Raw genomic sequence first — 240,955 nt, forward strand, 5'->3', positions numbered from 1 at the left:
AATTACTTCATCTTCTTGTAGTCCTTCATATATTTTTTGAAGTTCCTCAATATGAGTGGTTTGCCTAATTTCAAAATCATCCCAATCTTTCACGCATATAGTTGCTTCAAAAATATCTTCACCTAATCAGTTCCTTTCATCGGCCAAAACTCGTGAACATGCACTAAAAGCCGATTCCGATGCAACGGTTGATGCGGGGGGAGTAAGTAAATCACGTGCCATGATTTGCATAATTGGGTAATAAACTCCATTTTGTCTCCACCATTGTAAAACATCGAAGTTTCCATCATATATGTTTTGTTCATTATCCAAGGCACCTTGTAAATACATTTTAAGTTCAAAACAATCACCACAATTTTGTTCACCTTGATTAATTCTTTTATTTACTAACAATATTTGACATCCAACGTCTTGGCTAGACGAAGCAACATTTGAACTACTTTGAATGAGGGGGAAGTAAAATGACAATTTTTACCCTCCCCAACAACTAGAAAACGGCTAGTTGGGGGTAGAAAGGGTAAAAAAACTTAACTAGCCGTTTTTTGTACTTTAAAAAAATATATATATATTTGAAATCTGACCGTTGAGACGGGCCGGTTAACCCGACCCGTCTCAACGGCCTGCCGGCCCAAGTAGAACCCGGGTTGTTCCCAGGTCGGACCGATTCTGAGCCGGCGGGCCAAAACGCTAGACCCAGCCCGGGACCGAGAATAAACCCGAGTTACCCTGACCCGGTAAGCTTACGGGCCAGGTCAGACCTATACGGAACGGGTCGGGCCCAGGCCGGCCTTTATAACACCACTACGTGTGTGGCGTGTGTATAGTTGTCAAATTTCCATCAATAAATAGAGATAATGTTAATGTTATCTTTTGTGTTGTATTTATGTGATGGATTGAGCTAAACTAACGATATTTCTTTGTGGGTAGGTTGGTCTAAATATAGACAATCATCTGTTATATTAAAACATTTATCTATTGATAGTAGCCTATATGCTCTTGCTCACTAGACATCCGAACCAAATATATAACCAACAAGTTGGGCAATTTAAAGTGCAAGAATACTTGCATCACCTTCAAAAGTGGTAGGTTTTAGAGCCCGCAGAATTACCTCATAGATAACATGTATTCGCATAATGTACACTTACATATGTTATTTTTATCCAAGTCAAAAGAGATGTATGTGATAACTGATAAGTACGATAACCATACCAAACTAAACATTATAACTACCGGGCCTAAAACCCATCTAAACTTGTGGCATAAATCCATCAAATTACTTGGACAAACCGAGTGTTAACGATAACAAATACTCCCCCCGTCCCAAATTAAGAGTCTCATATTGGTAATCCAACTTATTTTCATAGTTTTTCTACTTCCAAGTTTACCCTTATTTATTTCATAACTTTTATTAGAGTAATTCAAGGATTATCAATCAAACTTGACCATCAGTCATTTAAAGTAACTATATTAATCTAAAAGAAAGAATTTGTTGATTGGAAAAATCAATTTTTGTATTGGAAAGTGTCAAATGCTTTGATTAGCTTAATTAATGCACCATATATAGAAATATTAAAGAAAGGGTATTCATGGAAAACTAAGGGATTTTATATGATATAATTAAGAATGAGACTCTAAATTTGGGACATCCCAGAAAAGAATAGTGGGACTCTTAATTTGAGACGGAGGGAGTATCTTTTTTATATACAGTATAAAATGTCCTAACATGTCTCACGAGCTCTCACTCTATCTCCCTCCTTCCCCTACGTCAAGATCTACAGTCGATCTCGTAATTGCTAAAGCCCTTCTTGTACACAGGAATCCCCACAACTTCCCTTCCCATTTGAAAGATAGAAAATTATATAGGCACTTTAAGTTGCCTATAGCATCCCCCAATGTTTTCCTTATCAGGTTAGAGGCCCTTCCTAGCACCTATGACCCGGGCCCATGAAGGCCACTGCTGATGTAGGCGCCTAATTTAGGAAGCTCTGTCCAAAATCCAAATTAACAAACAAACAAAAAGTTTCAAAAGCACCTCTTCGTAGTGATATTGAAGTCTTGCGTTATCGGCTCTACCTAACCGATTTGGTTACAAAATCGATCAAGATTCCATCGATTTTAATGGGGGCAAACAATTTCTGCTGGATACATCTCAAATTCGATGTACTCAAGCCGAAATTTGTTACAACATTCAGCTCAAGTCCACTGATTTTCACTCCAACACATTGAGTTGAATTCGTGAAATTGAGTCGATATTTGTAACAAAATTCGGCATAAATCAACTAAGCTTAGGATGCCTCTAACAAAAGTTAGTCAAACTACATTTTAAAGTCAAAGGGACTATGGGGTGCTTTTAACAAGAGTGGAACGTACTTTTAAAACTTCCCTTAACTAGTTAGGAATTTGGAAGCAGAAGTCGATAGCTCTCTTGAGTCTATAACTAAATCTAGGGTGCATATAGAATTGGAGTGATCGAGTCTATGGCTAAATCTAGGGTGTATAGAATTGTTGTGGAAAGATATGCTCTCTTCTTACCCGGCCTAGTCTATTTATCAGATAAACAAATAACAATATCGGGTATATTGGGGAACCTCGTCGTCATAGGGATTAAATATTAAGTACCAAAGGTGTTATCTTCTTAGTTTATAAATAAGATTAGTTAGAAGGAAGTGGTTTTACTACTATATATGGCATGGGTAGTATTTTTTAATACTACTAGTACTACTCCATTAGTTAGAACTAGGTAGGAACAAATGCAGATGATATTAGGTGTTGTGTTTGGGTTATGGATGGATAATTGGTAAGTTGAAGAAAACAAAATGAAGCTGTCAATGTTGGGAGAGAAGAATCCTGTGCGAAATGAACATTAATCCAAATCATTGCAATACTTCTTTTTTTTTCTAAATATATATACTAATGTATTGTGTTCTAGCTTATGGAGTTCCACTACTAATTCTTCATGAATTTCACAAAACAATGATACTAATATATTCTCACATTTCAATCATGAAGAAAGAGTTCAAACATTTTATTTGTTTGGTAGCACGGCCAGCAAGTTATTACCCACCATCTCTCATTCTCTCTCTCTCTCTCTCTCTCTTTTCTCTCTCACTACATAATAATAGTACAGGTAGAACATGGATGGAAATATGCATGTGAGGGTTGCTGCAAATAAAACTCCCCCAACTTGCAATCTTGCACCCTACAATTCAAAATTTGTCTCTTTAAACCCTACCCAACTAATGCCCTTAAAGCTTAATTTAACCAAAACCATATCCAAGAAATATGAGAATATTGTACTATACCTTCTAATGTCCTTTAATTATTGACGACCACGACGAGAAGAAGAAAACTCTTGCAATATTTTTTGATACTGTATTTACCACTAATTTGCTAATACAAATGATGGCGGCCATCCACCTATGGGCCTCACGGCTATTCCAACTATAGGCCCAACGGCCTAGAAGTTATATTATTATAAGTTTCCTATTTTATTATTTAGGGTTTCTATGTTTAGGAATATTAGCAATCAAAGAAAGTAATATTAGTAGTTATCTTATTTCCCACTTTGAGTCTAATTAGGAAAGCATAATCTCTATATAAGAGAAGTCCAGTTTATCTTGTAAGACATTGAATTGAATTATACACAAACCCCTTGATTGCATCTTCTTTCTTTACAGTTATTTTAGTTTATCATTAGTTATTTCTTGTCTCTTCTTTAGTTTTAGTAATGGATTCCAATGTTATTTCGCTTCCGCAACAATCTACATCAGTTGGTATCATGAGCCTTCAAAATCCTGAAATTTTTTTCCAACAAATCATTCAGAAAGGAATAAGGTGTTCAAATCAAGACTTACAATAAACAAGAAAGTCTGCGATTTCATCATCGATAATGGTAGTGAAGAGAACATGATTTCTCAACGACTTGTTAATGCTCTTCAACTACCTACAACTGAACACCCAAATCCTTACAAAGTTGGTTGGATTTATAATCAAAAGGAATTATCGGTAACAACCCAATGTACATTCCCGTTCTCCATTGGCTCTTATTATCGTGATTCAATTTGTTGTGACGTCGTCGATATGGATAATTGTCATCTTATTTTCGGAAGACCATGGATTTTTGACGTCGACGCCACATATTATTGTCGGGCAAATATATTCGAGTTTTCTTGGTCTAACCGTACCCTTAAACTATTACCGTTAACGGAGAAGACCGATCTCTCGGTTCACACTTCCACCACGGAACCATCACGGCAAGCCAACAAACCTATCACCGATCACCACCAACAACAACAACCGAAACCCACCACCACCGTAACACCACAACCCCAATCCACTACACCAAACCGAGACTACAACATCACACCGACCCAGCTTCACCACGGGTCAACTATCACCGATCACCAACACCAACAACAACCGAAACCCACCACCACCGTCACACCACAACAGCCAAAACAACAACCACCGACGCCTATCCCCACCGAAACCGCACCACCAGCAGCCCCAATTCGCGGCTTCTTGCTAGCAACCAAAGATACTTCATCCACCGACCGACCACCACACCCATCCGTTAAATCCCTTCTTGACGAATTCAAAGATCTTATACCATCCATCACACCACCTTCTCTTCCACCTTTACGGGATATTCAACACCAAATTGATCTTATACCGGGAGCTAATTTACCGAATTTACCTCACCACAAGATGAGTCCTCAGGAACATAAGTTACTCCAGGAACAAGTAGAAGATTTATTATCTAAGGGCTTTATTCGGGAAAGCCTTAGTCCATGTGCAGTTCCGACACTTTTGGTTCCAAAGAAAGACGGTACATGGCGTATGTGTGTTGACAGTAGGGCTATCAACAAAATTACCATTAAGTATGGTTTCCCAATCCCTCGTTTAGAAGACATGCTAGATCACCTCACAGGGGCTACAATTTTTTCCAAAATTGATCTAAAAGCAGGTTATCACCAAATAAGGATTCGAGAAGGAGATGAATGGAAGACAACTTTCAAAACAAAGGAAGGACTTTATGAATGGTTAGTAATGCCTTTTGGCCTCTCCAACGCTCCTAGTACTTTTATGCGTTTCATGAATCAAATTCTTAAACCTTTTTTGAACAAATTTGTAGTCGTTTACTTCGATGATATCCTCATCTTTAGTAAATCAAAAAACGATCACTTAGATCATATTCGAGCAGTTTTTGAGGTTATGAGACAAAACTCACTATTCATGAATATTTCTAAAAGTTTTTTCTTCTTGGATGAAGTTTATTTTTTGAGATTCATTATCAGTAAAAGCGGTATGAAAGTTGATCCCGCCAAAGTCCGAGCTATTTCTGAGTGGCCTATTCCATCCTCACCTTCCGAAGTTCGTAGTTTCAATGGTTTGACCTCTTTTTACAGACGTTTTATACGGGATTTCAGTACAGTTATGGCACCACTTACTGATTGCTTAAAAAAGGGTAAGTTTTTATGGGGACCCCAACAGGATGAGAGTTTCTCTACAATTAAACAACGATTATGTTCAGCTCCAGTTTTGGCATTCCCAGATTTCTCCGAACTTTTTGAGGTGGAATGTGACGCTTCAGGCTTAGGTATTGGAGCAGTACTATCTCAACATGAAAGACCTATTGAATTTATGAGTGAAAAATTAGGGGACGCAAGACGAAAGTGGACGGTCTACGAATCCGAATTTTATGCCCTCTACCGAGCACTACGTCATTGGCAACGTTTTCTCCTGGGGGTCGAGTTTGTCCTATATACGGACCATAAAGCGTTACAAACACTTAATGATCAACGAACCGCGGACCCTATACATATGAGATGGATTTCGTTTATTCAACGATTTAACTTCGTTATCAAGCATAAATCCAGGTCTTTTAACACCGTGGCCGACGCCCTTAGTCGGATAGCTAGTCTGTTAACCACCATGACCGTTCACGTTTCGGGTTTTGAGATCTTACCCGACCAATATAAAGATGACCCCGATTTTGGTACAATTTGGGATTCATGCAGTCAAAATCGTTCTTCAGGTGAGTTCTTTATCTCTTCCGGTTATTTATTTCGTGGTAATCAGTTATGTATTCCTATCTCTTCTCTTTGGGAACATATTATTCGAGAATTACACAACGAGGGCCACGTGGGACGTGACAAAACGTTCATGTTAGTTTCCGAAAGATTTTATTGGCCTAAACTCAAAAGAGATGTCTCCCGTATTGTAGAGCGTTGCTATGTTTGTCAATCAAGTAAAGGTAAAACACAAAATTCAGGCCTTTATTTACCATTACCAACTCCGGGAACTATTTGGGAGGATTTATCTATGGATTTTGTTCTTGGTCTTCCCCGTTCTCAGAAAGGACGAGACTCAATTATGGTCGTCGTTGACCGTTTTAGCAAGATAGCTCACTTTATTCCATGCAAGAAAACTGCCAATGCTTCTAATATTGCTAATTTATTCTTTTGGGAGATTGTTCGTCTTCATGGGTTACCTAAAAGTATAGTCTCTGATCGGGATGTGAAATTTCAAAGCCACTTTTGGCGCTTTTTGTGGAAGAGACTCAATACTAAGCTTAATTTCAGTAGTACATGTCACCCTCAAAGTGACGGACAAACGGAAGTTGTCAACCGTTCTCTTGGTAACCTACTTCGTTGTATTATCAAAGATAAGGGTATCAATTGGGAAACCGCTATTCCTCATGCCGAGTTCGTTTATAATAGCACCGTTAACCGTACTACGAGGAAGACACCATTCGAGATAGTATATACCTCTCGGCCGAACCATGTAGTCGACCTCGTCCCTCTCCCTTCTATTGCCGAATTCGACCCACTAGCCGACACCTTCGCTTCTCATATCCTCTCTTTACATGATGAGGTTCGTCATAATATTTCTATGGCCAATTCGTCCTACAAGGCGTCCGCCGACCGTCATCGTGTTCATAAAGATTTCAAAGAAGGTGATTTGGTCATGATTTATATTTCGAAGCAACGTACTCCCGTGGGAACTTTCAAGAAGTTAGGCCAAAAGAAATTTGGTCCATTCAAGATTCTCCACAAAATCAATGATAATGCGTTCGTGATTGATCTTCCATCGGATTTCAATATTTCCAACACTTTTAATGTTTCCGATATTTATCCATTTTTTCCAGACGAACCAATTTATGATGACACCAACTTGGGGACAAGTTGTTCCACGGAGGGGGAGTATGATGGCGGCCATCCACCTATGGGCCTCACGACTATTCCAACTATAGGCCCAACGGCCTAGAAGTTATATTATTATAAGTTTCCTATTTTATTATTTAGGGTTTCTATGTTTAGGAATATTAGCAATCAAGGAAAGTAATATTAGTAGTTATCTTATTTTCCACTTTGAGTCTAATTAGGAAAGCATAATCTCTATATAAGAGAAGTCCAGTTTATCTTGTAAGACATTGAATTGAATTATAAACAAACCCCTTGATTTCTTTACAGTTATTTTAGTTTATCATTAGTTATTTCTTGTCTCTTCTTTAGTTTTAGTAATGGATTCCAATGTTATTTCGCTTCCGCAACAATCAACATCAACAAATTAGGGGTGTCAACGAGTACCTATCCACTCGGAACTGAAATGAAAATAGTGAACACTATGATTCAACGTAGTTCAGTCAAATAATTTTGTTCTATAGATCTCGACCTACATCCACGGTAAAATTCAATAACGACTGTGTTATACTACTTTCCATTGTCACGAATTGCCGGTTTGATAGTTACATTTACTTTCTACAACCTAATGACTAAATAGCTAGAATCATGTACTTATAGAGTAATTTCCTAAAAAGTCGAAATAATCTAGAAATTAGGTATAATTGAATGTACTAATAATAGTAGATAGTTAAGAAGAAAAATATGAAATCATATGTATTTTACCCTTCAAATATATATATATATATATATATATTTTGTTGCAACCCTTCAAAATATCTTGGTTTATTCTTTTGAATATTCTTGATGTTGATCTTTGCGCTAGACGGTCGAATTTATAATAGTCTTAATCATCCTATTCTTTAATAGTGCTTTGAGCTTTTAGGACAAGATTCTTTTAAGAAAAAAAAAACATCGATCAATAGTTAACATGAAATCAATTATCCATGTTAAGCTGCATAATTTCAACAACAAAAAAATGTCAAGCTGCATAATTCAAGTGCGTCCGTGTTAAAGCTGTAATACGATATGCTAATCAAACTAGTCAAGCGTTAATCACGGTTTAATTAGAATTTCAATTGAACAGTGACAGACAATCAATCCGCAGCCCTAATTAAGCATGTTTTGATGTGCTACCATGCCTCCCAACTGACAATGTTATCACAGGCTCACAGCTCAGCAACTACTTATTATTATATGTAATGGCACGAGGGGAATCAACTAATTTGGGGACAGGATGAGGTGTTTCCTCTGTGGTCAATTTGACTAGCCTATGGCAATTTTTTGTTCTTCTACACTAATTTTTAGTGACCAATAGATTTACTTTTCCCACTTTTTTGCATGACAATAAGATACCAAAAATGACCAATAATACTTCAAAAAATTTAAAATTTTCGGAGTAAAACTCTCTTTCCTTCTTTAGTAATGGTAGCATTTGTCAATTGCAATATTTATACAACCCGATAGAGGTACACTCTCGTCGACGACCCACTTTACCACATTGAATATATAGGACGGGGCAACATCGTATTTTTGGAGCTTTTCAAAGGTGTGAAAAAATAATATTGCCACTTGTCCTATTATCCGCATAAGTTAGACGGTGCACCGGGAGCTAACGAGGGTTTACTCAAAACATTTCCGGTGTTCCTACGGTTGGAGATGAAGTGAAGTTCTTGGTCTTCTACTAAAACTTTGAAAACGGTTTAAAAACACAAACGGTAATTTATTATCGATAGATGAAGTTTAAAAATATAAACAAATAATAGAGCAACATAAACTAATTAAAATTATTAATAGGAGAAATAAACCAAATTAATTAATTTTAGATTTCAAACTTGAGAATTCATGACCTCTCAAAAAAAATGCATGGAATTGAAAAAACAACACAATAAGATGCAAAAAACCCACTGGGTATTCCATTTTTTTTAGCAGAATCCAATTTTTACACAGTAAAAAGTAAAATCACCACTATACACTCTCTAATTTGAAGTGCATCTTTTATTCCCTATAATTTCTCCTCCATATTTTTTTTCACTTTTTTGTTTAATTTGAAAGAAGAAAGATTTAATAATCAGGAATAAAATTTATATGATCATTATCATTTTTTCTTTTGTTTGATCTTTTAAGTTTGAATGAATGAAAATCATTATGCATATTTCTCTTCTAATGTTATTACTGAGTAAGAATGTTGAGAAGTGAAACCCTAGTGTTGATCAAACTCCTAAACATTCTCTCACTCTCATTCTCAATCCCCATAATACAATTTTCCAATTTCTTCATTTTCATTATCAAACTCTTCCTTACTTCTTCATCTTCTTCCTTCCCTACTTGTTGTTTTCTCATCAAACTCCTCAATTTCTCCACTTCTACTTCTTCAAACTCTCTTATTCCCTCCTTCACCTTAATATTTTTCTTCTTGTTTTTGTTCCACATGTTAAAACCCATTAGGGCTGATTTGCAGTAAACGGCGGTGGCCGTCGTCCCACCCGACGACTTTGAAATTCCATTGAAAACACATAAAGAGACCAACACTGTCACCTCATTGACATCTCTTAAAATACCAGCCAACTCCACATCATCCTCGGATACTGACGACATCAACAACGAATTACACGTTGTCATTGGTGATGTCACCGAATCTCCACGTCCGATACATCGGACTGTGAACACGAGTTTCTCCATATCTCTCTCAATGTTTCTTCTAGCTTTGATATATGAAGTGATATTCTTAGGTTCATCTCTCTTTCTCCTAATGGAAACTTGTGCATTTATTTGTTCTCCTTTAAGGGTAAGGAGTGAGGTTTGGAAGATTCCGAAGGCGTCAGCGAACCGAAGGAAATCTTCTAGAAGGTTCTCGACCCAATCGGATCTCTTACGAAGAGATTGTTGGGTTTGTGGAAGTTGAAGGAGATCGTCTACGGATTCATGAATGTCTTTAAGTCTCATAATTCCATCACAAAGCCAAGCGGAGGTTCGATCTTCGGGTTTTGAGGCCCAAGCTTTGAGCTCATTGATCTCATCTTTGAGTTGAGAGAGTAATGGATGAGATCTGCATGGAAGACTAACAGATCTAACGTGGTAGGATTTCTCCTTGATGTTGATTGATGATTGACGACTAGGGCTTGGTTTGTTGAAAGATAGAGTTCTACGGATTCTTGATGAGACCATTCTCTTTCTTGCTTCTCTCTTGAGCTTTTCTTTTGTGATATTGATATTCCTTAATTTTTGTGTTTCTTGGGTTGTTTGTGGATGTGGTGGATGTGGAAAAGTTGGGGAGGTTTTATAGGAAGGTGTATGATGAGAGAAAGAGAGAAAGAGAACTGACTTAACTATTGGTTGAAGATGAGAGAGAAAGACTGCTACCAGATTATCTGGGGTTTCTTCAATTTAATATTCCAATTTGCGCGTTGTATTATTGTGGATGTCCTAAAACTTATTTATTTACCCGACTCCAAAATGTAACAACTATGTATGTAAAGAAATTAGGGTATACCCGGTGCCTTAGGACAGGGACACTTTTATCAATTAAATATTACGGAATTTATTTTATATTTTATTGAGAGAAAAAAATTCTTTATTCGTTATTATTTTTTATATTATTATTCTTTTTCTTTCTTTTCTCTTAAATTAGTTATTATTTTATTGAGAGAGAGAGAGATTTTATTTTATTTTTTTAACCCTTGAAATTTATTTTGTTCCTTTATTAAAAAAAGATGTTTGTCACAGTCATCGTTTCCCTTCTGTTTTATTATATAGATGGTCCCAAAAAAGTAGGAACGACCACGATCCATAGGTCCGGCACTAGTTTGGGCCTTTTCGAGAGACAAAAGGCTCAATCAGTATGACAGTTAATGTGCCATACAACACTTGATCTAGTTATAGTTAGACTGGAAAAAAAAAGTCTGAAAATCTGAAATCCTTCATAGACACCTAACTCTGTTTTTTTTTTTTTGGAGAATTCGACTACGATCTACGTTAGTCGTTACAAGGCATTGGTGCATCATGGAGATGTAATAAGCACGATAACCGCCTAATTTAAACCGAGAATGAAAGAGGCCTAAAGCCCGACAACAAAGAGGCATAAAGCCCCACAAATAAAAATGATTTATAGCCTAAACTACATAGGATAAATCTTGATGGCAACTGCTTCCACAGAGACTCGATTCAACGACCTCATGGGCTTAGAGGAGTGTCCAACCGTTCCACCTAACTTAGTTAATATCCATGGACAACCGAAGCCTGAAGATGGGCTAAACGAAACCTTCTCAATAAAATAAAAGGTTCGCTTCGAGTTTTGAAGTGGTATTTGACATTCTGTCGGATCCCAACCCGCTAGTATTTGCTCGACAATACCCAATTGCTAATTACAAGAACTATATTACAACATTTTCATGTAATTAATGATAAGAACTATATTCTAAGTCAAAAGTCAGATAGGAATTTCTTTAATTTAAACTTAAAATAAAAAGTTATCTCATCAAAAAAAAAAAACTTAAAATAAAAAGTCAAAAAATTCCTAGAGTGAACTAATTTCGGTTAATGATGACCTACAAACAATTGTGGTCACACTCTCAACATCTCGTGGTGAAAGAAACACAACTACTTCTACTCGTTTTGTTAAATTGGACAAAAGTCTCGTTATAAACCTCAAACCTCACAATTCAGACTTGTCTTGTGTCTTATGGGTTTGGGAGCTCAAATTAGGTGAGTGGGGCACTTGGTGCTTCATGAGCTTTACTCGATATCCGGATTGTCCGAAAATCCTGAAGCGTATTTTGATAAATTGTCCGTTCAAGTCCACCCGATAATCCCAATAGATGTAAAATTTTAAAGCTTGATTAACCTAACCAGATGAAAGAATAAACTTACAGCCATACGACCCCGTCCTATTCCCACCCTTGATCCAGAGTTGTAGTGGTCTGAGTAAAGAAATATATTTCACGCGTTGTGGGGAACAAAGAAGACAGTTGTGAATGATGTATCTATCATATGGGACTGGAAGAAAACGGAACAGACATTTTTATAGTTGGGAAGGAAAAAATGGGGACACCACGTGGAGTGATTAGTTGGCATCTCTGATTAGTGCAGCAGGGGACCATATCTGAATAAATCACCAATTACCTTCCTTCCCTTAATTTACTTACTCACGTGTCCATCCACCTTTCATCTTCAGTACTTCCACGTGCGTCAACTTTATTCATGGACCTAGATTTCCTTACCACCACTCACGGTGGAAGAAAATCCCCCCTCACGGCCGTTATGCCGTCGTAACAGTGGCTGCGCCGTCGGATTGGTTCAGAATCTGAATCCGTGATATTGAGCACCTGAGCGGAATGACGTGTAACCAATCAGATTTCATGAATTTCCCTGAAAATCTTAGCTGTACAAGTGTGGGTGATATCCCACTAATTAAGGTAGAAGTTAGTTACTAGTTGGCTGTTCTTGGTAATTGTACTTACGAAATCAGTTATGAAGATTGGATCTGATTTGAGGATCAAGATGTTAATTTTCTCATCTAATTACACTGCTAGAATCAGGTAATTAATGTTAAGTATCTTCCAATACCACTGGAGAATCGTCACATTAATGGCCAGTTAGCTTATATTATAAGCTTATCAGTATCTTCCTGCAGTACTATTAAGGTGCTTATTTATCTTCCTAACCCTCACTTGAACAAATAAATTGAAATGATTAATTTGTTTAAAGATCTCGGCCCATTTTTATATGGTCTTTAAGTGTTATCGTCTATCTTCGGATTGAAAGAGGCCCTACCATCTAGGCGGCTTAATTCAGGAAATTGACCCGGAGACCCAATTTCATGTTCTTTGGTCAAAAAGACAAATTATCTTTTTGTCTTTTTAGGCCCCATATATAGTTTGAAAATAGTCATGAAGGACAATTCTAAAAGCACTCCCAATTCTAATGCCGAAATTGCCCTTAGAATCTTAGCTTGCGAAACTTTGCAAACTGGTTTGCACTGCTTTGCAATCTGGTTTACATAGCTTTGCAAACTAGTTTGCACTGGTTTGCAATCTGGTTTACAGAGCTTCGCAATTTGGTTTGCATAGCTTTGCATTCCAGTTTGCATAGCTTTGCAATCTGGTTTGCCTTGCAGTGACTTTGCACACACTTTGCAGAGCTTTGCAAACTGGTTTGCACTACTTTGCAATTTGGTTTGTCTTGCAAAGCTTTGCAATTTGTTTGCAAACTAGTTTGCAATAAAGTCAGTTTCGTCTTTTCCCTATATTAGATAATTTACAAAAATGTCATAGGGAGTTGAAGCCTATAAAAAGTTGATAAATCTTTTTTAATCAAAACCCAAATTTTTTAGGGAGTTTTGGCCAAATTTTCCCAAAATTTAAAAAACTAAAGTAGTGAACAATGGGATTATATATACAAAAATTATAGCGGTTATTTCCCTAATATCCCCCAACTTTGTGACTGGTTTCCTTCCTAATATCCCCCATCTCTCTCCTCTCTCTCTAAAAAAGCAATTTTTTTAAACAGACCTAAATCTGGTCTGATAGAAAAAAAAAATTAGAGAGAGGAGAGTGAGAATTTTTTTTTTTTTAAATGTTTGAAGGTCGCCGACCGGAGGTGAAGATGATGAGGTCGCGGAGAGAGGAGATGAGATGGAGGAGAGCGAGATAATGACTAGTTAACGCTGTTATAACGGAATCTGAAAAAGGGGGTCATCTGAATATTTTTTAATAAAGTAGGGGGTTAGATAGGAAACCGGCCACAAAGTTGGGGCGATTAGAGAAATAACCCAAATTATAGTAAAGTGTTGTTTTTTTTTTTTTTGTGAAATCTAAATCTAAAATAAATAACGTATAACTTACTTATATAGTTTAAGTACTTGCACATATTTACTTCTCTAATCAACTCAGACTGTAAGACAAGTATTCTTCTCAATTTCAGAGCATCTCCAATGGAATACTCAAAACAAATCTTAAATGGTCTTATTTGTCATGTTCCAATTGAGATTCTCGTCTTTTGTTGGCATAATTACTTTTTTAAATTAATTATTAGTTATTTTGAAAATATATGAAGACTTAATTTTTATTGGTTCAAATTCGAATATTTATGAGTTGGCAATCAAAGATATCTCAAGAGGACACTCTAGAAATAGATATCTCAAGAGAAAACTCTAGAAATAGATATCTCAAGAAGACACTCTAGAAATAGAGTCTCCTCTTAATTTTTATTGGTTCAAATTCGAATATTTATGAGTTGGCAATCAAAGATATCTCAAGAGGACACTCTAGAAATAGAGTCTCCTCTAATGCAACACTCAACTAAAATGTCAAAGATGACGTATCGAGGGTGGAACAGAGATATCTCAAGAGGAGACTATAGAAGAAAAAATCCAAAAAATCTTACATAACACTCTGAATTTCTAATATTGAATTTTGCATTGGAGATGCTCTCATACTCGTTTTGAAAGTTGAAAACATATGCACTGAATAAAAAAGAGATGTTCAAAATCTTAAAATAAAAACATGCAAAACAACTAAACTGATATATACAAGGATCAGATTTCAGATTCAGATTTACAAAAAACCAACATTGATCATCTAAGTTATACGCCGACGTTAAAGTTGTTTTTCTTCTAGATTGGTAGGTACATCATTAATAGGGTGGTTATGAAGCATCAACTATATATATGAGAACAAGTTCAACAAAAAAAAAACTATATATATGAGAACAAGAGAAATAATATAAGTTATCTTTGTGGTTTGTTAATTTACAATTAACAACATCATGCAAGTGGGAAGATGGTGACCCCTCCTGTGGCCCCATCACGTGCTTAATTCAACTAAAGTTAGCACATGCTTGGTAGCCCCACTCACTCTATTTAAGTTCCTCAATAAACAAGACAACAATCCAATTAACCGTTTACATATTGTTCTTAAACATATACTTATATGATGCTTAATCTTAATATAAGCCAGCTTGATTAAGAGAGATATTAGAATGTTTAAGCATATTGATTTGATTACTTTGGTAGGAAAGACATTACAGATAGACTCTGAACTTGTTGTCCCTAACCCTAAGTAACATATATGAAGAGATAGAGAGAGTGCAGTAGTTATTTGATATAAATTGCAAGTACCACGTTAAAGATTCCCATGAATGTTTCAAAGTAGAATGGTAAAGACAAAGTCATATTGATTTATGTTTACCAATAAAAGAGATAGTAGTTTGATTTAATACATAAATTATAGAAACAAAATTGACTTATTAGACAATGTTCAATGCATGAAATTAATATACCTCACATTGATAATTTGGGTTTTAATGATTTAAAGCATCGGTGTTGGTATCGGTCGATGAAGACACATCGATAACATGTCATTGCATTACCCTACTGTATGATCAGAACTGAAACCGATCTGAAACTTGATTTGGACAATCACATGTTTGATTATTATAAGGAGTTAAACTCACTTAATTGGCTTATCTCATTTCTCAATTAACTCATATGGTATATGGAGAAGATTAATTAAGCCGGTAATTATAAATTAGTTAAGGTGGATGATGGGACCTTAATTAGTTTTATTAATTCATATTAACTTATGATATTGAACATGGGTCTCAATCATCAAACTTATAAAATTGTCGCATTCTATACGATAAAATTGTTCCAGACCGTTGGATCGATGGGGAGTGATCAGGTCGAAATGTATCTCAAGACACTAATAGATATGAATTAACATAAAATTAAGGAAAAAGAGAGATATTTGTTCATGGGTCACACTGGAATTGTTAATTAGTTCCTTTATTCATATATTAATTAGTTCTGGTACTACAATTAGATCACATGAAAGCTATGGCCAAAGTTAAGTGCTCATGTTAATTTGATTCCTAAATTTTGAGTATCATTTGAACCTTAGATTTTTTCTCTGTTCCAAACTAAACTCAAAATCTTATAATTACCTTGTGTTGTTTTGTTTAAAGCAATCTCATGGGGTTTCTAATTTATTGTGACAAGGCAGACTTCGATAATAAAATATCTAATTATATCTTTCATGTTTAGCACTTTAGCTACACCGTTACAAACGTAAATTGGTAATAGGAAAATACTTTAATGTTACAGAAACTACAATTTTTTTTTTGCATTAGTAACATTAGATTACGTTTATCATATACTTAAGATTCGAAACGACTTTAAGTGGTCCTAATTGCATATTTTTAGTATGGAAAATGTAGGTGGCTTTCGCACATTATTTAGTTGATAATGATGAGACATAACAAAACAAAGCAGCGGTTTGAAACTGTTAGATAGATTTATATATTGCTTGACTTCGTATCAATTTACAGATTACTGGGCCTTGGGCAAGATCAAGCCGTTCGCTTCGAACTTCAGCCAACATTTTTTGGGCACAATCTCATTTTTATTTTGTTTAGGTTAAGTCCAGCTCACAAAGCCAAAGCCAGGGTGCACAAATTAGGTAAATTCTTGTGTGGTCACCATGGGACCAGACTTGCCCTACTTTGAAGAGCTAAACCCAATTGGTGAAGAGCTACCCAATTGGAGATAGTTGAGGCTACATATTATAAACCCTAGATGTATAACATGATAGTCAACTAATTGAGATGATAATTTCAGAGAAAATGTGGATTAAACAAGTGTGAAGAAGATCTTCCGTTGAGATATGGGCAACCTCATTAGTGTTGATCGTGCTTTGAGGTGGTGATTAACAAAATATTATCAAGTTTATGACGTTGCGATATACTTAATTTTATATTATCTGGCAAGCGTGGGAAGTCGTGTCACGTGTGAATATGTATCCGAGAGAGAGGAGAGAGATTTGGCATGAGATATGGCCTTTCTAACTGGTCAACTTATCTAGAGAGTGGCGATTCTCCTCCCACCGATGTTCTGATGGTCATCGCCTCTGATTGGCCCAAGTCCACTTAATACAGCCCAGGCCCAAGATATGCTGGGCTTCACTGTTGGAGCCGGCTGGTACCCAGACCGAGCAAGAAGTAGGCCCATAACATGTTCATCATGAGGTTCCCTTTGGCCACGGGCCTGCGACAAGGCAACAACCAACAGCACTAGGTCCATATATGAATACTGCCTGAGCTCCAAAGTCAAAAATCACTAGACAGATAGCTTGGATCGACATACTACCTGTCCAATTACATGTGCTTAATATTGTGACAGTTCTTTGTTCTTTCATTTGTTACTATGATTTTTTTTACAGATAAGACAACAGCAAATAAATGGAAAACGAAACGTTGAAATAAAGAAAAAGAACTGCATACCTTTGTTTTTTCTCTCTTTTCTTACTCTTACATCATTTTTCATCTCTTCTATTGGTACAACATGTCATGTACATAGAAAACGGGAAGAACGATTTTTCTCAAATGTAGAAATCTGATTGTTTCGATGAAGCTTTGAGGTCTTTCAGTTTCTTCAATATGTTCGTGAAATAGTCCTGCAAGTACTTCTCTAGTGTGATGATATCTTTCTGGTCCACCCCAAGTAGACTATATGTTTCAGTCATTGGAACTGAGAAAACCGTATCGCTTGTTAGAACCTACAAAGACCATATACTGAACCGCATTAGCTACAACTACGGAAACATGCATGATAATGTTACATTGAATGATGGAAATGCCCTGGCTCGTGTGTTGTTGATCATTAGAGTACCCTTCATCAATGTGGGACTATCCACATGAAGAACACGAAAGAGATAACTTACCTCAGAAAATGCCAGTCTATCTGCAGCATCACTAGTCCATTCAAATAAGCGGGTTATTTGACGAGTCAATTTCAAGACTGAAACAGGAACTGTTGTTACATTTGCATCTTGTCCCGCTAGCCTCTCGCATAGTGTTATCACCTAGAATGAAGCAATCATCAATAGAATTACTTTACGAAATGATCATAGGTCTTGATAGTGTAAGAACTGTCATTTCCTTTACCTCTTGAGTTGTCCACGCACGGGGCCCTGCAAATGTGAGAAGCTTCTTGTTGATTTTCTCGTTTCGTAAGCTTATAAATGTTAGTCGAGCTATGTCCTGAGAAGACAACAAAACTGAATTGAAGTCATGGTGTGATTTAAAGTCTCAAATATGCCCTCGGTAAACTATAGTCAGACTGAAGTGAAAGGTAATTTTAAACCTGGGTGTCCATGTACGCAATCCGAGTTGGAGCATCAGTTCCCCAAACAGCCTTATCTTCCAGAATAGGTACTGCATATTGCCCAATTAGTCCCTGCAGAAAATAGCAAGCAAAGTGAAGTATTATATCGTCAAGATTGATGCAAGCCGAAATCAAGGTATTATGATCATCTGAACAAATACCTGCATGAAACCACATAACCGGATTATGACATAGGATAGACCTGCATCTTGGAGGAACTTCTCAGTACAATACTTAATCTCCATTAGAGGGACTTCCGGATGTTTGTCGCAGTTGTGAATGGAAAAGAACACATACTTCTGAATGCCCATTGCTTTTGCACATTGTATTAAAGCAACTTTTCCTTCCCAATCTACCTAAACACAATAAGTGGATAAGAAATGGCAAACACATACTAAAAGGAACCATGAAACTGGCAGAAATATTTACCGTTTTTATAGGCTCTTCTGGGCGTCCGGTAGCACAGTCGATTACCGTATGAATACCTACTAGTGTTGCCGGTATGGTCTCTGGCTTGTTTAGATCTGCCTGCTCAAATGTCATCAAATGTTAGTAACCTCGGACATTAGAATCAATTAAAATTCACATTCTTCTTCTTAAACTAATATAAATTGGGAACTCACATTGACAACAGTCGCGCCCCAATCACGAAGGAAGTCAGCAGGAGCTGGTCGAGGACGTACCAAACATCTAACATCGTAACCTTCATCAAGTGCGCGTCTCACAATCTGCCGTCCAAGAGTCCCAGTAGCTCCCACAACTAATATACTTGTAGGCCTTACAGGAGTTCCTGGTGCTAGATTGGTTGCTAATGTTCTCTCAGCAGCACTGCATCTTACTATTGATGGTGACCTGTTTTTGCCTAAGCATCCAAAAAAATGAACAAATCTATAAAACACAGACTGATTTTCACTTTCTGATAACAAGAAATGTTATTACCAAGAACAATAAAGCAAAAATAAAACAACAACCAAAATGAGCAACCACACATGTTCACAAAGATATATGTGGTTCCGTCATAAAAGCCACTTCACGACGAACAATGGCGTGATGATTTTCTCTATGTACGAAGAACAAGGTTACAAAGATTTCTCTAGAGCTTCTGAATATATAATAACTCCACTATCTATCCCAAGACCGAGAAATAGAATGCCCCCTTTACATCGATAATAACCTACTTTTATAAGACTATAATGTAAATGCACCCGACTGAATTGTGGCTCGGGAGACTATATTCCGTGTGGCATTACGGGTATGATATCGACCCACATTCAAGAAACTTTTCAAGGAGAAAAAATCATAACCCATTACTTTATTTAATAATCAAATTCTTATAATTTTTGGATTAGATCAATTAATTATACAATCCTAAGTAAATTCATTAAGAAAGAAGAGACTATGTAGAGTTTCAATTCATTTGTAGTTGAATATGGGTGTTGAATTACATGCCATGCTATTATGTAAAGAGTGAGTGATTAGAGTGTGTCTATATATATGATGTATTATGATGAGAAGAAAGTAATAAAAAGGAAAAGAAATCAATTGAAATAAGAAAGAGTAGTAGTACCTTGATTGGAAGAGGAAGTTAAAGAGAGAGATGGGGAGGAAATGAAGTTGTCTTTGACAAAAATTCGGGTCCAAGAAAGAGAAACAGAAGATGATGAACGGGTAGAAGGTGGTTTTGTTTGATGGCAATTGGGTGATGTTGGGAAAGAAGTGCACCTTGATAATTCCATTTTCAAATTATTAGTGTAAAATTTGTTGAGCTAGCTAGCTAGGCTGGCTGTTCAAGAGAAGAGAAATGGAGTTTTTGCTGATCTCTCTTTCTTTCTCTCTCTTCCATCCAACAAAAGAGGAGGTGAATGGCCGAGTAGTCGATTCCGAACTTGCCACGTCCTTCTCTTTTATGGATTAGGCTCCTTATCCATTTTATCGACTCAATAAATAGGTAAATAATGAACCATAAGTAATCTCATCCGTCGTAGTCTTGTTGGTCAGGATATTCGGCTCTCACCCGAAAGACCCGGGTTCAAGTCTCGGCAACGGAAGTCCAAAATCCTTTCTGGGTGGATTGTGATTTTTTTCCTCTCCTCCCACCATTACCAATTATCTCCTCTCTCTCTCTCCAAAATTGTCTTTCTTTTCTTGAAGCTTGAAAGCTTCACGGAGAGAGAGAGAGAACTTGTAGTGTTGAAGCTTGAAAGCTTCACGTAGAGAGAGAGAGAGAGAACTTGTAGTGGTGGCCGAAGGTGATGGCAGTGGAAGAGGAAGAATATCTGATTTTTTTCAAGACTTGAAACTCCTTGTTCACTAGGGCTTTCAAGCTTAACAGACCGGTTATTTTGAAAGTAATTATGAAAGTACATATAATATCTACAAATTTACCAATCTATTTTATACGTACTTTCACATGATCACTACTATATCTGTCACTTTGGTCACTACCACCATACGACCATCACATCCACGGTCCACCACCGCATCTATATGTAGTAAAGTACATAATTACGTATTATATATATATATGAGTGTATATATAGACATAATGTTATACATACTTTAACACATATATACAACCATACACACAACGTACATAACTATTAAACGGATACAGTCGGGTAAACATTAACAAAACGAGGTCGGGCAACATGTTGGGTAGCATTTCAAAACCCAAACCCGACCGATTGATTTAATTGACTCGATCGGGCAGAACCCACCCGCCTTCTGATTTTGGGTAACGTGGGCTTTAACGGACTTGTATGTCTATGACAGGTTTCAGGTTCTCCGACTTTTTTCCCGGCCATTGTTTAGGGGAAACAAAAGAGAAACAATTTTTTCCACCCAAATCTTTGTGGCCCAAAAACTTTAAATATTGTTTCCTTAAAGAGAAGGCTAAGTGTTTCTATAGTTCCAAATTCTTTCACAGTTTCTCCAGCTTCAATCCTTTTTATTATCATTTTGTTCTATGGGACTTCTGATTTTCATTTTGTTAACAGAAAGGAAAATGTAAGATGAAGAGCATTCATGTAGACAGGAACTATTTCTATATTCACCAATCAGTTCATTTTATTCTATTGCTTCAGAAAAAATTTCTCAAAATTTAACTGAACCAATTGTCAATTCAATATGCATGTAAAAAACCTGCTTACACATTAAAAAGATGTAAATGAGCGGCAGAGCTGAAACAGCTCAATGTGCTTGAGCTCAAGTACAAAACAAGACAAGATACAAACCAGAGTTCCTGGTTGAGTGCTTTTCAAATAAAATTGTTGAAGACTGACATGGAGATAGCCCATAGAAGCAGATGACATTAGGATCTTCTGGTGTCTCAGCTTGCTCATCTCCAATTGCATTATACAAATAACTAATCTGCTGCTTATTGTCTGTGCTTTTTAGAGAAAAGAGTTCCTCGCTGATAATTATACATCAAAACTTACTGTTCGAGAACGATTTGAAGCTAATAATTCTCATCCTGTGTCCATTTTCTATGAAGAATTGCCACTTACGGATGGACCTGAAACATAAATATTGCGCATTGGACATCTCTTTCTCTCATGAGCTACTTGGGCAGGCTCCATGCGTAACCTGAATTTTGAGGAGCCAATGAGGAGTTTGTATATAAGTGAATCGTAAACTTCTGACTTCTAAACTTATCTTTTTCTTAGACCATAGCTAGATGAAAGCCGTCTGGCCCAGATGCTTTCGTTGGGTGACCACGAAATTGAGAACCCAGAAATTTCACTCCATCTTAGGTTCAGAAGTGCAGCAGCTAGACTCTCTTCAGAGTCCCTAAAAAGTTTGATTATCCGTAATTCAGCTTCCGAGTCTTCAGAGAGGATGTAATCCTCAAGGTCCTTCCTCTTTTCATCTAAAACACTTTCCTCCTCAGAAATCATCCGCAAACTCAAGACCTGCAATGCCTCCATTGCCGTGTTGAGAAAATCATGTTCAACGTACGCAGAGAAAACATAAGAACAGGTTGTTGGATCAGGTTGGATCTTCTCTTGGTGCATTCGCTCCACAATAAACTCAATTATGTCAATTCGACCCTGACAGAAACATGGGATGGCGGTACACATGGTAAGATTGGCTTAGTGATCATATAATATATAGAAATTGTAAAATAAATCAAATAAGTTCGTGACACTTTTCAGTCATCAGGGAGAAACAGGGATTCGCCATTTGATCGTCACACAAGGATGATTTTCTGATACCATGAGCAACTACCTATAAGAGGAAAAGAGTCCCATCAAAACCATAAAAAAGTTTAGTACCTTTAGATATGCTTCTAGAAGAACCGTGTTGTATATCAGAACATCTGACTGAATGCCTTCCAAACTCAGTTGATCCAAGAGACTTAATGCTTCATCAAAATCCCCGTTCGCCAACACAATCTGAGCGAAAAAATAAATGGTTGTCACCAGGTTGATTGATCAAACGAACCATGTGATGAAATTACATTTGAACCAAGATAATGTGCTCAATTTTGTAATCAAGAAGGCAGTTCAATTTATGAGTTCCAAAAAAGGAAAAGGAGAAACTAAAACTGGTAGCTTTGGTTTGATTCTAATTATTTAATCAATCACTAGAGATCTGACTATGGCCATAGTCGAAATGTCATCGTTAACTTGATATAGACAAAAGCCACAAATGCCTCACCTAACCCTATTATAATCCATACAAGTTTGTATTCTTAGCACTCTTTCTGTTGATTTAGAAATCAATAATAGAGATTAGATGTGCTATGTAATAATAATGATATGATTTTTTTTCATTCACAATACTTTGTAACAGCAGGTCATGAGTGCAAAAATAGAAAATGTGATAATCAATCAATCGAAAACCCACACCTTTATCAGAGCAGTGTAAGTACATGTCACCGGGCAAAATCCATCTCTTATCATCATAGACAGAAGTGCACATGCAGACTTGAAACACCTTATATTACTGCAGCAGTCAACCATGATATTGTATGTTGCAGCATCAGCTGACAATTCACGTTGTTTCATATTCTTGAAAACTTCAATTGCCATATGACTCTGCATTTTACCACAAAATGTTGACCTGTCAAGTAGCAATCATACTAAACAATAAACAATTCCCACAACTCCAACAACATGGAGTTAAAGAGGCATGTAGAGGTCTTAGGACGCACTTACTTCCTTAGCTTCTACAAGTGAATGGAGCACTGTATTGTATATAGCCGTGCTAGGATAACTGTTCAAAGTAAAGAAATGATTTTCCGCCACATATAAATACTGGGTGAGCTCCCGAATCATCCCTTCAGCTCCTAGAGATTTTAGCTAAAAGAAAAAAAACAGATTTAAATGTTACTTGCCACTTCCTAAAATGTCCTTGGCACTTAAGACTAGATTGCCATGTCTTTGATCAAGTAGTTCAGAAATTAACACCACTCAAAAAAGAAAAATTAGGTATAAAAATTTAGTAGGAGAAATACCAAGTTCTTCATTGATCGAGGGCTGTGCTGAACGCCAGTTTTCACCATATCCATTTCTATTGCATTTATCCTTTTAGCAGCATCAATCTGTGATAATATATTCCCCTTCTCGTAAGGAGCATTCACATTACCAAACAACGAAAAGAGCAGCTCATAAGTCCTGATGTCAGACTTAAGTTTCATTTGCTTCATCTTAGCCAATACCCTGACGGCCCGTTCAGGTTGATCCTACAATCAAACAATTGTTCATTATTCTATTTATTTGATGTACCTAAGGAGCACCCAATAGGATAGAGCAGACCTGGATGGTACTAGCACTTTAAAATTACAATTATAATTTTAGTACATTTTGGTCAAGGCGTATAATACTAATCATTTCAGATTCTTATTTTGGCATACATCCAGGTAATCTGAAACAGTAGAAGGTACAAAAAGACAGGTGTTTCAGATAAACTGAGCGAAATCTAATTTCAGAAGTAAAACCTCCAAGTCAAGCCTTCAGAGGCATTAATATGTTCAAGCATGAAGCGCCACCATATAACACGAAGTCGCTCAAATCCACAAGGTCAGGGCATACCCATTATCACCCTTATAAGTAAGGGAAAACTGGACCAAGGAATACCAAATTTCAAATGAGAAATTACCATAACATCGCAAGCAGCAAGCAAGGCATTAAAGGGATGAGGGTACGAAGTTTCAACAATTTCGTCCAACAAAGCCTCAGCAGAGTCCAGTTCAAGGATTTTGCTGCAAGCTACTGAAAGAGTTGCTAGAGTAGCATCCTTTGGCTTCATGTTCTTCTTTTCCATTTCTTTCAACTGTCAAGACTCAAAAAGAAAACTACATGAGGATGTGAGGTTCAACCTCGAAAAATCACAAATGGGAACACATTTTAAGAAAGAGAATAGTTTCTTGTATTACATGTTAGATATTTTGAACAACTTCTCCCACCAATTCCCTTTTGCAAAAAAATAAATACAGTCAGAATGCAATTAGAACAAGAACTCACCACTTTCATTCCATCAGCAACACCTTTCTCCGAAACAACAGCTCTGATGAAGCCATCATATGTATATTTTGATGGCTCCAACCCAATGTTGTGCATCTACGTAGAAAAATGGGTTCCTCAACTTAGTGATCCATATAATATAACTACATGAAAATAATGTAATCTATTCCTAATAGTTCATAGAATTTCGAGCTGAATCACTGAAAAAGTACAAAAAATTAATCAATTACGGCAAATACTTTAATGTTCAAAAAGATACCTGCAGGAACAACTGCTCAGCCAGCTTATAGTCTCCCAACCTTGCACATGTATGAATTACATCATTGAAAGACCACATTAAGAATTTCAGAGCTGGTTTTGTTTCAGAGTCTCTTTCTAGCAGATGAAAACTACCATTTCTACTACTCATAGCACCAACACTCTTGCCTGGGCTAGTCACAGAATACAACGAAAAACTCCTATAACTTTTTTGTGACTCAATGGATGAGCTGTTAACACCTATATCAATGCCATTAAGTGTGTGGTTTAGCTCAGAATCTGTTCTTGATGTTGATGATGGAGCATCATTAACGAGTGAAGAAGGGAAGCACTTTTCATTTTCCTCTCGTCTACATACATTCATCTCAAAATCTATATGTGAAGGTATAGGAATGTCTAATTTAGAGGTTATAAATTTTTGTCCAGCAGATCTCTTCAAAGTATCAATTCCTTGGAAAGCCTGGACTACCATATGCTGCAAAGCTTCACATGCAGAGACAAGGTCCCCTAATCTTGTGAGAGACCAAATAAACTTCCGAAGAGAAATGATGCTTGGCGTATAATATTTGGTGAACTCCTTCCAAATACCATGGACAGCATACAGGTTTTGCTGACAGACTGAGAGCTGAAAGAGAACTTTTAGAATAACAGTTCGCTAATTATTTGGGGGCAAAATGGTTTTGAACATGCGTATTGAAGAGAGAATAGCTCGGAGAAAACTTGTCATTCTACACTTTTTCTTTTTGTTATAACGAGAAAACAGCATAACTGCATAAGTATATATATAACTAGAGAGGGGAAAAAATTGGCATTATGTTTGAAAAGAAAAAGGCAAGACACAAACCCAAGTGTTGCAAAAGGGAGGGATATTATGGACTCAAATACTACGATAATGTGAAAACCAACATTTATGTAGAGTTCTATTTGTCACAAACCTTGAGAAGTTCCCCATATGTGACTTCAGACTTTCCTACCAATCTAGTCTCCATTAAATCCAAACACTGATTCGCATGAGCCATGCTTCGGTTTCTAGTACATCCATTTAAGAAAGCATTGTACACAGGAAGTGCAGGATTTGTATGATGCTTTTCCCCAAGAAAAGTCAGCCAATTGAATGCCTGAAAAATAAATTCAGAGGGTGAAAAATGCGCATAGTTCCAACTGTGGTCGATAATACTAATAACGCAAAAAATGAATCCATGTAACCTAATAAGTGGATACTGCCAGCCTGACTATAGTCGATACCAACCAACTGACCAAGGCCTATAAAAATCAGTGAAACATCGAACAGCATTCTGATTTTTGCCCCCAATATCCTGACAGCGGAGCAAGTAAAGCACAAATACCTTATAAAAAAGTATATTTAAACAAAAAGCCTTGCATACCTCCTCGAGGTAGCCTCCTCTGGTGAGAGCTTGCATGACAAACATATAACACCTTTTATTCATACCTATCTCTTTTTCCTCAATAACACTCCATGTCTCCATAACAAACTGTATAGGAAAGAAAATAATCTCAATAAGAAGAACAACAAAACAAATTAAGAGAAATACGATATCTTTATGGAGACATCAACAACACAACCAATTTTTTATCCAACTTGGCTGCACAGTGAAAGGATAACTTTGGATTATGGAGCGAGAAGCAACACATGGGATATGTCCAGGCACAACCTCGTTTACATTACAACCTTCTAGTGTACATAAATTGAGCAAACAAAAATACTAATACGAAAACTCTAAACATTAAAGCAAACATTAAATCTAATGAGTAATAAAACTCACTAAGGGATCTGGAGATCTTGAACAGTAGTCAAGAATATGAACAAAGTCTTTATACTTTAAAGGGGCATTCACACTGCTGAGGCTCGAAAGAAGCTTTGAAGCTTTGCTTCTTTCACCCAACCGAAGAGCATTAACAATTTGCATCTGTAAATTATACGTAGCTGATTCTGCTTCATAGCAGAAACCACCATGACCTGTAGCACGAAGAAATCTTAGCCGTTACAAATCTTGGCAGTGTTTAGAAGAGCACATATCTACTATCAAATTTAATCTTTTCTTTTTCTACGACAAGATCTTATTAAAATACCCTAAATGACCTCTTTAACTACAAACCAAGTAATCAGACAAAGAAGAATGTACCTTCAGAATAAGTTTGAAAGTATTGAACCCTCTGAATGACATGATTTTGCTCCTGAACAGTGTTGTTAATGGTCAGAGAGAAGAGCAACACAATGATAAACTAAAACCTAAAAAGACCATCTATTTATTTTGTAATCAAATCTTCCTAGTAGAGTCTAATTGGAGTGAACTAAAATGAATAAAATTGATGGAAATTTTACTTTAGCTGGCACTTTTGATCTTAAGAATGAATGTGTAATCAATTGAAGAGGTGTTCTTGAGCTGAAACAACAAATAAACGCAGTGAGTAATCCATTTGAAGTATCAAAGTAGTATAGGTAGTAAAGCTGAAACTTACAGAGATCTACTCATCGTGTAGCTTTGATTTAGGGTTTTTGCCCTATTTTAGCTGAGTCCTCTGACTGTGATAGTGAAAAATCACTTATTACCAACGCAATTCCAAATGGGGCAAATAGGTTTTCTTCACCGTGGTTTTGGTAGGTATTGTTCTTGTAATCCTATTGTGAAAAACCATGCCCGACACCCTTACACAATGGAGAATCGCCAGAAAATGTCTTCGTCCGTCGTTGACGAAGCTCTCAGGCCGTCAGCGGTGGTTGGTCGTCCAGGGATTGAGAGGAAGAGAGTCCGGGTTTGAAAATCTCAAGTTGGGAAAAGAACTCGGGCTTGTCTGTTTACATCCACCTGATGTGAACTGGGCTTTACTCTTTACGATCGGGAAATGGTATATCCACTTACCGTTTCACCTGTGTCGGGGTGGGAACCGGGCAGGTATGGGCGTCCACGGGTAAAAATACTTTGGGCTCGGACGGGTCGGGTAGATCTTCTCTTTGGCTATTAGGGTAGTCGGGTAGATCGGGCGGGTAATTTTTAATTATCCTCTGCCCAAAGCCCGCCCGCACCCGCTAAAGGAGTCGGGTTGTCGGGCAACGAGCGGCTCGGGTATCGGGCATAGTTCATTAGTTCTTCATCCAAGATCATTTTTTTATTTGTTTGTTTAGGGAATCAATTCATTTCTTCTTTCATATTTCAGTAGATTGTTAATGTAACGTCCCGTGCTTTCGATTCAGAAAATATAAGACTAAGGTTAGGCGAAGGGCCATTTGAAGTTTAGAGAAAGTTAGGACAAGGACTAAATAAACAACTGGTGCAGAATTTAGGATGTTTTCTGCGACCAGGAAATATTTAGGGGCTGCTTTGCAAGTTGATAGAAATTGAGGGACTAAACTGTAAATTCGAGTGGATAAGTTGTAAACCAAAAAAATCAGATTTTCTTTCTCTCCTTAAACCGATTGAGATTAGGGCTTAAGCTCAAGGGAAAAATTGATTAAGATTGAGAGTTTGGGTGAATTTTAAAGAGAAATTTTGAGTTCAATCAAGAAGTAAGTGTTGTTCTTAAGCTTTTTTGTTTAGGTTTTTGATGGAAACTTAATTTTCTCTCTCTATGATGTTGAATTGAGTTTTAATGGTAGTTTTCTTTACTACTTGAAGAACTTGGTGAATTGAGGAGGAATTGGAAGAGAATAATCAAGAGAAAGCTATTGAAATCGATTTTATTGGAATCAAGGTAAGAAATTTTGATCCCTATGGTTGTATAATGAATTTTTAAGGGTATTTCCTTACCTTTATGTGTGATTCTATGATGTTAGTTAACTTAAAGAGTTATGAAGTTATGTATGAAGAATCAAGTGGATGAATAGGTCAAGACTTGATGAAAAACAGTAGGTTTAAGAACAAAACTGCTACTGTTTTTGGGTGTTTAGACAGTCTTAAAGGCTTCGGAAGAATTTCGAGTCTTCATAGATATTATAGCTCGTCTCGTTCCGATTCCAGAAACATATTATAATGATTATTCGGAGTTCGTATGAGGACGATATGATGGTTAGAGTATGCAGCATACGAGCAGTAAAACTGATGCACTGCTGCGTATCTTTTAGGTTTTTCCGGCATGTTTTAGTCGTAATTAGGAGAAGACACCTGAGAATGAAACGCTAGGAGTGAAGTTAACTTTCCGAAAACTTAAGAATCAGTTGAATCGGATTAAGGACTAAAGAGTATTGTTTGTTTGAGTGCGCAGTGCGCAATTAAGACTACTTTGTGTGTTTATGCATTTTGGATACGGTTCATTCGGATTTTAGCAAGAGAACCGATAGAAATGTTAAAGGGCATAAATATACTTTAAGCGATATATGATTCAACTTAATTGAGTATGACAACGAAAGTTTTTAAATGGTCGAAAGTACTCGGTATAGTCGATTTCGTTACAAGGAACAACTTCGGAATAGTTTGGTTTATAACGGGACCTAATATAGGTTGGATTTGTATATTAAGGGTGTGAATAAGATATTCTTGTTGTCAGAGTGAAGGTGACTCTTGTTCCTTGTACTTTCAGCAGGAAGCGAATACTACGTAGAGGAGAGACCCGAGGAGTCCGAATCTCAGGTGGACGACAACGAACCGGAAGTGTACTACATCTGAGGTAGGATCCTATGAATCTTACTTGGAGCACGGGTATTCCCCGTTACACCATTTTATATATATATATATTTAGTTTTTATCTTTTTCTTTTTCTTTTCCGTTCTTTAGTTAAAATTATGACATAATATGCTATGGTGGGAATGTATGTGGTGTGTTGTGTGTTATGGATGTTTATCTTTTAAAAACAAATTGGTTTTTCTGAAAAATAATCACATGGAGGCGGAATCGCTTGATCTGTGTGATCGTTTTGTGTGAATTGTAAACACGTGGTGGCGGAATCGCTTGAGCTGCGTGTATAACATGGAGGCGGAATCGCTTGATCTGTGTTACGTGTATTGATTGTTTGACGCCGGGCATTGGTTGGTCCCCTTGTTTATTTTTCTGTTATGGATTAGCCATGAATTCATGTCAAGGGTTACACTCGGTGCATGCGCAGCCGTTTGGTAACGACCATTCCAGTTTACCCAGAATGGGGTCCGAGAGAGATTGGGAGTTGGGGTATTCCGACCCTTGGAGTGATTAGGGGACTGACCAGTGCCATGTTTGTTTATTTATTCTGCTAAGCCACTGGTGTTTGTGGTTTGAATTCTGTATGATATGTGATTGATACTTACAACATTTTCACCGAAATGAAATAGGGTGCTTACCCGAGTTTTCGTAATAAGAAAATACTTAATCCCTTAAAGTGGACACTTATAAAAGCTTGGCTTTAAACAGGGTTTACCCTACCTTGAGAGACAAGAAAGCTCTTCTCCTTTGGGTTGATGGGACCTTTAGGAGGGCTCTGTTCTTGTAGCTTTGGGAGCCTATCAGATCATTTAATATTATTATAGGTTCATGCATATGTTTGGGTATTCTTCGAATGGTCAATGAGTTACCTTGCGAGGAAGCGTCAGATCTGGCCGGAGATAGGACGCGCCTCAAGACGAGATAATTGTATCGCCGTGGGTATATGGCTCTACTAAGCGACGATACTCTTATAGTCGTCTGGGTAAGTCATGACATATTCTAAGCGTATCATTGTTTGGGTGAGATTTACTATTCGATGCGTATTGAGATCACAAGTTAGCCCGATGGGCGATGATGACGAAGGGAGAGTTACGGAAGCTCTTACCGGGGTATTACGTGGATCCATGTGTACACTGCAGTAGTCAACTGTTCGATAAGGCGCCGCCTGCCTACGTACTAACAAAGGCCTAACGGTTCTTCCTAGCCGAATAGTAGGTGACCCCGACTGAGGGCGTATTCAGTCATGATCTTGGTAAGCTAGAAGAATTATCTTGCTGTATTGCCTTGCTTGATGTGCATAATATCTATTTGTACTATTGTATCACCTAAACTATTGTTTTATTAAAATGTTGATGTGTGGTGCGGGTAGGATGTCTAGGTATCCTACTGAGCTAACTTTCGAGTTATCTCACTCCTTCATTTGTTTTTGTTCAGGTACTATAGTTCCAGATCGATCTAATCTTGCTTGTGAGCAACTGGTGATGTGAGATCGATTTGTTTTTGTATATTTTGAAGTTATGTATATTATCAGAACGAAGAATATATATGTATCACTGTAGTATATAGTAGGTGCGAGATGTTTGGGGTTTGTAGTTTGTTTTGTCGTGATATGAGTTTATGTGCATGTATATATGTATGTTTTGGCAGGTTTTACAGGTTTTATAGACTCAATTTACAGAGGAAACTCTGCCGAAATTTAGTCTCGTCTTTTTGACTTTTAGTTCGTTTTCAAAAACTATGATTTCTTATTAGATTTCCGCTGCTTCATTTTATTTGTTTGATAACAGAGATAAGTGTGTTGGCTTTGGTTTATTTTAGAAACTCTGTTTAAGCGAGACTGAGACTTAGTTTCTTTTATAAACTGCCGGGCAAACCGTGTCTCGGAACACGGGGCGTCACAGTTAATGTTATATATATGCTTGTATTTAGTCTTAGTAATAGATCTTGTTTACAAATTTGTATTGGTCTTAGTTATAGATCTTGTATAGATAATTAGAAACTCATAGAGGAATGAGATAGAGAAAGATTAACTAGAGAGAGAGAAATGGAAGAAAGAGAAACACTAGCAAAGTACCAGAACGACAGAAAGAGAATTGGAAAAGATAGAAGTTTAAGGAGAACGTGGGGTAAAATCTATATAACAAAACAGAGTGGGTTATTGCTGACTAGGACAAAATTAATGCAGGGTGACTAGGACAAAATTAATACTACAAAGTGACTAGGACAAGACTAATGAGTTGTGTACAAATCTCAACCGTTGAGTCTGAACGCATGAATCCTAGCAGTAGATCCCACTGGTCATTGGAACGCTACAGTTCCTATTTCTTTGTCTTCTCTTCCTTACCTAAATTCCCCACCTCCAAAAATTCTAGCCTCTTTCATCTTCTCCCCGTTACAAATCTTCTCAAGACTTGTCGATTGCTACCTCTCCAAGCCTTCACTTTCTTCCTGACGCCAGAAAATTAAAGATATTGGTGATGTGATCTCTTCCAATGGATGAAACACTGGACCATCTCAATTGAAACCTCTATCTCCTCGGTAACCCTGATCTTTTCTTTGACCGATGTAATTTCAAAATCTTCATTTGAACTCCGAATGTGTTTCGATTTATGAAGATGTTCTTGTTTAATTTGAGAAAAAATTGAAAGATCTCATCTTCCCCTAACCAAATTTCATTTTTTTTTGGTCTGTCTAAATTTGTTTCCTATTTTTGTCCAATTTCTTTTATATTGAGAATTTCTGTAATAGTTATTTGGTTAGTGTGAAGTTCTATAATCAAAGTGTTCTTGTGAAGTAACTGGATACACCTAAGGTGTTTGAGAAAATGTCTGTGAGGGAATTTGTCAATCTCTTACTTTGTTTGGAAAAATATATGTCCTTTAATTTGTTGTACACCTACTGTGACGCCCCGTGTCCCAAAATAGACACGACCACGCCCCGGCAATTCACAGACGAGACTAAAATCTGGCAGAGTCTCCTCTGTAAATCGAACCGGTCGCACCTGCAAAACCTGTCATACAAACCATACATTTGCATAAACAAGAATAAACTATTAAGCGGAAGCTAAACAAACTCAACTCAGTTTCGGATCGAAACCCGAACCACAAAAATACAAACGCCTCATAAAACACCGATACAACTTATAAACAACTCTAAGTTTTACGTATATACATATTAGAGTTTGCTTTCTGCAATAAATACATAACTTGGAAATAAAGAAAAAATCATATAAAACGACAAAACTCCACTAGCCTCGTCAGACATGATCACCGGCCGGAATACACACTCCGCCTCGAGGCTACAACCAAGAACCTGCACACTAACAACTGGTAGGGGGTCAGAATACTCACCGACACGAGTTATTCTGGTAGAAGACCAATCCAAAACCCATCACGTTTTCAAAAGTTCCTTTAATAAGTTGTAAACATCATGACAAAACGAGTTCTCAAACCAGTTACAGTATATACTATATACAAAACCATTTTCCTTAATCTAGAAAGCAATAGCAGTGATTAGCTGCCCACCCATGGTGCGCTCCCAATAAGAGGAGAGTACCTCAGGAGAGCCTAGAGTGCGTTAGATAGTACCAGCCCATTTAGGCACTAGCTAATGCACTACGTCTCCTCGAGAAAGAGACTTACCCCTAGCCGGTATGTCCCTCTCCCACTAAGGGACTCCGCAATCATTGAAGAGTTTACCTCATGATACATATATACCTTAAGTATCTAAATAAGTTTTTTTATCACCGAGTTCGAATAAGAGAGTCGTCCCCCAATACCCATGGAAGGACCTGAACCTCATTCTCTTCGGTACCCTGTCATGCATCTAATGCGATCTTTTAAAATCAGTTTCATTCATTTATCAAAACCAATATTCATCTTCGATTCATTATCTTATCAAACACGGAAGTGGAACAACCAAGAGTCATATCGCCACAAAGCAGAGGGATTCCCAATCAATGTCACCTCCCAGACGAGCGGTCAGGAGTACGTCCCTGAGCCTCGAACTGGAGGCACGAGCACCAATGGCCAGCAAGTGAAGCACTCTACTCCCACGGGTCTCATGACTAGTGTCGCCCACCTCACCGGTCTCACACGGGTCACACCCGTGCCACATGTCATCCTACCCTCAATGGCTACGTGCCCGTAGGTTGACATAATCTGCAGTCGGGTACATACAAGAAAATCCCCAGTAGTTCACAATCATCGTAAAATCAGTTCGAAAACATTTCTCATATCGCATCAAAACATTTCAAGCATATTTCAGTTCATCACATAAATCGAGTTTCATGCTACCTGAACTCTAGTTATAATGGCGCATATATAACTGTATAATCTAGCATATTCATTATCTATAAAACCATGTTGGATAAAGGATTCAGAACCCCTACCTCAGTCCTTGCATCACCAAAGACTCCCGCCTACCAGACGACCTAATTCCTCCGCATTCGCATACTCTGAGACAAGGAAGAATGACCAAAAAATCGAATAGAAACATTAGGTTCTTATATTAAGAACCTTCGTAAATAAAAAGAATCATTAAAACAAAACCATGAAAACTTAAAAGCAAATTCGCTAAATTCGGAAGACTTCAAGTATCTGTCGAATCGATCTCTAACTTTCATAACCAAGTCCATTGAATACTTGAAATGCATAAAAACCAATCTCCCAAAAACTCTATTTTTCATTTTAGAGTCTTCATAAGCTGACAAATCATATAATGAACTTTATAATATAAATCTATAACCGAAATTGTCCATTTATATGAAATATGACAAAATTTGGGTAACAATCTCTATTCCAATTCATTTCCAAACTATTCCAAATATGAAATTCGAGTCGTAAAATAATTCGGCAGCACCCCGTCTATATATGGTCACCCCAAAATAGTCCATAACATTCTAAACATGATCCTGAACATAAATCATTAGAAGAAATCGAATAATAATTGTCTAAATAGCTCCAAATTTCGATCCCAAATGAAATTAATACAACTATATAGTTATCGAAATAACCATCCAATAACCATCAAATTTGGACGAAATTGAAAATTCTGAACAGATAGATACGTAGAACAAGTCGAATAGAATTACCTGGAAGAAGTTTCATTGAATTCCGACTAATACGCGCGAAGAAATCGACGAAAGAATAATCGAATAATTTGAGTTCCAAACACTTATTCTCTCGGCTGGATGAGTTTCAAATTGGTTTTGAAATGAAAAAGGAAAACATACTTAATTATATATGGTGGGGTCCACATGCAATAAAAAACCATTTCCCTCCAAATCGCGTCACTCAAGAAATGAAGATTTGGAGGTTACCCTTTTGTTTTGGTTTGATCTTTCTCTTCTCTCTGTGTCAAAAATCCACTTATGCTGAGACAAAGTCTTATGTTGTGAATATGGGTGGATTATCACATGGACCGGATGTTACTTCGGTTGATCTTGAAAGAGTGACAGAGTCTCAATATCAATTCTTAGGTTCATTCTTAGGAAACGATGAGTAGGCCAGAGAAGCAATGTTTTACTCGTATCCATGATCGATTAATGGGTTTGCTGCAAACCTTGATGAGGAAGAAGCAAAACAAATTTCAAGGATCCAAAGGAAGGGGGTGGTGCGGTGGTGGTGGTGGTGGTGATGGTGGTGGTGGTGTGGCGACAGCGGCGGTTTTCCGGCAACGCGGCGGTTATCCGGTAACGGCGACGGTTCTCCGGCAACAAGGCGATGGTTTTAGTTTTTTTCAGTTATTTTTGTCGGATCTTTAGGATCCTTTTGTCAGATCTTTAGGGTCTCTTTTCTCGGATCTTTAGGATCCCAATAGTGTCTGTGTCTAGTCCAATTTCTCCCCCTTTAGGAGGGTTTTGCATTTACAGGTATGTAAGTAGCTTGACGCACCTCCGACAGAGAGAAATAACTTTTATAATCCTTGTATCATTGTGATTTTATCACTATTAATGGATATGTATCCCTTGGATTCAAAAAAAAAAAAAAAAAAAAAAAAAAATTGGGGTGCCACTTGTCACATTCTAAAGTGCCCATTTTACTTATCCATTTTAAGTCTTTTGTTTATATGGAATTCATAAAAAGTCCCCCTATATTTATATCCAACTAATTTGATCTCCACGAGTTTCTTTATGACCCCGATTAAGCCCTTTTTTTTTTAAATGCCGAACAGTCTCACTTCTAACCGTAGTCTTTTATTTCTTTAACCGAAAACATGGGATGTTACACCTACATCCCATCCACTTTTGCTTGAGCAAGTCAAAGAATTCTCCTTGGTTGGTATTATATTTAGCTATCTTTTTGCCATAATTGACCATGTAATTATCTGATTCTTATCAAAAGTTAATTTGAGCGTTCTTTAATCGTGATTTGGTTCTTGGTTTGATATAGATGTATTTGACAAATGAAGCAGACTCAGGTAACATTCTAATGCTTGGCTGAAATGCGAGCGATTTTGCTTCTATATTTGAATAAATGTTCATGAATTTCCTGTCTTTTTTGCATTCCTTTGGAACATTTACATGGATTATATAAATGTTTATCATCTCCCCAAATCGACACCAAATAGTCTGTACCTATGAGCCTTTCTCTTCCTCCTCCATTATTTCCTTTTGTGTACATTATTCTCCTTCACAATCTTGCTCCATCTTCTTCTTCAATCTCATGCTTACTTCATCATCAAAGAAGGAACTATGATTAAATCACCTTATATAACAGGAAGTAGAAACGACTATCTCTGGGAGAAAAATCACATAAAGACGGTCACAAGTAGAATGGGGAGACAATTTCTTCATGTTCACATACCATCTCTGAAGCTAAACCGTAAAATTTTGTATCTTCCTCTTCACAGTTATATGGCTTCAGATTCTCCCTAATAATCTAAAAATCGAAATCTGTTACCTTTTGCAAATCGTTTCAGTTTGATTTTGGTTTTAAATGTTTTTTAAAGTTAATGACATAGTTTTTGTTGTTACAGGCTGTGGAATATGGAGATCATTGGCTCTGGGAAGGTGACAATGTCAGAGTCTGAGCTTATATCATTTCTTCTATTCAACTTTGTAAATTAATCGAGATTTATCATACGCCTAATCGGGGTATATGTTTCTGTATCTTTCTTACTTTTTAAGTGCTTTACCGAGATATAGTGTTCTACCTATTTGTTAGTGGTGATCGATATTGAAAAAATACTTAGTTGAATGGTTTCCGTCCCTCTTGAGTCTCAAGAATGATTAGGTTAGGTTTCATCAATTTAGTATTTCAGTAGTATTTCAATAGTGACTGGGTTCCATAAAGTTCCCTTTCTTCTTAAAGATATCTCAAAGTTTCATGAGCAAATTAGATAGTTGATGTGTCTTCTTACTCCATTTCTTTTGTTCGAAGCATAAAAGTTAGGATTCCTTTGCATTTTTGTGGACATGAGGTTATCCATTTCCTTTTGTTTGGAATAGGAACATATGATGAAAATGGAAATGGAACACTAGAAGAAATGCTTCTTTCATCTATAAGTTCTGTCTATAAGGGAAACAAATAAAACAAACGTATCTCTTAAATTTGTTGTTGAAAGAACAAAGTAAAGGATCCTCTTAATAGAATCAACAGGTATAGTGCAGTCTGCAGGATGAAGAAGTGATCGATTAATAATTTTGATGTCAGTTAAACAATTCATTTTATATACCCATATGCTTTACCAATTTGATTTTGATTTTTTTATCTTTTGTTTAATAGAACTGTAGAAGAACATTAAGTATCTCGTGGGTTTGTCTAATAACAAGCCTAATCATATGTAATCAGCAGTTAGATTCTTGTATCACCATTTAATAAACTATTGTTCTTTACCTAATTATTGTTTTATCAAGTCTCGCTTCTTATAGATTTGTGACATGGTTATGATTCCAAGATGTCTGAATGTTATACTTGCAGTCCTTCAAATCGATAAAATTTCTTTCTGGGCCAATCCTAGGTAAATTCGATATTGTTCCAAATTCCATATGTTTCTTAATTTCAAGAGATACTATTCACTGATTATATGTTTACTTGGGTTGTAGTGAATTTCAAGATATATTTGATCTAAATGATTTCATTGCATCCTTGCGAGAAGTAGTTCGGATGGTGAAAATTTTACCACCCGAGCTTAAAACAATAGTGGAGCAATAAATGTTAAACTCTATGCCACCAATTAGTTGTTTGAACATATCATACTACCTTCATCAGGTTAGTTCGATCTTCCTTTCAAGTCTTGGTTGATTTCTTTATTGACTGAATCCGAAATCAACCATTTTATGTTCTAGATTGATGTTTAAACAAAACCTATGCTGCCTTGATAGCATTGGACTACACTCAAATTTTTAGGTGCCGAATAATGCTCTTAAGTTCAGTACATAGATAGAAGAGTCTGGTAAAAGGGTTAATAAGGCCAAACTTAGATAATTGAATACTTGAGTGTTGTCTGATTGATTCTCAAACTGCTATTTCGACATCTGAGACACCATTTTTTAGAAATCCAATGACTTGGGACAAATTATATTTCACTTGAGTATATAGGAAATTTAGGTATTTGTAGTCATTGACTTGATCTCTTGTGTTTCACATATGCTATTGTAAGTGACGGTTTAACGTGAAACTCTTGAAGACCTTTACGGATTGTCTTAATTGCCTTCACGTGCCAGCTGACATACTCGATAATATTTTGTGCATGCATGGTGACATTTCCCATGAATTGTCGCACTTAGGTCAGGACAGGAACATAACTTGTCCAATAGATGTTCCAGACACAGGTTTACTTTGTGATTTGCCTTGGTAAGATCCAGCTAAAGATACGAAGGGGAATGAAGGACGGAGAAGTTTGGTTCACCTTTGGACCTGGTGTCATGGCAGAGTTCTTAATGAAGCAAGATTTATACCTTATATGTCGTGCCCATGTGGTTATCTGTTATCAAACTTGGACTTTGCTATGTTTCAGTTATTGGTTTGTTATGCCACTTGCGCTTTTTTAACGTGATTTTACTCTTAGTCCAGGCTGCGAAGATGAGTATGAATTCTTTGCTGAAAGACAACTTCTAAGTTCTAACAACATTCTCAGCCCCCAACTACTGTGGTTTGATAATGATGAGTGTTGATGAAAACTTAATGTGCTCATTCCAAATTCTCCAATGCGATATGGACATCATTCCCTTGTTCTACTCTAACGTTCTGAAACACCAGAGGTGGAAGGGTTGACACAATGGGGTAAGATTCCTCATGTAGTTGATTAATTTCAAAGAGAACAACACAATTTATTAGACCTACTAGGCACAAAATGTTCTGTACCTTCACTCTTAATTTGTTTCGGACTTTCCCGTATTTAGATTATTTTGGTGATGTAGTAAGCTTTGAGTACATCGAATCTCTCACTTTTATAAGATAGTAAGCTTTCAAATTTTCTACACTAACTATTGTGAATCTCGTCCTCTTATTAACGAGTTCTTTTTGTCTGAGTTGCAGAGGATTTGACTATTTGAGTAATAGAAGATTATAATTTTTCTCAAGTCTATTGTAATCACACTATAAATTTGAAATTAGACTGTTGATGAGCCAATTACAAAACTGATCAGACTGTCAAACTATATAACAGATTAAATGAAGAACTTGAACTGAATAATAGCATGACTCGACTTATTTACTGCCACAAATAAGATTTCTCGTCGGTTTGTATATCTCCTTTGTTAACTAATTTTTCTCGTGTTCTTCCAGTACGAGAATAACAACATGTTTTCCCTATAGCACTCGAGAAATTTAAGGGCATGGCTTTCCTTTTAAAGGGATCGTAGACAACTGAAACAATAGGTCTTTTGTCTCCAACCCATGCCATTGCTCCTCAAACTTCTCTGAACCCAATACAGCTAAAAGGAAGAAGATCGATAAAGGTAGTCGAACTTAACTTCCTGAATTTTGTGATGAGTTTATAAAGAAAAAGATCTTTGGTTTTTGTTACATAATCTATTTTCAACTTAAATCCAGGTTGTGGAAAGTGAAGAGCTTCATTTGAGGAGCGTCTGGAAAGTCGGTTAGATACTCTCCTTTTCTTTTTCGATTGGTTAGAAATTTGTGCACAATACTTTCAATTTGAACCTATGCTGAATTCATTTGTGTTTATGACATTTCGAATTGCATATATATATATATATATATATATATATATATATATATATATTATCGTAGAACAAACTTCATGACAAGTACATCAAGAAAGAACAATAAAACCCAAAAAGGACATAAAAAGAATCATTAGATTGGATTCAGAATTTGGATCTTGTAATACTACTTTTGTTCTTTGCCAAAGTAATCAAGACAGGTAGAGAACCTCAAAGTATCAGTTCGTTGAGTTGAAGGAGCTTCTTCAGTTTCACTGTTGTTCGACTCGCTTTCTGTAGGAGATGAAATATCTAAGAACATCCCTTAAGCAACTTGATAGTAAGATTCCAAGAATTCTTCTTGGGAAGTAAGTTGATGATGAGTTTGATATGGTTGCAATGATTCCAAAGTAGAAACTCAGTATAGTTAGTCCCAGTGAATTATAATGTACTCGACATGGTTGCCAATAATCTGAGTGTCATTTGTCTATATTACTTTGAGGAATGTAAAACGAGTGATTATGAATTAGGTGCCATGTGACTATCATATTTTGAGGAATATAAATCACCTTTTATTAAAAAAAATGTTCAATATCACATGATGCATTAAAAACACATTCCCGTGCCCCACGGGCACGGGCTATACCTAGTCATATATATAATAGGATAGTGGTGGAGTTCTTAACTCTAGATCTAACGGATGAGCGATATCTTAGAGATCCCTCATCTAACGACATACGTTCTCTCCGCCTAATTGATGATTTGAAGTGGATTTCTTCTTTTGGGCTTCTTAATGGACCACAAATGGGCGGGTATATATAGGCACTAATCGGGCTTGTCTTATCGGACTCGGGTGTGGGCGGGAGGTCGGGCAAGGGGTTTTACCCGCGCCCGCCCACCAAAATTCATCGGGCCGGGCCGAATCTACCCACAACGGGTAGCGGGTGCCCGTAATTAGTCATGGGCTCGGGTACTCATGGACAGTTTCGGACTCGCAGGCAACATTTCCACCCCTAAATAACTGGGTATAAAGATTGGGAGATGGTATATCCACTTACCGTTTTTACCAATATACAGTTGCAGGGGATGTGGGTCAGACGCCTTAGCATGTTCCAACAAGGTAACACAAAAACAAGACTCAAAAGTCTTGAAACTTTAGTTATGACCACTTGTTACGTGTTAACAAAAGTTGTCCTTGCCTATCCTTGATTGCAACTTATTAACACATACCCATCCTCTGCAATGGTGTTTTTGTTTTAGCTCGGCAACTTGTCTATTTGAAAAAGCGTGCACGGGTTCCTTGGACATAAAATTCAGCCAGATGACCCATTCCAATCTATGTTAACATATTACTATATTAGTATAGGGTTAATTGAATTCTTCGAATCAAACTTTGAGTCGTCATTTTTAGTAAGTTAACGTGACAGTTCTCTCGTACTAAAATAACAAGAGAATATGTCGTATTTCTGTTTGGTGTACTTAAAGAATCAAGTATACCAATCAATTGTTGCACGAATAAAAATATATTGGAACTGCACAATTATAGTTGTTGGTGAAAAGTCAAATTTGTGCATAAATTGATTTAGAATATTAGAAACAATTAAATAGTGTTATGATTAATTGATTATCGATAGAAGATCGTTGTTTTGGGGATTACCAAAATTTTAAAGGAACACAAAGTTTCTAATATTAAGTAGATTTATGACATTTGACAACATTCTTGTACGAACATCGGCTGTCTATTTTGTTTTTGCGTCAACACTATCTCCATTTTCCTCTTCTTCACTTAACTACAACCACCACCTTCTCTCTTGTGCTCTTTCTTTCTTCTCGTTCTCCCTTTTGTACTCCATTCTCCTCGGTTATAGGGTTTTAGCCAAACGCCTCTACGAGTGTTCTGTTTGGAAACCTGGAAAGAGAGAGAACATTACATGAACAGAAATGATGGATGATTGTTCTGTTTGGAAACCTGGAAAGAGAGAGAACATTACATGAACAGAAATGATGGATGATTTTGTCACTGAGAGTTGAAATTAATAATCAACTAAAGGCCGGTGGACATGTCTATCAACAATTAGTTTCGATCAGGATAAGTAAGAGAGCTAAAACAAATAGAAACAGATGAAAGCAAAATAATTTTCGTTTGCAAATCTTTAAGAAATCATTTGGATAAATTATAGATTAAATATAATTTAGTATTTTATTTCCCCAACAATTTATGTGTCCCCAAAACATGGGCCTCGTTAGAACTACACTAAATACTCTTCTAACTGCTCAATGAGAAAGATAGATCGAACATGAGGACAAATACAACCCAAAATTGAAATGAAAGGTGTGAATGGGGCATGGGGGCAGGGGGCCACACGTGTTTGACCCGTTTGTTTAAATTCGGCAGAGTCAAGTCCTCCCCCAGTCTCTGCTATTCAAGTCTTCTCCCTTTGGCCTTTTCCATCATCTCCAGTCTTTAGAGCTTATCCCCCTAACTCTCTCTCTCTCTCTCTCTCTCTCTCTCTCTCCATTCCCACCTTCCTACATTCTTAAATAGGGCAACTCCCCTCTTCACCAGTCATCACCAAACCATACTTAGTAGAGTTTTAGAGAGAGAGAGATAGAAAGAGAATTATGATGAGGAGTAGGACTTGCAGCAAGCTTCTCCTGGTTTTCACCCTTTTATTTATACTCACTTTGACATCAACGGCCAAATTCACTTGTAATTCAACAACTACGACCACGTGTCAGTCTCTGATCGACTATGTAGCTCCCAAAGACACAACCCTCGGCGACATCTCAACTCTTTTTGGAGTCAAAGATTTCTTATCCTTACTTGGATCAAACTCTCTCCCAGTCAATACACCATTAACAAGACCTGTGCCCGCGAATGGCACCATCAGAATTCCCTTCCCCTGTATCTGCAAAAGTGGTTCCGGGACTTCAAATAAGACTCCGATCTATAAGGTCAAAAAAGACGACGGTCTAGATGCCATCGCTAGGACTATCTTCTCGGCTTTGGTGACGTATCCGGAGATCCAGACCGCTAATAATATTAGCGATCCGAATCTGATTGATATCGGACAGGAACTTTTTATTCCGCTGCCTTGTAGCTGCGACACCGTTGATGGTGCTAAGGTGATTCATTATGGACACGTCGTTAAACCTGGAAACTCGGTGGCACAGATAGCGACCACATTCGGAACCACTGAAGCTACGTTATTGAAACTGAATAGTTTACCTGACCCCAAAGGACTTATGGCCGGATCTGTACTCGATGTTCCTCTCACAGGTATCTATTAGCATCTTTTAATATTCTTTGCGCCCCAACGGACTGGTGAAGAGGGCACTCGGACTTGGCCTAGTTCATGCCGTGCTTGAACATCACAGACTCAGGCCAGTCTGATTACCCTTGAACTGTTCCGTGGTTTTTAGACTAGTTAGAGTTCGATGAGAAATGTCAAGAGTGAAAGCGGGTTTGAATAAAAAGCTGAGGCGCCTTGAGAGACACATTCTCTTTTTTTCGTAGTTCTTTTGGTTTTTTAAAAGTGACATTTGATTCTCAACTTAGCTTGGAGTATGGCCAGATTTTCGCCGCAATACAAATGGAATAGAAAATGAACATACTAAATACGCCGTCTAAACGTTGACGGGAATAATTTTTCATGAAAAATTTTGATTGAAAAGTCTTCTCCAAAATAATGATGGTTTAAAGAAATTCTAAGTACATTTTTTTATTTCACCTACCACTCATTTAGAATATCTTTTTTTTTTGAAATGAAAATTATTATCTCCTTTGACATTCTCTCTGTATATGCTATCCCATTCAACCACATAATTATAGTTTACATTACACATCCATAAATACGAAAAGATTTAGCTCAATGCAAGTAAGTTGGGGACCAAAACAATCACTTTGAGTGTTTCGGCCCTGAGCGGACTTTAAATATACTGGAATGAAACTATGGAGAGTTTATAGGCGCCCCCCAAGTTTGCCAAATGCCCAATCTTTCTATTAGCGTCTCTCGGACAAGACAATCTAAGGACACTCGGACCAGGCCTATTCCATACTGGGTTTGAACGCCCCGAACTTGAGCTAGTCCGAGTGCTCTACCTTTGGGCCTTGGATGTTTAATCTGGGATTCACGAGAGCGCGTACCTATTAGCAAAATTTGGGGGCATACACTTTTCGCTTTTCCCAAAACAAGGTAGTGTAGAAAAAATAGAAAAAGGAAAAAAAAAAGGCAAAAATTTACAGAGTTAAAAGCAAATTTATATTATAGAGTTATAAGTATCATAGTTCAACAAAAAAAAAAGAGTTTTTTGATGAAATAAAAAAAAAAAAAAAAAAAAAAAAAAAAAAAAAAAAAAAAAAAAGAGTTATAAGTGTCATATTTTAAGTCACTCATTTTGTTACAAAGTAACCATTATATTAGTTTCTTTACTTTTTTTTCCTCTTTTTGATATAACCTAATCTAATTATATCAGTTAGAGGCCTAGAGCTAGGGTACTGTTAATAAGCTGTGTTTAATTGTTAACATTGGTTCGTGCAGCTTGTAGTTCAGCAATAACGAAAGAATCATTGGATTACCCATTGTTGGTTCCAAATGGAACTTACACCATCACTGCCAACGGTTGCGTCCAGTGCGATTGTCTACCCTCATCCAACAACTTAACGTATGTCCTTATATTATTTTTCTGATTTCGAACCTTAGTAGAAATAATGTGAAGTATATATACAAAATGAATTTGTTGCATAACTGATGAATATTGTAGGAATAGAACCACTATTTTATCTTAATCATTCACCACTTCTAATTAATCTACTGATTAATTCTTATTAACAATCTCCTTTTTCTCTTATTATTATTATTATTATTATTTTGTCTGACTTATATGGTTGTGTATTTCGATGAATTAGATTACAATGTAAGTCAGCTCCATCGACCGTGAAAATACAGAAATGGCAACAATGTCCTTCCCACGAATGTAATGGTTCACAAAAACTCGGCGCCACTTTGAAATCTTCCAGCTCTTGCAATGCCACTGTCTGTGCCTACACTGGATATACAGATGAGAGCATTTTGACAAACCTTGTCAATCAATCCACCTGCCCTGGTTAGTCTCCATCTTTTCTAATGTTTTTGTTATCTTTCTTGTTTCAGTTGCCCTTCATGAAATTTCAGTTTAGTGACAATCATATTTGTTTAACAAGATAAACATTAATCATACGGACTATCATAAATGGATATAACTTCTTTCTTTTTGGAAATTGACTACAATAGTCATTACAATGGTGTTATTGATACATCAATGTGATAAACACGATAACCGTCAAACTGAATAGGCCTAAAGTCTAAATAAATTAAGGGTCTAAAGCTCAACTCAACTACTTTATTTTACCTTTTAATAACCGAAGTTCAATAAACTGCTGGGAATCGGATCTAGGATCTCCAGGATTTCAGAGTACATGCACCACCAATTGAGATATCCGTTGTTGGCGATATAAGGTATTTTTTACTCAATAATCAATACTCAATCGTTCTAATTGGTTAATTTATTTATTGGGGAACAGGAAATGGAGCACCACCATCACCTTCAGGTGCAGGGAAGAACGATTTGAAGCAATTGAAAATGTGGTGGCTTTTCAATTTCGGTTTCATACTTCTATATATCGTCTGGTAGTTTAGTCTTTTCTATAGTTTTCATTCATCTTTTCTATTTTTTCCCGAGCTCTCGTGTATGGAAGAGGAAACATGTTTGAATAATAATTGTATTTGTGTTTTGTTTGTTATGTATCTTTCACCTTAGTAGAGTTGATTTTGGTAAGTTTTTATATGTATAAGAGTTGGGAACTTTTTTTTTACAATATCATGATACAGTCAAATATTTGTTCCGTATCTGTTTGATGAAATAAAAAGGAAAGGTACACCTAAGAGAAAGAATAATGGAGTCTCAGGGAGAGAGATTTGATCTTATGAACACTTTCATCAATGTGTCATTTTTTACCAAGGAGAAATTGATTTATACATTTTTCTTAGAGGTTGAAAAGTTTCATATCCCCAAATCTCCATGTTTGAGGAACCCTACTCCTTAAATACTCTAATCTGATAATGTGATGTTTCTGACTATAAACAACGTGGGAATCTTTCAACAAAAAAGAAAACTTGGCAGTCGCTAAAGGTACAATTTCTTGATTAACCAATTAGAATGTGATCAACTATTTATAAAAGTTAGGAAAATACTAAAATATATAAAAGATCTCGACTTAATTTATGACTTGTTGACTCACTCCAATAAAAGAACCGTAAAGATTGTAGTCAAAATTTTAGTACAAGTGAGTCAACAAATCACAAATTAAGTCAAGATTCTTTGTCCACATAACATTTCCCTTAGTCCCCTACAAATTAAACATACATGCAACAAGAAAGGCAGAGGCAAAATAGCTTTAGACTAACCAAACTAAGTAAATGACACCATTTAATTAGAGGGGTCACCCTAAAAATGGTGTTCATGTTTGAAAAATTCTCGTGCTAACTCAAAAATACTATTCTTATTTGGGAGATTTTGTAGAGCCCCCTCATTTTTGTTAAAAAACCCCCCTCAATAATTATTTACCAAGTGAAATGGTTCATGGAGAGGCTTTTTAACAAAATTGGGAAGACCCTATAAAACTTCTCTTCTGATTTATAACATTTTTGTTTCTTATTTCAAAGTTTTTGACGATAATAAAGAACAGTGAGCGTATATCTCGTGCCCCAGACCAATTGTATCAATTAAATATGACAAAATTTTAACTCGGTGTTTCTAGAGTCGTTCCGTAGTATTGTTCTAAGCGCTCTCCCCAAACATGTCACCCGACTTTTCATATTTATTATGGCTATATTTTGGATAACCTAATTTTTTGGTATTACTTTCATTTGTTTGTTTTTTCTTAAATTAGTTATTTTTTTATTGAGAGAGGAATTTTAATTTCTTTTTTTAACCCAAGAAATTTCTTTTGTTTCCTTTTTTCTTAAATTGGTTATTTAATTTCTAAGAACACGGTTATTTTTTTCTTTAAATAAGTTATTTTGTTTCTAAGAAGGACTATATGTTAAATTTTGGGAAGGACTTATAGACAATATCCTTTATTAAAAAAGGATGTTTGTCACAGGCAGTGTTTTCCCTTCTGTTTTATTATATAGATTATTTGATCTAATCTTTTTTTTTTCTTGTTAATAAGGATCCATTTGTAGAAGACAAAAATAACCTTGAGAGTCAACCTCCCTCTCTCTCAACTGGACACAAATTCCTTCCCTCTCTAAAGCTGAACGAACTGAAGGAGATAGATTCTCACTTGGATTTGATTTCTAGTATAGGTGCGATTGTTGATTTTCGATTTTGATTTATATAAGTGAGGTTTTGATCTTCAATTCTTCAAAATCTCTTTTAGGTCGTTGTTCTTCATTTAAGAATTTGAAAATGATTCAGAATCCTAAATTAACCTAGCCCTAAATTCAGTTTCAATTGTTTACAAACCCTTTGCAATGCTTTACAATAGGTTTTGCGATGGTTTGCGAAACTTTGCAATGTTTTCCAACAGGTTTGTGATGGTAGGTGAATCTTTACGATACTTTGCAACAATAGTTGCAATTGTTTGCAAAGTTATCCCTTTGCGACAGAGTTACAATAATTTGTAATGCTTTCTACCAATGTTACAATGGCTTGCAAAACTAAATCTAAGGTTCCTCCCTATTTTCTGTTAAGAAGTTGATATTGCCACAATAGGGAGCGAAAATATAGTATTCTTCTACGTTTAATATCAATATTTTAATTCAAACCGCTTGCAAACAGTTTGCAAAAACTTGAAAATAGTTGCAAGCTCTTGTAAGTTATTGCAATGACTTGCAAACAGTTTACAAGCTCTTGCGAACCGTCTGCAAGATCTTGGAAAGCTCTTATAAGTTCTTGCAGAGACATTCGTTTGAGGAGAAATATTAGAATAGTTATATAATCCCACATAGTATAATTGTTAAAATTTCTTTTTGTAAAACTCTTTATAAAGATTTTATGTAATTGCTAGGAATATCAAGTCAATTCAATACAATTTTTTTTTTTCTTTCACCAACTTTAGTTGCATTTATGATAACATTTTTCTCATATGAAATTTTCTCTCTCTTTCTTGTTTTTGCAACAACACTCTATGCCTATCTCCACTTTCTTCTTCTTCATTTAACTACAACCACCATTGACTACAAGTCTACACCACCTTTTCTCTCTTTTCTTTTCTTTTCTTTATCTCTTTCTCCTTTGTCCTCCTCGTCCGTAGGGTTTTAGGCAAAAGTCTCTACGAGTGTTCTGTTTGAAAACCTAAAAAGAGAGAGAACGATATAGAGAAATGATAGTGGTGCTGTAGACAGAAAAAACAAATATATATATATATTTTTCTCATTTTCTCAAGTTGAAATTAGTCATTATCTGAAGGTTGTTTGATTTGTCTATCAACAACTAGTTTTGGGATAGGGTAGGAGAAAAAAATAAGGGACCAAAAATAAAAGTAGAAAGAAATAAAAATAAATTTCTCATTTTCTCAAGTTGAAATTAGTCATTATCTGAAGGTTGTTTGATTTGTCTATCAACAACTAGTTTTGGGATAGGGTAGGAGAAAAAATAAGGGACCAAAAATAAAAGTAGAAAGAAATAAAAATAAATTTCTCATTTTCTCAAGTTGAAATTACTCATTATCTGAAGGTTGTTTGATTTGTCTCTCAACAACTAGTTTTGGGATAGGATAGGAGAAAAAATAAGGGACCGAAAATAAAAGTAGAAAGAAATAAAAATAAATTTCTCATTTTCTCAAGTTGAAATTACTCATTATCTGAAGGTTGTTTGATTTGTCTCTCAACAACTAGTTTTGGGATAGGATAGGAGAAAAAATAAGGGACCAAAAATAAAAGTAGAAAGAAATAAAAATAAATTTCTCATTTTCTCAAGTTGAAATTAGTCATTATCTGAAGGTTGTTTGATTTGTCTATCAACAACTAGTTTTGGGATAGGGTAGGAGAAAAAATAAGGGACCAAAAATAAAAGTAGAAAAAAATAAAAATAAATTTCTTTGCTAATCTTTTTCGTTTTTCATCATCTCCAGTCTTAGAGCTTATCATACCCCCCTAACTTTCTCTCTCTCTTCTCCATTCCCACCTTCCTTCCACATTCTTAAATAACCAAACCATAATCAGTAGAATTTCAGTACTTAGAGAAAGAGATTTATGAGGAGGAGGATTTGGAGCAAGCTTCTCCTGGTTTTCACCCTTGTATTTATATTCACTTTGACATCAACGGCTGAATTCACTTGTAATTCAACAACTACAACCACGTGTCAATCTCTGATCGACTATGTAACTCCCAAGGACACAACCCTCGGCGACATCTCAACTCTATTTGGAGTCAAAGATTTCATATCCTTGCTTGCATCAAACTCTCTCCCACTCGGTACACCGTCAACAAAATCCGTGGCCGCGAATGACACTATCAGAATTACCTTCCCCTGTATCTGCAAAAGTGGTGCTGGATCGGGGATCTCAAATAAGAGTCCGATCTATAAGGTCAAAAAAGACGACGGTCTAGATTACATCGCCAGAAATATCTTCTCGGCTTTGGTAACGTATCAGGAGATCGTGGCCGCCAATAATATTACTAATGCGGATCAGATTGATGTCGCAGATGAACTTTTTATCCCACTGCCTTGTAGCTGCGACACCGTTGATGGTGCTCAGGTGATTCATTATGGGCACGTGGTTGAATCTGGAGACTCTGTGTCACAGATAGCTACCAAATACAGAACCACAGAAGATACGTTATTGAAACTGAATAGATTACCCGACTCCAAAGGACTTAAAGCCGGTTCTGTACTCGATGTTCCTCTCACAGGTACTATAAGTTAGTATCTTTCGTATTCTTTGTGCTCCCATGGACAGGTGAAGAGAGCCCTCGGACTTGATCTAGTCTATGCTGGGATTGAACATCACAGACTCAAGCCAGTCTAAATACCCTTGAACTGTTCCGCGGGTTTTAGATTGTTTAGAGACCCATGATAAATGTCAAGAGTTAAGCAAAATATTGAAACGCAGGCACCCATTCATTTTTAGTTCCTTTCGTTTTTGAAACTGACATTTGGTTCTAAAATTAGGCCCAAGTAGGGCCCCGATTCTTGCCGCGATATAAATGGAATAGAAAATGAACGTACTAAACCAGCAGCCTAAACATTTACAAAAATAATTTTTCATCACAAGCAATGTTGTTGCTCCTTTTTTACCAAAAATTAATGAACCTACGACATAATTAGTTAGTGAGATTTTATCCTTTGACTAAAGTTGGGAAGTGTGTAGGTCTATAAAATTTTGATTGAAAAGTCTTCTCCAAAATAATGATGGTTTTAAGAAAGGGCCGGTAATTATAAGGCCCAAAATGGGGAAGTTAAAGAGAATCAGGCCCAATACTAAATAATAATGAGGAAAAAACCCAGTAGGTAAAAATACAATTTTACCCTCTAAAATGAAATTTTCCGCCCAAATCAATGTCAAAAAAATTTTTGAACATTTCTGAACAATTATTGGTTTGCTCTCGACAATTTTGTAAATTTCTGAACAAATCTTAGTTTGTCTCAACAATTTGTAAATTTGTGAACAAATTCGTTTTTGCTTAGACATTGTTTTGCTAAAATATTTCGCATTTTTTTCTTTTGCATATTACATAGACAAACTAACACAAACATCTTGGCTACAACATTTTTCAATTTGTCTTGTGAAAAAATAAATGGTTACCGCATTTTTTCTTTAGCTTTCGACATAAATACAAAGACTAAAGCATTTTTTATTTATTTGACTTTTACAAAAATTAAAATGTTATGCATATTATCCTTTGTATTTAACAAATCCGTTAACGAACAAATAATATTTTGACTAATACATTATATATGTTGTTAAGAACATAATTATATATGACGCCAACATTTTATAATAAGTCGGGACATTATTATAGATATTGTCAATATTTTATAACAACACAATGATATATGTTGTCAACATATAAGGGTAAAAATGGAACTATGAAAAAAATATGTTGTATTGTTAACAACATAATTACATATCTTGTGAACATTTTGAAAAATGTTCAAAAAATGGGGTTTTTTGACATTATTATTTTTGAGTGGGTTTTTTTTCTTATTAGGGTCTAGATTTTTGGGGTTTTCACTCATTTTTCTAAGTATTCTTCAACAAAAAAAAAGAAAAGAAATTCAAAGTACTTTTTTTAATTTCACCTACCACTCATTTAGAGTATTTTTTTTATATGAAAATTATTATCTCCTTTGACTAGGGGTGGGAATCGGGCGGGTATGGGCGTCTACAGGTAAAAACACTTCGGGTTCGGGCGGGTCGGGTGGATCTTCTCTTTGGCTATTAGGGTAGTCGGGTAGATCGGGCGGGTAATTTTTAATTTTCCTCTACCCAAAGCCCGCCCACACCCACTAAAGGAGTCGGGTTGTCGGGCAACGGGCGGCTCGGATATCGGGCATAGTTCTCCATCCAAGTCTAAATCATTTTTTTATTTGTTTGTTTAGGGAATCATTTCATTTCTTCTTTCATATTTCAGTAGATTGTTAATGGATATATATATATATATATATATATATATATGCTTGTATTTGGTCTTAGTAATAAATCTTGTTTACAGAATTGTATTGGTCTTAGTTATAGATAATCAGAAACTCATAGAGGAATGAGATAAAGAAAGAAAGATTAACTAGAGAGAAAGAAATGGGAGAAAGAGAAACACTAGCAGAGTACCAGAACGACAGAAAGAAAAGTGGAAAAGGCAGAAGTTTAGAGGGAACGTGGGGTATATATAATATGGTAGTGGTGGAGTTATTAACCCTAGATCTAACGGATGAGCGATATCTTAGAGATCCCTCATCTAACGACATACGTTCTCTCCGCCTTAGTGAAGATTTGAAGTGAATTTCTTCTTTTAGGCTTCCTAATGGACCACAAATGGGCGAATATATATATAGGCACCAATCGGGCTTGCCCTATCGGACTCGGGTGTGGGCGGGAGGTCGGGCAAGGGGTTTTACCCGCGCCCGACCACCAAATTTCATCGGGCCGGGCGGGATCTACCCGCAACGGGTAGCGGCGCGGGTACCCGTGGTCAGTCATGGACTCGGGTACCCATGGACGGTTTCGGGCTCGCGGGCAACATTCCCACCCCTACCTTTGACATTCTCTTGTATATGCTATCCAACTCAAGCACATAATTACAATTTACATGACACATCCATAAATACGGAAAGATTTAGCTCCATGCGGGTAAGTTGGAGACCAAAATAATCACTTTCAGTGTTTCGGTCCTGGGTGGTTTTTGAATATAGTGAAATGAATCTAGGGAGGGTTTATAGGCGCCACCAAACTTAGCCACAGGCCCGCTCTTAGAGTCTCTCGGACAGGGCAGTCTGAGGACACTCAGACTAGGCCTATTCCGAACTGAGTTTCAACAACCCGAACTTAGGCTAGTCCGAGTATTCTCAGATTGCTCTATCTTTGTGCCCGAGGCTCAGGGGAGTGCTAAGAGAGGGCCGAGGGGCGTACTATAGCAAAATTTGGGGCATAGGCTCTCTATCTGAGTAATGGCTTTTTCCAAAACAAGGCAGGGTAGAAAAAATAGAAAAATGAAATAAGAAGGCAAAAGTTTACAGAGGTAAAAGCAATTTATTATAGAGTTATAAGTGTCATCTTTTTAGTCACTTGATACAAGTAACCATTATAGTAGTGTGTTTACTTTTTCCTCTTTCTGATATAACCTAATCTAACAATATCAGTTAGAGGGTAGTGTTATTAAGTTGTGTTTAATTGTTAATATTGGTTCATGCAGCTTGTAGTTCAACAATAAAGAAAGAATCATTGGATTACCCATTGTTGGTTCCAATGGGAACCTACACCATCACGGCTAACGGTTGCGTCCAGTGTGATTGTCTACCGTCATCCAAGAACTTAACGTACGTCCTTATATTATTTTTCTGACTTATATGGTTGTGTATTTGGATGAATTAGATTACAATGTAAGTCAGCTCTCTCGACGGTGAAAATACAGAAATGGCAACAATGTCCTTCCCGCCAGTGTTATGGCTCACAAAAACTCGGCGACACATCGAAAACTTCCAGCCCTTGCAATATCCTAGTCTGTGCCTACACTGGATATACGGATAAGACCATTTTGACAGACCTTGTCAATCAATCCGCCTGCCCTGGTTAGTCTCGTTTTCCTAATGTTTTTGTCATCTTTCTTGTTTAAATTGCCCTTCATGAAATTTCAGTTTAGTGACAATAATATTTGTTTTTTTTTGTTGAACTAGACAATAATATTTGTTTAACAAGATAAAAGTTAATCACACATCATGTATGGATATACATTTTTTTTTTTAAATTGACTAAGATAGTCATTACAACGGTGACATTGATATATCGATGTGATAAACACGATAACCGTCAAATTGAAAGGGCCTAAACTCTAAATAAATTACGGGTATAAAACTCAACTCAACTATTGTATTTTATACCTTCTAATAACTCAAGTTCAATAAACTGTTGTGAATTGGACCTGGGATCTCCAGAATTTTGGAATACATGCACTGCCAATTGTGATATAAATTGTTGTTTTTTTAATTAATAATCAATACTAAATCGTTCTAATCCGTTAATTTATTTATTGGGGAACAGGAAATGGAGCACCACCATCACCTTCAGGTGCAGGGAAGAACGATTTGAAGCAATTGAAAATGTGGTGGCTTTTCAATTTTGGTTTCGTACTTCTTTATATTTAGGGGGGTAGTGGTTCAGGACATTGGAGGACATTCAGAGACAAAATGTTCCAGAGACATTTCAAGACATTTCGGGACATTTGTCCGTAGACAAAATGTCTTTATGGACATTTCAGGACATTTGATTCATAGACAAAATGTCTCAGAGACATTTCAAGACATTTGGTTCATGGACAAAATGTCCTGGGGACATTTCAACATATTGAATCCATGAACAAAATGTGTAGTGGATATTATTATTAATATTATTTTATTATTATTATTATTATTATTATTATTATTATTATTATTATTATTATTATTATTATTATTATCTCATCATTGAAGGATAATTGATAGACATTTATTATTTTAATATTATCATTATTGTCAAACCATATAAAATAATATATTTGTACTCATGTTTCAATAATATATTTTTCGACTTTTGTGGACATCTGTGGATATCTGAGGACATTGATGGCAGTTGGTAGACATTTATTATTTTAATGTAATCATTATTGTCTAATCATACGAAATAAATTTGCCCTACTACTTTGAAAATATATTTTTCGACTTTCGTAGACATCCGTGAATATCTGTAGACATTGATAGATATTTAGTTGATATTTATTATTTTTAATATTATTACTGTCTTACCATATGAAATAAAAAAAATTAATTAATATTTTCAAATATATATTTTTTGACTTTCGTAGACATCTGTAGATATCTGTGGACATTGATGGACAATTGGTAAATATTTATTATTTAATATAGTTAAATATTAATATAATAATAATATAATATAATATAATATAATATAATATAATATAATATAATATAATATAATATAATATAATATAATATAATAATAATACAATAATACAGTAATATAATAATAAGATAATATTATAATAATATGATTTGATAATAATAATTATTTTTTATTACCTTCCTTACTCAAATATATAATAATAATAATAATATTAATAATAATAATAATAATAGTAATAATAATAATAATATAATAATGTAGTAATATAATAATAAGATAATATTATTATAATATGATTTGGTAATAATAATTATTTTTATTATCTTCCTTACTCAAATGTCCCCAAGTGTCTTCCATATTTTGAGAGACATTTTCTCTCCAAAAGCTCTCCAAATTTACACTAAAATGTCTCCAAATGTCCCCAAAAACAAATTGTCTTGAAATGTCCCTAATTTCGTGTCCCGAACGAATAACACAGACATTTGGAGACATTTGAAATGTCTCCAACCAATAACACGGACATTTGGGGACATTTGGAGACATTTGAAATGTCCCCAACCAATAACACGGACATTTGGGGACATTTCTAATGTCCCCAACCAATAACACGGACATTGGGGGACATGAAAATGTCCCCCAATGTCCCCAACCACTACCCCCCCCCCTAGTCTTTTCTATAGTTTTCATTCATCTTTTCTATTTTTTTTCCCGAGCTCAATATTTTCAGTTTTATCTTGTGAGATTTGATCATATGATGATATGAACACTTTCACAGGATCAAATCTTACTTTAGTGGAGGCTCAGGGCCTCAGGGGGGAAGATTTGACCCTATGAACACTATCACCAATGTGTCTTTTTTTACCAAGGTGAAATTGATCTGTAAGTACATTTTTCTTAGAAGTTGAAAAGTTTCATATATATCCTCAAATCTTCATATCCATTTCCCAGATAAAGCTTTGTTCGATGTAGGTAGATACGTAATCGCAGTGAAACTATGGAACATTTTAGTAAGTGGGAGGTTATTCGATGTATCATTTTACTCTCAAATTTCTCTTCTCAGCATTTGATCATTCTTAAGTTCTCTCATTTATGGTTGGGATGTTAATCAAGATAGGATGGATGAGCTTAGACTTTTTCAGTTTCATTTTAAACTCAGATGCCTTAATTATTGTATAATCAAGATCAAATCTAATATTTTTCATTTGTATTCGCTTTATGGGATGACGTAAAACTATGATCCCCAAAGTAAAATCTATACAAATTTTGCCGTTCGCAAAATTTCATATTCACGTTATTGTTCTCATCTAGCAGTGGTTCCGTAGAATCCCACGACTCTGTAGTTGTAAATAATGTTTATGGACCACCATGGTTAGATCACTCATCCCCCATCCTCTACCCCATGGGTCACGTGTACAAAAGACAAAATTAGTGGGCATCTATAATTTCCATCACTTGAGAAATTTTGTTTTTTCACACTCCTTGAAAAGGATACGAAGAGACGTAATTATGTAAATAACCCCTTATCTTGTTTAAGGTGGGTGCTACACGAAAGTGTACTTGTGTCATTGTTCTTATTTCAAATGGCTAGTCTAAAATTTGGTTCTACCAATCCGACCCGTCAGTTCTAAAACAGAAAATCCAGTCGTCAAAGATCGTCAACTCATAAAAAACTCTAATTGTTTTCTCACCTATTTTGTCGTGAACTTTTTCCTATCACTGTTAAATGGTCGATGTTTTGGGGAAATACGAAAATTTTCCGGGGATAAATTTTTGGGTGGAAACAAATTTTTTTTGGTTCTTCCAAACACTACCCAAGTTTTTATTGTCTTTTTCTCTCTCTCTCTCTCTTTCCTTCTCTTTTTTCTTTTTCCTCTCTCCTTCCCTCCTCTCTCTTCTCTCTTAAGTCCGGCGAAGGGGAGAGCCCTTCGCCGGAATCTCGTCTGGTTTTCCGGATGAGGAGTCGCCTGGAAAACCAGACGAGATGCCTTCGACTGAATCTGGTTTTTCCAGCTCCAGACGAAGGCATCTCGTCTGGAAAACCATACGAGATTCCGGCGAGGGGCTCTCCCCTTCGCCGGATTTAAGAGAGAAAGAAGAGAGGGAGTAAGAGAGAGAAGGAGGGAGAAAGATAGAGAAGGAGGGAAAAAGAGAGAGAAGGAGGGAGAAAGAGAGAGAAGGAGAGAGAACAGGAAAAAAAGTGTCGCCGGCCATTAGCTTAACTCCGGCCGGCGACTTATTTCCGGCGATCAAAGTTATGTTTGGGGGATAGCTTTTGAGTTTTTCCCCCTCTTCCCCGGAAATTTTTTCGCTTTCCCCAAAACGCTGGCCCTGTTAATTTGAAAATTTTTGGACTAAAAAAAGTTATTGTAAGCTTTCTAAATCAAATTATCAACCAAGCCATTTATTTGTTTAATAATATGATTATATAACTCAACTTCAAATAACATTCTTAGTTGATATCAAACATCTCTAGAAATACATTAGTATATCAACTTCTTAAACTAAAACATCACAAGTGACTAGTGGTAAACCATAACAAATTAGGAAACATAAGCCCTTATTATTATTTCATATTAGTGTAAAACAAACCTAGCTATAATTTATTTAAGAAGAAGTAATGTGTATTATATGTTGCTAGGTTTTAGACAACTTTGGCAAATTGAAGAGTAGCCTTTCCTTGGTGAGCACTCTGGAAGTAGTTATCTTTGTATTCTCCAAACAGTAATTGTCTATAAACAGTCTTCCCATCCTTCTCAGGAAGGCCAGCCAACGGTCCGATTGTTGTGGTTGGAACGGGGCTCACAAATATCGGCACCGATACTCTTGACCTTGTGCTGCTTGCCAATACTCTATGTTCTGCACTCTTGTACCTTCCATTGCTAAGTATCTGCGTTCATTCATACATACACAGACGCGCGATGAATAATTTTCTTTTCAGTTGGGTGATAATATGTGCGTTTTTTTTATATGTGGAAATCAGAATTTGAATTTTAGCATATATAAAATATATTTAAATGTACCTCTAAGGTGTCACCGACGTTGATGACAAGTGCATCTTCAATAGGAGGAATCTCAATCCACCCTTTATCCTCTGCTTTTACGTAGAGACCACCGATGTCATCTTGTAAGAGAACTGTGAGGGCTGCAAGATCGGAATGTCGTCCCACACCCACTGTGAGTTCGGGGCTAGGACATGGGGGATAAAAATTCATATTCACAGCTTTAACTTCCATATAGGATAGGAGAGTTGACTCGGCCACCTCAACACCGAGTCCTCTCAAAAGTGAACTCAATATCTGATATATCATCTTCTTAGCTGATTTCAGATAATTAAATGCTGCTTCTCTGCGACAAATCAATCGATTTCTCAATTACACATCTAATTAGTAGGTAGTTATTAGAGGTAGAAACAAAAGTATTTAATGGGGACTTCAATTAAGTGCCACGCATACATACAAGTTTTGACCGATAAGATGATAAATTGTCTATCAATACAAAAGCATTTAATTAAGTAGGGGCCGCACATATACATCCAATCCAACAGTTGGATTAGATGATAAATATGACCTAATGATTTAGAACGGAGTAACCAACCATATCATGTCAAACGAAACTAGTCAAAACACGGTTGCGCATGAAGTGTAATACCAGTACATGGAAAGAAAATAAAAGTCTGGTCATACCCGAAACATAGCATAATAGCAACGCCACAGACTTATGTATGATTTTGCTAAGTTGTGATATGAGATCCTACTTTAAATATTTTTATTTCACAATAGATTTCAAGAGTCATTACATTTATTGTATAGGTACTGATACATTACGAGGATATACATGAATTGGATTAATAAACACATCAACTCTAACTATGACAATTGGACCCTTAATAACAATATAATTAAAGACCTTTAGAAATAATTTTAGTGTCTGCAATTAGGGAGATTTTATAAAGTCCCTCATTTTTGTTAAAAGGCCCCCCCTCAGTGATAATTTACCAAGTAAAATGGTTCATGGGGAGACCTTTTAACAAAATTGGGGAGGTCTTATAAAACTTCCCCTGCATTTATATGAGATAAATCTCAAGAATAAACTACGTACTTCTATCTAATCATGAATCCAAGCCCATTTACAAGCACCTTAATATTTGAAAGTACACTTTTGGGTTTGGGACTTATAAAGTAACTGGAATATTTCAATCAAGTGGCAAGTCTGACTTTAATCCCCTTCAACGAAAAAAAAGAAAAAAAAAAGTCTGACTTTAATTCACACCGTTCTTTTATCCGTGTGACTCATCAAGTCAAAGAGTTTGTCAAAATTTCTTTGTACACTTAACATTTCCCTAAATTTTAATGTTTCCTATAGATGATCTAAGCAGTATACTACATGCAAACTATTAGGAATGGTATAGATTAACGAAGTACTGATCATAAAACTAAGGAAAGTTGATAGTTAATTAAGTAGAAGCAAGCAAGAAACAAACCGGCATTCATCAGGCCAAAATTTTAGGGTTTCGTCGGCATTGTTAACGTAGATCATGCTCAAATAATCCTTCCACTCGAGAGATTTCTCAGCTTCAGGGGAGAAACTGGTACCATAATAGACAAGTGGGCATGGTGTTTTCTCTTTTAGATACACCACCTTCTTCTCTGGTGGTAGGTTAAAGAAAGTATGAGCTGCTTTTTTTGCATTCTCCATCACCTCATGTGACACCCCATGGTTTACTACTTGAAAAAACCCTAGTTTTGTTGCTGCTTCACATAACTTATCCATTATTTCTCTCTTCTTCTCTCCATTTTCATCTCCTTCTTCAAGCAAGCATGATATATCTATAGGACTACTGCTTAGATATGGCAAAGAATCGATAGTATTTTTTGGATCGATTCTCTCATCTGGAGGATGAATATATCTTGCTGGTAAAGTGGTTAAGCCAGTATCAGCCAAACCCTTAACTCCATGACCTTTCTTTACGACAAACTCAAATATATCGGAGTTGTTGTCGATATTGTTATTGCCTGAGATTAGGGAGTTTGAATCAGGATTAATGTCACCCATGGTTGGAGCTAACTAGGACTAAAATATGGTAAGGAATGATAGGTTGGTTTACTTTATTCAAGAACACAAATGGGTGCTGCTCTATTTATACATGGTGATACACTGTTAAGTTTGTGGCCATCCAACTCAAAACCAATTGGCAATGAGTGAAGAGGACCACCTTATATTCTTGGTTACTAGAATCCCATTGTCCAATGTGGGACTATTCTCACACGCCCCCTCACGTGTAGGGTTCTTTGACCCTAACACGTGTATTTCTTCGGGCGACGTGGAGCACGTGTGGCTTTTTACCTATCATGTGTGGGCCTAGCTCTGATACCATGTTAAGTTTGTGGCCATCCAACTCAAAACCAATTGGCAATGAGTGGAGAGGACCTATTCTTTATATTTTTGGTTGCTAGTTACCCATTCTCCCATGTGGGACTATTCTCACACGCCCCCTCACGTGTGGCGTTCTTTGAGCCTAACACGTGTGTTTTTTTTCTTTACGGGTGACGTGGAGCACGTGTGGCTTTTAAGCCTATCACGTCTGGGCCTAGCTCTGATACCATGTTAAGTTTGTGGTCATCCAACTCAGAACCAATTGGCAATGAGTGGAGAGGACCTATTCTTTATATTTTTGGTTGCTAGTTACCCATGAGTGGAGAGGACCTATTCTTTATATTTTTGGTTGCTAGTTACCCATTCTCCCATGTGAGACTATTCTCACATACACTTTACTAGTTAGGGCTGTCTACTAGATGGAACTATCTAGAATTGCAAATTAAACATGTCTTATCAAATTCATTTTCAACCTGTCCACTTTTGGTATTTCATATCCTGAAATGCTATTTGATCCGAAAATGAGAATCGACCTCAGCCCAAAAGCTGATGTGGCCGACTCTCACTGATCCATATGTTTTTCTCTCTACATGCTCGGTTCAATGGGAGTCAGCCACATCAATTTTCAGGCTGAAATCGGCCCCACTTTCGAACATAATAACATTTCTGTCTCTATCTCTCTCTAGTATATTGAACGATATATATCAAATTTGACACAGCGATATTGTTTGGTGAACCCATTATCTATGAATTGATCTTCCTGTGTGGATAAATGGAATGACTCCTCTTCGAAGTCAACAAAATTTTGGATTGCTAATGTGACCATAAATTTGGCAAAACCCAATCCACAAGAAAGTAAATCCAAATTAGTGGCGGTCTAATTGGTTACACATACATTTAAGTGATTAATGCCATTTCTGACTATCTTCTGGTCAAAATTTAGATACCTATTTCAAACTATGACATCGACTTGACTTTTCTCATCAGAATCACATGCTCTTTCAAACAGGAAATTTGGACAATATCTCCAAGTTTTCTTTCATGTTCAATATATGTATACATTTTGTCTGTTCGTCTGGTGACATATAATTGTGAAAGTTATACCCTTTGCTCTCATTTTCTTTTGTCATTTATTCATAGAATTCCTTCATTTTTTGGTCTACTAAATCAACTAGAAAATGTTACTATTGAGACTATAATAACCGTAATTGTAGACTATATATGAGAAATGCTATATCCTTAAATTTTTGACTAACTCTTATCCAATAGTGTGATGTTTCTGACTATAAACAACTTGGGAGTCGCTAAATGTAAAATTTCTTGATTAGGAAATTATCAATTAGAATGTGATCAACTGACGCTTTATTATCGACTCTTAAAACCCTGAAAGGACGATGTAATGTGTCACTCAACAATAGATTTTGAGCATTGGGTGTACATTAGAATATCCTGATGAAAGGACAATGTAGACCCTGAAGCCCGAGACTAAGTCTTCCATCCAGAGCCTATTATAGACCCTGAAGCCTGAAGACGGGTAATACCTAACCGGCCCGTACGTAAAGGCCTGGCACGAGTGTTGGAGAAGGCCTCATCACCTTTTACAAACTATTGTTTTTATTATTTCATTATTGTTTCTATTACTTGTAAAGCTCTTGTAATACCTTAGGATTATAAATAGAGGAAAGGATGAGTCTCAAAACTCACTCCATTACTTCATATTCTATTAAAAACAATACAAGTTTCACATAATTGGAAACAAATATTCGAAAAACAAGCAACACTTAACTACGTCTTACTACAACTTATTCAAACCAAATTAATACGGAAGAAATTACAATGAATAATCATCATAATTAAGCTTCATTTAGGAAATTGATTATGAAATAAAAGCAAGGAACTCTTCATTGAGCTCTAAAGAGGCCATTTTTTCCTCTTTGAGCTTAAAGCTTGCTTCTATTCCTTCCCCATCTTTTGTATCCATCAAAGAAAACCCCTCTATCTCCATAGCTTCAGCCATAGTACAAGTTACCAAATCTGGCTTTCCCCATCCAAAATCACTCTCATACAATGGAAACCTACACCAACTACTCATCACATATACATCACCCCCAGCCTGTGCGACCAAACTTAGCAGCCCACCTATCAACTTTGAGAACTCTCCAATATCCCCTTGTAGTTCCCTTATGTAATTACCATTGATCTTACTTATCGCGTCCCGCATGTGTCCCACCAATTCGCCCAACGACTGATAATCTTTTGATACCTTTGTTGTTGACATTAACACTGCATTCCCAAATGATTGTTTAGGCAATGGTGGGTCCGTCCTCTTTCTCAAGTTCACGGCCTGGAGTAAGGTCGATGTTTGTTTCGTCGATGGGCCCGATTTCGTCATAATTGACTTCCATATTAGAGCCGACAGAGCTTCTACTCGTGTCAAGTACTTTGAGTCTGGTGACTCGGCCGCTATTTTGGCACGTAAAGCAGCTAGCTTTCCCCCGTTGAATACATATCTCTTTAAGACGTACTTACTTGTTGTTGTGTCACTGACGTTTTCAGCTAATGTGTCGGCCGATATGGTAAGTGACAATGGTTGAAGAGGGAAGAGAGACTGGGTGTCAAAAGTAGGAGTCAAGAATTCGGTTGACCCACGAGATTTTGCTGCCCAAGTGTTGATGAAGGTAGTTATAGAGGAAGCATCTGAGATAGTATGAGACGTGGAAATTGAAATTGCAATTCCACCACAGTCAAACATGTTGACTTGAATAACCAATGGCACTTCCATGGACATATCTGGGGACAAGACATCGGCAGGTGGTAAGAGTTGATTGACTGTATCTTGGTCAGATTTCATAAATTCAGAAATGACATCGTTGACTTTCGCTTCGAAATAGTCAACACCTTGATCCTTACAATCAACAAAGGAGTTATCTGTGATCCTACCAGCCAATGTGTAGAAGTGGGTTAAGGTATCTGATAACGATCTCTTAAGTAAACTAAGACGATGATCAGATTCAAGCTCAGTATCAGAGTTCGATTTGGAATCGAAGAAAAGAATGATAGAAATGTACATGGGAGGAATGATGATATCAATAAGGGAGAGAGTGAAGGTAGAAAGGTGAGAGGGAGTAGGAGAAGAGGGTTTTATGGTCTCCTTAGAAATGACTCGAACCTTACCCGTGGGAGCCATATTTGAGATGTGATAATTTTAGGGTATAGTTTGAACCCATATATAGAAAGGATGATATCAAGATCTATCACGTCTGGTTGTTGCATTAAACATAGGCTATAAATATATATATACATATATATATATATGCACATTTTTAATCATTTTGTTGTTTATGCATGGAGTGAAACCTAAATGGGAGATTTTATAGGCCCCCAAGTGAAATGGTTTATGGAAAGGCCTTTTAGCTAAATTGAGCCGACCCTATAAAACTTCCCAACCTAAATTACCTGGAATAAACGAGTGCAATTTTGAACTACTTTAGGTCTAGGAAGATAAATGAGTCTAAAATTAAGTGACCTTGAATTTAAATATTTCAAGTCAAGATACATTTTCGAAAATGTTATAAACTCGTCAAATCTATAGTAAAATATCTTCGTCATCTCACTCATCTACAACAAAACAAAACTACATCCAAAACATAAGTAAGTATTTATTGGTTAGGTAATCGATCCATTAAAAACACATTCGTCACGATATTATTAATGCAAAAATTAGAAGTCATTTGCATAATCGAAAAATATATTTTATAAATGTTGAGATATACTTTATCTATTTCAATTTATTTAATATTATAATTAGAGAAAAATAAGTGTTTCATTCATGGACATTCATGTATTGCAGTTGACAAACATTTAGAAGTTAAAATTTACCAACCTTCTCTCGGAACTCCCTCACAAGTCACAACTACTTCATAAAAACTCTAACCAATTTCATCATGGGGATGGTTGGGATATTATACAAGACCCACCTATTAGGGTTACACAATCAATACTTTCAACAAAAAAAAAAAAAAAAGTACACAATCAATAACTCTAACCACCTCCATCATTGGGGTGGTTAGGATCTTCATATACAAGACCCACCTAGTTGGGTACACAATCAATTCAGGAGATGTCTTTCTGATGGAGACCATCAACATGGGCCTCACGGCCAAGTCATTGGGCCTCATGGCCGAACTAATTAGAGGGTCTCATGGCCGAACTAATTAGAGGGTCTCATATTCGCCTTGCCCGAGACTAAGTCATGGGCCTAGCCGAGAGGGTCAGAGGACTTGACTAAGGCTTGTCCCAGGTCATTCAGAGATTGATCTCGAATTTCAGACTGAGATTTTTTAGCCTCGACTCGAGTGAGAGTTTCTCGTCTTTTTCTCCATTATCGTGTCATGGCTCAAGGCACATGTGTGTTCACCTGGCTCTGTTCCCTTTTAACTGAATTAGGCTTTTTGGAAATGGAGTCTTGTACACTGTTTTATGATTATAAATCTGCCATTATGTTAGCTTCTGACTCAGTCTTTTATGAAAGTACAAAGCATATAGAAGTAGATATTCACTTCATTCGGGAGAAAGTTTACTCAGGTGTCACCAAACCAACTTTTGTCTCATCCTCTAATCAAACTTCCGATATGTTAATTAAACCAGTTGGTCCATCGTTACTGCATTCATATATGGTCAAGTTAGCGCTCGTCCACCAGCTTGGGGGGGGTGGGGGGGGGGGGGGGGGGGGGGGGGTGTGTGTGTGTTAGAATTAGGAGAGAATATATATATATATATTTATTTGTAATTAGGTTATAAATCATTGTACATAAGAAATGAATATGAGAAATTATGAATTTAAGGAAGGTTTAAGAATTGTAGGATGTTTGTTGGAAGATATTCTAGTACCAACACCTAGTGGTCAGGAAGGACTGAGAATTGTTGGATGCTTGTTGGAAGATGTTCTAATACCAACACCTAGTGCTCCGGAAGGACTGAGAACCGTTGGACGTTTACTTTTTAAATAGATTTAGTGGATTATGAAGGGTATGCATAAAATGGCACAGCTTGCGTCAGTTTTACAAAAAATATATAACAATGACAAACGCCCGTAAATGATAGAGTTAATTAGAGGGTTGATTAGTGGTCAGTGTTAAGCCTTAGGCTATCTATGACCAGCTCGTTTGGTTGTCTCGGTCTATCTTTCATGTAAATTCATCCATCCCCACTACTTTGACTCGTATGAGAGAATACACCTAGAGATGCATATTAACATGTTTCAATTTGAGGCGGTTTTAAAAGTATTTATTCGCATTAGACATATTTACTACTATAAAGAAATCCAAAGCTCAAAACTTGGAGTACAAAGTGTCCATCCCCCACAATGACACAAACAGGGCCTACACTCGGCCGTTTTTTATTTAATGTAAATACCAAGGATACAAGTTCACGGAAGAAATCGATCATATGTCATAAAATCAGACAGCAGCATAGGCAGCAGATTGACAGATCTTGGGTGTTCTAATTTGGTGTAAGATTTACATAGTCCATCACTCCATAAGGCTCGAATAATTCAGCGAAAAACCCATTCTTTCTCTTGGGGTTGCAACCAATGTCTTTGCACAACTGATCATTGTACCAAATGTGCAACAAAGCAAGACATGATCTTCTGTAGTACTCACCAGAGTATCGTTTCATGTATTTCTCCCATTCTAACACATTTTTTTCCATCTCTTTTATGCTCGGCAACTTGAACGTTTCATCAAGAAGATGCACTAGCCATTTACACCTCATCTCTGAAGTATATATATTCGCCACACTTTCAGAGTATCCAATTATTGCCAATTGTGGTATCCGAGGATGAATCACCTCCCTGTATTTTATCATTAGAATACAATAAAAGGATTTAGACAAAAACATATAGGTAGAATTGGTGAAACACTAGGCTGAATTTGATACTATTATTACCTGTAAAGCGGAACGGTGGAGTTTGAGGACCCCATAATATAATTTTGAAATGTTGGTGATTTGAATATGTTTTTGAGCTTTTCATCTCCCTTGTAACCTGTAGCAAGAATAACAATATCTGTTTCAAGAGTCGTTGCAGTTGCATCATCCATTACCAACCCTTTTTCGCTAAAACTAAAGCTCTTTGACTGCTTCAAGACGATACTTCCTTCTTCTACTTTGTCATAGAACTTTTCTGGCATAGTTGCGACAGTACAAGAAGAGACTTCTTGAAAGAAACTATGCTTTGGTATCATGTTGTGTTTCTCCAAAGGAATCTTGGATTTGATGCAGTTCTCCACATATTTCGTAACCGCCCATCTCTGATAATCGACATTAATATTAGTAACCATTGGATGTACATTAGAATATCCTGAAAGGACAATGTAAATTGGCCAAAATCTTGGGAGCTTACAAGAGGGGAAAGAAGGGTAGCCAAGAGACTAAGTAGGAGCCCTTCGCCAGGCTTATGGAACATAAGTTCGGAGAAACGAGGAAGGTATAACATTCCAAGCACAGGCCACATGCTCTCAGATATAAACCAATGTTTCTTCCTATATACCAGTGTGCATGGGTACTTCACCCCTATATATATCCATAAAAACAACATTTTAGCATGAATAAGAATTAAACTGAGGTAATTGCCAAAATGTGTTTGATTAGTATAAAATTGTACCGTTGGCTAATGCACATTCATTAGCGATGTCTAATGCTGATTTTTGAAATCCAATGACAGTGACACACTTCCCTTTGACAAAAGCAGTAGCGGCATCACCCATCGCGGAGTAGTCCTTAGAGTGTATAACCTTCCCCTGGAATAATTCTGGGCCTTTGTTTGGTGGGAAGTTTGGAATTTTTGGAACATCACTAAACCTTCCTATGCAGAGTATCACAAACTCTACCTCATGAACCTGATTTCATCAAAGATATCAACTATTAACGGTCTGATTAGAGCCCTAAATAAAGACCATATACATATGTACCTCTACTTTATTTATACGAAGTTCAATAAGTCATGGATTTACACTTTCACGGAATCGAACCAGAGGAGGTGTCTAACCACTACACCGAGGCGTGGTGGACATATCAACTATATATGCTTTGAGAAAACAAATAGTGTATTTTTTTTTTTTTTGAAACCATTGAAACCCTTTTCATACATAAGTGATTAAATCACAAGTTACATGGATAATTGTTATTTCTCTCGGTTCAGCAGCATGAGAGTTACATAAGTAAATTCTCAGAATTTCGAATGTAAAGTGCCTCATGAAGTGAGAGAAATGGGACTAGACATTGACGAAAATAAGAAAGAAGAAAAATGAAAGGATCCTATAGATCACGAATGAAAAGACCCTAAAGGTCAACAAAATAACTGAAAATACAAAAATAAAGAAAATCCTAATTTACATCCCCGTCTCTTCCGCCGGAAAACCGCCATTGTCGCCAAAATAGTGTATTAAGAGTTGCATATTGGTGAGAAAAAGAAAAACTGAAAAGTCCGACACTGAAATGTCCATCAAAAGCCAATTGTAGGCCCTGAAACCTGAAGTCCGGTAATACCCAACCGGCCCGCTAAGGCCTGGCATGAGTGCTGGAGAAGGCCTCATCACCTTTTACAAAAAAATTGTGTCACAAGTTCATAAAAATAAAATCTCTTCTGATTTTTCTGACGGAGATAGTGAAACCAATAACTCTAATAAGACAAGATTTGAGTAGTACTGTGACAGTAATGTGATGTGGGTTATGACCCCACCTTTCCTATACTGCCTCGAAATCTGAATTCCGATCGTTCCCTCATTTGAAGGGAAAATGAGTAAAAATAACCCAAAACAAAGTGACAGTGACTTAGGAGGGCTTCCATGGATCTTGCCATGCCCATAGCCGAACAACCCTTATCTTAAACAACAGAACAAGTATAGGGAAGTGGGAGTACTAGAAGTGGAACATAAAATCTTAGGTTTTATGTTCAAAACAAGAGGCCAATATCGTTTGGTTACCGACCGATTTTTACTCAACCAAAGCCGAACCAACCAAGTTTTCGGTTTATATGGTTGGGTTGAGTTTGGTTTTCACTCAAAATTCGTATATAATTAAACAAAAGTTTACCTGATAATCGGTAGTAGATGTAGTAGTAGCATTAGTAGTTCGAACATTATCTTGTACAGTGATCTCCCATTTCCGGTTACGACCAAATGGTAGATTGCTCCCACCCCAAACGTCACACTGCGAAAGCATTTCTTCTTGTTTACTACTTCTACTACTAGCACCAGTAGTAGTATCACGGTTGACATAGTCGATGGAGATGACTTTGGAATTGAATTTGATGTATCGATGTAAGTCGAAATGATGAGCATAAGATTCCAAGTAGTCAAGTACTTGGTGGTGGTTAGGGAATTCATTTCCGTCAAGGGAAGAAGGCCATGGAAAGTCAGAGAATCTGTAAGCTGCTTTTGGTGTTTGAAGTTTGGTTGTTTGAACAGAGTTGTAATTCCAAACACCACCAATTGATGATTGTGATTCAAAGACAATGGGGTGGAAACCCTTTTCCAGTGTGTACTTGCAGGCGAGAAGGCCACTGATTCCAGCTCCAATGATTCCAACTCTTTTCATCTCCATTTGGAATGCCCTGTGTAATTGCCTCTGTGGGTATTGGTATAGTTATTGTTGATGTTAGGGCCTATTTATATTATTTTATATTATCATTAGAAGAAGATAACTGAATTTTGTCAATTAATAAAGGAGTTCATGTCTAGATGGGAATCTCCACAAACGTAACAAACATGTTCTATATTTTCTGATGAGGTGGTCCATGGTCCCTCCTGAACCAATTACAGTTCAAAACGTGCATTTTCGGTCTGTTCAACTCTATTGTAAAATAAAATTTTTAAAAAAAAAACGTCGAAATAAAATCATCTCTTTGAGTTTAACACATCACAATAAACAATTATATTAATAGTTGTCAAGATAATGTTATTTTTCTCAATGACAACATTGTCTTTTTTTTTCCCAACGATTTCCTAATATGACTACTTGATTCTTTTTTTTTCCTGAAGTTTAGAAAACTTTAGTAGATTTACAACATTTTTCCGTAACCACTTTCATTCCTCATTATTAGAACTCTCGACTTAAAATAAGAGAGAGATAGAGAGATGGGACCTTGAACTAGGAGGTTGCTCTAGGGGACCTTTGAACTAGGAGATTGCTCTAGGAGTCCAGCCACAATCGCTGCCAAGTACGTGGACGGACAGAATATACAGAGAGAAAGAACAACACTTTCTATTCCAAAATCTTGTACTGCCACACACCCCGACCGGGACTCAGCCGGATTTGTGGCAGGGCAGACTATCAGTCTTGATTCCAATTTATTTTCGTTGTATGTCTTAATATTTCAGTGAACCGGTTGGCATCTCGTTGAGGCGCTGCTACCTTCCATATCAAAAAGAAAAATGTAACAATTGCTTCTTGCAGAAGTGCTTCATCAATTAACGTTAGGGATTCTAGAATGTCTAAAACACGGAAGGAAATGTTGCCGCATTATTAATATCATAACAACGACACAACAGTTTTAATTTATGCAAATTCAAGTACATGTTCAGAGAAACATTTGAAGATTATTTTCTACTATATTATAAGCTATCTGAACTTGGCTTGGATTGATTAAAGTCTGCTGTTGTTTCTTTTAGTAAGGCTGCCCATGGCTTTCGCCTTCTCCCTGAGAATGAACTTCTGAGTCTTCCCAGTCGAGGTCTTAGGCAGATCTTCGAAAACAACAGTTTTGGGAGCCATATAATGCGGCAAATGATCTCGACAGTATTTGATTATCTCCTCCGCCTTTGCATTTTGTCCTTGTTTCAGTTTCACAAATGCACAAGGTGTCTCCCCCCAATGCTCATCTGGTCTTCCTACAACAGCTGCCTCAAGAACTGCTGGATGACTAAACAACACAGATTCAACTTCTATTGTACTTATGTTTTCTCCACCTGATATTATGATATCTTTTGAACGATCTCTAATCTCAATATAACCATCGGAATGTTTAACAGCGAGATCTCCAGTTCGAAACCACCCACCTTTAAAAGCTTCTTCTGTTGCTTTCATATTTTTGAAGTACCCAGACATCACGGTGTTGCCTCTGAACATCACCTCGCCCATCGTTTTAGCATCTGCTGGTACACTTTTCATGGTAACCGGATCTTTAATGTCAACCTCCTCCATTCCATGATGTTGTAGCCCTTGACGTGACATGATCTTTGCTCGTTCTTGGGGATGGAGGGAATCCCACTCTGGCTTCCATGTGCAAACTGTTCCCGGACCATATGTTTCTGTAAGCCCGTAAGAATGATGTACACCAAAACCTAGTTCTTCCATCTTGAAGATTATATGGGATGGTGGTGGTGCACCGCCAGTCATTATGTCCACCTTGAGAGGAAGTGGCTTTTGGACACTAGGTGGTGCGTTTGCTATCATGTTCAAGACAGTTGGTGCACCAGCCATATTTGTTACCTTATGAAGAGCAATGCTATCAAAAATGGCTTCAGCAGTGACGTTTCTCAAGCAAATATTAGTGCCGCCCTGAGCTGCCACACTCCATGCAAGGCACCACCCGTTGCAGTGGAACATGGGCACGGTCCATAGGTATACGGGCATTTGAGCCATTTCGTTAAGTAAAACTGCGGCAAGAGCATTTAGATAGGCACCTCTGTGATGGTAAACAACTCCTTTGGGGCTCGATGTTGTTCCCGATGTGTAATTTAGTGAGATAGGATCCCACTCATCTTTTGGTCTTCTGACTTCGAAATCATGTTTTCCAGTACAAATGAAGCTCTCATATTCCAAAGCCTCAGAAGTGAAACTGGCTTTGCTGGTTGGTGTATCGGATTCAGCAATTAGGATCAAGATAGGTAGCTTCGTTTTTGTTTTAGACAGAAGGTCGAGTGCCGCACGAGCAACTTCGAGGAATTGATAATCCACAAAGATTACCTTGGCTTCTGAATGTTTTAAGAGAACTGAAACCATGGATGAGTCATGTCGTATGTTGAGAGTACAAAGAACAGCTCCAGCCATTGGAACACCGAAATGTAGCTCATACATTGCTGGGATATTAGGCGCCAAAACGGCAACCTGTTCAGTTCATTACAGGTATTAGAAAGAGAGGCAAATGATATATAGATGCTGCACAAAACTGAAAAGAAAAGACAAAACCTTCGCGATATAGATGAATGGACAAGTCATTAGATAGTGAAAACTATTCTACTAATGTTTGCTTTTCAAAGAATATCATACCTCAACCATCTAGAGAACATTGGTTGAGAATTGAGATTGTTAAAGAATTTTGAAGATGCGAACAAGGCCAGTTTAAGATTTTCTAGCCGGAGTGCTAGATTATACATACGGCATTTAGTGACTCAAAGAGACCTTTCCTTGGCTATAATTAGCAAGGAACAAAAGGAAGGCAGATAAGAATATAAAATTGAAGAGAAAACTCCGATTACTATTCAAAATCCTATTCTACACTATATGCCGGTGATCAAGGTTAAGACAGAAAAGTGCGAGACCAAATATAGTTAATAGTCCTATTCCACAACTCTAATATCAACATTTCCTTCTTCCTAATTTGCAGGTGATAAGAAACCCAAGACTTGCTTATGGAAAACTTTTATACAGGAATGGAACCAAAGTCAATTATAGAGATGCATACAACACTTTATAACTCTGTGCCGAAATTTAGCATCTTACTCTTATCTACTCCACTAATAGTTAACTAGACATATACCAATTGAGAAACAACTAATCGAACTATGGCCGGCCCTCTAGTCTCCACCGTGAAGAGATACTCGTGATCCCACGCAATCGAAGTGGGCTTCGCCACCGTAATCAAGTTATCGAAACCCGAGTACACCTAGCTAGGGGTCATTCTTCTGCCATTACAGGTAAATTTAAATCAACATGAGATGACAGCTTCAAAATCCCAATGTTTTGTCCAGGCAGTTCAAATATGTCCACTACTAGGGAGTAAGAAAACACTACCAATTAACAATAAAACCCACCCACATGGAAAAACCAAGGAACCCATCAAACAAAAGCTTGAAATTAGGACAAAAATCATGTAATAGAAATCAAAACACAAATTCAAACAACAAAAGTTAGAAGAGTAATTACTTATTTAAGATATGCCATAGCCAAATGCAAACATGCGAGGCCATATGAAGAAGATTAAAGAGAAGAAGAACTTACGACATCCCCACGAGAAATCCCAAGTTGGGAGATAGCTGAAGCAAGCATGATACATCGTTCTCGAGTTTGTTTCCATGTAAATTTCACTCTACTTCCATAAATAATGGAAGTTCTATCTCTGTAAACAATGGCGGATCTATCTAAGAAGCTAATTGGTGTCAGAGGAACGTAGTTCGCCGAGCATCGGATCAGACCCTCCATTGATTTCAGCTTTTACAAACTTGGGTTTCCTTCCAAACCCGGAAATACTTACCAGTGAGAGAGACTGACAGGATTTAATTTTCTCTCAGAAAATTGAGAGAGACAAATTAATGGTTATCTAAAGAACAGGAATAAACAACTATGGTGATTTTCCCATATTGCTCCTTGGTTGAGTTCCTTACATAATATAAAGAGCCTTGCGGACTTGGGAATTATACTTAATTATAAAGGGTATAGTCGTACATTTCATTTGGAAACTATTGTTTTTTTGGATCGTTTGGATTGCAATTTCTGACCAACCCGGAAATTTGATTTCTATATTTGATTAGTGTTTCAATAATTTCTTTCTCTTTTGCAATTCATTTCAAAAAAAAAAATTCTTTTGTGTCATCATTTCTTTTTCTTATCGTCATAAATGGTTACCAAAAAAATGTTGCCCACTACTCCTAAACGTTTGCGCTCTCTCCACGGCGCTTCCTCTATCTCCCTCTTTTTTCTGTAGCTCGACGGAAGAGAGAGAAATGATGATGGTGTAAAAAAGAAGAAGCGAGAGACTTAAAATTTGTTAAGTTGTGTAAATTGTAATGGTCGTCCAATTGTTGCTGCCATTTTTTTTGTGGATGTCTTCTGATAGCAAGACAGAGAGACAATCTTTAAAGTAAAGGATAAAAAGTACAAGAAAGTATTGATCATTAATTTTGTCCATCAAGAATATGTAGAGCCAAATAAGAACTCAACCAATATATACAAAAGTCAAGTTCTTTTGTCACAAATTGGGGCCTACTTGGAATGAACCTTTTCTCTAAAGAATTGTTGTTCTCTAAAGATATAGGAGTCAAAACAACAAAAGTAATTATGTTCTTAAAACTAGTTCATTTGGCTGAAAAGAATTCCCCTCCAACAAGTTAACCACATTCTTCCAGTCCTCATCCACAATCACCATCTTCTTGTACATATGATTTTCCTCGTGGATGAGAAAAGTCCAGCAGTCCGTGAAACATTTTGCAAACTATGTTGGAAATCGGCCAAGAGTCCTAGGAAGTTTTTTTATTTTATTTTCTCAAAAAAAAATCGATCAATCTTTTTAAGTTTCAACTCTCTATGTAATTGAAGTGGTCCCATGTAAGTAAGGTTTGCACAATTGTATGTAATATTTGCACTTATTTGATCCAAGTTCCTGTCAAGAATAAATCCAGTGCTACTTCAACAACGAACTATCTTCTATCGTTTGGTCAAGTAAAAGGGTGGTCTTTCAACAAAAAAAAAAAAGTAAAATGGTGGTATTTTCATGTTGCATATGTAAAATAGCTTGTTTTTGTTGTTTGCAGGAAAAGGGCTAGCATATAGAAACTAATTAGTATAAACTAAAACCCCTTTAAAAGGTACCATTTTTCGCCGATGAATGTTTCTATATTCTCTAACGGTCGGTGGATAAATGAACTGATATTGGGTATTGAGAGACCTACTTATAATTTGGTTGAATAGCATTAACTAATAAGATCTTTGATTTACTTGTTAGGCAACTAGAAACCACAAAATAACATACTAAAAGGTAAGCAACCAAGTTTTCCCATTTCTTATTTAGCTTAACAAAACATCACCATTGGACTAGTTAATCATTTAATGCCTATTCAATGTCCTGGCCTGATCAGAGTTTGCTATTCTTGGTAAGGCTTCCCATGGCCTTAGCCTTCTCCTTAAGTTCAAACTTCATTATCTTCCCAGTTGAGGTCTTTGGCAGATCTTGGAAAACAATAGTTCGGGGAGCCATATAATGCGAAAGCCGATCCCTACAGTACTTGATTATCTCCTCAGCATTCACATTTTGTCCTTCTTTCAGCTTCACAAATGCACAAGGTGTCTCCCCCCAATGATCATCTGGTCTTCCTACCACTGCAGCCTCAAGAATCGCTGGATGAGTAAACAGAATTGATTCGACTTCTATTGTACTTATATTTTCTCCACCTGATATTATAATGTCCTTGGAGCGATCTTTTACCTCTATATTACCATCAGGATGCTTCACAGCTAGGTCGCCACTTCGAAACCACCCACCTCCAAAAGCTTCTTTGGTCGCTTCAAGATTTTTGAGGTATCCAGACATCACATTGTTGCCTCGGAGCATCACTTCACCCATAGTTTTTGAATCGGCCGGGACACTTTTCATGGTAACGGGATCTATAATGTCAACCCCCTCAGCTATAACATGGTGTAAGCCTTGTCGGGACATAAACTTAGCCCGTTCGTAAGGAGGTAATGAATCCCACTCGGGCTTCCACTCGCAAGTTGTTGTTGGCCCAAAGGTTTCAGTTAAACCATAAACATGGGTTATACGAAAACCCATTTCTTCCATCCTCAGAAGTACCTGTGGAGGTGGTAGAGCACCACCGGTCATTAATCCCACTACGAAAGGAAGTGGCTTTTGGATGGTGGGTGGTGCATTAGCGATCATGTTCAAAACGGTTGGGGCACCACCGAGGTTAGTGACCTTATAGAGAGCAATGTTATCGAAAATGCCTTTCGCAGTGACATTTCTGAGGCAAATGTTAGTCCCACCCTGAGCTGCCATTCCCCATATGAGGCACCAACCGTTAACATGGAACATAGGAACAGTCCATAAGTACACGGGAGTTGGAGCAATACGACCAATAGAAACAGTTCCAAGCGCATTGAGATATGCACCTCTGTGGTGAAAAACAACGCCTTTAGGGCTTGACGTTGTACCCGAAGTATAACTTAGAGAAATGGGTTCTAGTTCATCATTGGGTCTTATAATCTCAAAATCTTGTTTTCCAGTAGCAAGAAGACTCTCATATTCTAAGTAACTCTCTGAACCAGAACCCATTTTCGTACTCGGGGGAGAAGATTGATCAGAGTCAGAAATTAAGACCAAGAGTGGTGGATTGGAATTACTTTTGGAGCTGAGAAGGTCAATGGCTGAAACAGCAAGTTCAAGGAATTGGTAGTCCACAAAGATGACTTTGGCTTCAGAGTGATTCAATAGGAAAGACAACATGGCTGCGTCATGTCGAATGTTGAGAGGACAAAGAACAGCTCCAGCCATTGGAACTCCAAAATGAAGCTCAATCATTGCTGGGACATTTGGTGCCAGTACTGCTACCTGCTCAGTTCATCTATACATAAGTTTCTAGAGAGAGAGAAAGATAGATATGAAGAAAACCCATGAAAACATGAAAAACAGAGGAAACAATAAAATGATCCAGATACTGATCAGATTATACCTCATTAAAGAGAGAGAAACAAGAAAACTTACAACATCTCCACGAGATATCCCATACTGTGAGAGAGAAGAAGCAAGCCTAACACACCTTTCTCTAGTTTCTTTCCATGTAAACTTCACAGTACTTCCATAAATAATAGAGGTTCTATCTCTGTAAACAATGGCGGCTCTTTCCAAGAAGCTGATTGGCGTCAGAGGAACGTAGTTTACAGAGCATTGAACCAGACCCTCCATTGATTTCATCTTTTAAAAACTTGGGTTTCCTTCCAAATCACAAAATTCTTCCGATTGTTGGAGTTTTTCTGATTGAAATGGAGAGAAACTCAGCTTGAGGTGAAGGAAGAGTGGAGGAAAATATGTTCTTATAAAACAGAGTACAAGGGCATAAATGTTGGTAAGAATTTTTTGCCGGTAATACCCTTGTAAGAGGGTTCCACTATTTTCTAACCTACCAAGAAAATTCTTCCATTCTCGAGGGGTACGATAGGTAAGTTGAAAATTTCGTTGGAATCGAGGTAAGAATGAAAAAGAGTTTTTTCAGACCATTAATTTGGAGAAGAAAATGGTGATGTCAAAATGTGCCCACTCCTCCAACTGTTGAGGGAGTAATTGTTGATGGATAAGTCACAATTTCATAGAGATCTGTGTCCTTTCATTGGAACAAGAGGGGTTTCAAGGGTTAATTTGATAATGGGGCATAATGGTTTAGTCTCTATATTTTGACTATTAGATATTTCACACCCTACTTTAATGGTTTCGTCAATGAGATGTTAGTTTATTTTTTTGTTTTCTTATTTGTGCCTCTACATTTTAAGATATAAATTTTCTTTTTTAAATTTGAAATCCTTGAATAAATACAATTGTGGGAAGATATCCACATTGGACTTGATAAAATTGGTAAGATATTGTAATCTTTGACTTTATAAAAGTGGTAAGCATTTATGATTTATTCATTTTTCTCTAAACACATAGTAAGATTTTCATCTTTAAAATTGAAATTTTAGAATTAACACAAACAATGATCTAAGTTGAACTTTAATTTGTAAAAAATAGAAAAACCTATATGATTTACCTTATATCTTTAGACCGATATCTTAATAATAGAATAAAGTGAGGAATTCGATCAATTATAAATTTATCGTATTCAATGTAAATATGAGAGTTAACCAGTAATAGACTTATACTTGATATTCTACATAAAACGATATTTGGCGTTATCCTTCCTAACCAGCGTGATTAAGCAAAGACACTAGATGGTTTAGATTTACTGATAGTCAACTTATGGCTGAGATAATTTCTCTCAAGTTTATGTTTGAATGTCTGTATTAAAACGAGGGATGGAGGAGGAATAGCAAATTTTGGGTTAATTATATAGTACCCCTTACATACGACCAATTAATCAAAATGGCTCGCGAGAGGTGACCAAATTTCAAAATGGCCCCTAAATGATTATTTCACTAATGTTTTTTTCTTTCATTTTTTTCTCTTCTTTGAGAACAACTATCATCTCACAATAATTTACCATCAAGGAAGTGCATGACATTTAACAATGACTTACAAATAGGGATGTGCATGTTGGTCATCTGATGGCATGTGAGAAGAGAACATGAACCATTATCTATGAAGTACAAGATTATTTCTTTTCAGTGCGTGGCTCAACATATATTAATAACTTAATTCCCATAAGTGTGTGATGGGATAACAATTGTACATTCTCGCAATACACCCAAAAGATATTACACGCTCAAATGTATAACTTGCTTGTAACACGCAACAAAGGAACTGTTTGTGCCCTAAACGCACAGGTTACACCTAGTTCAATTGCAAGTAGCAAAGATTGTGTACTCTACTACCTTACTCAATTAGACAAAAGAAAACCTTGGTCATATACTTGTAGAAAGAACAATTTGTGAAATTCATAGTGCAGAAGACATATGCAACTTCATTGAAATGTATAACTTGCTTGTAACACGCAACAAAGGAACTGTTTGTGCCCTAAACGCACAGGTTACACCTAGTTCAATTACAAGTAGCAAAGATTGTGTACTCTACTACCTTACTCAATTAGACAAAAGAAAACCTTGGTCATATACTTGTAGATATTACACGCTCAAATGTATAACTTGCTTGTAACACGCAACAAAGGAACTGTTTGTGCCCTAAACGCACAGGTTACACCTAGTTCAATTACAAGTAGCAAAGATTGTGTACTCTACTACCTTACTCAATTAGACAAAAGAAAACCTTGGTCATATACTTGTAGAAAGAACAATTTGTGAAATTCATATTGCAGAAGACATAAAATTTCAATGAAGTTGCATATGATAGGAGTAATCCTTTTCGGAGAACAATTGAAACCTACATATCTCTACACGAACTTTTTTCCTCTGACAGTGAGATGTAAACCATAACATATGCCGCTTCGTGTTGGTTATATGACGCTACGTGTTGGTTAATGTTCATCCGATTTATTTGCCATTCATTCTAGGCAATAACTTTGGGCTTGTTAATTTATTTGTTATCAAAGTAATAAACATTCTAGGTTGTTTTGAAGCATAAATTCAATTCAAATGAATTACAAATCGAACTTGTATTTATGGTGGTGGGAGCTAACACAATGACAATGACAATGACAATGACAACAATTACAATGGAATTCTCCATATTATCTCCCATTTCCTCTTTCTCTATGGCCCTAATTATATGTCTAACAAAATTGTTGTTAATGCCCAAGTCAAACATTAAAAAATAAACAAGGTTTAATCTCTCACAAATCCAATACTATTATTTATTGTGAAAATCAAATCATAAGCAATACCATTTATATTTCAAAAAAGATAAAATCAAGAGAGAATGAATTCAATTCCTTTGTGCCCAAAAAAAACTGAAGAGAGTTAGTGAGATTCAGATGTTACGAATTCTTCTAGTCACAAGTTTGTATTCTCCATCATTGAGAGAAGAAGAATTAGGGATCAAAGGGGGTTTCTTGTTCTCCTTGGTACTGCTTCTAAGAGAGTATCTTGTGTTTTCTGATCTAGTAATTGTAAAATTAGCAGGAACTGATTTCCTTAAACTTTCTAATTTCTTTGATTCCCCTCCTCTTGAACTTTTCTTACCAGATTCAACATTAACCCCAAGATTATAAACACTTTTCTTTTCTTCTACTATTTCACCTCTCTTTCTTCTCAACCTCTCATTTCTTCTAGCAGAGTATTCATCATAATACCTTCCCCTTTCTAATGGAGTTACACTGAAACATTTAGCAAAAATTGGATTACCCAGATCATAATTTCCAAATTCATCCTTTACCATCTTCTCCAATTCATGAAATTCATATGTAATTGATTGGTATTCTGGACGAAGTTCTGATTCTTGTAGACTACTTATAGATCTCCTTCTGGGTTGGGTTTTCATCAAAGAAACTGTTTTTTTTTTTCATCAAAATTAAAGAAACAAGTTAGTTTTTTTCACAAATTGAAATCTTGTAAATGAAAATTAAACAAATAGAAGAAGAGGGGATTTTGTATTACTAATTACCTGGTGAAGTTTGGACGATGGAGGTGGTGTTGGAGCGTAAGAGCCTAGAACGAGAACGTAGTTGACTCATTGATTCAGCAAGAGGGGGTTTCCGCTCTGATGACAATTTCATTCGAGACATACCCTTTTGTTGTTATTTAAGGATTTCTCTTCTTCTTTCTTTCTTTCTAGGGTTAGGGTTTGATTTTTGGAGTAGTGATTTCTCTTTCGGTAAATCTGGTTTGTGAAGAATGAAGAGGGATGAAACGTTTAGATAAGAAAGAGAAATCTCCAACGGTCATATTATAACCACGGTTAAGAGTTACAATTTATCCTTTGATTAATGAGAAAATCCTTTCCTTGTATATAGATGGAAAGAAATCATTATAAATGGCATCCGTTTAGATCTTATCATTAATGACAAGGATTTCCAAATGCTTATTTTGTCTCTGATCAATCCCCAAACTATGGGAAAGTTCAAGTATGGTGCCTGATCATTAAGAAATGGCCCACATAATTTAACCAACTCGCCTAGTTAACCACTAGTATTTTCACTTGCCCCCTTATTACTAATTTTACTTAAAATATAAAAAAAAAAAAAATTCTTTTCCTTTCAATAATACGTTACGAACATAATATAGTGATTCACGACACAATAAAATATACTAGTAGTTTATGTCAGAATTATTATATTATATTGTATTTGTTGAAGATGTATTATTCTATGTTCATAACGTATTATAAACGAGATTTCATGAAATTTACGAGCGATTAAGGTATAAATGTCCGTCAAAGTACCTCACTAGTTTTTTTGCGAAATATTGTTAAATGAAACTACAATTCATTCACAAATTTGTGGAATAAACACCCATTTTGTACCGTAGTCAGGCTAAACAGGGGCGTGTTTGAGGGGGTGCACCCGGTGCCGTCGCACCGGACCCCCCTCAAACCACATAATTTTCTTATAGATATAGGGGCCCCTAAATTCCGATTAGTTATATTAATTTAGCAATACACAATGAAACAAGAAGGTCATGTAGCTGAATTGGTAAACCTCTTGAGTGTTAACAAAGAGGTCTCACGTTCAAACCACCCAACAGTCACTTTTTTGTTTATTTTATGAACTGGTTATTATCTCCAACTGTTTCTAACAACAACTATTTTCTTTACAAAAAAATAACAACTATTAGTTATGGTATTAAGTTATGGATGAAGTGATAAACTATTAGTTTAGTTTGTATGTTTATGAAGTCGAATACTTATTGTTCTATCTTCTCGTGGAAGGAGTGTTGTCAAATGTGTATGGTTTTTGCATAAAAGTATTTGGGATGAAAAAATACACAACTTAGAATAAGTATTCAACTTCACGGAAGGAGTTAAATTTTTTTTCTTATCGAACTTAGTTTCTTAAGAGATAATTACTAAACGTATAATGTGTGAGAAGAGTTTACGTTTTGATATCAGTGGAGAAAGGGCCCCAATTTTTTTTTTCGCACCGGGCCCCCAAATTCTCGGCCACGCCACTGAGGCTAAACACCCCTTTAAACCCGCGAGATGAATTCTTAACTCATTGTCAAAGTTGTTAAGAACAATGTATTTTGCATCCTTGATTTGGTCAGTTCTTCATGACTAAATTCGATTAAAGACAATGCTATTTATTATGACTATTTTCACCCATCCGGTAAAAAGTCGTCAACGACCTTAATTAAAAAAAATCCTCCACTTCGCTTACAGAGAGAAAGAGAAGAGAAGAGGGTGAAAAAAGATTCCGTCAATGAAATGCCTTTCCCAAGCACAATCAAGCTTCAGGGTAGCTCTTGGGATTGCTCTACGAGAAGGCATATATGTTACATCGGGGAGTTCTAAATGAGTAAACATCGTCCCGATCATTATCAGAGTAACTCCCACAAAGATAAGAATGGAACACTCCTTACACAGAAGAGCGATCAGAAGTTGAATACGGTTGTGCATCGACCAATCCATTCATTCTTCCTCCACTCATCTTTTGATGAGAAGCAGGTCGGTCGTCGACTACCTAACCTAATGAATAAAAATTAGTTGAGACATTGCCTCCTAAACACACATTGCATCTAACAAATTAGTGATTGCCTTTAGGGAGATTGCAAATTTTGACTAAAATCTTCCTCTTTCTCATCATTATGTCAGTCCAAGTGGAGGCCCTTGTTGGCCATGGGTAAACTCTATGGGCTTTCAAAGTCCACCCAACTCGTCAATAGAAAAAGTACAAATAGCTAGAACTGTTCTTTCTCTCTCTATAGCATTGGCTTTCCATCCTTGAAGGAGAGAGAGAGAGAGAGTGAAGAGATATGGAAAAGGAAGTGGCATTCCTTGGTAACAGATACTGGATTCTGAGACATGGAAGAAGCATTCCAAACGAAAAAGGACTTATCGTTTCTTCCATGGTTAACTTCTTTCCCACTTTTTTTTTTTTATTCTCAATTCCTTTATTTTCTTCTTTTCCATTTGCTAATCTTTCAAATCATTGGTAATGACTTATATAAAAATCAGAATCCATAACCTTATACTTACATAATGTGGTGGGGATCTCTTAATTCTGTATTTGCTTCTATGGTGGTTAGCTAGTTATCATGTTTTTATGATTTTTCAATTAAATAGCAAACTGATTTGTTCTAATAGAAGCGATCCATTAAATTAGAGAACTTTCCCGAGTTGTAAACATCAAAATCTAATCTGGGTAGTTCGTATTTCCAGCATGAACTGTATTTTTTGGCATACAGATCATGGATTATGTCAAATAAACAGCCTAAAGGTTGAAGCTTTTCTGTTTTTTTTTTGGGGGTCAATGTGTTAGAAGAAGAATAGTTACCACATGAGGTTATGACCTAATAAACTTGTATATATACCCCCATATACATTTAAGTGATTGTGTTTAGGGTGGCCACTTCATTTGTGATGGTTTATTATGAACAACATGAGTAGTTTAGACATCTTTGTTTTGTAGACTTCATATCATAATCCTGGAGATTCTTTATTTATTTTCATCTTTTGATATCATACTCTTGGAGATTGACTTAGATGCCTATTATGAATCTAGAAGTTATTTGAGTTAAGAGTACTCAAATATCAATACAAAAAACTCTTTTTTGTTCCTTTTAATATCTCGCTTATAAGGGTTATCCTTGTGTTATTTTAAAAGCCATTACTGGTTGAGAACTGGCTTGGATTATCATTTAGTTTGTGAATTTAAGTCATTCCTGTAAATTTTCACTAACAGTACTGTTTCATTACTTGAGTAGGAAAATGGGATACTTGAAGAATATAAACTGGCACCTGAAGGTGTAAACCAAGCAAGATTAGCCGGAGAGTTATTTCAAAAGGTAATTTCTTATATATATATATATATATATATGTGTGTGTGTGTGCGTGTGTGTGTGTCGCGTGTGTGTGTGTGTCGCGTGTGTGTGTGTGTCGCGCGCGTGCGTGTGTATTCTTCATGAAGTAAGGTTCTGCACCAACTTGAAGCTTGGAGTTACGTACAACCAAGTCAGTGTGACTAACTTTTGCTTACATGGGTATTGCTACAAATCAACTTGTTTCTAAGTTGGTACAAAATTGGGTTTAATTTTTCACGTTGATTTCATCGTTCCCTTCGTTAAATGTCCAACGTAATTGCCGTCATGCGGGATGGACTAGTGTTCAGTTGTTTGTACTGCTTTATTTCATTTTCACCTCACAAGACATAAGAATAAATAAATCTTCTCAAAAATTGGAACTCAATATTAAGATGAAACAACTTATCGATGTATTTGAATATTGAACTGCAATATGTTCTCTCTTGGACGTTAGCTATGTGTCATGGGCGTTAAAGATATAGATGCAAATTAATATGGGTATACTTTGATACTTCAAAATAAAGTTCCTTATTTACTTATCAAGTCTAGTGCATCTGCAGGATCTAAAGGAAAATAACGTACCAATTGAAAATGTCAGGATTTGCTACTCTCCATTCTCAAGAACAAGACATACTGCTGAAGTAGTTGCTTCTGTGCTGAATCTTCCATTTGAAGGTCCTCAGTGTAAGGTAGAGATGATTATACTCTAGGAACCTGGATAAACTAATAGTTACTGGTGACTGACTGACTTCTGAAAACAATCTATAGTTTGTTTCTTATACTTGATTTTAACGGTTTGTCCTCTCTCTACTATAAGTGGTGCTGAAAAATAATGTGAATGTCACTTATAGGTGATGGAAGAACTAAGGGAACGCTATTTTGGACCTTCCTTTGAACTCCAGTCACATGACAAAGTAAGTATACCTTGTTGGAGAATGCACGAGACATGAGCTGATGTTAATTTGTTGGTACAATCATCAAGACAATGGTCTTCCCGTTGTTTAGAAACTTACAAAATTTTAAATTTTAGCAACTTACACACGACCTGCAATCGTATCAACTTGTGCTAGCTGCTACTAGCTGTAGAGTAAACGTACAGACCTTACAAGATCCTATTATGAAAAAAATCAGTCGGACAGGTGAAGGAATTATAGTGGAAACCGACACTAGAGCTTATTTGTTAAAAAAAACATCTCCTTGAGATCACCAATCGGTGTTCAGAAGCCATGTGGAAGAGTTATACGTCTGCAATTAACATAACGTGGTTTCGTAAATATAGAGGTAGGTTCTCATCAGTGACGTCTGTTATTTAAATGTTCCATCTAACAGTATGCAGATATATGGGACCTTGATGAGAATGATCCGTTTAAGAAGGCAGAAGAAGGTGGAGAATGTGTAGCTGACGTTGTTTCTAGACTTGGAACTGCTATCGAAGCAATTGAGAAAGAGTTCCAAGGGTAACAACTAACCTCTTTATCTCCTATGTTACTATATGAAGTTTTCAAATCGTGCTCCTCAAGAAATCGTGCGGGGAAAAACCCTTTATATCTGCGAAATTGTTAATGGCATGGTTTGTGTTGCAGATGTGTGGTATTGATTGTCAGCCATGGCGATCCTCTCCAAATTCTGCAAACAGTAATTGATGCAACAAAGAAACAACTTGGTGGCGAGTTTAGATGTAAAGTAGAAGCAGTTAAAGTCCCTTCCGTCTTGTCTCAGCACAGAAAGTTTGCCCTACTCACAGGAGAACTGCGCCGACTCGTATGATGAATGGCGACAATTATAAGATTCTTCAAGTGTTGCAAATAAGATAGTAACGAGTAAAGATCAGATCGATTGTTACTTTAGCCGACAGTTATTATTGCAACTGAATGACAGTATTTAATGAGATTTTTTTTTTTTTTTTTGTTGAGAAACAGTATTTAATGAGATTGATTCGTCTAAATGTGTTTATTTAGTACTTTAAATGTTGGAATTACATTTTTGTTTTAAGAAGGAAAAAGATTTTTCAATGATGTGAAATGATCCAGGTACCCGTAAATCGTTCAAAAATTGTAAGTGGAGAAGGCTACCCAAGTTGAGTTTAAAAATATAACCCCCAAAACAAACAGATTTATGTAAAATAGTAGTAACAAGTTTCTGCTTATATATATGTACAGACTAAGATCTACAGTTTTATTTATCGGTTAGAAAGAACGAAAAAGAGAATATTTTGTTCCATTTCGTTGTGTAGTACAATTGGATGTCTTAGTCATCTGATGCATCGTCTCCCATTTCGAAAAAGTCATCTTCTATTGGAGTTGAAATAACAACTTCTCTCTGAACGTCTTCTGAATCATCGCCTGATTCTTCAAGAGAACCTTTTACAGCCACGGTACCAACTATCTCACTGGCACCAGTCAATTCTCCATCATCATCGTCATCAGTGTCTTCTTCAACACGGTAATAAACCTGAATTTTAACCAACAAAACATCATTCATTACGAAATACGTTTTTAATCGACTTGCATTTGGTTGAGCTTCAGCACCATATTAAGTTATAAAGTGAACAAAATTGAGTTATCAAAAACTATCATACCACACATGTGCGTGTCGGTGAGAGTACTTTGAAGGAGTTGGGACGGTTGTTGAAATTTGTTTCTGGTTTCCCAGGTATCCCTTCAGGAGAGGTGAAATGGTCCACATCATGAGCCACCTGTGGCAAGAAAATATTCAATTTTTGGAGAAGAGGTCAAAGAGACATCACAAGTAACTGAAGCAACAATATTACATAATAACTGGACTTCATTTAGGCCCTCACTTTTCACGAAAAGGTTAGATAGCTACCATTGTATCCCAAGTGCTTAAATCAGCAAGTCAATGACCACTAACAAGTAATAACTTATCCTATTTACCCAAGTTCATAAAGAAAAGAAGGAAAAGAAAAAGGGAAAAAAAGGAGTAGGGGTTTGGAAACAGATCCTTACTCTGCTGTGTCCACCAAATTCCAATGCATCACTGTCCAAAGCAACCCTATACTTCCCTGGCAAGTCGCATCCAACTTTATATCTGCATGTTTCATAGGATCAGTCTTGAAGTTCAGTAAATACTTCAACATTAAGGATACTGAGGTTGTTACTTTCTCGCAGCGATATAATGATGGTGATTATATATGGGGAGAAATGTACCCGTCGTATGTGTTCTTGGAATGGAAATTGAACACAAAAACTAGATCACCTCTCTCAAACACAATAACCTGGAGAGAGAGCAAAGCATGAGGAATCAGTTTATGCCTCCTCCAAACACCTCTTTTGCTATGAGGTTTGGAGTCCGAAGTAATTTAGTGAATCCAAATATAGATATAAATTATACACCCAATCATAACACATAAAAAACCATGTGTATTTACATATTAACAGGCATTTTGTTATTAAACATTTCTGTAGTAAGACAATAAGCTAGTTCCTACCTTGTCTTCCTCACTTGCACTGCTGACAATCTGCTTTGTTGAATCAAGGAACGAGAATTTCTCGTCAAGCAAATTCATGGCTCTGTCAAATTCGTTCATAAACTGGATTTGTTCGAGAAAATGAAAATAAAACTTCTGTTAGAACTTCTTAGAAACATAGAAAGCACAAGAAACCTGCATTAAACAATAGGAATATTCTGCAACATGTACATCTTTTGTTTCTTTTTTATGTTGAATATGCCAAACCTACCAATTGATTGGTCGTAAAAAGCAGATATCTTACGCTTTATCTTAAGGGACAAATGATTCGAATGATCTGGGGTGAGGACTTCTCTTAGAGAACCTGCAATCTTCGAAACTATCTAAGTGAAGGAAATAGAGTAGATGGTTAAGGGAGGCCATTGAATTGGGCTTTTTAGGAAATTTTAGAGGTAGAATGACTCAAACTAAACATGGTTGAAACAAAAGAAAACCTAGTAAAGATCCTTCCCTTAGCAAGCGCTTCAGAGGGAAGTAGAGCCAGAGGAAAAGTATGCAATTTATAGAACTGGCCCCTTTCAGATGAAGAAAAAAGTAACCATTTGAAAGTGGCTACATGAAGGGAAGAGTCACTGTAGAATAAGATTGCAAACCTTGTATCGTAAGTGATCTGCATCAACAAGATTCCACTGACGTCTGCATCTTTCATAACTCCAACCATTTCCTTCTCGCGGGAAGTCAATCCATTCAGGATGACCAAACTATAAAGAGGATCATGGTGTAAGTTCGGATTGGTACAAGAAAAAAGGATAACAGTAATCAGCTGAAATGTTATAACTAAGGAACACCATCTCGCTCTACCAATGTGTTTAAAAATATTATGTGAACTTTCCACAAAGAATTGTGAACAAATAAAGGTAAAAGGAAAAATTAGTTTTTCTGCAAACTCGTCTACATTACATGATAGACTTGATTTGCATCACCTGATATATATCATCTCAGGATGCCAGTGAGTGCGCAAACTACAATCTCGTGGACCTAGTTACCGTAGGCTTTTAAGGGTTTGGAATACCAAACCATAATAATCCATCCTGATTGAAGCAAAAAGGAAAAAAGAGGAATTGATCAGGAAAGGTGTTACTTGCCTCGTTTCCCATGAAATTGAGGTAGCCATCACCTCCTAATGCCATGGTTATGAAATGAATCATCTGCATGATCATAAAATGGAACTCTATGAACTGCAAAAACAGCTCCTATATGATAGGCAAATAAAAAATAAAATATCATCACAACATAAAATATCTAGAAACTAAAATAGAAAAGGATGTACCTTGTGAAGTGCAATCCCGCGTTCAACCGTAGGCGGAGCCTCTGACAAACAAGACATACCAAAATACATCTCTTTATCCATCAGAGAAAAGGCAATGGTCTTATCACCTACAATGGACTATAAAATGGATACTGTCAGGAAGTTATGTTCAGCAAAATTGCCTCTTTTAGACACGTAAATCGTTACTGCGATTGAAGGGAGGGAACGCTAACAGATAGTTTTAGATAACTTATGAATTTAATATTTGGTAAACTTTATCTCCTACGCTGGACGAGCAAAATGGTGGTCCTTGCCGCGACAATTAAGCATAAGTTTGTAACATCGACTTCCGGTTTCATTTGAGGGTAGGTCTTTTAGTGAAAACCTCAAGCAAGAGTAAATGCACCAAAATACCTGATCGTGGCTCTCAGCATATGATATACACTTTTCTGTGTATCTCCTGTTTGTCAAGCACGAGGTGATTTCTTCCATTGACCACTTCTCGTCTGTCATGTTCTTCACATAATCGATCCACTTGTCAGGAATTCCCATTGCCAGGCGATAATCAAAACCAATTCCGCCCTCAGATACAGTTCGACCAAGCCCAGGCATACCGGATACATCTTCAGCAATAACAATTGCGTTTGGCAAGACTTTATGGATCAGGTCACTAGCCAGCATCAGATAAAGAACAGCATCGACATCAGTAGCCTCACTAAAATACTCATCGTAGTTCCCGGTAAATGCCCTACCTATCCCATGGTCATGGTACAACATCGAAGTTACTCCATCAAATCGAAATCCATCAAACATAAATTCCTCTAGCCACCATCTCAAGTTGGAGAGAAGAAACCGTTGAACTTCCCAGTTACCATAATTAAATAATCGACTATCCCACAACTTGTGGTACCCCCTATCTCCAGGGTGGAAATAAGACTCTTGTGCACTTTGGCCAACATCATAGCCATTAAGCCCATCAGTTATATTGTTACTTGCATGGCTGTGAACCATGTCCATCAGGACCCACAAGCCTAAGCTATGAGCTTTATCAATCAGGTATTTGAGGTCTTCCGGCGTCCCGGATCTACTGCTAACAGCAAAAAAGTTTGTAACATGATAACCAAAGCAACCATAGTAGGAGTGCTCCATTACAGCCATCAGTTGGACTGTGTTGTAATTATTAGCCCGTATTCGCGGTAAGACATCATCAGCGAACTCTCTGTATGAATTTATCCGAGGCTCTGAGCTGCTCATACCAACATGAGCTTCATATATACGTGGGGACTTAGGCTTTGGAGGGCGAGGATATTTAAATTTATACCTGCATAATCATATAAAAGTAATAACGCTATTAAGTCACAAGTTTTCATTAGTCCCGACAGGGTAATTATTGCAAATGAGGAGTACTAAGTAGATATTAGGCTGACATCGGACCAAAATATGTCGGTCTAAAATGAGTAGCAATTAAATGTGAAGATTAGCACCTATCTGAAGGCGGTGGGTCCCAGTACACACCATCATATGGAGCTGCAAACTTCTCTGGGTCCACTGTAGCATATTTGATCCATGCAGGAATTCGGTCAACCCATACTCCATTTCCATGCTTGAACCGGAACTTGACTTTTGAACCATGAGGAATTGCTGGATTTCCACCAGAATCAGAAACTTTTATAGTCCATACTCCGAACTGGTCTTTCTTCATACTGTGGTTCGAGCCATCCCACCCATTGAAATCGCCAACAAGTTGTGCTTCCCTGTATTAAAGTCAATAGGAAATTTTCAGGTTAGCATCTAAACAAAAACATAGGACATCTAATCATGTACTCCAACTCTAAAGTTATATGATTCTTCACTATAAAAGGGCTCCACTGGCCTTTAAACCACTATTTAGTTATAATTCCTTTATCTGATTGAGAAAATGAACATATATCCAACATACTAAGAAAAGATAAGCTACTGGTCTGTGCATGCTCACTCATTTACCTCTTCTCCTGAATTAGAAGATCTGCATTAACTTGTGTAAATTATATAGATAAATTATACTTTTATTATGTAACCAGCAAATAAAGTCTGAACTCCTAGTTAACAAAAAAAAAACTGAAGGTACACAATTGAGATAACTGGGTATAGTCAAATAACTCACTGTGCGGCAGGTGCCCACTCACGATACACAATGGCGTCTTCTTCTTTGTTAAATCCATATTTCAGATAACCTTTAAAAGGGAAATAATATCAGAAAGAATTATATCAAGACTAGGTTTATATTTAGGAAAAAATTTAATGGAGAAGCATAACAAAGGACCCAATTCATCAACCAAATTTCCTTGATAAATTCAACCAACTCTGACGGATAAGAAATTCAAAGACAAAAAATATTTGGGGAATACATTTGCTTTTACTGTTCAAACGAATGCATTTAACTGAAAGCTAAAAGCACCTGCATGGGAAAGGATTAGGTAGCAATTCATGACAGAATTACCATGGTTTAACTGATAGTGACTCGAATATGACGAATATATGCTCTGGAAACATAAGAAGGCCAAAAATATCACAGGTAAAATATAATGGCATGCTAGGTGGATAATCAAGTTTGACCTTGTGCGAATTTCTCAAGTGGTCCTTCATGTTTTTCAATAAGCATCTTTTGCTCCTTGTATCTCCTTGATCTATATTTCAAGTGATCTTTATAAGGTTTTAGGCCTGGATCCAAGTTCATGATGTCAATATCTTCGGAATCACTTTCAGTGGTCAATGGCGTGTGATCCTCCTGTAGAAGAGCTGATAGTACAGAGATGTGTTCAACCTATTAAAGCAATAGCAGAATATAAGAGGGTATACTAATTGAAGATAATCAGAATAAAAAATGGAATTATTTTCTCCCCTTAAGAGCGTTTTCAGTTTAATGGTACAATATGCTCAGATCCATCTTCAAGAAATATATAGAGCAATTTCAAGAGTGAACTCATCTACTTAAGAAAGCCCTTTTTGGGCTAAACTGTTTGTTTAAAAGAAGAAGCTACACATGGAAATGGTCCAGTTATATACTCAATGGGAACCCCCTTCTTTGCCTACATGAGTCCATGCACACAGTAGAGGAATATAAGATTTGCTTCTCATGCTTATTGTACAACTTGATTGTTCATATATCATACACAACATGACTAGTACTAATATGAATATCCAAGCCTGCTTACTAGAAGACTTCATAGAATAACTACATGTTGCTTTTCACAAATTGCAATTCCAACCAGTTTCGTGTTTACCACACTTAGTGAACACCACATTGTTAAAATTTAACTTATCGATATACTCTACCCCCCCCCCCCCCCCCCTTATCGATATACTCCCCCCCCCCCCTTATCGATATACTCCCCCCCCCCCCTTATCGATATACTCCCCCCCCCCCCCCTTATCGATATACTCCCCCCCCCCCTTATCGATATACTCCCCCCCCCCCCTTATCGATATACTCCCCCCCCCCCCCCCCCCCCCCCCCCCCCCCACCACCAAGTAGATCGTATTGGATTTCCCATACCCTTTTTGATTGGGTTCGCGATCCGATACTCCAAATATGGCGTAGCAGAATCTCCAACCTCAATTAACCCAATTTTTTGTAATAGAAAATGTAAACTAAACTAGTTGAGTTGTTGACTACAAGATTTTTTTTGGTTAACTAGTTATGGTTTTAAGTTTAATAGAGATAAATGGTTGAGAGGAAGTGTATAAGGTGTTTGTCGTCTAGTAAAATTAGTCCCAAACGTACGAGACCCTAAAATGACATACCGAAGGCGAAGAGGTATACTCATAGAGTAGCACATAGTCACATGGTACGGTATTGCATAGTCACATGGTAATGTATTGCATACTCACATGGTACCATATCGCGTACCGGTACCCATACCACACTGGAGAGGATTGTGTTTTAGGTACATTGTATTAAAATGTTAACATACCTTCTCACGTAGTAGTGGGAATCTTTGAGATGAAGAGAAGGACCAGAAGCCGAGCAACTTAGTCGACCCACAAGATACCCAAGTTGGTTGATGTTTGGTGCCACAATGGTAGCTCCTAGAAGTCTGCAGATAAATAAACTTTATCCAGACCCATTACTACAGGAATCAAAGTTAAACCACATAAGTAAAAAACATCACAAATATCCTACGATTCTACAAACTGTCTCAACCCAAACACATAAATATCACTCAGAAAACCAGAAAACTTAATGTGCTTAAAACTTCGAAACAATCACATCAAATTGCCTCATTTATACATGTATCATGTATGTATTTCTTGACATAAGAAAAAATAAATCACAAATGAGTCATGCTTAAATATGTTTATGAATTTATTTTTGGGGAGCTTTCTCCTATAACACATTAAATGTTCAAACAAATCTAATCTGATCACATAAACAGAAGAAATTACAAAAACCAAAAGAGAAGGTAATAACTATATAAAGATTAATCTACACAGTCAAGATGCGGAAACTTCATAATTTAACACCCAATATGTTGGTTTGTTAACTAATAGGAATACTTATAAGAACCCCCAATGGATTAAATTAACTGCTAATAAGATCAAGCTTCCATAAATCTATCAAAACTAACCAGAACTACTGATCAAATGTGATAAGTAAACCAATCAAAACCACTTGAGCTAAATCGACAGAATCACAAAACCCATTTCCGGAATAAACCTATACTTGACACTGGAAAAGCTCTGGACGGAAAACTTTACCTTTATGCATCTTTTCTGGGAAAGTGATGAAAACCCAAGAACTGTTGTAGAACAATACATCTTCCCTTGTATCATCATCAGTTGCCTCTCTGTTTCATACCTTTCTCTCTCTCTCTCTCTCTCTCTCTAATTAGCAGAGAAAAAGTAAGCTTGTGATCAGCGAGTATGCCAACAGAATAGAATGACTATTTCTGGCCGTTGGATGAATACCTTGATATTGAGATCGAAGATCGAACGGTTAAAATGATATCGTACGAACAGAATAACTCGTCGTTCCTTGCCCGATATGCTAACATCTGCTTTTGTTTAAGTGGAACCAAAGTTTCCAAATTCCTATTTGATTCAATGTGACCGGGATTATTATGATATCGTGCTCCCGACAGAGATACGATCCTCGATATCCACATTTGTTTTATGATTTAATTGAAATTCCGATTTGAAACTTTTTCTTCCTCACGCGCGCTGAAACAAAAGGAGAAGTTAGGGTTTTAGGGCTGGCTAACTGAGAGTTTGAACAGAGAGAGAGAGAGAGAGAAGGGAGGGAAGCCATGAGTAGAAGCTTGGGAATACCAGTGAAGCTACTTCATGAAGCAGCAGGTCATATAGTGACAGTTGAGCTCAAGAGCGGAGAGTTATACAGAGGAAGTATGATTGAATGTGAAGATAACTGGAATTGTCAACTTGAAAACATTACTTTCACCGCCAAGGTACTCTCTTTCTCGCTCTAATCTTTATGAATTAGGGCAAAAACTTAAACCCAAATTGCAAGTTTTCTTATGAATGCACATTTTACTTTACTCAGTCAGCTTTATTAAACCCAGATCTTGAACTCTAGGGCAAAAACTTAAATGGTAATATCTTCTATTCTTAAACCAACCCTTGTCGCCCTCCTCATTAAAATCCCAGGATAAACCCAGCTACCAATGAGGTGCTTAATAGATAAACTGTGGTATTAGGTATTTTCTAATTTAAGGTTGAACCTTGACATGCCTTGGTGAACAAAATTCCATACTTTTTACAAGAAGTGGGTAGTAATTTAATGCTTAAATCCCTCAATTGTTTGAAATCATATGTTCTTAGTGGGCCAATGACGAACTATCGACTGGCCGAAGTAGATGATGTCGATTGGCAAAGAATCGTAGTTTTAGACCTGTTTTTCTTTTACGTAATAGTTCATGGAAATAGAATTGTGCCCATTACCAATCATTTGACTAGACTACATCTATGAGTTGCATAGTTGGAGCTTGGATAATGCGATTAGGTTTCATCTTCGTGAATCTTGTTTGAGCCGATCTTTTGTGTAGGATGGGAAGATATCACAGCTTGAGCATGTTTTCATCCGAGGTAGCAAAGTCAGGTAATTTACCTTGTTTTTCTTATTTGAGAGATATATATTATATGTTATTTTGTTATGTTAAATTCGTTAGCAACCGATTGTCCATTTACCCTTCTTTTAATTATGACATTCAGGTTTATGGTAATACCTGATATGCTGAAAAATGCACCAATGTTCAAACGTCTAGATGCTAAAATCAAGGTATGGGTACCAACTAGCAACTATGTGCTTCTCTTTTTTTTAGCCTTTTTAATAGTTTTCTGATTGCGAAGCTATTTTTTCATCTAATAACATTTTCTTGAATTCTTCAAGGGTAAGGGCTCGTCCCTTGGAGTTGGTCGTGGTCGTGCCGTGGCCATGCGGGCTAGAGTAAGTTCTACATAATCTTCTTCTTTTTACTTTATTTTGTTCGAATGCTTTTAACTGATGCTGCACATAAAACCTGCTATCTATATGATTTCACCTCAAATGTTGGAAAAAACATCACATCTCTTAATTATCCAATTTTGTAGGCTCAGGCTGCTGGCCGTGGTGGTGGTGCTCCACCTGGTAGGGGTGGTGTTGTGCCTCCTGTAAGGAGATAAGCTGATTCCTCCTTCAAGTTAATGTCACTTACCAAACTATGGTGAAGAATATATACTTCGGCATGGCGAGTAGAAAGGAATGTGGTCCTGATGAGTAAATATTTAGTGGGTGTAAGAACACAGACCATCTAGTAATGGGGACTCTGAAAGCTTTATATAACTGCATTCTTAAACAATGTATTAGTTTTTTTTTTTTTGGCTAAATCGGATTTCTCTTTTGTTTGAGAACCAAAGTATTATGTACTTGTTTCAACAAATATGATGCGCAAACATATTTGTCTTCTGCTTGCTTCTATTTCATATGTATATGCTTTTGTCTACCTGGAGGAGAATAAAAGTGGATATTAGGGGAGCTATGCTAATCAAACTGGAGAGTGTTCTTGAACCAAGTACTAATTGAACTCAAGAGAGGTCTCTACTCACATAAATTCCTGAAGCATTAGTATTAAACATAGTAAAAAAAATTCATATTGAAAAAAAGAGTTAAAAAGAATGCACCAGCCGGGAATCGAACCCGGGTCTGTACCGTGGCAGGGTACTATTCTACCACTAGACCACTGGTGCTGATCTGATAAACAATTTGGTTTCTTTCTTAATCTAATGGACCAGTTCTAGTAGTGGTTGTCACCTCGTCACTTCTACTTTCATATAATGTAATTTGGGAAGACTTGCCACCCTGGCTGAGAAAGGACTTGTTATCTACGGATGTACAATTTGTTGTTCTCGATTTTGTAAACAGGAAAAGAAGTTGAGAGCTCATAGGTCGGTGGTGTTCTCTGAAGCTGCAACAAGTACGCAATAAAGTGAGCTATAAATACGAAGAAAGCCGAAAAAAGAAAGGAGATTTTGAATGTCCCCGCATAATTGAGCCCTATATCCGTTTTTGCTCCGATTAAATCATTCAAGAACGAGAATGGAATCAATGGAGGGTACTCCAAGGCTCCATGCTCCATCTAAATGGAAGCAGCATTTGTCTTGGGCATAACGTCCAATACTTGAAGTGAAATCGCGCTACGAGACTCTTCACTACTACTTGGTGTAGTGGTTGGATATTCACTTTCTAAGATAGAAGTCCCTCGTCCCATCCTTAATGGAAGTCAAAAATTCACAAATTATAGATCTTGGGGTAAATTCAATACGGTCTGCCCCTTCCCAACGTAGTGTCCACCTACAAACGAGTCCAAGCGACCAAGTAAAATTGAGAAAGTTTAGTTAAAAAGCACAATCCGTTGTAGTCTAGTTGGTCAGGATACTCGGCTCTCACCCGAGAGACCCGGGTTCAAGTCCCGGCAACGGAACATTATTTTTTTCATTTGCTCCTTCGAACCAATATCTTCAATTATTATGCCGGTTTTTTGTTTTCAAAGGCAAAGGAAGACCAATAGGTCTTTGAGGGGGTTCAAGTCCCGGCAACGGAACATTATTTTTTTCATTTGCTTCTTCGAACCAATATCTTCAATTATTATGCCGGTTTTTGGTTTTCAAAGGCAAAGGAAGACCAATAGGTCTTTGAGGAGAATGTGTGTTGGTGTTTGAGGAGAATGGGTGAGCAAATACTTGCAGCAGGAATCTCATACAGGAAACCAGCATGTTGGTGTATCACTAGCCAGTAAAATAAAGAAAACTGTGCACCAGAGGGAAGTTTTAGCTCTGCAATTTCCATGGCCAAACAACAAACAAATATAACAGAAATAGAGCAGGAAAGATAAAAGATATTTTTTAGCTTATTCAAGAAACTACTTGAGACTTCATCTTATAAAATTATACATAGAAGGATCTAGCCAGTCCTGCCCTGAAACCCTTAATACATATAAAGACCACAAGTACAAGGCCCGCTACTTTATCTTTGCTTTTTTTTTTACAACCATTAGTCTTGGGCATAGTTATCCATCATCGTACTTCGTCATCTTCTTTCTTATTTCAAGTTTCCTGCAAGTAATCACAGAAAACAGTCAATCTCACTCTCTAACACATATCACATACACACTTAGTTCTTAATGGTTAAATTCACAAATCACGCGAACAATTTTAGAGGATATCATGTTCAGTATGTTTATGAATTGGAAGGTTCAAGTGAATCACACTTAATCCCACATTAGTTGAGACGACCTTTCGGACATGGCCACACGCAAGCACCTTATTTTACATATTTGCCAGTGTGTGGATTTACAAACGGTCATGTGGAACTATGATGGTCTAGCCAGTCCTATGCAAGAAAAACCACGTACCATGTGCTAGTCCTTGATGATGCCTAAATTAAGGGCAATGTCGGTAGCATTGAGACAGGTGTTGTACCAGTTTGGCACATGTGACCAGGAGAGCTACAAAAATAAAGGATGAGCAAGGAAACTAACCGCTAGATCTGCCTTCCCCTGGACTAGCTGCAACATGTTGGAAAAAGTCTTTGGTAGCATCTGCACAGGTGGCAAGCAAAGATAAATAAATATACTAGGCAAACTCAATACGAATTAGGAGAATACTGCAATGATGTTGAAACGATGTTTGAATTACAAAACTGCTTTTTAGACATGGAGGTGAAGCACAATGGTTGTCTCACTCCCATGCATGAAAGGTTAGAATAGTTAAATTATCAACATCTAATCAAGTCAAGATTTTGAATCACGGTACTTGCAAGGAGACAGTCAAATGCACTTAAAATATATGCCGATATGCGGCTACACCCAAGTGACAGATCAGAAAAGGGACAAGACATGCATCCAATTATGTTACCCCTTCATTGGACCCATACACAAGATCTAACATACCGTGCTTCATTGTCAAAGATGGATCTCGTTCTTTTACAAATCCCACCACCTGTGCCGGTATTCCTGCCACCATGCTTAAGAACCCAAGAACCAAAAGAAAAAGTCAGAAGAGTGGCATCCCCATGATTTGCTATACAAATGATCATCTCTTTTTTTGAGAAAGAGTAAGTTTAGCATATGAATCTTGTATGGATGTTTGGACGATACTTCAGCACTTATCCCTTGGATACTTCACATTTATTTTATTATCCAGCGAGACCTATTTATTAAGTAGAAAGGAACTGAAAAGGGGAAGCTGATAGAGATGGTCAAATCTCCTCACCTGTGCGGCGGAATATCCTTTAGAACAAGTGAACCAGCAGCAACCATCGCTCCTTCACCTATTTGAATATTTCCAAGTATAGTTGCACTAGCTCCAATTAATGCCCCTTGCCCTATTTTTGGATGACGATCACCAATTTCGTTCCCTGTTCCTCCTAATGTTACACCCTGCATACAAGTCACAGGAATTAGCAGGATCTGGTGAAAATTACGATCAACTGGTCCAAAAACTATACAGAATTGAAAATGGAAACGTTTTATACAGCATTGTCGATTAAAAACAATTCCAATCTTCCTCGCGAGTTCTCTACCTAAACGCTACTGCTTCGCCAACAACGAAGAAGTTTAACTGGGACAAAGATATCACGTTTAAGATTCTGACCAAATGGCCAGATTCCACAGTAGATAATTGCCCAGCGTCAATAGACAAGACAGAAAACTCTGAATACGCTCATATTGCAAGGTTTGATGTTTACATTTTATACCAAGATTAATGAGAACATTATAAAATAACTTTACTTGCCTGCATTAAGGATACTTTATTTCCTATAACTGCAGTCTCACCAATTACTACACCCGTTGCGTGATCCAATAATATTCCCTCTCCAATTTTCGCAGCTGATTAGAGTTATACCAGAACAAGTTACAAAGTAAGTACTGCAAAATGCTAACCGAACTCTCAGAGCTCCTTAACCAGAAGGCATTAATCATACCTGGGTGTATATCAACTCCAAAAACTTCACTTATCCGGCTTTGCAACGCCAAGGCCAAAACTTTGCGTCCTTTGTTCCACAATGCATGTGCTATTCGATAAGACTGTAGAGAATGGTAACCCTGAAAAGAAACAGTATCTAATTCACACCCTAAACCAGGGGCGAGAATGATAAGTCCGAAAAGAAACACTTTCTTATTAAAACCAGAATTAGTATGTTGCGAGAAAAATACTTTGTCAGCGCAAGATTAAATCCATATGAGTATATATGATACACATCAATTCGTTGTACTATCTTAGCTGAAAATTTCTAGCTACGGTACACAAAAAATGCACAAATCCGTCTAACTAGAGTTGCGGACTTAATCGTATTAACTAACAATCCCATCAATGCATCTTTATGGGCATGAAATGATACCTTCAGATACAACACCACCCAGCAATAGGACATACATGAAGGATCTCTATCTTTAAATGCCTGTAACAACATGTTTTCCTTCAGCACAAGTTTCAAAGACAGAAGAAATGTATTCACAGGAAACTCTTTCAAAAGGACTGTTGAAAATTAGATGCCCATTAAAATCACCTGTGCATCTAGGCGAATTGAGCGTTGAACCCCTCTATCATGCAACAATACATCGTAAAAGATATCCATAAGCTGTGTCGCTAAGAGTACAGGATTTTGAAGCCGGTTTGCTAGAACAAAGCCCAATGCCTGCTCCAAACAGTCATGTGATAAAACACTGGCATACAAAAAGCTACTTAAAATTGGTTCCTTCTCCGCCTGAAAAAAAAACAAAGAATATCAATACTTCTACTCCTTGATGAACACAAAGCTCCTCTCTAGTAGGAACTGCACTAATCGATCTTACCTAACTAAAAACACAAAAATATAAGCCTATTTTTTCTAGTCGACCCAAAATTTGACATGTTATATTAAAATTAGATTTTGCCTGCACTCTGGGATATGGGTTACACAATTATGTTATCATGAGGATAGTCTATATGAAGAGGAAAACAATTGGACTTAAATTTAAATTTTCTACTTTTTTAGATGTTGTTAAGAATTGGGAGGCCTGGGTTATGTAATTATAGCATAACTCGAGCAACCCTCTTCCTCTCGTCGTTTCCCCTGTATAGTTCTCTTTTTTCAATTCAATCTAGTTTTCAAAAAAATAAACAATTGGACTTAAATGGCATAATTAACAAAACAGGGACACAAAAATATAAACTTGTTTATAACCATTGACCAACTTTATGCCCAATTAGACACTGTTCCCAAATCTAATGTTTGCAATAATGGTAACCACTTCTATATAACAGTAATAAAGAAAGGAAATAAAGGCTGAGTTTGGCCAAAGATGGTATTAAAAAATTCCACTTCTCATAGCAGATTTCAGCTCAAGGGTTTCTCATATTTTACTTGAACTGTGATAATTGAACCACTTCCATAGACAAACTTGAGTAAAGATATTCATAAAAAGATTCAAACTTTAATCAATCAAGACATAAAAAAAAGGAAAAGATTTGAACTTGAAAAGAAAGAAAGCAAGAAGCAGAAACAATACCTCAGATTTTGCTTCAACTTTCACAGCATCCCAAATAGTATCATTTGATCTTAAATCAAAGTCCAAATTATCGATGTTAGTAACTAAATTATCATCCGATTTCAAACTCCCCATAGCATAAACAGGAAAAACTTTCTCAACTCGATACTGTAAGTATTTAGAAGCAGAAACCATCGACGCTCTTAATTTTTCTTCTTCTCTCTTCTTTTTCTCCTCTTCTTTTTCATCAAGAATTAAACATGATGATATCATTTCAGGAAGAGAGAAGTTTCTCTCTTCTCTCAATCGAGCCATCAAATAGAACAAGAAAAAAAAACACCAAGATTAATAGAAAGAAAGAGTGAATTTGTCTCGGAATCAATCGCAAACCCTAGATGAAGAGAAAGAGAGAGAGAGAAAACAAAGAATCATTCAACTTGAGCTACGTTTGTTCGTCGCTCAGTTGTTTCTGTTCTCTCTCGTGGATAAGAAAAAGGGAGACTTGCAACAAGAAAAAAAAAAAGTAGAGAGAGAAAGTGAAGAGTGAGGAAGAAAGAGAGAGAGAGAATCTTAGGTGGGGTTGAGGGCTTAATCGTTTTGGTATGGAAGACTGGTTTTAATGTTGTCTTTATTCTTTTGCGGCCAGGACTCCTCTCTAACTAAATCAAGAAAATATTGGGCCCTATAAATCGAATTATTTCGCGAAAAACATTAGCGACGTGTCGCTTTAGAAATTCAGACTGAAGACAAAGCATAGACCGAATTCAACAGTGTCTTCAAACAAAATAACTGCTGAAAATGAAACGAATGGCCATCTATGTCGTTTATATGTTTAACTTATGCAGTATAATGAGAATATGGAAAACTTTTCAGTTATTTCGTTTCATAATGTTTGAATTAAAATATGTGAGTTAAACGTCTGGTGGTGGTGGTGACACTGGTGACGAGGTTCAAGTGGTTAAGCTTTCATTTGAAAAGGTTATGGATTTGACAGAAAGAGTCTCCCTTCAAAAATCCACCACCAAGGGCTGAGACTTTCTTAGGTTATGGCCCACAAGAAAAGCTTTGTGAAAAGAGCTTGCTTACACAACGTATGGTTTTAGAATGGGAATGTGCATTTTTGTCCATCAATAATGGAAGTGGGATGGGAATTATTAGAAAAGTTTCCCAGTTTGAGCAAGCATAATATTTGTCTGGAACTCTGGAACTCTGGATCATCTTCATCAATGCACATTGAGAGTGGTAGGGATTCTCTAGTAAAAGTATACATCAATAAAATAAAATAAGGGTTATAATTAATAAATATCACCGGCGTTGAGAGAGCAAGTAACACACATGGTAATTTTTCTTTCGTAATTTTTTTTCCTTTGGCTTCCTTCTTCACATTCCTCACAAGTCACAACAATAAATCAGGTAACGTCAAAGCATATACAGAAAGAACGATTTACTTTCACCATTAAGAAAACCCAAATTGTGCCAAAATAGTTCAATCTGTATTTCTTGATACATATAAAGAAGAACAAATGCAACAAGAAAAGAAACCTACCAAGTTGTAGGATTCTATCGAAACAAAAAAGAAACACTTCATACCCCCCGGGGCAACTTCTGTTGCACAAATTGCACCCGAACCCCCCTAGTGTACTTAGGCATCACGTAATAAAGTTTAGTCGTTCATCGGATGGGTCTCTAAGAGAAATAGAGCCGGTTCAGACTTTGCGGCAAACCCAAGCTTATATGTACTATATTTCCTGTGCACACCAGTGAGTTTTCCAGTAGCTGCATTTTGATGGAAAGTAACCATCAACCTTGAACATTCCCTATTGTGTAAATCAGGCAAACAAACAACATTCATCACACATGGGGTACTCGTCTAAAAACTTGCTGAAAATGATTTAAAAAGAAGCGATCAAAAGTATGAACTACTCGTAGTACTTACAGCAGCTGGTCTTCAGAGTAGTTCGAATACCATTCAGTTGTCTTACTCCAATTCTTGGACCTACTAATTGTACTCTGGGCTGTGTATATGGCAGCTGCGGCTAACAGAGACGGCGGGTACTTGAGCATTTCGTACTCAACCAAGCATAGCTCGATTATGAAGAAGGACAGAAGCTCAAGCTGTAGTTCCAATTCACATTTTGGGGATTCCTGATTAGTTTTTTCTGTTTTTTGTTTCGAAACAAAACCTACAGGAATTAGATATACCTTCTTGTCGGATTGGGCTGCCTTGAGGAACCTTCTCATAAACACATATGGAGTAGGAACAGACATATTGAACTGCAAAGTATTGACCATCAATTTTTCCTGCAAGTATAAAGAAGATATGAGTTTAAAAAGTCTACTACTTCGAAGAAGTTTAAAGGACCGCAAAAGTTAATTACCATGTCCAGAACCTCCTTCCTTGTGTAAGCCTTATCGGATATGATGATTAGATCCTCTACTACGGGGACAGACACTTCCTCGTATTTACAAGCTAATAACATCGCCGTCACTCCCACCAACTGCAACTTCTTCCTCGAAACTGTTTGATGTTCTAAAAAGCGATCTATGAGATTGACTGTAAGAAACAAGGTCTCGTCCATGAGCTCGAATTTGTAGTGAACCTGTTCCACTCAATCAAATGGGTAAAATATTCTACTAAAACCCCCACTCAAATGCTCAATAATCAACTAGTTAGGTGATAGAATTAGAAGTTTACCTCAATTAACCAATCAATGAGAATACCCCTCATCTTCGAATTGACATCGAATTGTTTTTCCATATAAGTTGGTGAAACACAGCTAGAACTCTACAAAGTTTTTAGAAATGAACCATCAGTATAATTCCAATTTTTAGACATAATTTGGGCAAGTAGAATTGGAATTAGGGCAAACCTCAGTTTTTCTATAGTGAGCATAGATATCTTCAATGTACTCAACAACTGCGAGAGGGTTCTTCGAATCAATGATATCGATATCGATAACAGGTTCTGGTAGTATATCTACCATCTCTACCTCTTCCTGCAACATGGGTTATGATTACATTAAAGAAACTTGATGCCTTCTTATTACTTCAGATGAATTGGCGTTACAAGCTCGGAAAACTTACCATTATATCGATTTCATCCATCATAGCTTCTGTGTACTTCACATACATTGGAACAGAAGTTTCATCGGCTGACTTGTACTCGTCATCGGCATCAATAATAGTACAGTCTTCTGAATCACTTGGTATGTAAATAAGTGGAACTGGTTTTTTAGTTTCCTGTCAAGTTCAACAATCCTAGAAGATTAGTTCAATGATCATTTTTTGGGGATGAACTAATTTTGAATCTTTAGCTCTAATGGGGAAGTACCAGAGGTCGAGTTTGCGTATGGGCCGGCGGAAGTGCTTGCTTGTTTGCCATTTGTGCTGCAAATTTCCTGAAAACAAAGAGGGTTGATGAGTGATCATTATTTCATTGAGCTAGATTATAAGTTTTGGAACTACAATAACAGAACAAGATGGGCATTTTTTAACCTTGTTATCGGTCGATTAACTGGCATATTCGGGTTCTTGTCACTGACTACATGTTTCCTAGAGAAGAGTTGAGATTGAGATTAAGAAACAAAAAGAAACAATTTGAAATGGAAATCAGGAATTAGGGTTATGAAAAATTACTCAGATAATCCTCTTTTGCCTACTGGAAATTGATGAGATTTGGGGCCTGCTAGGTTGGTGTTAATGTTGCTTAATGCTACTCTTTGATGTCCAGTTTCAGATACCATCTTTCCTGATTCCTTTTGAATACCTCCTTTAAAATTTCACAACAGAATAAGAAACCCCCATTGAAATGTTACTAGATTTAATCTTGAAAAATTAATCAGATTAGAGTTCTTACCTTGGGTATTATGAGTTGATTCAATTCCAAATACACAAGGATTGTTCTCGTCCGATCTAGTCATTTTGATTTCCTAAAAGAAGGATTGGAAATGGAACAGAGAAATCTGATTAAAGACTAATTAGCATTTGAAAAAATCAAATGAAAGAACTTATAAAGAACACAAAGAACCCACTTAATCTGTAATACCCAGATTATGAAACATGATAGGATAGAAGAAGAAAGATCAAAATTCAAAATTCAAAACCCAAAACCCAGATTAAGAAATAAAGTAACATTCTTTATCTAACCTAGAACTTTGATTTTCAGATTTACCACCGTCCTCTTCAAATTTCAAATTTTCAAATCAACCCAAGGAAGAAAGCCCTATCTGGAAACACAATTAAGCAGAGAATCCCATTGCGAGCAGCAATCGAACATCAAATCTTGAAATTTTTCTCTCTTGCCTTTTTCTCAATCAAGAAAAAAGAGAAGAAAATCTTCTCTACATAAAAAGATAATTTGCAAGATCTACGAAACTAACGGCTATATGTCTATTCAATACTCTCTTTTTTAAAACAACGGCTAGTTAAGATGATAGCCGTTGTGTCTTCTAGATGAAAAGACACGATCGCATGGCCTAACGGCTACCTGCCATGTGCTTTTAAAGTTTTTTGAGGCATTCAAATCTACCATCCTACTTTAATCCAAAAATTTTGATGTTTCTTTTTGGACCCTATGATTAATAAAAACAATATCAATAGTATTTTTTAGTAACCATACATCCATTTGTAGAAAATCTTTAGTTTTTTTTTTTTTTTTTTTTTTTTGAGAGAGAAAATCTTTAGTTTCATATATCATATCGGGTTATTTCATCAAAAAAAAATATATCATATCGAGTTCTATTGTAATACCTTATTTACTTATTTTCTTTTTCATAGGCTATATAATCAATGCGAGGAAGTTATCTCTTATGATGAATGTAATTTTCTTAATAATTTTTAAGTTTTTAGTCTAAAAATCTACACCTAAACACACATTTAGTCCACCCTAATATTAATATAAGATTTTAAGCCAAAATATTATAATGGATATTTAGTCCAAATTGACTCATTTATATAGAAAAAACAGATCTCTATCATTTATATTTAATCATAATACCCATTATAACCTTTTATATAAGAAAAAATCCACTTTGGGAAAGCAATCCCAAAATTCTCTTTCTTTTTTTTTCTTAGATTTTTTCGATTGATTTCAAAGTTACTATCTGTTTCGCAATATACACATTATTTAGTATCAATTACGTATATTTCTACAACAAAACGCATTATTTAGTATCAATAACGTGTTATTTATTGTTAAAGTTTCATACTTTATTTCATTTTCTTATATGTATCATACATAACACATTATGTATCAATAACGTTTCTTCCAGAAGGGAAAAAGACTAATATTCCTTTTTCTGGGAAGATTGAATCTTAATTCCTTTTTTATGATTCTAATTCACTAGACAACGAATCACGGTAAGTCACATAGGATGTATGTCTAGAGTATGTCTGAATTTTCTTGTTCTCTCTCATTTCTCGAAGAAAAACACACCATATTGGTATTTGGATGACGGAATCATGAATCTGCGGATTCAAGAGTCATAGGATTCTTGGTAGGCAAATAGACCAATATATTAAAGGATTCTTGAATCCTACTAAATCTCATTTTTAATAAGGATCCTACTTAGGAATCTTGCAACCAAACACATCAACAGTGTAAAATTACCACCTTGAAATATTTAAAGCAGGTAAAAAGTAGTAGTATTTCAAACATTTTCCTTAGGATGATTAAGAAAATGGTCCACGGATTTTGGGCCTAAAATAAATTTCAAAAGAGAAATGATAGAGAACAAGGAAATTCAGACATACTCTAGACATATGTGGCTTACCGTGATTCGTTGTCTAGTGAATTAGAATCATAAAAAACACGAATCATAGCAAGCCACATAGGATGTATGTCTAGAGTATGTCTGGATTTTCTTGTTCTCTATCATTTTTCAATTCTTCAGTGTATATCAGAAATCCAATGATGTCATACTACTAAACAAATTATATCATACAACTTACTCGTATATTTAACCTACTTAACTACTCATTAATTATTTTGCAGTTAATCAATTAACGGTTATATCTAATTGGTAAGAAATAAACTACGTAGTGACCGTGTTTATTGAATGTAACTACTTATTGGTTGTCAATATTGATTGAGTATTATACGATAAGCAACAAGATTGTATATGAAGAGTAGTATTCTTAGTATCATTTTCATTTTGCACTTGATAAAATCTTAAATTGAAATGTGGAGGTAAAAGGTAACAGATAAGGTGAATTTTTTGACATTGAAATATGCTGGTTGCTGATCAGAAGAAGTCGTTAGGCATTTATGTCCTTTCTCTTTTAACCCTTTCTTTAGTATTTCACCTGAACAATTCAAGATCATGACTAACCTGCGAAAATGAATTTTAAATTTCATGTGTTTTTTTTAACGACTACAAAAAAAAAAATTAAAGTGTTGACATATACTCCAAAAGTCATTACAATGGTGTTGATACAAACACAAATAATCTGAAATTTGATAACCCAAAGATTCTACTTCCTTTGGGGATCGAATCGGAGACCTCCAGTGACTTTTGGAGTATATTCAATGAAATTATTTCTCTTATATCAAACACAACCTAAATGTGTTAGTTCTCGTAAAGGGTTATCTCATATAGCTCCCTGATTTATGACTAATTTTTTGTTTGGATTTATATATTACGAAATATCAAGACGATCTATTTCTCTTTTCTCTTTTCTTTCATAATTTTGTCAAGAATATTTTACCTTTCTCAAATAGACCCATTATTACAGATTAGATGGGATGGAGAAGAAACACAAAGTTTATTTGGAAAGTTTTTAACTTTTAACAAAATTAGGATGAAAAGATAAAAAGAAATATATATTTTGGACATTTTGTGAAAAATAGGGATTAAAGTGATAAACTGATCCTAATCTATGGGCTATATGAGAAATAACCCTTCCATATATATTATAAACTTGCCTTAAAAATCAATTGTTTCTATATAGAGTAAGACAAAAAGGAAGGTGGATCCACCGAAATTATGAAAAAATACAAACTATATGAAGATGCATAATGAGATGTTTGTGGTAGTAGTGATGTTTGTGAACCTAGAAAGAGGAAAAAAATTTCATTTATTGAATTCCATACTTGTCCTGTCTTTCCATATCTCAAATTGAATTCTCAACTAACTTCCTGCCAAAATGTTATACAGATATTGCCATATTGTCTTTAATATAAGATCTACATTTGTATGCCATTTTTCGTCAAAAAACGGTACTTTAGGTAATTCATTAATTGGTTCCACCATTACTTCAAAATGTGATTTCATGTTCTTAAGAATTTAAAATATATATTTTTCGGTTGTTATTTTAAATAAATAAGAAAAGTTTCTAGAGTACAAAAATTAATAGGGTGGAGAAACTAAAATTTTCTTCCAACACACATCTTTCTTCTCGTGTTGTCAGCAAAGCTAGATCTCTGCTTATGACTTATATCTCTTCTCATCTTCATCTCCAACTCTCTTCGGTCGCTCTCAGATCACTCTTTGTTCTCCTTTTCAAATTCTCTCTCTTTGGTATATCCCTCTCAAATCTCTCTCTTCTCAATCAAATATTTTTATCTGATCTCTCTCCCTTCTCGATTGAAATCCTAGGCCGATGTATACTTCTTCGCATTTTCATCTTTTCCTCTCTCTTCATTCGCCGTGGAATCACTCTTCTTTTCAGATTTCCTTTCTTTGATCACTCTCTTTCTCCCTCAATCGAATCTTTCCTTATGATCTCTCTCTCTTCCTCTCGATCGAAACCTAGAGATCAAACAGATAAACAGAAAAAAAAAATGATCATTGTGGTGGTAGACATGTTGCATGGATAGACTCCTGGTTAACAAGCATATATGGAGATGAGGAGATCACTATCATCTCTTTGACTCTTACTTGTGGACTGTGGTGGTGGTGGACCCCTTACATAGTAACGTCTAGTGGATAGCATTTCATTATGGAACATGGACTTCTCTTATCTGACATGAAGAATCCCCAAGACTTTTCAAGAAAAATGCTTGAAATTTCAACAAAAAAAAAAAGAAAAATGCTTGAAATATATTGTTTTGTTTTTTCTTGTTGAAAGGTAAATATATTGTTTTCTTACTATTAAAATCATGACAAATACCAAACGATCACTTGTTAATTTGGACAAATGTACAAACCATATAATCAGATGGTAGGAAAACAAACAAAACTTTTTATGTATAGTTTATAAGAATAGATAGTACATACAAAACCTATCCAAAAAGATAAAAATATGGTCGGTGGTAAAATAATAAGAATATATTTACCATTTATGTTATTGGGATGGAATAGTGTAAAAAAATCACATCAATACTAGGAGAAAAAAAGATGAAATCATATTCATGAAAGACTTAAGAGTTGAAAACTAAACCACCCTTTGTGATTTATTTAGCTTTCATGATTGAAAGAAGATATAGTTTTATTTTAGCTTTTTAGACATGACCAACTCACCAAAATACCCTCTAAATATGACCATATTTTAGTACAGTCTCTTAATTGTTTTGTTAGTTAACTTTAACGGTCTATATATCTCTTCTCTTTTTACTCTTATATCTATATGTCATTTTTTTCATTTCTCGCTTGATAACGACCCCTTCATCAGAAAAATAAAAAATTCCTCCTCCTCCTCCTTCCTTCTCTTCCACCACCACCACCGGTTGGCCAAAACCACCACCGTTTCCTTCACCATCATCTTTCTTCCTTTCTCGCTCTCTCCTCATATCAGTCACTATAATTCGTCTGAGAAGGGTCAGGAGGTCACTCACTATAATTCGTCTGAAAAGGGGGAGGAGGGGCCCCTTTTTCCAAGAAATCCAAATCAACACAAACTCAAATGGACTTGAGATTTTAAATGTAGTCATTTGGGCGCGTACGAGGAGGCACCTTCTCCTCTCCTTCTTGGACGATTTACTGTGAGAGAGAGAGATAGGAGAGACGACAATGAAGGAAATGGTAGATGTGGGCTGTCGGTGGAACAGGCAGTGATGGAAGGAGAAGAAAAGAGGAAGGTAGTCATCTATAGGAGACTATTTTGGTGAATCGATCATGTTAGTGGACTAAAATAGAATTAAAGTATAAGAGGAAATTCCATGAGATAGGCCCCACCCCACCATCTCTATATTGGGGTTGTAAAGAAAAGAGACAAAAGATGTTTAGACGCGTCGCGCACTCACACTAGATTTCAACGTCATAATTAGGGGAGAGTAGTAACAGAATTTTGAAAAGGAGATCCACTTAACCCGCGAAATTCATTCCCTCACCATTCTTCACCCCCTAAAAACCCGCGTTAAAATCTCCTTTCAGACCACACCACCCACAAACAAACAATCATCACCAAACTTCTCAGTAAATCACGGAAACTAGGGTTAGGGTTTCGTCCTTTTTTTTTTCCTTTCAATTTCTCTCTTTCTTTTCTCGATCTTCTCCGGTGAGCATGGTTATTCCTTTCTGATACCACTCCTTTAATCTTTACCTTTTCAGGTAAAGATACATACACCCTCAAACCCCAAATTAAAGAAAATGGAGGTAGATATGGTGATCGGAGAAGAAACAGGAGGAGGAGGAGGAGGAGGTGAGAATATTCAGAAAGGAATTTTTCCTGATGGATCATCTAACGGTTCTCAAGAAAAGGCAACTGCGATTCAGGAAATGATTGATTTAATCGAAGCCGTTGGATTGTTCGGAGATTATAGAAAGTTTCAAAAGAAAGATTGTTTTAATTTAGTGAGGAGAATGAAATTGTTGGTTCCTCTTTTGGAAGAAATTAAAGAAATTGAAAAGCCAATTCCTGATAAAGCTTTAAATTGTTTGGATAATTTGAGAAAAGGTCTTATTTCTGCTAATAAATTGTTAAATACTTGTAATGAAGGGAGCAAAATTTGCCTGGTTAGTAACTTTTTTTAGGGTTTTCCATCAATTTACTTTTTAGTTTTGGTTTTCTAAATTCTTGGGTTGTTTTTTGTTTTAGGCATTTGAGAGTGAAGCAATTATGGTAAGATTACATGGAGTATATGATAAAATTTATCAAGCTTTAGATGGGATGCCTTTTGATGATCTTGAAATCTCTGATGAAGTAACAGAACAAGTAAGTTTCTCTAATCCCCCCCTCATTTTCCTTTATGTATGTGATTCACTAGTAGATCACTAACCCTAGAATAATCTGCTTCCAAGGGTTCGAATCTTACCGTTTGAAGAAACCAGCCATGTTTTGTTTGATCTTGTTTTGAGAGTATCGGTTAAGCCGTTAAGGCAGAATTATGTGAAGCCCACTTTCTTTGGGTGGTAACATCTACGTTTTTTCCGCAGTAGAGACCAGAGTTCGAATCTTACTGCGCGTTGGTGCAATTGACGTTCCGATTTAGTTCTAAGACGGTACAAGTAATATAAGCCGTAGTTGATCTCTAGCACCTCAAAATTTTTTTTTTTTCCTTTTGTTACTTCTACTATTTCACTCTTAAGGATCTTTTCCTTGATTTCCTATATCGGTTACTAAAGATGTTTTTATCAATCAAAATTTACTAACTATTATATAAATCAGGTGGAGTTAATGAGAACACAACTTAAAAGAGCAAAGAGACGGACTGATACACAAGATATAGAGCTAGCTATGGATATGATGGTTGTGTTCTCTAAAAAGGATGATCGTAATGCTGATAGGGCCATACTCGAAAGACTAGCGAACAAGCTAGATCTACATACAATCCCAGATTTGAGGATGGAAACTGTAGCTGTTAGAAAACTCATTAAAGAAAGAAACGGGCAAAGTGCGGAGAGTACTCAGCAGATTATCGATCTTCTTGGTAAATTTAAACAAATTGCAGGCCTTGAAGTAGAAAATGTGCTTGATGATGTTCCTGTGAATAAAACTCTTGAGAAATGTGCTTCTTTGGCAATCCCTAATGAGTTTCTATGCCCAATAGCACTTGAAATCATGACTGATCCCGTCATCGTTGCATCTGGACAGGTAAGAAGTAGACCTACAGAAGGCAACTATTTCCGTTATCCCTTATGTTTGTCGAGTTAGGTCGTTTAGACCGAGCCTTCAAATTTAATTCTTTATCATGTATTCTAGAGACTAACAGTCTATTCTTTTTTACTGTTGTTATGTGAAAGACTTATGAGAGAGAAAGCATACAAAAGTGGTTCGACTCGGACCATAAGACCTGCCCAGCAACCAGGCAAACTTTGGCTCACTTATCTCTAGCTCCAAACTATGCTCTTAGGAATCTAATTCTGCAGTGGTGTGAGAAAAACAAATTTAAACTGCCGAAAAAAGAAACTAGTCCAAACGTTGGCGACTCCAAGACCGAACAGAAAGAAGAGATATCTTCCTTGGTAAAAAATCTATCCTCTCTTCAGCTCGATGCACAGAGACATGCTGCTAAGAAAATCCGTATGCTAGCAAAAGAGAATCCCGAGAATAGAGTTATGATTGCCAAAGGTGGAGGAATTCCTCCGTTGGTTCAACTCCTATCATATCCTGATTCCAGGATCCAAGAACATACTGTGACAGCTCTATTGAACTTGTCGATTGATGAATCAAACAAGAGACTTATAGCTAGAGAAGGAGCCATTCCTCCTATAATAGAAATATTGCAGAATGGTAAGCTTGAAGCTAGAGAGAATTCTGCAGCTTGTCTTTTCAGTTTATCGATTCTTGACGAAAATAAAGTAGCTATTGGGTCTTTGAATGCCATTCCCCCATTAGTCGATCTACTGCAGAATGGAACAATCAGAGGTAAAAAGGACGCGGCAACTGCTCTCTTCAATCTATCTCTAAACCCAGTAAACAAAGCCAGAGCAATCAAGGCAGGTATCGTTAAACCTTTACTTCAATTACTAGTAGATAAGAACTTGGGTATGGTAGATGAAGCTCTTTCGATATTAGGACTTCTTGTGTTAAACCCTGAAGGCCGAACTATAATCGGACAACTCTCGTTTATAGAAACTCTTGTCGGGTTTATCAAAGACGGAGCTCCCAAGACAAAGGAATGTGCAGTATCTGTTCTGTTGGAGTTGGGTTTGAATAATTCGTCGTTCATTCTAGCTGCACTTCAGTATGGTGTATACGAGCATTTGACAGAACTTGCTAGTAACGGAACCAACAGAGCCCAAAGGAAAGCTAATTCTCTGTTACAACATATGAGTAAATGTGAACATATTCCTTGAAAATTATAAGCACTAGTAGAATTTCGATGTGAGCTATCTCGGCAAGAAAACGGAAACTAAAATGATGCTTTCTCCTTGTGATCTTAATGTTGTATTTGCCCCTAAAATGGGGAGTAGTTCTTTATATTTGCTCTTCTCTTCTACCCCTGGATGTAAAATACGACATATTATATACATATATATGTATTTCACTATATAATATACTAATTTGGCTTAGAACAGATGTTATCATGTTAATATATGTGGTAGTAAGAAACTGATTTTTATCATTAAGAATGCTTTCTTGTTCCTGTTCGTATTAATACATGTTTTTGTTCAAAACGAATAGTTGTTTTTATGAGTGATAGCGAAGGAGTTTCAATATTATCGCCTTCATAAATGATATCATTTAATAAACGTACAATAACTTCTCCACAAAGAAAGCAAAGTTAGGTATGGATATTTGGGCCATCTTTCAATCTAACATAAATTCAGCTGTGACATTAGGACCATCCCTACTAAATCTCGTTCCAAGTATGACACTTTCTTTCTCTATATCTTACTCGACATCATACTCCGGCTGGAATTCAACAGGAATAGTGGTTGGATAAACAATCATTTCTCACATTTTATGTATTGGAAATATCAGCGCCACTTTAGTACGTTGCCTTAGATTTTACACACTATCATTAACTTAAAAGTCAAAACTACCCAATCTCAATCTATTTGTCACATCTAAATAGTGACATGAACCAATCAAAGAAAAAGAACAAAAGTGATAGGACCACCGAAATCTAAAGCCCTAAAGGCAAACTTGTGAAGAGAAACTGAAATCAACGATCCTGATTTGAGAGTAAACTTTCTCTAGATCTATGTATCTTCAAATCTGGAGAAATTTGTGGGAGTTGATTTCGTTTTCTCTCCAAAATGGGTACAACTTATCCATGGATGTATCACTAGTCGGAATACAAACCCATGTGTTTGGTGGAGGTCCATCAAGGTTTGGGGGGACCTAGATAAGTTAGGGGGTATCTCCTTCAATATTCTCTCTTCCATCCTCTTAAAAACCTTCTTCTCTATTTAAAGCAAAAGGCCTCTTTTTTATTTATTTATTTATTTTTTCTACTCCCCCCGTCTCTCTCGTCATTTTCTTTCTTTTTTACTTCAATATCCTCTTTGCTTTAATCGTAGATCGGATTTACTGGTTCCTCTAGGTTTAGGGTTCTACGAAGATCACCATCTTCTTCTTCTTCGCCTAAATTATTAACCCTCTGATTCGAGGGATATTCGATAATATGGCTGCTCACGGAGATTCTGGCGATTCTAACGGTTCTGGTGTTGGTGATTCAGTTATTGTTCACATACGCTGCTCAAATGGTTCGAAATTCTCTGTCCAAACTTCTCTAAAATCAAATGTTAGTTCATTCAAATCTGTTTTGGCTCAGAATTGCGATGTTCCTGTTGAACAACAACGGTTGATTTACAAAGGCCGGATCCTAAAAGACGACCAAACCCTAGATAGCTATGGTATGTATACTTTATACATGATTTTTCTGGGCTTATTTTGGTTCATATTACTTTTGATTGCTTTGCTCAAGAAGTTTATCATACTATTTCAAATTAACCCCATATGTATACATTATACACTATTAGACTAGTATTGTCGATACACCATCTTGTAGGAAGACGTCCATAGTGTACTCTAAACCCCCCAGGGGGAGGGGAGGGGGTGGTGGTGGTTGAGATTTCTGGGAGTGGGGAAGTGGTGGGGAGGCAATAGAAGAGACTGGGGAGTGGCCAATGTAGTTGTTCTAACTGCATCTGTTAGAGAGTGAAGGAAAACTAGACACCTATGTACTCCTTTTCTCGCTCTCTCCGAGTTTGAGGTTGGTTCACAGAAGAACTATAAGAGTTTTGGTTGCTAATTAAAATTTATTGTATGAGATGAGAATTCAAGAGCCGAAGTAGTATGAAATATATTTTTCCTCCTTGCTTCGGTGTATAACCACCACAGAAGCTAATTCTTTTGTTTAACTTCATTGCAGGATTACAAGCAGAGCACACTGTTCATATGGTTCGTGGGCTACCAGCTACTAACACCAGTGATGGAGCTAATGCTGGAGGTACTGCTAGTGTTGCAAGAAGTGTCGGTTCCACTGAAGGTGGAGGCTTTGGTGCAGCTGGTCTTGGAACATCACCTTTTCCTGGACTTGGTGTCAATGGCCTCGGTGGGTCTGGATTACCTGGTATGCTTGGAGGTGGGATCCCTGAGTTTGAGCAAGTACAACAACAGCTGACCCAGAATCCAAACATGATGAGGGAAATAATGAACATGCCTGCTATCCAAAATATAATGAACAATCCTGACATCATCCGCAGTTTAATTATGGACAATCCTCAAATGCGCGGGGTCATTGATCGGAATCCGGACCTTGCTCATATACTTAATGATCCCAATACTCTTAGGCAGACTTTAGAAGCTGCAAGGAACCCGGAACTCATGCGGGAGATGATGCGAAACACTGACAGAGCGATGAGCAACATTGAATCTTCTCCCGAAGGATTCAACATGCTCAGGCGCATGTATGAAAATGTCCAGGAGCCACTTCTCAATGCAACTACCATGGCCGGAGATGGTGGAAATGACTCAAGTTCTAACCCATTTGCTGCCTTGTTGGGGAACCAAGGTGGGGCCCGATCAGACAACCCATTAACAACTGGAAGTGAAACAACGGCAGGGTCCCCTGCACCGAATACAAACCCACTCCCTAACCCGTGGAGCAACACTGCTGGTATTTTCTCTGGATAGTCTAAACTAGATTTTTTGACCCGTTTTGTGATGGTTCATTGTGTAGATACATTCACCAAAACAATTGGCATGTAAAAAATTGAATTTAGGGAGCTTATAAACTAAAAGAGGAAAACCAGGTCTTGGTAGGAGTAGAATATCCATAATAAATGGTGCATCTGATCATAGACAATTTTCGCTGACTAGAATCAAACATCTGCTAGATTTTCCTTGCTATTATAATATTCTTGGGTGTACACAGTTTAATAAATCTCTAAGAGCTGCTGGGAAAAAGTTAAGAACATCCCACTTTTGCTTGCGCGGAAAAGATTATGCTCCCTTCATGGTAGCTTTAAAAAATTAGTTTATATAGGACTCTTCGATTTTTTTCTTTTTTTTTTTGAAATGAAGACATACAACTACGTTTCATTTATTTCCTCGCAATGAAATGCACATTTATATGTATGAAATGTTGCTTCCATCTTCCTCTTGCTTCTTTTAATATCCTTACTTATAAGCTGCACTTGACTTATTATACTTCGTTTATAAATAAGTACGATTTTTAGTAACATTGAATCAGCATAAAAGAAATTAATATGATTCTCTGTAGTCCTGTTTAAACTTGAAGTTAGAACTAGTCCACATCACCATAAGAATGGCTGAAGATGTTATTTTTGTAGAAAACCTTTCTTTATGCCTTTCCTATATTCAGTAAATATGGTTCCAGCTGCAGGTGTCCCGGCAAACCCTACACCAAGGTCAAATGCTTCTGGTATTAGTGGTTTAGGTGGGCTTGGGTTCCCTGATATGGAACAAATGCTTGGTGGCACGCAAGATTCCTCCCAAATGAGTCAATTTATGCAAAATCCTGCTGTTGGACAAATAATGCAAAGCCTCCTCTCTAACCCTCAGTACATGAACCAGGTACTACTAATCTATTTTTGATAATTAAAATTTCTCGTTTTCTAACTTATATTTTTCAATTGTTTTGGTTCCTAGGTGCTAGGTGTCAACCCCCAAGTACGCAACATGCTTGATTCCAATCCTCAATTACGAGAAATGATGCAGAATCCAGAATTTCTCCGCCAGTTGACTTCTCCCGAGACAATGCAGGTAAATTGTACTTTTAGATGAACTACTTCCTAATTGTAGCACTGTTTGTTCCTGTATTTGGTGTCTTTGATTCTTGTGGAAGTAAAAGATGTTTATCATCAAGGTAATAATAAAAATAAATTAATGAGTAAATACTGCTTGGTCAGGTTTATAGTATCTTCTGTTTGTGGCCAATTATGTATAGCTATAGAGGATGAAGTCCTTATATTTATTGATTTTTCATTCACTTTCTGCAGCAAATGATGGCTTTACAGCAGTCTCTTCAATCTCTTCGTCGACAAGAACCAAATCAGTAAGTCCTGAAATAGCTGATACTCTTATATTCATTCAGGAAAAGGCACCTACTAAGCTGTTGACTTGATTCTTCTTTTTCTTTTTTGATGTGCTACAACTTGTCGAAACATGTTTTTTCTTGGGTGTTCATCAAAAGTAGCATCAGGGACTCATACTGACATGTTCAGTAAATTTGCATGAGCAATACATAGGTCATACACATTATTAGGTGTTCATCAAAAGTAGCATCAGGGACTCATACTTACATGTTCAATGGAATTAGTTGTTCTAGGCATTCATGTACCTCTCAGATCCCTCGTCGTGGAAAGTGTGCAGAAGGGCTAGAATCCCTTGCCCAATGCATTTTGTTTGGTAACTTAAGGATCTGATTGTGTTAACTCTCATCTTCTTTCTACAAGTTTCGGCTGTCATGAGATGTTCCAAGAGATACGACTAAGATCATTTGTTTTCAGTTATACTGTTTTGTGTCTATCGTTTATCAGTTCATTCTGTTTTCATAATTTATTCCTCTTTCCGCGGTCCTTAAAAAATATTACTTGTTCTTGCAGGGAGCCTGGACAGACTGCTGGTATTGCAGGTACAATATTGTTTCCATTGTAGTCCATGACTTTTTCCTTGTAGTTCTCTTCACTTGGGAAGTAACTTACAATCTATCTTTCTCTCTTTCAATTTCCTTGTAGTCCATGACTTTTTCTTTGTGGTTCTGTGGGGACTAGGGGGTGGGGTATAGGAGGTAGCTAATGGATTATTTAGTAAATTACTAGCAAACTTGATCTGTTGTATGGTAACAGCTTCTGATTAAGGTTCTCTAGTGTTCAGTGTTGGGATTGTTAATGCGTACTTTAACCGATTAATTCATCCGTGACGTGAGTTTGTGACTTTTGATTTAGACGAACACTTCATAAATGGTTTGGAGTCGTTATCTGTCATTACAGATCAAGTCTGACTTGCTTCCTCTGATCTGTAGCCTAGTCGAGGAGGATGTTCTTTTTCAATTAGTAAATCAGTAGTATGCCAGTTCAATCCCCATTCTCATTTCCTTTTTTGTTTGTTGTCCTCCTCAATTAAGGTTAATATATTTTGTGTTGGCACTCTCATAACAGGAGCACCAAACAATAACGGGTTGGAGATGTTGATGAACATGTTTGGTGGACTAGGTGCTGGTGGTGGCCTTGCTGTTCCTACCAGATCTGATGGTTTCTATTCTCTCTTTCTTTTTCCCGCATAAGATCGTAATATCCGTTTCTTGGCTTTGGAATTATAGGCTAATGGTTCTTCCTTTTTGATGCTTGTAGTGCCTCCAGAAGAACTTTATGCAACTCAACTATCACAGCTCCAAGAAATGGGTTTTTTTGACACGCAAGAGAATATACGTGCCCTGAGTGCCACCGCCGGGAATGTACATGCAGCCGTGGAGAGACTCTTGGGAAATCTCGGACAGTAATATCTTTTACTTCAAGCCTACTTATATCATCTTGCTCAATTGTAAGATATATGTGGGGATCGAACCAGTGTGCTCCCAGGCATTCGTTCACAACACATCGTGTGACCATTTTTTGACATGATATAAGTTTGCTTATGACGAGAACATGTGCAAATGTCTTCATGTAAGCTATAAATTATTGGTCCTCCCTGTATCCATAGGTGCAAATATTAACATCTTTGATGTACTCTAAAATCAGAATGTATGAAATTTTTATTTTGTTTGGCTTTCAAGTTAATAAATCAAATGAGATGTTTTATATTCATGTTTTGACAGCATAATATAAGGCTTGAATTTGTAAATAATCCAGAGATGGTGCTGCCATGGGAAGTACAACGTCTCTAACTTAGGTCATGTCTATGCAATTAGGTGGCACCAATAATTCCGCTTAGATTAGCACGCCAAGGCCAAGCTGTGTTTGTCACGACGCTTGTAAACTTCACGACTACTGAGTGGAACTCGTCTCATATTGTAGAAAGGAGAAAAAACAAATGGTGGAGCATGGGAATTTCATTTGCACGAGAAGGATTGCTTCTAATGTGAAGAACTTTAGCTTGCCTAAACTCATTTTCAGTTCTATCATCAATATTGCTGAGGTATAGAAGCAGAAGAAAGCTACATGGAGGTTATAATTTCAACAAAGTTAGGGAACACTTTTGTTTTAAACAAGCGAAAAAATGGTCAAAATTCTATGGTAATGTAACAGAAGATATATAGAGACGGTCGAGTTCATATATCTTTCACATACAATGAGAAACCAACTTTAGTTTGTGACTTTCGTGTCGAGATTTTATCGGAATTTGGGATGAGCTAAAAACTAATGAACACATCATATGGATGTGTATAGATTATTATGTACTAATCTCCTTTGAAAAAACAATCGGCTTGTCTCTCCTAAATAAATTTGCTATCCTATTTTGGTGCCTGTTTTCACCATTACCTCTCTCTATTCATTTTTCAACCTTATTTTAGAGAGAGAGAGAGAGAGAAAAGTGGCCTATTGTTGGATGGAAGTGGTGGGTAACCATGAATGATTAGGAGAAGAAGGAATGTATTGAGGAGGAGGAGGGGTACCCATGCCATGTATGCTGACGACTAAAGGGTTAATATGCGCTGGAGGAACACCAATACCCCTGAAAAAGCTGAAATTGTTCAAAATCAGATCCAACAATTTCGTATTACTCCTCACTAATACTAGTACTCTTCTCCTCTCAACCGTCTCCCAACGACTTTCTCTTCCCATTTCTTCTTCTTCTTCCTCCTTGTCCCCCCTCCTTCACAACAACTGCCTATCACCTTTCATCCACAACCCCACCACCAGATCTCCTCTTCTCCTTCCTCCCAAAGGTAACATTAATTAGGGTTTCTTCTTCTTCTTCTTCTTCACATTTTTTTTGCTTCTACATGTAATTCTTCTTTCTCCCTTCGAATTTCTGTGCCTTTATGGATCCAATTCTTATTTATTTGTAGAGTAGATCACCCACTTCAATGTTGAAGGAAATCATGATTCAAACTCCTTTTAATGAATTAAATGATCCAAACCCATTTCATATGTCAAATAATTCACTTGATTCTTATAATTCTCTGGAAAAAGCTGTTTACTATTTGGACATTTTGGTGTGTAATTATGGATTTTGCTGATAATTTAATCATTGAATTGTAAAACTATGTGGACTTTAATAGAAAAGTTTGAAACTTTTGGGTTATATTACTAGTTTGGTGTAGAATAAATGGTATTCAGAGATTTGGGTTGTTGTGATTATATTCATGTGGTAGGAACTCTCTGATGTAATTGAAACAAAATCTCTGCTTTGTTAATTCTCTGAATTTTATAATGAATTATGGGCTTGGTTCTGAATTTTATAAAAAAAAAAGTTGGCTTTTGTTTTTCTTATTTTATTAGAAGGTTTAGATTTGTAATTTATTGTTTCCAACTTTCCATTTGATACACAATGGATTGGATTGCACGTTTGGGCTGATGGTTCTTTGCTATTGCAGCAAATTGGACACCAAGTGCAATGGAAATGACTGATTCCGAGCAGAAGTTATACACACGAATGCGATTATGGGAGTTCCCAGCCCAGTACATAGTTGAGCCTACTGATGGTACTTCTGGTCCCTGTTTAGCAATCAGTCGTCTTGATGGCTCAATGAGTTTGATGGGTTAGTTTTTATATTTTTACTTCTTGTGTTCTTTTTCATCTCATTCTCAATTATGGGTTTTCGGTTTCACCCCTTAATTGAATTAAATTGGACTGGGTTTGCGATTTTATGTTGTGTTTCTCAGATGAGGTTCCACATTTGCAGTCTGTTCGCGCTCCAAGGATTCAGACTATTTATGGTGTAATTGGAACACTAAAGCTCTTGGCAGGCAAGCAATTATTTTTATAATCTTATAATTTCATCCTGTAATGTCTAGAATTGGGGTTACACGCTTGCCTGTTATGTGCCGGAAAGGCCATATATCCAACACAGATATAATCAATACGTAGATAGACTCTCCTTACTATAATGTGATGTTAACTTTGAGTTGCAATCTGAGTAATATAATTGATATCCCGTGCTTTGAGAGTTTTCTATTGACATTAAACTCTACCTTTCTTGTCTTGTCGTAGGAGTATACATATTAGTGATAACGGAGCGTGAATGTGTTGGATCTTATTTGGGACATCCCATCTTCAAAATATCATCCTTAAAGATTTTGCCATGTGATCATTCTCTAAACAGTTCCTCTGTGGAACAGGTATCGATGCTGCTGCTTTTTAATATAGTTGGTTTTTCATGTATTAGTTTGGTTACTCTAAACTATTTTTATTTGCATCCCTTATATACAGAAAAAGATGGAGTCTGAGTTTTCTGTGCTCCTAAGTGCCGCAGAGAGGACTTCTGGCCTGTATTTTTCATATGACGTTAATTTAACACTCAGGTGTGTCTGGCTAGAAATTTTATTGAATTTGTATTGTGTCTTTTTTTCTGTATTGTTGTATTGTCCAAGCCATGGATCACTTCATTGCAAAAAAGATAGCAGAATGCACGAAAGCCCCTTCATGAGTTCCGATCCACTTCTGTTTTGACTTTTGAAATTCAAGTGATGTATAGACCTCACACCAGGCAGTGAACCCTCGTCTCTGCATCAGTGTATGGTTGTTAGGATCGCTATTTGAATGTCACTTCTCTAAGTTTTACTTGACCTAAGCACCTAGAAGCAGAAACTTACCAAGATTAGATTTAAATGGTTCAACTTGAAATGTTCTGACTGCGTTAAACTTGCCATGATGAATAAAAACGGATCTTCACGCATATCGGGAAATAACCAATGAGAGTTAACATTATTATGATTCTATCAGACCTGGTTTTCAGAACATCTTTCCTAGTTTGGTTTTTGAATTCGAGTTACGGAGTAGTGCAATGTAGTAAGTTTTCTTTAACTATTTGAACTTGGTTCACGTCTTCTCCCTTTTTTATGATGTTTTTTTTGTAATATCTTTCTCAGTGCACAGCGATTGCATGATTTGGGAGAAGAGTCAAAAAGGCTTCCCCTTTGGAGACAGGTAACTTTTATCTATATTTTTTAATTTGTCGAATAGTTGCTTCCTTATGGACCTCATAGTTGTAATGAGGAAACACTTGACTGGTAAAGCAGCATTTTCTCTGCCGGTTGGTTGCGTTGGTAACTGTCCACAGCTACATATCTATCTGAACGTGAGATGACGTTGTTTGCCTAAAAAATATCATGACTTCGCATCGTTATTCTTTGACAGGCAGACCTTAGGTACCTCTGGAATAACTACATGTTGGAAGTTCTCATAGATAACAAGGTCAGATCTATCTCTGAAGCTGTTGCCCGTTTTATTGTGTCACCATATTACCATATCACTTTGTGGCTGCTGACATCTACTCTTGTGATTCTTCGTGCAGCTCGATCCGTACTTGCTTCCTATTGTCCAAGGGAATATCCTTATCATTTGATATTTTGCTTTAAATTGTTGAGATATGTAAAGCAGGTCGTCAAAAACTTGCCCTAATTAAGTTTAACTATGTATTCTGCTCATTTTTCTCATCTCTCGTCATTGCAAGTTACTCCTTAACTGCTTGTCACGCTTTCACAACTTCCAGGCAGCAATTGCTAAGGATATTATTGATGTTACTTTGATTGCGAGGAGGTGCACAAGGAGGAATGGTATTACCGCACACTCTGAACATCTTTTAGAGACTTGTTTTCTGCTTCAAACTGTCTGAAGTGCTGTAAATGAGGATACTAACTTTGTGCCACACGATTTCACGAATTTCACGAATTCCATGGCCTTCCAGCGAACTGTTTGTGGATTGTGTCCACAGTTTTGTATATATTATGTCTCCTTTGTTTCGGTGATATGCTTTGAGAATGATTGTGAATGTGATGCTTTATCATTTTTGAGAGAAGAAATTTTGGGCAAGTTTTAATTATAACACTTGGGCTTAGCTTCAACCTTTTTTACCTTGTTATTGATTATTTGCTTTGAGAAAAAAGTTAGATAAAAATTTATGACTTGAAAGTAAAATTTAACTTGGTGTTATGACGTATGAATTGTGATATTATGGTCTGAAAGTTTGGAATATTCTGCCTAGGACCTATTTGGTTTTGATTGTGATCGAAAGTTTGAATAAATGTGGTTGACCTCATAATACAAATCTTGGTTCTGATTGAAGGTACACGGATGTGGAGAAGAGGTGCTGACTTAGATGGCTATGTTGCGAATTTTGTTGAAAGTGAGCAGATTTTACAATTGAATGGGTTTACAGCATCATATGTTCAGGTGAACTCTTAGTTGTTACTTCTCTGATATTTAGGTTTCTGCCTAAATATGTAAACCATGAAGAGAAAGGTTTTTGTACTTAAAGAGCATTGTGGATATTTGAACTCAAGTTATCTGTTTGTTTCTTTTATTATTTGCATGATGTTCCCTGGGTTAGTGCACCACCTTAAGTTTCAGCTGATTCTCTTTTTGCAGGTTCGAGGTTCCATTCCGTTGGTGTGGCAGCAGATAGTTGATTTGACATACAAACCTAAATTTGAGCTCTTGAAACTGGAGGAGGCTGTGAGTATTTTGTTGCTTTTGTATTCTCCATTTAGTAAATTTGACTAATTAGTTTCTCGACCATAACATACGCCTTAATTTATTGATTACTGCCAACCAATTGCAGCCTCGAGTAGCAGAGCGCCACTTTTTGGATTTAAGAAAAAGATACGGGAATGTCTTGGCAGTAGATCTTGTCAATAAGGTATATTTATAGCTTATTCATTAGATGATTTTCCCTCGTTGAACGTCCTCATAAATGTGTAGTTTTTTCTATGTTGATAATTCATTATCTTATTGTTGCACTTAGTTTTGGTGTCAAAATTTTATTCTTCGAAGTGAATGGCCGAGATGGTCAATATATGTAAGTTAATGAGTCCAACTACTATTTTTTCTGAAACAACAAACATTTTGAACTTTGCTCTCCACAGTGGAAAGACACAGTTACCACCCGACCACCTGTTTGGTTTGGAAACAAATGCATGTACTGCACTCTATTTCGAGAGCTTCTAATATTTTTTCGGTTCCTTTGCTTCACCTTGGCTAACACAGTATCCTTTCTAAAAGAACATGTATTTGATGTATATGTGGAGTTTTAAAATGTTCAGTTTCCATCTTATATTCAGTTCTGGATAGTAATTGCCTAACTGGTAGTAAGTTAGATCTAGAGTCCTGACTTTGGACTCCCTCAAAAAGCAAAGCCCGACTTTGGACTTTGTACTGACGTCCTTCTGTTAGCTACCTTTGTTTGTATAGAAAAAAAATAATATTTGTGCTGCTCTGAGAATATGAAGGGATTTGAAGTTAGGAATAGTTAATGTCGCCTACTTTGCTAGGAGGTGTTGCTTGATGCATGCAAGCTATTGATTTCTCATGTAATTATCGCGTTCTTAATTGTATGAAAAATGTACTGATTATATTTGGTGTAGATGCACAAATATATATATCCCCTTCATCATTTCTGTTTGTGTTTTCCATTCTCACAAGTAGTAACTAATAAGTTTTTTTACCCGATAATACGACACTGGTATATTTCTAATTCATTGTACCCACCTCTGTTTTCTTTTATCAGCATGGAGGTGAAGGACGTCTACATGAAAAATACGAAAACGCGATGCAACATATTAATAGCGAAGATACAAGGTATATACATTTGTTCTTTCTTTTGTTTGCATTACTTCTTCTCTGCTAACTAACTGATTATTGTAGGTATCTGCACTTCGATTTTCATCAGATTTGTGGTCATGTCCATTTTGAGCGCCTCTCTATCCTTTATGATCAAATGGCAGATTTCTTGCAAAAGAATGGGTATGACATGGCAAGAGATATTTAAATTTTTCTTTATAACAAATAGCTGACAATCATGTTTTCCTTAATTATATAAGACACCCTTCTTTAGGTTTTAGTAACTAAAAAGTCTTGGTATTTTCTTTTTCTAAGTTAATTACTTTTCGATCTCTTAAAGCCAACACGGCAGAAAGTCATCTACAAAATCCATGAAAAATGATTGGTGATAAAATTGTGAAAATGCAAGATCGTAATTGGTCTTCAGGAAATGAATTTCAGAATACATAATGTAATGCGCTGTATTGTACATCCTTTACGCAGAGTTATTTACTCATGGGGTGATAAAATGGACATTTGACATGGTTAAGGAATGCAAAGATTAGAGACAGTATTTATACATGTCAATCAAGCGATGTAAACATGCAATAGTTGATGTTTCGTTCCAATGACTTGATAGTATGTTCCTTTAGTTTCGCTCTTACCTAATTAAGTAATATACCGATCTTTTGGGAGACCATTATCAGGTCCCCGGCTTGTTGTTTTTTCTCGTTTCTATTCAGCACTCTTCTTGCCCTTGGATGAACTTGATACCCTGTAATTGGTTTCCATATTCTATTGATACAGTTTAAAAAGAAAACTATTGTGCTTCCTATGTTTCCCTCTTTTGAAAAAACTCCAGAAGATGATAAAAGTTTGGTTCACAAGAGGGTAAATAGTCAACCGCAAGACGGGATAGGACATAAGAGGACATACTGTAAATATGTAGCATGGACATTATTCTTATTTACACTTGAGTACACTGGTTAAATGTTTATATAGCTCTAATCATTTATCCTAACAGCAGATAAAGCTCTTCTATATTTGACAACTGAACCATGCTGTAATCAAATGATTGACAACTGAACTAAATTGGAGTGCTATACTGTTCCCCGACAGAGCATGTTCTGTGTGTCCATTCTTATGTTTATGCTACTTTGTGTTTAAAGTGCACTAAATTAATGGAAATCCTGATTCTGTTCACTTGTTTATTTTCTCTTGACTAGGTACTTCTTTTTGAACGAGAAGGGTGAAAAAGTTGATGAGCAACTTGGAGTTGTAAGGACCAATTGCATTGATTGTTTAGACCGCACAAATGTTACCCAGGCAAGTTAAACTCCTGTTTCCTCAATATAAAATGTGTTAGTTGTGTTGGAATAAGAAAAAAAGAGCAAATACTGGCACTGTCTTTTCTATAGTTGCCAGATACTCTACCCCCCCTCTTGCGTACCGCGTATTGGGTTCCCCGCCCCCTTTTTGGGCGGGTTCACGATCCAGCATCTCAAACTTGGCGTATTGGAGTCTCCAGCGTTAACTAACCCAATTTCTTTGTAAATGTCTATAAGCCAAAACTAGTTAAATTGTTAACTTGTAGTTTATTTGTTTAATTGGTTTGTACTTTAAGCTTAAATAAAGATTATTCTATTCCATAATCATCATAGCGAGTACGTACCCTAAACTCACATGGTACGTATCGCGTGCCGGATAGCTGTACTACGTCCCGGAGTGATCAATATTCCAAACAACATTGGTCATTTCTCAGTTATGTTGGATATTGTGTCTGTTTCTTCCTATTCGTTCATTGTTTTTTCTTGAAAAGTGAATGATTATATTAAAAAGGAGAAACTGTATAGTAATCCTAGAAATTCCCAGAAAATTGAAGGTCTGGCTGCAGACTAGATGTCTGCAGAAGAATAAAAAATGAGAGTGTTGCTGACTAGGCTTCTCGCAACCTGGTCAGGTCCGAGTGCAATCTATTCCTCGACCATTCTTGGATGTTTTCAATTAGCACGTCCGTTCTAGATTCTTATCTTTACAGATGGCTGTGATCCTCGCCTTCCATATGATCCGAAGGATAGCATGACGCAACACTACCAGTATTCCTTTGATTTCTATTTAACGTAATTTATGTAATAGTATGTAGGAGATCTATATGCTTTAGTGTAGGAAGTTTGCTTGCATAAAAGAGTATAAGGATGCTGCCAGTGCTGTTGTGGGTTATCTATCCTATATTCCTATGTACCAGTTACCTTTTCACTTTCTTTTGTTGCCACCTTCTCGCCAACTGTTAGTGTATTTCAGAAACTCCACATTTTAGATTGAATTACTCTACAACTTATGGCTGCTTTTGGTAGTTGAATTCACATTCTATCGTAAAAAATAAATTTCGAAATTCTTCTGAAGAGTTTTAACGTGTTTTTCCTTGTGGAGATATATCAACCTACTATTAAGTTCTTTGGTGTAGACAGCCTAAGCCACTATCAATTTCTTCATATAAATTATTCGGTCTACTATAGTATTGCTTTTAAATTTTCTAGTTTATACCTTTGCCCTTGGGTTATTTAGATTTAAACCCGAGAAGCTAGATATACTTTTGGTGCTCTAGATTTCTTCATATCCTTTCTCTGTTGAGTGTTGATGGAAATCATCCACCCAATGACAAAGTTGAACATCAGTTGGGTCCTGGGCTCGCATCATTTCACGTCATTGTTGTTATGTTTGTCTTGGGGTAATACGATTTACTTGAACTAACCCATATAGAGTTGCATCTGCTGTGGTAAACAGAGCATGATTGGAAGAAAATTGTTGGAGAAACAACTTCATCGGATTGGCGTTTTCAAGGAGGATGAAACCATTAGCACATATCCACACTTTGATGAAAGCTTTAAAATAAGTGAGTTCAATTGACAGTGACTGCGCAGTCACTTCTTTTTCTTTCTCCTGGAGTGGATAAGATATTTATTTGTCTACCCTTTATTTGGTGGAGTTTAACTAGGATACAATATTGTTGATTTTTCGAGTAGCATTTTAGTTAATTTGGTTCACTTTTATACTTAAAATTTTCGCTTTCTTATTCTCACATTTGTTCCAGTGTGGGCTAATCATGGAGATGACGTAAGCATTCAGTATTCCGGTACTCCTGCTTTGAAAGGAGATTTTGTTAGGTAATGTCTCGTTGACTCAGTTTGGAGTAGATTTTATTTGTTTAAGCTGTATTGCTTGTTGAATATGTACCCTAGTGCTGAAATTGGGTTATCTAAGTTTTCTGATATTTTCCTTGGCATATGCATATGTATTCAGTATTATCTTAACTACATAGGCGTTGGGTTTGAAGCTCATTTATATTTGTGAAATTCTGAAAGTTCAGTTATTCTTTTCTTTTTACCGCAAATGTATAGATATGGACAGCGAACAGTTCAGGGTATGTTTAATGATGGGTGGAACGCTCTTGCTCGCTATTACCTGAACAATTTCCGCGATGGGACAAAGCAGGTATGCAACTCTCTTCTGATCATCTTGGCTTTGCAAGTACTCATTTCCAAATTCCAAGGGCTCGTTCTTATATTTCCACACACTCTTTATAATTATCTTTCTCTTCAGTGTTTTTCTGTTTTTTCGATGTAATTTTTGCTTTTTTATCACAAATTTGACCATAAAAAAATCCTACTCCATTTGTTGGGTAAGCTGCAAATGATCTCTAGAAAGTTCAGCATCTACATTGACGCTTTTAAGAAGTGCAAATAGACTGCATGGTTTCCTGCTCAAGGTAGGCGATAGTATTCGTGGCGTCATGTTTTCTGACATTTTAACTTGTATAAAGCATTCAATCTCGGGACGTTTAACTTCCAGTGTCATACATTTTAGGAGACAATTATGGGATCTGCTGGAGACATGTTAGATCTATTTGACATTTCAATTGAGTGTTGTTGACTTGAACTACTGATGGATTGTTTGTTTTTGGGGTTAAATGTGAAGGACGCAATTGATCTCTTGCAAGGACATTACATTGTTTCTTCTGTCAACCGGGATATGACCCCAACCCAACAACCACAGGGCCTCGAGTCTTTCGCTGTGAGTATATATATATTTTATTTTCGTAATAGAGTCGAGGGGGTTTCAGACCATTAAGATTAACACAAATATGTTTGTGTTTTATGCAGAACTTTCCATTGGCTCTGGCTTTGGGGTTGTCTGGGCTCTTATTCGCAACCATGTCACTAAGACAAGGTGAGTTGTCTACTTGTAAGGGTGTTCGAAAACAGAAGATTAATCGACTCAGGGTCCTGTGAAAATATACCTTGGCGTTTCTTCTGATATATTTGTATTCTATTGTATTTGCAGCTCGAAACGATTTTCGTCATTTGTTCTTCTCGATCATATGGGCGGGCATGAGTATAGGTATAGCAACAGTTGTTAGAGCTAACGGTCGGATCTTTTGCAACCGCCCTCGCCTTCATAATCCTCAACGTTGATGCACTCTCCATCCACGACCTGTTTTGCAGATTATTGTTATTGTTATTTTTATGCCCGGTTTATTTGCAGTCTCATGGGCCTCTTTTTTTTTTTTTACAATTTTTTAAACAAGTACTGAATTCTAGTTCTACCATTTTTTGGGGGTTGGATTCCCCAATTGTGCTGAAATAAAGGACCATTTGTTATCACTGACACTTCCATGACTGTCAACAGTTGCAATTTTCTATCTTCATTGGCTCTTAGCATTCCAATGGATCTGATTTTAGGGTTCTTGTATTATTTTCATGTAAACAAATCAGATTAACAATATGAATTTTTTTTTATTTTGTTAACATACATTCTTATCTACTAGACTTTTGTCTCCATTCAAAAGATTAGCCACAGGTTGATTTTCTTGCTTTGATTTATCACCCTCTGATCTTCAGAATAAATCAGTTCACACTTCACAGTACAAATAAATTATAAATCTAAAATAAGATAATGCTCTAGCCGAACCTGGGGTGTCTATCGTGGCAGGGTATTATTCTACCACTCGACTAGTAGTGCTCATCTTCGACCACTGGTGCTCATCTCTCTAAGACAGATCAATACTGGTGATCATGCCAACAACCCTTGATTTGAGTGGTAAGAGGTATAATCTTCCACCTAGAGGTTAAGGGTTCGAGACACACGCTGAACAATTCAAAAAAAATATTGGTGATCATCTCTCTGATTTGAGTCTGAATTGATTCGAGTCAGATTTTAGGATTTTGTTTTCTTTTTAAGTAAAAAAAATTTGACCCATGCTGGAAATATGATGAGGTGAGTAATTAAGATTGGATGTTTATCATAAGTGCCCTACATGTTACCCATGTTCACTCTCTTCCAAAACCAGGAGTATGATTCCTTAATTATAATTGTTTAAGTTAATCCAGCTTCTTTATTTTATATTGGGGCAGGCAGGCAGTAATTAAAGTACAGCTTAATTTAATTAAACTTTGCTTTGGTAATCTAGGACCACAAAACTAGAGTTATTAAATTCAAAGTAAATCTAGTAGTATGAATGATTACCTCACCCATTGATTTCTTCTTATATTATAATTAAAGAGCAATTTAAGTAAAATTGATTACCTCACCCTTTCTAAAAACAAATATTAATATCATTTACAAGCAATTTAAGTAAAAAAATGTGTAGTTTAGGCTTATGAATTTGCTTAGAAACATATATTTTTGGTATATACTTTGCCATTAAAAAAGAAAAAGTTTCTAATCATTGTAGCCAAAATGATATTCACAAATTAAAACACCAGTTTGTGTAGCTAATATTTTATTTATCTTTAATCTTTAATATATATAAATTGTTTTTTCATTAGATATTGGATTTTGAAAAAAATTTAAGAGGGGTAGTCAATTGGGACATTCATAGACTTCCTATCTAGGTACATTTTCATACAATGAAGAGTTCATGGAGTTTTATGGTTCTCATTGCAATTTCAATGACATTTCTATTCATGTGTATAGACTTTTGTGGACTCCATTGACAATTAAGAATTTTCATGGACATTGTATGGAGTTTCCATGGATTCTCATGGATTTCACATCAATAAAAGTGTAGTAATTTTATTCGTGATATTTTTTGATGAACAAATTCATTTTCCTTTTGTACTAGAATTCACCAAAATGTCCACGAACAACTAAATTTACCAAAATTTGTGGGCGTGTGAAAGTCCCTTAACATTTGTGAACTTTTAAATGCCCCTAAGTAAATGCGTCAGAAAGTCGCGGCTTTTAAAGTCGACGATAAAATGCCTCTGACTGTTGTGCACTTTAAAATATCCGGAATTTAATGCCCCAGACATATGTGGATTTTGAAATGTCCACGAATGTCTGAATTGACAACCCTTCTTTATATATTTAAAAGAAGATTTTTTATTACATTTCCAATAATAATAAGATTCACTTTGAATAATTTATTTTGAGGGAAAAAATATATTCCGATTAAAATTGAGCTCGCATGTAAGATTCATTTTCAATACTTTATTTACAAAAGATGTTTCATTATCTTTCTAACAAGAATGCAACTCAAACCACGAGTCTGATTTGTTTAGGATTTGTGAATGTCTTTACAATTCATTCACATTTCAATTCAATTTTGTTTGGATAGTTTAGAAGCTTTGAAAAGCTCGTACATTTGAATTAACTAATGTGTTAATTTTCAAAAAAAAACTCAAATAGATATACAAATTCAAATACTAGCTCAAACTAAACAAAAATCAAATAGTTTTCTAAACAAATCACTTCATCTTCTTCGAAGCACATTAATTTCAATCTATATAACAAATGACATAGGTTTTCATGCCATGTCATAACTTTGGTTTATAAATCTCGGTCATCTAATTCTTTTTTTTAAATCACGACCCTTCTTTTTAACGAATTTTTAAAGGATAAAGGTGGAAAAGTGAGAATAACTTCTCACTGTCTATAAACACTCTAACTATTTTTCTCTCTTTCCTCTTTTCTCCCTTCAAACAACTAAATATAATCTTCATTATTATTTTTAATATATTTTTATTACTTCAATATCTGTATAAGACCAAAATATTCGATAATTTTGAATAACATAAATATAGAAATTTTCGTGCCCGGGTTATGCTATACCCTAGTATCAAACATATATGAATTTATCTTTGTCAAATTTACTTCAAAATCGAACTAGATCTAGTTCCTTCATTAACTCACAAATCATGAAACAAAAAACTCATAAATCAGAAATGAAAATTGGAGCTTCATAAATGAAACCCAAGATAAACTAACAGCGATTCGTTTTCCGATTGAAAAAACTCTAGATCGTCACTGATAATTGGAACAAACTAGTTGCGAGTTGCTATGAATATTCTACTGCTCATCCCAAAGAAATAATTATGGGCTAAGAGCATGTCCAATGTGGGGGGGCTGGGGCTCCCAAATTCAAATTTTGGGAGCCCCAACCCCAGCCCTCCAACCCGGGAGCCCCGGGGCTGGGCTCCCGGTGGGGCTGGGAGCCCCATGCTCCCGGGCTCCCAGCCCCAAATATGGCCGTTGGGGGTCTCCCAACGGCCATATTTGGGGTGGATCCCCTAAAAAGGGGATCCACCCCACTTCCTTTTATTTTTTTTAATTTTTTTTTTAAACTAATTTTTTTTCAAAAAGTATAAATTGTTTTAAATTTGTTTTCCCAATCATTTCTCTAATTTTTTCTTTTTTTTAATTTTTTTTATCTTTTCAAAATTCCTTCTCTCTCTAACATAATATTAAATTTCAATTTTATATTTAAAATTAATAATTTATAGTTGAAAATTGAAATTAAAAGTCCGCACACGTACATTACACATGTACATAATTTAGATTTGGGAGCCCCTGTTAGGAGCCCGACGTTGGAATTGAAAAAAACTCCGGGGCTCCTAAAAATCAAGGGCTCCCAAAATTGGGAGCCCGAGCCCCACATTGGACTTGCCCTAACTCATGATACACCACATTAAGTGGAATATCTATGAATATTCTACTTCACATCCTCCCAAATGATTCTGTCCACACTCTTTATTAGCCTTTATTTCATCCACTCGCCCACCCAATTGTCTCTATTTCCTTCCTTTTGCCCTAACCAAACTCATACGCATTAGGCTAATCTTGGTTGACCATCTTATAAACAGTAAATTAGAGAAAGATGATAGAGAACAAGAAAATCCAGACATACCCTCCTATAATAGAGTTATCGGACTTCAGAGTTTTTTTTTCCTAATAGAAAAATGTGTACAAGGAAACAAAACCAACCCTAACGAGTAAACTTAAAGGGAACATTACATAATTCTTCGTTTATATTTTTAAATGACTTTTTTCGACAGCTGAGTTAGAATTATCTCTACATATCCCGTGGAAAGGGAGAGTTTAACTAGCCAGACAATAGACAATTTGATAGTTTATTCCTTGAATATCAAAAACATAAAATCTCTCGATAACCATAGGTTTCTTCACCATACGGGTATTCGTATAATGGTTGTTTCCTCTTGACTTCTTTATGGATCATTGGTACAATGATAGTTAATTGGCTTTGAAGACCTAAACACTTGGAGTTAAAGTTAATTTAGGGTTAGTAATTAATTAATCAAATGGACAATAAGATTAGACTAGATGAATCTTTATTAAAATCTTATAAAAGAAGAGTATATGGGGTTATGTACATTCATTGAATCCTTGAAGTATTATTTCTCATAGATTCTCATCAACTAGTCTCATTGGAATTTCTACCATTATATAGTATATATATAATACCCCCCAAAAATGAAAGCATCCCCATTTGAAACCCACTATCATCAATTTTTAATTACTATTTAATTTATTTAAGAATTTTATTTTGTCTTTGCTTCCTATTATTTTATATGCAATTTGCGGAATAATGGAGTATTGACTTGATTAAGGGCTGATGTAATCACATTTATATCTATATTTTAATCAAAATAAGTATAGTTGTCTTCAAATTCAAACATATAAATTGTTTAATTTAGATTTAGGACATGGGGTTCTAGCTAGAGGCTAGAGTCCCCCCAATTATATGAAGATAAGATCCTCAGGTTAAGGTTGTTTATGATTGGTTGGTAAAGTACATGGCTCATGTACTACCCATCAATTCAGGATTCAAAGGTTGGTAAAATTCATTTGTTACTTTTTATTCTCGATATTGCTTTCTAGGTATAATCTATATATGTCTGAAGTAAATTTTGTAAATAATCTATATATGTCTGAAGTAAAAAGTCGGGTCAGTCACTCAAAATATTGGGGACATATACCATCATTTAGATCTCAATATTTTGAGTGACTGACCCGACTTGGCTTATATATATATATATATATATATATATATATATATATATAGAAGATATAGTCATATAGATATAGATAAAGTTTAAACAAACATGAATAACTAAAAATTATTCAACAAAAAAAAGCTAAAAATCATTCTTTTCTATTGAGAGAGGTCGCCCAAATTTGATAAATTAAATTTTACAATTTGTTTCTGATCTAAAAGTGAGAACTAACAATGTTAGGTGGTATTTCGTGACAATCCATTTGATTTTTGATATCCAATGCACACAGAGTGACAAATAACTATATATAAATAAGGAATAATACTCGGATCATCGTCAATGATGTTCTTTTCTTTCAACAAGAAAAAAATCTTCAATGATGTTCTTACAAACATAATGTGTGAAACAAGTGACAGGAGATCGATAAACTAACTACATAAGTCATAAAGCATCATTAAAGATGATCCAGGTACAAAACGTTTGTGCGAGATATAAATAGTTGCACGTAAAATGTAATGTACCCCGGCATGCGTCATACATATGTGACGCTACTGCAAGACTTTCTGTAATATTATTAGGATAATTAAGTTTCTAATTTTGTAAGTTGAAAAAAGAGTAGGAGTTTGTTTGTTTATTTCAAATATACAATAATTAACTGTGTTTATAATGATGCAAAATTTTAATTAAAAAATCAAAGAGCAAAGTAATTTTTCCACATTTAATTTAGTTATTACTTTATTTGGAAGTCCAGACTAATGTCCACTGATTATAAATATACATATTTCAATTTTTATTGTTTGTTTTGTTTACTCTTTATTTCCTATATAAATTTAGCTATCAGAACTGATACCCATCTAAAATACAAATTCTAGAAGAAGTCATAAAACATAGCCAACTATTATTACCCTTATTTTTTTTTTATTGCAATTTAAAATGTGAGATCTACATTGGAAAATTAATCAATAGTCTTCGATCGTTTAGTTGTATAATTGTATTCATACTTTTCTTTGTTTATTATTTGAGAAGAATATGTTAAAAAATGACATATGTAACAAGATATTTCATAAGAAATAGTACTTCTAATTTTTTTTTTTTATAATTAATAAAGATTAAAGTGCAAGTAATTGCAACTAAATCATTTATAGACATTTTCAAAGCTTGATTTGTAGCTTCCACCACTCTTATATATACATACATGAACATCTATGGAGTATGCTTATTTCAAGATATTTGATAATGCTGAATGGTATTAGATAGACTAGTTCTATTTTTTTCTTCCTTAAATTAAGCTTAAAAAAGTCAAATTCAAGTTGTTTCATGATTAGAGAACATGTTGGCTCATAACCAAACTGTTCTCTTATAGTGAAACAAATTATTAACTCCAAAGCTTAATCTAATTAATTAATGTACTTTCACATGTACAAGTAGTAAATATTGATATTTATTTCATTAATTATTTTCTTTTTGTAATTTAAATATAAATTTATTTTTTAAATCATAAATATTCAGGAAACACGGTCAATTACTAATACGCATAAGCTACTTGGATGATATGAATTATAAAGTTGTAAAATTTACTTTTCTCAGTAGTAGTTTGAAATATTATAGCGAAAAAAAAAATTATCATTATCTTTTTTATATCAAGAAAAATCCTTACAACAATAATAAAAAAATTCAAATGCAAGGACTTGCTTAAATGCTTAATGCATATCACAAAAAATGCTAGCAACATTTGTAAATACAATATCACCAACAAAAAATATTCGTTTAAATTTCAATTTATCAACTAAAATGGTAATTATTATCGATTAGAACACAAATTAATCTATCGTTCGAGGAAGACAATTTACAAGTCTAATAGTATGAATGAATATTAACATATGGAAAAATTGAGTTAGTTTTTTTTTTTTTTTTTTTTTGAAACCAAGGGAACAAATTCCATTAATAAGTGATTGAATCACAATGTTTACATGGATGAATTCTTATTTCTCTCCTCTGAAAACTTCATGAGAGTTACATACCTTTAAATGCAAAGTGCCTCATGAAGAGAAAGAAATTGGACTAGACACAGACACTATTGGGATCCTAAAGATCCGAGAAAAAAGACCCTAAAGGTCTGACAAAAGGATCCTAAAGATCCGTGAAAGGAGACCCTAAAGGTCTGACTAAAAGTAAATTACAACAATAATAATTGAAAATACAAATTAAGAAAATACTAAATTTACATCCCCTTCGTTTTCGCCGGAAAACTGACATTGTCGCCGGAAAATCGTCGCCGAAAAACCACGGTCGGAAAACCGCCGTCATCACCGGAAGGAATAATCAACTCAGCAAGTCTCAACGAGTTAATTCCTTTTTATTTGTTATTGATGAAAGTGATTCCTTGTTCTTTCAACCCAGATCTTCAGTGTTAATCATATACAAACCATAACCAAAGTCATCTCCACCCTTCGCCGGAAAAGTCTACCAGATCTGAAGCACTCTACCGCCATCACATCGACAGACAACCCAATCGCACCAAAGATCACTCGAAACCAGTAGATCTGAAATACTCCACCACTACCAAATCTTGCATGATTTAATAGCCCACCGTGAACAGATTTACAGTAAAATCAAGAGAGAGTGAGAGGGGGAAAGGAATTTAAATGGTTTACTAAACTGAAAATCGGAGAAAAAGAGACGGGGTTTGATAACGAGAGAAGATGGAATAGGATCAAAGAAAGAGAGGAATAGAGGGAAAGAGAGGTGTAACCCTCGCCGGATCTGGCGAGGGTTACACTAAAACTACAACTAGAACGAAGAAGAAGAAAGTTGAAGAGAGAGAGACTTTTTAACTGGAGTATTTCTTTTTCAAAAAAGAACTTTGTTTACTTGTGTTAATTTTTCTGTTTTTTTCTTTGTATTTTTACAACATTTTTTTTATTTTTTTTTTTTAACTTTTAACTTTTAAGGAAACCACTTTCCCTAATTATCTTAAAAAAATCAATTTTAGATTTCTTAAAGTGAAAGAAATGTCCTAATTCATTATTTTGATTTTGATGATTTTGCAATACTAAAGTGTTTCAAAGAAAAAGCAGACATACGTCTGCTTCCGACTTACTTTTAGTTAGCGTAAGACTTCTGAAGTGTTTATTATATCAACTTTATACTAAAACAACGAATGAAATCGTTGACATAGTTGCGTGTCGTAACACTCTAGTCATTCATCGTCACAGATGTTGTAGTTATTAATATTATTGTTGTTATTCTCATTATCTGACTTTATTAAATATAATATCATCAAATTCATAAGCGACTTTGCAAAAATGAAATCCGATTGATATTCCACTCAACACCAATGCATAAAAGTATTTGTGTCACAAGTCACTCATCTTTTGAACATTTCCTCTCTAGTTATGTGTTTTGTGATCATTTTAGCAAGTAGATAATGAACTAGTATTGTTTTAGGATCTACTTCAAAAGATTTCAAAACATCTATACATTTCAAAATTTCAATGATCTAGGAAAAAGTCATTAGTTCCATCCACCAGTTGCATTAGTTGTATAAAGTACAATAATCTTTGTTATTGAAGGAACTTCAAAGTTAATTCACCCCAATAATTAACTAGCTAAAAAATTGGAATCTATATAGTTTAAGCAACAATGTTTAATTATAGTTTGTGAGGAGATTCGACAATCACATTGGATTAATTATCTATTACTAGACCTATAAGGCTAAACAGAAAAAATTACTTATAAACTCAGAGGGAATCTATGACGGGAAACCATTAGCCCACGCGTCTAAAGAAAAATTAATACTTTTATTCCCACTATTCAAATAGTGACATCACAAAATTTGTCGAAATTAATTGACTTTGGACCACTCAACTTATCTCCAACACTATTAATTTTCTTTAAGTAGTTCAACAAGTAGCCAGCTTACATCATCACCATTATAAAACCCTAATTTTTTTTATACTCCAAATACTTTTTTCTTATATATAAACATCCAAACAAACTAAAATGGTAAAGTATAGACTTAAAGTTATAATTAAAAGTAGCTAGCTAATAGAAGAGGATAGCACGAATAATTATTTATAATTAGCATCATCAACTCGTCTTAACATTTTTAATTATGTTTACACGCTTTACACCGCATCAACTAACATAATGCATATGAACTAAAACACAGTGTGACCTCGTGCCTCCATAATTAACTCATTAAATATATTAATTAAACAAATAAGCATTTTAAGTTTTTTTTTTTTTTGGAAAACAAACTTCATATAACGGCCAAAAGGCTAATGAGAATTACAACATGAAGTTTAAAATAACAAAGACATAACCAAACGAGCCAACAAGCCAAGATATGCTCACTTGGGTTGCCTCTGGAACTACCTGGTCTAACTGGTGGGCTACTTCTGGTACAACCACCACTCGCCATTTAAGGGTAGTAATATAGTCGATGCTTCGTTCACCTTCTTCTTCGATGATCAAAACACTCGATCCTGGAGAAAATGAAAGTAACAAAAGGTCCTAAAGACCAAGATAACAGGCCCTATAGACCAACATAACAGGCCCTAAAGACCAACAAAGAGACATAACCTTTATTATAGTAAATATGTAGAGAACTAGTAACTCTTTCTTCTTCCTTGCTCCCCAACACGCACTTAATCCATCTTTGATTCCATAATACCACCATATAAATGAACCAGTAATTACCTTGTAATCAAGAACAAATCTTTCCAGTATTTAATTCATTTTCAAATATGGTATAAACCCTAATGGAACAAGTTCATCTCTTCATTTCTTCCATTCGACAAACATTATTGATGTCTTTTCTAAATCCATTGATCTTGCTATCAAGAACCTCATCATTGTTTCATCACTATAATCCTGAGTTGAAATTTCTTGATTTTCTATTCTGCCCAAATAATGGTGAAGAACACATCAACACATCTATAATTGAAATAAAGAAAACAAAAGAGAGAAGAAAGATGGGAGAGAAATAGAAAAGAGAGGATCCTAGAGACTACACATGGAGGAAATACTAAATAAAATAAAAGAGAAAGGGGATCCGGCGAAGGGAGAACCCTTCGCCGGAGGAGCAAACACAGATCTGGGTTTTTGAGAGAGAGAGACGGTTAAGGAGAGATGCGGTTAAGGAGAGAGATAAGCATTTTAAGTTGTTCCAATATCACAATAATTTTTCCTATCCACACTAAAATTAGGACCACAGTTTCACTATAAATGTAGGTTTATTAGTAATTAAGTAGTTGTTAATTGTTTGATTTCCTTATTTGTTAATTAAGCAAGTTGGAGATATTTAATGACAAATATCCATCAAGCTAAGAGATAGGACTCAAGCTGGCATAACAAAGTATGTAATTGAGATTGGTAGTTTCTTATTATCATGTCTCATTAATTTGCAGAAATTTGGTGGCATTATTATTTAACTTTCTATAAAATATTAAACTTAATTAAATATAGAAATTTTGATTTAATTATCGGGATATTATTGTTCTGTGTTTCCCTATAACCAACAATTATATGCTTGCATTTAGATGAGTATTGAAGAGTTCTATTGTACTGGAAACTCGGCAAAAAAGAAATAAAAAATACAGGAAATTGGGCTGGAGACCCAATTTTTTGTTTTTTTTTGTCAAAAAGACAAGTTATCTTTTTTTCCTTCTAGGCACCATGAAAAGTTTGGAAATAGGCTTGAAGGACAATTCTAAAAATCCCTTAATTTTGTATACCTGAATTGACCTTTGTATAAAGGAAAATTTTAGAAACACCCTCAGATTTTCCAAAAACCCTCACATTTTATATAATCTTACTTCTTAGTTACTTATTTTGTTAGGGTTTGATTTTGCGAAGCTTTGCAAACTAGTTTGCAAACTGATTTGCAAACTGGTTTGCACTACTTTGCAAATTGGTTTGCAATCTGGTTTGCCTTGCAGAGCTTTGCAAACTGATTTGCAAACTGATTTGCAAACTGGTTTGCACTAGTTTGCAATCTGGTTTGCCTTGCAAACTAGTTTGCACTGCTTTGCAAATTGGTTTGCAAACTGGTTTGCAAACTAGTTTGCAATAAGGTCAGTTTTGTCTTTTCCCTATATTAGATAATTTACAAAAATGCCACAGGGAGCTGAAGCCCATAAAAAATTGTTCAATCCTTTTTAACCAAAGGCCAAAGTTTTTAGGGAGTTTTGGCCAAATTTCCCTAAAAAATAATACATAAACAAGGTCGTGTGGCCAACATGTGCATTTTCAATTTATATCCAAAAAAAGAAAGGGAGATTTTATAGGGCCCCCTCATTTTTGTTAAAAGGCCCCCCCTCAATGATAATTTACCAAGTAAAATGGTTCATGGGGAGGCCTTTTAACAAAATTGGAGAGGCCTTATAAAACTTCCCAAAAAGAAAATCAACAACTATTGTGTTTGACTTGCACTTATATGATTATATCTAACAATATCACATATAAAAGAAAAAAAAGTATATATATAAAGAACTTTAAAGATCTCGGATATTTATCGAAATCTTAGAAGATCAAGAACAAGCAAGAGATCAATTTTGTTGAGGATTATCAGAGTTCCTCTGGTCAAAAAAGATGGAGAAGTTCTATGATGAAGTAAAACACATATAGAGACTATTTTCTCATTGTCACTAAGTTATGAACTGAATGTTTACGTGTGTAATATTTTTGTATCATAATTTTGTAATTTTATAATTTTAAGGAAACGAGAAATAAGGATTAAAATACCAATTTGAAGTTGTAATTGATTTTTCTGTCATTTCAAAAATATTTTGGACTAAACTGTCATCGCCTTTTAGTTTGAATAGGACGTATCTAGGCGGATGCTTTTGGTCATCCTCTTTTGCTTCAGATATTTACAAGGTTAATTCTATTTTAGCCCCATTTGTGACCAACTCACTGTCTTGACACTTATACGTGTTCGGCAGTACGTTTTGGCCTCAAAGACAAAAAAAAAAACTTCAACTCTTTAGAATATCTCTTAGGGACCAAAAAGTAATTAATTCCAAAAAATTTGAGAACAAATTAAGTCCATCTCATCTCTCTTCATTCCTCCATTTCATCACCTCTCTCCTCTACTTCATCCTTCCCTCTCGCCACCTCATCATCTTCTTCCATGAAGGTTGTTAGTCAACTAATTTTTCTGACGGCCTTCCAACTTTAAATTTTTTCTTCTGCTTTTTGTCTCTTCTTCTTCTTCTCCATTTTTTCTCTCTTTCCAAACTTCCGGTGAATGGAGGCCTTAGCCAGAGGTCTGGTAAGCTCGCAAGAATCTGGCGAACTAGTCCTGCAGCGAGGGCTCCCCTTCGTCCGAGTTTCGGAGAGAGAGAAGGGAAGCAGAAGAAATAAATAATTTAGAGAAAAAGGGCAGAAGAAGAGAGAAAGAAGAATGTTTTTAACTTTGTCGGAGAAGATGACGAGGAGGCGAGAGAGATAGAGACGATGGGATTTAATTTGTTTTCTAAATTCTTTTTTGAATTAATTTTTTTTGGGTCTCCAAAGGTATTTTTAAAAAGAGTTGATTTTTCTTTTTTGTCCTTGAAGTCTAAAACGATTAGTTGGTCACAACTCGGAGGTCAAAACGAAATTAATCAACTTTAATTTAATGAGTACTCCAATTGACTTAGAGAACAACTTAAGTTTCACTCCGAAAAAAGTAGCATGTTCACATTTTACCTCTTAAACTTCATCTTTTTTATCAGACCTTACCACCACTATTTTCTTTCTCTCTCGTCATCAGCAGGAAACCCTTGTAGAATTAAAAAAAGACCCGTTTCGATTTCTTATGAGCGACAATGGGAACATATTAACTTTTGAGAGTAAAATTAAATTGTCCTCTAGATCAGTTAGGGTCGGTTTAGAATGACTGAAACTACAAGTCTGGGTGTCTCCCAGCCAGCGGAAGGTGGATGTCATGTGGACCCTGCCCGTATCTTGCACATATATTCTATAAATGGAGCACATACGTCCATCCACAATTGTGGTCTTCCTTTGTGCGGGTGATGAAGTGGTGAAACCCTGAGGACCGACGAGGTTCCTAAAATTGGAAAACAAGCCAAGTATAGGAGTACATGTCAGCAATAACTTACTTCAGACTGACCTTCAGGGTCCCACATAACAAAAAACTAGGAGTAGTATATTATGATCAAACTATTAATGACCGTTGGATGGAGAGACTTTGACTCTCTTGATACCAAATGATAATGACATAATAAAAAAGAGAGTTGTTCGTAAAACATGTAGGTCCTCTGGACCAAATATTTATTTGCATACGTAATCAATTACACGTGTACGTATCTTATTAGCTGGCGCCGATTTATTCGTAAGGCAGAAAGCAATAATAAACCCCCCCGCTATTAAATACCACCAACCTTATAGTTGCTGAAGAGAGAAGAAGATTACTCTCTCTCTCTCTCTCTCTCTCTCTCTCTCTCTCTCTTATATCTATCTATCTATCTATCTATCTATCTATCTAGTGGTACCCTTTCATTCTCTGTCTAGATCTCCTCAGGGAGGGGCGGTTTATTGTTAAGTTACTGTTGTAGATTGAAAGTGGGGTGATTGTGGTATAGTGGTATGGTGATAGAAAGACAAAAAAGCTTAACTCTCAAACAAACAGTGTCAGTATTTAGTTGACTTTTACTTGTTTGTCTGGTTGCTTCTGCACTTCACAAACAGACAGACAAAGAGAGAAAGAGAGAAACCCACCACATACCCAATAACTGTACAAGAGGTTGTTATGTTGTTATGGGAAATTAAACAGAAAGAGGAAGAATTAAAGAGATATTGATTCTTCTCTCTCTCATTCATAATTTACTGGCTCAAATTATACATATAGAGAGAGAAAGAGAAAGAGGATAATAAGTGTGAGAAAGAAAGAAAGGAAGGAAGCTTTTCTTTTTCTTCTTCTTCTGGTGGTGTGGTGGAGTATTGTTAGTTTTATGAGATAAGGACAGGGTCTGACCAAGAGTATGTATCAGATCTTTCTTGTTTTGATGATGTTTTTTCTTCTCCAGACATTTATTTCATTCTAAATATGAACTACCCCAAATCTCCTCCTATTCATTGAAGATTCTCTCCCAAAGTAAGTGAGCTTCTCTCTCTCTCTCTTTCTCTCTCTAAGATGCTTGCTTCTGTTTTTCATCAAAGTGGGTCTTTTCATAATTTGATTTCCCTTTCATGTTCTTAAAGTTTGATTTTTTTTATTTCCTCTGTTACTTTTGTTGTTATACTTTGTTTGTTGTTTTAGATCTGAGCTTTTTTATTTACTTAGATAATACATGTTAGGGAATGGATTTCTGTATTGTGATTCATGGGAAAATATGAACAAATTAGGTACATGAATAAAAAAAACCCAAATAAAAAGATTTTAGGCTTAGGATGTTGGTTAAGCTTTTTCCCTTTTAATTTTGTGATTGCAGTTCATCTCTAAAGATTTTTGTTGACGATGTTTCTCCAACTCACTCAGATTGGACTTCTCAAGACTGGAGAAAGAAACCCATACTGGAAATTCCTCTTTTTATTCTTCATCTTCTACATTCTTCTCTGTTTTGGATCCTAGTAAGATTATCTCATCTTTCAAATTGGAGATCCAACAACAAAACTTATGGGGGTTTTCTGAAAGAAAAAAAAAAAAACCATACATAATAATGGAAGATAGCAGATTTGATACCATGTCCACTGATACCAACGTCGATTTCGATCTCATGGATGAACTCTTATCAGGAGGTTGCTGGTTAGAAACTAATCAAGAAGGATCAGATTTCTTGCAACCTACTACTAGTTCCTCAAATTCAACCTTTTTCTTCAATTCTTCTTATTTTTTGCCTACTACTACAACTTCAGATGGTTTATATCCAAACCCACTTCAAAATAACAAACAAGATAACCCAGATGGATCATCTCTTGTTCCTAGAATTCATACTTCCCTTCAACCTCAGGCTGTGACCACCTCTAACGGATCTCGTTGTCTAAATTCGGATACTGCTCCGATGGCTGAGCGTTTTGGTCAATCTGAATGTCAAAAGACTGAGGGAAGCTTCGAACTTGCCGATAAATGGTGGATTGAACCTAATAATAGTAACTCCACTGCAGTTTCTTCAGTGAAAGCTAGGTTGATTCAAGCACTCAAACTAATAAAAGATTCTATTAGAAGTGGAGATGTTCTTATTCAGATATGGATTCCTGTTAAGAGAGGAGGCAAGCAATTTCTTATTACTACTGACCAACCATTCACGAGCAGTCAGAGGCTTGAGTGTTACAGAAATGCCTCTATGAGGTACCAGTTCCCAGCGGAAGAGGGTTCAAACGAGTCAGTTGGTTTACCCGGACGTGTTTTCTTGGGGAAGGTTCCTGAGTGGACTCCTGATGTTAGATTCTTCAGCAGCGAAGAGTACCCACGAATTGATCATGCTCAAAGATACGACGTCCGTGGAACTCTCGCTCTCCCGATCTTTGAACGGTGTAGCAGATCGTGCTTGGGTGTTGTGGAGGTTGTGATGACCACACAAAAGGTCAATTATCGTCCTGAGCTAGAAAATGTTTGCAGGGCTCTAGAGGTTCGTCTCTGATACTTTCCGACTTTTTTCTTTCATAAAGAATGTTATGTTAGTAGAGGGTAGTGAACTCTGGAAGTAACTTTATGATTCAGAAAAATAGATGGATGGAAAAATAGTTGTTTATCGAGAAGTTGTATTAGATTCGCTTCTCTTTACTTGTTTTGACAAGCTAGTATCCTTGCAGGCTGTTAATTTAAGAGGTTCTGAAGTTGCAAGTCCTTCTTTCGGAAAGGTAAACAAATTGTGAACCTACTGAATCGAATTTACCCTAATTCCAGAGTTTCTTCTTAAAATAATGGGTAGGATCGTTTTATTTATCAGGTACCCAACGTCTCCTACCAAGCTGTTCTTCCTGAGATTCATGAGGTTTTAAGAGCTGTCTGTGAAACCCATAGATTGCCGTTAGCTCAGACATGGGTACCATGCATACTACAAGGCAAGGAAGGATGCCGACACTCAGACGAGAATTATGCTCGTTGTGTTTCAACTGTTGATTCTGCTTGCTGTGTTACTGATCCACGAATTTTGGGTTTTCATGAGGCTTGCTCCGAGCACCACCTGTTTAGAGGCCAAGGTGTTGCTGGAAGAGCATTTACTACAAATCAACCATGTTTCTCCAGTGACATTACCAGTTTCAGCAAGAAGGACTATCCTTTGTCTCACTATGCAAGGATGTTTGGTTTACGGGCTGCAGTTGCAATCCGCCTACGTAGTTTATATACTGGAACGTCTGACTATGTTCTTGAGTTATTCTTACCTGTGGAGTGCTGTGATTCCGAAGAACAGAAGATGATGCTCAGTTCCTTGTCCAATATTATACAAAGGGTTTGCCAAAGCTTACGAGTTGTCACAGATAAGGAACTACAGGAAGATACTATCTTGACTAACATTGAACTTGCCGAAATTTCAAATCAGGGACCAAATAGAGAACAAATGCCGAAGATGGTCTCGAATCCTTCAAAAGGATCTTCTGAGGAAGAGACATCTTGGATCACTCAATTAATGGAGGTTCAACGTAAGGGTAAAAGTTTCCAGAAAGAAGAGCCAAAAACCGAAGGTTTCAAAGTAACAACTCAGTGGAATAGCCCTGAGTTGGTATTACAGAAGGGTCAACCATTTGGGCAGAATTACCACAAATCTGGTCCCAAAGACAACACTGATAGCGGCGGGGATTCTTCTTTTGGTGATCGTAGGATATTAAGTGCGAGTAAAACAGGAGAAAAGAGGCGGACGAAGATGGAGAAAACTATCAGCTTGCAAGTTCTTCGTCAGTACTTCGCTGGGAGCCTTAAGGATGCAGCCAAGAGTATTGGTGGTAAGTCAAAGTGTTTGTCGTTTTCTCTCTTATCTACCGATGTAACACATGGATTTGGTAGAACCTAAGCGAAGTTCCTAAAGAGAAACTCAAATTACATAAGACTAAATGCATTAGTTGGACAATTTGGTTAGCTAAATAATGACGATTTAGTATTTGAACTTACTCATTGAAGTAAATATGAATAATAATCTGCCTCTTATCACTATTTCCATTTCAGTAGTCAAACATTAATTGTGTATTTTCATATGATTGAAAATGCCTTATAGTTGTGTGACTTACATGGGTTTATGACTATTCCAGTATGCCCGACTACTCTGAAGAGGATATGCAGGCAACATGGGATAACTCGGTGGCCTTCGAGAAAGATCAAGAAAGTAGGACACTCTCTAAGGAAACTCCAAGTTGTCATTGACTCCGTTCAAGGCGCTGAAGGTGCTTTCCAGATTGGATCTATCTATGCAAATTTCCCCGAGTTAACATCTCCAAATCTATCTGGAAATAGCCGATTTTCCAAATCACAGGCAAATGATCAGTCGAACCTGACAAACGTACAACCAGAAGGGGTCTCAAGTCCTCATGGTGCTGCATCAAAATCATCTTCCTCTTCAGGCAGCCAGAGCTCCAACAATTCAAGCCTCTCTTGTTCGAGTGAGAATCAACAAATTCCTGCAACTACCAATCTTGCAAGTGAAGATGCTTTAATGGCAGAAAATACTGGTAGCATTCAAAAGAGAACATGTAGTGTCGCGGAATTGCACTCCACAGATCAAGAGAATTCGGGTTTTCTGGCTAGATCCCAAAGTCATAGATGTGTCACCGAGCATCCTAGTCCCAACGACAGCTTTCCTCCCTTGCCTAGTAATAATCGTGTATGTCGTGATAGAAGTTCTCTTAGAGTAAAAGTTACCTATGGGGAAGAGAAAGTCAGATTCAGTTTGCAACTCAGTTGGGGGTTCAGTGATCTGCAAGAAGAGATAGCGAAACGTTTTTACATAGATGATATGAGCAGAATGGATCTCAAGTACTTAGACGATGATTCCGAGTGGGTTCTATTAACGTGTGATGCTGATCTGGAGGAGTGTATGGACATATATAAATCATCTCAAACCGAGACTATTAAACTCACTGTCAACCAAGCTTCTCACCCGAACCTTGGGAGCTCCTTGGGTAGCACTGCTCCATAATTTATTCCAACTGTATCATGCTTCTAACTCATTTAGTATGTTGGCATTGTTTCTCAATAAAAAAAAGTGCAGAGAGAAGCGATGAAAACCCATGAAGCATCGAAGATAAGTATGAAAGGAAAGGTTGAAGCTATACAGAGACCGTGAATTGCCTGAAAAATTGGTATCAGTCGATAGAACACGGAAGGGGAATAAGTATGAGCAGAAGCTGGTGAATCTGTGGCGAAAAGGATATAAGACATACAGGATGTTGTGAGGATTGGTATACATTCATCTAAGCAGGTTCGTGTTTGTTTTGTTTTCTTTTAGTGGTCAGTACAACAATCTTACTTTCGTAGTTCTTGAAGCCCAGAGGACGTGGATATAAACACTAACACCACCATGTCCTGAAACAAACTTGGGAGTCTTGAGCCGGCGAATAAACTTGTTGTTTTAGGCTAATTTGTATTGTTGGATTATTTCTTTTTCCCTTTATGGTAGAGAAAATGAGACATCTGAATATTGGGATATGATTTTTAATCGTATTGAGGCGCAAGATATTTTATAAACTGCCTCATGTACCTCGCCCAACACCTTATTCGGTTGTAAAATCAAACGATGGAGCTGAATTTGGAAATGCTCTTGTGGGTTTGATTAAGAAATCATCATCTCTTTATTTTCAGTATGTATAAAACTATGTAACTATGGTGATTGGAGAGGATACTAAAGTTCATGTTATCTGAATTTCTCTTTCTTTCAGTTTTTCTTGTTCACTAACCAACTCCTTGAAATCAGCTTACTTCATTCATGAATTCGTGATCATTTCTTTGTATCGTTGAATTTGAAGTTGTGACTTGATATATTTAGCAATGGAGTCAAATCAATCAATTTGCTTGCTTTAAATCCTTATAGCTGCTGTTAAAATGGACTAATTGGTGTAGAATTTGTAGTTTAAGAATCTTATATCAGAATTAAACTACCAAAGAGGACGATCCCATAATACTAGTTAGTAAATGGAGGACTCTTTGGCGATGAAGATTGAATTTGCATTTTACATGAAAATGAGGTTCTCTCCAAAATGAGAGTAGAAACTTAGGTGAGGCAGAGAGATTGAGATTCCTCCCCAGGGAAAAAGAATTTTTTATTCAAAAACCCAAAAAATGAGTTCAAATACAAAACCAGACCCACTATCTATTAATATTTCACAAAAAACCCATTTTTTAAAAATAAATAAAGATCAACCCCAAATACGGATCTCAATGTGCATTTTCTCATCTCTAGGCATCCCAAATTTTCTCTAATACCTCAAATACCCTTCCATATATATCAAACACATTTCCTTCACTTTATTTTCTCTCTCTACCATGAGGAGACCAAAATTTTTATTAACTAGACAATTTCCTTCAGTTTATTCCCCTTCACTTTATTTTCTCTTTCTTCCCTTATTTCTCTCTCCACCATAACTGGATTTAGGAGACCAAATCCGAAAGTTGATTCGTCGTAAATTAGGACTACAAATATGATTTCATCTTCATCTTGTTTAAAGTATCATCTCCATCATTTTCAACATTTCATCTTCCTAAATGTAAGTATTTCCAGTCTCCATCTTGTTTTGTCTTCATCTTCTTTAGATCTTCATCTTTTTTCTTGATCTTTATCTTTCATCTTCATTTTTTATTTCATCTTTCTATCTTCATCTTTTGTTGCAACAAATGTATAGTGCATCATCCATCCTTTTCTATTTTTCTCTTTTCAATCTATCTTCTTCAAATTTCTATATTATTCATTTTTTTTTTTTGCATTCAAAATCATTTTTCAAAGTATCTTTAAACTTTCTACAAACTATCTACATCTTTAATTTTTTGTCTAATTTTTTTCAACATAGAGAAAAAGATCCACATATTTTTTTTCTAAGAAAACAAATGTACACTTTTAAATCTATTTTTCAGTTTCTCTCTCTAAAAATTACGTTTTTAGCACATGTTGATTTTTAACAGACAAATTGACTTTTGTTTTAAGCATTTTAAAATATGTCGCCAATACGTTGTTATTACAGTGAGCAAACTCAAAAATATTTACTTATTTTTATAGATGTTACGACAAAAACTCAGATTTTGTGCCTTACAGAGATTGATATGTGTTTTAAGCATTTTAAATTTGTTGTAGAAACCATTTTGATGGAACGAGCAAACTCGAAAGTGTTGTTAGTACGTTGTTGATACAACGAACAAACTCAAATTTTTATTTATTTATTTATAAATGTTACCAACAAAACCCAGATTTTGTGCTTACTTACAAAAATTATAGGTGTTTTAAGCATTTTAAATTTATTGTAAAAACGATGTTTATGCAATGAGTAAAATCACTCTTATCAGAGCATTTTGTTACATGTTTTCATCAAAATTACCATGAAACGAGTATATTCTCAACGTTACCATAAAATGTTTCTATCCGAACACTTAGGTGTGTGTATGTTTTATAAGTTTTGAACATACTTTATATGTTCTAAAAGTTTTGTGACATTTTGTTGCAACAAAATTCTTTCGTACTTCTTTGTTGCAACAATATTGGTCTTGACATGCATATTGGTCTTAACATGCATAAATATGTTTAGTAAATTTTTCATACTTCCCTGTGCATATTATGATTTGTTCTCGAAACAATTTTCTTGTTTGTTACTGATATTCTTTTTTGGTACTGATTTTTAACCAGCAATAGTGAAAGCTTTTTGGAGGCTCTTAGGCTATATTTTCGGAGTTTTGGGGTCCCGTGTTTACTCACACTGGAAAAATATTTTCGAGTGGAGCGAAAGCCTTCTGAGATACTCTTGGAAGATATTAAGTCGACATTCAATTTAATCTAGTCTCGACATTTATTTTTTGTTTGGAGACATTGTACTTTTTGTAAGTGGCACAAAACTTTTGGCATTAATAGTTGAATTTATGTTGTTTACTCAACTCATATATGGTTTCAACACTATCAAAGTTGTACAAATCATTAAATGAGATGATACGAGGAATCCATCAAAGTTGTACAAAACATTAAATGTTTACAACAACTCACTTGGAAAATTAGACTGTAACATTTCTTAAAATGTTCACAAAGAACATAATTTACTAAAACCAATGCAACCGAATATGCTTCAATGTTGTGAAAAGTTATCAACATTAAGAACCACCATGATTTACTAAAACATTTTTTAAATGTGTTTACAACAAATGTAAAAAGATAATACCAACCAAAAAAATGTATGTAACCAGGTTAGTCTAGAACATTTACAAAAAAGTTCACAACAACTCACTTGCAAAACTAGACTATAACATTTCTTAAAATGTTCACAATAAAACATAATTTACTGAAACCAATGCAAAATATGTAAACGAATATGCCTCGACGATGTGAACAATTTTCAACATTAAGACCCACCATGAAATACTAAAACATTTTTTAATATGTTCACAACAAATGTAAAAAGACCAATACCAACCCAAGAAAGCATCCAACCACGTTAGTATAAAACATATTATGTTTTGTAACTGACAAAACGCTTTTGGTAATAACACTACTATTTATGTTGTTTGCTCATCTATTTTTTGTTATCAAGAGTCTCAAATTAGGGCTAACACACTAAATTAAATGGTTCGAGCAAATAAGTTTAGGTTTTTGTCACTATAGAAGTTGTCTAGAACATTAAATAAGATGTTATGCGTAAATATGTGTAGAAGTTGTACATAACATTCCACAAATTTATATTTCATCTGAAAGTTATTTTCAAAATACATGTTCATCATATACAACCCATATTGAATCAATTTCGACAAATATTTAATTGTTCTAAGCAAATTATATTTTATTCTCTTGTGTCAGTTTGTGGTTAACCAAATAAACCCTTTCTCAGAACAATTTCATATTTGCTGAAAAAACCATCCAACATCTTTTTACATTGTGCATACAACAATGTAATCTTAACAAAATAACTATAACATAATTACTTTTGTTCACGAAAAACTCACAACTTCCACAAACTACCTAGCCAACCTCCATTGAATCACATTATCTTCCAGGACCTCAATCTCCTTATCATGGGACTTTCTTTTGCCCTTGTTCACAGCAGAAGTACCCTGGCGCAGAACATCTAACAATATGTCAGAACCACAATTATATTTTTCCTCGACAGTGTAATAGTTTTACAAAATAAATATTATATACTGAAAGCAATGCGAAATATGCAACCCAAAATTGACTTTTGTCAGAAAACACGTAAAATTCTAAACAAATAAAAAAAATATTCAGAATAAATAAAAATGACCGCGTACATTTTTAAATATGCAAACAAAATATGATATGTGTTGAAAAAAATTATTCCACCAAACAACTCATCATGCAAGGATGTAACATTATTTTAAATGTTTTCAACAAAAATAAATTTATTCAGACCAATCATAAATATGCAAACAATTAAGACTCAGTGTTGTGAAAAATTAACAATCTTAAGTCAACCATTTCATTCTGAAACATATGAAAATGTTCACAATCCATCGAAATTTTACGACAACCATTCAAAATATGCAAACATACTTTTATCAGTGCTTAAAAATGCTTTCCACTTTAAACTCATCATGCAAAACTAGACTACAACATGTTATAAAATGTTCAAAATAGTTCATAATCTAGTGAAAACAACAAAAGGTATGCAACCTAATAAACATAGATGCTGTGAAAAGTTTCTATAATTATGAAATACTATTTTTTTTTTACAAATGTTCAAAACAAATATAAAAGAACTATTACTAACGAAATACTAAGACATTTTTACAAATGTTCAAAACCAATCATGAAATACTAAAATATTTTTTACAATTTTTTTACAAATACTACTTACTGAAAAATTAACAACCATAAGTTCAACCATTAATTTAATTCTAGAGCATATCGAAAAATGTTCGCAACACATCGAAACATACTATAATCGAACATATCAAGCATATCTAGAACATATCGAAAAATGTCCAATATAACTATGGACAATCAAAGGCTCAATAAAAAAACAAGCATATAAACATCGAAATTGAAGATCAGGACATGTTTATATCCATCTCCAGCTTTCAAACATTCAAGAAACAAATATCTCAAATTAGAAACCAAATATGTGTAAAATATCAAACATATCATCAAAACCAAGGTTTCCCCCCAACAAAACACTAAATTTCTTTAACAAATTCACCTTTAAACGAAAAACCCTAATTGGTATCATTTTACCTAAATTTCTCAAGAGCCACCACGTTTAGTGTTTTTCCGGTGATAATTTTCTTTGAACCAAAACTCCTTTAAAGATGTCGTTTTACCTTTAGATTTTGTTTTAACACCCTTAACTGAAGCTATAAAATATTTGGAGATGGAGATGAAAAGTTGAGAAATCTAGAGAGAGAAATTGAAGATGATGTAGAGAGAAGAAGAGATGGTTTCCAGATAAGAAAGAAAGTGAATGAAGAAAGAGAAAGTTTTGGGTTATTTAACACCATGTCTGACTTGAGGGGAGTGGACCGGTTTGGACGGTAATCTTAACTGGGATAGGTTGGACTGTTTTTGTTTAAGGAGGGTTATTAGTGTATTTTCTCAAAGTGGGTTTTTTTTCAATTAATTTTTAAGATTGGGCCCATTTCCTATTTCCAACCCAATTTTGGGCTTTATAATTACCGGCCCAGGGAAAAACTACTGATCACCTGTTTTATGACCTCAACAATATACTTTATGACCTCAACAATATACTTTATTGCTTTTGATGTAAAAATGTCCCATTCAATAATATCAAGCACCAGTGGTCTAGTGGTAGAATAGTACCCTGCCACGGTACAGACCCGGGTTCGATTCCCGGCTGGTGCATTCTCAACCTTTTTTTATAGGTGACTAACCTCAACAATATACTTTATTGCTTTTGATGTAAAAATGTCCCATTCAATAATATCAAGCACCAGTGGTCTAGTGGTAGAATAGTACCCTGCCACGGTACAGACCCGGGTTCGATTCCCGGCTGGTGCATTCTCAACCTTTTTTTATAGGTGACTAACTACTGAGTCGGAATCCGATAGATCAGTTTGTTTTCACCTCCCTCAATTTTCATTTTCTAAAAAAACCTCTCTCCCCCTCCTCAACTTCTACTTACCTGGCTTCCTAATTGATGGCCTCTCTATCCTCAACTTTCATTATCTTCCTCTATGTACACTATTTTTCTTTCTTCCCCTTTGGATCTCATTTTGGTTCTCTCTCTGCTTACAAGAAATGTCTCAACTACTACCCACCATATATAATAGTATAAAGAACAAAACAATTTGTGCTTAGTGGGATTTGGGACTATTTGATTCCGCAGATACCATGTAAAGCAATCCATCTCATCGAACAAGATACACATTTCGGGACAGGAACTAAGCAGCAACAATTTTCAGTCTAAAATCTAATCACAATTTCATTTCTTTTTAGTGAGAACTAATTGATTGAGTTGGGTATTACAGATAAGGACAAAGCAAAATGGGTATGGCATTACAGAAAATTTGCCATCTTGTATGGGGAAATCTAATCTCTATCAGTCGAAGTTGATATTGCACCTTTGAAGGTATGGATTATCAAACATTACATATCTGGACCAGTATGATTTGTACTTGGTCACTGCCAGATCCAACCACGGCTTGTAGTTCCCATTGTAGTGGACGACTGCTGCATTCTCTATCTCTGTTTGGTTAAGCGCTGGATCGTAACCAAGCCCTAAAACATGCCAGCTTCTATCTAATGGGTGTGTCAGGTTGTAGAATGTGATCAATCCTGGTGGCAGTGACCCAAGCTTCCAAAGCGTTCGATCTTCATTCTGCCACAACGAAAATACATTAAAAGGCTTAGATATGAATCAAGATGATTGAATAGGACTAACGTTTCAACCAAGATATTAGCTTAGACAGAAACAGGAAAGGAGAGAGTGAGGTGATTGATTTTCCATACCATGTCCTGCCAGCGGTGATATATTCCAGTAATGTCCCGTTTCTTCCACTCCTTCAAATCAAACATGTTCATTCCGAATGCCCACCCACAAGCATTTGGATCAAAATTCTGAGATATCTTCGGATTAGAGAAGTTGAGATACTTATCAAACCGATGGAAACTCTCTTTACACGTTTCAACTGCACCATTCACCATCCCTTGCATATTGACAGACCAGAGAGGTGTCAAATCCTTTTGAACAACAATGTCATCGTCCAGAAATAGTATCTTATCTAGTTTCGGATACACTTCAGGAAGGTAAAACCTCAGATGGTTCAGCATAGACAAGTACTTGGGGTTCCTGTATTTAAGATTATCGGATCCATCTGATAAGGAAGACGGATGATTCGCTTTGAAATAATATTCTTTTATTCGTGCAGATTCAAGTTGGCGAAGAACAGAACAGTAAGAAGAATTTAACCACTTGAATTCATCAATGTTCTCCACTTGGATAGCTGCACCTGAAGGAGAGCTGACGAGGAACCACATCTTCATAGCTGCGTAATTCAGTTTGTCTGTGACTATATGGAATACATGCTTCTCAGGCTCTTTTGCATGTAATACGGTAGAATTAACAACCACAGACGTGGCGAGTACATTATCAGAAAATATAGCATAATGATACAGAGACGAGTCCTCGAGCTTATCTTTGTCTGTGATTTCTCTGCTTCCATGGCCCTGTGAGAAATAGTCTGTTGCAAGCTGTAGAGGGAGGCAATGCAGTGGTTTGGGAACAGTTTTTGCGGCTAACTGGATCAAGAATGCGCTTTTCTTCTTTAATGTATTTATGCTTTCTTCTGTTGACTGAAGCATGGCACGCAACTTCCTTGCCATTACACCAGAGTCATAAAACTGGTCCTTTGTCGTTGATAGAATATGACCCATAGCTTTTGCTCGATCAAGTGCACTGCAAGAGATTCAATTATAGGAAGGAAGATTATAAAATGCGAAAACAAGTGAATAGAGATATAAAATGCATAAAACGAAGTCTTGTTCCTAAAATGATTTTACTAAGAAAATCATTCTTCGCCGCAGAATAATTTATTTAACATAAACATTTTTTATTCTCATATCCAGTAATGGGAGTTATGAAAAACAACTTAACGGTAGTTGGATTCCCACCGTGCCTTAGTAATACCTTGGATGCAGCTCTGCATCTGAAGTAGCTTCTCCAATGACACGTTGATTATCTTTGATGTGTTTCAGAAGAGAATCATAGACATGAAGTTCATTCTTGGACTTAGCAATACTTGCATATGCCTTCGCCATTATGATCTGATCCCGCATAAGTTTCAGACTGGAATCAGAGTTTGGGTTTTCGTAATCCCTCCTCCATATACTGTACTTTCCCCTGACAGTGGTGTTAAACTGTTTTGATCGTTCTATTGCTGCTGCTTGCATCAGATTTTCAGCTTCTTGATCATATTGTATTAGCTCTGCAGCTCGACGCTCCTTTCTTTCTTGACGTAGTTCCTGCAAAACTATTATTGTCATAAACACAAACAATTCATAAACTGGATCTGGAAAATAGATTTAAAAGAACATTCATTTTACCCGACGCTTAAACTTCACAGGATTGATTGGAGCGTCTTCATATTGGCTCTCTCCAAGCGTAGTAGACCCACGCTCACCGGTTGAAAGTCTAAAACTGTCATCTGTTCCCTTTGTCCCTTGTAGAGATAAATCCTCTTCCTCGAAGTCAGACTGTTAAACATTGATTGGCTAGAGTTAAAAAAAAATATAAGTGGAAATTACTTCGTCATCTCAAACTGACATATGAATTAAAAGAGAACCTGTCTACTGCTTATTTTCTTTGAGTTGTCATCGTCTGGGTTTTGCCAGACCCACGAAGCAGATAGATCCTTAGAATTGACAGTATTAATCCGAACAGCACCAGTAGTATCAGTGTATGTTGCAGTTATTTTGATGTCCTGCAAAAGATTAATGAATAAATTATTCATGGAACTTTTAGCGCGCTTAAGAAATGTGCGTTAATTACCTCTTCCCTTAGTAGGTTGTGAAAGTTTCCTTCAGAACCGACTTGTTTGTAATCTCGCTCCTGCACAAATATGGGCCAGATGAGTGTAGTGCACAAGAAATTTAAACAACCACTAACACTAATTTGGAAGTGACACATTCTATCCTCTATTTTAAGCTAAACTTCACTTAGACCCAGTGTCTTTGTTTCTTGGAAGGTGAACAAGCATACAGTAAATGCTGATTCATAGCTTCATGCTACCTAAGCAACCCGCGAATCTTTGCAGGACAGAGCAAAAGTGCCTGTCATCACACCCTGAATTTGGCCTCAACGGGAAGGAATTGATAAACTAAATAACAATTCTAGTTGTTCAAATGAGTAGTGAAACAACTTTGAGGGCATTTATACTCGATCTAGTTCCAGGATATGCACATTATATACATATGGGTAATAAAGTTGATATCTACAACTGTATTTATATAGTTCAAGTTAAAATATGTATGAGTTAGAAACCTTTGCGCCATTGCAGTGCTTACAATCATACAGAGGTCGAGATCCTTTGAGATTTCTCTGACTGAAAGAATCAAAATATACAAAAACGAGGGTCAGGTGAAGGTGTTACGTCTAGAATGGAGGAACTGAGGAAATAATAGTAATAATTATTACTACAATAAATTTAAAATAAGAAAGAAAAAATATGCTTGATCAATCTATTAAGTATGTAAAATGAACGTAATGTTCATCAAAGAAAAGCGATACTGAGATGATGCATGTTTAGAAACCTAGCACTGAGTAATCACGAACTTTGTTCCTCGTGTATATTCTAATAATGAAGGACCTAATATAGTAAATACCAAAGAAGTAAGTGGGAGGTGACCTTACATCATAGAAATATCTGATACATCTCCTTTTACGAAAGTGACAGGGAATATCACCTGCATTAGCAAATTGTGAGATATAATACAATACTAACTAAAAATACTTTAAGGAGTGACGAAAAACAAAAGCACATCCTTGCTGAAAAGATTATAATTGAATGCATTTTATCCAAATAAGTTAGGGATTCTAGGAACTAGAACTCAGAACTTTCACTCTAAGGTTTTAAATGATAGAGGCATATAGCTGAGATCCAATATGAGTGGATTAGAAGTGCGATAACGGAAAATAGAAATCATTTGAACGAATGACCTAGAAATCTAGCATTTGGACTTGAACTGAATAGCAAGAGTGTAGTAACTGGACCGTTGCCAGATTAGGAGTGACGATTTCTCCTAGCTCTGATAAAAATGGAAATCGGTGGCAACTTAAAATGGAAGTACTCAAAGAATTAGTGGCATCAAACAATTTGATCAGTTCTGAAACCCTAACTTTCATAATAAGATCAGAAAATAATTTCACAGTCATGACAAATTGAGTCTGAAATTTTGAGAATCATATAAAGAATTAAAGATTGATTACTGAAGTATGATTCGATTTCATACCTGTAAGAAGAAAACAGATAGTAACAAAAGAAGAGAGGTCGAAGAAACTGTTCTTGATCGTGCTCCCATGGCAATCGCCGATCGATCTATCCGATTAACCTTCATCTCGAGAGTAGAGAGAGAAAGGGGCGGGAAGAAGAAGAAGAAGGAGAGATGAGAAATTCGTCTGTTATATGATCAGCTGGAACTAAAATACATCAGATTCAGATTGAGAGGGTTTCATTCATTCTTTTCTTCCTTCAAATTTGTCCTTTTTTCTTTTTCTTGTTTTTGGGTGTGTTCCTCGATAGATTCTTGCTCATGTGGTGCTAACATGCGCGAGGCAGTTTAGATCTCAACTAAAATGCGCCTTTATTCTGCCGGTGCCGAGGGAAGGCGCGCGGGAGATTACTGATTGACACAGAGTTCCGTAACAAATACAATATATTAGATCATGGTTGTTGGAGATTAAGTTTGGGTTAGAAATTTTTCAAAAACTATATATTTGTGGTAGAAATGCAATCCCCCTCCTAGAAAGAGTGTGATGCTCTTCTAAAGAAATTAAGCACCCCAAATATTAAATTGTTTTAATATAGTGAGGTTTAAATGTATTAGAACTAACATTATCACACTAGCACTTTTGTAGGTTGGTGCACATCATCTCCAGTTCACAAAGCCCAAATACTAAAATCAGACAACGTCACTAGCAACCAGAAACCTGATATGCATTGTCCTACAACGATATTTTGACCCCCACTTAGCATTTATTAAGTACAATTTTGTTCTCTCTCTTTTGGTTGTTTCATTGAAATTCAACACGTATTGCATTAGACTAATTTTAGAATATAATTGCAAGGACCCATTTACTCACTTTTTTTACTAATAAAATTCATTTAACCTTTGACAAAAAAAAGTAGAATTCATTTAACATGTTACAATTATATAATGAAACCCCTAAAATAAAAGATATAACACATCTATTGGGGAAATAGATGAAATAAAGCAATTAAAAGTGCCCCTTCTGCTAGGGAAGAGTTGATATACATCTAACAAGAAAGGAAAAGAAGTACAATTACAACAACATTACTTACAAGATCAAGAATGTACACTTAATTATATTGGTTCGAGTTGATACATATTAAAACAATTATTATTAACGCATTATACATTGTAGTTGTATCAGTAGTCTAGTATCGCCTCAAGAAACACACAAATTACTTGTACAAAAAATAACACATTAAGATAGTTGACACTATTGTTACAGGTACTTTTTGCACGCAAATTACTATCAAAATTAGCATCGCCTAAATGATCTTTCCACACAAAACAATTTTAATTTCAAGAGAGAGTACAACAGAGAAGATAATCAGGATACAGATGGATGTTTAGAGAGAGAGAGAGAGAGAGCTCAATCTGTCATTATCAGCGATGAATTGAACTCTTAGGAGAGGGTGGATACTCACGTTGACCAGCCGCAGAGCCACCATGGGCAGAATGAAGAGGTGTCCGTTGGTTACGGTTGTGGCCACTATGGCTGCTAGAGGAATGAGTAGAACTTGTTGTTCGGGTGGTCTCCTTGGGAATAAACTTGATGGCTTGGATCTGTTCTAAAGACTCAACAACTTCTTCCATGGATGGTCTGCTCTTCGGTTCTGGGGCTAGGCACTTGACTGTCAACTGAGCTGCCCGAAGTGCCCCTTTGGAAGGATACTGTCCTTCTAATCGTTGGTCCATTACCCGTATCAGTTTCCTTCGATCTAGTAGAGATGGCTTTAACCAGTCCACCAAATTATGTTGCCCATTTGGACGGTTTGTGTCCAGTGCCCGTAAACCTGTCAGCATTTCTAGCAACACAACTCCAAATCCGTATACATCACTCTTCACATACAGATGACCTGTCCAAATGTGCAGTTATATTACATACTTGTACCGTTTATTAAGAAACACAAACAAATAAAACAAGAAGCTAAAAAACATGAAAAAAGGGTCAGCGAAAGCAAGATTTTGACTTATGCATGTAAGAAACAGGCGTTTAATTCTCCACATACAAGTCCGAGTCATCTATAACTAGAGTATGTGCGTAGAAGAAAAGTTCTTAGAAAAGAAGAGTAGAAGACGAAACTTTTCCATGTCATTTGAGTTTTATTTGACTCGGACAATTACGAGCATTTGCAGGTATTTTCAGGAAGGTTTAACCTTTGACTTAGAAGGGCAACCATAACGACTCTGAACTGAGTTACAAATGAAGACATCACTAGGATCAATTTCTTGTCTGAAAGCCACCCCTTAGTTACGGTAAATCCGAACAAGCCCGTGATATAACACGGATTCAAGTAATCAACTTAAAACATTCAATAACAATTATGGCAGAACTCAATCTCTGTACAAGCTTATTTACACTATACATATATAATACACGAAATTGGTGATTACCTGTTAGCCCTCTAATTAGTACTAGGTAGATGAGAAAATGTTTTGGAGATATAATTACCTGTAGTAACATATTCAGGAGCTGCATAACCGTATGTGCCCATGACACGTGTTGTCACATGTGAGTCGCCGCCTAGTGGACCATTTTTTGCCAGACCAAAATCTGATAATTTTGCATTGAAGTGCTACAATAGGGGCGAAGGAAAAAAAATCGTCAGATATAAGGAATTGAATTACTAATTTATACTATTCTTTAGTAGCAGTATCAACTCAATATATATTTACCCCGTCCAGGAGGATATTTGAAGCTTTGAAGTCGCGATAAATGATTTTCTTGTCAGATGAGTGCAAGAAAGCCAGACCTCGAGCAGCACCTATTGCTATTTTGAGTCTTACGCTCCACGGAAGTGGTTGCGTAGCTGATGATCCTATAAAAAGGAAACAGTGTTCTCATTAAATGATAGCCAGAAAAGATTTGTCAAATATACGTAAGATATGTTTCTTTCAAGTGTGCATTTCGTCATTTCATATTTTAATATTTTTCGAAGTAATGTTATGTTCCCATCATTCTTACCACTGTTAATACAAGTATCTTACTACTATTACTAGTCTACCTTCATATTTGTTTTTATACTTACTTCGGAAAAGGTGATTTTCCAAGCTTCCTCTAGGCATGAATTCGTAAACAAGTAAGAGCTCTTTATCTTCCCAGCAGTACCCTAACAGTTTCACCAAGTTGGGATGAGAAAGTCGTCCTAAGAAATTCACCTCAGTCTGCACCAAACACGGCAATAAACAAGATGCATAAGTTAGAATGCCTAAGCCAAATATCACTAGAGCAACAAAACTTGTATATACTTGTCATTAGAGCTAGCTTTCTAAACTGAGAAACTAATTCTTTTGAGTGATCTGATACGGCGGCTACTAAATGTTCTTTCAAACCCCATAATATCCATGGTGTTCATATGAGGGTCGATTTCCCCAGTGTTATCTACCATTGACCTAAAATGAGAACAATCCTGAATATTGAACTCGGAATAATCTGTCACATTTCGTCTATTCCCATTTCTAGAGATGTCCCAACACTACCCAAAATCATTCCTAGTTTGAAATATACTAACAAAAAATGGTCGGTTATGTATGAGTATGACGAGGATGAATTCAACCTATCCGAGTATTGACTAACTCACCATGAATGATCCAAAATTAGAGAGAGGAATTATTTATACGACAGTTAGGTAAGAATGCCCATATCACCAACCACAACGACTAATTAAATATCATATCTTGGTATACAAGACTAAAAATAAATTTCCCTATAAGGCTATCAAATTATGTTAACAAACAAACAAACATTAAGAGCATTAATATCGAAAAACACAAAATGGTAGAGGATGATACTTTTCGAAGCGATCCGTAAATTACTTGGAAGAACTTGCTTGATGCAAATAGGAACCAAAATTATATATCTTGATGATACTTAAGCAAATCAAATAACTCGTATTAAAAAAAACCAGAGAAAACACATAATCAAGAGAGAGAGAGAAGAATACAGAAACCACAATTGAGATAAAGTTCAATGAAAGTAACCTGCCATTCTTCGAATCCTTGCAAGCTCTCTGAATTTAATTTCTTAACAGCAACAATTTTACCACTACCAATCTTTGAAGGAGCATAAGTTTTTTCATCAAGCCAGCCCTTAAAAACTCTCCCAAAACCTCCTTCACCAAGAACAGTATCAGGTCTGAAATTTTTGGTAGCAGTCTTTAGTTCTGCAAAAGTGAACTCTTTTAGGTTTGGGGTAGGTAAGATTTTTCCATCTGGGTATACCTCTTCAAGACTTTCACTTGCCGAAAGTGATCGATTCTTCCCACCCGAACTCCCTGAAAACCCTTTTTCGTTACTGTTGTTCTTCGAAGTCCCTGGTCAATTTCAACAAAAATTAATGGGATTTGTGTGAATTGCTTAAACAAGAAATCCCAATTAAGATAGAGAAAGTCAGAAGATAACCCCTTTTGTAATTATGGATTTTGACATACAAAATTGGTATTTGAACCAAAAAAATTGCTTTTTTCCAAAATTGAATAGATAAAGGTATCAACTTTAGAGTTTGATTCGAGTCAAAAACAAGAATAATAACAGAGAATTTATTGCTACTGAAAGAGGAAAAGTATGTAAATGATTTGTAAATATACCTGGGGTTGAGATTCCAGTGGTGCTTGGACTTCGATTACTAACAGGAGATCCCATACAATTTCCCATATCCAAAACCTTTTAATTTTTGACGCAGTTGTATATACTGATTTTCTTATAAGAAATCACAAACATGGTTTTCTTCCTTTTTCTCTGTTCTGAATTGCTTAGCTTCTAGAGAGATGACTTCAGGGTTTAGCGAGAGAGAGAGAGAGAGAGAGAGAGAGAGAGAGAGAGCAGTAACAAAGTTCAGAATTTGTAGATTTTTAGCCGTCTCTTGTAAACTTCCTTTTTCTCCTTTGGCTCTTTTTACAAGTTCTTACTTTTTCTTCCAAAAAAAAATGTTTCTACAAAACTATATAAGTAGTACATACTATACCAAAATTGTAACTGGTTTGGCTACTTTTGCCATAGATCCCACATTTTCACAACAACCCTCTTGGGCAAATATTCTAGGTATAAAATATTTGGGATATTTAGTAAACGCCCCCCACTTATTTAGCAATATTAGGACTTCACCCCTAAAAACATTATCATTCAGGCGTTAATCCCCATTGCCCCTTTTTCCGTCAAAATCTCGTTATTTAGTGGGCGTGCGAGTCACGTGCTTGTCATCGGACCAAAATACCCCCGCCCTAACTTTTAGTATATGACCCCCATTTATTTAGCTATATTAGGACTACACCCCCAACCAAAATAGTTTGGTTAGTTGTTGAAGGACAACCTGAAAATCAAATTTTTGTGAGAAACAATTATAAAACAGAGACTTTTGAAACCAATTACACCATTTTTGGGTACAATTACTACCAGTTGTTCTTCCATTCTTTTTCGGGTTCCGTTTGGTGGATGTTATAACTTGAACTTGACGCATACAAGTAATTTTAGGGTACAACTACCTCGGACTGGTAAAGACACGATCCACCCTACCATCGGAAGGTATTAGCTCGGGATAAACTATTCGAATGGACAAGGTATTTTGGTCGGGGGTGTAATCCTAATATAGCTAAATAAATGGGGGTCATATACTAAATTAGGACAGGGGTATTTTGGTCCGATAACAAGCACGTGACTCGCACGCCCACTACATAACGAGATTTTGACGGAAAAAGAAGCAATGGGGGTTAACGCCTTAACGATATTGTTTTTAGGGGTGAAGTCCTAATATTGCTAAATAAGTGGGGGGCATTTACTAAATATCCCAAAATATTTTGAAGACTACCTTGAGATTATGTGATTTGTGTGTGAGAATTTATTGAGATTTAAAACAAGCTAAAAATCTAAATGATTTGTTCCTGCAAGATATGAATGTGTTACAAATTATATCAGGTCCGTACACATAACACCACTGTCTCATTAAATAAAAAGTTTTTTTCGACATCACTACACTACATTTGTACAAAGTCTAAGTATAATGGTGTTCCAACAACTAGTAGTTCAGTCGGTAGTGCATCTACTCCACAATAGGAATGTCCCAATTTCGACCACACAAAAGTGCATTATTGAACTTGAATATAAATAAAGTAGTTAGACGGACTTTAGGGCAATAATTTCTGTAAGGTTTAAATTCAACAATTATCGAACTTATCACATCGTATTGATATATCGATGCTTTTGTAACTACTATTGTAGTCAATATCCAAATAAAAATACTATGGTGTCTAAGATCCCGACACATGACCTCTAGGTATTTGATATCGAAAAAACAACTATTTGACGACAAACTCATACAACAGTACCTTTACACTTATAAAGTATTCAACAAGAATTATAAGAGTATGTGAGCTTTTGTTATCCAATCTTATCCATGCAAAGATTTTTGTAGCATATACTTCCTTGATTACTTAACATACTCATGCTTTTGAAATTAGAGTGAATTAACAATTTTTACATCTGGTTATTTTCCATGATATGCACATCTACATAAAGTATAACAAGGGTTGATGGTGTGGCTTCTGTCATTTTCCGACTTGGTCAAAGAGTTGCCAAAAGTCTTGGGTAAAGAAAACGTAAGTTTGTCAAAAGTCAGTCAAGGCTTTGAACAAAAACCATGTTATAAAAATATTGGGGGGCCATGGAGTGGACTTTCGTTTTATGGTAGAATGATATGTTACTTATTTTAAGGCAAAATCTATTGGCCTAAATTAGATGACGAACTTCAACCACTCGTTGTTGATAGTATGTGAATTCACATTAACTACCCATTTTGTTGATGTAAAACGATATGAACCATTATATTGATTTCAATTTTTTACGGGTCACGTCCGACTAAATGTAGCTTCGATTTATATGTCACCACAGATCACAACCACAAGAAATAAGTTCGAAATGAAATTCTAAAGTTAAATTTCAGTAATTATTTATCTATTACAACAGCTGGTCAGAATGGAGTAAAAAAAGTCTTAAATCAAAGAAAAACATGCACGTAACGTATTCTACTCGCAAAAGTCGTGTATAGAGCAAGAAGAATAGAGATGGTCGCCTTCTTATTTCCCTTCCTAAAATCTAGTAAGAGAGTCAAAGTCAAAGTATTTAATTAGACTAGTAGTCTATAAAAAAAAAATTCTTGTTGAGAAAGTAGTCTATAATTTAATAGTGTGAAATATCTCCATGTTCAATTAGTTAGCATTGGAATGTGAAGGGTGGGTTTTGCTTAGGTTGAAACGGTGAGGAACCGGACCATTTGTGATTTGTCCTACCGACCCGACCACACTCCTTTTCAGTTATATACATCATGCTGTCTTTGTGGACTTAAGAATCTGCAAATCAGTTTACCTTGGTTTTCTGCTTCCGGAGTCCTGACGACCTCTTTCTTTCTTCCTAGGAGGGTCTGTAAGCGCCCCAAAAAATTTTAGCATAGGCCCGCACTTCTCTTAGCACTTTCCATGGACGTCCTACTGAACAGTTTGATGCCAGCAGACAGGGCAACCCCAAGGCACTAGGACTGGCCCTAATCTAGGCTGTTCAAACTTCAAACACAGTTCGAATTTGGCCAATCGGACTGCCATATCCAAGGGGCCCTAATAGAGAAGGCGGGCCTATGACAAGTTATGGGTGCGCCTATAGATCCTTCCTATATTTGTAAGGTACAAATCAAGAAATCTATTATTCTTTATATAGTAGATTACAGTGCTACTTTTGTCTGAGTTTTATGCCCCATCATGGTTAAAGTGATGATCGGCCGGCTCAGAAAGCCGGCCCAAGTTGATTTGAGGCTCAAAGCCAATTTAAAAATGAGGGCCCCTTTTAGGTACAAAAGGAAAAGTAAAATACAAAACTTTATCTTACTTGAAGTCGTTTGTCGATCGTCTGTCCATCACCACCGAAATTGAGTCCCAACCAACTGAGCTATAGGTTGTTTTTTATTGAAAATCTAGTTGTAATTTTATCTATTTGCGTCAGACAAACCTATTAAACTTATAAGTAAGAGGCCCTCAAGGCCTCATGTATGTCGAGGCCCAAAGCAGCCGCTTTGGCTGCTTAGGGCCTGGGCCGCCCCTGCCGGCTCATTGTCAAATCCAGACATGTCTCGACCATTTAACATTTTCCTACTGATTAGGAAATGGGAAGTTTATGTTTTCCAATTGTAAAGCACATTTGTTTAAGTTTGAACCATTCTTACCTCCTTTATGATCGTAGAAGTTCTCTACTCTTTGTCTTCCACTTTATATCGGTAGTCAATAGTCATGATGAAATCCAAGAAACTGGAAGTAACTTCGAGAACCAGCCTAAACTACTAATGTTTCTTCCCCTCCATCCATGGACAAACAAGTTTAGTTACCATGTTTTGTCATAGACATTGAATTAAATGTCGGGCTAATGTAAATCAACCCAGGAAGAATGCTGGTATTTGCGGATAAAAGATTCATGAACCAAAATAAGTAGGAGATGCTATATGATCAATTCTCACGACATGAGGGCAAAATGTGGTTTCTTTTGTGATGACCAAGAGAAAGAGTTTACTTACCCATGAAACTAGATTCTTCTCTTCTCACACCCATGTGAAATCAATTGCTTTGTACGCATTGTCCGAATGGAGACGAGTTTAGCGACTCCAGTCTCCAAGATAGGATAGCTCGGGATGGAAGTCATTGTCCAACAATGCATTTGTCAATCTTGGGCATTAATCAGATCATACTACTGACCCAAAGCAGCACCTATGGCAATTTTTATCAACTTGGTGAAGTTGAGTGGCTCTTGGCCACTACGAGCCTTAAAAATGGAAGGCAACTATGTATGTTTGTTTACTTACAAGGAATTCGTGCAAGTTGCCAACAAACTGACGGCTTCATGTGTGAGAATCCTTCACAGGGAACAACACAATGAACAATAGAAGTATAATAACTAACTCTCGATACTGTAAGAATAGTCCCACATTGAGAACGGATCTTAGTCTTCTAGAATTGGTAAGAGCAGTGATTTGTATCACTGGTTAATTTATATGGGCGCGTCTATAGGCGCCTCTTCAAAATGCTGTAGGGGCCTCCCGGGAGGGATTGACTATAGTCAATTTCGTGGTCAACCCCGACACCTATAGGCGCCTCTCTTGACATCTATTTGGAGGCGCCTACAGAAATTTAAAGAGGCGCCTCCTTCTTCTTCCGAAATTACAGTAATGAAGTGATTACTTGAACAAGCAATTGAGATTGCATATTGAATTGAGCAGCAGCAGCTGCTGCTTGCCCAGGCAAGATTGGAAGATGACCAGTAACTTGCCCAGTTTGCCCAATCAAAGCTGATCGAGATAAACCCCCATTACCCATCTGCTGTTGTTGTTGTTGTTGTTGCTGCTGTTGAAGATTGTTAGCTCCAAAGTTCATTTGTGAGTAAATGCCTGCTTGTTGTAACATAGTACCAGTAGGCATACCGTACGTCTGTTGTTGTTGCATTTGATTCATCCTTGAAATTGATGATCGTTGTAATGTCTGTGGGATTTACAAATTCCTTTGGGAAATCAAACTCTGTTGTTGTTGTTGATGCTGCTGCTGCAATTGTTGTTGTTGTTGTTGAAGTTGAGATTGCTGAAATTGGGATTGATTTTGTTGTAATCCAACTAAGGTGGAGTTAGGGTCAATTTGTTGTTGAGATTGAATTAAAGGGGATTGAATTGAAGCAGAAGCAGAAATTGAAGAAGGAGTTTGAGGGAGAGGAGGAAGTTGAGGAGAAGAGATTTGTTGTTGTTGTTGTTGAGGAAGAAGATGATGATGATGATCCATGGAAGAAGGAGAAGGAGAGATGTTATTAGAAGAAGAAAGTGGAGGAGGTGAAGGAGAAGGAAGATGAGAATTAGGGTTTTGAGAGCGTGATAGAATTGATGAAGAAGAATCAATAGAATTTGTTGTCGTTGTTGATTGAATTGGTATTGGAATTTGTTTTTTACTAAAAAAAACTGCTGCCTATGATGCCCTAATAATGGTCAAGGAGAGGGGGGCACTTAGAGGCGCCTAAAACAACAAACATGTCCGTATGGGATGCGCCTATAGAGGGAGGCCCCTACAGCATTTTGAGGAGGCGCCTATAGACGCGCCCAATTTATATTGAGGTGCTTCAGATATTGATGACAAATGAAATTCCGTGCAAGAAAAAAAAACATTAAAAAAAGCCACCATTTCTGAAGAAAAAGGAAACCAGTGCCAACCATGTACCTCTTACCATTTATTCGACCACTAATTGACCTAGCCCTTAATTAGTTTAAAACTTGATAGGTAGAAATTCATTTAGACTCAAGAACTGAATCATCACTCATCCACCATGCTAATCTTTAAAAGCAAACCCATTGGATCTGAATCTTCTGATTCAATTGAATCATAAAAAAATATTAAAATAATCTTAAATCTAATTAAGTGCATCACTTATAAGAGATCATACTTAACAAACTAATGATCATTTAAGATACTTCTTACACTTGAAAATACCAACTTAGGTGGACTAAACCTACTTAAATTATAGGCAATTCATCCGGGACAAAACACCACACCCAAAGAGTGATAAGATCAAGCAAGAAATAGTAGTACTATCATTATTTCTCACTTGCAAATCATGTGTTATGATTCATGATAAGTTTCTATCACGAAAAGGAAAAACAGATTAATGAGAAGGTACTCATTCTTTACTTAATTTATCCCACACACAAAGGTGAGCGCCTTTTATTCTTGGTCTTTGAAAAGTCAAACACTATAAATATTTTGGGTAATATGGGTCAATTTGACATAGGCCCAACTATTTAATAGTATTAGGTGTTTGCCCATGTTTTCTTGAATGTCAGGTATACACCCCTATTTTTTTGTTGTTTTCGTTAAACCTTTGTTAAGTTGGTTGTGATGTCACATTGATGATATTGCCCTCTTTATCTCAAGCAGAGTTCAAAAAAATGGGGCCCTATAATGTATAGAGGGATTGGGCTGGACGTCCAAAAGGAGGCCCAAAATGGGCTGGGCGTCCACGGTTGCCCATAAATAAACGAGAGGTCCAAAATGTCAGGCCGGGACTTAAAATGACGGAAACAACCCTAAAGTTCGTCGAATTTACGCCCCGTGCCATTGAAAATCAACCGGGATTTGGCCAATTTTTTGGCGCGATTTCTGACTGATTCGAGGGACGGAAGTGACGTTTCCTGCAAACGGTCACTTCCACATTAACTTCTGCCCACGCCGAGTCCCTCTTCCCAGGTAACTTTGCTCCTTCTCAAGAAAACTCTCTCTCCAAATTTTTCTTCATCCGTCATCTTCCTCCTGCATCTTCCTCCTGCATCTTCCTCTTTCAACTTTTACTTCTAAAGTGATTCAAGTTATTTTGAAGAAAAGGAAGGGATTCAAGTCTGTTTGGAGAAATAATCTACAAGTTTGTGAAGGGATTCAAGTAGGTTTTACTTCTATCTCATCCACCTAAACTTGTTTAATAAAAGTTTCTTTCATAAAAGATTTTTAAAACCCTAAAATTTGTGAAAAACTTTACTTTCTGACGCAGATATGGTGATTGATCTTTCTTTAGGGACGCAATATTTTAGAAACCTTTAAAGTTTATACAAATGATCTCTTATGGTTTGTTTGAAACCCTAGAAGATTTTAGAAACCCTAGAAGTTTTTAGAAACCATAAAATTTGTGTATAATCTTACATTTCTTTGACGCAGATATGGTGAAAAGTAAAGATACGAACAAGAAATCAAAGGGTGTGACTATCATAGAACCAACTTCCAATAGAGAGATATCAGTAAAGGAAAGACCGATAGCAGAAATTCTGGCTAGAAGAACTAGTCCTAGAAAGAAGAAGGTATGAAACTGAACAAAAAATCATTTGTTCTTGAAAATGTTTCTGGTAAATATTTTTTATTCTGGTAAATGTTTTTTTTTCTTGAAAATATTTTGTTTTACTGTGATTTAGATTTGTCTAGTGTTCATGGGAATAATATTTTGCACCGTAAGTTGTTTTATTCCTGGTAAATAATTTTGTTTACTGTAAAATGTTTTGTTCCTTGAAAATATTTTATTGTACTGGAATTATGTTGTTCCAAGTGATATGGATTTCTTCATGAGAATAAAAATATGTTCAGTAATATGTTCAGTAAATTGTTTTATTGTAAAGATGACCATGCATTTCAAGTGTTTGTTGTAATGTGTGACACAACATTCTTTCCTGGTTACATTTTTTACAGGTAGAAAGTACTGAGAGCATTGAAGTAAAAGACAATGCAGAGAGAGAAAGGAAAGGCAAGAGAAAAGTTGCACCAGAGAGAGAAGACAATGCAGAGAGAGAAAGGAAAGGCAAGAGAAAAGCTGCACCAGAGAGAGAAGACAATGCAGAGAGAGAAAGGAAAGGCAAGAGAAAAGCTGCACCAGAGAGAGAAGAAAGCAGCCAAAAAAAGAAAGGAAAGAAAACAAAAACAAAAGGTGGAAACTCAACGGGTGAACGGAAAAATAGACCACCCAACCTGGCAGCACTGGTGCCGAAGGCTTACAAGTATGCCCTTCGAAATACGTGGAGACAAATGAAGAACACATATCCAAAGATGTCGACTACACAGAAAGAGTTGTTAGCCGAGACTCCATTTAAAAATCTGGTGATGGCTTTTGTTGAGGACAAAATAGATTGGGATAACATAAACAAACCCAGCAAGGCTATCTTTGAAATTCTCTGCCTCTATTCTAGTTCGACAGAAAGGTTTACGTTGGCGGGGAAAGAAATGGAACTGAAACCTGAAGATGTGGCCCTAATTCTAGGTATGCCATTGTCAAGAGAGGCGAGAGAAGTCTTCCCTAAAAATCGATCAGTAAAGCAGCCTGAAGTAGATTTTTGTATGAAGTACTTTGGTGAAATCCCTAGAATGATATCATGCATACAAATATCCAAGGCACTGAGAGATGCTGTCAACGGAGAGGTAGATGACATGGATGTCATCAGGCTGATCATCATGTATATTTGTGCGAGTGTTTTATTTGCTCCCCTAACAGGTTACAAGGTTCCAATGCGTATTCTCTTCAACTTGCATACAATGGAATCAATTACAACTTTGTGTTGGCCAACAGCGGTGCACTCATTCCTAATTGATCACATCAATAAGTACCCCAACGACCCACTGAAAGCTTCAGGGTGCCTTGTATTACTTCCTGTGAGTATGTTTTTTATCATTTAAATTCAAACTTAACTTCATGTGTCTCATACTCTATGTTTTTTATAGGTGTGGTTTTGCGAGCATACTACATGTTTTGATCGACAAGAGAGGTTTAGGGATGAGGTGCCTAGGATCGTGAGGTGGTCTTTGACCAATATAGATGATACATTTGACCAGAAGCTTGCAAATCTTACTGCAGAACAGGTATACATTTGATCAGTGTTAATGTGAAACTGTTTTGTTCTGGTAAATAGAAAAGGAACCATTAAATTGTTTTGTTCTTGGTAAATAAAATTATTTCCTAGTAAATGTTTAGTTCCTGGTAAATAATTTGGTTTATTGTACATTAAACCAGGTCAGTGAATCATTTGTGTACCCCCCAACTGATCAAGAAAAAGAGTTGATGTCAGCCCCAAAGAACACAGAAGTGGTAGATGAATTGCTTCTAAGGATTGAACAGCTACAAAAGGAAAATGCTGAACTTAAAGAAAAACTGCGAGAAGCGTGCGAGGATAGGGATGATTCTTACAAAGCATATGAGGCACTCCTTCAAACCTTTTTAGTTCCTGTAGAAGAACAGGTTAGAGGAGAAGATGGCCTAATCCAGGTTACGGATAGTGTGGAGGAGCTACGCGCACGTTATTGTAAGGGAAAAAGTAAGATGGAAGATCCAAAAGATGGAGAGAAAGAGAAAGAAGAGAAACAGAAGAAACAGGAGAAAGGGAAGACAGAGGAGAAAGAGAAAGACAAGAAAGATGAGGGGGGAAAGGGTGTAGAAAAAGATGATGAAGAGGGAGAAGAAGATGATGAAGGAGAAGAAAGTGAGGATGAGGGTAGAGAAAAAGATGATGAGGAAGATGATGAGAAAGATGATAATGAGGAAGATGATGATAAAGATGATAATGAGGAAGATGATGAGAAAGATGATGAGAAAGATGATGAGAAAGATGATAATGAGGAACAAGATGATGACAGTGACGAAGATGAAAAGGAGAAAGATGGAAGCGAGGATGGAAGTGACAAAGATGAGAAAGAGGAGAAAGAGGAGAAAGATGAAAGGAAGGACAAGAAAAATGATCGGAGTAATAAGTATCAACTTAAAGACAGTGACGAAGATGATAGCGATGGCAATGAAAATGGTAATGAAATAGTTTCTATTTTATTTTATATTCTCAGTAAATATTATTCTTTTTCAGTTTTATTCTTTTTCTGAGAAAGTATAATAAGCATGCTAAATGATGAAGGCAATGAGGGAGAGGAAAAAAAGAAAGCCAAGCTGGATGAAGAAGGAAATGATGAGATGGATGATGAAGATGAGGTTCATATCAATTTGTCTAGTGAGCATGCAGGGTGGGTGGATGATACTTATGAAAAAGAGATGCCTCCCAAGAGAGGTAATGTTGCCAAATTATGTAGTGAAATAATTAAAGTTTCCTAGTTTGTTAAAAACATTATTTTTCTGAATATACATTATTTGACAGATATTATGAAGGATGACAGCAATGATTTCCCAAGTTTTGATCTTAACTTGGGGACGCAAATTATTGTGTGGACTCCACCACCACAGCAGGGAGATGATGTTTGTCAAACAGCTGAAGAGAATTTCGCCGATATTGCAGAAATGGGGAGAGCATCAGTGGAAGAAGTATCCAAAAAATTGGATCATGTTGGAACAAGTAGAAAAATTAAATCACCACACGTCAGCCCCCCAAAAAGAGTAGTATCGAAGACACAGAAAGGGTCAATTACTAAACCAACATCTCTTATCAAAAGGGTCAAGGATAATCCCAGAACACGAAAACAAACATCCAGAGCAGCAGCTGCCATTAAATTCCCTGTGATTGATATAGAGTCGATCACAATGAAGAAACAAGTGAAAGAACCAATAAGTAACTGGAAACAGGGAGGGTTATGGCCCTACGTCCAGGAGAAAGAAAAATCACTAATGCTATAATTCATGACATACGGGTGGACAAGGTAAATAACTCAGTAACTGGTAAATAATTAAATGTCTGGTAAACAAAAAAATGTATGGTAAACAATTTGTATAGTAAATGTATATCTTTCTGGAAAATAATTGTGTGGCTGGATTGGATTCTATGTACAGCCTCGAAGTCTGGAACAAGGATAAAGAACATTGCCTGAAAGCAAAAGATTTGGATGAACTTATGATGAATCGGGGATGTGACTCGCAAATCATAGACTGGTTTGAGGACCACCTTGCACAGGACGCCCGAGACGTGAACAAAGAAGTTATTTTCCTATCTTCATTGCTTTTTGTAAGTTTCCTTGTCAAACATATAATTCATTTTTAAATGGTGTTGAGTAAATAGTAGTCACTGAATTTAAATCAGCGGAGTATTGAGGCCAATACTGAGTTTAAATCAGCGGAGTGTTGAGTAAATAGTAGTCACTGAATTTAAATAGTAGTCACTGAATTTAAATGGTTTGCAGACCTTGATAAAACAAGAGCGGAGTCAGGCAAGTATTGAGGCCAATTTAAATCAACGGCTGGAAGCGCAATACATCAAAGATCATACTACAACGTTGTGTGCGCCACTGAATACGCCGTACACTGATGACTCATTCGAGGGTCATCATTGGACTCTGCTTGTCTATGAATTTGAAGAAAATGAATGGAAGCACTACAACTCTTTGCAGCGTGACACTAACCTGGCTAAGCAATGCAACAATAATGCAAAGAAATTTGCATCGCAGCTGGCAGAGACATTGATAAAGATGAAGTGCACGCGCAAACGAAGTGGGCAATACGCTAAAGAAAGGATGACGAAAAAGATATCCTATGTAAAGGAGGTTGACTGCCCTCAGCAAGGGGATAGGTGAGTCTAAATTTTGCTTTCTTACTTTAGTAGTTATTGAGTTTCTTTAAACTCACATTTTATTTTTAAATCAAACAGTCCAGACTGTGGACTCTACGTAATGCTCCAGTTGGAGGATATCTTCAACATAAGCAACCAGTCCAATTTTCCGGCGGCCTGCTCGCAGCTGGAAACTTATGCAGACAAAGCAAGGAGAAAGAGGGTAGAAGTAACTTTCAAAATTTTGGAAGAATCAAAGGAGGGATGGAGAAGGATGATAAATGAAGGGTCATGAATAGTTGTTTATGGTTGTGTTTATGTGAAACTTTTGTTACTCAAAACTTATGGTTGTGTTTTTGGTTGTTATTGTGATAGTCAAAAATATGTTTTCTTGACATAACTTAGGAAAAAATCTTCTAAAATCCGGGAAAAATTTTACTTTCCGGTAAATAAATTTATGTACTCGAGAAAACTTAGAATTTTTTCCGAAAAAACCTGGGGAAACAAATTATTTCTGGTAAATAAAAAAATTTACTAGACACAACTTAGAACAAGTCGCGGGAAGAAAAAAAATTTCCGGTACATAGTAATATGTACTCGACATGACTTAGAAAAAATATATTCCGGTACATAAAACATAACATGCCGAAGCTTGGGCAATCCATTGTTTTTCCCAAAAACTTAGAAATTTTTCCAAAAAAAAAATTAGAAATTTTCCGGAAAATCCATATGTACTGGAATAAACTTAGAAAGTTTTCCCAAAAAAACCCGGGAAACAAAATAATTTCCGGTAAATAAAAAAATGTTCTAGACAAAACTTAGAAAAAGTCCCTTTGAAAAAATTTATTCTCAAAACATAAAATAAATTTCGGTAAATAATAATATGTACTCGACTTGACTTAGAAAAAATATATTCTGAACACTGGAAAAACTTAAACTTTCCTGTAAATAAAAAAATTAACCGGACAAACTTAAACTTTCTGGTAAATATAAAAATGTACTGGACAAAACTAAAAGTTTCATGTAATGCATTATGTTCAGGCACAATACACATTAACAAAATATAAGATAATACATTAACTTTAAACACAAATACATTAAGCTCGACAAAAGATACAAAAAAATCAAAGCAGCAAAAGGCTAAAATATGACTCTCTTCAAAAATTTGAAAAGCTCCAACACTGTAAATGCTTTTCAAAGTTGTAGAGTGCCCCTAGTTTTTGCTGCTGATATAAAAACGATTTCAATCACTATATCGCTTCGTTGCACGAAGCACGGTTGTGATAAGAGAGCTTTTTACACCTACCGCATATCCGCTGTCTCTTTTTAAAGTTTCCAGAACTTTCAATTCTTACAGAACGTGGTCTGCCCGGACGTTTCTTGGTTAAAGGAGGAAGTATCTTGCTGGCTTCATCAAACGTGTTTGGTTGATCGAAAGATGGGACAGGGTTTATGGAATGACTATAAGTCTTACAGTATGCATCCGTTGTAACAGCGGGTTCAAAAAAGGATGATGAATCACCTCCATGCACTTTAATACACAATATGGCATGCTCACAAGGGATACCTTGGACTTGCCACTTACGACCTGTGCATGTAAGAGCCCCAAGGTCCACAGAGTGACTCGGCATGGACATTACTTCATACACAAATTTACCTGATTGTATGCACTTCCAGCTACAGGCAACGTTGAATCTAGACTGCATTTTTTCGTTGACCTTAGGGCACAAGAAAGAGTCCCAAGTTGCCGACTCAGTTCTTCTTGCATTCATCATGTTCATAATTTTAATCCTCAACATATCTAGCATTACGGTTATTGGAAGAACTCTCTCATCCCTTATCCACGAATTAAAGGATTCGGAGAGCGAAGAACATATTAAACCGTACCTTTTTCCTGGAAAGAAAACATCAGCCCAATGTTCCGGATTTACAGAGTGAAGAAATGCATCCACGGCATTGCCACCCATGACTACGAGTTCAGAAGTGTACTTCTGAAAATCCGATATAGTAAGGGCTCTAGCCGCCTTAAACATGAGGGATTGGAAATAGTCCGACTTCTTCGCACCATTCTTTACACGTACATTCAAATTGTTTCTTAGATGCCAGACGCAGAATGAATGGTGCGCGGTTGGGAAAATGTTCGAAACTGCATTTATAATACCATTGTGCCTGTCCGACATAAAAGTCAAAGACTCACTAATATCAACCATTTTCGCCAAGTTACAAAAAAACCAGGTCCAATTTAGATCATTTTCTACATCAACGACAGCATATGCGAGAACAAAAAAACCTGCAAAGTACATATCGCAGTAGGAAGAACAGGAAATTAATTAATATTTCACCCTAAATCTTTAGGTTAGGAAATAAAAAAAAATCCAGTAAAAAAAATGTTAACCAGACGGAAAATATTGGTAAAATACTTACCATCATTGCCATTCTTCGCTACAGCTGCAAGAATGCACCCATTGTATTTCGTTTTCGCAAAAGTACCATCAACAAATATCAATGGGCGACAGTGCTTGAAACCTTGGATGCATGCTCCAAGAGCAATAAATATTCGAACAAAACAGTGGGAATCTTTATCAACTTGAAGATCAATTACACTGTTAGGGTTAGAACGTGATAGGGCATCAACCTACCAGTTGAGTTTGGCATAAGAATCAGCTTCCTCCCCATAGGCCAAAGAAATACTCCTGTTTCGAGCCTTATATGAATAGTAGTAGCTGAGTTGAATTCCATAGTCTTTCTTGAAAGATGTGACAATGTCTTTAGTACTTTTGGTCGGATTCTCCCTAATGTCATCGACTATTAATAAGCTAACACTTTCGGTTGATAATCTTGGCTTGTTCTCTGACATTATAAAGTCTTGACATGTGTGCACAGGGTTGTAAGCTTTTAGAACAAACATTGACCTTGACTTCAGTGGAGCCACAGCGTGAATGGTCCAAGAACATTTTGGGGATTTGCATACACAAGTAATACGATCAAGATCATTCTTCAAATAATTAAAATTGTACCCGTGCTTTATAGAATATCGTCCAAGTGCATTTCGAAAGGCGTTGGCGCCTCCAGGGAATTCCTGCCCCAAATGTGTAAACACCTCAGGCCAGCTAGCAGACCTTAGAGGTTCAGCCCTGACAATGGCAGTACATGCATCCTCAAGCAAGAGAGAGGAATTTCTTGAAAAATCCCGTGGGAGACTGCACAAGAAAAACATATCATTGGCAGAAGAAAATTTAATTTAGGTAAGGAAACAGTTTTGTTTTCGGTAAACATAAATATTTACTGAACATATTCTTGTTCACGGTAAACATAAATATGTACTGACCAAAATTTGAAGTATTCATGTATACTGAACCATAAAACTATTGGATTTACCGTAAAGTAAGAGCTGGTTATAAGTACACAACAATCAACAATATGTAATGACTTCCACACATACTTATTAGACATTTGTTACTGGTTCATATAAATGGCACAGGTAAATTATTATTAGGTAAGGAAACAGTTTTGTTCCTGGTAAATGAAAATATGTACTGAGCAGAGTTTGGATTTCACTAAATTAAAATGTGTACTCACCAATTTATTATTTTAAGTAAAACAATAACGAACCACAGTAAAGTTCAAGTTAGTTCCAAACTTACTTATTAGATGCTTGATTGTGGTTCATCAATTCAGATGATGTTGCAGCAGAAGTAGATGAAGTATAGCCGAAAAAATCACGATCCAACCTGGATAGAGAGAGAAAATAAAGAAGGTATGAAACGATAATTTAAAGAAAAGAAAAAAACAAAATTTAATATCCATTGTATACTGTTACAACTAAGTTGAAGTTTGTTTCACCAGAGAGGACGTCGTGCAACAATGTCCCCAGAAAGCATTCCTTCAATATCCATTGTATACTGGAGGGAAAAGAAAAATGAAGAAGGTATGAAGAAGGTAAGAAAAATGAATAAGGTATGAAAAATGAAGATGATAATGCCTTTTAAGGTATGAAAATATAATGTACAGAATAGAAAAATATTCCTTTCACTTTGTCTGTCGTTTTGGAATCTCAAAGTTTCATTTACAAAAGGCATTATCCTCTTCCTTAAAAGGCATTATCATCTTCCTTAAAAGAACAAATGGAATATTCAGCTTCCTTAAAGTCTATCATTGAAGACAAATAGGATTTGCTCATTTAAGAGGAATTACCTGAAAAGGTTGGAAGATAAGAGCAGATTCTGGTTGGAAGATATTAAGACAGTGGGTGGTATAAATAGGCTGGAAGATGAAATTTCAAAACTTTTGAAACAGTTTGAAAGTGATCAATAAAGAAAGAGCGGGATCCCAAAAATTTCGCCAAAAAATTTGATTGAGATAATTTGAAAACTCAGCTTTAATGGAGGATAATTTAGAGAGAGAAAGAAAAGGAAAGAAGGAAGAAGGAGATGGCGCGAGATATGGAGGAAGGATGTGATTGAGATAGGGACGGGTATTTAATGATCCCTCAAAAAACGTGGGAGAGAGAAGGGCTGGGTCAAATCGAGGGGCAAGAAAGGGAGAAAAAAAAAAAAAGGAAAACAAATATTTTCCCTGACATTAGGACCTGCACCTCATTTTTAGGCAACTTAGGATTTTTTTTCATTTTACCCCCTCCTTTTTGGACCCCTGACTGAAAAATCCATAATGTATATTATAAAAAATGCAATAAGTTCTTAATAGTGATTTAAACTTTTGATCTTTTTGCATATAATCTAAACTCTGAAAGCATCTCCAACGCAGGTCTGATTGAGGCCAAAATTTTGGCCTCAGCCAGGCCATCCAACGACAGTCGGCTGGGGCGGAGGCCCCAACCGATGCTTCAGTTGCCCCTAACATTAAGGGGCGACTGAAGCAGTCCCAACATGACCGTTGGGACCCCTCCAAGCCGTTGGTATCCAACGGTTGGAAATGGGTTCAACCCCTATAATATAAGAGTTGAACCCATTCTTTCATCTCCCTCTCTCTTCATCTCGAATTTATTTCTTTCTTTCAAATTTCTTTCTCTCCATTTCATTTATATCTCTCTTTTAATTTCTCTCTCTCTTTCTTTCAAATTTTTTCTATCTTTTCATTTGTTCTCCCATGATCCATTAGACATCAACGAATTCGACAACCAAAGTTACATGGAAATGTTGTCCCCTAATTCTACTTACCCGCCGGCTTAATTAGGAGTTGATGATTATGAAGTATGTGAGGATTCTTCCGTGCAAGAAGGGACGACTTCAACAAAGATAACTAGACGGGAACCGTATAGCAACGCGAGAAGCTTGGTTCAACGGTCTACCACGAGACCCAAGAAACCCCTTCTAGTTATTTTTAATTAATTTTTCTATTGTTGTTTAGTCGTATTTAAGTATTTTTAAATTTTTAATCAATTATTAGTTGTGATCAATGTGTTTTAAATTGAATTTTATTAAGTAGATTAAATTTTATAAAGTAAATTGAAAATTTTCATTTTCAAATTTTCGGCCTCAAGAGAGGCTGAGGCTAGAGCTGAGGTCAAAAATTTTGGGTGAAAAAGTGGTTTTTTCGGCCTAAGACAGACTGAGGTTGGAGTTGCTCTAAACAACAAGAAATAACTTAAATAATATATAATTATTTATTTTTAAAATGACATATAAAATCTAAAACATGAAATCTTTAAATGTAGGACCTTGAACATCTAGTTTGACTGCTTTTAGTCCAGGGTGCCCCGACCCTGACCACCAACATCCACAATCAAATCACATCTATGCAATGAACTTATCAAAGATTAATGGATAATATCTCTCGGCTTCGAAATGTTTGAGAGAGACAGGGAGAGAGATTCAAGCGGTTAGGGAGACAGATTCGTGCCATAAGAGGAAGGGGAGAGAGAGAGAATTGCGAAGAGATTCAGATATGCGGACCAAAATTCTTTTTCATCCAAATCCTTAAGCAACATCAATTGTGGTTCTCTCACGAGCATATGAGATCACAACATTCCCAGAAAACTGAATTTTCTTACGACATTGTATTGAGCGTCCGACAAACATCCCAAACATAACTTAATTACCCGCGAAGACACCTGATTTAAATCAAATCCATTTGAAGCACCGTAGAGACCAAGAAGAAAAGTAAACAAGTTTGGAAAATTTAACGGTCTGCCATCCATAGATCTCCCGCTTACAATGTGACCAGTGGAATAAGTGAATAGATTAAAGAACTTACAAGAGAACTCATTCATTCTCTCTTCTCCTTCCTTATTGAATCTCATTCTAAATTGTAGAAAAATGGGTTCTTTTCGGATTGAGAAGAAACTAAGCTATAAAAATTATATTTAAGACTAAAAACTAGGATTTGATGGGATTTTGATGAGGGGTATCACTATTAAACGGTGCACATGCGGCATACACGCGCACCAGTTAACAAAAAGATAAAAATAGGGGTGTATATGAATCAGTATTAGAAAAAGGGTGGGAAGGCCTGATATCACTAAATATGTGTGCTCTATGTCAAATTGGCCTGGCGCTAAGCTTTGATATAGTAACTCAAACATCCGGATGATTTATTCGTTTAATTAATAACGGAGTTGAAAAATTGGAACTGCTGTTTAAAAGTTGGATCGTCACATTTACGACGCTTACATATCAATCAACAAAAAAGAAAGAGAGAGAGAGAGAGAGTTTGGTGCACCCAACATTAAGCTACAATTTCAATAAAAAAAACATCTACAACTCATTATGCATTAAACAATTTCGAATATAAAATTTATTTCAAAATTTATGATGTGTCAAAATTAGTTTTGATGGTCAAAAAGAGATAATTAGTCGTTTTGAAAGATTTTAATTCGGTAAAAACATCGGCGGCAAAGAATTGTAATTTACCTAAAGTCCAAAATCCATTTTTCTGGCGAAAATACTTCTATTTTTGTGAATTTTCATAAATTTCTATGATTCATTATGGACTGCCTTATTTTAGACATTCTCTTTATAGTTCATTATTTATTATGATAAAAAAACTTATTTTTCTTTTTCAACTCAAATACAAAAATCTTTTTTTTAAGAGTTATTTTTCAAATAGCCCCCAACTTTGTGACCAGCTTCCTGCCCAGCCCCCTACTTTATCAATAATTTTCATATGGCTCTCTTTTTCAGTTATCGTTAACTCTCCGTTAACCAGTCATCATTTCTCTCTCCTCCATCTCACCACCTCTCTCTGCCACCTCATGTATTCACCACCTCATCGTCTTCACCGGCGAAGGTCGCCTCCCGGCCAATTTTCGACCGGCGACCTTCAACATAAAAAAAATTTCCTCTCTCCTCTCTCTCTCTAATAAAATAAGGTAAATTTTTTTTCTTCTCCCCTCTCTCTAGATTTGATCTGATCTAGAGAGAGGAGAAGAAAAAAAAATTTACCTTTTTTTAGAGAGAGAGAGGAGAGAGGAATTTTTTTTTTTTTTTTTATGGTTGAAGGTCGCCGGCCGGAAATCATTTTTCGTCATTTTTTTCTTTTTATGAAGCAAAATTTTCACCCCTTTTGCAATCGGAAATCATTTTTCGTCATTTTTGTTCATTTTATGACTCAATTACTATCAACTACAACTTATTTGACTTTCCAACTATTTTATTGAACTCTTCATTATTCGTCCTTAATAAGACATAAAATGTTTTCTTTTTTAAACTAGAAATTTAAAAATGATGTAAATAATTAGAATTCTTAATTATGATTTGTTAACGGAAAAAAAAAAATTTATGACTTTACATGTGCTTGTTATACATATTTCTTTAAAGCAAAAATTCTCCACACTTATTCTACCATCTTCATGACTCCATCTATCGCTTCTTATCCCAAACGTCGTGACCACTTTCAAGTTTCCACACTGACGATTCTAGTAAAAATATACCTATTTAATATAAACTTAATGCACCACTATTGACGGAGACTGTGTAATAGTTTCTTTAACACTAATGTATATAAGATGGCTTCTCAAATGATGCTAAAATTAGTGAAATTAAGTAGTTCATCGTGGAGGCATTTATTTATAGATTACAACCAAGCATTAACAAATTATTACATGGAAAATAGAAATATTTTCTTTTATATTGTTACCAAATATTATCACACATAAAGCTGTAAATAGGGATTTTAGTTTATGGAAATTTACACATCAAATGATAGGAAATTATATTATTTATATATATAAACATCTAAAATTGCAACAATTAAACCATCAATATATGGTCTCTCTCCATTCTCTTTCTCTCTCTAACTTTCTTCTCCCTCCTCTCTCTCTCTCTCTAACTTTTTCCCCTCTCGCCCTCTTCAATATGGGCCGGAAAGTACGTGAAACCTTTCTCTTCGTCTGCACTTTTGTTCTTCTCTTCTTCTCTTTCTCTTTCTACCTCTCTGACGACGTCTTTCCCGTCAAACAATTCCGTCCATCTTCTTCTTCGACGGAGACGGAGACGGAGACTCAAACACCGGCCGATACTAACAATATCAAATATCCTCCAAGCTTGACAGTCAGAATTGAAGATCACCTCTTCGTGATTCAGGAGAACATTTCATCGTCTATTTCCGCACCGATCATTCAATCTGAATCAATTCTATTTCCAGATTGGGAAGTTCTCGTCGCTATTTCACCGGAATCTAGATTTCCGTCAGATTCCTTAGGCGGCGTTAACTATATTTGCGTTTTCCAAAACAATGCGACTTCACCGGCTCAATTCTCAGGCGTCATACCGTTCAGTAATCTTACAACATTCAAGTGCATTCTTCCTAATAGCGTTCGTCGGTTTTCTCCTTATCTCCAACCAATCCTAACAAAATCGCCGGAACCTTACCGGAAAAGCGTATCAGATTCTAAGGAGTTGTATCGGTGGAGATTTCTCGCTTATCAATCTCTCTCTACAGATGATGACGTTATCTTATTCGTTAAAGGCGTTAACAATCGTCAAGGAATTAATCGGTCTCCGTCATATCTCAATTGCGTTTTCACTGACGGCGTTAATACACCCGTTAAAACTGCCGTTATCAGCTCAAATCAAGAGGTCTTCCGTTGCGTCAAACCTAATTTGACTAATTTTGACCACACCAACAATAAAATCAAGGTTTCTCTCGAACTTGTTGGAGAAAATGATCAAAACAAAGTGGTTCCGTCCGTGGCGTACTACACACAACCGCGTAAGATAAATCCGGGTGTGGAGAAATCGCTATTGTGCGCAAGTACGATGGTGTACAATGTGGCAAAGTTCTTGAAAGAATGGGTTTATTATCATTCCAAAGTTGGGGTCGAGAAATTCATACTATATGATAATGGAAGCAACGATAATTTAGATGAGGTAATTTCGAAACTTCTAGAAGAAAATTATGATATAGAGAAGGTTCTATGGGTATGGCCAAAAACACAAGAAGCTGGATTCTCACATTCAGCTATGTATGCAAAAGATTTATGTACATGGATGATGTACGTAGATGTCGATGAGTTCATTTTCTCTCCATCATGGTTAAATGCACCATACCCATCAAATGTCATGTTAACATCTTTGTTACCAAGATCTTCATTTTCAAATATGAGATCAATATTGAAGAAATCATCGTTATCGTCCCATAATAGTCATAAACATTATCTACATCATGATGAAGAAGTATTAGGTCAAATCTCGGTAAAATGTTTGGAATTTGGTCCATCAAATCAACGGTCACACCCAATCAAAGGAGTGATCCAAGGGTACACGTGTAGAAGAAAAGAAGAACAACGACATAAATCAATTGTACTAATTGATGCAATTGATAAATCTTTGTCCAATGTGATACACCATTTTGAATTAAAAAAAGGGTATAGGGTTAAGAGATTGTCATTAGAACAAGGGGTTGTTAATCACTACAAGTATCAAGCTTGGTCTGAATTCAAGATGAAATTTAGGAGAAGAGTTTCAGCTTATGTTGTTGATTGGAGAGATGGGCTGAACCCTGGCTCAAAGGATAGGACACCAGGACTCGGTTTCGAACCCGTTGAACCAGAAGATTGGGCTAACCGATTCTGTGAAGTTCACGATAGTAAACTACAAATGGCCACCAAAAGGTGGTTTGGTTCTAGTTCCAATTCTAGTTCGGGGATTTCGGATTACAAGATGGCTTGGCAAGATTGAATGAGACACTAGTATATTGGTTAGCATTAGCTAGGTTGGGCTCAATTTTGTTTATGTGGTTAGACACCAGATCAGGAGTGAGAAGATATAAAAAAACAAGAATAGATTAATGTTTTTCTTCAATACTTTACTTTCCCTACCATTTTGGGATGATGGTGTAAAAAGATTTACGGAACAGGGGATGACATAAAACAATAGATATTTACTCAATTTTGAGAAATTTCGAAAGTCCTTTTCTTTTTTTACTTTCTTTTTCTCAAAGATGTTTTGATAGGAATTCAAATGTCACTCACTGGAAAGCAAATTTTAGCGACATAAAAGTTTGATAAGTTGTTCAATGCTATTTTACTCAATATATTTTATCTGAATGCGTCATCTGCAAAAAGATCTTGCACATATTGTGATTCTATGGAAGAGAATGTCTTTGACGACGACTTGAATTATTAGATGTCGAAAAGATACATATTAATAATATATGCGTTCTATAGTGCCCATTAAGGGCAAAACTACTCTAGGGCAGAAATGACTCTTCAGTAAGTCATAATAGGTTGAAATAAGTTCACTCACACTAATTAATTCTTGTATGTCCCTCACTGGACTGATTGAGGTAAACTAGTGTTTTAGCATAAAGATTATGATGTTTAATTTTTACAACAAAGAGATTTTAATTACAATAAATAGCTTAAAGGTCTAATGTTCAACAATTTCATATGATTTCATGCCAAGGAACAAAGTTAGGTTACCTCTCTCAATCTCTCACAAATCACAATGGCTTAAATCCTGAATCCATAGCTATGCGCCTAAAACGTAAGGTACACTAATCCTATAAATTAAGCTAAAGCAATATAGTGAATCAAAATTAAAGTTAAACTTTAAGTATAATAATTGGATATTTTGGAGGAAAGTTGAGCAAAGTGGACTGGGTAACCGTAGTCAACTTCACCTAAAAACTTCAATGGATACTCAACTGGCCCCCTAGAATTGTTTAAAGCTCCCCTCAATCGGTAATGGTTGAATTGTTAAAAGACAATCTCGCTAAAAGCAATTACAAATGGTTATAGACAATGTAGTCTAGATAGAATAACATTGAGACAATGTCAAAATCTACCACAAGATAGATTTTTTACTTTGTGTGGTGTTGTTGTGATTGGTTCAGTATCTAGTGGAATCCAACCGTTCATTGGTGGTTTGGATGACAACCAACCACATAAGCACAACTTGATCTAGCACCAACCTGCCCCACGATGTACTCTGTCCATCTATCTTACTCTTGACCTCTGTCTTCTGTAAATAGCTTGAACTCACAACATCACAAGTCACTCGATGCTACCTTCGGCTTAAGCATCAGAGAGTATCCTTCAACACCATGTTGTCATACTCTGCTCCAACACTCAAGTATCACTTGGATCAACATAGCTCCACTCTTGGTTGCCAATCCAACAAGGTTCCTCAGACTAGCTTACCACAAGCTCTCAGCCTGACTCTACTTGCCATCTTGGTAAGCTTCCATACCAAGCATGTTGTTCACTCCAAGGACTCTAACATATGATGTACCCAATGCATACCAAATCGGACTGAGCATTGTACCAAGCTCGCACACGACTCACCGTGCCATTCTGGTTCATCCCATCTCTGCACTTGTCCTTACCTCTAAATGACTCAAGTATATATGGTACCTCCTTGCGCACCAAGTCACACTAAACTCTTGTCACTGAGCTTGCACATGACTCCTTGTGCCTATCGGATTCCATCTCATATCTCGCATATGCCCTTCATCTCAAAGGAACATAGACCCAAAGATAGCTACCTCCGTAGCTTCCGTGCACACGCTTATTCCTATTCCTTCTATCGGAACCTCGTCGCCTTATGTACCATGCATCCCTTGACAAAGTCTCATCTCGCACAATAGCTTCAGAGACCAAACCATCTTGAATGCATCTCACTCTGAAAGCCTTCTCTTGGAAACCATGCTCTTATTGTAACTCTTCATACATACTCCAATATATCACATAGACACATACCATAGTGGGAGAATCACTAAGCTCTTCGCCACACTCTTCGAGCATAGATACCAACCATCATGGGATCAGAGAACCATCCCTTTGAACCTGCCATCCAGGTTCTAGAAGTATGCTTCCAAACATACCACATGTTCTTATGCATATCTTCTTGCTTGTCCTCTCAAGCTATAAAAGCACACCCATTTGTCATTATCACTGGGCTCTTGGAACATATCTCGCAAGCTATCAAGCTCTAAATCCATCCATCACTAGGACCAGAGTAACATACTCGTTTGTCTATCACATAGGCTATGATACCAATTGTTAAATGGGTATCAGAACACCATCCATTAGCTTGCTCATCAAGCTCTGATACCAATTGTCAAATGGGTATCAGAGTGTAATACATTTTTAGCCTCTTACTCAGGCTCTGATACCAATTGTCAAATGGGTATCAGAGTGTAATACATTTTTAGCCTCTTACTCGGGCTCTGATACCAATTGTCACAGCCTTCTTGTCCCGTTAGGTCGACTCGGCATAATATACTATTTCATATCTCACCAGTCACTAGAGCATCAATCTCTTCCTTTTCCAGGGTCTTGATTTAAGCATCAATTGATTGAGCCTGATCGTCTGTCTCCTTTTCTTTATGACTGAGAGCTTTAAGTTTCACACAAAGGTCCTTATTGAAATCGCGTTGCTCAGCTCTACCCCTATTAGCTCCAGCGAGCTTGAAGGTGGATAGGGTTAGTAACCTAGTTCTAATTTCACTAATGGCAAATAAAGCAAGTGAAGTTGGTAAATTCCTCTTCCTCTCTCTCAATTGCTTAATTCTCTGACTTCTATCCATGATTGGTAATAATGTGTGTGTGATGATCGGTGAATAGCTACTTATATATAGGACTACGGAGAAAGAGAAATGGCGGTAAAAAGTTTTTAAATTTGGGGGGAAAAAGCTCTCTCTCTCTTCATTTTTCACTGACGATTCAGTAAGTTGTTATTCCAGTTCTGTTAGTTTAAATTACATTAACTTCCCTTAAATTTTTTGAGGAGAAAAATATATTTAAATTACATTACCTTTCCTTAATTGGGAGAGAGAAATTAGGAAGATACAGGAGATTGGGTTAGTTGTTTAGATACCCTTCTTTTTTTTAGTGTATTTACATAAAAAGATTTAATATTATCCGTCGGATATGTTCCCATCCAAATCTCTAAAATAAAATGGACGGTCAGACTTATCCCCTGGATAACTGACTGAGCTGTTTTAATATAATAGATAGTTCAATTATAACAAGAGTGACTTTATAACTTGGAACATATCCCTGACTAAACTTAGGGCTACTTCAAGTGAGATTAGTATCGTGGCATAAGCAGCTCTCAGCTTGGTGTATATTGGGTTTACTATGGCACCATCATCATCTTGCGAACGTGAACATACTAATGTGAAGTATCAAGTATTTTATACTTTTCTTGTTGCATTTTAACACTTAAAAAAAATGCTTGTGATGATGCTAAAGCTAGGAATGCTAGACAACTAACCATGCACTCATGCTAACATAACATTTGGACCATTCCCACTGAGTTGCTTTTGTATCACCTATAGATGGGTGTATAAAAGCAACTCCTAGCGAATTCCTGCTACTTCGTCTATGTTTTTCTTTCGGGAAAAAGCAAGGGATTGGGCAACACTGTTGAGTCATTATAGGGTTTGGGTGCTTTTATGTGCCAATACCTAATAGGTTTTTGTTTTTTTAGTTCTTGCAAATTGGAATGAATGCTAAATAATGTGACAAAACGAGTAAAGTAGTTGTTTAAGAAAACGAGAGTAAAGAAGTAGTTAGTCTTATAGTCCTAATCAAACATAGTCTCACATTATACCTAGTTCCCCGTCAATATAGTCGGATCGCCATATTTGGCATGCCAACTAGGGTCGAAAATATGGTGAGGCACGACACAACCTGTGATCAGCTGTGTCCTGAATTTTAGAATTCCAGTTCCGACCTGGAACGACAAGTTGGGCATGGACCGTCCCTTGGCATGCTCAAGACACGACACAACATTTGCCTGTCCAATCCCATCTAAAGTCACTAAACTACTACTCCAGCTAACCATTCCAATCAAAAAACAAAAAGTGATAATAAATGAAAGTATCTCGAGACGGAAGGTATTCCAAAGAAAAATCACATGCCAAAATCTTTATGGATGATAGATTCAAGAACAAGATGATATTAAATCAAGTTTCCGATTCTTCATTTGGGCAATGAAAAGAAAGGAATTTCGAAGTTGGGTATAACTACATCATAATCAGATGGTGAAGACTGATTGTTGGCCAAATCAAGTTACTTATGGTATTTTGATTGATGGGGTTTGAGAAGCTGGAAAACCCCAAGATGCACTTCAACTGTTTGATGAAATGACTCAAAGAGGTATTTCTCCAAACACTATGATCTATACTATAATTTTTTCTGGTCTTTGTCAAGCAAATAGAACTGATGATGCATTAGAACTTGTAGATGTAATGAAATCGAATGGGTATATGCCTGATTTTATTACTTATATACTTTGTTGAATGCATTTTGTAAACAGGAAATTGGGCTGGAGACCCAATTTTTTGTTTTTTTTTTGTCAAAAAGACAAGTTATTTTTTTTTCCTTCTAGGCACCATGAAAAGTTTGGAAATAGGCTTGAAGGACAATTCTAAAAATCCCTTAATTTTGTAAAGCTAAATTGACCTTTATATAAAGGAAAATTTTAGAAACACCCTCAGATTTTCCAAAAACCCTCACATTTTATATAATCTTACTTTTTAGTTACTTATTTTGTTAGGGTTTGATTTTGCGAAGCTTTGCAAACTAGTTTGCAAACTGATTTGCAAACTGGTTTGCACTACTTTGCAAATTGGTTTGCAATCTGGTTTGCCTTGCAGAGCTTTGCAAACTGATTTGCAAACTGATTTGCAAACTGGTTTGCAATCTGGTTTGCCTTGCAAAGCTTTGCAAACTGATTTGCAAACTGGTTTGCACTAGTTTGCAATCTGGTTTGCAAACTAGTTTGCAATTAGGTCAGTTTTGTCTTTTCCCTATATTAGATAATTTACAAAAATGCCACAGGGAGCTGAAGCCCATAAAAAATTGTCCAATCCTTTTTAACCAAAGGCCAAAGTATTTAGGGAGTTTTGGCCAAATTTCCCTTTTGTAAACTGGGCAGGCTTGATGAAAGTCTTGAGCTTTTAGAGTCATTTAAGACGGAAGGATTTGTATTAGGATTACATGGTTATAGTTGTTTGATTGATTGGTTATTTAAAGCTGGGAAGTTTGATGAAGCTTGTGAGTGGTATCGGACGATGAACCAGGAAGACATTGTTCCTGACGTTATATTATACACAATTATGATCAAGGGTTTTACGAAAGCAGGTAAGGTTGACGATGCGGTAAAATTGTTAAGTGAGATGACTGAAAGGGGTTTTGTCCCGGATACTTTTTGTTATAATACTCCCATCAAGGGGTTCTGCGACGTGGGCCTTTTAGACGAGTCTCGGTCTCTCAAACTCGAAATCTCAAGAAATGATTGTTTTCCCGACTCTGCAACTTACACTATTCTCATTTGTGGGTTGTGCAAAGAAGGCTCCGTCCAGGAAGCAAAAGAAATATTCAGTGAGATGGAAAAATATGGATGTTATCGAATTGTTATGACCTTCAATGCTCTTATTAATGGATTCCGAGAGCTAGAAGCAGCTAAGCTTTTGTTCTGTGAAATGGAGATTGGGGGAAACCCTGTTACATTTCTTCGGCTTTCTCAAGGTACTGACAGAGTTCTCAAACCCGCAGATCTTCAAGCTCGTGTGGAGCGCTTAATGATGAAGGATTGATTCTCGACGCATATAAACTTCTAATTAGGCTTGCAGATAGTGTAGTACCAAATATTTTTACGTATAATATCATGATCAATGCTTTGTGTAAGGCGAGGAATATTGAAGGAGCACTCCAACTTTTCAAGAAACTCAAACATATGTAGGGTTACTCCCCTGATGCAGTTACATATGGAACGCTTGTAGATGGCCTTCAACGGGTCAATAGAGAAGAAGATGCTCTTGCCCTCTTCGATCAGTTGGAAAAAGTGGTTGTCCTCCGACTTTGGTTACTTATAAAACACTAATGACTTGGTTTTGCCGAAAAGGAAAGTTTGATTTAGCCTTTAGTTATTGGATGAAGTATTTGAGGGGCAAAGATGGGAAAGAAGACACAATCAAAAAAGTAGAAGACAAGTATGGAACTGGGGATACCGAGGGAGCAATTCGTGGCTTACTTGAAATGAATGTCGGATCTGAGACACTTGATTCTCCACCTTATACAATTTGGCTAATTGGGTTATGTCGAGAGGGTAGACTAGATAAAGCTTTGAACATTTTTTCAATTCTAGAAGAACATAATATCGAAATTACACCCCCCAAGTTGTGTGAGTTTAATCAATCAACTCTGCGAAGAAGGTAAGGTTGATCTAGCTCTAGATGTTTTCGATACACATTAGAGAAAGGTTTCAAGTTGATGCCAGCAGTATGTAATCGATTGATTCGATCTCTTATTTCTCAAGAAGGAAAGAAACCCGTGTATGATCTTTTAAACTGAAGTACAAAGACTCTGTTACAGTCTGGCAGAGTATTTGATCTTCATGAAAAAAATCAATATTTCATCTTCCCGTCAATGTTGTATCACTACAAACAGCGATTTCTTTGGCTTCCTGTCAACTCGGGCATGAGTCGAATGATCAGGATTCTGATTCAATCAACTCTGTTTGATCTTCTTAACATTCCAAGGTTAGTGTCCCATCCACTTCTGATTATTTAGACGAATAGGATCTTAATTGTTTGAGTGTTCCTTTTTGTTAACATAAAGTGATCAATTTTAAATTTTAATCAAATCCGTATGAATTAAGAGTTATTTCAATACAGTTAAAAAGTAGAAACTTAGAATTGTAAATTTATTTGAATAACACATTGATGTAATTTTGTCCAAGACTGTTCAAATAAGAATCTTCTGTTCGGGCTGAGTGAAATTCTTTTCAGCATAGATTCTGTTCTCCATGGAATTTATTAGTCTTACTCTCCTTGAACATGGAAGTTATTTATATTCGATTCTGACCTCCCCGGCCTTCAATTTTCAGGCAATCGAAAATTGAGAAGCTAATTCTCAGTGTTTCAAAGACTTCTAAGTTTTAACATATATTTGCTATGATCAGTCGATTTTAGCCGCTTATCATGATATGTGAAGTACTGAGTCTTTGTTTTTGTGCTCCCCTTGTTTTCTGTTAATATTTGTGCCAGACTCTGGTGGTGGTGGTGGTGTTGGAAGACAATAACAAGAGATTTTTATTTTTGTGAAGCTTGCAGGCCATCTGCCAACGACGATAGGTTTCAGACAGGTAAGGAAGAGAGGAAGGGGTGAGCTTAACTTCCATTTGTGGCTTCTCTGGGCATCTACTTCAAATTTTCTAAAGGGTGAGCTTGAAGATTGACGAGGATACTATTATCCGGTCAGCTGCACCTTCCCGGGGAAGTCTTGCTATATTCCCCTCTGTAGTAATGAGGTGACTCCTTCGTTTCGGCCAGATCAGATTTGGTCTTGCAAAATACCAGCTAGGGTTAACTTCACACTGTGGGTTCCAGCGTTGAATCGTCTTCCAACTGCTGACAACCTGATTCGAAGGGACTGCTACCACCAACTTTAATCAGATCCTTATGAGTTAAGTGTTATTTCAATAGCAGTTAGAAAGTAAAAAACTTAGAATTGTAAATTTATTTGAACACATTGACGTAATTTTGTCCAAGAATGCTTAATTAAAGTTTTCTGTTTCGTCCGAGTGATTCATTTCAGCATAGTTTACCACCAACTTCTTTTCTTTGTCATTACTGCTTGTTTGAAACCTGTGTGAATGGAGTCAGTTAGTACTTTGAACCTGGAGTCAAGGGGTACTTTAGTCATCATCAATATTAGAGTGGTACACTTGGATATTTTTCTTGAATCCATAGGGACATGTTTGTCAAAATAATTGGATGGAGTGAGAAAACCAGTACTCCACTCCAAAGGTGTGACCAATTCTGCCACATTTTAGCAGTGAATCAAGACAAACACTACCTAGGATTCTTAACTGATAGTTTCTGTCCTTTTGAGAATGAATTGTTGGTGCCCTTAACACTAATAACAACGCCGTCTCTCACACGACACAATACGCTCAGAAGCCCCGTCATGGCACGACGGTCCATTTCGAGATTACCTATTATGTATAAATGTCGCGTCTTATGTTCATACGACTCGGTTCATGACGACCCAATGGGGCCAAAAGAAATCTGGACAGTGTCGAAGTGTTTCCAGACTGGCACGGCCCGTTTGAAAACTGTGAGGCTGATGTATACCAGGGAAGATGTTAAGATCCTCTGTTTTGCAAAACAAAACAAAATTTCTAACTGAATTACTGCTTTATAATCATTAGAATTGGTTACCAAATTACCCTTATCTCATTGTTAGTATCACCCACCACTCCAAAATTTATCTTCAATTTACTTGTCAAGATTCTTCTCTCTTTCTCTCTCTCTCTTTCTCTCTCTCTCTTGTTTCTTCCTCATCTTTCACCACAACAATTTCATATAAATTCTTCCTTCTCCATCATCATCATCATAATCATGATTTGTTCTTCATGGAATCCTCTACCCCCTCTCCTCTTCTTTCAGCTCTTGCAGTTTTCAAAAATGTACTTAATGAAGGTACTCAAAATAGATATTACCCATTTCAAATTGTTAATTTTTTTGTCATTGATTTCTATAATTGCTATTGTTTTTTTGCTCTTGGGTTGTGATTTTTTTTTTGTTACTTTTTTGTTGTTGATAGAACTGATAAGGAGTGTTCATGTTTATGAATTGGAAGATGGAAAAGAAAAAGGAGTGGAGAGAGAATTCATGTTTTCACCAGGATCTTATGTGGAGATTGTGGTAGGACATCCACTTCTCAAATTATCAAGAAATGGGGTATCAAAGCTATTTGAAGGGAGAGTAATTGGTCTTTGGCATTGCATTCTTGCTTTTGATCTCAATAATTCACCTCTTTCTCTCTCTATTCCTTCATTACTAGTTATTTCAAGGTAACCAATCTTTCTCTTTCTCTCATATTCTCTCTAATGTTTGAATTTTGATTATGAAAAAACATAGGTACCTTAATTTCATTTTCTTCTTCCACAAACAGACTCCATCACTACTTAGCATAGATCAATTCTTTATGTTGTTTGAAGTTCACAAAATTTCATCAAGTACTAATTGCATGTCCACCCAAACCCTTAATTTTTGCAAGGATCTCCTTAGAATTGGATGGGTTGTTGCCATATTTCTTGTTCCTCTTCGCAGAACCCCTAAACCATTACTTATTGTCTTGGTTGATGATTAACATTTTCAGACATATTGTAGATTTGCATGTTTACCCAAACCCATGTTGCAGGTTTTATAGGTTGCTATTTTCTTAATCTGTATAGACTTACTACTAAGAACCATTATTAGAGTGATTGAAGATTCATGGTTTTTTTGTGGCTTTTGTTCATTTAGGTTTTGTTGTTTGAATATTTTTGCTTCTTGGGAGGTTTCAAGGGTATGTGATTGTAAAGTAGTCACTAGTAAGAATCCCTCGTTCCCCGAATGAAATCGAGCAACATTTATGAACAAACATTATTTCTATGTTTTTTACTTATGATACTTTTATTCTAAATTTTTTTTTTAGAAATCCAAAACTCAGAGCTATTCCGACATTGGCTGATGATCTTGAGAAGGTGTACCAATTGTGGGTGATGACGGAAAATAAAGACATGGATGAAGAAAGCAGGGACGGGTATTACCATTCAACACAAGCATTGCCTGTATTTAGTCAAGATCTGAACCATCTTCCTTGTCCTATTTCGGAGCCGAAATTATTGGAGAACGTTCAGAAAAATGGCGAAGTTGTACCAGGTCGGGAATGATCTCTTCATTTCAATTTCACGCATATTAGAATCTTCATGAAAAATTATGGATTTATGACATCGCTATTAATCTTTTCTTAGTGCTTGCGAAATGACATTTATCTTACAACTTTCAAAGTTTCCTCGTTTTGTTTCTAGCAAGCATAGTCTTGTATCGGTTCTATAATCTGTGATATATTATAACCAAGATCCCACTGTGCATCTGAAACTTGAATTTAGCGACGACAATCTTAGAAATTCTCTCCTTGTTACGAGCATGTCATAATCTTTTATTAATTTTATTACGCAATACATTATGACCAGGATCAAAACTCAGTGTGCATCGTCAACCTGAACCTAACGACGACAGTTCAAACTATAAGTTTGGATACTGGTCCTTTTAAAGGATTTAGGCTACTTTTCCTTCTCAAGTAGAAACTACTAGAAGTTTGATTATTCAAATGATTTCGTCTTTTCATCTTCTTATTAGTCGAACGAATGATTGCAGATACTACAGCGAAGAAGAAAAAGAGGGCAGCAACGGAGGACATAGCTAGAATTGCCTTAGACGATCTTTCTAAGTACTTTGATCTTCCAATTGCAGAGGCTTCAAGAAATTTGAATGTTGGACTGACTGTACTCAAGAAAAAGTGCAGGGAACTCGGGATACCTCGTTGGCCACACAGAAAGATTAAATCACTCGACACTCTCATTCACAACCTCCAGGTCCACTTCTTTCTTCACATTATAAGTTGTCATTAACACATCCCTAACTTCTCGATCTAGTTCATGTCCCTTCCATTGTAAGTTTAGTTGTCCGTTCATTCACTGTCAACTTTTGTATGCATGTGTAGTAGGGTAACTATTAAACAGTAATGGGGTTATTTATACAGGATGAGGCAAAGAGGCAGGAGGAAGAAAATGAAGCAGCAGCAGCAATGGCGGTGACGAAGAGGCAAAGAATGTTAGAGAGGGAGAAAGAAGGTATAGAGATGAAACCGTTCATGGAAATACAAAGTGAGACTAAGAGATTCAGACAAGATGTTTTCAAGAGAAGACACCGAGCTAGAGCTCTAAACAACACCGACAATGAAAACAACAACAGCGAATAAGCAATTAATGATAAATAATCTTGTTTCGAATTTTACTGAAAACATCATCTTTATGGAATAAACTCTAGTCATGCATTTTATCAACTTGTTGATCCAAGTTTGTCTTGTTTAAGCTTTTGTTTTCCGAACAGTTTGTAGATTACAAAAATAAGCAAAGCTAGTAGTTCTGACTACAACACACAGGTCTTCCTCCAAATGAGACTGAACTAGTACAAACACTAAGCAGAAAGGCTTATTCAGGTCGGACTTCCAAATCCAAGTTCTATAAGTGACTCCGAAAACTGCTAAAGGCGCCTCTTATCTAAAGACGCCTCCGTTTTGATATAAGATGATGAACTAGTTCAAGAAAACGGAGATGAACTTAGTCATTCTGCCAATAGTAAGTTATCAAATATCCCGAATAAGACGATGAACCAGTTCGAGAAAAGACAATCTACTTCATTATATTTGATATAAACCAAACAAGAACTACAAAATGCTGAACTTACTTATTCACAGAGTTTTTTTACTTAAACAACTTTTCTCATTTGCAACATTATAGATTCTATCCGATTATCCAACTTGAATCCAGCCTTCTCTACCTCCTTGCATAACTCCTTGCACTTGGCCAACCTCCCCGATACCGCATAAATTTTGATCATATTTCTATATATGTCATATGTCGGGGCAAAACCCGCTTCCTTTGTTCTCGAAAAGTATCTTACAGCCCTTGATAGATCATTCAATGCAACAAACAGCTTTATGGCTACATTATAAGCTGGAAGATCAAAAAGGCAGTTTGCTTCCTCCATTTCCCAAATTAAAGCTAATGCCTCCCTGTAGTTTTCTTCAGAGTATCGGCTGTGAATAAGAGTCGTGTACATAACCACACTAGGTTCCCTTCCAGATTCCTTGAACCAGGTAAAAAGACTCTCAACTATCTCAAATTTCCCAAGCCTTATACAGACTTTCATCACTGCTGTGCAATCCTGCTGGCTTAGCTTCAAGTCATCTCTCTCCCCGAGCTCATCCAGTAAAGCCAATACAAGTTTGTACTTGTCAGGGTTCTTCCCAAGCTCCATTATTAGTTTGGCGTGAATGCTGCAATCTAATGTTCTATTATTATCCTTCGCCACCAAGATAAGTTTCCGAGCAAGATTCAAACTGCCTCCTCTAATAAACCCCCTAGCCAGAGCTTCAATTACTCCTCTACTCGCCGATAGAGTAAACTTGTGTAAATCGAATGGCATTTTCAGTTCTCGGGTTCTCGCTAATATCTCTACTGTTGAAGCCAGAATCCTATCATCGGGGAAGATTTGAGGGTGGTTCTGAGCCCAACAGAAAGTCTGTAAAGCTCTGTCTGGAAGACCCATATGACCCAATTCTCGAATTGTCAATGAAAGTGATCCTTTTCGAATGAATCGAACCCATTTGTTGAGCACTTCAGATACATTCTTGTCTTCAGGTAAGTGTTTGATTTCTTTAGCTAGATGGATAAGGAATTCTGGGTTCTTGTAAACTCGCTTACTCACCGTTGACCGCGAAGAAGCTAGAATCGGAGACGTCATTCTCACATGTTTCTTTGGTGTTGGGAGTTCTGATGGTCTGAGCTTGTAAGGAAGTGGGAGTGGAAGAGGCCTTTCTCTATACAAATTCCCAGGTTTCTGAGGAATTCTACCTTGAAAAAGTGAAGAAATTGCATCAATCTCGTCGGGGCTCCAGTCCGAATCACCATCTTCATTATCATCATCATCTTCCCCAAGAGAATCAAAATTTGATTGCTCCCCACAATCTGGGTATGTATCAGTGTTGTCTTTAAAGAACAAATTACTTCTGGGATCAGGTGGAAGCTTTTCACGGCGTGGGTACCTGAGATTCTTAGTTAGTTTTCGAGGGTAATTCCCTGCTTTCGGTGCTATAATCCTTCGACCCTTTAACAATGTACAAGAGGGGAATTGAGAACGAACTGAAGTTGCAAAATGATGATGATGACCAGAAGGTATATCTACAATTGAATGGAACTTGCACAGAGAAAGCAGTGAATCCATGTCTTGAATTCAACCTCTGATATCGAGATTGAGTAGTTAATATTCTGTTACCTCATAGAAACATTTCAGCGAACAGGAAGTGTGTGTGCATCAATCATGCACTAACCAAATATCAAGGAAGGGGATGCCTTTGAAAGGTAAAGTAGTTGAGGAGTTCAGGAGATGAGAATACGCATAAGGAGTTGGGCCTTCTTGAAAGAAAACAAGGCTAATAGTTGAACAATGGGAAAGAATATTTTCTATAAACTCACCATTTTTAACCGATACATTTTTTACTTGGTGTTTTTTTTTGTAAAGGAAGTTTTAAAGTCATGTTCTGATAGGGTTATTGACATCCGCAACACATTTTGACTTAGCAAATCTAGTCTGACTGTACTTGGTAACTAAATTGGACTATATGTCCACCGAGTTCAACTTCAATGTTCTAAGTAGAAATCTGTGAACTTCGGTTGCATTTTGTTACATAATTCAGCTCAAGGTCCCCCGACTTCAGCTCCAATGTTCTACGTTTGGAGTCATTGAACTTGAGACAAAATTCTCCCGGGTTTATCGATTTTAATTGTGTTTAGTAGTGGCGGTACGACTCAAAGTCCCTCAACTACAAAATTGGTTCAAATCCAAAAAAAAAATATTAATTGAGAAACAGTTTAGTCCTGCAGTCCTCCCGTTTAGCTCATATTGGATCATTCTACAAACACTTCCTCAAATTATTAAAATTTAACATAGTTAAGAGTAACTGATTTTTAACCAACTAGCCAAATAAAAATCACCGAGATTATCCAATTTGGATTTTTTCTAGTGACGTGTTCAAAGAGTGAAAAAAGAGAGGTCACAACAATAATCTCATCTCCAAAGACTTTATTGCTTATAAAATGGAACTTTGAGAAAAGAAGTAAAGTATGTGATTTTAGGATGTGAACGGTAAAGTATAGATGATAAAGAAGAAGAAGAACATGTTCAACAAAAAAAAAAGAAGAAAAAGAAGAACTGAAGAAGAATAATAAAAAAAATAGAGAAGTGCTCAACCCTTTGGAATAAAAAGAAACTTGAGTCGATTTTATAACCAAATTCGTTGAGTGACTTTTTTTTTGGATGAAATGAGTAATTACTACACACGCCAACACCGCATGGTTGAGGGGGTACAACCGCTGATTGCATCGGCGTCCATTAAACCACACGATTTTTTCAAAGAGCAAGGGGTCCTAAATATGACAGTATAAAGTATCCAAAAAGAAATGTAGCTTAGTTGGTAAATATCTTGTATAACAAGCATGAGATGAGATTACAAGTTCAATACTCTTTATTGGTATTTTTTATTTGAGAAAATGACTATTTAGGTAGTAAAAAAATTTGAAATAGCTAAAAAAGCTCTAATCATTCACTATTAGACATTTTCTATCAAAATATTAAGGCTAATTAGAGGTTAAGTTTAAAATAATATTAATAATTACTATTCAGGTCATTTTCTATTATTTTAGTTCCCAAATTACCCTTTCATATCAAAATTCACTTTCTCTCTCAAAAAAACCAGATAGTTTTTAGGGTTCTTCTTCGTCCATGCTTCTTCTCCAAATCTTCTTCTTCTTCGAAATCTTCTCTGTTTTTTCATGTGTTGTGATTCATTTATCTCTCGTTCAGTTCGTCATAGTTTCTTCTTCTTCCTAGATTTCTTCCGACATCGTTATCTTTGTATGATCCTGGTTTTGTATACAACGGATTCAGAGATGCCGAGGATTTGAGTTGAATGGACTAGCCGAAATCACACCTGATGGCCTCCTCAGATTGACCAACAACACCAGACGAGGGTAACACAACAAAACTCTTAGGGGATAAACTTCTTCTATTTCCCTAAATAACACAGCAAAACTCATTCAGATCTCAGTGCTAAGTGAATAAAATTTGTATCGTCGATGACCATTGAATCAGGAGGATCGAGTATAGTTGGTGAGACTCTCTCTCACGCTTTAAGTTCATCATTAATCTTAATCCAATCTGCTAGTTGATTCTATTAATTCTATGGGTTTTATGCATGTATGTTGTATAGATAGAAATGGGTAGGAGTAATTTTATGTTGGATTTCATGGGTTTTGTTTTGTTGTTGCTGATTCTGCTTATAATTGAATTGTTTGTGTTTTTTTGCTAGTAAAGGTCTAAAGCTTTCAGATAGGTTCCATGGGTATTCATGTGTTTCAGCTCCTATGTCTTGAATCTGGTTGATTTCTTAATTGATTTCTAGGTTTTGATGTTTGAATCTTTTTCTTTAATGGTTTGTTTAACCCCCATAGAAAATTGGTAATCTAGGTTTAGTTCTTTCCACCTTAATTGGACCTATCTGGTTATACATCAATAATTGTGAAGTGGGATTGTAAAATATTATTGTTGAAAATGGCCGAGCAATTGGAGTCGAGCTAAGAAGTGGTTAAGTAAGTTCCTGTAAGTGATGAAATAGTCTTTTGGAGTGACTGTGATTAAATTGAATTACTTTTTCTTGTTCTGGTCACAAAATGAACATATTTCTTGCAGTTTATACGCGCTAGGGAAGTTGTAGTTAGCAATGCATCGATGTGGGATACTCTGAATCTCCTAACTAAAGAAGTTGTTCCGAAGTCATACCAGGACAGAATTGAAAAGACTGAACAATGTGAATCCTTAATCTTCATTTGGGTTTTGACGCAAAGGTAGGCCTAGTTCAATCTTTAACTAAAATCCACATGAAAACATCATGTCATTTTTTACTCAAAAAAGTTAAGTCCTTTTCTTTAGTGCATATTCGAAGTATATGAAATGTTGTTTTTTAGTTTACAAACAAGTACACTCTAAGAATTCCAGTAAGTTGAGGTTGTTTCATATGTATTTCCCCACCATAATTGCTCTTTGCACTTGTTTTTCCTGGCTTCTTGCTGGTAATTAAAGGTTTATCTAACTATCATAGATGGTTTTTAGGGCATTCCTGAAGACTTGGGAAAGGGGAGTCGATGCTGATCAGAATGTGGTTTCGATCTCTGTCCTTAGTGCTCTAAGTTCGGATTTGGCATCTCCTGGGAAACATGTCTTACATGCGTATACACCCGGAACTGAACCATTTGGGTTGTGGGAAGGACTTGATCGTAAAAGTTCCGATTATAAAAGGCTCAAAGTGGAACGATCCGAGGTATATTCATATGCTAATATTTTCTCACTTTTAGTTGAACTAACAGATGAATCTATTAGGGTTTAAATTGGGAATGACGGCAAGCTGGGGTTTGAATCAATTTCATCCCATTTGTTAATTTGCCATTACTGTAAACTTTGTTTGAACCAATAAATTGAACACAATTTATCAACTTAGTTTAACAAGACCTGGTTTTGAACCAATAGCTTGTTAAAGATGTAGACTTCATGTTGCTGTCATTGGTTCAAAGTTCAAACCAATATCAAGGTTTGAAACAATAGCGTGTTATATATGTCAGTTTGTTAAAGCAATCCAATATATAAATTTGGTAAAGCTTGTTAAAGCTATCAGTAATGATATAAATTTGTTAAAACTTTAACATTGGTTCATACACAGTATTTTAATTTACCATTACTTTCAAACATGTTGCTCTATTAACCCAGAATTTGAAGCCATTAAAGGAGACTAGGCAGGTTTGGAGTCTCAAATGAAGAAACTCACAGTGCAAACTGAACAATAGAGGGAAGCTGCTGATGCAGCAACAGTTCTACTATCCGGAGTAGATATGAATGGGAGGGTTGCTAAGAGATCTGGCTTAATGGACAAGCAATTCTTTGATGGTGGATATTCTGGTTCCACCATTCAACATTAACGAACGATGACTCCGAAGATGGATTTGACAGTGAAAAAAAGAAAGGTTCTAAAATTCGAAGTTTCTCGAGATGGAAGTTTCTCGGTTATGACGAACGCTATATGGTTTTTTTTTTGTGAAGGTACCACAAAGATTATGTATTATCTCTACCATTATGTAATCTTAAGTTATATCAAAGATCTATAGAACTACTTATTTTCCTCATTTCATCTCTCAATTACTATACAACATCAAGAGTCCCTATCTCTCCACTAAAACTTATGCAAACACGTTTGCATAACAGATTGGTGCAAACACGTTTGCACAACAGAGTGGTGCAAACACGTTTGCACAACAGATTGGTGCAAACACGTTTGCACAACAGATTGGTGCAAACACGTTTGCACAACAGATTGGTGCAAACACGTTTGCACAACAGATTGGTGCAAACACGTTTGCACAACAGATTGGTGCAAACACGTTTGCACAACAGATTGGTGCAAACACGTTTGCACAACAGATTGGTGCAAACACGTTTGCATAAAAACGTAAAGGAAAAAAACGCCGTTTTTTTCTGGGTTTTTTTTTTCGAAAAAAAGTATTGAAAGTGGATCTTGTTAGAAAGCTAATGAAAAATCATTTCTAAATATATAATTTTTATTGAAATCCGACATCTCAAACAAAAGTTATATCGATTTAAAGTTTAAAGAAAAATAAAAGAATTTAGTTACACAAAAAGACAAAAATGGGTATTTTAGTATTTGCACACTTTTTGACCTGAATAATAATTTTCAAATGTTTTGTGTTTTTCTACTCATTTTCCATATTATTTTGACCTTTATAGAAATTATTTTTGTTATTTTTCATCATATTTTCTCTCTCATTGTTCTAACGAAGGAAAGTGAAGCCACTTTGTCTGAGACCAAGAAAATCACAAGGGTTTCCAACCATACGTGGCCGACCGAAACAAAAGTGGTCTCATCGGAAGTAACTATACCCTTCGACAGCACAGTGAGAGAGAAAGTGAAGATGCGATATTAGAGATAGTAAGAGAGAAGGAGGGAGAGAAAGGATTAGGAGATAGATAGAAAGATGTGACAATGATGATCGGAGGCAGTGGTAGTTGTTGGTCGTGCAGATAGCAGTGGTGGATTCAAAGGATTCAAAATTAATGTTTAGGGGAGGCTAAAGAAGAAAGAAGACAATTTTTAAATGAGTTCCATAAGTTAGAAACAATTCATTTTGGTCTAATTTACTTATTTTCTTAAAAGTAAATTTTGAGATTGTTATGTTCACTCTTTCACATCTTTGTCTAGAGAAAATCATTGCAAAAGACAGAAACTAACAAAAGAAGGGTGAACCACTACTTGTGAAACTATGGTCTAATTTACTTATTTTCTTAAAAGTAAATTTTGATTATGTTCACTCTTTCACATCTTTGTGTAGAGAAAATCATTGAACAAGACAAAAACTAACAAAAGAAGGGTTAACCACTACTTGTGAAACTTTGGAAAGAAAATACTGAATAAAAGATTGGCAAGGGAAATCGAACCCTTGATGTAATAAGGAATCAAAAATTGATAGCCCAGCTCTGACCCACTAAGCAACATTACACATTTTTTGATTAGTTTAGGAACTTCACCTTGATCTTTTCCAGAGGGGGTATCTCTAAAAAAATTTTGGCCTTTTGTGTGGGTGAGGGGAGGCTATAGCCTACCCTCCTCGCCCGCACTTAAATCCGTCTCTGGTGAGTGGTGGCCAGATGTGGGAGAAGGAGATTATGGGGAGAGAAACAAAAAGAACGATTTTGTACTGAAAACAAGGTTGCTTCTAGGTCAAATCTAATCGACCAAAGTCTTTATTCACCGCGACTTTTTAGGATGCACCAAGGTATTGCCGATTATTTGCCTCAGTCTGCCTCTCTCTTCACTTGAAGACCATCGTTCTATGACGGGAATGAAAAAGAGAAGGAAAAAGGTTATATACATTTACCATTTCAAGTGATGTGTTTAAAGAGTGAAAAAGGGAGCTCAACAATAATAATTTCATCTCCAAAGACTTTATTGCTTATAAAATGAAACTTTTAGAAAAGAAGTAAAGTATAGATGATAAAAGAAGAAGAAGAAGAAGAAGAAGAAGAATAATAATTGAAAAAGAATAAGAAAAAAATATAGAAGAAGAAACTATAGAAGTGCTCAACTCTTTTGGAATCAGAAATTTGAGTCGATTTTATAACCAAATCCGTCGAGTCCCCTGATACGAGAAGGGTTGCTTTTAACCATTTTTCAGGAATATGGGAGGCGCCATTGACACTACGGGGAGGCGCTTTTAAAACTCCCACTTTTGTTATTCACATGATAGATTATACACAGTACACTCAAAATGTGTAATTACTATACACGCCAACACTGCATGGTTGAGGGGGTACAACTGCTGATTGCATCGACGCCCCTTAAAGCACACGATTATTTCAAAGAGCAAGGGGTCCTAAATATGACAGTATAAAGTATCCAAAACGAGAAATGTAGCTTAGTTGGCAAATATCTTGTACAACAAGCATGGAATTACAAGTTCAATACTCTCGATTGTTATTTTTCACCATATTTTCTCTCTCATTGTTCAGGCGAAGGAAAGTGAAGCCTCTTTGTCTGAGACCAAGAAAATCACAAGGGTTTCAGCCATTCGTGACCGACCGGGACAGAGGGGGTCTCGTCGGAGGGAACTATACCCTTCGACAGAACAATGTGAGAAAAAGTGAGGGTGACAGATATATATAGAGACAGAGATAGTAATAGAGAAGGAGAGAAATTATTATGAGATAAATATAGAAAGATATGACTATAGTGATCGGAAGCGGTGGTAGTTAGAGGTAGTGAGTGGTGGCCAGATGTGGGAGATGGAAATTATGGGGAAAGAAACAAAAAGAACGATTTTGGACTGAAAACAAGATTGCTTCCAGGTCAAATCTTTTTGACCAAAATCTTTATTCACCGTGACTTTTTTAGATGCACCAAAATCACATCCTTAAGGTATCGCCCATTATTTGCCTGATTCTGCCCGAGCCTATCTTTTTTTTTTGTTGAAGAGATTCTGCCTGTATTGAATGGAAGACCATGCTTCTATGACTGGAATGAAAAAGAGAAGGAAAATTGTTATATACATTCACCATTTCTAGCTACTACATTCACATATCTTATGACATGAACAAGACAATCTTAGATGTTAATGTGCATAAAAAGAAAGGTTAGTGAATTTAATATTCCCCTTAACAATGAAGAAGCCCAACCCAGAAGTACGACATTCAGATGTCTTTGTCCAGAGCCCACCTAAATTGAGGACAAAATATCTTAACGTTCATATCAAATTTACCTGATTACCCTCAGCCTTAGTTTTTATGGTCAAGACCGATGTGGCGGGGGAAGCGTAGAAAAATCTTAAGGGACTCAATTGTTATTTTCGAAAACTAAAGAGATTAAACAAGGAATTCGGAATTATATTCGTTTGACAGTCAAACACTAAAAGAGCGTGGGACCCATAACACAAGTGTGAAGTGAAACACGTAGACGTCGTCGATATTCTCAAGAATCAAAATATCCTGGCATTTAACGGACGTCAGTTAAACAACAACCAAGTGAGTAGTGCGAATGGAAACGGGGTCCCACCATTCATCCTTCTCCCTTAATTTATTGAGTGGGCCGAGAGAACCTATATACATTTAAAAATTATGGCCCATTAAGAATTTCTCTCAACAAACACAGAGGAAAGCACAAAAGAAGAGAGGGAAATACAAGAATCCTGAGAGAGAGAGAGAAAGGAAGCCAAGGTAAGTTCACACAGATCAGTGACGTGGCAAATAAATTTCATATCCCGCCTAAAACCGGATTTCATTTCGATAGTGAATGAATTTTAATTTTCATTTCCCCACAATCTCCCATCCCCTTCTTATCTCCCCCTTCGTTCTTCCCCTCTCCTTCCTCCCACTATCCACCACACACACACACACACACACACAAACAAACCACCTCTCTCTCTCTCTCTCTAAAGGTAATAATCCCTTCAACCCACCGTTTCTGTACGATTCTAACCGATTTTCAGCCGATTCATCACCGGTTCTCACTATTTTCTCATTTGAATCTGCAGTTTTTGTGATGAAGGGAGCCAAATCAAAGGCCAGTACGGCTAAAAAATCCGAAAACAAGTGAGTTTAATTTAGTTTTACTGATTGTTCAATTAGATCATACAGTTTCAGATCTGATTTTTTTTTTCTTAATTTGGTTAGGTTAGCAGTGAACAAGAGAAAAGCTCCGGCTAACGACAGAGCTGGAAAGAAACCAGCAACAAAGAAGGAGAAACCAACTAAGGATCCAAACAAACCTAAAAGGCCTGCTAGTGCCTTCTTCGTCTTCATGTAATTTCCCTCTCTCTCTCTCTCTCTCTCTCTCTCTCTCTCTTTTTCTCTCTATACTTTTTTGTCAACGCAAAGTTCTTCTCTGATTGTATTTTTGTTGTTGAATTTAGGGAGGAGTTTAGGCAAACATACAAGGAGAAGCATCCTAACAACAAATCCGTCTCTGTTGTAAGTTTCCTTTTTCGAAATTTTCTTAGATCCACCACATAAACCCTAAAACTAGTTTTTGAGATTCTTAGTTTTGTTTTGCTTTTCATGAAAAAAAGGTGGGTAAAGCTGGTGGAGATAAATGGAAATCGTTGTCTGATGCTGTAAGTTTAATCCTCATACTATAATTTAGAAATTTTCATTTTAAATCTCCATTTTAGTCGATTTTTACTTGCTAATTTAGGCTGATTAAACTATTTGTTGTTGTAAAATTAAGGAAAAAGCCCCTTATGTAGCAAAAGCAGAAAAAAGGAAGGTTGAATATAACAAAAATTTGCAAGCTTACAACAAAAAGCAGGTAATTTTCTTTTCTCTCTCTCAATTATTTTTCCCTCTGTTGACTTTTTTCTTTGGATAAATTAAATATGCCAATCATAATTATTGATGTCTGGTTGAAATTTATGCAGAGTGAGGAAGCAGAAGCTGCTGAAGAAGAAGATGAATCAGATAAATCAAAATCTGAGGTAAACGATGAGGACGAAGAAGATGAGAGCGAAGAGGTTTGTTTACAATAAATAAAACCCTTTTGCTGGGGAAGTTTAATTTAACCTCACTGTGGGTCTAAATGTGTTTTTTTGTTGTTGTAAATTTGCAGGAAGAAGATGAAGATGACGACTAGATAGAGGGAGATGATGATGAATGTTTTGTTTTAGGGGGGGAATTATTACCTTGTTTTACTAATCAAACCTATGTAATATCTACCGCCTTATCAATGAAAATTTAGTGGGCTTTGTGTTTTCTTGTTTGTAATCCAAAAGAAGGAAGTTTCTTGGTCACCTTGAAGCTTTTTTTTGTACTTAAATTTCTTCATGTTTTAATGAATTTTAGGACTACTGATTTACATAAACAAAAAAACAATTCCAAGGATTTTATGCGGTATCAATAAATGACAATAATTATACTAGGGTGCACTTAATATTTATTTCGGAAAAGAGGGTGTATACATTAAAGGAATTAGTGGGGCATCTTATGAAATTATTAGTATGTATGAGAGATATATGTTGATTTCAACATAGTACTCCTCTTGAACGGAGATGTGTTCTTATCGCCAATTAATAAGATTTTGAGTAGAGATGTGTTTGCATAGCCAATGGAGATGTATTCCAACGGTCAATTATATAACATTTTGAGTAGAGATGTAATTGCAACCATAATGGTCTAGAGGGGTGGCAGATGTATTTGCAATGCTAATGAGAGTGTAGTGGGTGTTCTTTTTTGCGGTTACGAGAGGCCCAGTACAACATTTTTTGTTCACTATCTCTCTTATCTTGGTAAAGTGGTTGGACACTTGCTTCGGAACATAGAGGTCCTAGATTCGATCTGGTGGAAAAGAAAATTTAGTATTACTTAAATTGTGCGTAGGTGCACATTATCAGTTAGGAATTTCTTCTTCTCGCTTTATTGTTTCAGTTCTAGCACTCCTAGCGAGAAGATCTCCCTACATTAAAAAAAAAACCGCCTTATCAGATGGGCTTTAGGTTTCTTAAAATGCCTATTTAGTTCACGAATCTTGATATAAAGATAGATATATGGTCTTTAGGGTGTGCCTTGTAGAGGCCTAGTGGGGCTTCGTCGAGGTAGGATGTGGTATTTGTAAGTTTCCAATTATTGCAAGCAATCACTTTCTTAGATTGCAGGGTTTGTACTAATGCCCGAAACAATCACATCAGGTCGCCCGTTTCAGCAAGGCAGCATTGCATCCTTCGGTGTCCAGATGAAGTTGATATCACTTGGAATGACAAGTGAAACTAGGGCTTGTCTAAGGATAGGTTTCAAACTTTTCACTGGGCTTCACGCCTGGCATAAGACTTCTCACCTGTCACGCTTCGGCCGCCTTTTTTTTATGGGGGTGCATTATGCTGCCCGAGTTATACCTTCCTGATAATGTCTTATTTACCCGCTCAAGTTAGTCTACCGTAACATTTTTGGGGCACCTATAATAGTTACAATTCTACAACACATGCAAACTGAACCAAGAAAAATATTTAACTTTTTTTTTTTTTTTTGATGAAAATGTCATTCTAACTTGATATGTTTATTTTATTTTATTGACATATGTAGACAGACACAGTCACTCATTATGTTATTATACTACTGCTCATTACAACATTAATTCAAGAAGCACACTTGACACAACCACATCCAGGACTGCACTTGCAATAAGCTTTCCCAACACCACCGGCTGGTTGTGTGGTGGTGCACTGGTTACATGGGTTGCACCCACAATGCTCACCACACGAGCACTTCATGTGTTCCCTTCCTCCTCCACTACTAGCTGTGTTATCACACCTACAAATAAGTACACATATAATCATTTCCGCCATCGATCTTATCAATATAAAGATTTATATATATGTGATTGACTTTAAATTTAGAATTTTGTATTATGAAAGATTGACACCCTAAGGTGAATAGGATACCACCTGCAACCTTCGCCACCGGGGCAGGGCACGGCACAACCGCAACCCTCGTTGCAACTTCCGCCACTCTTAACTCCTCTCACATCCGCCATCACTAATTCTTTTTTTTTTTTTTTTGAAAGTTCCCATATAATACCAAACCAAGTTACAATATTCGGACCAAATACAAACTTGAGAAAGTTAAGTAAAGGACGAGATGTAACTAATTATCAACAGTGAAGGGCTAAAACATAATATTCAACTGACGGCGGGTAAAACTGATGCTGCCAACAAATGAGCGTCCTTGTTGTTAATTCTTGGGCAGTATCGAATATCCAGCCGTAGATTTTGGACTTGTGATCGAATGGCTAAGATCTTGTCTGCTAACCTCCATGGGATTTCGGGATCAACGGCTCCGATTACTTCAATTAAAACCCTACAATCACCCTCCATTATAAAAGAGGAAGTCTGCCGTTCAGAAGCTAGGGTTAAACCCATCTCTAAGCCGGCGATTTCACTGTGAATGGGTGATATCGGTTCTATCAAGCTTGCTTTGGAGCTCAAGATAACTCCATCCGAATCCCTGAGTAAAGCAGCACAAGAAGCATGGTCCTCTTTGAAGGATCCATCGAAATTAATCTTTAAAATACCTTCTGGAGGAGGTCTCCATCTATCATCCTGCTCATGAAGGTTAGTCGAAAAGGTAGGGTTTTGAAGATTTACATACCTTAGTTCTTCTCGAATGCTCCAGCAACATCTATTCAGATCCGGTGGTTTGTTTTGGAAATGAAAGGTGTTTCGTGATTTCCACCAAAACCACATCATGTAAGTGACCTTATACCACTTTTCCATTCTAGAATTTTTATCATTAAGAACGGCCTTTAGAGCTTGAACAGGATCTTGTTTTATGTGATGCAGATCCTCTATGCCTACTTTCTGTATTAGTCTATGATATAGAGGACAATCTCCAAATAGATGGTCTCTGGATTCTAAGGAACCCGAATCACACAACCTACAAATCTGGCTTATATGTGGGCTCCTAACTCCTATGTTGGTAAGTGTAGGAATTCCGTTATGAATTAATTTCCAGATAAAGTTTTGTATCTTTGGTTGCATACATTTCATTCTTGGTTCTTAGTTCCCACTGCCTTAGCAGCAATTTAAAGGCGAACATCACTAACCATGTGACGTCACGTGCCATGTCCGCATGCTGTGACACGTATGACATGTGTCTTTCTTTATTTGGGGACGTGGCGTTTGGTATTTGTTTGGGTTCAACCACGTCATGGTAGGAGAAATAATCTCGTGGGTCCGTCTCATCAGCCTCATTCAACTAGATCCACAATCAATGGCTTTTAACTGCCTTCTCTTTCATGTATATCGGAATTCTGGACCCTGGGATTTGTGTAGGTCAAAAATCAAACTTCACAAAGGGTTAATGTTTGGACACGTATATCACCGGAAACCACTCCACTTGTGGCACTCTGTTATTGGACAACGAAATACCCCTCTGTGTTTACTTATTCAACGGTGCGGATCCGAAGGCATCAAGACCCCTGAGAGGCTGAGACTATCATAGATTTTATTCTTAAATCTATCTTATTTATATTAAAATTTAGTAAATTATAGATTCACTTATAAATTCTAATTTGGAACTTTCACCCAGATGGTGGTGTCCGTGTTAAGTCCATTTATGATATGTGTTACTGGTTTTGAACATTTGAGAGATGTCTGAATACTCACTAACGTTGGTGTCATTGACTTGGGACGCAAACCCACAATGTCTCAATTCAATTTTATATACATTGGTGGCCATTTTAATGTTCTTTTTACAGTAAATTTAGAGAACAAATATTTTATTGTTATAACATGTTATGTAGTTGCCCATCAAAGTAGGTGCCTATAATAACACTAAATCTGCACGAAGACAATTCATCATATCCTCATGGTTATGAGGTATCTTAGAGAGCATGAAGTGTCTCGGATAGTAGGAGGTGTACATTCTTGGTTACTTACTCATGAATGAAGGAAATGAATTGGAAGATACAATTAGGAGGTGTCTTCCAATTAGTGTTACTAAGCCAACAAGGATACACCTTTAACCACGACGGTGGCACCTGATGATAAAGTTTTCTCTTGACTATAAATACCTTTTGTTAGTCATGTATTAGGAGATAGTTTTGGAAAAGATCATTAATAAAACAGAGAGTTTGATAATCATACAATATTGCAAACAACCTTTTGTATCCTAACATTTATATCTTAGTTTTTCTTCTAGATTAACTTATAACCTTTTGGGTTCGTGTCCCACCAGGTGTGCCACATAGGAGAGATAATCATAATACTCCACTTATCAAATATAGAACGTATATATAGACAATTTTTTTTGAAGAGGATTAAATAATAATATAGTTTATATTAGTTCACAAATGTCCAAGACATTCAAAATTGGCATGGATATGTCATACATAAATAAATGAATCAAATTATCTATATAACAACAATCATTAATAGAGGCATAGATAAAAGTTTTATAAAGACCCTCAAGGTTATGTTGGGGACACAAAAACTAATTCTTACAATTAATTTATTTACCCGTAAGTGTTAAATAAAGATTCTCTTTCCTAAATGCCAATATAGAGACACTCTAAATCTTTTTGGTCTCCAAAGGAGATATCTAAAATTTTTCTACTTAATACAAATGTCATTTTTAAACTGAATATAGAAAAAGTAGTTGAAAAGAAAAGATTTTTATTGGTTTAAATTTTAAAGTAACACTTAGACACTCTATAATAAATGTGCCTACATAATAGAGTGTCTAACAAAGTGTCCCATTGGAGATGTTTTTTTTTTAACAAAAACTCTAAAAAATCATACGTGACACTCTAAGGGTTAGAGATTGAGTGTCCCATTGGAGATGCTCTTAACACAAACAAATAAATGATGAATTCCACCTTCATTGTAAATCAATTTAGTCACCTCTGGATTTTTTGGGTAAATGCACAACCAACTGATCAAGTTTTCTCAGTGGCGTGACCGAGATTTTAGGGCCCGGTGTGAAATTCAATCGCGGGCCCTTCTTATGATGATATGAGAACTAAACAATTACGTGTGATATAATAGATGAACATCTACAAATTTTTCTGAAGACTTATAAAATATCATGAAAAATATATGTTTATGCAAAAAATAAAGTACTAATGTCTGCAGTAACTATATAACTAACTCCATTAAAAATGTTTAAACCATACTCGATGTCATTATACAAGTCTAAGATTACAAATCAAAATGAACATTCACATAAGATAAGTATGATATAAAAAAATTATTTTTGCATAAGAAAAATTATCTGAAAAAGATAAAATAATATGTATATTTGAGAAAAAAGAAATAGAAACCTATTGGAGGAAGAGAGAGAAGACTATAAGTAACAACTGGAAAAAACTCGAACCCAATAAAAGATTAGAATAGTCTGGAGTGCCTATAGACACTACATTTAGAAACTAGAAATTAGAGGCTAGAGTGGCCTTTAGAATATCTATTTATAAGTCATTAAAGTGGGCATTTTATCTTGTATAGGCTTGAACCCAGTATGGAGGTGCCCATAGAAGTTAAAACCTAATAAGACTTCAAAATAAATGTAAATAGGTTGTTGACAAGGTTTGAACTTGAGACGTCAAATACGTAGGACACGATCTCAACCAACTACACGTTGAGTGGAAAACAGACATAAAGCATACAAGTTGTTTAGCAGTACCCAAAATGGGACCCGGTGGGACCGTACCAGCTGCACTTCCTCACCCACGCCCCTGAGTCTTCTCGGAAAAATATATTATTTCATGTAACAAGATGATGATGATGATGATAACCTATTGTCCATCAATGTCTGCAATTGTGCACAAAAACCTTACTACATGAAAAATTCAAATCTCCGCAAAATATTTTTTTAACAAGATAATAATAATAAAGGTCTACAAAGCAACTTTTTATTCCGAAGATCGGTTCACGTAAATTGTTTCCATTTGAGGAAGTTGTTTGAAGGAAATTGTGATTTTGTGATGCACCAGAACATAAATGAGAATGGCTTAGTTTCGAAAGTTGTTGAATCAGTCAAAGATAGAGAGAGTGTCGGAGGATGGAGAAAATAGATAACATTGTGGTGATGGTGATGATTGTGGAAGAGGGGAAAGCAGAAGATAAAAAGTTTTTTTTTCAAGTATCTGGTAAGGGATCGCAGTCGAGATGACGTCCGACTGTCACCGGCGACAGAAAGAAAAGATAAATATGGTAGAATATTTTAAGGGAGGGCTAATAGAGAAAAATTTGTAAACAGTTATGATGCAGGCGCATAAACGTGTGGGCCCACGTCCACGCGTGCCCACATCCTATTTGGTTATAATAGTAGTTTATTTAGTATAGGAGAAGTTACTTTAATTTGATATTTCTTTATTTTTAAAGTTTCTATGTTTGAGTAGTTTATTATTTTAGGAATCCTAGTTTGAGTCTATCTAGGAAGGTTTATTATCTTATAAAAGGAGATCTAGTCTATGTTATTATTCACCTTGAAGAGAAAAACCATTGAAATTATTAAGATTTTAAGTTTATTTTATCGTTTCTTACAGTTTTCTTTAATTATTCTTAGTTTATTTAATTGTTCTTTAATTATTCCGCTGCGTCTACATCATGTTAAAGTTAATCGAAATTGGCTAACAAAATAATCTAAAAAGAGGTCATATTGATAAATGGTCATCTTTAAATATTCATTTTAGTAAATTGGTAATTTTTAGGGGATCAGAATAAAATCATCTTTTTTTTTTTGTAAAATCATCTCCTTTTCTATGGATTCACCCTCTTGAAGATTGAGAAACATTTTATTTATAGAGGTACCGTATTAAAATATATTTAAATCTCTTAAAATGTCTTGACAAAAATATGTGTTTGTTTATCCATAATGTCCATTACCATCTCAATCCACTATCCCCGAAGTATTTGTGTCCGTCATTTTTCTAATGCTACTTTAAGAGTGTCTTTTTTTTTGTTAAGAGCTACTTTAAGAGTGTTAATTCACCAATGTTCGTATAATTATGTCATATAACTACTTTTAACCTATTTTTTTTCTTAAATCTTTTAGAAGAGGAGCCTCACTAGTTACTTTATTCTCAGATAGGCAAGCTCAAGCTTACTTCATTTCATGGCGCTCTTTTTCTTTCTAGTACTTCCTCCAAATTCTCTTTCTTTACTCAGAGATGGAATATCGGGTAAATCAATGTGGGAACGCGGAAGAACAATACGGGTTTCACTAACTCACGCCCCCTGAGAATATTGGGACTCCCTATATCTTTCTATATGTTATATGGATAGTTTACTAACTATTTCTAGCGTTCTTATAAAAAAAACAATTTCTAACGTAAAGAGAATTACATGATACATTCAAATAATATAATCACCGGCTTTATCATCCCTCATCCTTTGTGTAACTAATGACTAAAAATTGTTTTGTTAAATCTCGTGGAGGGATTTTGTACACAAAATTACTGTGACCACCAAAATCTATTTAATAACGTCATCGGGATTCCACATGACTTGTCGGATAAATATAAATAGATTATAAACTACCTTTGCCGTCACCAAAAGAACCCCAATCGTGCGTATGCGGCCCAATCAGGATTGGTCGGCGGCTTATTTTGTTTTCGTATAGAATTAACAATTATATATTTGTCCTATTAGTGAAAAAACACAAATTTATGAAGAATAAAATACTTGTTTAGTTTGAAGGATAATGCATGAACCATAATATTGAGTCACCCTAACACTCTTGCATCACATGCATTAGATATAAAATGAGGTAACCGAAATGAGCCACCAATTCAGGTGAGACTTGAGACTAAACTAAAAAAATAATTGGTTCTCTTTTCATTTCAACTATTGTGCCATTTCATCAGTGTTAGAGATTATAGACAAACATTATGAACTTTTAAGGTCTTCTGAATACTCCAGTATCAAGCATACGAGAAACAAACATACTAAGTAAATAGTTGGTCACAAATTTACTTTTGTCGTAATTTTCCCATGTCGGAATTTCCATCAGCATTAATAAATATTATTGAAGAGGATAGGTAGGGCGGCTAAATTATGTGTATAGACAAACATTATGAACTCTCTACCAGTTCCTCATTACAAAAAAAAAATTACAGAATATATTATTCAATTACTGATATCATTTGCATGAAGTCAACGACACAAATGTAACATGGACATTGTATTAAAAAAAAAATGTTACATGGACATGGACATTCTAACTAAAGAGTTTTCTAACGAAAAAATCTATAAGGTTAGAGACAGAGGGGATATTATCATGTACAAATATAAATATAATGTCAATATCTCACAGGTGGGTGAGGAAAGAAAAAGGAAGGCAATCCAGTGAGAAAGGGGGAAACCGTGTTTTAATGTGGGTGTGTCGTCGTGTCTCGTGGGGGGATTGGGGTCGTTTTCCCAATTCCTCAAACTCCTTCAACAAGACTTTATCTACATTCCAGCCGGGCACCAATTCAATGTACCCCCATTTGTCATAATTACACGCCTAAGAGGTGCTGAAATTCAAAGGTACCACCACGAAATGTAACATAAAGGAAAAAAAGGGTGTGGCTATGCCCCCTTCGGGATTAAACACAAATTGTGGAAAGTCCCATTTGTAATGTGGAGGAGGCTCACAACATTTTCGCCGGAGGCCTTCAACCTCTCTTAAGAAAAAAAAGAAGGTTTATGGATGGTAAGAAAGCATCTGTTATACTCATTGACTCAATTTGGATATACCAAAACAAGTCCGTTCACTAAAACTTGAGGTGTGAATAGTATGCGTTTTCCCAAAATTAGGAATAATAGAGTATTGAATACAATGTGTGAGAAAGAAGAATCGTTGGAGAATGTCATTGTTTCAGTTAAGAGTCTCATTTACTACTGGGCTTCTTCTCAAAATTGATTTAAGAACACTTTGTTTAGTCAATTAATTAGAGATTGAGATGCCATATGTAGGCTTTGAGCCTTTTGTAGATGAGAATTGTTCTTGGTTTGTTGTCTGCATGGGCTGACTAGCTATCTTGACTTCCACCCCTTGCTTTAATTTTCTCAATTAATGATACTATTTTATTTCTTCTTCAAAAAAAAAAGAACAGTATGTTTTTCTAAAGATAATAAAGTTGGATAACATGTTAATACACAATATTAATGTGAAAAAAAGAATTAGTTCTTTAGTATCTAGTAGTCCTAACTGCTAGCATGACTGAGAATTTAAGAGTCTGTGTAAAAATATTTGAGATTTTTTTCCGATAATATCCACAAGTAACTCATTTTAACAAGAAATGCACTTGCCAAATATCCAAAATGAAACGAGTGGGCGTTTAAATTTTTTATTACTTATAAGACGAATCTAAACCGTGCATTTTTTTTGTTCTGAAACATTTTTAAGCAAGAACCATACACATTGAGCTACGATTACTCCGTGAAAAAAAAATATGTAATTTAAATATTGAACTTTAGAACTAGTCTTTGAGCAGACAAACTAACTTATATCATAATTATCTGTAACTAATAATTGTTACTAGTTACTACTAATAATTCGAGACAATAATGAATTGAATTAGTGATCTCATGTTTTAGACAATCTAATAAATATTGTATTGTACAAAAGAGTCTTTTTGGTTCTTTGAAAAAAATACGTTGTTAGAAGGGGCCGGTGCGACCGCATTGGTTACACCCTTAAACATGCCACTCCTCATATGCAACTAGACTTTTTACCCGACCTAACCTGCCGCATGAGACTAGTACCCACGGTAGCCGGCTCGGTTCGTTCCCCTAGCTTCAAGCCTGCACATGTTAGCTTACATACGCATAGTGAATGTCTTTTTGTCGCTGTGTTTCCTTTTTTTGCTTCCCTTGCCTTTTCCGAGCTCCCTTTTGTTTTTCCTTCTTATATTTGAGAGAGAGAGAGAGAGAGAGAGAGAGAGAGAGAGAGTGTTTTAATAAGGTTGAAGTGATGGGTTTGGTGAGATACTGTGGAGAGGAAGAAAGTGAAGAAGAAGCAAGAAGGAGGGAAATCATGGAGTGGGAAAATCGACAAAAACAACAACAAGTAGAAGAAGAATTACAAGTAGTAGCAGCAGTTCATAACAATGGACAAGTTGTACCATACGTAAAAGTTATGACAGATGATCAGATGGAACTTCTTCGTAAACAAATTGCTGCTTATGCCACCATTTGTGATCAACTTGTTCATTTGCACAAATCAATTACTTCTCAACAAGATCTCACAGGTTCCCCCATTTCTTCTCTCTCTCTCTCTCTCTCTCTCTAACTTCTATTCATTCATTGAATTTCTGTATTTGGTTGAAGATTCCATTTTTATTCTTGGGTATGATTTACTTTTGCTTAAGACAGTTGATAATTTTCTTTTAAAGTAATGGGATCTTAGCCTGTTTAATTAGTAATGGGTTTATTAGGTATTAAGGTTAATTTGGGGTTAATCTGTTTTTCCTCTGTCAAATCCCTCTTCTCATTGGTATACTTACTACCTTTATTGGTTCAATTAGTTTTACTTTGTGTGATTTGGGAACTTTTAGCTTCATATTGATGAAATTCTGATTCAATTGGGGGTAATTGAAAAGGAAAACAATCTCAATATAATTAGAAACTTATTAATTTTCTGTCAATTATGTTTTTCCAAATTCCTAAATTTTGGGTATTTTTCTGTATGATTAGTCCATAATAGTCAGATTAGGTTTAACTGTAAATTAATACCATAAATCTATTTCTCTGGGAATATAGGATCTGATTTGCTTTGAACTTATTCTGTCTATTTATCATAATATCACCCCATACTGGATACTTTGGGAAAACTACATGCTTATAATGGACTAGGAGGGTAACATTTTTCTGTTTTCTTGGCTTGTTTTTTAATGTATAATATGTTGTCTTTGATCTTACGATAAACATTTCACGTTCAAATTAGTGGGTTTAATTAATCCTTATCCTCTTAAGGTTCCTTTTGCATTAGGAGGTGTTCACCGATAAAAAGTAAAAAAAAATAAAAGACGATTTCGAGTACGATTCTAATGGAGAAAGGACCATATTATGCAAAGAGGGTAGAGATGGTTGCTTGTTCTTTTTACGAACTTGAGATAATTTCATTAGTAAGTGGAAAACGGTCACTTTGGTTGGATGACAAGTTATTGACAACATATGACTCTCTCCACTAGGGAGCGACCAGGGTTTTAATCTTAATGTATATAAAAATGAAGTGGAAAGCTGCCAAAAGCAACTAACTTTTCACTATGGGAGAATGTCGATCATCTACAGCCATTTCATAAGCTTCAATTTATTGCTTGTTTTTCTCTCGATTGTAAGGGAGGCGCTGTCCAAGAGAAGGAGATGACAGCAATATTACACTGCTACGATTTGTGGTCAAGACACCCAAACCTGTTTTTTTTTCTCAGTCAGCCTGTCTTTTATCAATTCTATCTTTCAATGGGAGGAAATGCACATCTATTTGCTGACTTTTATGCCTGTCAATCTTTTGCTACTGCTAATGGTTAAAGCTTCATTGCTTTTGTCAGGAATGAAGGTGGGAAACTTTTACTGCGATTCACTAATGACATCCACTGGTCACAAGATCTCGTCAAGGCAACGGTGGACACCGACTGCGGTGCAGCTTCAAATTCTTGAGCATATATTTGATCAGGGCAACGGGACGCCGAGTAAACAGAAGATCAAAGAGATAACCAATGAACTTATGCAACATGGTCAAATTTCAGAAACAAATGTTTATAATTGGTTCCAGAATAGGCGGGCTCGGTCTAAACGGAAGCAATTAGTTACTACAACCAAAAATGCAGAACCAGAGGTAGAGATGGAAGATGAGCCTCAAACAGAAAATAAGGCAAAATCTGAGAGCATCCAACCCCATCAAAACCCAGCTGCGAGGCCTGAAGACTTAGGCTTTAGCGAGATGAACGGGAATCTGCATTACATGGAATCGTATTCTAGTAAGGCGGATTCCATGTTTTGTTCAGACAGTGGTTCAAAATCTAATAGTAGCTTGGGCCATCTATCTTTCTATGAAACTGTCCTATCAACCCCAAGTATGTTGTCTCTAACATTTTCACTCATTCTTCTGCTGATTTGGTATCTCACCCATTCTGAATCATTCTTAGGATTTGGTTGTTTTCTTTATTCTTTTCCAAATTTAGTTTTTAAATCTTACTCGTTATCTGAGTTAACTCGAGTCAGATAAAAAAGTGTTTGTTATGTTGTCTTCTCGTGCATCATACTTGTCTGAACGTCTGAGTCAGACTAATTTTGAGTCCAGTTGATTCACACATGACATAAAAATGAAGTGCCCCCATTGTGTGGAAACCTGAAATGACTATCGTGCTCTTAACGAAAACAAGGTCAGACTCGAACAGGTTGGATTCAGACAAGCGAAACTCAGACCAATCAGATTCAAACAAATGAACAATCAGAGCATAGTACCAAAACACTAGTCACTCTACAATCATAGCATTTAAATATATGGAGACTAACATGTTCTGACGACTTTCAAACTGGTAACTGCAGGTATTGACCAACTTATGGGAAAGACAGAAATCCCTGGGAGCTTCAATCCTTTTCGGCCAGAGGAAGGATATGACATGATCTGACAATTTTTTCTCGTTTGGGTTTTTCAGTGGACCATGATTCTGAGAAGATTGTTGCTCGAGATTGACGGAGTAGAAGAGGAGTTACACCAGGATTACATAATACTAAATATATGATGACTTAGCATAGTAAGATTTGAACTCACTCACAGGAACTTGTGTTTATCAGAACTACAGTGAGACCTAAAAAAACCACTGAATGATGGTTAGTATATAGATTTATAATTATAGTCTTTATAATTGGAGTTTAACATGTTGGCTCTACTAGACGTTAGATTTCGTCTCGTTGTTTTAAGAGATTTATATAGAGATTGTGGCAGTATTGTTAATCAACGTTGTGTTCGGATGACTTATTATTGCCGAGTAATGTTGTATTTAGTTGGCAATTCTAGTTTGATGTGATAATATGGAGTTTTATTTGTTTATTAGTTCATGTTTATAGTGTTTATCTTTTTCTCTTCAGCTAACTTATTCTTAACCATGAACTATAATATAGCTTTGGCTGGTCATAGTTCTTACCAAAATTTACCCGTTGATCCTTCGGGTACTTTTTTCCTGAAAGTCATTTTCAACGTACTAGATACACAAATGTTTAAAGTACGCCCGCCTGTAAACTCTTGACACTTTCTGTCCTATGTGATTAGTAGGATAAGGTTTACTCCTGGGTGTAATTGTATCATTTTTGTACTAGATAAAGACTCGAACCACTTACATTGATAACTCATAATGCTTACTAGGTATAGCACGGACGTGACAAAACTCATTGAACTCATTACGTGGTTAGCACGTATGAAGGTACAGTACCTTTGTATGTATTGCATTTTGATGTGGTTTGCTATAGCTGGTTTTGCCTTTGCCCCTTGGTCTTGCACCTTTTCCTTTAATCTCATTGATGCTAAAGTGACTAATTTCGTCTGGTATGGCATATCACTTGAATCAGTTTAATTAGAGGATGATTCAATCTGCAACACTTTTATAATAGTTAAGACTGAGAAGAATTGAGAGAGCGATTCAATTTAAGTAGAGATTATATTTGTGAACAAATAACTAATAATACTTGTAATCTGGATAATCAGAATATAAGAATTTTCTTGAATCTGATCTTCTGTAGTCTTATTTGAACTGGATAATAAGAATTTGCTTGGCAGGCAAGACTAATACCAAATGAATCAGTTTATGCTGTTGGACGGAAAATGTTTCTCAATTTTCTCCCCCAGTTGACTTCTTCCTCATTGAAGAAGCACCGATTAGTTCCTGTATTTGATATCTTCCATAATTGCAAAATTTAAGTGAACACTGCTTCATCGGGTCAGTAGTTTCTTCTGTTCCACCATTGTCACATTCAGAGTCGATCCGTTGCCTTCACTTGGAAATTATGAAACTGGTGGCTTATTCTGTCTGTTAGTTTATACTGGGGTGTGTTAGTTTGTACTGGGGACACGAGGCATAGGAGGTTGCAAATAATTCATTCATGAGTTTGGAACTTCTGATTTAGATAAATACTTATGTTATGGTTTGGGTCTTCGTCTGTCAATTCAGATTAACTCCAACTTGCTTCCGATGACCTGAAGTAGCACAGACAAACACATCCTGGTGCCCCAATAGATTGTGGTATAGAGAAGCAAAATAACTAACTCTACTATGACGCGTATCACCAAATACCAATCGATGACTATAAGAAGTTTGTCGAGGCACTCCACTATGAAGTGTCAATCGCTATAATGATATATGCAAAATGAACTGATGAAATGGGGTGGCTCCAGTATCTTAACCACCGGAATTAAAATGTACCAGTACATTAGAACAAATACTTTGCATCTACTTGAATTAATTTAGGGTTCAAAACAGCCTAGAAACTTTATTACTTGACAACAAATAAATTAATAAAACAAAACAATTGTCTACAACAAGTGATAAATACGATGAACAATAATTAGATAACAAAACGAAAGGGACGATGTTGGTCTCTACATTTCAATTGCAGATGAGAAGACTTTTGCCTAGAAACGGATAAGGTGGTTTCAATTATTCTATGAAAAGGAGTCGTCCTACCATCAACGGCTTCATTGTTGTTCCTATGTTCCTCCCAATTCGTTTCACAAATTGTTCTTTCCAATAATATATGATCAAGATCTTCCAACTCTATACTTTGAAATAACCTCTTTCGACAGCTTCGAGTAAGAACATCATCAAGACCTCGGGTAAATAGTTTTACCTTCTCTGCAATTGATCTTACAAAACAATGTTGTATAACGAGTTCTATATATTCTTCTCGGTTCAGGCTATACACGACCATTGTGCTACCTCCAGGACACAACTCCACAATTTTTCTCCTGGACCCAGACTCGTCTACTTCTTCAGTTTCCCAAACAAATGTTAGTCCCAAACCATTCGAATCTATGAACTTAGTATCCATTTCCAGAATATCCTTGCAGCTTTTATACATATATGGATCTGCATCTCGTATATCCTCCAAAGTAATTGTAGATCCAGATAAATGCAAGAAAAACAAGCGATCAAAACCGACGCCTATTTGCACATCATGCATCATTGCTAAAGCGATTATTCGACCACAAAAGCGATAATACTCAAGTTGTTGAGAATTTACTTTCCCTGCAAACATAGATAGAATGAGTTAAGGGATTGACAAAGAATATAGTTGAACACACAAAATATAACATAATGAAAACCCAAAAACAGCAATTCAGAATATTGAACAAATGTTGAAATGGTGAATATACCTGGATTAGGATAGAGCCTTTGAGGGTCATGTGGGCATGATACAAACAGAGAATTTTGTGGAGTGAATAAATGTTGGGATACCAAGAGGAACCATTCTTTTAGAATGCCAGGACTTGCTTCAAAAGCAACCTCATTTTTGAACTGAAGTGTGATTCCATTCCGCAACAAAATGGCGTCGGCGAGCCCAACATGCTCAAAAGAATCGACGAATAACTTTGATTTGTCAATGATGACCTTCATGTGGTCACAACCATTCTTAACCTGATCTGGAAACATCACGGTGATCAAATGTTTTCGAGATTCATTATTTAATAAACTCTTATATCTAAGAAGCCATTGATGATCGTCGCCTCTCTTTGACCTCATCACAAGTTTGTTTATCGAATCTCGGTGAGAACTCAAGCAAGAGGAGAGGTTCTTTTGTGCAGGATGATAAATCTTAGAGATCATGTCTAACTCCTTGAGAATAGAGAGATAATAACACCACCCATGATTAAATTCACACTCAGTACATCTTGTGTACTCAACTCCATCATCCATATAAGTTAAACCAAGATCAACGCTGTTTAGCAAGTTACTAAAATCATCATAAAATGGTCTAAGTTCCTTCACATAATTTGACTTTCCCATCACATCCTCAGAAGCCACCATGGGAAGCGAGTCAAGTGATAGACCTAGTATTGATATCACGTGCTCTTTAATATTCGTACACGTATGGAGTGTAAATGTAGAGAACTCAACAACATCTCTCTCGAATCGTGACTTTAATTCAGGAGGAACTCTGCAAAAGCACGATTCCCGGATCAACTTCATATTCACAAGCAATTGTTGTGTGAGCTCCCTTATAAAATGGTAAAAGTCACGAACAAAAGTATCTGGGACGCAAGAATAGAAAAGTCTCCTAGTGTTTCCAGGACCAATTGATTTCACTAGAGCTTCATAAGTTTGACGACAAGAGTGGTATAACAAACGTTCTGAAGTTGTTTTGTGATCACGGAGAAGATAGCATAACTCTAATATAAGAGAAGCAAATCTATGTTGAGTGGGTACAGGAAAGGATAGAATGTTAGGATAGAGAATGAGACGAATTGATTCCTCCGCTATCTCTTTGTTATTTTTAATGGGAGATTTGTATAGACTGACAAGTTCATTAAGCATTTTATAGTACTCGAATAACTTCATATGCTCTAGTTTCTTACGATTAACGGGTGTCATCTCTAAGTATTTCCTCGTACAAGCTACTAGGTATTTTCCTCTCGATCCAACATCATCATCACCACAGTTCACGAGGCACGAAATACAGGCAGACATATTTCTCAGGATTCTTACCGCTGGCTTATGACAATTCTTGCCTAGAAGGTCTCTCGTAAGATAATTTGAGTATTTTAACTTACATAAGAATCGTCCCTCATCTGATTCAGTTTTGATAAAGTCTTCGTCTTCCATCCTCTGTTATAAGAGAAAAGGATAAAAAGAAAGTTAAGTTTCGCTCACCAAAAGCTAAAAGATCAAATTTTTTCAGTTTCACTCATCAAAAGCTAAAAAGATCAAATTTTTTTCAAGGTTACAAGCAATGTTTCATATTCTACAAAAGAAGGTGCTTGAGGGAGAGAAGTGTTTCATATTCATACCTGACTGAGGTTAGCTTAATATATATCGATCGATCAGAAGTTTTCTCTCTACAACTCCAGTGATCTTCTACCGTAGACTTGTCTGTCTCTCCCTCCAGATCTAAAGTTCCTAAATATTAGTATGAAGGATTTCCAATTTCTGAATTTCCCTTCTGTTGGTCTTCTCCTAGGATTAGGTTTCTAAAAATTATAGAATTGAAGGCCTCGGCCCGGCCGACCTCATATCAACTCCAATGACCACTTTAAAAGTCACTTTCCTAAATTTCAAGTGGCACTTGAACAGTGTCACGAACACACTTTAATTTTAAAGTGTTTTTCTTAAGAGTCTTTTTTTTTTTTTTTTTTTTTTTTTGTTGAAGATTTTCTTAAGAGTCTTTATTAATAAATGTTTCACATCATCATAGAGTGTTTTATTGGAAGTTTATTAACAAAATTTTTATAAATACTAGGCGGCACTCTAAGTTTTAGAGTTTGAGTGTCCCATTTGAGACGCTCTTACAACAACTCCAATGCCAACCTACCTTAGGCAGAAAAATCATTTTTTTACGACCCTAAATTTTAAGCCTCAACTCGGTCTAAAAAATCAACCTCAATGCATTCGGGACGTACGCCTAAAATTTGTGTAACTGGGAACGTGTGTAGATATTTTGTGGGTGGGCGAAAAACGTGAGTGACCTTGTGTATATGAAATCGTGTTTATATTATTTTCGAATTAATATATTTTTAAAAAAATTTCAGATTTTAAATTTCCCACTTACGTATTAGGCTCGGGTTTGTGACATTTACGGACGGGTTTTTACCGTCCCAAATAAGCCATTTTTTTGTAGTGGGAAGTCGAATTGGAATTCGGGCAGGGAAGTTATGAAAGAAACAAGTCAAGAGATATTTTGATCTTTCCAAAAATTAGAGATGTAGAGACATATGAAGAAGCAACCCCTTGGGTTCTAAATTAGAATCAAAGTCCAAACCCAAACCCAATAGTCTAAAGAAGACCCTTTAAGAAGACCAAGTCAATGGTCTTATACCGAATCAAGACTTTCGTTTTTAGAAGTATGAGAAAAACACATCGAAAAGGGGGATTGAATTTTTAGGGTTTTTGCTAAAGAAGAACCAGGGTTTGGGGCTACAGAGCTTGAAAGAGGAAAAAGGAGGAGATGACCAAGCTTAACCGACACAAAAGGGGGCACAACTCCACTACAAGAAAATTTCGGTTTAGCGACCAAATTTGTAGCGATAATTTAAATTTCGTCACTAATAGTGGGATTCGTCAACTAAGAGACTAATTATCGCGAAATTTTTCTTTTAACAACCATATCAAAATTTAGTTGTTAAGGTCGTTGCTAAAATTGAAAAGAAAAAATTATATTCCCTCTTACGTCCTACAAAAGTTTTGGCGACGGAATTTAGAGACAAAATAATATCTCGTTGCTAAAGATGTATTTTTGACCAAATAGTCTCTTATTAGTGACTATATATAATTACTGCTAATATTATATTTCCCTCTTACGTCGCAGAAATACATATTTGATGACCAAATAAATAATTACTGCTAATATTATATTTCGCCACACAATCTAATTTTGTCACAAAAAAAGAAACAATTAGTGATATATTATTTGGTCGGCGAAAATATATTTCCTAACCATTAGATTTTTTGTCGCTAAACATTTTCGAAATGAGAAATTTGTCGCTAAAAACTTTTCAAATAAGAATTTTTTTCGTTAACAAATGACACCGAAAATCGTAAGAATAAATTTTTTATGACTAAGTATTTTCGGTTGTAGATTACAATATTTTGTAACATGATATTTTTATCACAAAAATAATTAAAAATTAAGTACTTGAAATATTTCTTTCATAAAAAAAAAAGTATTTGAAATATTTTACTCGTTGGAAGTCATCTAAGCTAACTGGTGTTAATCTCTATTTTTACAATTTTAATTTGTTACCTTACATTCAGAGAAAAAAAAAATTTTACCGACCTAATAACCATTTTGGACAATATTGTATTTTGATAATATAACATCACTAAGACGAACTAATGGTAATGACGTCAAATCAATTTGACTAGTATTACATTAAACACTGAATTTCAAACCATCTTAAATTGTGGAATTCGATTATGGCATATATCAAATCCCAAAATCATAAGACAAATTTTTACAATTTGTCAACGTAATAGCCACGGGATTATAAAAAAATTTACCAGGGGTTTATTAAAAGAATTTACTCTTTTATTGAGTTAAGGTGGGGAAATGGCTGAACAATGTAAGCGACAATTTGGTTAGCAAAAAAGGAGTGAACTGTGAGGTCCGTCCACTGATACCATTTAAGAAAAAAAAATTGTCCACCGAAATTATAATGATATAATTGTCTACAACAAGTATCTGGTCTCTCAACAAAAAAAAAATACAACAAGTATCTGGTCAAAGATTAGTTGGATAATAACTTAAAATAAGATATCAATTTCCCCACAGAAAAGTTAGATAGTGTCACGTGGACTAACCTGCGTTGTTTCTCCTTTCATTGCAAAGACAATTAGAATCTCACGATCTAAAAACACACCATAAAAGAGTCAAAGACTCAACTCTTCGTCGAAACATGTGAGCACCTCATTGTGATTTGAAGCAAATACAAAGAAATCAGTAATTCATACCCATGTAACAACGTTATCACATAATTTTATAGGGTTTTATGAGCTTACCCCCTCATTACTAATTAGTGATTGAGTTTACTTCCTTTGACTTACTACTTTGGTTAAAAACAACGAGTCAATGTTTAGCGTGTAAAAAAGAATATGACTACCATGAATAATGATATCGTAACATGATTTTGGTAATTGTAATTTCTTATTTTAGGCTTTGGTTCAATCAAGTATGTGATTCGTAAAGACTTATATTGTTCGTAGATTATTTAACTTACGACTCTAATTTTTTTACTCCAAACATCGCCCCTAGTATTTTGTCGAAAATAGTAAGTCCAACGGTAAACTTAATTACCATTTAGTGTTGAGTGGATAAAGTCAAAAAATCCAATTTTAGAATGGAACTTTTGAGATATATTTATCACATAATTTCATATTGATTCAATTATAAATAAAAATTTGAAAAATATAATATTATTGGTTTAACAGTAATTGTTGTCCTTGTTTTTTTTTTTTGTTGATTTAATTGTTGTCCTTGTTGCATCGAAACATTGAAATGAAGAGAAGCTTATTATTTAACATACCTTACAAGGATATTTAAGAAATTTAAAGAGATACCGATTCAAATTATATTTTTTTTTTTTGAGACTTAATTTGATGTATTAATAACACAATAAAAACTAATGAATTTTTTTTTTTTTTTGTTGAACTAAATGAAAAGAAGTTAGTACCACAAAATAAAGTTAGGGAGAGGTAGAAAAAGAAAATACACCATTGTGCTTGTACACAGCAAGAGAATGAAGATAAAGTGATTTGGATGAGGATGACCTAACAGAGAGAAGAAATTTGGGTGTGTGCCCATAACTTGTTATTTTGTTTGAATTATATGAGGTTGGGCCCTTTTATTATTACAAACACTAGGATCCGTTCTTTAGTTTGGGTAAAAGAAATTAAGAGTGCCTATATACAACTAGTGAACTGCTAATACTTCTAAACCCTTTCTTAGGATGGTTAGGTTGGGGCTCAAAGCAGCTGCTTTGGCTGCTTTGGGCCTGGGCCGCCCCAGTATATGCGTGTGTGTATAAGTAATTCCCACAAATGTAAGTATTTTTTATTTATCTAGTCTTTTGTCCTACTCGACTTTTTACTGTATGTTCGATAATGTTTGGCTACGGTTGATATACCTTGACCATGCCCAACATTATATGAATGCGTTGCACCACATTTATATGAATGTGTCGCACCACATTTTCGTTTAGAGCGTGCTCCATCATATATGTTAGAGCAACACAACCCGTTATTTGTACAGCTGAATTACTAACGGAAAACTTTCAATTGTACTCGTTCAATTTGTGGTTTGTTTTTATTTCTTTACTCCCAAAAAATAGAAGAAACTCTCCTTCCCACATTTTCTCTCTCAATTCCCTCTCTCAAAAAATCAAAACCACATCCAAATCGTATGAACTGAAGGAGGCGTGGAAGTTTGAATGTCATTGCAGTTCAGTTAAAATTATCATGTTTACTGTGAGGGTGGGGTTGTGGCAATTTGTTTTCTAGTACAGGCTTAATTTTTGTTTAATTAAATCGGGTTATTACAATCTCGCATCTTACATATGTAACATATCTTACAATCTGAAATCTCCAAAAATCACTTGCAATTATCATCTTGAACGGACTCTTCCTTTTTTTTCTCGGAGAGTTTGAGGTGGTTGAAGAAATGTCTACTGATTTCAGATTTTAGTTTTGGTTACTCTTTCAAAATCTTTTTCGGTTTACTTAAATTTCTCTGAGAGCATGAGGTGTTTGAAGAAATGTCTGGTTTTAGTTTTAATTAATAGTAGCTTATAGTCCGTGTCTCTGGCACGAAAGTTTTCTCTAACACTTAACATAAGATTAATATTTGGACTTATTAGCAATCAAACACCATATCCACCACGCTCGCAAAGAATAATAATAATGACATTTATAAATGCATGTTGACTCCTCTTTATTTGCAACAACTACCTCTATTTTATAGGCACAACAAAGGCACATCACTCTTGGATCTGGAAAAATATAAGAAAACACTACAACATCATTGAAAATCTATCCACTTGGGAGGTACACTCAGGTAATGATATTAATATATGGTCTGACAACTGGATCCCTGAAATAAATGGAACGTTGATAAACAACAACAACTCCAATCTAACCAAAGTGGCTCAGCTTATCACGAATAACAATTGGAGTAATAATGCACTCAATGCCAACTTTGATTCCAATACTCAGAACCTCATCAGAGCCATCCCGGTGAACAACGAAGGTAAAGATCAACTCAAATGGAAGCTCACCAAATCGGGTAAATTCACTGTTGCATCTATGTACCATCACTTAAGCACCAATAATATCACCCAGAATCCTAGCTCTCATAACTGGAAGTTCATCTGGTCTCTCCCGACCATTCCACGTATCCAAATCTTCATATGGAAAATTTGTAACAAAGCTCTCCCGGTTAGAGAGAGAATTGGTAAATACATTGATAACAACACTAAATGCCCAAATTGCATAGACACTGAATCTATTGAGCATGCTCTATTACACTGTGTTATAGCGAAAAATATATGGTTCAAATTCAATATCATCTCAGAGAATATCATGTCCATTGAGGAGTGGATCTTCTCGTGGGAAGAAAATCCTGACCTTTTTTATACGAAAGAGAATATTCACTTTACTACTATCCTATGGATCTTATGGAAAATACGATGTGACCACTGTTTTCAACATGAAATCAATGATCTCCATCAAATTATCAAAATGATAGAAAACTTTCCGAAATATAACAAAAAACCCGAGAAAAACAACCAAAAAACCAAAGAAAAATGGCAGCCTCCGACCAATGACTTTATTAAGATTAATGTAGATGCATCGTTCTTAAATGTAACATCCAATACGGGAATCAGTTTAATTGCTCATGATGTAGAATCAAAATTTATAGCAGCGCAAGTCAAATCAGCGAGAGCGAGAAACAGTGAAGAATGTGAAGCCATGGCAATCTTATTCGGTTTAGAATGGGCGAAAGCAAAGAATCATAAATCAATAATCATTGAAAGTGACAACATCAATCTAATCAAACACCTTCACAACAAACATCATACAATTAGCTGGCAATCTCATATCCACATCAGAAGAATTCGAGAAAGTAGAAAAGAATTCGATGCGGTCTAATTCAAATACACAAGGAGAGAACTCAACTCGAATGCAGACAAATTAGCGAAATGGGCAAGGAAAAGAAACAAAAGCAAGACGTGGAAGAATGTTCCTTGTATTTTAGTTGATAAATATTGTAATAACGTTTTTATAAATTAATGCAAAGCTAGTTCAACAAAAAAAAAAAACTTCAATTGATTGAGGTGTCACTTTTTTTTTTTTTTTATTGAGGTGTCACTTAAAAAGATTTTGATTCCCAATAGTTATCCTAACATGAAACTAAATCATATCGGGTATACCTTCATCAAAAAAAAAAAAAAATCATATCGGGCATAAGAGCATCTCCAATGCAAAACTCAATCTTAGAAATTCCGAGTGCCACTTAAGATTTTTAGAATTTTTCTTTTAAACCATCTCCAATGCAACACTCTATTTGGATCTCTAAGATGACGTGTCGAGGGTGGAATAGAGATATCTCAAGAGGACACTCTAGAAATAGAGTGTCCTCTTGAGATATCTCTAATTGTCCACCTCATCAATATTTGATTTTCAACCAATAGAAATCGAGTCTTCTATATTTTCAAAAATAACTAATTATTTATTTACAAAAATAACCATGACACATAAGTAAATAAGATAAGTTTAGAGTTTTGCATTGGAGACACCAAAAATTTGAGGATCTCTATTGACTCCATCTAAGAGTGAGAATCTCAATTGAAACTTGACACATAGGATGAATAGAAATTTTTTTGAGTTTTGCATTGGAGATGCCCTAAAGGGTTAATCCCTTTCCTTCCTTAAGTCGGGTCCCGCCAATTTCAATGTATGGAAAACAAATTTGTCTTTCTATATCCTATAAGCAAACTTCCGTCATGATTTTTGAAATGTGATCTTACGGTTTATTTCCTTAAACTATTAAAATTATGAGGATCTTAAAGATTTAAGAATCATATTGCAAAATGAGTAAGGGCTCCTAAATAATATTCAAATTTAAAAAAAAAAAAATTGTCCCAATCAACACAAATTCATTCTGTTTTATTATATAGATTTTGAATTTCAAAACATGTGCGTCTTCAAATGTATTTTACTTATTTTGGATTAATGTGGCTGTGAAGGAGAAGAATAAGAAAAACTGGCAGTTAAAGATAGAGAGGCACAGAAGAAGTCGGTCTTCCACGGTTCCACTTCCACCCTCCTTCGGTATGGGTATATTAAATCTATGAAGAGTTTACAGATAAAAGTGTTAAATTAAGTCAGCATATCTTCCACCCAATTTTGTTGCTAGCTCAATAAGAAGTTATAGGATCTCAGATGCTTGGTAACTCATGTAAGATAGTTTTTTGGTCGAAAAACAAGAGATTTGCCTAGCCAGTTTCCTACCGCATCATAGCATCCAACATATTTAAGCCATTTTAATGGGCCGGTAATTATAAGGCCCAAAATGAGGAAGTTAAAGAGAATCAGGCCCGATACTAAATAATAATGAGGAAAAAACCCAGTAGGTAAAAATACAATTTTACCCTCCAAAATGAAATTTTCCGCCCAAATCAGCGTTCTGAACATTTCTGAACAATTCTTGGTTTGCTCTCGACAATTTTGTAAATTTCTGAACAAATCTTAGTTTGTCTCAACAATTTGTAAATTTTTGAACAAATTCGTTTTTGCTTAGACATTGTTTTGCCAAAATATTTCGCATTTTTTTCTTTTGCATTTTACATAGACAAACAAACACAAACATTTTGGCTACAACATTTTTCGATTTGTCTTGTGAAAAAATAAATGGTTTTCGCATTTTCTGTTTTGCTTTCGACATAAATATAAAGACTAAAGCATTTTTTATTTGTCCTTTACAAAAATTAAAATGTTATGCATATTATCCTTTGTATTTAACAAATCCGTTAACGAACAAATAATATTTTGACTAATACATTATATATGTTGTTAAGAACATAATTATATATGACGCCAACATTTTATAATAAGTCGGGACATTATTATAGATATTGTCAACATTTTATAACAACACAATGATATATGTTGTCAACATATAAGGGTAAAAATGGAATTATGAAAAAAATATGTTGCCTTGTTAACAACATAATTACATATGTTGTGAACATTTTGAAAAATGTTAAAAAAATGGGTTTTTTTGACATTATTATTTTCGAGTGGGTTTTTTTCTTATTAGGGTCTAGATTTTTGGGTTTTTCACTCATTTTTTCATGCCATTTGAAAATAATTGGAATAACATTCAACATTCTTCACCCGGTCCTTCCCCATTGCTTCTTATACCCGAGGACTACAAGAAGATTCCTATGTTCCTTATAGTATTTCCCATTATGAAATTTCTCCGTGTGGAAAACCATAACAAAGTTTCCAAACACTGCCATTTATAGCTATATTATTCAAAGTTCTTTTTGTACTCTAACTATTTCACATATGTTTCTGTTATTTTTTCATTAAAGGTTGTCCATAATGAAGTTTTTTTTTTTCAACTTTTCTTTAGTTTCAAAGTAACATCTCTCTCTCTCTCTCTCTCTCTCTCTCTCTCTCTTATACATATATGTCTTTTTACTTTCACTTTCATGTGTAAGATTATGTTTCTGGTAAGAAGACTTACTAATAATTTTGTACTTGTATTAAGCATATAAGCCTATAAGTACTTCATTCTATTTCAGGTTATGTTTGTGAGTTTAAATTTAATGTTCGTATTATTATTATTATTTATAAACATCTAAAATTGTTTATACGCAGGAGCGGATGTTTCAATTATTTAGAGAATCTACAACATGTGTGTGCAAGAAACGTAGACCACTATGTATGAAAATTACAACATTTGCCACTTCCGTCGGATGGAAGTAATTGAAGAATTTCTTACTCTAATTGGTTTAGGTGTATTTGATGGAAAGACCTCTCTAGACACAAGTAAACTTCGATTATTTGTTGTTTCTATATTTTCTTGACTTAGATTAAAATTATTGTTTGTACTTAAGAATTCACATCATGTGGCGAGAAATCAAAGGTTCAAAATCCTCTCTTACATTTTTATTTATAGCATGCAATATAAAAGCCCCCATTTTCAACCCCCCTTAGGCTAGGACCCCAAAGGGAAATTTTAAATGACTCTCCATTTTTGTTATATACACTCACATCTAAGGTAGTTTTTGTTGATGTCAAGGAGATGTGAGTGTGGCAGGTAAAATTGGTAAGTGTATTGACCCCAAATTGTTTCCGCCGACCCTAGAACTAGAAGGTTGTTAGCTAGATTACGGGCCTCCCAATGTTTGTGTGCACCTACCAAATTTGTGAGGCCCAACAACTCAGGCTACTATAACATTTTTCGGGGCACCTATACAACAAGTTGGAAAAGTTTCAAATTCTACAAACATGCCAAGTGAACCCACGAAAATATGTCATTCTGACTTGATATGTTTATTTTATTTTATTTGGTCCATGCGATTGACATGTGTAGACACAGTCACTCATTATGTCAAAATATTACTGCTCATTACAACATTAATTCAAGAAGCACACTTGACACAGCCACATCCAGGACTGCACTTGTAATGAGCTTTCCCAACACCACCGGGTCGTGGTGTGTTGGTGCACTGGCTACATGGGTTGCACCCACAATGCTCCTCATATTTTTATTTGCCCACTAAACACTTCCTCTAACGGTGCTTCTACGATTAAATGACGACAAAATATATTTAGTCGATAAAAATTTCCTGAAATCAAAATATATAGATTAACGACAAATGTTTTTATCGCCAGACCCCTTTTTTCTTGTACTCTATCAGGTCTTGAATGCGAACAACAACAGTTCTGCTTGCACAGATGGGGCGTGAGCTCCATTACAACTAGCTTGGGTTGTTCTCAAATCTAGAGTTGGGGGTGTGCGCTTGAGATGCCTTCTTCCGACCTGAGAAGATCAGTAGCTTGGCCGAACCCTATCTTTTTTCTTTGTTCGGATCTATTTTGACTTTCCGCCTATTACTTTGGCCGAAAATTATAGAACTTTTACTCCCTATATCATTGTCTACCTACTTTTTTTTGTGCTTTGGTGCTTAATTTGAAAGAAAATACTATAAATGTAGGAAAAAGAACTCCAAATAAACTACCTATCTCAAAAGAGAAAACTACAAACGAAGCTATGAGTTGGCGGACGAAGATCAAACAAGTGGCAACTTCTGATCTTTATCGCCTGAAAAAATAGTAGGTTGGATCACAAGACAGCTAGTAGATTTTCAATCACCTAAGGTCTCAATAAACCAAACCTATCACAAAATAAGAATCGAACAGAAGAAGACACAGCTTGTCAAATCATATCAACACATTCTCACCCAAAACACCAAATTCAACTCATAAAATGGTTGGAGTAATTCATGCAATTCAATTTCTCTTTTTGTGGGTTATATTCAATTTCGAGGTCCACTTGATGATCACACTTTTCATCCGTGTTTGCATCGACTTAGTCCTTGATGGGTTATGAAAGTGTCTCATCTAAGTCGTTTAATTTAGGCAAGTTAGGCCACTTCGAGGCTTTATTATAATAAAATCATTGGTTTGCTTGATTAGGTGTCTTTTGCAAGTTATGAGTGAAAAAAGACTAAACAAGGAAAAAAGATACTTAAAGGGCATTTCGATCATATACAGACATAGGTATTCTTGTAATTTGGACAAGATCGACATATGAGTGAAAATTAGAGTCAAAGACTAACCCGTAGATGAAAACAAAATTCAAATTGAAGTTCGGACGGGTAAATTAACCAAAATCAAAGTTGTAGTCAAATAAAGATGGGTTCGGGACAAACACGGGATCCATTTGATCGAGTGGGTCACCTGGTGCGAATTGGAGGGCGCTGCTACTTATTTTCCGCAACTTGGGAAGTAACCAAACTATTCCAACAGGCTCAATCTGGTGTTTTGCGATTGACCCTTCCTCGCGTACTCGGGTACGTTAAGATTCACGTGTCCATGCATCCGAGATCGGACGGCCATTGCTGCCGCATCAACATTCCCATACCCACGCTTCATGTTAACTTGCCTAATCCTAACCCCTAGTCCCCTTCCCCTAACGGCCTAAACTCCCATTAATTCTCTAGTCAACAGTAGCATCTTTTGGCCACAGTTTCTACTAAAATTCCAGATTTGCCCTTTGTTTTTTCCATTAGTTCTCTAGCCAACCACGGCGGGTTTCTTGTGTAAAAAGTAAACGAAATTCATATTTTAACCCTGTTTCTTCTCTTTTCTCTCATTTAACCCTGGCCACCCATATAAATAGATCTTTTTTTATTTTTGTTCACACTTGGTTGTCCAAGTGGTTGATAGTATTAACATAAATTCTAAAATTCTTAAGGTTCAATGTCTGATTCCCATAGAAGGTGGAAGTTTGTCGGACTTTAAGTTTTATGTTGTTGGGCTTTAGATCCCTTTAATTATTGATTTAACTCAGATAATGGTTAACGTAGATTGCAGTGGATTTCTAAAAAAAAAAAATCTTTGGTATCAATAATGGGAGACTCCCTCTCTATCTCACCCATCTATTCTAAACCCTCTCATAGCTCCCTTTTCTCCCAATTTTTCAGTCATTTCTTATCACAATCCCTCTTTATTATTTGTTTTTCCTAATCATTTCCATTCTCTTTCCCACTTGATCCCGAATCAAAATCAATAGAGTTGGCATTAGAATTTAATCTTTTTCAAATCCAAACATCACGTTCCTAATTTAATTACCTGAATCAAACCCCTCAATGGAAAATAAAACTCTATTAATAAGTTGATATTCCATCTTTGATTTCGGCAAGTTTAAGATCACGTTGAGTACTGTTTGACGAGCTCCCAGGTTGGAAGCTTCTTTTTTGTTTTTGTTGGTTGTGTGTTTTTTTTTCGAGAGAGAAAAAACCTCTGCTATTTTTGTTCAGGTTGTGGGCTCTTGGAAATGGTCTTTTGATCTTCAAGGATCCAGATCAAAATTTTTAGGAGGGGCTTAGATTAAAAACGAACAAAAATATGGATTAAAAACAATATTTTAAACTACTAGAAATGGATTCTCACGCCCATGTGTCACTTTCACATCAGATGAGGTCTGGAGTACGTCCAAATCGCTGCCTTTTCTAGCATTTCTCTATCAACAAACTGTAAGACATTTCAAAATATACTCGAAACTGAAGAAAATCATCATGACTGAAATTGAAAACAAAATCGAACTCAAAATGCTTTTGTACCCAAAGATATATCCCTTTGATTGGCCGGTTGACAAACACTCGATTCAAGAGTTGGTTGGTCGGTGAGGGGTCTGGTCCACTGTTTCACCTGAGGTTACGAAGAGAGAGACAGAAGCGTAAGCGATGTTAGAGAGAGAGCAAAGAGGGTTTATATCTTTAATGATGCCTTCCGTGGTGAAAATTGGCAGGGATTTGATGGTAATATAATTTTTAGGTGGGGGTTAGTAGGAGGAACATATCAAAAGGATCAAAAATAGATTTAATTTTAAGACCAGACCCAAAACCCTTTTTAGATTTTCATTTGGACCTCACTATAATTCTCTGATTATTTGGGCGCGTAACTGGTCAGGCTACTATACCAGTACCACTACCGTATTTCTATTTCTCTCTCTGCCTTTCTCTCTCTACCTTTCTCTCTCTCTTCTGAGTTCTGATCATGGAGACAATCCGGCAGCTTAAAGAAGATATAGAGCGTATTGAAGGAATCAAAGGAGCACTCATTTTCTCTGATGAGATGAAACATTCCAAGGAAATAGAAATTAATGTTGAGCAGATGGAGAAAGACAAGAAAAAAGCAAAGAACAAGAAGAAACACCAAGAAGAGATAGACAAGAAGAAAGCTCAACTTGACATTATGATGAGGAAATTTTCAGAAGAACAAAAAGATGTTATGAGGAAGGAGAAGGAGTTAGAAGACAAGCTTCTCTTGATGAACAAGAAGATGTCTGATTTGCAGTTCACCTATGGACATTAGACACTTAGCTTATGAATTTAGAGACCTAAATTTTAACTTTGTTAGACTTGATTTTGGTTTTTGGATCTAGTTTCATATGGATTTTTGTTTGAACCTGGTTTTCTTGGATCATAGTTATTTGGTAGTATTTGTTATTACTCTCTTGCAGGTAGGAAGGTTAGTTTACTAATCATTCTTGATTTGATAAATTTCAGACTTGATGTGAAATGAAAATGTGAAGTTCTTGTTGTTTCTTTTTTATTAATCTGTTAACAGGCCACTGAATGATTTATGTTGTTTGCTTGCATTGGTTCTCTACTAATTTCGTTTTTAATTGGCTGTAATTTCCATTTTTATCGGAAGGAGGGATGCCACTTGAAGTGGATTGGTGTTTTTTCAGGATGCATAGAGAGTTTCCATTGGTTTTCTAAGTATCTCACTTCTCTAATTTGAATATATTGTTGTTAAGAGAGGATCTGTCCTGTTTTTACCCCTTGGTTCTCAACTAGATAGAATGAGTTAGCATTGATTTATATCTCACAATTTGTTAATGCTGGTGATTTTCTGCGTCACTTTCGTAAAAGTGGATGTATCAGATATCTCTATGATGTAAGGTTACTGCCACTTACTTATTTGGTATTTACTTGATCAATCTCTAGGTTTTAATATCTCCAAAGGATATCGACCTCTGTATGATTCTTTCTAGATGCAACACCTTCACCTGACACTCGTTTTTGTATATTTTGATTCTTTCAGTCACATAAATCTCAAAGGATATCAACCTCTGTATGATTGTAAGCACAGCAATGGCGCAAAGGTTTCTAACTCATACATATTTTAACTTGAACTATATCAAATACAGTTGTAGATATCAACTTTTTTAACCATATGTATATAATGTGCATATCCTGGAATTAGATCGAGTATAAATGCCCTCAAAGTTTTTTCACTACTCATTTTAACAACTAGAACTGTTATTTAGTTTATCAATTCCTACCCGTTGAGTCCAAATTCAGGGTGTGAAGGCATGCATTTTTTGCTCTGTCCTGCAAAGATTCGCAGGTTGCTTAGGTAGCATGAAGCCATGAATCAGCATTTACTGTATGCTTGTTCACCTTCCACGAAACAAAGACACTGGGTCTAAGTGAAGTTTAGCTTAAAATAGAGGATAGAATGTGTCACTTCCAAATTAGTGTTAGTGGTTGTTTAAATTTCTTGTGCACTACACTCATCTGGCCCATATTTCAGAATAAAAGTTGCATGTGCAGGAGCGAGATTACAAACAAGTCGGTTCTGAAGGAAACTTTCACAACCTACAAAGAGGAGAGGTAATTAACGCATATTTTCTTAAGTGCACCAAAAGTTCCATGAATAATTTATTCATTAACCTTTTGCAGGACATCAAAATAACTGCAACATACACTGATACTACTGGTGCTGTTCGGATTAATACTGTCAATTCTAAGGATCTATCTGCTTCGTGGGTCTGGCAAAACCCAGACGACGACAACTCATAGAAAATAAGCAGTAGACAGGTTCTCTTTTAATTCACAGTTTAGTTTGAGATGACAAAGTAATTCACAGGTTCTTTTTAGCTCTAGCCAATTAATGTTTAACAGACTGACTTTCAGGAAGAGGATTTATCTCTACAAGGCACAAAGGGAACAAAAGACAGTTTCAGACTTTCAACCGGTGAGCCTGGGTCTACGCTTGGAGAGAGTCAATATGAAGAAGTTCCAATCAATTATGTGAAGCTTAAACGTCGGGTAAAATGAGTGTTCTTTTAAATCTATTTTCTAGATTCATTTTATGAATTGTTTGTGTTTATGACAATAATAGTTTTTCAGGAATTACGTCAAGAAAGAAAGGAGCGTCGAGCTGCAGAGCTAATACAATATGATCAAGATGCTGAAAATCTGATGCAAGCAGTAGCAATAGAACGATCAAAACAGTTTAACACCACTGTCAGGGGAAAGACAGTATATGGAGGAGGGATTACGAAAACCCAAACTCTGATTCTAGTCTGAAACTTATGCGGGATCAGATCATAATGGCGAAGGCATATGCAAGTATTGCTAAGTCCAAGAATGAACTTCATGTCTATGATTCTCTTCTGAAACACATCATAGATAATCAACGTGTCATTGGAGAAGCTACTTCAGATGCAGAGCTGCATCCAAGGTACTAAAGGCACAGTTTGAATCCAACTACCGTTAAGTTGTTTTTCATAACTCCCATTACTGGATATGAAAATAAAATATGTTTATGTTAACTAAATTATTCTGCGCGAAGATGATTTTCTTAGTAAAATCATATTAGGAACAAGACTTCGTTTTATGCATTTTATATCTCTATTCACTTGTTTTCACATTTTATAATCTTCCTTCTTATAATTGAATCTCTTGCAGTGCACTTGATCGAGCAAAAGCTATGGGTCATATTTTATCAACAAAAAAGGACCAGTTTTATGACTCTGGTGTAATAACAAGGCAGTTGCGTGCCATGCTTCAGTCAACAGAAGAAAGCATAAATACATTAAAGAAGAAAAGCGCATTCTTGATCCATTTAGCCGCAAAAACTGTTGCCAAACCACTGCATTGCCTCCCTCTTCAGCTTGCAACAGACTATTTCTCACAGGGCCATGGAAGCAGAGAAATCACAGACAAATATAAGCTCGAGGACTCCTCTCTGTATCATTATGCTATATTTTCTGATAATGTACTTGCCACGTCCGTGGTTGTTAATTCTACCGTATTACATGCAAAAGAGCCTGAGAAGCATGTATTCCATATAGTCACAGACAAACTGAATTACGCAGCGATGAAGATGTGGTTCCTCGTCAGTTCTCCTTCAGGTGCAGCTATCCAAGTGGAGAACATTGATGAATTCAAGTGGTTAAATTCTTCTTACTGTTCTGTTCTTCACCAACTTGAATCTTCACGAATAAAAGAATATTATTTCAAAGCGAATCTTCCGTCTTCCTTGTCAGATGGATCCGATAATCTTAAATACAGGAACCCCAAGTACTTGTCTATGCTGAACCATCTGAGGTTTTACCTTCCTGAAGTGTATTCGAAACTAGATAAGATACTATTTCTGGACGATGACATTGTTGTTCAAAAGGATTTGACACCTCTCTGGTCTGTCAATATGCAAGGGATGGTTAATGGTGCAGTTGAAACGTGTAAAGAGAGTTTCCATCGGTTTGATAAGTATCTCAACTTCTCTAATCCGAAGATATCTCAGAATTTTGATCCAAATGCTTGTGGGTGGGCATTTGGAATGAACATGTTCGATTTGAAGGAGTGGAAGAAACGGGACATTACTGGAATATATCACCGCTGGCAGGACATGGTATGGAAAATCAATCACCTCACTCTCTTCTTTCCTGTTTCTGTCTAAGCTAATATCTTGATTGAAACGTTTGTCCTATTCAATCATATTGATTCATATGCTAAGCTTTTTAATGTGTTTTCGTTGTGGCAGAATGAAGATCGGATGCTTTGGAAGCTTGGGTCACTGCCACCAGGATTGATCACATTCTACAACCTCACACCCATTAGATAGAAGCTGGCATGTTTTAGGGCTTGGTTACGATCCAGCGCTTAACCAAACAGAGATAGAGAATGCAGCAGTCGTCCACTACAACGGGAACTACAAGCCGTGGTTGGATCTGGCAGTGACCAAGTACAAATCATACTGGTCCAGATATGTAATGTTTGATAATCCATACCTTCAAAGGTGCAATATCAACTTCGACTGATATTTTGATTAGATTTCCCCATACAAGATGGCAAATTTTCTGTAATGCCATACCCATTTTGCTTTGTCCTTATCTGTGATACCCAACTCAATCAATTAGTTCTCACTAAAAAGAAATGAAATTGTGATTAGATTTTAGACTGAAAATTGTTACTGCTTAGTTCCTGTCCTGAAATGTGTATCTTGTTCGATGAGATGGATTGCTTTACATGGTAATAGAGGTCATGAAATGGGTATCTGGGGAATCAAATGGTCGAAAACCCCACTAAGCCCAAATTGTTTTGTTCTTTATACTATACTATACTATACTATACTATACTATACTGTAATAGGCAGTTTCTAAAGTTTCTAATATGATGGATATAGGCGGTTTAGTTTGGATGCATGTAGGCAGTTTCCAATAAACTCAAGGCGGTTTTGGTTTCCAAAAATTGAAGTCGGTGGTGAGCATCCAATTTAGAGATGGTCGGCTTATACTAATATTTAAAACTTTAGAAACTGCCTATTACAATTGATCCGATTATGAAGATTGATCCGATTATGAAGATTAATCGAAAAGCTAAGTCAAAATCAAATATGCGAACAGAATTTAACGAGGTTCGGCTTTAAAGCCTACGTCCTCGGGCGAACAAGAAATCTTTATTGAAGGATAGATGAAGACGACTAACACAACCCGCAAGTTCGTCCCAAGATGGTACCGTATAGTAATAACCTTCTATACTAAATCTTCGACGACCGAGAAATTTAACACCGCTCAAAAACTATGAAAAATTTCTCTCACTCTTACTCTCTCTCTTTAGCTCTCTCTAAAGAAGAGTTGTTGTTGCTTGTGTTGGTGTTGGTTCAAAGCACTCAAGTCCTCTATTTAAATATTAGTATAAGCCGACCATCTCTAAATTGGATGCTCACCACCGACTTCAATTTTTGGAAACCAAAACCGCCTTGAGTTTATTGGAAACTGCCTACATGCATCCAAACTAAACCGCCTATATCCATCATATTAGAAACTTTAGAAACTGCCTATTACAATTCTCCACCTCGTACACAATTTGATATATTTCAAATTTTGGACGAACACCAGGATACTCCTTGTAAGATATATCTGCTTCTTATAACTTCATCCGACTGCACCATATGACCATGGTTGCCTACGTACCCTTTTACAGGATCAAGCCTACCGTAGTTCTACCAACCCTTCACATAAAGATTACCTTGTCGCCATTACGCCCTTTCGGGCGACTTAACACGAGCCTATTTGTAGCAATTCCAAGCAATGCTGAAACTTGCTACACGTCACCACTTTAGTCAACATGTCCGCGGGATTCTCATCTGTGTGTACCTTCATGAGAGAAACATCACCTTCCTCTATGACATCTCGTACAAAGTGATACCTGACATCGATATGCTTAGTACGAGCATGATGGACCTGATTCTTCGCCAAGTGGATCGCACTTTGACTATCACACCATAAATCTACGCACTCCTGCTTAATCCCTAGATCATCCAGAAGACCCCACAACCACAATGCTTCCTTCACACCCTCGGCCATAGCCATATACTCGGCCTCCGTAGTAGATAACGCAACTGTAGATTGTAACATCGATCGCCAACTAACTGGAGCACCATGTACCTTAAACACATAACCAGTAGTAGATCGTCTTCTATCTAGATCGCCAGCATAATCCGAGTCAACATAACCGCTTACCTGACATGTGTCTCCACCAAAGCACAAACCCGTATCAACAGTACCCTTCAAGTACCTCAAGACCCACTTCACAGCTTCCCAATGTGTCTTCCCCGGGTTTGCCATAAACCTACTAACCACACTGACCGCCTGTGAAATATCCGGACGAGTACACACCATAGCGTACATCAAACTGCCAACTGCACTAGCATACGGTACACGATCCATATGATCCTTCTCCACCGTAGTAGTGGGAGATTGTTTTCCCGAGAGCCTGAAGTGTGGTGCCAAAGGTGTTGACACCGCCTTCGCATTCTGCATCCCGAATCGAGAAACTACTCGTTCGATGTAACCTTTCTGATTCAAGTACAGTTTCTTACTTGACCGCTCTCTCTTAATCTCCATTCCCAGTATCTTCTTTGCAGCGCCCATGTCTTTCATCTCAAACTCTTGACTGAGTTGAGATTTCAACTTATCTATCTCCACCATGCTTCGAGAAGCAATAAGCATGTCATCCACATACAAAAGGAGATAAATAAAGTCACCTTCGCGAAGCTTCTTGATGTATACACAACAATCATAGTCACTTCTGCGAAAACCATGCTTTAGCATGAAAAAATCAAATCGTTTGTACCATTGGCGAGGGGATTGTTTCAATCCGTAAAGAGATTTCCTCAAACGACATACTTGATTTTCTTTGCCCTCAACCTTGTATCCCTCAGGTTGAGCCATATAAATTTCTTCTTCCAAATCTCCGTGCAAGAAGGCGGTTTTAACATCGAGTTGTTCCAGCTCAAGATCACTATGAGCAACAATACTCAATAGCACCCGAATAGAAGTATGTTTCACGACCGGTGAGAAAATCTCATTGTAGTCGACCCCTTCTTTCTGTGCATAACCCTTGGCCACTAGTCTTGCCTTATACCTTGTACCCTTGATTTCGGAAGAATCCTCTTTCTTCTTGTACACCCATTTACAACCAATAACAGACTTACCTTCGGGCAATGGGACAACCTCCCATGTCTTGTTCTTGTGAAGAGACTCCATCTCTTCTTGCATAGCAACCAACCAACTCTCTCTATCCTCCGCGGTAATAGCTTGTTTGAAGGTGACCGGCTCGTCGTCTTCCACCGAGAGTGCATATTCAACAAGATTTGCCTGCCCATAATGCCTAAGAGGTTTGTCTGACCCTAACCTCTGTACCGGCTTATATAACCGTTTCGGCCTAGTGTGTACCGAAACATCCTGCTGTTGTTGTTGTAAAACTTGTGTACCTTCCCCTTGAACCTCCTCATGATCGGGTTCATCAATTTTCTCATCCTGAGTATTATCCTGATGCTCCACCTGATCATGATTCCTAGAAACCCGTTGGTCTTCGGCTTCTACTTCCACTACTTGAGCTTTAGTAGACCCAACATCACCACAACTAGGCACCGTAGCTTTCGCCATAGCTACAATAGATGACTCATCAAACACCACATCTCTGCTGATTACAAACTTCTTGTCTTCCGTACACCATAGCCGATAACCCTTGACTCCTGTAGCATATCCTAAGAAAATTGCCTTCTTTGCTCTATTGTCAAGTTTGTTACCTTTAACATGGTAATAGGCCGTACAACCGAAAACCTTAAGTCTCCCGTAATCTGCATGTTCACCTGACCACACCTCGTAAGGT

At 36.2% G+C, this 240,955-nt stretch overlaps 32 protein-coding genes, 6 long non-coding RNA genes, 5 other non-coding genes and 2 pseudogenes across 60 annotated transcripts; 24 read left to right on the forward strand and 21 right to left on the reverse strand.

Moving 5' to 3' along the window:
- Window positions 1-8,980: 8,980 nt before the first annotated feature.
- LOC147533849 (DUF241 domain protein (DUF241)) lies at window positions 8,981-10,517 on the reverse strand. The gene has a single exon (XM_086646535.1). It carries the CDS (start codon window positions 10,350-10,352, stop codon window positions 9,357-9,359), a length of 996 nt encoding a protein of 331 aa, XP_086502661.1. The 5' UTR covers window positions 10,353-10,517; the 3' UTR covers window positions 8,981-9,356.
- A 6,832-nt stretch (window positions 10,518-17,349) lies between these two features.
- Window positions 17,350-20,269, reverse strand: HCF244 (NAD(P)-binding Rossmann-fold superfamily protein). The gene is made up of 8 exons (XM_086651246.1): window positions 19,910-20,269; window positions 18,966-19,204; window positions 18,772-18,870; window positions 18,504-18,698; window positions 18,322-18,414; window positions 18,123-18,218; window positions 17,900-18,040; window positions 17,350-17,734 (listed from the first exon to the last, which is right to left on the reverse strand). Exons 1-8 carry the CDS (start codon window positions 20,076-20,078, stop codon window positions 17,558-17,560), a joined length of 1,209 nt encoding a protein of 402 aa, XP_086507372.1. The 5' UTR covers window positions 20,079-20,269; the 3' UTR covers window positions 17,350-17,557.
- Window positions 20,270-20,317: 48 nt separating this feature from the next.
- TRNAE-CUC (transfer RNA glutamic acid (anticodon CUC)) lies at window positions 20,318-20,390 on the forward strand. The gene has a single exon. It is a non-coding gene; the product is annotated as a tRNA-Glu (tRNA).
- A 1,000-nt stretch (window positions 20,391-21,390) lies between these two features.
- LOC147533852 (Tetratricopeptide repeat (TPR)-like superfamily protein) lies at window positions 21,391-27,923 on the reverse strand. The gene is made up of 14 exons (XM_086645071.1): window positions 27,549-27,923; window positions 27,412-27,472; window positions 27,212-27,263; window positions 26,852-27,045; window positions 26,453-26,560; window positions 26,003-26,185; window positions 25,069-25,692; window positions 24,810-24,905; window positions 24,445-24,618; window positions 23,801-24,028; window positions 23,502-23,645; window positions 23,193-23,381; window positions 22,617-22,736; window positions 21,391-22,391 (listed from the first exon to the last, which is right to left on the reverse strand). The coding sequence occupies exons 1-14, from the start codon at window positions 27,560-27,562 to the stop codon at window positions 21,993-21,995; spliced, it is 2,586 nt and encodes an 861-aa protein (XP_086501197.1). The 5' UTR covers window positions 27,563-27,923; the 3' UTR covers window positions 21,391-21,992.
- Window positions 27,924-28,490: 567 nt separating this feature from the next.
- On the forward strand, window positions 28,491-31,393 carry LOC147533853 (uncharacterized). Its single transcript, XR_015228052.1, has 4 exons — window positions 28,491-28,593; window positions 28,703-28,778; window positions 29,604-29,690; window positions 31,133-31,393. It is a non-coding gene; the product is annotated as an uncharacterized LOC147533853 (long non-coding RNA).
- A 1,413-nt stretch (window positions 31,394-32,806) lies between these two features.
- Window positions 32,807-34,714, reverse strand: LOC147533854 (uncharacterized). Its single transcript, XR_015228454.1, has 2 exons — window positions 34,089-34,714; window positions 32,807-33,024 (listed from the first exon to the last, which is right to left on the reverse strand). It is a non-coding gene; the product is annotated as an uncharacterized LOC147533854 (long non-coding RNA).
- A 4,135-nt stretch (window positions 34,715-38,849) lies between these two features.
- On the forward strand, window positions 38,850-40,356 carry LOC147533855 (uncharacterized). Its single transcript, XR_015228455.1, has 4 exons — window positions 38,850-38,925; window positions 39,430-39,602; window positions 39,697-39,845; window positions 39,898-40,356. It is a non-coding gene; the product is annotated as an uncharacterized LOC147533855 (long non-coding RNA).
- A 1,800-nt stretch (window positions 40,357-42,156) lies between these two features.
- Window positions 42,157-45,666, forward strand: LOC147533856 (lysM domain-containing GPI-anchored protein 2-like). Of its 2 annotated transcripts, none has more exons than XM_086649324.1 (4): window positions 42,157-43,089; window positions 44,351-44,474; window positions 44,719-44,937; window positions 45,373-45,666. In XM_086649324.1, exons 1-3 carry the CDS (start codon window positions 42,432-42,434, stop codon window positions 44,918-44,920), a joined length of 984 nt encoding a protein of 327 aa, XP_086505450.1. In that variant the 5' UTR covers window positions 42,157-42,431; the 3' UTR covers window positions 44,921-44,937; window positions 45,373-45,666. The 2 variants fall into 2 exon arrangements, with proteins under 2 accessions (XP_086505450.1, XP_086505449.1); XM_086649323.1 differs by having other exon boundaries at window positions 42,221-43,089; window positions 44,719-44,915.
- A 3,382-nt stretch (window positions 45,667-49,048) lies between these two features.
- On the forward strand, window positions 49,049-53,655 carry LOC147533857 (lysM domain-containing GPI-anchored protein 2-like). Its single transcript, XM_086650074.1, has 4 exons — window positions 49,049-49,709; window positions 52,707-52,830; window positions 52,886-53,082; window positions 53,552-53,655. The coding sequence occupies exons 1-4, from the start codon at window positions 49,049-49,051 to the stop codon at window positions 53,653-53,655; spliced, it is 1,086 nt and encodes a 361-aa protein (XP_086506200.1).
- A 3,139-nt stretch (window positions 53,656-56,794) lies between these two features.
- Window positions 56,795-59,562, reverse strand: LOC147533858 (2-oxoglutarate (2OG) and Fe(II)-dependent oxygenase superfamily protein). The gene is made up of 3 exons (XM_086648155.1): window positions 58,890-59,562; window positions 57,430-57,754; window positions 56,795-57,296 (listed from the first exon to the last, which is right to left on the reverse strand). Exons 1-3 carry the CDS (start codon window positions 59,459-59,461, stop codon window positions 57,051-57,053), a joined length of 1,143 nt encoding a protein of 380 aa, XP_086504281.1. The 5' UTR covers window positions 59,462-59,562; the 3' UTR covers window positions 56,795-57,050.
- A 1,895-nt stretch (window positions 59,563-61,457) lies between these two features.
- LOC147533859 (salutaridinol 7-O-acetyltransferase-like) lies at window positions 61,458-63,123 on the reverse strand. The gene has a single exon (XM_086649020.1). The coding sequence runs from the start codon at window positions 62,967-62,969 to the stop codon at window positions 61,659-61,661; it is 1,311 nt and encodes a 436-aa protein (XP_086505146.1). The 5' UTR covers window positions 62,970-63,123; the 3' UTR covers window positions 61,458-61,658.
- A 1,923-nt stretch (window positions 63,124-65,046) lies between these two features.
- Window positions 65,047-68,667, reverse strand: LOC147533860 (putative flavin-containing monooxygenase 1). Its single transcript, XM_086651248.1, has 5 exons — window positions 67,877-68,667; window positions 66,447-66,681; window positions 66,186-66,355; window positions 65,732-66,093; window positions 65,047-65,636 (listed from the first exon to the last, which is right to left on the reverse strand). Exons 1-5 carry the CDS (start codon window positions 68,384-68,386, stop codon window positions 65,285-65,287), a joined length of 1,629 nt encoding a protein of 542 aa, XP_086507374.1. The 5' UTR covers window positions 68,387-68,667; the 3' UTR covers window positions 65,047-65,284.
- A 619-nt stretch (window positions 68,668-69,286) lies between these two features.
- Window positions 69,287-72,591, reverse strand: LOC147533861 (butanoate--CoA ligase AAE1-like). The gene is made up of 2 exons (XM_086651247.1): window positions 72,005-72,591; window positions 69,287-70,891 (listed from the first exon to the last, which is right to left on the reverse strand). The coding sequence occupies exons 1-2, from the start codon at window positions 72,203-72,205 to the stop codon at window positions 69,428-69,430; spliced, it is 1,665 nt and encodes a 554-aa protein (XP_086507373.1). The 5' UTR covers window positions 72,206-72,591; the 3' UTR covers window positions 69,287-69,427.
- A 1,069-nt stretch (window positions 72,592-73,660) lies between these two features.
- On the reverse strand, window positions 73,661-75,802 carry LOC147533862 (butanoate--CoA ligase AAE1-like). Its single transcript, XM_086651253.1, has 2 exons — window positions 75,480-75,802; window positions 73,661-75,326 (listed from the first exon to the last, which is right to left on the reverse strand). Exons 1-2 carry the CDS (start codon window positions 75,687-75,689, stop codon window positions 73,854-73,856), a joined length of 1,683 nt encoding a protein of 560 aa, XP_086507379.1. The 5' UTR covers window positions 75,690-75,802; the 3' UTR covers window positions 73,661-73,853.
- Window positions 75,803-78,204: 2,402 nt separating this feature from the next.
- Window positions 78,205-79,217, reverse strand: LOC147533863 (uncharacterized). Its single transcript, XM_086650919.1, has 2 exons — window positions 78,984-79,217; window positions 78,205-78,868 (listed from the first exon to the last, which is right to left on the reverse strand). Exons 1-2 carry the CDS (start codon window positions 79,102-79,104, stop codon window positions 78,351-78,353), a joined length of 639 nt encoding a protein of 212 aa, XP_086507045.1. The 5' UTR covers window positions 79,105-79,217; the 3' UTR covers window positions 78,205-78,350.
- A 1,989-nt stretch (window positions 79,218-81,206) lies between these two features.
- On the forward strand, window positions 81,207-84,351 carry LOC147533864 (Phosphoglycerate mutase family protein). Of its 2 annotated transcripts, XR_015228456.1 has the most exons (7): window positions 81,238-81,385; window positions 82,241-82,321; window positions 82,897-83,025; window positions 83,188-83,250; window positions 83,666-83,793; window positions 83,920-84,213; window positions 84,256-84,351. XR_015228456.1 is itself a non-coding variant. In XM_086651254.1 (6 exons), exons 1-6 carry the CDS (start codon window positions 81,290-81,292, stop codon window positions 84,101-84,103), a joined length of 681 nt encoding a protein of 226 aa, XP_086507380.1. In that variant the 5' UTR covers window positions 81,207-81,289; the 3' UTR covers window positions 84,104-84,224. The 2 variants fall into 2 exon arrangements, 1 of the variants encoding a protein (XP_086507380.1); XM_086651254.1 differs by lacking the exon at window positions 84,256-84,351 and having other exon boundaries at window positions 81,207-81,385; window positions 83,920-84,224.
- Window positions 84,352-84,428: 77 nt separating this feature from the next.
- LOC147533865 (1,4-alpha-glucan-branching enzyme 1, chloroplastic/amyloplastic-like) lies at window positions 84,429-92,170 on the reverse strand. Of its 3 annotated transcripts, none has more exons than XM_086651251.1 (14): window positions 91,810-92,170; window positions 91,026-91,148; window positions 89,668-89,875; window positions 89,216-89,285; window positions 88,557-88,826; window positions 87,487-88,393; window positions 87,094-87,210; window positions 86,909-86,971; window positions 86,417-86,524; window positions 85,785-85,886; window positions 85,504-85,571; window positions 85,303-85,384; window positions 84,915-85,031; window positions 84,429-84,787 (listed from the first exon to the last, which is right to left on the reverse strand). In XM_086651251.1, the coding sequence occupies exons 1-14, from the start codon at window positions 91,885-91,887 to the stop codon at window positions 84,584-84,586; spliced, it is 2,517 nt and encodes an 838-aa protein (XP_086507377.1). In that variant the 5' UTR covers window positions 91,888-92,170; the 3' UTR covers window positions 84,429-84,583. The 3 variants fall into 3 exon arrangements, with proteins under 3 accessions (XP_086507377.1, XP_086507376.1, XP_086507378.1); XM_086651250.1 differs by having other exon boundaries at window positions 91,026-91,163; XM_086651252.1 differs by having other exon boundaries at window positions 91,026-91,181.
- On the forward strand, window positions 92,149-94,012 carry LOC147533866 (small nuclear ribonucleoprotein SmD3b-like). Its single transcript, XM_086651255.1, has 5 exons — window positions 92,149-92,516; window positions 93,114-93,166; window positions 93,280-93,346; window positions 93,458-93,514; window positions 93,658-94,012. Exons 1-5 carry the CDS (start codon window positions 92,358-92,360, stop codon window positions 93,727-93,729), a joined length of 408 nt encoding a protein of 135 aa, XP_086507381.1. The 5' UTR covers window positions 92,149-92,357; the 3' UTR covers window positions 93,730-94,012.
- Window positions 94,013-94,222: 210 nt separating this feature from the next.
- On the reverse strand, window positions 94,223-94,293 carry TRNAG-GCC (transfer RNA glycine (anticodon GCC)). Its single transcript has one exon. It is a non-coding gene; the product is annotated as a tRNA-Gly (tRNA).
- Window positions 94,294-94,954: 661 nt separating this feature from the next.
- On the forward strand, window positions 94,955-95,027 carry TRNAE-CUC (transfer RNA glutamic acid (anticodon CUC)). Its single transcript has one exon. It is a non-coding gene; the product is annotated as a tRNA-Glu (tRNA).
- Window positions 95,028-95,433: 406 nt separating this feature from the next.
- On the reverse strand, window positions 95,434-99,913 carry LOC147533869 (serine acetyltransferase 2-like). Its single transcript, XM_086647383.1, has 9 exons — window positions 99,096-99,913; window positions 98,114-98,311; window positions 97,946-98,005; window positions 97,529-97,649; window positions 97,339-97,433; window positions 96,817-96,983; window positions 96,495-96,568; window positions 96,084-96,143; window positions 95,434-95,658 (listed from the first exon to the last, which is right to left on the reverse strand). Exons 1-9 carry the CDS (start codon window positions 99,387-99,389, stop codon window positions 95,645-95,647), a joined length of 1,083 nt encoding a protein of 360 aa, XP_086503509.1. The 5' UTR covers window positions 99,390-99,913; the 3' UTR covers window positions 95,434-95,644.
- A 590-nt stretch (window positions 99,914-100,503) lies between these two features.
- On the reverse strand, window positions 100,504-103,607 carry LOC147533870 (G2/mitotic-specific cyclin-2-like). 3 transcript variants are annotated; one of them, XM_086651256.1, is made up of 12 exons: window positions 103,221-103,607; window positions 102,931-103,003; window positions 102,711-102,843; window positions 102,570-102,626; window positions 102,406-102,472; window positions 102,159-102,314; window positions 101,945-102,070; window positions 101,770-101,859; window positions 101,453-101,674; window positions 101,277-101,375; window positions 101,011-101,189; window positions 100,504-100,891 (listed from the first exon to the last, which is right to left on the reverse strand). In XM_086651256.1, exons 2-12 carry the CDS (start codon window positions 102,992-102,994, stop codon window positions 100,738-100,740), a joined length of 1,347 nt encoding a protein of 448 aa, XP_086507382.1. In that variant the 5' UTR covers window positions 102,995-103,003; window positions 103,221-103,607; the 3' UTR covers window positions 100,504-100,737. The 3 variants fall into 3 exon arrangements, with proteins under 3 accessions (XP_086507382.1, XP_086507384.1, XP_086507385.1); XM_086651258.1 differs by having other exon boundaries at window positions 102,711-102,840; window positions 103,221-103,544; XM_086651259.1 differs by lacking the exon at window positions 100,504-100,891 and having other exon boundaries at window positions 101,007-101,189; window positions 103,221-103,489.
- A 4,046-nt stretch (window positions 103,608-107,653) lies between these two features.
- On the forward strand, window positions 107,654-111,523 carry PUB15 (Plant U-Box 15). Of its 2 annotated transcripts, XM_086651261.1 has the most exons (5): window positions 108,237-108,446; window positions 108,563-108,967; window positions 109,050-109,166; window positions 109,620-110,045; window positions 110,195-111,523. In XM_086651261.1, exons 2-5 carry the CDS (start codon window positions 108,602-108,604, stop codon window positions 111,248-111,250), a joined length of 1,965 nt encoding a protein of 654 aa, XP_086507387.1. In that variant the 5' UTR covers window positions 108,237-108,446; window positions 108,563-108,601; the 3' UTR covers window positions 111,251-111,523. The 2 variants fall into 2 exon arrangements, with proteins under 2 accessions (XP_086507386.1, XP_086507387.1); XM_086651260.1 differs by having other exon boundaries at window positions 107,654-108,967.
- Window positions 111,524-111,746: 223 nt separating this feature from the next.
- On the forward strand, window positions 111,747-117,172 carry LOC147533872 (ubiquitin domain-containing protein DSK2a-like). Of its 2 annotated transcripts, none has more exons than XM_086651264.1 (8): window positions 111,747-112,756; window positions 113,275-114,021; window positions 114,751-114,941; window positions 115,017-115,130; window positions 115,367-115,422; window positions 115,973-116,001; window positions 116,528-116,620; window positions 116,720-117,172. In XM_086651264.1, exons 1-8 carry the CDS (start codon window positions 112,525-112,527, stop codon window positions 116,866-116,868), a joined length of 1,611 nt encoding a protein of 536 aa, XP_086507390.1. In that variant the 5' UTR covers window positions 111,747-112,524; the 3' UTR covers window positions 116,869-117,172. The 2 variants fall into 2 exon arrangements, with proteins under 2 accessions (XP_086507390.1, XP_086507389.1); XM_086651263.1 differs by having other exon boundaries at window positions 112,128-112,756; window positions 114,745-114,941.
- A 104-nt stretch (window positions 117,173-117,276) lies between these two features.
- LOC147533873 (phosphoinositide phosphatase SAC6-like) lies at window positions 117,277-127,873 on the forward strand. Of its 2 annotated transcripts, none has more exons than XM_086651262.1 (21): window positions 117,277-118,254; window positions 118,906-119,070; window positions 119,195-119,278; window positions 119,523-119,650; window positions 119,742-119,833; window positions 120,401-120,458; window positions 120,669-120,725; window positions 120,826-120,859; window positions 121,007-121,087; window positions 121,597-121,703; window positions 121,899-121,985; window positions 122,092-122,169; window positions 123,037-123,107; window positions 123,174-123,272; window positions 124,295-124,394; window positions 125,853-125,961; window positions 126,160-126,232; window positions 126,467-126,560; window positions 127,044-127,139; window positions 127,229-127,295; window positions 127,410-127,873. In XM_086651262.1, the coding sequence occupies exons 1-21, from the start codon at window positions 117,984-117,986 to the stop codon at window positions 127,538-127,540; spliced, it is 2,082 nt and encodes a 693-aa protein (XP_086507388.1). In that variant the 5' UTR covers window positions 117,277-117,983; the 3' UTR covers window positions 127,541-127,873. The 2 variants fall into 2 exon arrangements, 1 of the variants encoding a protein (XP_086507388.1); XR_015228457.1 differs by having other exon boundaries at window positions 117,650-118,254; window positions 126,467-126,834; window positions 126,933-127,139.
- A 12,854-nt stretch (window positions 127,874-140,727) lies between these two features.
- LOC147533874 (protein NLP5-like) lies at window positions 140,728-146,178 on the forward strand. Of its 2 annotated transcripts, none has more exons than XM_086650248.1 (5): window positions 140,728-141,464; window positions 141,802-142,938; window positions 143,123-143,170; window positions 143,260-144,253; window positions 144,557-146,178. In XM_086650248.1, the coding sequence occupies exons 2-5, from the start codon at window positions 142,030-142,032 to the stop codon at window positions 145,438-145,440; spliced, it is 2,835 nt and encodes a 944-aa protein (XP_086506374.1). In that variant the 5' UTR covers window positions 140,728-141,464; window positions 141,802-142,029; the 3' UTR covers window positions 145,441-146,178. The 2 variants fall into 2 exon arrangements, with proteins under 2 accessions (XP_086506374.1, XP_086506375.1); XM_086650249.1 differs by having other exon boundaries at window positions 140,743-141,464; window positions 141,849-142,938.
- A 5,053-nt stretch (window positions 146,179-151,231) lies between these two features.
- TRNAG-GCC (transfer RNA glycine (anticodon GCC)) lies at window positions 151,232-151,302 on the forward strand. The gene has a single exon. It is a non-coding gene; the product is annotated as a tRNA-Gly (tRNA).
- An 85-nt stretch (window positions 151,303-151,387) lies between these two features.
- On the forward strand, window positions 151,388-151,458 carry TRNAG-GCC (transfer RNA glycine (anticodon GCC)). The gene has a single exon. It is a non-coding gene; the product is annotated as a tRNA-Gly (tRNA).
- A 397-nt stretch (window positions 151,459-151,855) lies between these two features.
- GAUT3 (galacturonosyltransferase 3) lies at window positions 151,856-156,591 on the reverse strand. Its single transcript, XM_086650251.1, has 9 exons — window positions 155,908-156,591; window positions 155,309-155,361; window positions 154,940-155,000; window positions 154,448-154,507; window positions 154,242-154,379; window positions 154,003-154,152; window positions 153,587-153,921; window positions 152,410-153,355; window positions 151,856-152,278 (listed from the first exon to the last, which is right to left on the reverse strand). The coding sequence occupies exons 1-9, from the start codon at window positions 156,010-156,012 to the stop codon at window positions 152,000-152,002; spliced, it is 2,127 nt and encodes a 708-aa protein (XP_086506377.1). The 5' UTR covers window positions 156,013-156,591; the 3' UTR covers window positions 151,856-151,999.
- Window positions 156,592-156,973: 382 nt separating this feature from the next.
- On the reverse strand, window positions 156,974-163,691 carry LOC147533878 (putative serine/threonine-protein kinase PIX13). 2 transcript variants are annotated; one of them, XR_015228150.1, is made up of 7 exons: window positions 160,512-160,875; window positions 159,907-160,238; window positions 158,955-159,090; window positions 158,602-158,744; window positions 158,378-158,501; window positions 157,140-157,781; window positions 156,974-157,073 (listed from the first exon to the last, which is right to left on the reverse strand). XR_015228150.1 is itself a non-coding variant. In XM_086650252.1 (7 exons), the coding sequence occupies exons 2-7, from the start codon at window positions 160,576-160,578 to the stop codon at window positions 157,309-157,311; spliced, it is 1,275 nt and encodes a 424-aa protein (XP_086506378.1). In that variant the 5' UTR covers window positions 160,579-160,961; window positions 161,700-163,691; the 3' UTR covers window positions 156,974-157,308. The 2 variants fall into 2 exon arrangements, 1 of the variants encoding a protein (XP_086506378.1); XM_086650252.1 differs by adding an exon at window positions 161,700-163,691 and having other exon boundaries at window positions 156,974-157,781; window positions 160,512-160,961.
- A 3,387-nt stretch (window positions 163,692-167,078) lies between these two features.
- LOC147533879 (uncharacterized) lies at window positions 167,079-167,701 on the forward strand. Its single transcript, XR_015227182.1, has 3 exons — window positions 167,079-167,174; window positions 167,310-167,364; window positions 167,637-167,701. It is a non-coding gene; the product is annotated as an uncharacterized LOC147533879 (long non-coding RNA).
- Window positions 167,702-168,512: 811 nt separating this feature from the next.
- LOC147533880 (uncharacterized) lies at window positions 168,513-170,328 on the forward strand. The gene is made up of 4 exons (XM_086650075.1): window positions 168,513-169,112; window positions 169,182-169,319; window positions 169,471-170,089; window positions 170,312-170,328. The coding sequence occupies exons 1-4, from the start codon at window positions 168,513-168,515 to the stop codon at window positions 170,326-170,328; spliced, it is 1,374 nt and encodes a 457-aa protein (XP_086506201.1).
- Window positions 170,329-171,226: 898 nt separating this feature from the next.
- Window positions 171,227-172,096, forward strand: LOC147533881 (uncharacterized). The gene is made up of 3 exons (XR_015228380.1): window positions 171,227-171,394; window positions 171,570-171,955; window positions 172,034-172,096. It is a non-coding gene; the product is annotated as an uncharacterized LOC147533881 (long non-coding RNA).
- An 806-nt stretch (window positions 172,097-172,902) lies between these two features.
- Window positions 172,903-175,836, reverse strand: LOC147533882 (uncharacterized). Its single transcript, XM_086649277.1, has 4 exons — window positions 175,778-175,836; window positions 175,579-175,665; window positions 174,359-175,134; window positions 172,903-174,224 (listed from the first exon to the last, which is right to left on the reverse strand). The coding sequence occupies exons 1-3, from the start codon at window positions 175,828-175,830 to the stop codon at window positions 174,570-174,572; spliced, it is 705 nt and encodes a 234-aa protein (XP_086505403.1). The 5' UTR covers window positions 175,831-175,836; the 3' UTR covers window positions 172,903-174,224; window positions 174,359-174,569.
- LOC147533883 (uncharacterized) lies at window positions 173,185-174,144 on the reverse strand. Its single transcript, XM_086650076.1, has one exon. The coding sequence runs from the start codon at window positions 174,142-174,144 to the stop codon at window positions 173,185-173,187; it is 960 nt and encodes a 319-aa protein (XP_086506202.1).
- Window positions 175,837-180,184: 4,348 nt separating the features above from the next.
- LOC147533884 (glycosyltransferase family 92 protein RCOM_0530710-like) lies at window positions 180,185-182,348 on the forward strand. The gene has a single exon (XM_086651235.1). It carries the CDS (start codon window positions 180,247-180,249, stop codon window positions 182,068-182,070), a length of 1,824 nt encoding a protein of 607 aa, XP_086507361.1. The 5' UTR covers window positions 180,185-180,246; the 3' UTR covers window positions 182,071-182,348.
- Window positions 182,349-186,079: 3,731 nt separating this feature from the next.
- RKD5 (RWP-RK domain-containing protein) lies at window positions 186,080-193,241 on the forward strand. Of its 2 annotated transcripts, XM_086648910.1 has the most exons (8): window positions 186,080-186,497; window positions 187,279-188,019; window positions 188,086-188,884; window positions 189,392-190,828; window positions 190,953-191,202; window positions 191,829-192,055; window positions 192,554-192,771; window positions 192,939-193,241. In XM_086648910.1, the coding sequence occupies exons 4-8, from the start codon at window positions 190,762-190,764 to the stop codon at window positions 193,155-193,157; spliced, it is 981 nt and encodes a 326-aa protein (XP_086505036.1). In that variant the 5' UTR covers window positions 186,080-186,497; window positions 187,279-188,019; window positions 188,086-188,884; window positions 189,392-190,761; the 3' UTR covers window positions 193,158-193,241. The 2 variants fall into 2 exon arrangements, with proteins under 2 accessions (XP_086505036.1, XP_086505037.1); XM_086648911.1 differs by lacking the exons at window positions 186,080-186,497; window positions 187,279-188,019; window positions 188,086-188,884 and having other exon boundaries at window positions 190,662-190,828; window positions 190,989-191,202.
- On the forward strand, window positions 186,485-188,696 carry LOC147533886 (uncharacterized; annotated as a pseudogene).
- A 332-nt stretch (window positions 193,242-193,573) lies between the features above and the next one.
- On the reverse strand, window positions 193,574-195,683 carry EMB975 (Tetratricopeptide repeat (TPR)-like superfamily protein). The gene has a single exon (XM_086648909.1). It carries the CDS (start codon window positions 195,182-195,184, stop codon window positions 193,667-193,669), a length of 1,518 nt encoding a protein of 505 aa, XP_086505035.1. The 5' UTR covers window positions 195,185-195,683; the 3' UTR covers window positions 193,574-193,666.
- Window positions 195,684-196,714: 1,031 nt separating this feature from the next.
- On the forward strand, window positions 196,715-199,257 carry LOC147533888 (uncharacterized). Of its 3 annotated transcripts, none has more exons than XR_015227785.1 (4): window positions 196,715-197,128; window positions 197,708-197,862; window positions 198,128-198,335; window positions 198,779-199,257. It is a non-coding gene; the product is annotated as an uncharacterized LOC147533888 (long non-coding RNA). The 3 variants fall into 3 exon arrangements; XR_015227787.1 differs by lacking the exon at window positions 196,715-197,128 and adding an exon at window positions 197,592-197,617; XR_015227786.1 differs by lacking the exon at window positions 197,708-197,862.
- A 3,443-nt stretch (window positions 199,258-202,700) lies between these two features.
- Window positions 202,701-204,651, forward strand: LOC147533889 (HMG1/2-like protein). 2 transcript variants are annotated; one of them, XM_086645707.1, is made up of 8 exons: window positions 202,701-203,010; window positions 203,107-203,164; window positions 203,246-203,374; window positions 203,485-203,542; window positions 203,641-203,685; window positions 203,799-203,879; window positions 203,989-204,081; window positions 204,177-204,651. In XM_086645707.1, the coding sequence occupies exons 1-8, from the start codon at window positions 202,866-202,868 to the stop codon at window positions 204,198-204,200; spliced, it is 633 nt and encodes a 210-aa protein (XP_086501833.1). In that variant the 5' UTR covers window positions 202,701-202,865; the 3' UTR covers window positions 204,201-204,651. The 2 variants fall into 2 exon arrangements, with proteins under 2 accessions (XP_086501833.1, XP_086501834.1); XM_086645708.1 differs by lacking the exon at window positions 202,701-203,010 and having other exon boundaries at window positions 203,017-203,164.
- Window positions 204,652-206,238: 1,587 nt separating this feature from the next.
- On the reverse strand, window positions 206,239-207,105 carry LOC147533890 (uncharacterized). The gene has a single exon (XM_086650077.1). The coding sequence runs from the start codon at window positions 207,103-207,105 to the stop codon at window positions 206,239-206,241; it is 867 nt and encodes a 288-aa protein (XP_086506203.1).
- A 6,787-nt stretch (window positions 207,106-213,892) lies between these two features.
- On the forward strand, window positions 213,893-217,099 carry LOC147533891 (WUSCHEL-related homeobox 8-like). Its single transcript, XM_086648136.1, has 3 exons — window positions 213,893-214,292; window positions 215,592-216,116; window positions 216,592-217,099. The coding sequence occupies exons 1-3, from the start codon at window positions 214,016-214,018 to the stop codon at window positions 216,672-216,674; spliced, it is 885 nt and encodes a 294-aa protein (XP_086504262.1). The 5' UTR covers window positions 213,893-214,015; the 3' UTR covers window positions 216,675-217,099.
- Window positions 217,100-218,469: 1,370 nt separating this feature from the next.
- Window positions 218,470-221,503, reverse strand: LOC147533892 (E3 ubiquitin-protein ligase UPL5-like). Of its 2 annotated transcripts, XM_086648160.1 has the most exons (4): window positions 221,045-221,321; window positions 220,808-220,862; window positions 219,413-220,194; window positions 218,470-219,284 (listed from the first exon to the last, which is right to left on the reverse strand). In XM_086648160.1, exons 3-4 carry the CDS (start codon window positions 220,062-220,064, stop codon window positions 218,605-218,607), a joined length of 1,332 nt encoding a protein of 443 aa, XP_086504286.1. In that variant the 5' UTR covers window positions 220,065-220,194; window positions 220,808-220,862; window positions 221,045-221,321; the 3' UTR covers window positions 218,470-218,604. The 2 variants fall into 2 exon arrangements, with proteins under 2 accessions (XP_086504286.1, XP_086504285.1); XM_086648159.1 differs by having other exon boundaries at window positions 219,413-220,862; window positions 221,045-221,503.
- Window positions 221,504-233,537: 12,034 nt separating this feature from the next.
- LOC147533893 (putative galacturonosyltransferase 3) lies at window positions 233,538-237,743 on the forward strand (annotated as a pseudogene). Its single transcript, XR_015228134.1, has 8 exons — window positions 233,538-233,836; window positions 234,591-234,651; window positions 235,103-235,162; window positions 235,232-235,369; window positions 235,466-235,600; window positions 235,682-236,015; window positions 236,243-237,188; window positions 237,321-237,743. The product of XR_015228134.1 is annotated as a putative galacturonosyltransferase 3 (transcript).
- The last annotated feature ends 3,212 nt before the right edge of the window (window positions 237,744-240,955 follow it).

Source organism: Eschscholzia californica, unplaced genomic scaffold (genome assembly GCF_041429995.1).
Source record: "Eschscholzia californica isolate CP2 unplaced genomic scaffold, dmEscCali1.0.p SCAF_6, whole genome shotgun sequence".
NCBI classification, from domain to species: Eukaryota; Viridiplantae; Streptophyta; class Magnoliopsida; order Ranunculales; family Papaveraceae; genus Eschscholzia; species Eschscholzia californica.

Coding starts and splice junctions, on each gene's coding strand:
- LOC147533884 (XM_086651235.1), top strand. CDS start 180,247: ATGGGCCGGAAAGTACGTGAAACCTTTCTCTTCGTCTGCACTTTTGTT.
- LOC147533889 (XM_086645707.1), top strand. CDS start 202,866: ATGAATTTTAATTTTCATTTCCCCACAATCTCCCATCCCCTTCTTATC. Junction 203,375..203,484: donor AGTGCCTTCTTCGTCTTCAT/GTAATTTCCCTC, acceptor TGTTGAATTTAG/GGAGGAGTTTAGGCAAACAT. Junction 203,543..203,640: donor ACAACAAATCCGTCTCTGTT/GTAAGTTTCCTT, acceptor CATGAAAAAAAG/GTGGGTAAAGCTGGTGGAGA.
- LOC147533891 (XM_086648136.1), top strand. CDS start 214,016: ATGGGTTTGGTGAGATACTGTGGAGAGGAAGAAAGTGAAGAAGAAGCA. Junction 214,293..215,591: donor TTCTCAACAAGATCTCACAG/GTTCCCCCATTT, acceptor TGCTTTTGTCAG/GAATGAAGGTGGGAAACTTT. Junction 216,117..216,591: donor AACTGTCCTATCAACCCCAA/GTATGTTGTCTC, acceptor TGGTAACTGCAG/GTATTGACCAACTTATGGGA.
- LOC147533863 (XM_086650919.1), bottom strand. CDS start 79,104: ATGTCTCGAATGAAATTGTCATCAGAGCGGAAACCCCCTCTTGCTGAA. Junction 78,869..78,983: donor CATCGTCCAAACTTCACCAG/GTAATTAGTAAT, acceptor AAAAAAAAACAG/TTTCTTTGATGAAAACCCAA.
- LOC147533878 (XM_086650252.1), bottom strand. CDS start 160,578: ATGGGAAATTGTATGGGATCTCCTGTTAGTAATCGAAGTCCAAGCACC. Junction 160,239..160,511: donor CACTGGAATCTCAACCCCAG/GTATATTTACAA, acceptor GAAATTGACCAG/GGACTTCGAAGAACAACAGT. Junction 159,091..159,906: donor AAGGATTCGAAGAATGGCAG/GTTACTTTCATT, acceptor TGTTTGGTGCAG/ACTGAGGTGAATTTCTTAGG.
- LOC147533852 (XM_086645071.1), bottom strand. Junction 24,906..25,068: donor CTGAGCAGTTGTTCCTGCAG/GTATCTTTTTGA, acceptor TTTTCTACGTAG/ATGCACAACATTGGGTTGGA. Junction 23,646..23,800: donor CTCGATCAATGAAGAACTTG/GTATTTCTCCTA, acceptor TTTTTCTTTTAG/CTAAAATCTCTAGGAGCTGA.
- LOC147533866 (XM_086651255.1), top strand. CDS start 92,358: ATGAGTAGAAGCTTGGGAATACCAGTGAAGCTACTTCATGAAGCAGCA. Junction 93,347..93,457: donor GTCTAGATGCTAAAATCAAG/GTATGGGTACCA, acceptor GAATTCTTCAAG/GGTAAGGGCTCGTCCCTTGG. Junction 93,515..93,657: donor CCGTGGCCATGCGGGCTAGA/GTAAGTTCTACA, acceptor CCAATTTTGTAG/GCTCAGGCTGCTGGCCGTGG.
- LOC147533869 (XM_086647383.1), bottom strand. CDS start 99,389: ATGGCTCGATTGAGAGAAGAGAGAAACTTCTCTCTTCCTGAAATGATA. Junction 96,984..97,338: donor ATAAAGTATCCTTAATGCAG/GCAAGTAAAGTT, acceptor ACTTGTATGCAG/GGTGTAACATTAGGAGGAAC. Junction 96,144..96,494: donor ATCTTTGACAATGAAGCACG/GTATGTTAGATC, acceptor CCACCTGTGCAG/ATGCTACCAAAGACTTTTTC.
- LOC147533861 (XM_086651247.1), bottom strand. CDS start 72,205: ATGGAGGGTCTGATCCGATGCTCGGCGAACTACGTTCCTCTGACACCA. Junction 70,892..72,004: donor GGATTTCTCGTGGGGATGTC/GTAAGTTCTTCT, acceptor TGAACTGAACAG/GTTGCCGTTTTGGCGCCTAA.
- LOC147533857 (XM_086650074.1), top strand. CDS start 49,049: ATGAGGAGGAGGATTTGGAGCAAGCTTCTCCTGGTTTTCACCCTTGTA. Junction 49,710..52,706: donor ACTCGATGTTCCTCTCACAG/GTACTATAAGTT, acceptor TGGTTCATGCAG/CTTGTAGTTCAACAATAAAG. Junction 53,083..53,551: donor CAATCAATCCGCCTGCCCTG/GTTAGTCTCGTT, acceptor ATTGGGGAACAG/GAAATGGAGCACCACCATCA.
- LOC147533883 (XM_086650076.1), bottom strand. CDS start 174,144: ATGGTTGATATTAGTGAGTCTTTGACTTTTATGTCGGACAGGCACAAT.
- LOC147533874 (XM_086650248.1), top strand. CDS start 142,030: ATGGAAGATAGCAGATTTGATACCATGTCCACTGATACCAACGTCGAT. Junction 143,171..143,259: donor CAAGTCCTTCTTTCGGAAAG/GTAAACAAATTG, acceptor TTTATTTATCAG/GTACCCAACGTCTCCTACCA. Junction 144,254..144,556: donor TGCAGCCAAGAGTATTGGTG/GTAAGTCAAAGT, acceptor TGACTATTCCAG/TATGCCCGACTACTCTGAAG.
- LOC147533882 (XM_086649277.1), bottom strand. CDS start 175,830: ATGGATATTGAAGGAATGCTTTCTGGGGACATTGTTGCACGACGTCCT. Junction 175,666..175,777: donor GTTGCACGACGTCCTCTCTG/GTGAAACAAACT, acceptor CTCTCTATCCAG/GTTGGATCGTGATTTTTTCG. Junction 175,135..175,578: donor CACAATCAAGCATCTAATAA/GTAAGTTTGGAA, acceptor TTTCTTGTGCAG/TCTCCCACGGGATTTTTCAA.
- LOC147533865 (XM_086651250.1), bottom strand. CDS start 91,887: ATGATGATACAAGGGAAGATGTATTGTTCTACAACAGTTCTTGGGTTT. Junction 89,876..91,025: donor TCCCACTACTACGTGAGAAG/GTATGTTAACAT, acceptor TTGCTTTAATAG/GTTGAACACATCTCTGTACT. Junction 87,211..87,486: donor ATGCTGAGAGCCACGATCAG/GTATTTTGGTGC, acceptor TCCATTTTATAG/TCCATTGTAGGTGATAAGAC.
- EMB975 (XM_086648909.1), bottom strand. CDS start 195,184: ATGGATTCACTGCTTTCTCTGTGCAAGTTCCATTCAATTGTAGATATA.
- RKD5 (XM_086648910.1), top strand. CDS start 190,762: ATGGAATCCTCTACCCCCTCTCCTCTTCTTTCAGCTCTTGCAGTTTTC. Junction 190,829..190,952: donor CAAAAATGTACTTAATGAAG/GTACTCAAAATA, acceptor TGTTGTTGATAG/AACTGATAAGGAGTGTTCAT. Junction 192,056..192,553: donor AAATGGCGAAGTTGTACCAG/GTCGGGAATGAT, acceptor GAATGATTGCAG/ATACTACAGCGAAGAAGAAA.
- LOC147533880 (XM_086650075.1), top strand. CDS start 168,513: ATGTCGACTACACAGAAAGAGTTGTTAGCCGAGACTCCATTTAAAAAT. Junction 169,113..169,181: donor GGTGCCTTGTATTACTTCCT/GTGAGTATGTTT, acceptor TGTTTTTTATAG/GTGTGGTTTTGCGAGCATAC. Junction 169,320..169,470: donor CAAATCTTACTGCAGAACAG/GTATACATTTGA, acceptor ACATTAAACCAG/GTCAGTGAATCATTTGTGTA.
- LOC147533856 (XM_086649323.1), top strand. CDS start 42,432: ATGATGAGGAGTAGGACTTGCAGCAAGCTTCTCCTGGTTTTCACCCTT. Junction 43,090..44,350: donor ACTCGATGTTCCTCTCACAG/GTATCTATTAGC, acceptor TGGTTCGTGCAG/CTTGTAGTTCAGCAATAACG. Junction 44,475..44,718: donor CCCTCATCCAACAACTTAAC/GTATGTCCTTAT, acceptor TCGATGAATTAG/ATTACAATGTAAGTCAGCTC.
- LOC147533859 (XM_086649020.1), bottom strand. CDS start 62,969: ATGGCTCCCACGGGTAAGGTTCGAGTCATTTCTAAGGAGACCATAAAA.
- LOC147533872 (XM_086651263.1), top strand. CDS start 112,525: ATGGCTGCTCACGGAGATTCTGGCGATTCTAACGGTTCTGGTGTTGGT. Junction 115,131..115,366: donor CTTCTCCCGAGACAATGCAG/GTAAATTGTACT, acceptor CACTTTCTGCAG/CAAATGATGGCTTTACAGCA. Junction 115,423..115,972: donor CGTCGACAAGAACCAAATCA/GTAAGTCCTGAA, acceptor TTGTTCTTGCAG/GGAGCCTGGACAGACTGCTG.
- LOC147533890 (XM_086650077.1), bottom strand. CDS start 207,105: ATGAAATGTATGCAACCAAAGATACAAAACTTTATCTGGAAATTAATT.
- PUB15 (XM_086651260.1), top strand. CDS start 108,602: ATGGAGGTAGATATGGTGATCGGAGAAGAAACAGGAGGAGGAGGAGGA. Junction 108,968..109,049: donor AAGGGAGCAAAATTTGCCTG/GTTAGTAACTTT, acceptor TTTTTGTTTTAG/GCATTTGAGAGTGAAGCAAT. Junction 109,167..109,619: donor CTGATGAAGTAACAGAACAA/GTAAGTTTCTCT, acceptor TATATAAATCAG/GTGGAGTTAATGAGAACACA.
- LOC147533860 (XM_086651248.1), bottom strand. CDS start 68,386: ATGGAGATGAAAAGAGTTGGAATCATTGGAGCTGGAATCAGTGGCCTT. Junction 66,682..67,876: donor CATCTACTACCGATTATCAG/GTAAACTTTTGT, acceptor TGATGAAATCAG/GTTCATGAGGTAGAGTTTGT. Junction 66,356..66,446: donor TGAATGTGCATTAGCCAACG/GTACAATTTTAT, acceptor GGATATATATAG/GGGTGAAGTACCCATGCACA.
- HCF244 (XM_086651246.1), bottom strand. CDS start 20,078: ATGGAATTATCAAGGTGCACTTCTTTCCCAACATCACCCAATTGCCAT. Junction 19,205..19,909: donor AACTTCCTCTTCCAATCAAG/GTACTACTACTC, acceptor TTGGATGCTTAG/GCAAAAACAGGTCACCATCA. Junction 18,219..18,321: donor TTGCGTACATGGACACCCAG/GTTTAAAATTAC, acceptor TTGTCTTCTCAG/GACATAGCTCGACTAACATT.
- LOC147533858 (XM_086648155.1), bottom strand. CDS start 59,461: ATGGGTGACATTAATCCTGATTCAAACTCCCTAATCTCAGGCAATAAC. Junction 57,755..58,889: donor TTTTGGCCTGATGAATGCCG/GTTTGTTTCTTG, acceptor GATTTGTCGCAG/AGAAGCAGCATTTAATTATC. Junction 57,297..57,429: donor ACGTCGGTGACACCTTAGAG/GTACATTTAAAT, acceptor GAATGAACGCAG/ATACTTAGCAATGGAAGGTA.
- LOC147533873 (XM_086651262.1), top strand. CDS start 117,984: ATGCCATGTATGCTGACGACTAAAGGGTTAATATGCGCTGGAGGAACA. Junction 120,860..121,006: donor GCTTCCTATTGTCCAAGGGA/ATATCCTTATCA, acceptor ACTGCTTGTCAC/GCTTTCACAACTTCCAGGCA. Junction 126,561..127,043: donor TCCGCGATGGGACAAAGCAG/GTATGCAACTCT, acceptor TTAAATGTGAAG/GACGCAATTGATCTCTTGCA.
- LOC147533849 (XM_086646535.1), bottom strand. CDS start 10,352: ATGGTCTCATCAAGAATCCGTAGAACTCTATCTTTCAACAAACCAAGC.
- LOC147533870 (XM_086651256.1), bottom strand. CDS start 102,994: ATGACTAGATCGGACGAGAACAATCCTTGTGTATTTGGAATTGAATCA. Junction 101,860..101,944: donor CTCACTATAGAAAAACTGAG/GTTTGCCCTAAT, acceptor AAAACTTTGTAG/AGTTCTAGCTGTGTTTCACC. Junction 101,376..101,452: donor GGAAGGAGGTTCTGGACATG/GTAATTAACTTT, acceptor TTATACTTGCAG/GAAAAATTGATGGTCAATAC.
- LOC147533862 (XM_086651253.1), bottom strand. CDS start 75,689: ATGAAATCAATGGAGGGTCTGGTTCAATGCTCTGTAAACTACGTTCCT. Junction 75,327..75,479: donor GGATATCTCGTGGAGATGTT/GTAAGTTTTCTT, acceptor TGAACTGAGCAG/GTAGCAGTACTGGCACCAAA.
- LOC147533864 (XM_086651254.1), top strand. CDS start 81,290: ATGGAAAAGGAAGTGGCATTCCTTGGTAACAGATACTGGATTCTGAGA. Junction 82,322..82,896: donor CCGGAGAGTTATTTCAAAAG/GTAATTTCTTAT, acceptor GTGCATCTGCAG/GATCTAAAGGAAAATAACGT. Junction 83,026..83,187: donor TTGAAGGTCCTCAGTGTAAG/GTAGAGATGATT, acceptor TGTCACTTATAG/GTGATGGAAGAACTAAGGGA.
- LOC147533892 (XM_086648159.1), bottom strand. CDS start 220,859: ATGGAAGACGAAGACTTTATCAAAACTGAATCAGATGAGGGACGATTC. Junction 219,285..219,412: donor AAGGCTCTATCCTAATCCAG/GTATATTCACCA, acceptor CTATGTTTGCAG/GGAAAGTAAATTCTCAACAA.
- GAUT3 (XM_086650251.1), bottom strand. CDS start 156,012: ATGAAGGTTAATCGGATAGATCGATCGGCGATTGCCATGGGAGCACGA. Junction 155,362..155,907: donor TATCTGTTTTCTTCTTACAG/GTATGAAATCGA, acceptor TTGCTAATGCAG/GTGATATTCCCTGTCACTTT. Junction 152,279..152,409: donor ATCACCGCTGGCAGGACATG/GTATGGAAAATC, acceptor TCGTTGTGGCAG/AATGAAGATCGAACGCTTTG.